At 31.3% G+C, this 284,914-nt stretch overlaps 29 protein-coding genes and 1 long non-coding RNA gene across 42 annotated transcripts; 15 read left to right on the plus strand and 15 right to left on the minus strand.

Annotated features, from left to right (window-relative positions):
• Nucleotides 1–490: 490 nt before the first annotated feature.
• On the minus strand, nucleotides 491–4,544 carry LOC114417312. The gene is made up of 5 exons (XM_028382464.1): nucleotides 4,251–4,544; nucleotides 3,791–3,882; nucleotides 1,433–1,522; nucleotides 907–1,346; nucleotides 491–738 (listed from the first exon to the last, which is right to left on the minus strand). The coding sequence occupies exons 1-4, from the start codon at nucleotides 4,411–4,413 to the stop codon at nucleotides 951–953; spliced, it is 741 nt and encodes a 246-aa protein (XP_028238265.1). The 5' UTR covers nucleotides 4,414–4,544; the 3' UTR covers nucleotides 491–738; nucleotides 907–950.
• A 981-nt stretch (nucleotides 4,545–5,525) lies between these two features.
• LOC114417311 (aconitate hydratase, cytoplasmic-like) lies at nucleotides 5,526–15,330 on the minus strand. Its single transcript, XM_028382463.1, has 20 exons — nucleotides 14,868–15,330; nucleotides 14,015–14,119; nucleotides 13,676–13,836; nucleotides 13,477–13,569; nucleotides 12,574–12,759; nucleotides 12,315–12,476; nucleotides 11,988–12,132; nucleotides 11,740–11,882; nucleotides 11,598–11,654; nucleotides 11,406–11,485; nucleotides 11,221–11,296; nucleotides 10,176–10,361; nucleotides 9,934–10,001; nucleotides 9,704–9,822; nucleotides 9,333–9,454; nucleotides 8,387–8,485; nucleotides 7,400–7,879; nucleotides 6,769–6,867; nucleotides 6,409–6,651; nucleotides 5,526–6,163 (listed from the first exon to the last, which is right to left on the minus strand). Exons 1-20 carry the CDS (start codon nucleotides 15,112–15,114, stop codon nucleotides 6,095–6,097), a joined length of 2,940 nt encoding a protein of 979 aa, XP_028238264.1. The 5' UTR covers nucleotides 15,115–15,330; the 3' UTR covers nucleotides 5,526–6,094.
• Nucleotides 15,331–21,641: 6,311 nt separating this feature from the next.
• LOC114417315 (NEDD8-activating enzyme E1 regulatory subunit AXR1-like) lies at nucleotides 21,642–28,114 on the plus strand. Its single transcript, XM_028382468.1, has 15 exons — nucleotides 21,642–21,978; nucleotides 22,763–22,935; nucleotides 23,013–23,176; nucleotides 23,561–23,671; nucleotides 24,057–24,136; nucleotides 24,421–24,571; nucleotides 24,651–24,744; nucleotides 25,170–25,258; nucleotides 25,540–25,613; nucleotides 25,716–25,878; nucleotides 26,081–26,166; nucleotides 26,275–26,358; nucleotides 26,459–26,639; nucleotides 27,597–27,694; nucleotides 27,771–28,114. The coding sequence occupies exons 1-14, from the start codon at nucleotides 21,941–21,943 to the stop codon at nucleotides 27,678–27,680; spliced, it is 1,572 nt and encodes a 523-aa protein (XP_028238269.1). The 5' UTR covers nucleotides 21,642–21,940; the 3' UTR covers nucleotides 27,681–27,694; nucleotides 27,771–28,114.
• A 595-nt stretch (nucleotides 28,115–28,709) lies between these two features.
• On the minus strand, nucleotides 28,710–40,165 carry LOC114417314 (protein RRP6-like 3). 3 transcript variants are annotated; one of them, XM_028382465.1, is made up of 12 exons: nucleotides 39,889–40,165; nucleotides 39,158–39,399; nucleotides 38,951–39,049; nucleotides 34,879–34,962; nucleotides 34,620–34,706; nucleotides 33,233–33,353; nucleotides 32,665–32,846; nucleotides 32,539–32,583; nucleotides 31,303–31,799; nucleotides 30,740–31,214; nucleotides 29,817–30,457; nucleotides 28,710–29,040 (listed from the first exon to the last, which is right to left on the minus strand). In XM_028382465.1, the coding sequence occupies exons 1-12, from the start codon at nucleotides 40,103–40,105 to the stop codon at nucleotides 28,971–28,973; spliced, it is 2,760 nt and encodes a 919-aa protein (XP_028238266.1). In that variant the 5' UTR covers nucleotides 40,106–40,165; the 3' UTR covers nucleotides 28,710–28,970. The 3 variants fall into 3 exon arrangements, with proteins under 3 accessions (XP_028238266.1, XP_028238267.1, XP_028238268.1); XM_028382466.1 differs by having other exon boundaries at nucleotides 28,710–29,069; XM_028382467.1 differs by lacking the exon at nucleotides 39,889–40,165 and having other exon boundaries at nucleotides 38,947–39,049; nucleotides 39,158–39,296.
• An 11,094-nt stretch (nucleotides 40,166–51,259) lies between these two features.
• Nucleotides 51,260–56,628, plus strand: LOC114417316 (probable beta-1,3-galactosyltransferase 2). Its single transcript, XM_028382470.1, has 11 exons — nucleotides 51,260–51,840; nucleotides 52,833–52,932; nucleotides 53,048–53,118; nucleotides 53,420–53,634; nucleotides 53,750–53,810; nucleotides 54,169–54,241; nucleotides 54,373–54,493; nucleotides 54,692–54,779; nucleotides 54,870–54,995; nucleotides 55,793–55,902; nucleotides 56,037–56,628. Exons 1-11 carry the CDS (start codon nucleotides 51,731–51,733, stop codon nucleotides 56,183–56,185), a joined length of 1,224 nt encoding a protein of 407 aa, XP_028238271.1. The 5' UTR covers nucleotides 51,260–51,730; the 3' UTR covers nucleotides 56,186–56,628.
• A 16,171-nt stretch (nucleotides 56,629–72,799) lies between these two features.
• On the plus strand, nucleotides 72,800–74,961 carry LOC114417317 (autophagy-related protein 8c-like). Its single transcript, XM_028382471.1, has 6 exons — nucleotides 72,800–72,922; nucleotides 73,050–73,096; nucleotides 73,698–73,753; nucleotides 73,845–73,897; nucleotides 74,451–74,569; nucleotides 74,663–74,961. Exons 2-6 carry the CDS (start codon nucleotides 73,060–73,062, stop codon nucleotides 74,758–74,760), a joined length of 363 nt encoding a protein of 120 aa, XP_028238272.1. The 5' UTR covers nucleotides 72,800–72,922; nucleotides 73,050–73,059; the 3' UTR covers nucleotides 74,761–74,961.
• A 2,975-nt stretch (nucleotides 74,962–77,936) lies between these two features.
• LOC114417318 lies at nucleotides 77,937–79,761 on the minus strand. Of its 3 annotated transcripts, none has more exons than XM_028382473.1 (2): nucleotides 79,579–79,761; nucleotides 77,937–78,455 (listed from the first exon to the last, which is right to left on the minus strand). In XM_028382473.1, the coding sequence occupies exon 2, from the start codon at nucleotides 78,446–78,448 to the stop codon at nucleotides 78,185–78,187; it is 264 nt and encodes an 87-aa protein (XP_028238274.1). In that variant the 5' UTR covers nucleotides 78,449–78,455; nucleotides 79,579–79,761; the 3' UTR covers nucleotides 77,937–78,184. The 3 variants fall into 3 exon arrangements, with proteins under 3 accessions (XP_028238274.1, XP_028238273.1, XP_028238275.1); XM_028382472.1 differs by having other exon boundaries at nucleotides 77,937–78,451; nucleotides 79,579–79,757; XM_028382474.1 differs by lacking the exon at nucleotides 79,579–79,761 and adding an exon at nucleotides 78,579–79,563.
• Nucleotides 79,762–82,014: 2,253 nt separating this feature from the next.
• Nucleotides 82,015–85,326, minus strand: LOC114417319 (membrane metalloprotease ARASP, chloroplastic-like). The gene is made up of 2 exons (XM_028382475.1): nucleotides 83,747–85,326; nucleotides 82,015–82,276 (listed from the first exon to the last, which is right to left on the minus strand). Exon 1 carries the CDS (start codon nucleotides 85,230–85,232, stop codon nucleotides 83,889–83,891), a length of 1,344 nt encoding a protein of 447 aa, XP_028238276.1. The 5' UTR covers nucleotides 85,233–85,326; the 3' UTR covers nucleotides 82,015–82,276; nucleotides 83,747–83,888.
• Nucleotides 85,327–102,270: 16,944 nt separating this feature from the next.
• LOC114417320 (zinc finger CCCH domain-containing protein 13-like) lies at nucleotides 102,271–111,080 on the minus strand. Of its 7 annotated transcripts, none has more exons than XM_028382480.1 (12): nucleotides 110,543–110,666; nucleotides 107,431–108,122; nucleotides 107,201–107,311; nucleotides 106,663–106,695; nucleotides 105,791–105,934; nucleotides 105,633–105,689; nucleotides 104,745–104,860; nucleotides 104,537–104,608; nucleotides 104,164–104,378; nucleotides 103,205–103,362; nucleotides 102,754–102,954; nucleotides 102,271–102,673 (listed from the first exon to the last, which is right to left on the minus strand). In XM_028382480.1, the coding sequence occupies exons 3-12, from the start codon at nucleotides 107,258–107,260 to the stop codon at nucleotides 102,635–102,637; spliced, it is 1,095 nt and encodes a 364-aa protein (XP_028238281.1). In that variant the 5' UTR covers nucleotides 107,261–107,311; nucleotides 107,431–108,122; nucleotides 110,543–110,666; the 3' UTR covers nucleotides 102,271–102,634. The 7 variants fall into 7 exon arrangements, 6 of the variants coding, with proteins under 6 accessions (XP_028238281.1, XP_028238283.1, XP_028238280.1 ...); XM_028382482.1 differs by having other exon boundaries at nucleotides 105,791–105,932; nucleotides 106,662–106,695; nucleotides 107,245–107,311; nucleotides 107,431–108,193; nucleotides 110,543–110,660; XM_028382479.1 differs by having other exon boundaries at nucleotides 107,431–108,193; nucleotides 110,543–110,660.
• A 2,050-nt stretch (nucleotides 111,081–113,130) lies between these two features.
• On the plus strand, nucleotides 113,131–116,353 carry LOC114417321. The gene is made up of 3 exons (XR_003667734.1): nucleotides 113,131–113,268; nucleotides 113,706–113,861; nucleotides 115,790–116,353. It is a non-coding gene; the product is annotated as an uncharacterized LOC114417321 (long non-coding RNA).
• A 2,418-nt stretch (nucleotides 116,354–118,771) lies between these two features.
• On the minus strand, nucleotides 118,772–119,847 carry LOC114417322 (aquaporin SIP1-1-like). Its single transcript, XM_028382483.1, has one exon. It carries the CDS (start codon nucleotides 119,652–119,654, stop codon nucleotides 118,935–118,937), a length of 720 nt encoding a protein of 239 aa, XP_028238284.1. The 5' UTR covers nucleotides 119,655–119,847; the 3' UTR covers nucleotides 118,772–118,934.
• A 5,546-nt stretch (nucleotides 119,848–125,393) lies between these two features.
• LOC114417323 (L-ascorbate oxidase homolog) lies at nucleotides 125,394–130,745 on the plus strand. Its single transcript, XM_028382484.1, has 8 exons — nucleotides 125,394–125,861; nucleotides 125,960–126,069; nucleotides 126,756–127,026; nucleotides 127,580–127,682; nucleotides 127,796–128,141; nucleotides 128,618–128,983; nucleotides 129,373–129,451; nucleotides 130,223–130,745. The coding sequence occupies exons 1-8, from the start codon at nucleotides 125,724–125,726 to the stop codon at nucleotides 130,421–130,423; spliced, it is 1,614 nt and encodes a 537-aa protein (XP_028238285.1). The 5' UTR covers nucleotides 125,394–125,723; the 3' UTR covers nucleotides 130,424–130,745.
• A 2,691-nt stretch (nucleotides 130,746–133,436) lies between these two features.
• On the plus strand, nucleotides 133,437–137,165 carry LOC114416379 (glycine-rich cell wall structural protein 1-like). The gene is made up of 2 exons (XM_028381235.1): nucleotides 133,437–134,532; nucleotides 137,095–137,165. The coding sequence occupies exons 1-2, from the start codon at nucleotides 133,437–133,439 to the stop codon at nucleotides 137,163–137,165; spliced, it is 1,167 nt and encodes a 388-aa protein (XP_028237036.1).
• A 3,496-nt stretch (nucleotides 137,166–140,661) lies between these two features.
• LOC114417324 (B-cell receptor-associated protein 31-like) lies at nucleotides 140,662–144,709 on the plus strand. Its single transcript, XM_028382485.1, has 2 exons — nucleotides 140,662–141,083; nucleotides 144,135–144,709. Exons 1-2 carry the CDS (start codon nucleotides 140,801–140,803, stop codon nucleotides 144,491–144,493), a joined length of 642 nt encoding a protein of 213 aa, XP_028238286.1. The 5' UTR covers nucleotides 140,662–140,800; the 3' UTR covers nucleotides 144,494–144,709.
• Nucleotides 144,710–147,775: 3,066 nt separating this feature from the next.
• LOC114414284 (dirigent protein 22-like) lies at nucleotides 147,776–148,462 on the plus strand. The gene has a single exon (XM_028378575.1). The coding sequence runs from the start codon at nucleotides 147,817–147,819 to the stop codon at nucleotides 148,369–148,371; it is 555 nt and encodes a 184-aa protein (XP_028234376.1). The 5' UTR covers nucleotides 147,776–147,816; the 3' UTR covers nucleotides 148,372–148,462.
• Nucleotides 148,463–150,156: 1,694 nt separating this feature from the next.
• On the plus strand, nucleotides 150,157–150,880 carry LOC114414262 (dirigent protein 23-like). Its single transcript, XM_028378557.1, has one exon. The coding sequence runs from the start codon at nucleotides 150,238–150,240 to the stop codon at nucleotides 150,793–150,795; it is 558 nt and encodes a 185-aa protein (XP_028234358.1). The 5' UTR covers nucleotides 150,157–150,237; the 3' UTR covers nucleotides 150,796–150,880.
• A 1,414-nt stretch (nucleotides 150,881–152,294) lies between these two features.
• LOC114417326 (S-type anion channel SLAH1-like) lies at nucleotides 152,295–154,760 on the plus strand. The gene is made up of 2 exons (XM_028382486.1): nucleotides 152,295–153,314; nucleotides 154,329–154,760. Exons 1-2 carry the CDS (start codon nucleotides 152,448–152,450, stop codon nucleotides 154,572–154,574), a joined length of 1,113 nt encoding a protein of 370 aa, XP_028238287.1. The 5' UTR covers nucleotides 152,295–152,447; the 3' UTR covers nucleotides 154,575–154,760.
• A 7,135-nt stretch (nucleotides 154,761–161,895) lies between these two features.
• LOC114417327 (mitogen-activated protein kinase kinase kinase 18-like) lies at nucleotides 161,896–163,236 on the minus strand. Its single transcript, XM_028382487.1, has one exon. The coding sequence runs from the start codon at nucleotides 163,171–163,173 to the stop codon at nucleotides 162,100–162,102; it is 1,074 nt and encodes a 357-aa protein (XP_028238288.1). The 5' UTR covers nucleotides 163,174–163,236; the 3' UTR covers nucleotides 161,896–162,099.
• Nucleotides 163,237–173,757: 10,521 nt separating this feature from the next.
• On the minus strand, nucleotides 173,758–177,262 carry LOC114417328 (probable WRKY transcription factor 31). The gene is made up of 5 exons (XM_028382488.1): nucleotides 176,765–177,262; nucleotides 176,318–176,419; nucleotides 175,653–176,201; nucleotides 175,293–175,406; nucleotides 173,758–174,685 (listed from the first exon to the last, which is right to left on the minus strand). The coding sequence occupies exons 1-5, from the start codon at nucleotides 177,155–177,157 to the stop codon at nucleotides 173,951–173,953; spliced, it is 1,893 nt and encodes a 630-aa protein (XP_028238289.1). The 5' UTR covers nucleotides 177,158–177,262; the 3' UTR covers nucleotides 173,758–173,950.
• A 5,014-nt stretch (nucleotides 177,263–182,276) lies between these two features.
• LOC114417329 (protein usf-like) lies at nucleotides 182,277–191,188 on the minus strand. The gene is made up of 5 exons (XM_028382490.1): nucleotides 190,978–191,188; nucleotides 190,192–190,334; nucleotides 189,949–190,078; nucleotides 188,622–188,813; nucleotides 182,277–182,796 (listed from the first exon to the last, which is right to left on the minus strand). Exons 1-5 carry the CDS (start codon nucleotides 191,110–191,112, stop codon nucleotides 182,587–182,589), a joined length of 810 nt encoding a protein of 269 aa, XP_028238291.1. The 5' UTR covers nucleotides 191,113–191,188; the 3' UTR covers nucleotides 182,277–182,586.
• A 5,156-nt stretch (nucleotides 191,189–196,344) lies between these two features.
• On the plus strand, nucleotides 196,345–206,230 carry LOC114417330 (cellulose synthase-like protein H1). The gene is made up of 9 exons (XM_028382491.1): nucleotides 196,345–196,640; nucleotides 197,862–198,192; nucleotides 199,669–199,791; nucleotides 201,204–201,320; nucleotides 201,594–201,806; nucleotides 201,979–202,087; nucleotides 202,853–203,040; nucleotides 204,475–204,828; nucleotides 205,496–206,230. The coding sequence occupies exons 1-9, from the start codon at nucleotides 196,381–196,383 to the stop codon at nucleotides 206,051–206,053; spliced, it is 2,253 nt and encodes a 750-aa protein (XP_028238292.1). The 5' UTR covers nucleotides 196,345–196,380; the 3' UTR covers nucleotides 206,054–206,230.
• A 3,973-nt stretch (nucleotides 206,231–210,203) lies between these two features.
• On the plus strand, nucleotides 210,204–212,944 carry LOC114417331. The gene is made up of 3 exons (XM_028382492.1): nucleotides 210,204–210,608; nucleotides 211,555–211,578; nucleotides 212,270–212,944. Exons 1-3 carry the CDS (start codon nucleotides 210,416–210,418, stop codon nucleotides 212,614–212,616), a joined length of 564 nt encoding a protein of 187 aa, XP_028238293.1. The 5' UTR covers nucleotides 210,204–210,415; the 3' UTR covers nucleotides 212,617–212,944.
• Nucleotides 212,945–213,901: 957 nt separating this feature from the next.
• Nucleotides 213,902–219,354, minus strand: LOC114417332 (condensin complex subunit 2-like). Its single transcript, XM_028382493.1, has 14 exons — nucleotides 218,880–219,354; nucleotides 218,682–218,783; nucleotides 218,019–218,136; nucleotides 217,624–217,691; nucleotides 217,488–217,548; nucleotides 217,186–217,386; nucleotides 216,805–217,091; nucleotides 216,531–216,678; nucleotides 216,187–216,443; nucleotides 216,030–216,060; nucleotides 215,522–215,667; nucleotides 215,255–215,365; nucleotides 214,711–214,974; nucleotides 213,902–214,208 (listed from the first exon to the last, which is right to left on the minus strand). The coding sequence occupies exons 1-13, from the start codon at nucleotides 219,135–219,137 to the stop codon at nucleotides 214,756–214,758; spliced, it is 2,007 nt and encodes a 668-aa protein (XP_028238294.1). The 5' UTR covers nucleotides 219,138–219,354; the 3' UTR covers nucleotides 213,902–214,208; nucleotides 214,711–214,755.
• A 4,928-nt stretch (nucleotides 219,355–224,282) lies between these two features.
• LOC114417333 (outer envelope protein 61-like) lies at nucleotides 224,283–229,531 on the plus strand. The gene is made up of 11 exons (XM_028382494.1): nucleotides 224,283–224,670; nucleotides 225,186–225,416; nucleotides 226,131–226,187; nucleotides 226,328–226,456; nucleotides 226,737–226,814; nucleotides 226,904–226,974; nucleotides 227,261–227,310; nucleotides 227,429–227,609; nucleotides 227,714–228,275; nucleotides 228,588–228,731; nucleotides 229,004–229,531. Exons 1-11 carry the CDS (start codon nucleotides 224,575–224,577, stop codon nucleotides 229,148–229,150), a joined length of 1,746 nt encoding a protein of 581 aa, XP_028238295.1. The 5' UTR covers nucleotides 224,283–224,574; the 3' UTR covers nucleotides 229,151–229,531.
• An 11,108-nt stretch (nucleotides 229,532–240,639) lies between these two features.
• On the plus strand, nucleotides 240,640–241,935 carry LOC114417334. The gene has a single exon (XM_028382495.1). The coding sequence runs from the start codon at nucleotides 240,948–240,950 to the stop codon at nucleotides 241,401–241,403; it is 456 nt and encodes a 151-aa protein (XP_028238296.1). The 5' UTR covers nucleotides 240,640–240,947; the 3' UTR covers nucleotides 241,404–241,935.
• Nucleotides 241,936–247,559: 5,624 nt separating this feature from the next.
• On the minus strand, nucleotides 247,560–249,568 carry LOC114417337 (probable carboxylesterase 15). Its single transcript, XM_028382498.1, has 2 exons — nucleotides 248,892–249,568; nucleotides 247,560–248,445 (listed from the first exon to the last, which is right to left on the minus strand). Exons 1-2 carry the CDS (start codon nucleotides 249,119–249,121, stop codon nucleotides 248,262–248,264), a joined length of 414 nt encoding a protein of 137 aa, XP_028238299.1. The 5' UTR covers nucleotides 249,122–249,568; the 3' UTR covers nucleotides 247,560–248,261.
• Nucleotides 249,569–249,699: 131 nt separating this feature from the next.
• On the minus strand, nucleotides 249,700–251,334 carry LOC114417335 (probable carboxylesterase 15). 2 transcript variants are annotated; one of them, XM_028382496.1, is made up of 2 exons: nucleotides 250,457–251,329; nucleotides 249,700–250,217 (listed from the first exon to the last, which is right to left on the minus strand). In XM_028382496.1, the coding sequence occupies exons 1-2, from the start codon at nucleotides 251,128–251,130 to the stop codon at nucleotides 249,902–249,904; spliced, it is 990 nt and encodes a 329-aa protein (XP_028238297.1). In that variant the 5' UTR covers nucleotides 251,131–251,329; the 3' UTR covers nucleotides 249,700–249,901. The 2 variants fall into 2 exon arrangements, with proteins under 2 accessions (XP_028238297.1, XP_028238298.1); XM_028382497.1 differs by having other exon boundaries at nucleotides 249,702–250,145; nucleotides 250,457–251,334.
• Nucleotides 251,335–254,296: 2,962 nt separating this feature from the next.
• Nucleotides 254,297–258,862, plus strand: LOC114417338 (fasciclin-like arabinogalactan protein 16). 2 transcript variants are annotated; one of them, XM_028382499.1, is made up of 3 exons: nucleotides 254,297–256,100; nucleotides 257,600–257,719; nucleotides 258,499–258,862. In XM_028382499.1, the coding sequence occupies exons 1-2, from the start codon at nucleotides 254,831–254,833 to the stop codon at nucleotides 257,671–257,673; spliced, it is 1,344 nt and encodes a 447-aa protein (XP_028238300.1). In that variant the 5' UTR covers nucleotides 254,297–254,830; the 3' UTR covers nucleotides 257,674–257,719; nucleotides 258,499–258,862. The 2 variants fall into 2 exon arrangements, with proteins under 2 accessions (XP_028238300.1, XP_028238302.1); XM_028382501.1 differs by having other exon boundaries at nucleotides 257,600–257,703.
• A 2,377-nt stretch (nucleotides 258,863–261,239) lies between these two features.
• Nucleotides 261,240–271,703, minus strand: LOC114417339 (replication factor C subunit 1-like). Its single transcript, XM_028382502.1, has 22 exons — nucleotides 271,588–271,703; nucleotides 271,343–271,438; nucleotides 270,171–270,614; nucleotides 270,028–270,095; nucleotides 269,731–269,806; nucleotides 269,570–269,631; nucleotides 269,335–269,483; nucleotides 269,021–269,151; nucleotides 268,724–268,912; nucleotides 268,514–268,635; nucleotides 268,228–268,435; nucleotides 266,983–267,036; nucleotides 266,628–266,797; nucleotides 264,775–264,865; nucleotides 264,148–264,329; nucleotides 264,011–264,050; nucleotides 263,003–263,127; nucleotides 262,523–262,595; nucleotides 262,328–262,420; nucleotides 261,996–262,242; nucleotides 261,865–261,918; nucleotides 261,240–261,754 (listed from the first exon to the last, which is right to left on the minus strand). Exons 1-22 carry the CDS (start codon nucleotides 271,588–271,590, stop codon nucleotides 261,615–261,617), a joined length of 2,817 nt encoding a protein of 938 aa, XP_028238303.1. The 5' UTR covers nucleotides 271,591–271,703; the 3' UTR covers nucleotides 261,240–261,614.
• A 1,947-nt stretch (nucleotides 271,704–273,650) lies between these two features.
• Nucleotides 273,651–276,882, minus strand: LOC114417340 (protein STRICTOSIDINE SYNTHASE-LIKE 3-like). The gene is made up of 4 exons (XM_028382503.1): nucleotides 276,356–276,882; nucleotides 275,235–275,516; nucleotides 274,898–275,065; nucleotides 273,651–274,347 (listed from the first exon to the last, which is right to left on the minus strand). Exons 1-4 carry the CDS (start codon nucleotides 276,826–276,828, stop codon nucleotides 273,945–273,947), a joined length of 1,326 nt encoding a protein of 441 aa, XP_028238304.1. The 5' UTR covers nucleotides 276,829–276,882; the 3' UTR covers nucleotides 273,651–273,944.
• Between the last annotated feature and the right edge of the window lie 8,032 nt (nucleotides 276,883–284,914).

The raw sequence follows: 284,914 nt of genomic DNA on the forward strand, positions 1-284,914 counted from the left end.
AAAAAAAAAAGCATATTTCACCACTAAGCAATTTAAATTCTCTAAAAAAAAAGACTTACCCCCATAAAGTTCCTCATCCAAAGACAACGTAAGGGCTTTTGATTGCCTTTGACCATGAGAGGCATAGAGGAGTTTCTTTATCTCCACATTTAAACTGATCGCCGTGTAAGTTTGCTGTCCCCTTATTCCACTTTTAGAATTTATTTTTTTGTTAAAATTCCACTTTTAGAATCTTGAGATTGTTAAAGCCCAATGTGGGGGATTTAGGCTAGGCTTAAAATCATCATTTGCTGTTGAGGCTTTTTTGTCTTCATCTTACTGTTCTTTCTCCTCAGTGGTTCATGCCTTAAAAAATGTTCCCCTCACCTAACTACCATATTGATTTTATTCAAATCTCTAATGTGTTTTCCACTATTCCTAGTTAACTTTATATTTCATTCATATTTCTTCCGAAAAAAAAAACAATGAATAATGTCTTGAATTGTACAAGTTAAGAGTCACCAAAACTCAAATGCATTTATTAAATGCAACAGTTACTTGCATGCAATTTGAGAGGGCAGCAAAAAAGCATGACCGAATGTCAGGTGCAAAATACTCCTTAAGTTGTGCCACAATTGTAATTATTAAGCCGATAATACATAACTACAATTAAGCAAAATCACATTTCTAAATGAAGTTCCTTATGACTGACAGACATATGGAAGTATGCCTCCAAGGTCGAATTATGCAAAGTTCCACCTGAAAATACATGTTATACATGTGTAAGAAAAATGGTCCTCAAGCATATTTTTTGAAAAGCTAAATATGACTCAACCCCAGGCAAACCCTGATTTACAGAGCACACCTGGCGCTAATAATTTGCAACAACAAAAAACTAAACATGAATCAAAGAGCAACGTAGATTACCTCAGGTTCAAACGTAAAGTTCAGGCGTCAGTTGCTGATTCAAATCATAAGAATAAATGACGAATTGCACTATACAGATGATAGGACACGGCTAAGGCAGAAATCTCCATGACAAGTAGGTTGAGTTTCGATGAATAAAATATGAACTGGTAGAAAGAGTCATAGGTGAGGCTAACCAAACCCAACTTCATATAGATCATATAAAAAACCAAAATGACACCAGCTAGGAAAGCTCCAGCAATTCTATTGAAAATTGAGAGGGTCGAAGAAAGTTGGGGCTGATAAAGAGGAAGATGAGGAGATAACGGACGAAAACCAGATGGGTTTGTCTCACTGGTTTTACTTGGGATGTCACTCATAAAACGTTTATGACCAATCATTCCCAATGTGCCAGCTTCCATACTTCTCTCAAAACTTCTAGCCATCACAGTATTGACTCCCTAATGAATGAAAATATGATCAGCCAAGTAACAGAAGCCAAATGGGCTCAACTCAATCACAGATAACTTATAATATAGGAACTCACCAATGGCATTTGACCCTGTGCAGCCCAAACTCTAGAGACATATCTAGCTCCAGCCAGCACATTGGTGTTCAGTCCAGAAGCTTTGTACCTCTGACAAAGGAGAACAATTCCACAGGAATTAGAAACTAAAAAGAGGTAAATTAATGATTGTGTACCACACTTTCAGGTATAATGATATGCACCAGTTCAATTTTTTTGTATTATAGAAAAAAGATAAGAAACAAAAAAATTATATTTGGGGCAAGATTAGACTGTGGATTTACATTCATAATTATACCTTCAATGTGTCCTCAAAAGAGAAGTACCAGTACCACTGAACCTAAAGATAACAAACAGTTCACAGCTCCATATGTCCTTGGCAAAACATAATGTTTTGCAATGCTTGCAATAAGAAATCACTTTTTTTTTATCAGCAATAAGAAACACTTGATAGTTGATACACACACAGAAGAAAAGGTGTGGAAATCTGGTTCCAGCTGACTGTTAGGATTATTATCTGATTCCTATTTTTATTAGATAATAATTCAGTAAATCATATCACATCAGTTTAGGTAATTTACATTTAAAAGTAGATCACTTAAGTTTAGGCAGTCTAGATTCTAGACTGCCTAGTGTCTAGCCCTGTTGAGGGGAGAAAATTTCTCCTTCCTTTTCTAGCTCTTAATTCCCTTGACACAGCTTGCTATTTATTGGCAACTATTTAGTCCAAATACAATCATCAATAGAACAAAAAAAAACTTTGTCCACAAAGTCTACAAAAAGAAATCACAACCTAGTTAGAGCATCATGCAGAAGGTTTAGCAAAATATTATTTTATCAATGATGGCAACAATCTTAGTTATCAATCCACATGGCAGTGTGTAATGGCTACTCCCAAAAACATTATAGTGGGATAGCAGATATCGGGAAACTGCTACAGAAAAATTATAAAGAATTATATTATATGTATAAAAATGCTCAAAAAATTAAACATACTCAATTAAAGACATAATAAAAAATTTAGAGGGCAGAAGAGAACACAAACAACTAAAATCAAAGATGAAAAATGTGTGAAATCCCAACAGTCACAATCTTGGATATAGAACAGAGAGGCACAGAGCACTGTAAGAGAACAGAGCGTTGCCACAGAAGCCATGATTGGCAGGAAACCAGACAATGTCACCAGAGAATTTCGGAGACAGCACCAGAAAGCAGTGGATGTGGGTGGTTCACTCAGCCAAAGAGCTGACAAAGTGACAAGATTCAATGAAAACTAGGGTTTCATTTTGAACCATTTGATTCAATTACTGGGGAGGGGGATGTTGATAATATTGACCACCAATCAAACACCCCTGAATGACAAAGTTAACAGTTTTGAAGGACAAATGGAGTTTTTCATCCCATTTACAAGTTGCATCCACTATTGAAGTATTAATGCCATGAAAAGTTGAAAACTCATTATGTCAGGCTGATAGCAACTATAGTATTGCAATTGCACAGGATTAACTACTATGACAACAAGTAGCAATCAGCATTTATTGCTCAGAACCACATATAAGATAATAAGCATAACATACAAGATAAAAATGTTAGGGGACCAAAACCCCAATGAATAGGTATGATGTAAATTAGTTTTGAAATTTAAGGTTTGGTTATCACTCAAAAATTGAAGGACCGGTTCTAATATCATAGTAGAAACTAGCTAAAAATAAACCTGTCATGAAGTTGCTTTCTACCAGCAATTTAAATCAAAGTAACATGTCTCCTTTTCTCTCTCTCTCTAACAATTTCAATTTTCAAATTCATATTTGTCGTTAATCCAGTCAAATTTCAGATTTCAAATTTTACCAAACCTCCCCAAAAGTTATGATAGTAACCAGAACTAGTGGACAACTAAACAACTACAGCAACTAACTTCAACTTCTGAGTCTAAAATACTTCATATGCATGACTAGAATCCATTAGTCTTATATCAACTTGAGAACATTTCAGCAGCTACAAAGTAAAGAGGGAGCAAAATGGTTACATCTAATCAGACTAATCTAAATAAATCAAAGTTGCAGCAGCAAAGACAACTTCTCTTAGGACCTATTTCGATAAAAATGAAATGAGTTTCTCCATAAAAGCTAAAACTAGCTTATGCATAAGTTAATTTGTTGAAGCTCTCTCGTAGTGCTAAGTGTTGTAGTCCTTCAGATAAGTGGGTCTCGAAACATTCCTTTTGGGCCTGGTAGGTGCTGTTGGTATTGCTATCATTACTTTACACAAGCGCAATTACTACAAGTTAAAGGTACATAAAACATAGTATTTGAAATCTCTTTATCAGTGACTTCACAGGGAACAACAAGCACAAGCAAGCGACACGAGAAAGACGCATACCGGAGAATTGGTCGCATCAGAATCACTGCCAAGCTTATTCGCGGGAACTTTGGGAAGACCAGTCAAGTTTCCACCGGAAGCGTTTTCCTTAGCTGAAACGGCATTAGCATCAAAAGAAACGACCAAATCAGAACAAAAAAAAAAATCTCAGCTCCAGCTATTAGAAACAAAATTAAGCTCGTAAAGCAACACAAATCACAAGATTCCACCAAATCTACGAAACGCGAATAAAGAAAATCCTCAATTAGAAAAAATCAAGACTGACAACCTATTTACTCTCTTCGCGTGATTATTACCGATAACCTATTTATTTCTGTTTCCTCAATTTACGTCGTTATCAGAACGGAAATTAAATAAATAAATAAAAAGGAAAATATCTTAATGGATTTGATGAGATAAAAAGCAACGAATAAACGAATTGAAAAAAGAAAAAAAAAAGTGAGGGGGAAAGGTGAAGCACCGAAAGGCATGGTGGCGGTGTTGCGGTGGAAGAGATCGGGGAGGGGAGAGATGGCTCCGATCTGAGGGCGAGGGAGAGAGGGGAAGGTTCTAGAAAGAGAAGAAGAGGAAGAGGAAGAGGAAGAGAGGAGCTTAGACTTGGTGGATCGGAGGAGCCACGACATGGTGGTGGTGATCGACGGAGATTGGAGGAATACTTGCGGGACGAGAGAAGAGAAAGCGACCAGTGAGATCGAGTGGGGGTGAAGTTGGTGATTTTTCTCGGGCGTGTGGAGAACCAACGTGAACTAGGGCTACGTGCCACGTCATCATGCTCTCATTTTTTATTTTTTTTTACAAGCAACACTTTTTTCATCTTTCTTTCTTGTCAGTGTGTTGAGAGCTAGAGCTGAAAAATGAGATAAATGAATTTTAAAATAATATGAGATTTATATTTTTACACTTGACTTGGATTTAAAATTTCCATCTTGGTTCATTTTCTTTTCATTCCTTTGGATAAACCATACTTCAACAAATTATACATAAGAGAGAGAAAAAAGAGATAAATTTAAAATTGAAATATAGTACCTACTTGGAGAAAAAAAATAAACACAAGATAATGTTGTATTAAATTGCTTATGCTTATGGCATCTCTAATATATGAATTAAAAATATAATAAATGAATGCCTAATAATTAATTGATGAATATATGAATTTAAATATTCATTAATGACATTATTCTTGTTATTAATACTCTTATGTCTGTTCTTTCTTCTAATTAATTGTTTATCAATACAAATAGGAATATTTTAGTCCAATTAATTAAATTATTATATATGAATCACATCTCTAAATTTTAAGTATTAATTATCTTAACCCTTCTTGCTCGAAACTCTTTTGCATTTCTATTTTATAAAAAAATTAACAATATAAAATAAAATTAGTTGTTAAATTAAATAATATTTTAATTTATAGTAGAATTGCATTTGTTAATAATAAAACTAACATGACATAAATTGAATTTTTTAAATTATTTTACTGTAAAGAAAATACCAAAAATACATGAATCATCGAGTCACAGTTACCCATCGATTTCATAAGATGACTCATCCGTTTCATAAGGTGCTTAGTCAAATCAGATCATACATATCTATTCCATCATCGATTTATTTAACAACTCGAACTAATTAGTGTTTGATTCCTGAATCAATAAGTCGAACCAACCAAGTCGAGTTTGATTACTATGGTATAAGGTGTGCAAGCATCCATACAAGTTAATCTTTATAAGAACAATTATAATATAACATAAGCTTCCTCAAATTCCTTAGCATATTAATCACTATAAACTATAAAGTATAGAGGTAATATGCTTCTTAAGACAATTTCAAATTTTGCCATAGTTTTACCCTAAAACTCAATTTGACAGAAAAAATGAGAGTTGCTTTTACAAACGTTCACAGAATGAAATTATTCAAACTTAAATTTCTAACCTAACCTTTCATTCAAACTCAATCTTATTCTATTCTCTACGTATTGTTCTACTATACTCAGCTTTTCATTGAATATCCAAGCGGAAGCCTTGAAAAGAAAGAAATTTTTACTACCTTAAACACTATACTTAGCAGACCAAGTGCCGCGCGCAATTGGCAGGGTTCACACTTCACGTCGGCTTTACACAATTGTCCCCATTTTCAAGGGGCTGTGTTATAGCACAATCAAATGAATCACTGTTTACTGGTCTGGTGTCAAAATCTCCCTCTAAAAAAGGGGATCTTTTCCTATCTCTGGGAAAATTATTCTCACATTTTACAACTTTAAAAGCATACTGGGACAATGACCTTGGAATTTTCCATCGACAATGGCCTTCACTGCTTAATGAGGTTCCTTATGACATATGGAAGTATGCCTCCATGGTTGAAGTAATCAAGTTCGACCTGAAAATACGACAGTGTTATGTTACACACCAATGAAGATATAAGGTTGATTGGATGGCTAAGAAAGAAGGAGAGGGAGGAAACGTCATGGGTTTGATCCTCCCTATAACAAAAATTAATAATTAATATTTGCCAATAAATAAAATGTTACACACTAATCCAAAGGTTATCATGGGAGCAAGTAGCTTTAGTAAGCAACCACGATAAAAGGTTCTAAAAATAGATCAATGAGAAGCTTAAACTACCTCAGTGTCAAAGCGTACTGTGCAGGTGAAAGATTTTCCATTATCGGTTGTGACTGTCACATCTTGGCCTGGCCTAATCTCACTGATTTTACTTGGTAGGTCAATTGAATAACGTTCATGACCAGTTAATCCCAATGTGTCCGCATCCTCACCAGGTTTGAAGCAAAGAGGAATGATACCCATTCCTACCAAGTTACTACGATGAATTCTCTCGAAACTCTTGGCTATCACAGCTTTGACTCCCTATTGTTGAAATGCAATTGTCATCAGCCACCAGGAATATTAACCTTTATGCTTTAAGAAAGAAAAATAGGAAATTCAATTTAATCGCAAGTTATTATAATATATAAAGGAACTCACCAGTAGCATTGGACCCTTGGCAGCCCAATCTCTAGAGCTTCCACTGCCATATTCAGCTCCAGCCAGCACAATGGTGTCTTGCCCAGAAGCCATGTATCTCTGCCATGAGAGAACAACTCCAGGGAATTAGAAACTCAAACAGAGCTAAAATTAATGATGGTCAATGGGATTCACTAATTCTCTTTTTTCTTTAGAAAGAGAGAGAAAGAAGAAAAAATGGAATTGTATTTAATGCATAATATGCAGGGGATTTAGATTTTAGAGCCACAATAACGCCCTCCACCACGTCATTAAAGGATTGCTACCAAATCATGAGATAATGTTCAGATGCCCTAGTCAGAATATCAAGCTTTGCAGAGCTTATAACTAAAAGTCTCTGTTATCTATTGGAACAAGCAAGACTCGATAGTTGATACATGTATGAAAGTAAACGAATTTCTTAGAAGTGTAGTAATTAAAAAAAATGTCAAAAAAACATTTTCTGCTAGTATTTTGAAAATAAAGAAAATCATCATCACCAGAAAATATTTATAGAATACACTAATACAGTATGTTTTGCCATTGGAAAAGCTCAAAAGCAGTAAATAAAAATATGCCATATTTGAGTAGGACATAGGAGGACATAACTCACCGTTGCTGCATCAAACACGTAAAGCTTTTCCCCTGTTGGAATGTGAACTGTCTTTGGACCAACTTCCCCTTTCAAGAGCTTGTTAACAAGGCGAATGTTGGCAAAAGTTCCCCTTGCCATCACCTCATCATTGCCACGACGACTTCCATAAGAATTGAAGTCCTTGCGTTCCACCCCACGCTCAACAAGGTATTTGGCAGCAGGACTATCCTTGTGAATGCTTCCGGCTGGAGAAATATGATCAGTGGTTATACTGTCACCAAAATTCAGCAGGCAATAAGCATCTTTTACACCATGAGGTCCAGGAGGATCCATCGTCATGTTCTTGAAGTATGGGGGTTCATGGATATATGTTGAGTTGAGATCCCATGAGTACAGAGCATCAGCAGGAACTTGTAGTTGATTCCACATTGGGTTCCCTTTGGTAATAGCCTCGTATGTACTTCGGAACATGTCAGGCAACACACTGGATTGGACAACCTACAAATAAAAGTCACCCAAAGTTAATTTTGCAATATATGACATAGTATATTTAGACTAAATTTTATATATTACGCAAATTTGATAGTCCACACACTCCAAACCAGGTAGAGGATATGACGGCATGGACGAATTGGTAGAGCAAATTAGTCAAGGGCCTTGGACTTGAAAGGTTTCCACTAGAAAGAATAAAGGGACACATGAAGGATCTCGATGAGGAAGTTAGTAACAGAAATGGAAAGAGAGAGAAGGATAGGAGCTAGCAAAGCTAGTTATAGGGGGGGATGAGAATTTTGATGCAAATTTCAGCAAATGTGTGGGGTTGGACTTGATTCTGGCAATTGGTGGATATTTTCTTGCATTTTTATTCACTACAATTACTAGTATATCCTTCTAGTGTCCAAGAGGTATTCACTGTTTCAGTGTAAATTCCTTAGTTTTATAAATTAAAAAAAAAAATCCAGAAGTTGAGTGTGCTTAGAATTATCAAAATTAGGCATCAATTACCTCAGCAATTTCTTCAGTAGATGGCCAGATATCCCCCAAGTAGACATTCTTTCCATCTTTCCCTGTCCCAATTGGCTCCTTCTCAAAGTCAATGTCAACCTGGAAATTTGACCCAAAGGTATATATGAAGGTTTTATTTTTTTAACTTAAATTTCATCATCATTTCAATAAAAATAAATAAAATAAGTATCCTTCCAACTAAAGAAGGTTCTAATAATTCTTACAGTCAATAAATAAAAGAACATTTGAAAATTGGAAAAATATTAGTTCATGATATTACATTATCTGTCACTGTCAGGAAAAAATATATGAATACCAAATTTCATGGTCAGACACTTTTTCTCTACACAAAAACAAAGACCAAAATAGTAGTGCCTATTTGATTTGAGAAAACAGGATTTTATTGTTTTCCATGCTTGTACAAATTTTTGAAAACATAAAACAAAGTGGCATTTTTTGCAATTATTTTTGAAGAAAAATGAAAACAAAATTTTTTTTATCAAACCAAACAGGTCCTTAATGTTTCATATGCACACACGTGCAATTATTATTGTATGTTTGAGTCCATAATTAGACTTCTGGATTACGTATCCAAAAAAGTTAGAAAAAAGCCACCATATTGGTTATGAGAAAAACTAGAAAGGATTGTACAAAGCATTTGTAATCTACTTGAGTCCAAATACATTACACATAGTCAAGTCTGCTTATTCAGACATACAAATGAGAATGATGCAGATTGTGTAACTAACTAGCAGTCAATAGACTCAACAGCTTGTGAGTAGCCTGCAATAATTTTATGATTTGTCTGTTTATTTACTTACAAAGAATGAATCAAATAACTATTACCCTTTACAAAGAGAGAAGAAAATCAGATAATATTATAGAAAAAGAAAGAACCAAAAAACAAATTATATACACATTATGATTATGAATTAGACATACATACCGTGCCAGCAAGAGCATAAGCAACAACTAGAGGAGGAGAAGCAAGGTAGTTAGCTCTTGTCAATGCATGTACTCGACCCTCAAAATTACGGTTCCCAGACAACACAGCAGCTGCTACAACGTCTGCATCATAACACAAAAAACGAAATCAACAAGGCAATATAAAGCAGAATATGTCTAGGAGACTAGAAGGGTATCTAAAGGTATAAAAAAGAAGAAAAAAAATATTCGAGGAAGCTAATATATAGCAGTGTGTCTAGGAGACTGGTAGGATATCTAAAAGTTACAATCAAGAAAATAATTATCTAAGAAAAGTAAGTGTTGCAGAGAAATCAGCTTCAGTTCAAGTTGTATTTTGTTACAAAATATGACCATTTTCTGAGATGGCAGAAGCAACGGACTCATCCAGCTCTCCTGAATTGCCAATACATGTAGTACAGCCAAATCCAACAATATGAAAACCTTGTTCATTTAGATATTTTTGCAGTCCACTGCCAATAAAACAGAAACAAATACAAAATTAGAATATATTTTCCCTAATTTGTGCAGAGGGGAAGTGACTACATTATAATACAAATCACTGCATAAGAAGCACAAAATACCTCTGGAGTAGATATTTTGTAACAACTCCAGAGCCTGGAGCAAGACTTGTTTTAACCCAAGGCTTGACCTGGCAAAACAGTGAAAACAGTAAACAATTAGAATCAAGAAAAGAAAAGAACCACACAATCTTTTCCTTTTATTATGCTAAGCGAAAAAAGACACCAGAAGATAAGGACTCCATCCTGAAAAGGAGAGAAGTAGCACTGTTACAGTTTTTGATATTATTCTATAAGTGCCTAACCTTCAAACCAAGCTCATGAGCCTTTTTTGCAACAAGACCAGCACCAAGCATTACACTTGGGTTTGATGTATTTGTACAGCTTGTGATTGCAGCAATCACAACACTGCCGTGCTTGAGCTCTGCTGGCTGCCCATGGAAATCAAATTTTGCAACTTTTCCTTGTGCCTCTTTTGGTATAGCAAATCCCTGTATATGAAATGCAGTATCTTATATTTATATAAGGTTCTCATCAGACAACAGTCAATGAAACATGGATGATTACACTTCTGCATATTCAATTACAATGAAGAAAAAATGTCTTATACTGTGGGAGATCCCCTCCAGCCATTTACATGGATCTCCCAAACACTCATTTTGACATCATTGCTGCTGTTAAGGTCCCCAGAACAAAGTCTTGCAAAAATAGGAACATGAGTCATAGATAAGAATGAACGAGTCTTGACTTTTTCAAAGGCCAGAAAACATATCATGCATAAGTGGTCACTAATAGCTTGGTGCTCAAGCTAGTGAGAGCCACCAAAAGTTGATAAATATAATGAACAGGTGAATGGAACAGAACTGATGTTGATGAAGACCCCGATATTAGTAAGATATCAACTGCTTCGGGCATTGAGTAAGTTGATGAAGCATTAAAAAAACGGGCCATGTATATTCTAAAGATGTTTGCAAATGACGTTAAACAATTTTAAAAAAATTGAGAAAAAGTGTTGATGTTTTATGTTTAGTTATTTTAACAAAATGATTTTAAGTTCGTGTGAGAAAACCAATTTGTATTAGAAGTAACAATTTCAACTATGAAAATCCATGTAAGCAACCATGGACAATGAAGCAATACTATTAGTTTGTCCATTACAGCAGACAAATACTGAAAGTGAGACTGAGAACCCAATTAGCATTTTATCACAAAAACAAATGGGTAGGAAATAGCAATTTTTCTTACAACTATCAACAGTTAATTTAACATATAGACTACAGAATTAATTTTTCTTCTTATAAGACCAAAACATAAAAAAATAAGGTTTTTTAATATCACAGTATTACTAACCTTAAACCCAACTTTGTTATCAAGACAAGCATGCCAGTCGGCCTTCATTTCTTTCAAAGGTACCCGATCATGTGGTCTACAAAGAATATCGTTTAGTATGAATTATTACATTGTTAATAGGATAAAAGTTGAAATAAAACCTACATAGCAATACAGGGAAACACATGAAAGATACAGGATCTTACCTCTTTGGTCCTGAAATGCATGGTTCAACATCAGAAAGGTTTAATTCAAGATATGATGAATACACTCTGTCTTGTTGTGGCTGAATTTATTGAAAATAAATTAGCATTGTATACCTCCAACATATATGTATGCATATGTCATTTTGTTAAAAAGGATAAGTGTATAGGGCAATGGCATTCTACTAATATTACCTCATTATAGTCAACAAACAGTTTGTTTGCCCTGAGATAAGACTCTATCATGGCCACCTGTATCAAGACAAAATGAAGATCAATAGATCTATAAGCACTTCACATCAGAATATGATAAATGAGTTTGATATATGGTACTTACAGTCTCATCACTTCTTCCTGTTAACTTGAGATACTGTAATGTAACATGATCCACAGGGAAGAAGCCCATGGTGGCACCATATTCAGGAGACATATTGGCAATAGTGGCCCTGTCAGCCAAAGATAATTCACCCATACCATCACCTAGAGAACAAAGCAAATAACTATTAATCAGCAAGGACAATCAGTATAAGTTGGAAAAAGGAAGGAAAAAATACGCAACAGTAGGCCTCAAGAGAATTTAATTACCATAAAATTCAACAAATTTCCCCACAACACCATGCTTTCTGAGAATTTGAGTCACAGTTAGAACTAAGTCTGTTGCTGTAACACCATTGTGTAGTTTTCCAGATAACTTGAACCCAACAACACCAGGCAAAACCATGCTCAGAGGCTGTTAAGTATCATAGCACACAGCAAATCAATCATCACACTTTAAGATAAAGAAAATAAATAAACACTTCTAGAGAGTCATATGCGCCATCAAAATTCATTAATCAGTCGTGTTTTGAATAGAATTAAGATTGGCATTCATGGCATTACATGTTTATATATCAAGATCACAGGGTAATTTACCTGACCAAGCATTGCTGCCTCAGCTTCAATACCTCCAACTCCCCATCCAGCAACACCAAGCCCGTCTATCATAGTTGTATGTGAATCAGTCCCAACTACACTGTCAGGATAGAGTAGGCCCTCATTGTTGAATACAACCCTTCCAAGATATTCAAGATTGACCTGGAATTCCAGACATCAACCACAAGTCCCCAACATTAATGATAAAAAGAACAATTAAATTCCATAAATCATTTTGCATCTTTGTTTCCAAACTTACCTGATGTACTATACCAGAACCAGGAGGAACAACAAGCATGTTAAGGAATGCAGTTGACCCCCATTTAAGAAAAGCAAACCTCTCCTTGTTTCTCTGAAATTCAAGCTCCATATTGGCCTGCACTGCATTATCTGACCTTGTAACATCAACTTGAACTGAATGATCAATGACAAGATCCACAGGAACCTGTCCACAATTATAGCTTAGAAGTTAGAGTACTTCTAACAAGCATAAAATATAAGAAAAATATGTCTAATACGGTGTTTTCTCAAACCCAATAACTACATAGAAAATGGAGTTAGTTGACAAATTTTGTGTGGGTAGTCACTCAAACTTTGAAGTACTTTTAAGTCAAACTAGTTTAGAAGAATTTCCATCATGTTTTATTTATATGAAGTTTTCCCCACTAGTCTCCTCTTCTTCCTCTACTGTCTACAATTTCAAAAATGATTCACCACACAATATTTGTCATTAAATTAATCAAACTTTAGACATGTAAGTATAATTTGACATTTAAGATACTAGTTCTATCTTGATTAGTTCTGACCCTTATAAAAAGATTGTCAAACTCCACCAAAAGCTATAAAAATAAACTAGGGCAACTATATATATTGGAAAATATTTTTCAGATACTATCAATTACAGAACTTTTAGCAGCTATAATATAAAGATGGCATAAATGGCTACATCTAGATAAAAGCTAATTTTTCTTAAATGAAGGAGATTCAAAACTTTTTTTAGTGTGAATAACAAATAAGATGTAATATTACAGAAGGAATTATGAGTTCAAAGTACATGTATTACTCCCTGATGTAGAGTTAAAAATTTGAAATCTCTTTGGTGATTGTGATCAATGAATTTATACAGAGCAAAAGCACATGCTAGAGTAAGAAAGAAGCATACCAGAGGGTTGATCTTATTTGAATCACTGCCAAGCTTATTCATAGCATCACGCATGCAGGCCAGGTCAACAACAGCCGGGACTCCAGTAAAATCCTGGGGAAAGGAAATAAGTTCAAAAGAACAAAACATATTACTCATTATCACCCATGCCTAGCATAGCTATTTCAATATATCCAGGTTCCAGAAGTTAACAAGATACCTGCAAGAGAACACGAGCGGGCTTGAAAGGAATTTCAACTTGCTTCGTAGAATTATTTTCCCAGTCGAGAATCTTCTCAACATCTTCTTTTTTGACTTGAAAATTGTCACAATTACGAATGGCAGATTCAAGGAGAATTCTGATGGAGTATGGTAACCTGTCTGTTTTATACAGGCAAAAAAGTTGATACCATCAGTAACAAAACTGTCACACACGACACAATATAAAAGAAACATGAAATTACCAACATCATGTATTTTAATCAAGACTCCATCACATTTAACAAATAACATGTTCAAACCATAAACAAAATCAGGTTAAGCAAAGTTAGCAAATTACCAATTCTCGGATCATTGAGAGAAGGAAGACTGTAGAACTTTCCAAACTCGCCACCACCAGGCTTTGGGAGACTGGTCAAGTTTCCCTTGAAAGGATTTTCATTGGCTGAAATGAACAATAATAGAATACAAAATTCAGCACCAGACATTAGAAACATACTCGTGCATTATAAATATAAATTCACACAATGACAGCAAGATAATGCAAATTACACTACTCACTCAACCAAACGGGATACATTAAATCCTTGATTTTAAAGAGTTTAATAGACATACACTGTCACATGTAAAAGTTTTTACACTTGCTAATGGCTATCAATAAGAAATTTTCTTTTTTTTCTGTAAAAGTCAACGATCTTATCATTTTTTTTTTGTTGACCATGACATTTGTACCAAGTTATCACTACCGAAAACAGGGACAAATTGGACAAATCTTCGTCAAAATCATGAGTGTATACAAGGTGGGGCAATATTATCATATATGATAGTATATGATTAGACGACGGTTTAGTGTAAAAAAAAAACATTTACACTGAAGGTGGATATATTATTTATTCTTTTAAAAAACTGGGGAAAAAAATCACTACAACGGTCAACGCATACTCGAATAGGAAAGCTAAACAGAATACAAAAGAATAGATACGAAAATGCAAAATTCAAAACGTAAATGGAAAAATTAACAAATAAGAGGTCAAAAAAATAAAATAAAAGCCAAAGGGTCTAGCTGAGTGACTTGGTTGAGTAGGTGCGTGAGTTGTTATGAATTCTCTCACATTTTCTTCAATTCCTAAGAATAAAAAATTAAAAGAAAGGAAACGCTTCAAAAATTGTGAGAGAAAGGAGTTGTGAAGCACCCATGGTAGCGATTTGGCGATGGAAGCGTTCGACGACGGGAGCGACGGCGGTGATCGGAGGACGGGGAGAGAGCGGAGAGGTGGAATGGAGGCGGTGGCTCCAGCGCGGAACGGAGCAGCGGAGGAGGGAAGGAGCGGCGGAGAAGGAAGAAGTGCGGGAAGCGAAGGCTCTAGAAGGAGAAGGAGAGGGAAAGAAGAGTTTAGGCCTGGTTGCTCTGAGGAGCGAAGAGGCCGTTGTTATATACATGTTGGTGACGATCAGTGATCACGCATTCGGAGGCAGGAAGGATAAGGATGGGTGGTGGCGGTTTTGTTTTGTGGCGTCTTTTGCTGCAACGACAACGATAGAGAGATGGAAGGGTGTGTGAATTTGAACTAGGGCTGCGTGCCTTCGTGATGACAATTGATTGGGATGTTATAGCAATGGCAACATTGAGGCTGAGCTCTATTAACTACTACTGTGAGGTGACATAAACTATGCTACTTGTCTACCAAGTACCCTTTTTAAATATATATGAAATTAAGATAGAGACTCTTTAGTTAAAAAAAGTAAGATTTATCAAAAATGTATTTTTTTAATAAATTTTAATCAATAAAAAAAGTGCATAGAAAAATAGAAATTAATAGATACTTTGAATCAACGTTGTTTATGATTTTATTTAATCTCTATGTGACACATAATATAGTTTCCATAATTTATGAAAAAAATAATTATATTTAATGTAACGATGAGTTGAGAGCTTGTTAATATTTATTATTATGAAGAATTGAGTTTAAGTGTTTAGCTAATATTTTAGTTTGTGTAATAAATAATATAAGTATTTATTTATATAACTAAAATTTATAATCATGAATATTTTTTAATATATAAATTATATTAAAACTGTGAAAAAAAATAGATAATTTTAATTTTATAATAGTTTTTAAGGATATGGATTTAACAGTTTTTAAACGATCATAACTAAAAGGCTAGAAATTATAAATTTAAGAACTAAAATTAGATTTCTAAACTATAAAAGACTAAAAAAAAAAGTTGTAGTAATGATAAAGAATAAAAGGATTTTCTTTTATTCTAGAAAATGTAAGATAGAATTTTACAATAATTTATATATTTTATTCAATCAAGAAGTTAAACCTCCTTAACTAAAAGGATAATTTAAAAGTTAAGAAAATGATTATAACGTTTACGGTTAGAAGAAAATATATAAAAAATAATATTATTAATGCATTGCTATTTATTATTTGTGTCCATAATTTGTAATTTTATTCCCATAATTAACGTGTATAAATGTTTTTAGATGCTCCATAAGTGATATAAGTTAAAATGAAAAAAAAAAGTACTACTAAATTTTTGGGGTACATCAAATAAATACTTTGAAAGAATTATTGAATGATAATATTGAAATCGAAATTTTGATTAATTTTTTATCTATAAAAATCAAAAATAACATTAAAAGATTTATAATACTCATTTACACGTTTTATTTAATCAAACTGAATTAGTTTTTGACTAATTAAATATTATTATTATATTTTATTGTCTGTTATTTCTTTTATTTAAATTTCAAAAGCTAAATGTCAGTGATAATATTATTGTGATTCTTAATTAAGATTATTTAAAAACATATTTTACATTTGACTTTACAAATTATTTTAAATGTAAAAAATAAAAAGAATCGTGCATCATTTAATATTTATGCATTCTTGAGTAATTGATAATTCATTCTATTTCTAGGATCAATTATAAAGTTGTCGTAGACGTAACTAACCTCTATATTAGATGCCCCTATATATCAAACCAAATCAGATTAATAGAAAGACGACAAAGTACATTTAATTTTAGTTTGTCTAATGCAAAGTGCCCTATATACAACGTTGATTATTTCTAAGTCAGCTCTCTCAAATAGGTTGCGTAATCTTAATTTTTTGTTTCTTTTTTTAAAAAAAAAAGATTTTTTTTTATTTTGCTATGATAAAACGAGGTGGAATTTTGTTAGGTTTTTAAAATTTGTAATGATAAATTAATGAGCTATATACCAGCTAATCGTTATTGAAACAATGTTATATTAATAACAATCAATTAATGAGAATTAAAATTATTTTACTGTTGAAAATGCTATCCGGTGAACTTTACCTATTTTCAATTTTAATAACTACTAGTTATTTAGAAAAAAGACCAAGGGATATATATACTATATAAAATTTAATATTTTTATTTCTTGACTGTGTCATTTTTCTGTCTTTAAGTTTTCTTCATCTTCAAAATAAATAAAAAAATCTTTTAAAGACATAAAGTTATTATCAATTTTACATTCGGTCTTTTTAAAAAGTTAGATTTTTTTTAAATAAAAGGTTTGCTTTCGGCCCTAAAATTCTTACACACGTCCCTGGGGGCAGGGTGCCCAGCACAAACGTTGACATTTCTCTACATTTTTTTTATCTGTGGTCCTATGTACAATAAATAATTATCTAATTTATCAGTATATTATATAATCTTTGATGATATATATAAAAAGTAATTATCTAATTCATCATAGTATCATTTTACTACCTCTCGGATTAAGGTTGTCCTTCTCGATGCACCTAGTATATTAGTATCATTTTTAATGTTCCCATTAAATTTGGGTTGAATTATTTCAGGTTTTTATTTAGTAATGCTGCTAGTGTAACTATTGTTAGTAGTTTATTATCATGTTCATTAAAATTATTTCACTAGCTATATTGGTACAAATATGTTGGTTGAGGTGTCTCAACATATTTGTGAAGAACTTTCCAGGGTAGCGAAGAGGCAATCCAATTTCCATTTCCATTTTCATTTTGCCTTGATTTCAATAAGTTGATTAGGAGTAACATGTTGGTATTTAAAAAACAAAGAGACTTAATTTCTTAAAGGTAACTCACCAAACGAAAATTCTTAAATATTCCAAAATCATCGCCTTATTAGAAAATTAATATTCTAAGAATTAAAAAAAAACATATATGAATCCATAACAACAATATAAATAGTCATAGTTGTAATTAAATAAAAATAAATAAACTTTTAACGGTTGACATAGAGAACAATTAATATAATGATTTTTCTCAATTAAATTATTAGATTACTTAAATTAGATTTTATGTTTCTCTTTCAAATGAAATAATGAGATGTAATTTTGATTTTGGTGTGTTGAGTGCTATATAATCATGTTTATTGCTTAGAACTTTAGACTATTAAAATTTTTATTATCTCTTAAGGGATAAATTTAGATTTCACTCATTGATATGTCAATTTCCTATTGGTAGTCTAATAAGCTCCCTAAATTACATCACAAATATATTAACCCATATAAGTGTGATGAAGGCTATGGTGGGTCAATTGAATAGTCATAATCACTAAATATACCTTAATGTCACATATGATTTGATGTGATTATTTAGCATTTATGATATATTAAGCCTTGTTTTACCTTAAGATTATGGTGAATTGTGAATAATCACATAGGAACTTTATAATTTAAGTCTTTAGGACTTTTTGAAGTTTTTTGTGGAGATTTTGCAAGAATTTAAGTCAGGTGAAGAAACCAAGTCTTCTCACTTAAGTGAGGCATGTTGTGCACTTAATTGAGCCAAGTCAAAATCAAAATGAGGAGACATTGACATGCCTTGCTCAAGCGAGTCATCTTGAGCACATGAGCGAGATGAATCATGAAGATAATGAATGTAGTTGAGCTTGCTTAAGCTTAAGCAAGGTGGGGCTTAAGCAAACCAAGTTAGAGAGTCAACTTCAATTCACTAGAGGTCCTCACTTAAGCTCAAGCCATAAGAGGCTTGAGCAAGATAAATAAAGTAAAGGAAGAACATGAAGACCTCACTTAAGCAGGGATAGTCAGTAGTTGAACTAAGATTTTATCAAAAGGCCTTGCTTGAGCAAGATGATTCATAAACTTAAGCAAGCCTCTCGCATAAGGCCTAAGCCCATATCATAATATAAAGGAATTGAGTTGCGATTAAAGGGTTTGCTAGTGCGATTTGAGCTAAGATATATGAGAAATAAGGCAACTACTTTTCAGGACTTTAGACTAGATTCATTACCTCGTTGTTATTTCTGCTTCTTGAAATTGTAATCAAGTTATAAGTAGCTAATCACCTCACCTATCAAGGTTGGATGGGCTAATCTTGAATTCATGTAATTTTCTCCAATTCATCTTCTTCTTATTCTCTCAATGCTCATAATTGAGGAAGAATACCTACTTGGGATTGATTTCAGACATAGGTAAATACCAATCAAACTCATTGTGATTCTTAAACATTAAGGTTGGTTATTTGGATTAGTTGATCAAGATATTGATCATTAATCCAAATAACTTAGAGTCTTTCACTCAAGACATCAAGGTTAGAAATACAACTATCAATTAGAAATAAAATACGTCATTAACTAACTAATTTAAGAATTATTGTATAAAAGGAAAAATCGAGTCCAATCCCGATTGTCCGAACTATCAATTTCACAATACTATTACAATTGGTTTGCTCAATCTTCCCTTTACTTGTTTTTATTTTATGCATTCAACACAACCATTTGATAACTATATTTTATAAACTTGAATTTTTAATTCCTAATTGTCTGATTATACATTAGTCCTTTAAAAAATAACTTAAACACAATTCCAATTACTACTTCAAAACTTAGTTACACCTAACTACATGAAAAATTCATAACAATAAATTGTGGTCCAATTTTGTATATTGTAAAATTAATATCATTCAGTTATAATCTCATTCACACAGTTATATGGTGTACCTTATACACAAGTTTTTTTTTTTTCTTTTCTCTTTCTCCCCTCTCTTCCATAAGTTTTCCTTCCACTTGGTGAACAACCTCTTCTATGTCAACTCCTTGCTAGTAAGGGGAACCCCATTTCAGGCACGGTTGAAAATCGTTGGCAAGAAGCTCCAACAACTACCACATATGTTCAGTTGACTCCTAAAGCTCCTATTCTGCTTTGACACCGACGTGGTAGTGGAGGAGACTAAATGGATTTATCCATTAGTTAGCTTGAACTCTACATATGGAGGTTACATTTGTTGTAATCAACGTGACTAAAGCTTGTGAGTGCGATGTTCGTCAATGGTAGTTCATCGTCACTAATGTTTAAAGGGCATAAAAAAGGAGAACATTAGAGATAAGAATGGTGATATAAGATATGGGTGGTAAACTTGTGCCTGTACAATGATGAATGATTCCTTAGTTAATTCCATGTTGCCGACAAATCATGGCCTTAGTATGTTGATTAGATTTTAGGTTGTCATTGGAACTAATTTCTCTTTGAATTTTATTGTTGCTATTATTGAATTGAGAACAAAAAGTGTAAATAAAAAGGATGGCCACATATATATGCTCACAGAGTGCTTTGCTTGTAATTAATGGCATAAAGACCAACTTTTCCCACTCTCTTAGGCCAATCTGTTAGATAATGGTAGTTGGACAAGTAGTGAAATAAAAAAAAATAGATAGTAAACTGAAAAACAAATATATTAAAAACATGAAAAAATATTAAGTTTTTTTTTATCAAAAGTATAAAATATAGGCAAAGTTGCATTTTTGGTCTTCCTAGTTGTCTCCAATTTTGATTTTGGTCCCCTTTAAAATTAGTCACATTTAATCCTCCAATTATGTCCAATTCCGTAAATATGGTCCCAAAGTCTAGATTTAAACATTAACCGTTACAAATAAATATTGACTGTCATGTGTCACGTTCTAATTGGACGATAACTATCACATGTCACGTTCTGATTGAACGTTAACAACAACAATACATTTTCATCGTCCATAGAGTCAACATCTAATCAGAACGTAACACGTGACAGTCATCGTTCAATTAGAATGTGACATGTGGCAGTCAACGTTCCTTTGTAATAGTCAACGTTTAAATATGGACTTGAGGACTATATTTACGGGATTGAACATAATTGGAGGACTAAATGCGTCAAAATTTTTAAATGGGGATCAAAATTGAAATTGGAGACAATTAGGAAAACCAAAAATGAAATTTTGCCTAAAATATAAAAAATAAGGGTGTGAGAATAGCAAAAATCGGGTGAGAATAACATGGGCCCTAGAAAGATACTCTTCTTGGGTTCTTCTATCTTAATCTAGGGATTTTCTTCCTTGCACAATTTTTTCTACACCTAGCATATGGAGTGAAAAACTAATTTTGTTCCTCATTCATTCAGGCTTAAAATGTGAAATACGGATTGAGAATCCGTCTGCACCATTCATTCACGCTTACGAATTTCTCATCTCAAATTCTCTCATCTTATTCTCTTCAATCTATGTTTGATCCTCACCAATCTGTGGTTCATCTTCATCAATCCGTGTGTGCTCCTCGTTGGTGTCCGTCATTGTCCCGCTATCGTCGCCATGAGCCCTTTGAGTTTCGTTGTCACCCTATGTATTTTTTTTCTTTCTATGTATTGGACCTATACAGATTGTCAATCGGTATGATACAAATTGCAAATCTTCATGTTTCTTATGGATTACTAATTTGTATGGCACAAATCGAAGTTGCAGATGAAAAAAATCAACCTCCTCCGCTGTTGCACTACAACACTCACTACAAGGACAACCACAAACTCAATGCAAATGAACTGTCGCGACAATAAATCTTGATCAAACCAATCACAACACAAAAAGAGAAGCTTAAAAAAAAAACCGCAACTGAATGGTATAAAAGAAAGAAAGAACAAGGAAGAATAAATAAACATGGGTAAAGTTGAAATTTTTAAAATTATATTAGGTGTTGAAAAAATGTGCTGGGTGGAGGAAGTAAATTCCCTTAATCCATAGTCCTTGCCTGCCGGAAAAGAAAAAAAAAAAAAGTGATCCAGGAATCTGAATATCTGATGAATGCGACACCGCACGACGTCGTCTCTTGAACTGGTGGCGTCAAGTTTTCCCCTTTTCTTTTCCCTCGACAGACCAAACTGAAACTGATGCACACAACACAGCGTTCGCAGTAAGCAAAGCAATAAATAGCGAATAAGTGAAAAAAAAAGAGAGAGAGAAGAAAAGAACGCAGAAACTGAACTCAACAATGGCAGAACCCAAGGTTAAATACGATCGCCAACTCAGGTACACTCTTGCCACTTCCACATTTACCTAATTTTTCAACTTCGCGCTAACCTAACTGTTTTTTTTCTTCTAAAAAAAACCCTAGCGAACTAACTCTATGGCGGGGAAAACTGGTTGTTTCATTATTGGTTGTGGTATATGAATTGAATTGATTCGAGTGTTGTGTGTTGCTGTTCGTTCGCACGGAATCTTTGACTGTTAATTAGTTGAATTGCTATGGCTGAAAGTCCGTTTGTTTTTGTTTTTGTTTTTTTTTTAACGATGTTAGGGATTTGGTGATTTGATTAAGTGTACTGAACCGTGAATGAACTGGAGTGGAGTTTTTTCTGTGTATGATGAGATGCAAATTGGAGTTGAGTTGCTTTTTATTTGCAAAGTAGAAACTAGTTGATATTCACAATTGTTGCTTGTTGAGTGAAATGTGCTGATTCTTAACTTGTGCTGCTTTTGTTGTGATTTTTCTGTCTTCACGTACATGTGTGTGTTTTGAATTTGATGTATTCAAGTATGAACTCGAATTCTTAAGGCCGTTTGGTTTAAGTTTTGCATAGGAAATAATAGAAACAGAAAATAATTAAAAAGTTGTCTTCATTGTTTCTTGTATAAACTTTTAAAATCATGAAATAAAGTTAAAACATGGTGGCATTTTTGTAATTGAAAATGAAAGTAGAAAATGTTTTCTCAAGCCAAACAGTCTCTTTTGCTCATCCTGCTGTTTTTTTGGGGTAGTCTTGGAGGCATCTCTGATCTCATCCATATTGCAAATGTTTATTTGAAAATGCAGAATATGGGGCGAACAAGGACAGGCAGCCCTTGAGAAATCTAGTATTTGCTTACTTAACTGTGGTCCTACTGGTTCTGAAACACTTAAGAATCTTGTTCTTGGTGGGGTTGGAAGTATTACTGTAGTCGACGGATCTAAAGTTGAAGTGGGTGACCTCGGAAACAATTTTTTGGGTACAGTGACTTCTTGTTGTACACTGGTTATGTGTTTGTGAATCTCTTTTGGTTCTCATTTTGTCCTTTGTTTGTAGTGGATGAAGCAAGTCTTGGGAAGTCAAAGGCAAAATGTGTATGCTCATTTCTTCAAGAGCTGAATGATGCAGTTAAAGCAAAATTTGTAGAAGAGTCTCCAGAAACATTGATTGAGACAAATCCATCATTCTTTTCTCAATTTACTTTGGTTGTTGCCACTCAGGTATGCTACTATACTGCAGACAACTCCTATGATCCAAATGCTTGGAGTTTTTGTATAAGCCTAGATTTTGTGCCTCTGTTCATAATTCTGATTTTTTGTCTATCTTTTTGATAGAAAACCTATCAATTCATCAATTGACAATATATCTAGATATACTGCAGACAACTCCTATGATCCAAATACTTGGAGTTTTTGTATAAGCCTAGATTTTGTGCCTCTGTTCATAATTCTGATTTTTTGTCTATCTTTTTGATAGAAAACCTATCAATTCATCAATTGACAATATATCTAGATTTATTATTCAGTTTTTTTATTTTTATAAAAACATGTTTTACATATTCTTTTCAAGTGCACTCATTGATGGTAATCTTGATAAACTTTCAGCTTGTGGAAAATTCAATGATAAAGCTTGACCGAATCTGCAGGGAGGCGAATGTTATGTTGATCTTTGCTCGCTCTTATGGCCTTACAGGGTTTGTTCGAATTAGTGTGAAGGTAATTCGGTAAATGGATAATATTGTATTCATTTTATATTTGATGATGTTACAAGTTCAAGGAATAATCTGATGCCTGAGGAAACCCAGAATTAACTTTATTAATTTTTGTCACTGACATAATTTTGTGATGATATTTGATGTGTCAGAGAGAGAGTAAAAGTAATTGAATGTTACCATTTGAAAAATGGTATTAACGAGAGAAGGGAAATAATGTCTGGTATTGCAATAGGTTTATTATCAAGTTGGGTAATTTTCTTTTACAGTCATAATATGTATGTACTACAAAGGTGAAAATACCTTTATTAGAAAACATTGGGGTGTTATTGAATATCACCACAATTTGTATGCTTTGGTTGATTAGTACTTTTTGTTGGCTTTATTAGGAGCATGCTGTGATTGAGTCAAAGCCTGACCATTTTTTGGATGATCTCCGGTTAAATAATCCTTGGCCTGAACTCAAGAGGTAGAGAGTAGTTTTATCTTCATTTTTGGGAGCTTATTTCCTTTTATATACTAAAGATTAGGGTGAGCCTTGTCCCTTGGTGTAATGGTAAAGCTGCTGCCGTGTGACCAGGAGGTCATGGGTACAAATCTTGGAAACAGCCTCTTTTGCCCCTTATATACTAAGTTCTGGTTTTTCCTTCATCAATTTCACCTGTTGACCTATGTAATTGCTGTAAAGCTGAGACCATGGACGTGATCCTTTCCCAGTTTCACTTGAATTTTTCATTGCATGTGTATCCACAGATTTGCAGATGACATTGACTTGAATGTGCAAGATCCTGTAGCTCATAAACACATACCATATGTTGTCATTCTTGTCAAGATGGCTGATGAGTGGGCCAAAAGCCATGGAGGAAGGCTCCCATCAACCAGAGAAGAAAAAAAGGAGTTCAAGGTTTGTTGTTTAATCATTTAGCCTTTTTATCCTACTGCTGTTCTAGTTATATGATTAGCTTTGGATTTGAACAATGTAGGAGCTTCTTAAGGCTGGGATGGTTGCACAAGATGAAGATAATTATAAAGAAGCTATTGATTCAGCATTCAAAGTATTTGCTCCCCGAGGAATAAGTAAGTACACAATTTAAGATTATTGATTGTAACTTTTTGCCTTTGTCAATCTTCATTTTGAGAATCACTCTATGGTTTTGTTTTATTGGATAAGGAGCATAATAATGGATTGTTTTTTGAGAGCTTGTATGGTTAAATTCTATATGATCCTATGAGAAGGTAAGAGCAGAATAAAATTAAAGAACACTGTTGAATTTTATTATATTAAGGTTCCAAAAATCTATTTGTTGAGTTTTGCAATGAAGTTACTATAAACATGTTTGTTGAGAGTTCTTCGTCTCTGAAAAATGACAAATCCATACTTTGCTTGCTATGGGAAAAAAATATTTTCATCTAGAACTAGAATATTAGATATTGTGGGAACAGTTACATCTGCAGTCCAATAAAAAATATGTTTTATCCTCTAATGTTATGTACTTTCATAGGTTTGGAGTCGCAACAGATACTAAATGATAGTTCTGCTGAAGTGGACTCTAATTCTTCAGATTTTTGGGTGTTGGTGACAGCTCTTAAGGTTGGTGCTTCTGGCATTGCATAACCGACTTTGCTTCACTTTGATGTGGAAAATTTTTCTTACATATTTAATATTATATTGTTTTCTTATTGGATGGTAATTAGTTAGAACTGGTGTAATTGAAACACTGGACTACTAGAGGAGTAACAGAAAGTTGCTACTTGTTATGTGTTTGTCATATTTTGCTGCTTTGAACCTACTGTTATTCATTTTGTGTCATTGTTCTTGATTTCTTGCCTGTACTTTAGTTGTTTGATGGCACATTTCTCACCCTTTTGCAGGATTTCATTGCAAATGAAGGTGGTGGGGATGCACCCCTTGAAGGATCTATACCAGACATGACTTCTTCTACTGAGTTAGTAGCCAATTCTTTCCATATTTTCAGAGTAATTTTTATTTTCTCTAGAAAATAAAGATTGTTAGTTTATTTACAGGAGATATATTGATGTTCCTGCAGGCAATATGTGAATTTGCAGAATATCTATCACGCTAAAGCTGAGGCTGACTTTCTTGTAATAGAATGTCTAGTGAGAAGTACTTTGAAGAAGATTGGTAGAGATTCAAATAGCATTTCAAAGTCAACAATTAAAAGCTTCTGTAAAAATGCAAGAAAACTCAAAGTAAGTTTGTGAACTTACTGATCAATTCAATTTAAGTAGAAAGTTCTTTAGTGGTAGAGTATTGTTATTGTTGTGAATGAGTCATGTAAATTGGGAATGCTTATTTTCCACCTGTGGCTTCTCTCCTTCCCTTTGTCTAATATTTAGAGCAATTGCATTATTACAGATGCCTTCTGTATAGATCCTAATCTTTATTTTGTAGGTTTGCAGGTACCGTCTAATTGAAGATGAGTTTAATTCTCCAAACCTACCCGAGTTACAGAAGTACCTAACTGATGAAGATTACAGGTAATGCCATTTTAACGTTTCTGGATGCTTTCATATTAAGAATTAGTCTGTGGGAAATGATTTGTTTTGCACTTCTGCTGAAAAGCTGGTTTCCTGTTTGTGTGGCAGCATTGCTGTGGGGATTTATATTTTGCTTCGTGCTGTTGACCGGTTTGCTGCTAATTACAACAGCTTTCCAGGACAGTTTGACAGGTAATGCTTCACACCATTGAAGGTCTAAATATTTTCCTGTTTTATGACGGGACTCATTATTGAGATTTTTTTTTTTGCGTATATGGTAATTGTCTTGCAGTGCAATGGATGAGGATATACCTCGATTAAAAAGCACAGCAATTGGCCTACTTAATGACTTGGGATGCAATGGAGCCACTTTGGCTGAGGACCTTATAAATGAGATGTGTCGATTTGGTGCAGCAGAGCTTCATGCTGTTGCTGCTTTGGTTGGAGGAATTGCATCGCAAGAAGTGATCAAGGTTTGAAATTCTAGCTCATCTTGAGTAGTTTTGTTTGCAAGCTTTTTACTGTCTAGGGTTGTTTGCTTCTTAGCCTATGTTTTTAATAGGAGAATTTTACAGCCTCTTGTTTGTTGTTGTCTAGGGTTGTTTCTTTTTCATAAGCTCGAGCCATGGAAGTTAACATAAGTACATAACAGACTCTAAATACAAATTACCCTGCTTAAAAAGAAGTCAACTAAACTTGGCCTTTTTTTTGTATTTTCTCATCTTCTGCAATGATCCCTACTTTCCCCTAAGGCATAGAGAGGGTGGGGGAGGTATTGCTCACTAACCAGTAACCTGCTTGGAATGTTGTACTTGTATCAGTTGTATGTGAAGGTGAATATGCATGCTATTGAAAAAAATAGGGAAAATGAGGGTCTAGAAGCAGGGAGCCAATGAAAAGGGCTTCAAGTTGAAGCATAAATTACATTCATCCCATGCCCGTGTTTATACTGTAGGGTAGATCACACAATAGTATGATCAAGGAAAGTTTTCCTCGATAGTTGACATATGCACTGAACAATAGATATAATCACCCTATTGTGGTCTGGAATCATCATGGAACATTGGCGGAAGCATTGAATAGTAATCCATATCTAGGAACTTAAGGTTTTTGCGACTTATAATCACCTTAATGCATGGCCCATGCATTCGAATGGAGGCTCTTGTTCTCTGTATGATAATGGAATTCTCTGTAGTTTCTGGTAGCGATACTACTTGCTAAATTGTCTGAAATGAATGTTGCTAACAAAGGAAGAAAGGTTGGATGATTAAGAGAGAAGGAAAAAGAGGAAAGATCGTGGATTTCGATCTCCTCTGCTAACAAAAATAACATTCCAACAAACTAACATATGCCAATAAAAAAAAAAGAATATGAAATTCATTTTGTTTCTGTATTTGAGTTGGGAATCACATTACTTATATTCCTCGCAGCTCATAACAAGGCAATTTGTACCTATGTCCGGAACCTACATATTCAACGGCATTGACCACAAGTCACAGCTTTTGTCACTGTAACTGCTCGTACCATGGTAATACTTATTAAACTCGCTGATTTTTACTGTGGTAAAAAAAAATTTCTCATAATTTTTAATGGTTCTGATATAGATTTCTATTGGAAGAATCAAGGGCTTGATGGAGCAAGAGCAATCTTCTATTATGGCTTCCTTTAATCCTATGCAAACGACCGAGGCATTTTTGCTCGTTTGGTGGACAAAAGTGGATTCTTGTTTTATACACAAATTTTGTAACTACGGACACTGGTTTCAGACAGAAACAGCATCAAGAGGAAAAGAGACATTTGCAAAATTTGTAGAGTCCATCTTATTTAATGAATTCTACGTTTATATGTAATCTAACCTCTAAAGTATCTTTTTTATCCGCATCGGTAAATATAATTGCAGGGAAATCGCATTATCATGCACAATACGAGCCAAATTTTTATATTGATCCACTGAACATTGAAACCGTTTATTCATTTGTGCTATATATATATATATACACACACACACACGTGTGTGTGATGTATCAGAAGAAATTTAAAATGTTAGCTGAAATTAAAATTTCAATTTTTCAGAAAAGATTTTTTTATAACGGTTAAAAAAGATCTTTTACATCAAGATCGATGTCTATGTAAGTAATATAGAAAAGACAGATTTTTTAAATTTGTTGTTAATCGATGTGAAAAGTTAACTTTTTAGATTGATTATTTAAATAACTAATCAAGTTAACTTCTAAAATCGATTCTTTAAGCGACTCATCATAAAAATTATTTTTTTAAGATCAATTCTTTAAGTAACTATTTAAATAAGTTAATATATATATATATATATATATATATATGCGCGCGCGATGTATCATAAAAATTGAGATTCTTATCTCACCCATCAATTTTTTTTAATTGAGATTCAGTCATATGGTAGAGGCTTGGAATGAGTAGGTAAGGTTTCTTTTTAGAATTTGCCTCTGGTTTTTATTTAATCACTCAACAAGGCGATTAAATGCTGTGGGTTACACTTTGAAACAAGAGTCACAATGTAACGTTGCTTTCGTAAATCCATAAGCTTGTGTTTTTATATTAGAATAATTATAGCATGGGCAAAAGTGTTCTTGAAAGCTATTTGTACTTTTGTTACAAAAAGACAAATACTAAAATTCTAAATAGTTTTAACAAAAAATTAACAAAAAAAATGAAGATAACGTTTATGTAGTTTCTTTGCCGTGAGAGGAGGAAGTTGAGTATTTTGATGGCGTTGAAGTACCAAAATATGCAGGTTACTTGTAATTCCTGTACGGTCACTCTAGTCTCTACGTACTAGCAGCAGCTCCTCTTTTGTCAGGATTGTATACACTGAACTTCCCGAAGTCCCTTCTTCCACTGGCAAAATTAGTGTCCAAAATCAAAGCCTTGGGGAAAGGAATGAAAACTCAGTTGCTATACCCAAATACTATTACAAGCGTACCACAAATAACTATCTAATGGCAATAAAACAACAAGCATTCAGAAATTTTCTTTTGGGACATTAACTAAGAAATATATGCATATATATAAATTTTGAGGACAAATTTAAGCAATAATCAATTACCTCAGAAACTGGACAAAGTTAAAAGTAAAATAAATAAATTAAATGACTTAAATGAATCTCAGTGAGAGAAAATCAATAACAGAATTGAGGTGAAAGGTTATAAGATTCAACCCAAATGAGAAACAGTTCCACCTCAGTTTATATAGACAGTTAACTAACTATGAGAGCACAGAAAACTATAGTTAAGCCTATAAATAATGACTTGAGAAAAGAGAAGACTCTATCGAGTAAATATACTCCCATAGAATGTGAATGCTGGATTTTGAATATCAACAATATTCGTGATCTATGATGTATGAACCTAATAATTGTCTCTTTTGCATGAACTTAAAAATGACCATATTTCCAGACTCATCATTGTTCACAAAGGAGTACTGTTTATATTCTCAGTTGTTTTTTTGAGGGCGAGAATTATTTGTTTATGTTCTTGTAACCCACGGATTTGATAAAAATATGCCTCAAAACGTATATTGAATATATGAAATAGATGCTTATTGAGCATGAATTAATGACAAAATGATGAAAACTTGTGATTAGAAAGATAGAAGATGAAATAATCATAGCATACCTGTGTTTTACATCCCAACCACCGGGAAGAAAACGTGGATTTACAGCATCCACAAATACTTGTCTCCATCTTTGACAAAACGCCCGGATGCCATCTTCACCATACTCCTTCAGTAAATATTCTACAACTCGTTTCCCATGTGGTCCATGTCCCAAGAGTGATAGTTTTGAATTATGTTCACTAAGTCCATTTTCTTGCCTACTGCTCAGACAGCTATCATCAACATTTATGGCAGAGTCACTGCTTTCATTGTAGTCTGTAGTTTCAACTGTGATCATATTTCTGTTCAAAGTTGCAGAGGCAGTTCCATTAACTGTAATATCAGAAGCTAAAGTGGAATTTCCAAAATCATCTTCTCTAGTCAAATGTTCTCTATCTACTTCACTTGTTTCTTCATTTCCATATGAGCCATCATGAGCATCAACTTTCAATGTGTCTACATCCACATTACTCATTCCGGCTGTGCAACTAGAATGATTATCCTGTTTTTGCACTGTAGCAGTATTCCCTATAGAATGTTTAAAAGAGAACCCTCTCTTCTTCTCGAATCGTCTTCTCTCATGAGGAGTCATGCCAACTTGCAAAGCTCTTTCTAGATCTTCATTGGATATCTCCCTTCCTCCATAATATCTCTTTATAATCTGCAAGTAAATTAACAAGTAACTTGATAAACAGAAACTCCTGTAGTTGACGAAGCTCTTCAATAACAACAATGAACAATGACAATCACTACTGATGTACAATATAGAACCCATATTTTATATTTAAAAATGCATCTAATCTATCTTCAAAGGCTTCCTTAAACAAATCAATTCTCACTTGGCTATCTAACTACATTTAGATCAAAATAACTGAATATGATCAGGTGGGACACTACAATACTATGTGTCAGAGCAACCAATAACAAAGAAATACAATCAAACCTCAGTCAGTTCTTCATGGCGATTGAGAGGCATTCTTGGTCCATGGCGTAGAAGAGCCATAGCAGCTGTTCGTAATTGTAAAGGAGATACACCTCTCTCTTCAATCTGTTTTTCAGTCTTTTGACCTGGATGAACTACCCTCTGAAGGTAGAGAGGAATCCCAAATTCAACAGCTACTTTTCTCTTATACTTTTCTGCAGCAGCATGTGCAACTTCATGGCAATCCACACAAAGTAGAACAATGTCATGCGAACGATGGCTTTTCAAATGCTCAGGGAAATGTATTCTGTAACAGGATGGGATTATTCGATACCGTAAGTAGTGATTTCCTTCACCACACCCAACACATATATTTTTCTTACTCTGGATATAAAAATCATTGCCTTCGTCCTCTGGGCGACCTTTGGGTTCAAAAAGAAGCATTATAGCTGGGGGTTCCTCATCAATAAGTTTTGCAAGATCCCGACTAAGGTACCTGGAAATTTGAACATTAATCAAGGAAAAACCAACAGCACATTTTAGTCTATTACAAATGGAATAAAATTAAGTGAAAGTGCACAAACCATTCAAGCTTCCTCCGATCACAATAACAAAGCAGCCTCCCATCATTAGCATAGATCCGGCAATTGTGATAAACAGCAGATTTACAAGAGAATTTTTGAACAAACAAATCTCGAGAAGCCTTCCGAGAATATTGTTTAGGATTTTTTGGGCCCGGTTGTTTATAGGCTAAAGTAGGTCTTAGGTTACTGTTTACCAACAAAGCATAATTAAATATAGAAAGTGGACAACTCCCATTTTGACCCAGACACTTCTGTAGAATCACTGAATAAATATCATTATCCAACTTGTTTGCAAGCAGATGATAGATATCACTCAGGTGACTGCAAACAACAGGAGATGGGGAAGGGATGAGAGGGTTGACACCCATTTCCATATTGATATCAGCCTGAGCTATGGTGTTGTATATTTCAGAGTGACTCGCTGAAGGCTGACTTGCCAAAGCAACAATTGCCTGGTCTGACAGTACATATTTTAAGCTCTCATCATGAATACGAGCCTGAAAGTATGGACACAAAAAAATAATCAGATCGTGTTGCTAAATATTTTTCTGGCATCAAATAGAATATGTTCAGCACTACACCAAAGTTTGTACAGCAAGCAATCTTGATTTATACATTTAGTTCATTATAATAATAAAGACAGTGTAGCCAAGCACATGTTCTGGACTCTGGAAACACTTTTTTCTGGGGAAATAATCATTATTTTCAAAAACTCTCGAAACATATGTAAAAAAAAAAAGTGATTATTTCTTTAAAATAAGTTAAATCAAATACACTTGATTTTGTAGATCTGTTTCAGAGATAAATTATGGCAGAAAGGAATATAAACATAAATATTTCTATTGCTATTAATAATAAACTCGAAAAATTATCACACCAATTAATAACTAAAAAAATGTCAAGTAGTCTCAACTATAACAAATTTGAACATATAAAAAAAAAAAAAAGCAATCCTCAACGTATGTAGTAAAATTCCCCTTCTTTTTCTTAGTTCATTATTACTCGTAAGGTTTTGTTTTGTCAGATGGCATGATAAGATGTTACCATAATTTCAAGAAGCATGAAGAGATCTCTCAAATGACTATGAACATGGAACGAATTTCTGTTCCATCTCATAATTTGCAAACTAAAGCAGTCCTTACACTCACGAGGAAGTGAAGAAAGACAGACAGTTACAGTAATAAAATTATTCTTAAATGGTAGCTAAATAAGGAGCCTTTAGATATTATAACTGACCATCAGATCTCTCCATGTGCACAGTTGCCTCACAATATTCTGAATCTGCATTCAGAAGATCACATTAGAACAATATATCCAATTAGAGACACAGAATACTTCAAATCTGTACAGGAAGCAGCAAACCTGGGCTTCATTCGAAATTGATGGAAAGCCATGACTGCTCACTCGACGTGAAAATAATGATAATGCAGAAGATTCTCCAGGAGAAGCTTCAATCTCTTTCTTGAAAAGTTGTAAACAAATCATGTTTGAACGCCGACTAGCCTCAAGAACAAAATGGAATTTGTCATCGGAAGAAGAGTTTTCTGACACAATAATAAACTCGGAATTTAGACCCAATAATATTAACAAAAAAAGGTCCTAAAGAGTTGTTGAGTTGAGGAGTAACAAAGAAAATAAACTTATTTCTTGAAGTCATTAAAGTTATCCTGTTAAAATGGCAAAGTCCTTAGGACCATACCATATTTATGGGTTCCAGATCTTGCACGCACATCTCTGGTATAAAATAATCTGTTTATTTCCTTAGTCACATTTTTCAGAAGCAAGGGGAAAATATAAAAGGAGGAGAAAAAGAGGTTGACAGCATAGATTTTCAAAGTTTCAGTTTACTTGATAAATGCTTAAAATTAATTGGATATTTTTGGTTTATATTTTTCGTTCTTTCCTCGCAATATCAGACTAGAGTGAATACCATTGTCCAGTTGTTTGAGTTCATTGATCAGACAGTTTGCAATATACAACAGATAGTGTGCATCCGTTCGTGCATAATGTACCATTTCTGCTGAGAGAGGGCGCTGCCTCCAGTCTTCACGCTACAATTAAGCATATAAAAGAAATATCAGTTCCAGTCACTAACTAAAAGAATCCCAAACACATCATAATAGCATTGTCTCTTATTACTACATGAAAGAGAAGATGTTTGTGTTAGATAACCTCCATTAGCAGTTAGTTACAATAGGTTAGGTAGTTAGTCATCCATTAGTTAATTAGTTAGGTAAGATGGCTGAATAAGGCATGCTGCCTATAAATAAGAGAGTGGAGAGAGAGATCATCTTGTAATTTTTGAGAGAATTGGGGGTCTTTTGGCATTGAGAGGAGTTCAGAGTAAAACAAATTTGAATAAAATACTTAATTGTTGCTTTCACACTTAGCTACTCTTATATTTATACATCAGAAAAGTTACACTGAGTACACTTAGAGAAAAAGGAGAAAAGCACAAACTGTGCCCCTATGGCAGTAGGCTACACTCTAGAAGACAGAAAACAGCTTTTATGCATATAATAAGACAAACAAAGAAAGCTAATCAACATGAATTTAACAAGAGGCACAGACACTTGAAGTTCTGCAGTGTTGTATCTTGTAATTGGGGTTTATCCCTATTTTTTCTTAATATGAAACCAGGTTTCTATCAGTTTGCAAGTTCAATTTTATATTTAGGTGCACAAGTTCTATTCATTGATGCACTTCATTAATAACCAATGTAACAAGATTTTAAATGATTCATTGCCAATGTAATTGTTGGCACAATGTGCTTCATTGTTCATATGGTTGCTTCCGAATCAGTGGAAAAGTTCAAAAGAAATCTCTTCTACCCTGAGGAGAACCTCAATTTCAATTTAAATGATGACCACTAAAAAGTCAGAATAAATGTATCATCTGAATTACAGTTACTACACTGACCACTTCGTAACTTTTGTTTTTGATATAAACATCTGCCCTTGTGATTGTGAAAATGATTTCATTATTCAAGTTTTAAGCTACATTCAACTATTTGCTGTTAGCATACTTTTAAAAAATTCCCTGTATTAGTTCAATAATAAGATCTAGTACAAATTTATCATTCAATTAATGTCTTTTTCCAACATATTCGTAATAGTCTGCCATGTAATTTCAATAAGTTCAAGTCTTAATCTCAACTGCTAGGGGTCAAATTCCTTTACAGGTTTAAATTGTAATTCTACATACAGAAGAAGATTATGATTGAAGTTTACCCAACAAAACAAGTGAAAGGGTAATTAGAAAGAATGTTACAAAAACTTTATAACAGAGAAATAGTGCCCTGAATGATCAAGCCCAACCTGTAATAATTTATTTGTTGTCACACCGCAGTAAGTTTCAAGCAAATAAGCAAGGGATTTCTGTGGTTTTGACAGCACCTCGCATGCCTGCAGTACATGAACAACACACTGATTTAGAAAAATAAAAATAAAATAAAGTAAATGCCAAAAGGCAAACTTCTCCAGTTCTGTTATGCATGGGGAGAAAATTCTGTATGGTACATGGCATCCAGTACAAGGTCCGGTGACATGATAGTGGCAACATGTATAGGCAGCTCACCTTTGAAGTATCAAATAGATTAACAACGTATATATGGAAGTCCCTCTGTAGCCAGACTATATCATTGTCAGCCCCATGGAACACCTATCCACAAATTTTCCATTGAGTGGGAGAAAAACTGTAATAAATAAAATTGGATGACAAAAACACTGACAATAATAAACTAAAATATTTTTTCAACAGATAATGTTTTTATCCCAAATATCTACCTATCTATCTATTTTTAAAAATGGTTTAATTGCACTTTTTGTCCCCCAAGTATCACAAATTGTGCAATTTTGGTCCCTTGGATTTCAATTGCACAACTTAGCTCCTCAAGGTATCACAATTGCTTTACCGGTATTCCATTAAATATTTAACAGATTTTGCTGACATAGCAACTCAAGGGACCAAAATTACACAATTATAAGGGACCAAATTGCACAATTATGATACCTGAAGACCAAAAGTAAAATTAAGCCTAAAAAAATCTGAATTATTCTATATTTTAAAAGTCAACAAACTTACCATACATACATGATGGATTGTGAATGAATGACTATGTAAAACTTTTTACATTGTCAATGTATAACTCTTTTTCTCTTTGAGTTTAATGCTTATGCACTGGTAATGTAAAACAATTTTATACTATCATCTAATCACAAATCATCAATCCTGCCTAGGGTAGCTTTGCTATTCCTAGCCGGTCCCAAGCCCGGATAAAAGGAGAGGGTTGTGTTAGGCTTTCGACAGCCAACGTTAAACTTTGTCGAATCTCTATGACATGGATCAATTACGTAATAATGTGAATGCTAGGTCGTTGCCCGGAAGCAACGCGCTGTATGGCTCGAGTACAGTGTCAAAAGAGCAAGGGCCGCTGCATCGCCGCCCGGATGTAGTGAAAAGTAAGCAAGGGTTCCCACATTTTCGTGAACGGGTGTGGGTAAAGAAGCTAGTTCATGACAGGAGGATTCGCTTTGGTACATGGAATATAGGCACCCTTACTGGAAAATCTATGGAAATAGTGGATGTTATGGTGAGGAGGAAGATCAATTTTATGTGCCTACAAGAAACTAAGTGGACAGGTGAAAAAGCAAAAGAATTAGACAACTCGGGATTTAAGCTGTGGTATACGGGAAAAATCAGATCAAGAAATGGGGTAGGGATTATTGTGGACAAGGAGTGGAAGAAGGATGTCGTGGATGTAAGAAGAGTAGGAGATCGTATCATAGTCTTAAAATTGGTAGTGGGACAGGACACCTTTAATGTTATTAGTGGGTACGCACCTCAGGTTGGGTTAGCAGAACACTTTAAGGTAAAATTTTGGGAGGATCTAGAAGGGGTACTTCAGGATATACCCCAAGGAGAGAAAGTTTTCCTAGGAGGGGATCTCAATGGACATGTAGGTAGCGTGGCTAGAGGTTTTGAGGGGGTGCATGGGGGTTTTGGCCTAGGGGAGATGAATGGGGAGGGTCAATCCATCTTGGAGTTTTCGGAGGCTTTGGATCTTTCTATAGCCAATACATGGTTTAAGAAAAGAGAGGAACATCTTATCACTTACAAAAGTGGAGGGACATGTTCTCAGATAGATTTCTTCCTTATCAGGAAGTCTGATAGGAAGTATTGCTTGAACTGTAAAGTTATCCCGGGAGAGAGCTTGACTACCCAACATAGAGTTTTGGTTATGGATGTAAGAATTAGAGATAGGGCAAAGAGAAGAGGTCCTCTGGTAGCACCAAGGATCAAATGGTGGCACTTGAAGGGTGAGAAACAAGGAATCTTCCAACAAAAGATATGGGAGGGTTGGTGTGGACAATCACAAGGAAGTGCAAATGATATGTGGAACAAGATGTCCCAAGAGATTATTAAAGTGGCTAAAGAGACGTTGGGTGAATCTAGAGGTTTTGGACCTAGGGGTAAAGAATCGTGGTGGTGGAATGAAAATGTTCAGAGCAAAGTTAGAGTAAAAAAGGAGTGTTTCAAGGAGTGGTCTAGGTGTAGAAATTCTGAAACTTGGGATAAGTATAAGATAGCTAGAAATGAAACCAAAAAGGCGGTGAGTGAGGCAAGAGCCCAAGCTTTTGACGGACTATACCAAGCTCTAGGAACCAGAGACGGAGAAAGATCTATATATAGGCTTGCTAAGGGTAGAGAGAGGAAGACTAGAGATTTGGATCAAGTAAAGTGTGTTAAGGATGAAGAAGGCAAAGTCTTAGTGCATGAAAAAGATATCAAGGAAAGGTGGAAGGCGTATTTCCACAACTTATTTAATGAGGGATATGGATATGACTCTAGCAGTCTAGACACAAGAGAAGAGGACCGGAACTATAAGTACTATCGTCGGATTCAGAAACAGGAAGTAAAGGAAGCGTTGAAAAGAATGAGTAATGGTAAGGCAGTGGGGCCAGACAACATACCTATTGAAGTGTGGAAAACTCTTGGAGATAGAGGTCTTGAGTGGCTTACCGAACTCTTTAACGAAATTATGAGGTCAAAACGTATGCCGGAGGAATGGAGGAGAAGCACGTTAGTGCCAATCTATAAGAACAAGGGGGATATACAAAATTGTGCAAATTATAGGGGAATCAAGCTTATGAGTCATACCATGAAATTATGGGAAAGAGTGATTGAACGGAGATTAAGAAAGGAGACTCAAGTTACTGAGAATCAATTTGGTTTCATGCCAGGAAGGTCGACCATGGAAGCGATTTATTTATTACGACGGGTGATGGAGCAATATCGCATGGCCCAACAAGACTTGCACTTGATTTTTATTGACTTGGAGAAAGCGTATGATAGAGTGCCTAGAGAGATTTTGTGGAAAGCTCTAGAGAAGAAAGGGGTTAGGGTTGCATATATTCGAGCTATCCAAGATATGTATGATAGGGTATCGACTAGTGTTAGGACACAGGGTGGAGAGTCAGACGATTTTCCCATCACAATTGGTTTACATCAAGGGTCAACCCTTAGCCCCTACCTTTTTACCTTAATTCTGGATGTCCTCACGGAACAAATCCAAGAGATAGCGCCGAGATGCATGCTCTTTGCAGATGACATAGTCCTCCTTGGAGAGTCGAGGGAGGAGTTGAATGAGAGGTTGGAAACTTGGAGACGAGCTCTAGAAACACATGGTTTTCGCCTAAGTAGAAGCAAATCGGAGTATATGGAATGTAAGTTCAACAAAAGAAGGAGGGTTTCTAACTCAGAGGTGAAAATAGGAGACCATATTATCCCTCAAGTCACACGGTTTAAATATCTTGGGTCTGTAATACAGGATGATGGGGAAATTGAAGGGGATGTGAATCATCGCATTCAAGCAGGATGGATGAAATGGAGAAAAGCATCGGGGGTGTTATGTGATGCAAAGGTACCGATCAAGCTAAAGGGAAAGTTTTATCGGACTGCGGTAAGACCGGCGATTTTGTACGGAACAGAATGTTGGGCGGTCAAGAGCCAACATGAGAATAAAGTAGGTGTAGCGGAGATGAGGATGTTGCGGTGGATGTGTGGTAAGACCCGACAGGATAAAATTAGAAACGAAGCTATTAGAGAGAGGGTTGGAGTAGCGCCTATTGTAGAGAAGATGGTGGAAAATAGACTTAGGTGGTTTGGGCATGTAGAGAGAAGACCGGTAGACTCTGTAGTGAGGAGAGTAGACCAGATGGAGAGAAGACAAACAATTCGAGGCAGAGGAAGACCCAAAAAGACTATAAGAGAGGTTATAAAAAAGGATCTCGAAATTAATGGTTTGGATAGAAGTATGGTACTTGATAGAACATTATGGCGAAAGTTGATCCATGTAGCCGACCCCACCTAGTGGGATAAGGCGTTGTTGTTGTTGTTGTATCTAATCACAAATCATCCTTTGAATTACTTCAAGATAGTTATTTTAAAACTCAACAAACTTACCATACATGATGAGTTGCGATCCGATAATTGTGTAAAACATTTTACAGTGTCACTGTATAACCCTTTTTTCTATTTTTTTTAAAAAAAATTGAAATTGTAATTGAAGTAGTTAATGTTAGTGCAAGCATCCCCCCTCCCCCACCAAATTTCTAAATCCTATTTATGATACCGATAACTTACATACTTTACAAATTGAAGGATTGGCAAAAATGGGGCGAAGAATGCCCATAAAATCATGCAGGGCAATTGTGTCAACCAAATAATCTTTCTCCCGGGTAGAAATCTGCTTGATATCATCATACAAAGACAAATGCATTAACAAATTTATCAAACATCAAATTCCTGGCATAATGCAGTCAGAGACAAGGAGTTAAAAACTGCACAAAATTACCTGAACCAATGCTGTAAAGCCTAAAAAAGATCGTAAGCTATGTTGTTCCGTGTCCACAGCAAAGAACCTCTCTTCACTCAACACATCAACCAGCTCCTTTAACTGCATTTCAGTATGAACCCAAACATATGAATCCTTCATTTCCAAGTCTGCGATCTCAGTTCCAAGCTCAATTTCAGGCAGAGGATTTTTTAACAATGCCGTAATCTCTGCCTCATATGGATGTGAATTCGAAGCATTCTCTGTAAGAAAACAACTAAACTCAGCTTCATCTTCATAACCTTCACACACAATCAATGCAGATAAAAAAAAAATCCAACAGAAACTTATAACAATGAATTTCTAGCCTTTTCTGTATTCTTCGCCAATTTTGTTAAAGAAATCTACATAATGAAATTATGAAAACTCATCAATTCAAATTTAACTTTCCTCCAACCTCAATCCATTTCCCTATCTCAAAATTTCCGAGAAGCATAACCAAATTCAACTAAGCTACTTCAGTTTACTAACCTCGTGATAGAAAAATCGCTCACACAGAAACAAAAATAAAACATAAAAGTCTTCGAATAATCGGAGGCATGCGAAACGCGAAAACAAAAAGCTATTACGTATTTCCTATAGTTACTGCGACTAAGCATCACGATCGAGAACGTGAACTTTCTTTCACATTTTCCTTTAAATTTCTCGGAAATCAAATACAGATAAACGAATGTGCGGAGTGTGGAATGTACCGTCGTCGTTGATGAGGTGCTTGAACGGAGTGTAGGAATTATCCGCTACGACGCGCTTAAACGCGGCGCACTGTGGTTTCTGTTCGGAGTGTAAATAGCACGGCGAGGACTTGTGCTGCTTGCGCCTTCGCGCGGCGAAGAGGACGTAGATGACGGCGGCAGCGGTGGATAATGTGGCGACGGTGAATGCTACGCACATCCTGTGAGCGTTGGTCATTATTTTCTTCTTCGATGAGTTTCAGTTTGGGTTTTGTTCTGAGGGCGCGGTGGAGGCGGTAACCGCTCATGCTAGCGGCGGCGGAGTTTCATTTCATTTAAGCAAAGTGTTTTTTGCTTAGCTTACGTGGCACATCCAGATGTTTGACACTTGGCACTTGGTTAAATCAATTGGGCCTTCAAGGATAAAGGCCCAATTCGGACTATGTTATTGTAGTTTAAGAGATTGGATTGGTTTTGAAAAATAAATTCATTCAAGATATAATTATTTTGTTTGTGTTAATTTATCATTTAATTATTTTAATTTAAATTTTTATTATGATTTAATCTGATCCAATTTAAAATGATTTATATTGGATTGAATTTTTATTTTAATCCTATTTTAATTTTTTTAAAAATATTAAATAAAAGGTAAGACATATAATAAATTAAATTAAAATATCAAATATTTTATTTATGTTATTTTATAACTAATAATAGAATATTTTTCCATCTTAGCTCAAATAATCGGTAAAAATATCTTTAATTAAATATATTTTTCATAAATAAAAATAAGTTATATGATAATTTATAAATATATAAGAAATAAAAATTAGTGATATTATAAATTTATGAATAAAAATATATACATATGTATAATTTTAATTTGGATCAATTTCTAAAATCAAACTCAAAACCCGGTATAATTCAATAAAAAATTTTGATTTTTAATTTTTTTATTTGTTCGGTTTTTCTTTATTTTTTGAATGAGTTTTTATGATCCATATTATTAGATTGGATCTGTTTGTGAACGTCTTTAGTTTCAGCCCTCACGTGTTCCAAAATGTTTTTTATTCCCAAATACCCTTTAAACGAAAAATATGTTTTGACTGTGTAAAAGGGATGCAATAAAATACACCACAAAAATATAATTTTGTTGTATTTTTTCACCCCTTTAAACATCTCAAAATATTTTTTATCCATAAAATAAAATTAAAATTTGTATAAATATATCAAATAAATATGTTTAATTTTGTCATTTGATATTATTCAATTACTTTACCATATAATTTTATCAAATACTTATAAATCATTCAACCTTTCAAGACAACATTTTAGCTTTTAACTAGTTATTCAACTTTTATTGAACATAACATTAGTTTCTTGATAATGTAGAATTGTGATCTTTCCATCAAATTAAAAATGTTATTTATTAAAAGATTATGTTATATAACACGAGTTAAATAAATGGTGTCATGACAGATCACTAATTAAATTTGAACCACATCAAATTATTCTTAAATGTCAATGTTCAAATTTGATAAAATGACGCATTTTAAAAAGTTTGAGGAACTATTGTCTCTATTTTAGAACAAAGAGAGTAAAATTCTAGATTTTACAAAATATAAAGATTAAATGTTTTTATTTTAAAATAAATGAACTAAAAGTATAATTTTTTTAAGTCTATATTTAAATATATATTATATGTGAAATTAACTAATTTTACTTATAAACCAAATGGACACTTCGGTGACTTAGCTCAACTAGCTTACAAAATACTAGATACATTAATAATCTATTTTTGACCCACCCGTTACAATTTCATTCAAAATTTACTCAATCCACTCCTCTTAATTCCCTATTTGTGGCATACAATTACTCCTAGAGTTAATGTTAGAGCTGAAATAACAGTGACAGCGTGGCCATATGTGTTAGCCACTGGGTACTACTAGGTAAGATGGAATGGTGATAAAAATGTCATTGATGGTAATTTGGATTTGTTGGAGACAATTATAAAAATGTCATTTTGATTATGTCTATGTAATGTGTCTGTCCCCCTCCATGGAAAAAAAAAGTGTTTTTTTTTTCTGGGTTGAAAATAAAATACAAAAGTTAGATAGTGATTTATGCATAGACGAATTGGCTCTTCTTGGCTGAAAAACTTTGCAAGAATGGTCAATGAAGGAGAGCCCTTTACTGTGGCTGTAGTTTGTCGGCACATGTCTACACTACAAAATGAGACGTAAAGAAAAGTTAAAGCATTGATTGAGCTGTGAAAAATACTAAGAAGTAAGAACCCGTCACATCTTATGGTGAAGTCACCATTTAGAAATTAATGTGGAAAAAACATAATGCAAAGAAAGAATATAAAAACTTATAGAGTTTAGAAGGATTTCATCTACCTTTAAATTTCTTTTTTTTATTATTTTACTTGTGCAATTGCTTTTACTATATTTAGATAAAAAGTTAAAAAGTGCTTTTGCAAAATGCAAATTTTCATGCACAATTCTGAATTTTAATGAATAAAATGATAAAAAAGAAAATGTTTTTTGAACTCTCTCAACTGAAATCTATATATTTACTTGGTAATTATCCTAAATTAATCCAAGATCACTTTTCACAAATGCAATTACTTTTTGAAATCATTTATCCAAAATCGAAATTGAAGGGACGGTTAAATAATTGAATTACTAGATTTGTGTACCCATTACCTTGTGACTTTGGTATACTATTTGTTTCAGCTAAACATTTATTTACTGGACCAATTAAAAGAGTGAGTCAGAAAATCATACTACTCTTTTGCATAGCCTTTTTCATTAGAAAAACGGCTTGTTGCAACAGGTGTAGTTCCTCACTACTGAAAATTACTCAGTACTTTCATGGTAGCGATTGATAATGACATTGCCTTTTACTTACTCCATTTTTCTCACTCTCACTCAGTTAAACTGCACAAATGAAATGCCCTTATTGCCCCAGTCTTTAGGAACATCCAGAATCTGAACAAGGATTATGTGCCATTGAATCAAATGTGGTGTGCCCCCCACCCCACCCCAAATGAGCTTCATGGTGCACTAGTCTGTAGACACAGACACAGTGCAGTGGATTAAAGAGTAGGCCACATGAAAAGGGTAGTCAATACTCAATGGTGGCATTTTATAAAAGGCCCTAGGGTACAATTAAGGATTGTGGGTCACACATTCACACTGACTTCACATGTCCATAATTGATAATAAATTAGTACCAAATGGCCTCATTTAATACCGAACGATTGGTGTCTGCCCTTGTTTGTTTATATGGAAGTATATATCAAGAAAATCACATTGTTAAAAGTACTTAATTTCTATTTTTTTCTTTCAACTTGTAATTAAGTCAATTATTCTGTTTTGGGAGATCAATCATTTGGGGGGGGGGGGGGGGGGGTTAAGAAATAGTGGTAGTGTAAGGATTCGATATTTTGGGTAGGTTGGTTTATTTAGTTGAACTAATCAATCCTATAGTTATGCCTACGCATAAAAGTAAAAGAACTATATAGATGAGTATAGCCTTTTTCTTTGGTGCTTGGTCCATGAATTTGAACGTGTTAAAGCAGTGCGATTTAGGTTTCTTTGTCTTTGGAATGATTAGCAAAATCTTAAAAAAGGTGGGTGGCAAGTAATTTTTGTGGGTCCTAGAGCCTGTTCAGCACACTTTCAAATTTGTTTATGGTAGTTCTCTTTATGAAAATTGAATCATGGCACACATTGAGTCTCGCGGTACCAAGATGAAAATCCAAAAAGTATAGCTTGATTAGAGCAATGCGGGACAATCATGCTCTTATAATTATATATCATAAGCCCCTATTAGCCAAGAATATTGTCATTATTACATTATATAGTGGAATGGTCACCCCCAAAGTTTCAAAATGAAAAATTCTTTAAAATTCCTTTGGTTGATCACTAGCTTGCAACTTGTGAGCACCTTCAATTTAGGATGAGATAACGATTTGTCCCCCTTCTTTATTGTGTGTACATAATCACATAGCCTTACTCCTGTTTATAAAGAAGAAAGAATCCTTGGCTTATTGAGAGTGTGAATGTGAGCCAAGGCATTTTTTTTTTTTTAACTTGTGTGACAAAGCATCTAGAGCAAGCCACCAAACTACACAGTTGGTCTAAATGGCAGCTTTGTGTTGCTTCAAGAAAGAATGAAAGAAGAGTACCAGCAGTGCTTTAAAAGTGACATTAGAAGAATCCTATTACAAGCAAACTGAGGCATCTCTGTCTCCCTCGCCATTTCCACACCACATGGCTGCCTTTTATTTCATCTTTTTTAATCTTCATGTTTACTAGTCCATTTACTAATGTCTTTCTTCATTATTTATTCTTTTTAAATCTTCATGTTTACAAATCCATTTACTAACCTCTAGTAGATAGAGAAGCCTCTATATATATATTTGACACAATTGTCACAATCATGGAATTTCAAGAAACCATTTCCCCTCCAAATATATATAGGGTATAGGAAAAAACAAGTTATTTCAATTTAGGTTTGCTTAGAAACAAATGTAATCTAACTCAAATTGAGATCCGTCGTGGTGTGCTGAAAATAATAACGTGAGTGTAATGCTACTTTAAGTAAAGTTATTAATTAGGTTTTAATAGAAAAATAGTTATCAGAAAAAATAATGTCTCCTTAAATGAGATTACTCATTTCAACTCAAATCAAACAGAAGTCCAACTAATTTAAAGATATTAATCATCTCATAAAAAAATTAAATAATTTTTTAAATCGGACCCAACTTTTTCATTGCTTTTGTTCATGTAAGAAGATATGAATTCATACATGATTATTTTATTTATCATGCATTATGCATGATATTTTAATTAGTCTCCTTCTTGAAATATGAATTATGCATGATTATTTTATTTATCTTGCATACAAAATTTCAAATATTTAACAGTAAAAAGTTTTAATTATTTTTTTATATAGATAAACCCCCAACTCCAGAAAATGTTGTGGTGACCGTGATTTGTCAAGTAAGTAAGTTTATGATAATAATAAAGAAAATTTAAGGCAGTAGGAATGTGACAACAAACATGTGGATTCACATGACATGTCGACGGCAACAAGATATTTTCCATGCAATTGATCACCAATTAATTTATTTATTAGGATCATATTAATGTACTTTTATGTTATTTAATTTAAATTATGTAAAATTTCATTTTTTTTATTCTTTTAAAATTAAACCAATTAAGTATTGTTATTACATAGTGTTTTTTTATTTAAATGAATTATTATTTTGCATTCAAATATTTAGGAATTTATCTATAATAAACTTGAACATAAGATAATTTTAAAGGTACTAAATAGTAAATTTTATGAATATTTAATAATTTTTGGTTAGTTTAGTAGGATGTGAAATTAACATGTATTTTTTTTAATATATATATCATGGATAGATGGTGATTTTTTAAGTGTAAACATTTATCATTCTTCTTGTAAAAGGGGGAACCGCCATAATTCTAAGACCATGTTAGATTTTTTTTTCCTGAGCATGCTGACGTGAGGTTAATTATCCTTAGAGCATGATCTATATGGAATGTTTGTGTGCCATGTGCATGTGTAGCTGATAAATGAAACTATAATACAATAGCTAGTATGTTACAAATTGATGTTAATCTAGTTATTCTAGTGTCTTCAAGGAATTTAAAGTATTTTAAAAAATATTATTGATGATATATTTCAATATTTTTTTTTATTTTCTTAGTTTAAATATTAAGATTCTTGGTATTTTCTATCTTAATTATGCTCCTGCGATAGACATAACATGTGAAAGATGAACAAAAGCTAGCTGGAATCGAGGAACACACGTGGCGTTCATCACGAGGCTGTAATGTATGTATAGTTAAAGTGCTGTCATGTACTCATGTTTCGCAAGATCACAGATAAATCCCAAATGTCGGCGCACAATAACAATAACAATAGGATAAATAAACAGTTTAATCAAATATTTATTTAATAAATTCTAATTCTAATTATATAGTAAAAGTTTTATGACATAAATTAGATAATAAATTGAATAAAATAAAAATTATATTTCCAAACAAATAAAACGTTTTCTTTTGAACATCTTCTAAGATAAACTAACAATTTAACTTATTTTTACTAGTTAAAAAATAATTACTCTGTGTTTTAACTTTGATTTAAAATTAAATTCTGATTGTTTATATAAGTAACAGTTATTTAGTTATTTATGAGTAAAAAAATATTTCTGTCATTTAAAAATCATTGAAGAGAATAATTTAAAAGTTACTTAAAATTTTATAACATTATAACAAAATATATGAATTATTTAATTATAATGTGATATTATGAGAACTAACTAACATGAAATAAATGATTCAAAATGAGTTATTTAAACTGTAGCGATGCTTTTAGATGTAATAGTAAAAAAAAATACTATGTTGAAAAGCTATTTAAACAATAACTACTTGTAATTATGAGGTGATTTTTAAAAATATTTAAAGAATAAAATAGGAGTAATAAATATATATACAAAATAAGATAATTTTCTTTATTATTAATAATGATTATAGATAATTGTAATGTTTATATGCACGGGTGTCTTTTCTCATTGACTAGTAAAATGTTGGGTACACAAAATGTCCTGTTCTTTTTTTTTTTCAGAGTTGAGTATATAGAATGTCAAACTATTGGTGAATCGATCTAATTTAATACTATTATAAACTAAAATTGGAACATTTATTTCACATTAGAGTAAACTAAATTTTAGATTTAATTTTGACTTCCATTAATTTTAATTTAAACTAAGCTCATATAATAGTTAGTAAGACCCTAAAAAGAAAGCATATAATTTCTTTAAAATCAAAAAATAACCAACTTAATTCAAACTATAAAAGATGAATCTAAGTAGTATTCTTAAGTTAATCCAAATAAATTACAAGTTTAATTTATGATCAAATTAAATTTTTTTATCATAAAATTAACTAAATTCAAACTTTGATTAGTCTTATTTAAATTTGGATTTCCTAATGTGTCAATGATATGTAAACACATGTTATCATTCCTGAAAGTGTCGGTCGCACTTTTCGGGTCCTTTTTTGGTATTTTCCACAACGCTGTGGTGAGACAAATTTACGACAGAGGATTACTTTTAAAAACTATTTACCAATCGGGGTCTGTTTTGAAAGTATTTGCAAAGGGGGTTTGTTCTTCCATGGATGCCGCTAGGTGGGTTGGCGAGATAACTGTGCCGCCATCTGCAATGGTGAGAACGTTGCTTATGTGGACTGGTGCTGCCAAGAAGAATGGCGAGAGCATTGGTGCCGTCATTCACAATAGCGAGAAGCTTGCTGACTAGGCAATCCCGCTAGTGCTTCCTGCGAGATACACCACGTAGGCAAGCAATCCCTCCAGTGCTTCCTGCGAGATAGGTTAGGGCACTGCTTCCTTCGAGATAGGTTAGGGCACTATTCATGATGCATGGTAAGGCTGAACCATTGTTCGTGATGCATGCTAGGGCTAAAAGGCTAGAGTTGTAGATGTGTTCACATGCATTGCAGCTGTGCAAGGATCACATGCAGCTTGCAGAGGGTCACATGTATGGTTAAATGGCAGATGACTTCGGGGAAATTTTGCATGCTTTAATATTGGCCAGATTGTGTGTAGTTTTTGTTTAAATGGAGCATGATATAACTTCAAATTTCACAACATTCTGAAGCAAGAGAGAAAGAAAGAAACTGGTCTGAAGAGAGAAAGAAAAGGCTGAAACACGCTTTGTTTGAAGTTAGTTTATTCCATCTTCAACTTCAAAGTTCTATTGAAGGTAAGGATTTTTTTAATTTATTTTAAGAAACAAAATTTTATTGAGTCAAATTTTTAGAAGCATTATTTCATGCTGTTTCAACTTAAATTTTTTAATAATTGTTTATTTTGAAGTAATAAATTTTGTGGTTAAAATCAAATTTGAAGCTGAAATTTAAGTGTAGTAATTTTTTGAATTAGATTTTGTATTTGAAAATTATTACCACTAATTATTTGAAATAGGTTTTTGTGTCTAAAATTTTTTTTAGTGTAACTCTTCCATGTATAAGCCTTTGTTGAAGGTATTTCAGCCTTAAGAATATTTATATGTGATAGTTGCAGATTTTGAAGTTGAGGAATTTTTCAAACATTATTTAATTAGTGTAATAATTTTTTTTTAGAATAAAGTATGAATGTCTAGTTTAAGATTAATAGAGCAAGCAAATAAATATTTTTATTTTTATGATTGACAAAATATTAGTTGAAGTAATAAATTTTTTTGTTAGACTAAAAATTGAAGGTAAAGTTTAAGTGTAATAATTTTTGGAATTAGAATTGTTATTTTAAAATTATTATGAGTAATTATTTGTAAGCGTCTTTGTTTATGGTTTTTGTGGCTTAGAAATTTGACGTGTGACCCTTCGGGTTATAAGCTTTTGTTGATGCTATTTCTGACTTAAAAATATTTAGAGGTGAGTCTTCCAGTTTTGGAAGTTAAGGAATTTTTTTAGAATTATTTAATTCGAGTAATAATTTTTTTGTTAGAATGAAGTATCAATGTCTAGTTTAAGTTTAATAGTGCAAGCAAATAGATTAATTTATTTATATCATTCACAAAATATTTAATTGAAGTAATAATTGTTTTTTTTAGACAAAAAATTAATACGTGAAGTTTAAGCGCATTAATTTTTGTAATTAGGTTTTTTACTTTGAAGTTATTTTTTTTAATAATGTTTAATTATTTACAAGCTTTTGTTCATGGGTGAACAGACCTTACAAATAATTACCTGATTCCCTTTTAGTTTTTTGAAGTTAGAATGAAATTTTAATCTGTAGTTTAAGTCTAAGTTTAAGTTAGTAGATGAAGCAAACAAATACACTTATTTATTTTAAAACTACTGTTGTTATGATTAATTATTTTTAATTTTGTTGATGTAGGTATATCATGAATTCAATTATTACAGTGTTGTATTTCAACGAAAGAGTATATGAAGACAATGATAGTGTAATATTTGAAGGCAGTAAAAAGGCGATTCAGATTAAACACGAAATTAGTTTCAATGCTTTGAAAAAAAATTGGAGATAAGGTAAAGTTGGAAAATAATGAAATTATTTCTACTATAAGTTGTAGATTTTTAGTTTCAGGAAAATATGTTGCGTTGCAAATTTGTGATGACGAAGATGTTGAGACTATGATTGAAAGTTTTCAACAACAACAACAAACGTCAGTTTTAGAATTGTACGTAGAAAAGGATGTTGCTGGTGGTTCTATGTTTCATGTTGCAAATTTTGTTATGTCATGTGGACGTAATGTATCTCATCATGAGTCGGAACTGCCAAGAAATATAAGCAATTTACATGACGATGAAGATGATGATGATGATTATCTTGCGTCTAACCCAAACGTTGAAGAGTCTTTCGATGAAGATGATAGTGTTGATGGAATATCTGATACAGACGATGAAGTCACCAACATCGTTGAACCAGTTTCAATTGTTCACCCAACTGAAGGTAAATTTTATGAAATACAAAATTAGTTGAATACATCTATCTTTTTATGAGAATTGTATTTAATGGTAACTAAATACGAGTAGTTTGTTGACGTGATTTTTTTTGAAATTATTAGGTGTACGAGGTCAGCACGCTTCTTGCCATTGACAATGGCGGCACCCTCCACGTCACCAACCTTCTCGCCATTGACAATGGCGGCACACGTTTCTCGTCATTTCTGCTGGCGGTATCCATGACAGAAGAGACCCCCTCCGTAAATATTTAAAAAAGGAATCCCTTTACGTAAATAGTTTGTAAAGGGGATCTTCTACAATAAATTTGCCCTATAGGAAAGGGGAAACAAAGTGTCACATGACCAATGCAATAAACAAAAATGGCTCTCAAGTCTCATCCAACTAAACTGTCCAAAGTTGCACTATGCGGGAATCTAGTCACGTGCCCTCCCCCAATTGTTTCTCTTGCTCTCTTTTTTTAGTTGTTATCTTTTAATTGATTGGATTAAAACTTAATCTCACTCATGTGTAATTATCACTAATTTAAGAAAATTTTATGCATAATAAAAATTAAACACAAATGTCTCGTGTAAATAAATTATCTTATAACACACTTTTGAATCCTTTTTCTTATTCTCTATTTAGCAAAACATTATCTTGATAAAAAAAAATAAGTTTAATAATTAGTGTACAAAAATTTATATGACTAATTAACTATATAATATTTTATTATTTTAAATATTTTTTAAGAAGATAAATTATTTTAATGTGATATTTAAAATTATTATGATAAAAATTAATAAACTTATTCATACATAATTGTTTGTAATTATGATTGAATGCAAGTAAAATAAATAACATGCCTTTTTTAGAATTATTCAGGTTGGGGCCGTTAGGCAAGCTTGTCCTACATCATTTTTTTATGCATAAGAATGAAAACAAACAGAAGACAAAAGCAGAGTGGACTATATAGTCTAATGTGCATGACTATTGATTTTTGATTTATATTTAATGCCAATTATTTGAATTTTGATCTTATAAAATGAGCAGTATAAATATATACTGCATCATAAAAAATAAAAATATCATCATATAAAAAATATACAACCTTTCTAACCGTGTCACTGTCCATCTTTTCTTCATTCTTTGAGCAGATCACCATAGAAGCTTTATTCCAAAAATTGTTAAAACTGCATTATTGAATATATCATTGTCAAGGATAATAGTAAAGCCGAGCTATGCAATTTGTGTGAGTTTTATTAAATATGTTCTAATAATTTTGATGCATAGCTAAAGTTAAGAAATTGTTAGATAGTTTTTTTTTAAAATGAAACATAATATGTTATCATTTCGGATAGTTCAATTGTCAATGAAGTTTTGGATGAATATTAGTAATGTGTTTTTTAATATATTTATTAATTATTAAATAAAAATTGTGTGAGTTTTATTAAATAGATAGTGAACCTAAATTATTTAATTTTTTTAATAAATGGGGGAGAATTGTTCTAAAAGAAAATAATGAAATTACAAGCAAGTCTTATGGGAAGAGATATCCCCCCATCTTATCCTGAAGGAAGGAAAGAATGCAAGCCAATGGCTTGATGGAAAATAATGAATTATTTTTCTGTTAAATACATTATTTTTTTTTCAGATGTGAACCCAGGTAGACTTTATATCTCTACACCAACATGTATATATGAATAAACATATATGCCAAAAAAGAAAAAACCTCTCAGATTAATCTCTAAATTTCAATGAGTTTCTGGTTCTAGCTGTGCACCCAAAACAGAAGAAGGAAAATGAAGTGAATGGATCGATAATTTTTTGAAGAATAGTTTATTACTTGTGCATTGCACATGTTATATTAAAGAAAGAAAGTGGTTGGTTTGGCGAGGACCTGTGTGGTTATCAAGTGTTTGAGAGAGAGGGTGGTGACATGAACCTGTACTGTTGCTAGAGAGTTTCCATTAAAGAAAGGAAGCCTCCGACAAGGATAGTTTAGGCATTACGGTAAATATAAAGCCTGTCGGTTAGAAGGTCCCTTCACCACACCTCCAAAGTCACACATAACGAAAACTAAATCACACCAAAACATACCTCAAAACCTCAACACATTCATACAATAACCATAAAGCACACCAACAACAAATTACAACTTCAAATAAAACAGAGCATCTCTCTGTTCTTCTCTGTTCTGTTCTGTTTCTCTCTCCTCCCCATATATTCCTCTTCTTCTTCAGAACTCAGAAGGGCCGCTTCACTTTTAGAAACCCAGTTTTGTATCTGGGTTTTTGCCTGTTGAAGTGCCAATTTTGAAGATAATAATAAGAACAATTATGACTTGGAAAAGCAGAGGAGAATTGCCTTCTAGAAGCGTTATCTCGCAGAGATGGGTACTGTTTCTCTGCTTAGGAAGTTTCTGTGCTGGAATGCTCTTCACTACCAGGTTCATCACTTTTCCTATTTCCTATTGATTCATTTCGCGTTTTTTTTTATTGATTAATGATAACTTCTTCTCGGTTTTCAAGCTTTCATTCATCGTAGTTTCTTTATTCTTCAAACCAATCTTTTCATATCTTCATCTTCATCACACCTCATTTTTTTTATAATTAATTATTGGTTTCCGTGTGTTTAATTCATTGACTTGCTTATGCGGTAGTTTCCCCCCACCTATCTTGTGTTCACCAAAGCTCATAGAACAAGTGGATTTAGATCTGGATTCAATTGCCATGAATGATTTCTAAATTATGCCAAATTTCGGTTTAAGATTTCATTATGATTGACTCCTATTGACAAGTCAACTATGGTGTCTGGTCTCAGTTACTGGTTCAGTTCTCATTGCTGATCTTATATGAATCCATCTGAAAATTTAACCACTATTTTTAGTAGCAGAAAGGGTTAGTTTCTCACAACCTGACGAATCATAGTTTTTTTCATCGACAAATGTTGATTTTTAGTTTTTGTTAGCAGGGATTCCAACCCACAACCTATTCTTCCATTGATCCTCTACCACTAAGCCAACCTTATATCTAACGGTGAATCATAGTTTGAATCTCTGTCGGGAGAAACATCCATATTTTTGTGTCTATTTCTCAAACAAGATTGCCACCAAAAAGGATACCTATAAAAAAAATAAAGGAAAAGAAAATACTTTTCGTGTTACTTGGCACTCTGATTTCCCCCCACCACCACCCAAAGTAGTTGTAATATTATAACTGTTAGAATCTTAGAAGATGATTATTTAATTTTTGGATCTGCCTTGTTATTAATTAGGGCAACTTGTTTGTCGGTGTGTTAGATTTTAATAAATGCATGCTTCATTGTGTATCAATATCAACCGTTGAACGTATTGCCTTGGCAACCAGTAAGGTGGTTACTGTGGTACTTTTTTTCTTTTTTCTTTTTCTGATGATAAAAGTTAATGTTTGTGAAAAGCAGGATATGGACCATACCTGAAAACAACAAAGGACTAGCACGACCAACAGCCTCAGAAGCTGAAAAATTGAGTTTAGTTTCTGAAGGTTGCAATTCGAGAATTGTAAGCACCGACAATCTTGTAGTGGCTGAACCTTTTTTATGTTTATAATATGAAATTCCTTATTTTTTTTAAATTTTTTTTAACTATGTCTCCTGGTGTACGGTGCACCCTTTAGTTGCAAGAGATGGAAATGAAGCGCGATAAAGACATTTATGGTGAAGTTTTCAAGAGTCATAATTCCATACAGTAAGTTATATGTAGTGGCATGATGATACTATGATAAGAGCCTATTTGGATAAGTATATTCACAAGTACTTCCAGGAGAAGAAAAAAAAAGGAAATTAAGTTTTTTATAAGTTCAAATTAACTCATACACAATCTATTTTATAAAAGGTCATTTTTTAGATAAATTATATGAGTGAGTTTCTACATTTCAATTTTTTTTCTCCTAGAAGTGCTTCCGGATAAACTTATCCGAACAAGCCCTAAGTCTTGTTATTTTTATTATTATTTTGCATGTCAAACTTATGGGAGGTATTGACTGTAGAACATTGGACAAGACTATTTCGAACTTAGAGATGGAATTGGCTGCTGCTAGGGTAACTCAGGAATCTCTACGAAGTGGTGCTCCTATTTCAGATGATATAAGGTTGAGTGAATCTTCTTCGGGTAAGAGAAAGTACCTTATGGTCGTTGGTATTAACACTGCATTCAGCAGCAGGAAAAGAAGGGACTCGGTTCGAGCCACTTGGATGCCACAAGGTTCATAATTCAACCCCATTTCTTGATATTTTTGGTTATTGTTTTTTATGTTATTTTGTCTATTTTACTGGTTACAGTTTCTGATGGTTGGCTCTTTTGACAACATGGAAAATAGGTGAGAAAAGAAAGAAGCTAGAGGAGAAGGGCATTATCATGCGCTTTGTAATTGGACACAGGTAGCTATGCCATCTCTTTTTAAATAATTTTGTTGCAGGATCTAACTCAGTTGATTGAGCATGGTGCATAAATTATTGTAAACCCACTGATATTATCTTTTAATTCCTACGGATAAAAAAAAATTGCTGCATAATTGATGACATTATGATGCTTTAGTCTCAATCATCAAAGTTCAACATGCTTTAGTAAAAGATTGCACTTATTAGATCTCCATGTCTTCAAGCAGTATTTTGGTCTTCCAAATACATCATTGAGAGTTACTGCACACATATTACTCGTCCAATAATTTATCAGTCATAACTAATGAATATATTAGTCAAACTATAAATTTAATATGGTTTTTTCTCCTTTTTCTAGTGCTACATCAGGTGGTATTCTAGACAGAGCTATTGAAGCAGAGGACAGAAAGCATGGAGATTTCTTGAGGCTGGTAATGTGACATATATGATCCCTTTTCACATTTTTTCCTACCGTTTCTATAATCGCTTCACAGTGTCATAGCTTTTGAAGGGAAAGGGAAAAATGTCACAGGTTTTCACTTCTTTATTTGTTTATATGCAGAATCATGTGGAAGGATACCTTGAATTGTCAGCAAAGACAAAAACCTACTTTGCCACTGCTGTGAACTTATGGGATGCTGATTTCTATGTCAAAGTTGATGATGATGTTCATGTAAATATAGGTATTAATAGTTCTAAAGTTTCTGATAATCTCTTACTTTATTATGTATCAAGGCATGAGTTTTATTGTAAACCTCCTGACACTGTCTTCGATTCCTAAGTGTAAAAAAAAGCATGAGTTTTATGTTTCTATAGTAAGTAATCATGATGTTGTTTTAGTATGTACTTTTTGTCTTAGTATCATATTCTTTCGGTTTCAGCAACACTGGGACAAACTCTAGTTAGGCATCGATCAAAACCACGGATATACATTGGATGCATGAAATCTGGGCCTGTCCTATCCCAAAAGTGAGAAAATGATTTTCTTTGTTTTTATTGAATTGAATTATTAAAGCTCTTTGACTTGTTGCTTCTAACTTGCCCTACTTTGTTGCACAGAGGGGTAAGGTACCATGAACCTGAGTACTGGAAGTTTGGAGAGGCTGGAAACAGATACTTCCGTCATGCCACAGGACAGTTGTATGCCATTTCAAACGATTTGGCTACATACATATCAATTAACCAGTAAGTTCTACTTCATCTCACATTCTCACTTATCAGAGAAAAAAAAGGATAAGGGTCTGGTTGAGTAAGTTTTATCTAAAAGAACTTTTAGGAGAGAAAAAATATGAAGAAAAAAAAAAAGGAGACGAGTTTCGTGTAAGTTAAAATTAGTTTATGTATAAATTAATTTATAGAAATTTTCTCATATAACTTGTATAAAAGATGAGAGAATTTTTACAAATTAATTTGTACATAAGTTAATTTCAGCTTATGGAAAAAAATCATTTAATTTTTTTCTTCTTATTTTCTTATCCTAAAATTAATTTTTTTGTATTTTGGTGATCGCCAGTTACTGGCACACCTTGTGCTTAACTGGATTTTAATGAACATTTTTGTTTGCTGTTTAAAAAAAAGAAATTGTTATCCTAAAAAGTCCTTCCAGATAAACTTACCCAAACAAACCAAATTATAAATTGCGCACATTACTTCCACGCCACACCCTTTAAGGTTTAATGATATTAATATTATACCTAATGTCCACTTTTATGACATTACATCAACCTCCCTCTATTTATGTAACATCATAAGAAGTCAAGGGACTTTTGGATTAATAGGATTAGGAAGGGTATATGGTGTTATATTATTATATAAATTGAGAAAGGTCTCTATAGGGTAAAAGAAAGAAAGTGATATTGGGTGTTGTATCATATAATTCCTGGAGTGTGTGTGTAATTCACCTTTGTAAGTTAAATCAAATCAATGAACTAAAAGGTTCTTATATTGTGCTCTCACCCTGTGTGTATATGTTTTTCTTTCAGGAATGTTCTTCACAAGTATGCCAACGAGGATGTGTCACTAGGATCCTGGTTTATTGGACTTGATGTGGAGCATATAGATGATCGAAGACTTTGTTGTGGCACTCCTCCTGGTAAATACTTTTCCTGAATATATAAATCACAGTGACTCATTTAAATGATTGATGTGATCATACCATTATCTGTTTGGTTTGTTTACGACTTATTATTAATTGTAAACATTGCAAATTGGTTATTATTCTTGCAGATTGTGAGTGGAAGGCCCAAGCAGGGAACATTTGTGTTGCATCATTTGATTGGAGCTGCAGTGGAATTTGCAGGTCTGCTGAGAGGATTAAAGAGGTACATAGGAGGTGTGGAGAGGGTGAGAATGCTTTGTGGAGTGCCTCTTTCTAGGGGGCAAAAAAGTGACAGTGGAGTTCTTCCTAACTCAGGAAGATTAATACTAAGGCAATATGAGTCAACCCTGCAAGATTTTCTATTTTTCTTTTTCTTTTTCTATAGTTTTGTGCAGTGTAGAGAAAAATGTCATTTTACACGAGAAAAGCAGGAGTGAAAGAGAGTGTGTGAGAGAGAAATATGATAATGCTTGCCCCATGGACCTTCAACATTTTAAGAGGAGATTGACCATGGGAGCAAGAGATCGATATATATATATATAGTCCACATCATATCCATTCTTTGATATGCTTGAAGGGCCATTCAGTTTGTTCATAGTTCCATGGCTATCAAGCTCCTAATAAATAGAGATCTCTGGGTGGCTGTTGCTGCCTTTGCTTCTGCATGAAGCTGATTTTTCTGTTTTGGTTGAAATGAAATATGATTCAAATATTCAACGATATCTACTTGTTCTACATATAAATTTTGGCACGTTCAACAAGCAAGTCCACGTACTAGAGAGAAAAAAATATCACTTGAGCTTCAACCTTCAAACAACGATATATTTAAATTTTTTGTTAAGGTGCTATATCAGTCCCTAGCTATAATTGTATTTAAAAAAGATACTCTTATTCAGACTTATATTCACATGAATAGTAGCTTTAATATTCATACCTCTATCTAATGAATATCTATACACTTGTTAAACCTATTGTATTTTAGTTAACTTCAACATGGAAATTCATAAGGTATTTATTTAACAGATTAATTGAACATAACTATTATACCATGAAAATCAATAAAAAAAAATATTGACTAAAAATATAATATATAACTTGATCGAAAAATATTTAAAGATACAATTGTTTAATTTAACACGAATATTTAAAAATCTTTTAAATTTTAATAATAAAAGATAGTTAAAATATTATCCACGCATGGATAAAGTGAGAAATTATAAGATCTATATTATAAATTTTTGTAAATAATTTATCATATTTGAATCTAGACTTATTTGATGAATAAAAGTTGACTTAAATTTATGTTTTTATCCCTCAAATTTAAACTTAATTTTTTAGTCTCCTAATTTTAAAATAACCTTATTTTAGTCTCTAATAAGAATCAAAAGTGGACTGTTTCTAAATTAGTGGACAAAAAATTTGAGAAATCAAAAGTAAACTTGATCCAAATTTAAAGAATAAAAAAAATATTAAAGCCGTAAAAATTATACTCTCGCTCTGTGAGTAGTTAATTTTTATAAATATTCATAGAATCTAAATTTAGTTATCATTCCTACCTTTTATGCTAGATTGAACCTTTGTGTCAAAAAAATAAAAAAGAAGCCAGATTGAACCTTCCTTTTCATGAACTTCCCGGAACATCGAATAATTCCTGCAAATGCCTGACTTTTTTTTGGGGTTATATAAAGTAAGAGAAATGCCCCGTTTGCCAAGCTGTTTTGTCTAGATAACTTTTTATTGAAAAGGCAAAAGTCATGCTAAGTCAATGCAATTAAATCGGCTCCATGGATATTTGTATGTAGCTGAAAATTGCAAACCTAATTATTTGACCATAAAAACGTGATTTAGGTTGGCGTTTCCTTAAATTGAGGTGTAAGGTAGATTAGAGAAGTTTGCTTGTTTAGGGATAAAACTCTATTAACCAAAAATTAAGCTGATCTCTAGAAGATAGGCTCACAATGGACCAAGTTTGTTGTATTGTAATTTGAAGGATGTTATTTGACATCTAAAAAGAATATATATATATATATATATATATATATATATATATATATATATATATATATATATGATAGAAAAAAAATGTTAGAAAAAATATTTAAAATAATGAGATATTTATGTATCATTATTCTTGTAATTTTCACTCATATGCAGTAATGGAGGTGTAAGAAAATGTTGCAAACTGAAACTATCATTTTCCAAAACATTAAGGAACGAAGCAAACTGAATAGGTAGCAAGAAGGCACAGAAACGGAAATGGGTAGAACTGTGTTCCATTGATTGTTCTTGGTACAAATTCTTTGCAGCAAGGAGTAGAAAACACGTGCAAAGATCAACATTAATATTGATGCTGCTAGAACCAAGAGGATTGTACACAAATTGTACTCAAACTAGGACATATAATATATCTTCTAAGCAGTTTTAGTTCTTCTATGTCCAAATCATGAGGAAACTCGTGTTAAGTCAGCAACTACTAAATATATGTTTTGGATATCTCTTTTAAAATAAATATTATAACTTTTTTTGGCACCGAATCCATGATTTTTTTTATAATCTTTTGATATATGTAAAATGGTGTCTCACCAAGAAGTTACATTTTATTTATAACCTCTATTAACCTTTCAGAATAATCTTTGACTAATCTGTTGTCCTTTATCTTCATCATTTGCTCAAATTCTCTCTTCAGTGCAAGGAGCCTAACAAATTTGACTTTATTACCCTCAAAATCATATTGGATATTGTCTCATACATGTTAAGTTAGGTGTTTTCAAGTCTATAATTTTGGTAAAAATGCGATTTGTAAGTCCTAAAAGCAAACACGTGATGATCTTATATTTCATTAGCTTCTCCTCGTAAATTTTGATATGAGAAATAGTAGGATTTTCTTTTAATGACGGTGAATCAACTTCAAATATACAACATTCTATAAATCTTGAGACCTTAAAAAAAAAAAAAACTTCTTCTTCATAGTCTAGGTGTGATAGTTTTCACCATTTAACATCATAATTACAAATGAAGAATTATTGAAAGTAGACATAACTGTATCACGGTTGCTTCAAAAATAAATTGCTTCATCTAGTATTTATACTCAATTTTATTGTGTTTAGCAGCTAACAAAAAATTTTCTTGGACTCGGTGTTAGGATAAAGTGCGCCCCGACTCTCACACCTTATTAGAGACATCCCCGTCTGAAAATCCTTCAGAGAAAACCCAAAGAGATCATGATTTAAATATCTTTTTCTAAACAATTTCAAAAGCTAGCTCAAGAGGTGAGGGTTGCTCCTCATTTATATTAAGCATCATTAGCTTATATACAAGATTACAAGCTTAACAATTGTATAAAATCAGAATATATGATCATATATTTTAACACTCAATCCTGCTTCTGATAACTCAGTGACACTAGGAAGATGTTTGAATACTTTACCATCAATCATAGACGCCAGATATGTGAAGTGCCTTATTCTATTAATATTGTTAAAGTTTAATCGTGACCTATTTAACTCTTAAAAAAAAAAAGTCAAATGTAAGCTCAAGGAATGAAGGGAAGTCACCACCCCGTGAAGAGAAGGACAAATTAAAGAGTCTCTCAAAACAAAAAAAAGGAACTAACAACAAATCAAACGCTATATTATTCGTTAACCAAGGTTTTGCAAGACACATGTCGTCCTCTTTCCATTTTCGATAGTGGTATCTGCAAGAGAGCTCAAGTATAAAAGCACAATCCACAAAGATTATCTTGACCAGTTGTTCCATGCTAAACTCAAGAGAGTGTGAATAACAGCAACGAAAATCGGGCTCCATCTCTTGAATCTTGTCGATCAAACCATCCAAAGTTGTTTGAGTTCGTTTGAGAAAAGCCTTGGAGTAAAAGAGTTTGTGTTTCTCCATGTCTTGGAGGCGAGGGTGGTCGTGGGAACAAAATTATTAAATCATACATTCAACTCATATTTTAACAAGATAAAATACTTTATTCACAAAATACATTCAACATAGAATAAAATAAATAAAATGCAGGTAAAATTGAAAATTTTGATCAAAATTACATGTTTAAATTAAAATATCGATATCAATTATATATTTTTTACACATCAGTGCTTAAGTCTTAATTGTATATGTAGCAAAGTTCTTTCTCTTTCTGGTGTTCGTAAGTTGCATGCCTTTGTTTTATACTACCTGTCCGGAGTGGCCAGCTAGCATCTCTGTCAGCTTTAATATCTAGTATTCCCAATTTCAGCGGCTCTCTCCCTCTTGTCTCAGTTAAATACATGCGAATAACAGCTATAAATCCTAGTCATAATTTGGCATAAATATTTATCTTAGTAACTTCCAATTAATTTTAATAAGTTATTTATCGGTTGGATGAAGTTAAGGGTGGGGATACGACAGACCAGACTTTAAAAGTTCGGAATCTATCTTAGAATGAATTTTTTAGACTTGAGTCTTGGCTTTTCAAAGGCTTTTATCTTGTCTCGGTCTGACCTTTTTAAAAGTCTAGTCTGACCTGATAACCTTTTTAAAAGCATTCTTCACATCAAATCTGTAATATTTCTTTGATAGTTGTTTTTACAACAAAAAAAATAACACACCTTCTATAACAGGCTAAACAAGGCCTTAATATATAATTTGCCTTAATTTTTTATATAACGTTAATTTAGTTGGTAGTTCTACGAATATATTAATAATATAAACAGAAATCACCCAATGATATAAAATAATCTAAAACAAAAGAAAACTTCATACTTAAGGTAGCATCATCCAAGTCTATCAAAGCAAAATATTAACTTAAATATTTTATTATATAATTTTTGATTGGTTTTTAAAATTACATATTTATTAAATTAATTTTTTTAATTTTTTTATTAAATATAATTATTTTTGTTTTATTATTTAATTTACTTAAAATATTTTTTAGGTGAATATTTATATTTTTTTTATATCTTTTGGATATGTTTTACTTTTCTTTTCATATCTGCAAGTCATAGATAAGAAAAATATCAATTCATATCATTTAAGCAAAAAATAACTACTAATTAAATATCTTTAAAGATATTTTCAATATATTTTTTATTACTAAAAATAGCTCATATTTAGCCGTTATTAGTATCTTTTGGATATTTTAATCTTTTCTTTTCATATCTGCATAAATAATAAAAATATCAATTCTTATCACTTAAGTCAAAAATAACTTCTAAATAAATGTTTTTAAAGATATTTTCAATATATTTTTATTTAAAGATATTTTCAATATAACATTTACTACTCTTTGAAATTTTATGTCTATTGTATAAAATAGATGTATCAAATATTTTTTTTACTGTTTTTTTAGTTTATTTTAATACTACTAACAATTTTTTTTATTTTTTTAATTAACGAACATAAAAAAATATCAACAACACATAAATTTAACTACAAAAGTACATACAAAGTAACTAAAAAATTATACTATAAGTATATATTGATACCCAAAAAATAATATATATATATATATATATATATATATATATATATATATATATATATATATATATATATATATATAGGTTGGCTTATAAGGCTTTTTAATAAGTCTAAGCCTGATCTATTTAATTTAATAGGCTTTTAAAAAAGTTGGAACCTAACATTTTAATAAAATATGTCAGTTCAGGCCAGACTTTATGTAGGCCAGGTCGTAGGTCCCTGTAAGCCGGCCTGGCCTATTCCCACCCCTAGATGAAGCACTGAGCCCTCAAACTCCACCTGAGTCAAGTGAGAATTCTGTCTTTTTTTAAGTAAAAAAGAATCCTAATATCCAACATTACAAATTTTAACTTGTTTATAATAATTTCTATTCTCTTTTCAATAGTAATATCTTTTTCTTTAATATATTGTTGCCATTTTTCTAGAAAAGAGAAGGAGACATGTAAAGAGATAGAAAATGAGTTATTTGAGCAAGTATGTGAGTTGTTGTAAACTCTCTTCATACTTTTATTTGATTATTCTTCTCTAAAATATTAATTATATGTTTTTTCAATTCAATTGCTTCAATATTGTGCAATTTTTCCTGAATCTAGTGTCTTGCCTGAATTTTTTCAGATGTTTTTCTCAACATTTTGAAAATTTGTTTCTGTCGAGAATAAAGTTTTAATTTTTTTTAAAATTATGTCCCAGAAACAATTTTTGAAAATGTCCAGAAAAAATAAACTTGTTCTAAGAAATACTTTCCAGAACAGTTTTTTTTTTAATTTCAAAAATTGTTTTTTGAAACACAAAATAGTATTTCAAAAAGTACTCTAAAAAATGTTAAAAAAATAAATGTGTTTGGAAAATTATTTTCTTGAATGTTAAAAACAAAACATCATTGTAAAGATTACATCATGCATTAATAATTTTGTATTAATGTTATGAGTATAAAGGGTACATATGATAATAAATTTTTAAAAACAAATTGGAGTGTACTTAACAAAATGGAAGTGAGATGTTCCTCCATACACTTTCACTATTGTTTCATGCACTTTTCATTGCATTATGGAAAATCATTTCATATTGTAATTCATTGCATTATGGAAAATCATTCCATATTGTAATTCAATATGGGCAGCTTATTTCAAAATACTAATTGTATTTTGTAATGGACTTTCCATAATGCAATCAAAACTTGGGAAGTGCATAAAATAATAGTGGGAGTGCATGAAGTTTTACCTCAAAATTGTATATAGCAAAAGCTCCCATGAAGGCATTTACTTCTTGCACCACCCATTTTTCTTCTACACATAGCAGTGAGAGGGAAATTCCAAAAACACTTCCATAAGGCTCATATAGATTCGCAATCTGTATATGGATTCAGAGTCCAAATTGGCAATCTGTATATAGATTCGCAATCTGTATGGGTCTGGATTCACAATCCGTATGCCAATACAGATTATGGATTTTTTTTAAAAATATATTTTATGAACTAATTTAAAATTAATGACTTATAGAGTGAGCCAATGCTATTTCTTTGTTATATTGAGAATTACCTTCAAGATAGTATAATCATTCACTTCTTTTACCATTGTTAATCTTCTCCTTCGTCTGTGTATTCTGTAGAGTACAATATGTGGGAAAGAACAAGAAAATATAGTTATGGGACTAGGTTAATTGACTAACAGAGAGAAGATTGCAATTGAGAGAAGGGTATTGCTAGGTGCACCCAACACTTAATGATAAAAGTCAAAAATACCCCTGCGTAAAAAGCTTACGGATTAAGTTGACCCGTAAAGGCTTTTACAAACCAACCTCTCATGCACACCCAACACAAATGAGGGACAACTTTGACATTTTGAAAAAAATGTTAGGTGCACCTAACAACACCTTAACACAAATTCAACCCAGCTCTTTCCATTTCATTCCAAAATATAAATTTAAACTTTTCTTTTTAATTGGGCTTAAGATCCAATCCGCCAAACGAATCACCTGGCTCAAAATAATGGCTAGCCCAAACTTTGTTGAAAGTTGAAACATTGATCAAAGTCAGCCACGACCCCACTTAGGTGCAAGACCATCTGAATACACTCATTAAAAGGGAATTCACCTTATAGAGTGTTTGGATCTGATTTTACTATCCATGTTTTCCTACATTTTTACGTTCAAAATCCTCAAGATATGAAGAGGAAAATGAAATAGAATGAAAAAAAAAATTAAAGTGGAGTGAAAGAGATGTAAAACTCACATTACAGGGTAAACTTTCCTTCAATCCGTAGCAGTTAAATTCATCATAACTGATGAAAAAATAAATATTTTTTGCTGCAACTTGATCCATGTTGACACCATGCCAAACACCAACCCAAACAGGTTGCTCTGGAGTAAACCAAAAGCATTTTATTCTTGAATAGGAAAGGACTATAATAGGATAATACTATTATGCCCTACTATGGAAAGTCCAAACCATCTCAAACATCTTATAAATACCATCAGCGTCAAGAATGTCAAGTATAATATCCTCAAAATTATACTGTATTACTTATTTTATTCAAAATAGTAACCATTAGTTTGAAATATTTGAGATAACTCACTTTAAAACTAAATATAAAAATTATTTTAAAAGTATGTCGTATTAAAGCTTATATTATTATATCATAAATAGTATATTATTATTCACAACAAAATATGCATCACCATTTATAGAATTTAAAGGAATCAAGTACCACTCGAATAGGATTAAAGACTTATAAATAAAAAAATTAATTTTAAAAATAAAAATAATTAACAGAAAAAATAGATATGGTTAATTTTTTAATCTAGAACTGAAAAAGGGACATATATAAGAGTAAAGAGCAACGGTTAGGAGCTAACATTTCAAAGTTCTCAAACAAAACGTTGAAATGGTAAAAATAATATGGCAACTTACATATCCTTTATCAACTCTACACGGATGCTTCAAATATAATATATGAAAAATATATCTATACTTAAGCTTTTCCTTAATTCATTATCAACTCTATATGGAATATCAATTTTTTTATTATAGAAAAGTTTAGATAAGTTGAATTCTAGACACTTAAAAAAACAAGTCTAAGACCTTATACTTATATATGCACTTATAAATTATTTACCAACAAGTTACATGAAATATCAGTTATATCATGAAAAAATAAAAGTGAATATGAAATTCATTTGCTTGTAACTTTCACCTGTGCGGGTACGTTGCATTCTAGTTTACTTGTAGCTTTACCATCTTGTTCCTTACCTTAGTTAGGGCTTTTTGGCACAAATTGTGTTAGGTTGGTTAGCGGTTACAATTCTTTAATAAATTCATTTGGCTTGAAAGAAACGTGAAATTGGAAAAAACTTAACCTGCGTTGTGTCAATATAAAATAGTAGAAATGAATTGCTTTTAAGTAAACAATTGACATGACTTTGAAGACGCGTTGTGTTTTAGCTTTGTTTTTTCCCTCCACTTGTTAGATTTAAGCAACTTTTTTAAATCTTTGTAGTAAACGTACTCTTACTCTTTTTTATATGCAATTACATTATGCATACGTGTGTTGGATATGTGATATATAGTGATAAGTAAATTAATGAAATGTGCCTAGAAAAGCAAGCAATAATTCATACAGGAAATTAAGGAGAGAGAAGCATATAGAGAGAGAGTCACAGGCAATGCTTCAACCGCACAAGGCTTTCCTCGCTCTACTCTTTATCAAACTTTGATAGCCATAAGTAAGTAGTAACGTGAGCAATGAGAAGTATTCATGATATATATATATATATATATATATATATATATATATATGAATGACACCGAAATCTTGTGCCTTAAGACACATACAAATGTTACAGTCAGACACAATATTCCACATGCTTTAGTGCCTAAATTATTTATTGATTTATAAAATAACTGTTGAAAGAATACTAGGTTAATTACTCTAGTGTCCAAAGGTTTCTCGTTGAAAGAATATAAGAAGAGATGTTTCTGAAATTAAATCCATGACCAATCGGTCACGAAGACACAACTTTACAAGATTCATCTTCAATTGTTGAAATAATAATCAAATAAAATATGTCGTAATTATAAATAAAATACATGTCACAAAACATTAAGACTAAACAAAAGGCCAGGAAACAGATATTTGGATAAATAACTTAATTAAGATTTTATCCAACAAGTATAATTCTTTTATAACTGCAGATAAATAATGTTGGATATAAACTACTATAATTTCCATAAACTTTTTTAAAGAGTTTATTGAAATAAGTTAAAAACAACTTATAGACATCACATAAACTATTTTTATATGCTCTTACATATACTTACGCAAGTGTTTATTTTAAAAGTAAATACACTTTTTCAAACAGTAAAAACATAAACAAGAGAAAGGGCTAAAGAGGACACCACCTGCATATCAAAAGCAAGCCAAGAATGCAAACAGAAGAACCATCTTTGGTGGGAAGATTTCAGGGGCAAGAAGAGAAGTGTTTCGTGATATTGGCACGGCTCAATGAAAAAACAGGACCCAATAACATTTTGAGCATTGCTTTCTTATTGAACCGGACCAATATCCCGTTGAACCGGTCCCCTCTACCTCTCATTTCCACCAAGCTTGCCTTTAAACTTCTTTATATACATCTACTGCAAAAACAACCACAAATAAAGCATCAACATAAATAAATAAAAACAAAAAAAAATCAAACCACAATTGATAACAAAATTCAAAAGGGGCCCTATATGTTTTTCACTTGTGGGTAGGGGAGAGTACTACTAATAACAACAACAATAATGTAACATACCATAACCTAACATAACATTCATATAAATAAGCCTTGGTTTAATTAAATGAGTTGAAGAGAAAACCAGGAAGGGACTGACAGTGATCTATGAATGGAGAAGAAATTAACAACACCATATAGGGTTGGACATGTTCAATGTTCATGTACAAAACACACAGAGAGAGAGAGAGAGAGAGAGAGAAATAAAAGATAGACGTACTCTGAATATTACTAAGTCTCCAAAGAGTTTTAAAGAAGGTAGTGCCCAACATGAGACCACGAAATATGGGTATTGGTGGTGTGGCATTGAAGGAGTTGCATTAAATTCTCAACCACCTTGGCACTGAGGAAGGTTGGAATATCAATTTAAGGAGGTACGTACAGGAATCGTGAAAAGGCTCAGAGAGGAGACAAATCTACTGTGACTTTTAAATGTGGTGCATTTATGGGGGTTATGGTGTGAGTGGAAGGGAGAGGGGGATGTTGGTTCAGTTCAATCAGCATTTATGAATCAAACAGTGAAAAAGAACAACCTTTGCTTTTGTGTGTTTAGGCCCTTTGTTGTTGGTGTTGTGTACTCATAGCCATCATCATACCAATGCAAGCCTCTCATGAGGCACTTCGTAGGTTCAGTGATTCCCTCTATATAAAATTTAATTGATGATGATGATGCAGCAACAGCATCATCTGTGTATTAATATATGCATGGTTTTCTTCTCACATGGTTAAGATGCATGCCTCTCCGATTCTTTGCTAGAAATATGGGGAAAATGATGATTAAGAAGTGGACATGTGAACTAGGCGTGCCAAAACTGGCTAAGCAGTAATATGGTCTTTTTGGTTCCAAGTTTCCCTTTGGTAACGTAATGTTAGTTTTAAATTGGGAAATATTTATGACCTAACCAAATGATGTAACATGCTCTTTCTGGAAGATCATTTTCTACGTAAGATATCCAAGAATCAGTATTTATATGAAGAAATGATATATGGACTCATTTATATTAAATCTAATAGTGTAAACCTAGAGAGCAAGAGATTGATGAAAAGGCAATATAAAAGTAAGTTTTAATTACCCTTTTGCCCTATATTTGCAACAATTTTCCATTGCAGGCTTTATAGTTATAATTTTTTAACTTTTGATCATCGATGCCTAAAATTGTCTAACATTGTTACAAAAACTAAAAATAGAAAATTTTAACTTTTTAACAGTTTTAAATGTTTTGGATGTGGTGACTAAAATAATTACAGTTAAAAATTATAATTATAAGGACTAAAATAAAAAAAATTAAAAGAAAAAATTGTTGTAATTATAATTAAGGACCAAAAGGATAATTAAGTCTAAAAGTAATAAGTAGGGGGCCTAAGGATGAAGTGCTTTTATGTTTAAGCTTTTTTATATATAAAAAAAATCATATTTTTTAAAATCAAATTCTATCTATTTTTTAAAAATGTTTTTTTTAATATTGTATGTAAGAAAAAGACACGGAGAATATATATATATATATATATATATATATATATATATATATTTTGTTTGTGTTAAATTTTGTTAAAATTGAACAAAATTAAACAAGATAATCAAATGATTCATATTTTAGAATATTTTGAAATGTTTATATTATGTCGATTTTAATCTATACGAATAAGATAAAAAATGATTTTGGATTAATATAAAATTTTATATGAAAGAAATTTTCAATCCAATGATAATTTTTAAGAAAATATTATTCAATTTAAAGTTATATAACAATGTAATAGTTGTTAAAATTACACTAATATAATTTGATCTTTTCTCTTTATATATATTAAATTCAAAGCAAAAAAAATTCTCAAAATTTTCTTGTAGGCCTAAGTGAGTGTTGAGTCAGTTTTGATAATAAGTTATATATATGATGTAATTAGAAAAAAAGAAATAAAAAGTATATGTATAATTGCCCATATATTATTATACTAAAATTATATAGATGTGGAAGAATTCGTAATTTCTATATTTGATGAGTAATTAATTATAGAAAAACATTTTAATATTTTTTTTAACAATAGAAAACATTATTTTAAAATAACCTAATGTAAACATGTCCTAGTATCAAAACAAAAGAAGAATGTTTCAAATAAACATGAGATTATGTAAAAGTGTAAACATGATAATTGTATATAAATAAATGGCCGCACTTGTGTAGTTAGAGGACAGAGAGTTACACATATTTTTCATAATCACCTTGGTCCTTTTGAAAATTCTAAAAAGAGCACAGATGCTTATAGAAAGCTAGTTTTTTCAATGAGGAATCTTGGAGTAAATTTTAGCCAATGTTTGTTTAATTTTAGTAATAGCACTATCCCAAACAAAAATAAGTAACGGTGTCCAATCGTTTTAGTTTTTTTTAGAGGGAACGGTGTCCAATTGTTGATTTTGCTTACAAATGATTATACGTAAAATGTGTCAGCTTACGGGAAAGAAATATTTTTTATTCACTACTTGAGATAATTAAACTAAAATAGCTTGCACCAATTGATTTGTGGAAAAGAATCGACCTTGTTAATATACATTTTTAAAAGCACAAATATTTTTCATCAAAGACAATTTATTTAAATCGGATAAAACTATTATAGATAATAAATTTTTTTCTGAATTTTTAACATATTCAAATACAAAATTATTAATTCAACTGAAACAATCTTACATCAATTAATTTAGGTGTTTAATGATAACTTGTAAATATATTTACGTTTACTTAAGAATATAAATAGAACGAGAATAGGAAAATCTTAGTATTACTTAGTCTAAGACCTTTTAAAAGCCAATGTAATTGAGGGAAACTTATGTTTTAAGTTACTGAAAATGTTTTAAAAATCTTACAGGAGAGTATATTAAATATTATTACTATTTAATTTTTATATTATTTTAAAATTATATATTTATTATTAATCTATTTCAAAAAGTCATTTTTTGTTAGCCTAAATGTTTAGGCCCCGAACATACAAAATAATAATTATTTTAGCCTTGTTGCTTAATGATAGTAATAACACTACTTTTCCCTCCTCCTCCACCCCCATTGTAACTGGGTCCAATTTTTTATTATTCATAAAAATTTAACTCAATTATAAAAGAATTTATCACAACTAACGCACTACTTAACTCGTTGAGCTTTTCGATTTTGTCTATGAATGATTGTTAAGAATGAGGGTAAGAGTAAAATGGATATGAATTGCTAGGTTCGGTTATTACAAGTCATTAATATCCTTTTATTTTGTAAAAAAAAATAAAAAATCACAAACCATTTACTCCCTTTGTCCTAAATTATCTGATGGCTAAGCTTTAATTTTTCACACTAGAAAAGCAACTATTTGAAGAAAATAACATTTATCAGTAGATAATTTTACTAAAATATTGTCATTCGTTTTATTACTTTCAATAATTATATTATTAAATCTTTTAAGATAACTCTAGTCATTAGATGATAAGATTGAAAAAATATTTTAATATCTCATTGAAAACTGAGAACATCAATAAATATGTTTTTTTTTTCAATGTAAAATCAATTTAGAACGAACGGAGTATTCATTTGTTAAAAAAGTGTAGTAACAATAACTTTTAGTAAATGTAAAAAAAGATTATCAATTTAACAAGAGAGAGAATTTAGAGGAAAGGGAAAATACAAGATATTAAAATAGATGTTAAGAAAATTTTATTCATGGAAGAAAAGGGGGTCTTAGTAACATATACGTAACCTAGTTTTACCTTTGGTGGGTCTTCCTTTCATTTATTTCACACGCGTCTTCATATAATCACGAGGAGAGGATTTAGTATTTGAGTGACTTTGTGGAGGGAAAGTTATTTCGACTTTTCCTCTTTTAGGTTATTAGATCAATTTTATGGTTCAATTTTTGTCTCTTGGCCTGTGAATTGCTTGTTACTTATACAATAAAAATGAAGGATGAAGTAAAGGTATAAAAATCCTATTTTAATTTTTAAAACTTTATATAAAAACAATGAAATAAGATTTTATATCTTTTTACAATTACTTATATAAATTATTATAAATAAGAAAATAAAATATAACATTTTCATAATAATGATTGGAATGAAAACAAAGATATTTTTTAAATCAAATAGTTTTTATATAATGATTACTAATTACTTCAAAATACTTTTCTTATAAAATGTTTTTTAAGGTTGATCTAAATTATATATATATATATATATATATGATCAAATTACATTAGTTACTTAAATAACTATTATATAATTCTATATTTCCTTTCACATGTAAAATTTTATATGAATCTAAAATTATTTACTATACATATAAGAAATATTGCATTACTAATTCAAAGATAAAAAAGTATTATACAACTAATTAATGTAAGATATGTGGGAAAATTAGAATTGTAAAATTGATCTAATGAGGGGAAGACTTTCCCTCTGCAAAGTCACTTATCCTCTCGCATAATTATGGTAACTGAACAGCAGCTACAAGGACAATACACAGTATACGCTTCAAACTTTGGATCCATATATACTACACATACATAATGTTAGCAGGTAGACACAAGCATGTGAGAATGACTACACTACACCATTAAATAGTGCTGCGACCTCTTGATGAGAATGCAAGCACGTGAATCAGAGGGGAATAAAATTCACCAAATTTAAATCTGCCATGACAAAGTAGCTCTAGTGACAAGGCAATGAGCATCTTTTTTGTAATTAAACCCTTCCCCTTTTGACATTGCCAAGCATCTTAAAGATTTGTTAAGACTCCAACACAAATTATCTTACTGTTTAAAAGTTATACGCATTTAAGGAATTTTGCTGAAGTAGTTACTTAATTCTTTAGTTGTAAGTTTCCAAGCACAACTCCAAAAAGTGTTTTTTTTTAATTAGATGATTTAATTGCATTTTTTTACCATAATTTTTTTAAAATTTTTAACAAATTTTATCCCTAATAAATTAACTTGACACATTTTACTTCATACTTGCAAAGAAATTTGTGAAATTTATCTTTTCTCGTTTTACTTATAATATAATTGTATTTTATTCTATTGTTTTAAGCAAATTTTGTACCCAAAGTTTTCAAAAAATTTATTCTTATATTTTTGATAATTTTTTAGCATAAAATTCATCAAAAATTAAAAATTAAGGATAAAAAATGAAATTAAACTTAAAATTTATCACCTCTTTCTAATGATGTATTATATGAGGGATTGAACAAATTCAATTTTTTTCACAAATTTAACATATATTATTAATCGAGTTATACTTTATTGAATAAAAAATAAATTATAGTGTGAGCTGAGATATATTGGTGGGGACAAGCGTACTGCCATAGGGTTTGAGGTGTAAGATTTTACTTTCATGGTCAATTTAATTATGAAGGACTGACCATACGAAAAATGAAATGAAGGAAAAAAAATCCACCAATTGGCTACACTTGCAATGGCATGGTAAATTTAATGCTTCCGAGATTCGATTAGGGTCCAGCATTAGCAGTACAAGAATAAAAATATTAACAACATAGAATTTTGAATACATTTTATTATATTATTAATTAACAAAAAAAATTATGAGTATCATAGAGAGTCTCTATCGTAATGTTATAATTTTAAAAATAAATAATTGTAATAAAAAGTTTGTTAAAGCTAAAAATAATGTGTTTGGTCATATATTGTTAGTATATTTTTTTTTTTAATAATTCTGAGTCTGATCCAACCTTCGTACGCGTGGCACGTTGAGACAAACATGGACTTCGATACACTGTGGTTCTTTACCAGACTCTTGCCAAACCTTGGGCTCAGAACTCAAAGTTAATAACTGTACTGGTTGACCTAAAATAAATCAATGTATGGTCTTTTTGAATTTTCTAATTCGATTCCAAAGTTACAATAAATCAATAGAAACGTTTCATTTCATTTTTTAGTAATAAAAAAATAAAAAATAGTGTTCCAACCCGTCCCTAAAAAAATACATCATTGATGATTAAATAAACAAAACATTGTTAAAAACTAAAAAAAGAATTTCTCAAAAAAAAAAACTAAAAAAGGAATTACCAATTGTTTGCCAATTTTTGACTTCGAATTACTCTCTTATTAGTCTATGTTTACCAATCAAAACATAGTCTAAGTGGGCATTTGTTTGCAATAAAAACTTTAAAAACTCAAATTAAATTTAATAGTATTTAAAGATACTAAAAATATTTGGAAAATCAAATTTGTAACTACTTTAGATAAGGAAGCAACAAAAATTTGAAAACCAATCCTTATCAGAAAAAAAAAAACCCAAATTTATGTTCTATCTAGTTTATGAAATTAGATTTCTTGCGATAACTGGGTTACAAATTTGGCCTGTTAAGTGAATTAAACCATTATTTTAGTTATTCATTTTAAGTATAACGTATTGATTAAAATATGATTAGTTTAATATTAATAAGAGGATGATTATCATTAATGATTGTGTGTCAAAATTTGTGACTGCCGCATATTCAGGTCCCTATCTTATTTGTATTTTGAAAGAAAAAACTGAAAATCTACCAAAATCGTTGTGTGGAAAATATTTTTAATTTATTCACGTATTTTATTTTGTTAAATCTTAATCATATCTTAATTGTGCAACAAGAGAGTTAAGAAACGGTGTCGTTGAGAGGAGTTTTTAATTTTTTGTGAATATTGAGCAGAGACATTGGCACACGAATGAGTATAATAGATTTTCCTAATTCCTTTGCTTACAGGGAACTTCCTCGATTCTCTTCTCTTATCTCAATCACAATTTCTCTCTCTTTTCTCTCTTCTGGTACGCAATATCGTTTTCCATTGCAATTCTTTTTCTGTTCATCAATTTATCGCTACCTTCGTAGCAAACCCTAATTTCGTATTTTGCCTTCCTTTTTTTTTCTTTTAACCTTTGTTCTCTGCTGCAGAATTATTGTCATGGCTAAGAGCTCATTCAAGATGGAACACCCACTTGGTTCGTTTTTTTCTCTTTATTTTTGTTTTAACCATTTCTGCATGCTATAGTGCATTTTTAATTAGGAATTAAAGTTGATGCTTGTAATTCTCGGATAATACTCGAGGGCATTTGAATTTTCATGCATCGGCTATGTAATTTCGCATTTGTGGTTTAATTGGGGCTGTGAAATTTTTATTTTTGAGTCTCATTATGTGTCATCCCTGGAAAATTGAACTTTTTTTTTTTACTGAATTAGTAAATTTGTATTTTCGGCTTTTTTTTTCTTTTTTCTTTTATTTAGCTTAGCGTGAAAAATGACCTATGCTATATTACTTAAATATGCACTTTCCTTGCATTTGTTAATTCAGGCTTCGGATGTGTGTTTTACTTTTGGTTTCCACATGATATGATGTGATGATATGTTACTTTACTTCATATGAATTGGGCTGGTTGTTATTAGTGAGCCATGCCTTTTTAATTTCATCTTTAAACTCATGGCGATCTGTTATTTTTGTCTTGGTGAAGAAAAAACTCTATGAACTAAACATCATTAGTGATGTAAAAACTTGCATTTGTTTTGCTCCTTTGTTTTCTAATCTGTGCAAACATTTCATGCCAGAGAGGAGGCAGGCTGAAGCATCTCGGATAAGGGAGAAGTATCCCGAAAGAATTCCAGTAAGATCTTATTTTCTGCTGTTTGCATATATCATTAATTCATTATATTCTCATTTTTTTGCTGATTAATTTGGTTGATGTTTCCATGTAGGTAATTGTTGAAAGGGCAGAGAAGAGTGATGTTCCTGAAATTGATAAGAAAAAGTTAGTTTCTTCTGTTCTTTGGAAAGTGCAATTGTTAATATTGGCACAGTTTATTTACTCCGAGTATTAGTGTTAGTACTTTTTGAATGTCGGATTGCTTTTACTTTAAATTTTGTAAAGTATATTTTATACACTATATATACACTCTTATTTTGTTTGGGTATGGATTGAAGCTATATATACTTTCTATATTGAAGTCTTATACGTATTGTAAACTGTAAGAGGTTTGGATGATTCCTGACTCTCACTTAATATCATCTCACCCCTCCAAAATTGAAGGAAAAAAAAAATGGCTGTGAAAAAATGTTGTTCCAAACTTAGAAGAATGAATAACCTGGCTGGAGCATCGATCTTGCATGAGTATGAGTGTGTTTGATGTGGTCTATGTTTTCATATGCCTTTGTTAACTGTAATAAATGCTTCAAATTCTTACTCCATGGAGAACATTGACAATCATTTGAATGTTCGAGTGAATACATGCCATCTTGTTTCATCTCTTTTCTTTCCTCTTTATTTATGGTTTGTATTATTGTTCTTTTTTGGATGAATGTAGGTATCTGGTCCCTGCTGATTTGACTGTTGGCCAGTTTGTGTATGTGGTGCGGAAGAGAATCAAGCTGAGTCCCGAGAAGGCCATCTTCATTTTTGTTAAGAATATTTTGCCACCAACTGGTAATATATATGGATTTTGTGGGTGTGTATGTGGAATATTATGGTTCTTATGGTTAATTTTGTGAAGTGAGCTGTGATTTTCTGTTTATGCAGCGGCAATGATGTCTGCAATTTATGAGGAAAACAAGGATGAAGATGGATTTCTATACATGACTTACAGTGGAGAGAACACATTTGGGCTTGTGTTCTGAAATAATCCGTGACTGGTAAACCATCTGAATAGTACTTCCTAAAATTGACCAATGTGAAGAAGTCAGCTTAATTGTAAATTCTCTGGTTTGATGCTTTTATGTAAAGTTTATTATGTCTACTGAAACTTATTTGAAAATTGTCGTGTTTCTATCAGTTCTAAATTGCATAAGTTTAAGGGTATGTTCTTTGTTCACACCGTTGATCCCTGACCTGCATGTCCGATTGGTGTCATACAATTTGTAGTTTACATAATAAAGGAATAAAATCTCGTCTGTGTTCAAACAAAATGGAAGAGAAACAGAAACAGAAACAGAGTGCTACCCACACTTTTTTTAACAATGGTGATAGTGGGCCTAGAACAAATAATCTTGTATATAACTAATATTGAGTTACATGATTTAACCTAATTTCATATTTTTCCTTATTTAATGTGTTACATGATTTTATGATTTTTAATATAATTAATAATGAAGGGTTTGAGAGGATGTTTATTTGACTAATGTAACTCATAAAATTATAACAGAGGAAATATTGTATGTGCTGAGAGTGTAATTGAATTTTACACTGATTTTAGTAGAGTAAGACAATCTTATACCATTTTTTTTTTTTTGAGAGGACTTTATGCCATTATTTGATCACAATGGAATGTTTGTTAAACATAATAATTCTTTTATACTTTTTAGGTCACATTGACAGAACTAATTTACCAAATTTTGTGATCCTCTGCTTAAATTCTTTCTTTTCTTATGAAATAATTAAGATGGGAGTCTGCCTTCTACTGTTGGAGCCAACACAACTGGATGAATGCACTTCTATGGTGAATAGTCTTTACAGCACTGAAGAAGTATTTATTCTTGAATTTTAGTATCATAATTTACATAATTTCTAAATTCAGCAAATATTTTTGAAACGTGTTACTGTGTTAATCATTGACCCAACGATTAGTGTCTTTTTATTACCATGACTTTTGTTCAAAATATTTATCGGCTTTGTTGATTAATAATTGTCAAAAATTGATTGAGGAGTCAATCGTTTCAATCATATTTTTTTTCATTTATAAAATTCAAATCTAAGATCTTGGTTAAAGAAATTAAGTCTAATATCATTTCAATCATATTTTTTTCATTTATAAAATTCGAATCTAAGATCTTGATTAAAGAAATTAAGTTTAATATCATTTGGATTATAACCTGATGAAATCCAACAATAAGTATTATAAAAAAAATATTATTTAATGTTATCTTTATTTCTATACCAAGAGAAGAGAGACACCCTTTGTCTCTTTAAGTCTAAAATAAAAGAATTAAAAAAGATTTAAAATCTACAAATAAATAAATAATAAGAGTAAGAATAGAAAGTAACTAACTAAAAAGTAATGTCACAGTTGTTAAAAAGAAAACATCAGAACTTGAAGTTTAAAAACTCATGGAGCATAAAATCATTTGAAAAATGTGAGCACCAAGATAAGATATTCTCTTTATTATTAGTGTAGATAATATCAAATACTTGATTTACTTTATTTGATATCATTAAGGCTGATTCCTGTCCAGAGTTCCATCCTTATGCATATTTGCTTCTCCAAGCTACCATAGAAATCAAAATATTTCTACTAGTTATGTTGATGGGGATTGTAATAGAGCTGCCTACTTTCTTGCAAGATGAGGGTCACGGCATGATTCTTTTCTGGTTATTTGGGATTCTCCTTCTCCCTCCCCGTCAAACTATTCTTGAGCATGATAGATTAGGGTGAGTTGTGTTTTTATTTTTCCAATGAATGAAAAAACATCAAGATCAATCAAAATAGTTAAATTAGTTTATTTCAATTAGTCATGAATTTAAACTTTATTTAAAAAATGCCGAGATTTTATTAGTTTTAGTAGTGGTCAAATATCATGACATTAACCATAATTTAAGGAATAATTTTTCAACCAACGAGTCTCAGTTATATTGTTAATAACTCAATAAATACTTCTTGAAAGTTTATTTTCCTATATACCAAGTTTGATAATTTTTAGTGTTTTTTAAAATTATTAATCAGTATTTTTCTTAATGACAAATTTTCTTTATCTTTTTTTAAATTTTAGTTAATTATACTCTTAATATCTTTTATTTTTTCCATTTTTCTATTTTTTTCAGTTATGCTCTCAATTTTTATTTTTATTTATATTAATTTTTTTTTTCTCTAATGATATCTCAGCTGATCTATAGTTGCATCTAACTATTTATATTTGGATTAAAGTTTATTATTTTGGGATTGGATATTTATTTAGTCTTGTTTTCTTTTAAAAGTAATGTCATTATTAAATGCTCTTTTAAATTAGTTATGAGTACTTTTTTTTATAATATTGTGTATTTTAAGGTTTATTTTGTTTTAAAAAGAATGAAATAAAAGCCAAAAACTAACCCAACTCAAATTTATTCTGATTGGATTGAAATGGATTTGAATTTTAACATTGATTGGATGAAGAAAAAAAAATTGTTGGATAAGTTTTCTGTTTAAAACTGTTTGAATTCAGTATACGAATAGCTAACAAACTTAATCCTATCATCGATGTGTTACTTCATAGTTGGCGAATTAAGCTTATGTTTGATTTTGCGTTTGAGATTCTTTAACGTGCCTACGCTTGATTTTGCGTTTGGGTCTCTTTAACTAACAAGTGTAAAATACATGAAACTATAACAAATTGCTTTGACTCGCATTTGGAAATTTGACACGAAAACGTAGAAAGCAACACCAAACTAAATACGCTTTAAGTTATTTTTAAAATTTTGAGCAACTTCTATTAAAACAGTTTTTTTAAAAAAATTAAAATAATATATCTTTATATTGAAATATAAAAAAAAAATTGTTAGTTTATTTGTGTTCAATTAAATTAAAAAAATCTAATATTTAAGCTGATTTGACATTGATTTCGTTTAAGTGACACAAAAAACCAACCTATCCAACCCTATTTGTACCTTTTAGTTTCCAATTGTTTCAAATGCAAATATAGGTTGTGTAAAAAGCAAAATAATGTTATATTCATTTATCATAATTTAAATTTAAATATTTGTCTAAATTAATTTAATTACAAAATATAGATTTTACAATATAACATTTGTAAAACGTCACCCTGCAGTCGGCACAAATGGTGTAAACTGTAAAATTTGTTCACCGAGAGCAGTAACAGAAAGATAGATATGGAGGGTAAAAATTTATAACATGATTAACATCCAACATTTTTCTATAAAAAATGTAAAAATATAAAAATAACAAGTTAATCTGGACTGTTGTACTAGAAAGAAAAACCAAAGCATAATACTGTAATAATAATTTAAGAAACAAGCAAAACACTTTTACTAGAGCATCATCATGTATGTATTATTTACCAAAGCTATTGAAATGAAACTGTCTGTCCAAGAAGCAAGCAAGTGAGTGAGTTTTCACTTGGAAGTCCTTTTCTGGTACTGATTCTTGACCCATTTGAGGCCAGCAGAGGTTCCACTCTTCACCTTCTGGGCACCCACAACTGCTGCAGTTTTGGCCTTGTCCATCCCAGCTGATGCCACAGCCTTTGCATCTGCCATCTTCTTGCTGCTCCCACTCTTCTTCATCTTCGTCTTCTCCTCTTCCTCCTCCTCATAGTGGTCACTGGCAAACCCTCCACTTCCCCATTGGTCAGACCAACTTGGTGCCTTGCTCCCCATAGTCTAGCTTTCAAAAAAAATTCAATACACATTATTGATTGTAAATCAAGTGAATGTTTGGTTTCACGTTGTTGAACCATTCAAGATCACAATGAAATATCAGTTACCATCATGTTAGGTAAATGTTTACATGTTTGGTGTCACATTGAAGAATTGACTCTTCTTTTTTTGCCTTTTGGTGCTGCTGGGTTAGAGACTAATCTTGATTGGAGTATGTGGCTATCACTCCTCGGGTTGGCCCAAAGGAATTTTGCACATACCTAAAAATTGAACATGGGTTCTCTCACTAAATAGATCATTTCGAGTGAGATCTTACATCACTGTGTCAATCCATTCCATTGGGTTTGAAAAATTGAATCTAGATCTAAAATTGATTTTTGAGTTAAAATAACTTTGGATAACTTTTGTGTTAAATAACAAAATTTATATCGAATTTTCCTCTTAACTTCTTTCAAGAATAAAAAACGCCTAAACCTAACTCACTTCCTTTCAAAAAATCAAAATCAATTCAAACCAGAATCAATTTCACAAACACTCGCCCAATCAGATACTGAATCTAATCAGCAATCAGAGTTCAGAGACTATAGACACAACATAATATGGTGGCAAATTGAAAAAGAAATTAAGAGACAAATATTAAAGGACAAAAAAAATTGCATTTAATCTAATCTAAGTCGCACGCGGTCAAATTAATGGCAAGTACACTCGCGTTAAAGTCGATTGTGACAGATAATCGATACAATTATTCAAATGAAAAGAAAAAAAAAAAAAGGAGGTTATGAATTGGTCAGAAGATTTAAACCAATTTATATCAATTTTCCTTTCAATAAGATCTCTGAACGAATTCAAACCAAAGTTTGAAGAGCTTATAAACCAAAATTCACTCGTTCGCCCAATAAAGACTAGATTACAGATAGATCAAGTTATGAATCAAAATAATAAAAGACACCCAGAAATTTTATTGGTTAGAGAGAATTGTTGAGGAATTTATGTGTGAACGAATTATAGGTTAAACGAGTTTTCTGTTTTTCAATTTATCTCATGCATGTACATATCAAGATACAGAAAGACCGTATTAATTAAAGGACTAGAATCAGAGAGAGAGAGAGAGAGAGAGAGAAAGAATGTACCTTTGTAATTGGTTGGTGAGAAAGGAAGAGATGGCGATTTGAAGAAGGCAGAGTATGGAACAGCGGTGGTGGGGTCGAATCGAATGGGAAACCCTTTTGTTTTGTTTTGATGCAGTGGCCAACTCAGGTGAATTACACGCTTTTATACCAAAGCCTTTCACTTTTACTCTCATCGGTTTATTCACTCTTCACTTCTGTTTCTACTTTCTTCTTCTCTCTAAGTACAGCTTTGGTCTGCGGCCAAGTCAGTTGACTGTTTTTTTTTTTTTATATACATTTTGCTTGTTTTGGTTTGTTTTTTTTCTAAATTAGGTGATATTATCCACTACATGTAAAGGTTAAATAAAGTAATAAATAAACGATTTTTAGATGGATCAAATCATATATTGTTATATACTAGTGCTCTCCTTTCTTGTTATAATACTTAATTTCCTAGTTCATCAATATAAAGAAAAATAATAAATTTAATTGATGATGATAAATTTATATATATTTTAAATTATTCCATTAATTAATATTTTTATTTTTTTATTATTTATTAATGCATTCTCTCTTTTCTTTAAATTATATGTATTTATAATATAAAAATAATTAAGAAACATTATATATTTAGTTTTATAAAAAAATCATCATTTTAAATTTATGTCTTATAAGTAGGAAAAAAATAAATGAGAGAGTATAAGTTATTGACTTGTATAATACTCTCGTGTCTTTAATTAAAGATACTTTTAACAAGATTACACATATCAGTAAAATTAAATAAATTAGTTAGTTTAATTGGATTTTTTTTAAATATTACTGATATCTATCAATTTTATTCTTGTTTATAACTATTAACTTGTTATGTGATGTGAAAACACATTATGTATTACTGTAAAAAAAAACACATACACCTAGAATATTTAATAATAACAAATAATGAAAAAAATTAAATGCTTCACAAAAATTATAAAATACCTTATAAAAAAGACAAATTATTTTGTTAGAAAAATAAATAAATATTAATATAGGTACAAGGGATACTCAAATCAATTTATGTGTGTGTTTTATTTTTTTTTTAAAAATGATACACATAATTATTATGATGAGCAATAAAATTACAACAATATCGTATTAATTAATCCACATATTCAATGTAAAAAACACATGTGATTAAACTCTAAAGAAAAAACTTAAATAAAATTTGTGTTCCAATAAAATGTATGAGTTTTGATTTTGGCTTCTGCAAAAGATATTCTTTATTTTTTATCCTTTGAAATTTAAAATCACTATTTTTTATCACGTGAAATGAGTGAATTTTTATTTTGGTCTTAAAAAAAATCTTTTGATTTTTATCTTTCAAATCTAAAATTACTATATTTAGTCCTTAACATTCATTTTAAAGTAAATAAATATCATTCATTCTTTTGTAAAAAAAAAAAAACATTCATTCTAGGAATTTGAATTTATTTCTTTTTGAAAATGCTACATGTTAACATAGTAGAATAATACTATAAACGCTAGTAGATGTTAGTTGAGATGATTACATGATGTCTTTTTTTTTTTTTTTACAACTAAAGATTTAGGTGAGTTGAATATTGGAGACTCATCATCATGAATTAACAAATATCAAATAATAGCTAGATAAAAACAATAATTTCATGTTTTTGTAAATTTTATCCCATAATTTATCTAAATTCATGAATTTTGGCTTAATTACATGATTAGCACGACATTTTCCTTTTATTACATTAATAACATTTTACACTTTTCTCTAAAAAAAGAACGTTTTACACTTCTAATTCATATTAAATATTTGTTCCTCACATTTTTTTTTGTACTTTTTAAGAGCTAGAGGTTTTTAGACCCATATAAATCCAATTATATGTGAAAAAATGACTGAATTGTAATTAGTTTTGCTTATTATATAGTGGATGCATATGATATGACTGAATGTGTATCTTAACCAACACTCAACTCAACACATACAGCATTCCACACAACCCCAATATCTATGATCCTTGTCTTTTTCTTCTTTCAATTCTTCCAAATATCATCAAGAACTCAATCAACAAACCCATTATTCAATCACAAACCTTCGACAAAACGAATTCGTTTCTTCTTATTTCACAAATTCACACACCGCAATTCATTTTTGTTTCCCAATGAGAAAGACTACATGTTTTGACAATTCGGGTTTTGTATTATTATCCCATTTTTCTCCTTATGGCTATTCTGCGTTCAACTAGTGTTTTTTTTTTTCTAGTCATATGATTATCATTCTGGCAGCTATGGCCAGTATTTAATGGTGACAGATCTCTAGATGCCGGTGGTGTGGAATTTTCTTAAGGAAATTCAACATTCGACAACACATGCACACACACAAGATCAAATATATGAAAGTTTCACAAAAAAATTAAATATATGAAAGAATAAAATAAGTTATATACTTTGAAGTAAGAAAGAAAGGGAGGAATAGGTTGTAGATTCGAGTTATCCATTAAGAAAAACTAACATATTAACAATTAACATTTGTCGATAAAAAAGCATTGATCCCTACAAATTTCACAATCAATCCTTAGCATTGAGGCCTACAAACTGTTAACACCGTTGAGTAATTCCTTTGTCCTAAGCACTAAGCACTATATGCATTTAGCATCTTCTTGTTTCAGCAGGTAAAGTATCACAAGATATTGTCTCCACTTTATCATCTGAAATCCTGTCAAATAGGGAAAATCAGGTTTGGAGCCATTCCAAATCTCCTAGATGCCTGAATTGAGTTAATTAGTAACTTTCACGAACTCAGTAATCCTAGTGACATATCGGGAACGTCCCATGAGTTAAGAATTCAGCAGTTCAAAATGATTTAAGGATTTAGAAAATGGAGTTTGCTGGAATGTAAAAACCTTTCAAGCCCTTGTATTCATTACTGACTATTTTTTCTGGGCTAATTACTCTAACCTCCCTATAAATTAGTGCTTACTATTCTTGACCATTTTTTTCTGGGCTAATTACTCTAATTTACCCCAAGTATGAACAACCCCATCACACTTCATTGGTGCAATTAATACTAGCACCCAATCATTTTAAAGTAAAGTACGTAAGAGAATTGCACCAATCAGGTGTGATGGGTTGTTTAACTCTTTTTTACTTGGAGTAAGTTAGACAGTCCACCTGATACCAATAGACACTTAAAAGAGAGAGAAAAAAGAACCAATAATGAGACATGTAAGATAATGAGACAAGAAAAAAGAAATAAAGAGAAATATTGAGTATTTATACTGTTGGGGTGTCCAAAAATATCAGAAACATAAAGCCAGTTCTCTTGTTTGAGAAAAATTCTCTTGCAACCCTTATAGGCTAGTGCTAATCGTGGTAATACTATAATATTGGTTTTGACAAGATGGTGTAAAAATTCGGTCACATGCAAATCTTAGTTTGAATTCTTATATATTTCACTTCCACGTTCCACTTCCTGCTTTTAAGGAGAAAGTTGTTAACCTTTTAGGAACACTTTCTAATTTTCCAGTTTGACACTCTCTTTCCTCCTAGGCTCCTACCATAATCTAAATAAAGATTAATTTCCTCTCTCCACTTTTTACGTTTTCTTCTCCGTTTTCTCCGCTTTATGTCTATGTGAAGGGCCCTCTGATTGGCTAGCTAACCAGAAAAAATTGTAGATGATAGATATTTGCCTTGATGTTTGTTCCTCAGGAAATTGCATACTGATTGTTCATAAAATTAGCAAACAGCAAGACATGTAATGTAGCAAGAGAGTTAACACAATTATGTCAGACAGTTCAATCCTGGACATATATTGGACTCTAATTTTCATGAGCACAGCATTAAATACATTAGAAACGAAAAGAAAACGCATATCATTCCAGAAGATTAAAAAACTAAGCAAGGATTTTGCTCTGTATTCATCATGCTTTATTAAAGCATTGTTGAGTCAATGACATCTCTAGAGGCCGAGAATTCATATCAAATAGTAACCTATATTTGTGCACAAACATAAATTCCAAAGAAAATGCAAAGAGAGAAAATATTAAAATTCATAATCGAAGCTAGTAAGTATCTGTAACTCGTAAATTTATATTCTAGGATCACAAATCCAATCCGGATCAGATCAATGAATTGGTAACAAAGGGGTGCTTCTCACATGACATCCTTGGAGAAAGAAACTTACCTCAATCGTTTAAAATGATCTTGCCTCCTCTAGTACAGATATACCACCGGCTAAGACACTGGTGTGCAACAGCATTGAAGATAAGAATCATGAAGTACTTTTTTTGAAGCCCACTGCTAACTATAGAATTCACAATAATTAATTACAACAAGTCTTTGATAAAATCAAGGTTTAGGGTATCTCGAACAATAAGGAATAACCCCAGAATTATAACAAGCATAATTCCAGAAGACATGATCGTTTGCTCCACTTCCAAAGGAAGCTTTCTCCCACCCCTAGCAGCCTCAATGAGGATCAATGCCAATGTACCTCCATCCAAAGCAGGCAAAGGAAGAAGGTTTATAACCGCAAGGTTAATATTAAGTATCGCAGCAAACTGGAAGAGACCATCAATATTCGACCGCGCCACTTCTGCACCAACAGCAATGATGGCTACAGGACCCGAAACCTTACTAGCTGACTGGGAGAAGTTCAAAAAAGTCTGCTTTAGCCCATCTAAAACATTAGATGCCAGACCCCAAAACTCTTGCCCAGTAAACTCCACAGCCTGCACCAGATTTTTTGGCCTAACCTTAGCTATCTTAACATTAGGGGCTAGCTGAACTCCAATTTTCCCGGTTCCATCAAAATTCTCATCTGGGGTGACCCTTATATCAAAATTCTGCTCCCCCCTTTTAATCTTGAGCAAAACATATCTCTTGGGGTTCCTCTTGATGGCATCAACAACTTCAGAAACAGCACTAGGACCTGGTTTTGGAAACTCACTTCCATTGACCTCAAGGATCACATCCCCAGGAACCAACCCATCTCTTGAAGCAGCTGAAAAAGGTCTGACATCAGGCACAACCACCCCAGGAAACACCTCTTGCTCAGGCAAACCAACAAACAGGACTTGTGCAAAGATAATAACAAATGCAAAAATGATGTTAGCAACAACACCAGCTGAAACCACAATCACCCTATCCAATATTGGTCTGTTCTTAAGCAAATTTTCATCATCAACAGGGATATCACTCTCTGGATCATTATCAGGGAACCCCACAAAGCCACCAAGGGGGAAAGCCCTGATGGAATATTCAACATTTTTGGCGTTAAACTTTGCTAAAACTGGACCAAAACCAACAGCAAACTTACTCACATGGATTCCTTGGAGAGAAGCAGCAAGGAAGTGGCCACTCTCATGCACAACAATGATTGCTGTCAACACTGCAGCAGCCTCAAGCACAGACTGAGGCCCTTCAAAGTTTCCATAATCAAAACCAGCAATAGACCAAGTCCTGAAATCCAACCTGTTCCTGTTTTTACCGTGCAAAAATTGATTCTTGTTGCAAGTGAAGTTCACACTTGTTGGGGAAAGGAGTGGTTTTGGGAAGTGGGTTTTGAGTCTCAACCATGGTTCTGAAATGGGTGACTTTGAATTTGCCAATCTGATTATGGAACTGGAATGTAAAGGTGGAGAGGGAGAGGGAGAGAGATTTACGACCATGGCTTCTGAGGAGAAGGGTGGACAACATAGAAAGTGGAATTGGATAATTCGTTTTGTTATTTAATTTAATATATAATTTTTTTTCTTGTTTTGGACCTGTGGAGGAGAAGTGAGGGACATGTCTTCCTCTTATATCCAACAAGTTGTTGTGTCTGTCATTTTTTCTTAGTTTCTTGACAATGTTTTGCTATTTATATTTTTCTGTCAAGCCCAAAGTGGAAAATAGTCATGCACTTCTTTTGGGTATGGTTAAATGCACAGCCATTTTGTTTTGTTAAGTACACCACCCTGATGTTTTTCTGAGTAAATTACCCAGGCCTCCATGAGGTTTGTATTATTACACCCCATATTCCTCTATTTTTGAATCCTATAAAAAAACTCCCTAATTTTTTACTTCCATTACACTAACCCTCTCTTAGCCATAAATGGTTACATCGATCCTCTCTCTTATGTTCTGTTTGGTAGAGGACAAAGAGGATAGAAAATGAGTGAAATAAATAATAAAATTATGTGAGACCTACACTTTTACTCTATACTTTGGTTCAAAATTTCCAATATTTTATTTCTATTTTATTAAACATACACTTAGGCATGATAAATGTTACATCAACCCCCATTAGGGGGCTCAGAATGATGTAAAAAAATTGGAGAGGTACGGGTGTAGTAAGAGCAAACCTTAGAGAGGGAATTTTGTGTAATTTATTTTGTTTTTTTAATGAAAAATCCTTCATAGAAACTCATTTTTCATTGATTTTGAAACAAAACAAAAACATACTCCTTGTAGGTTTTTTTTTTTAAACTGTGATATTGGTACAAAGTTGTCCTACCAAAAATAATGATAAATTTTTGTCAAGAACTTAAACACACATAAGTTGAATATTTTCCTTTTAATACAATTTATTTCATATTCAAAGACCTTAAAACAAAACAAAAACATACTCCTTCTATTTCTTTTTAATTTTTGGATTTTTTATTTTTTATTATTTAACTATCATTTTTTGAAAATTCAAGATAGCATTAATTTACACTTATGTTTTACTATGGAATGAAAAGAAGAAGAATAAAATAGGAAAGTTTTCATCTATTTTATTTGAATTAAAAAATTTATTATATATATATATATATATTTTTTTTACTTTTAGGTAAAAACCTTAAAAGACCGATAAAAGGAAAGTGAGTATTCATGTTTGTGCCCGGGGTGTGTGTTCCCAGTACAAAGCAGAAATATATTTGACTGTATTGTTTTGTGAACTAAAGTTGTTTTGTACCGAGAACGAACATCCTAATACAAAATAAAAATACATTTTCGTTTTTGTTTTGAAATCAACATAAACATGTTTTTGTGAAGGATATTCTCGTAAACAAGATAAACTACAGAAGGGTGGCATACTTAGCATAAATGGTGTGTTTTTAGCAATTCCCCTTTGCTTTGTTCACACCAATAGACTATAAGTAATCCGGATTAAACCCATAGAAACCCAAATATGTTCGAAATGGACCTATCTTTTAGAATTCAATCCCCTTCTAAGTTTTCAGGCTCAAGGAAAATTCTGAGTTTAAATGTATTCGTGACAAAAAAGAAATAGAAGTCAAAATTTGTTTTATGAAATTTCATTCTTGGTTAATTTATGGATTTGGTGGGAATTAGCTTTCCAACGAGCTTTTGTTCGGCCCAATTATTATTTACAATTCATTTCTTCATGGTGGTTAAATAAATATATATAGTTTTTCAATTTGTAATATGTTGACTTCATTTTAAAACTTATAATGTGTTGCTAGGTATTTGATTTTAAAAATTTATTTAAGTCAAATCCATAATAAGAAATATTTTTTTTTCTGTGAGAATCGATCAGAATCTCCAAACTCACTAACGGATTTATTTTGGTTTGATTTGGTTCAATCAACCTTTTTAACAAATATCTGTAGTCAAACTTACTTTAATTTCTTTTTCTCTCCATCACAGAATTAAAAGTTAATTGATATGACTGATAGGAATGTAACGTGATAATATTGTATTGTTTTGTTATTTTTTTAAACTATTTTTTTATTCTCTCTATTATTTTTAAAGTTGCTTCAACATGATTTTAGATTATGTTGAAACAAAGGTAATGATGGAGAGCTTGGAGAGCTTGAGCTTCATTCATGGAGAGATTCACTCAACACTTAATTACAACCGATTTAGTTACAACAGAGTAAATAAATCCCTTGACTATAACTTTTTCGATAAATTAATCAAACTTATTGATGCCAATAACCAAATTCCTTGATTATAACTATTTAAACAAATCAACAAAATCGGGTAGGTGGTTGATCTAACACGCGTAACTTAAAACCAAATATGCACTATTCAACCATTTTCATGAGCAAATCATTCACAATAATTTACAATACACAAGGAGATTAGTGTATAGCTTTGGGGACAATATATAACCCATAAAAAGCAAAACAAAATCTCAAATGAGATGAGATGTAAACTTTTTTCGAAGAATTGAAGATCTTATTATTGATTTCAATTTCTCTTGTTACAAGCAAATTCCACTCTGGAGGAATGGATTTTTTGCATCTTATTTTTTAACAATGAAAGCCTCAACTTTATTTTATTATGATTCTTTATCAAACAATTTCACTAGGTGGACTACAATTGCAACCACAACAACCATGGATGCAATCCTTTACGCAACGAGGGCCAGCGCAATGTAAACGATCACAATCTGTCTCGAATTCGCATTTGGTACATGCATCAGATGCATCCACAAAACCTGCAAAATTTGTTCACTCAATCACCCTTTTGTCAAAACCTTAATTAGCACTTAACTAAAACAAAATTGTTTCATGAGAGCAAATACTCGACCATTTCACAAGATTTTGCATTACATGCAAACTGCTCTAGATAATAAATTAATTCTTAGTAAATATAATTCTATACAAGAGACAAACAACTAAGAGGCCTAGTTCAGTTGGCTCAACATGATTTATAAGTGTTGTAAACCCCTGTAAAAAAAATACAAGAGACAAATAACAGAGAAGAATCGAGAGGAATACCAGTTCCAGATGCTATGAGAAATAAAATTATCAAGCAAGGAAACAACAATGAAGCTTTCACCATTTGGCGCCTTGATGTTGAAAGTGACATTCAATTCTTTTTTCTTTGATTATACAGAGTTTTATTTCTGAAGATTATTTATAATGATAAACAATTTTTTTTCTCATAATTAACGGTTCATTATTAAATATTTGAGGCCGATTTGGTTTTTATCTTTTTGATAATTTTAATCAAGGAATATAATTATTTTTTTTACATAAAAGTGCATTTAAAATGGAGAAACATTAAAAATATTTTTTTATGGAGTCTTCCTAATAAGTTCCTTATTAAGAAACAACAAATACATTATAATAAATTATTTGAATCATTTAAAAAAGTAAATATCAAATAATTTTACAATAGTAATTCTTACTTTTGTCTCCTTAATCAACACAGCCATTTATTAATATCCTTTTTAGTTTTTTAAAACCAATCTATAAAATAGTTTTTAAAAAATAAAATATAAAACACAAACACGGCTTTGTTATACCTAGTTTTTTTGAGTAATGTTTTAAGATTTAATCTCGTGGAAGAAAAAATATGATTTGGATGAGAAATTCATTAAAGATAATGAGTAGTGTTTTCTGGCTGATATCAATTGATGGATACTTCACATAAATGTCATAATGACCAAAAAATTACACCTTAATTATGCTTTTTTAGTAGGTATTATTTATTCTTTAAGTCAAAAGTCTTAATGTTTGCTAAAATTCATTTATAAACTGGTTGAAAGTTTAAAAATGAGCTGAAAACTTATAAATTATAAGTTAAGTGTTGAAAAAATGAAAAAATTGGAAGTTGATGAAAAGCTTATAAGTTAATTGATTTAATTTAAAGTGTTTTGTAAGACTAGTTAATAAATTAGTTGAAAAATATCAAGATGATGTAAAATGACATATTTAATATTTATAATATTTGGATTTTATTTTTAATAATTTATCATCTTAAAAATTAAAACATTTTTTCTTTTATGAATAAAATCGATAAAATAAAAATTATGTAAGGAATTGAATTAGGTCATATAATTAAAAAAACATAAAACTAATTCAATAAATAATTGGAAAGTTGATATAATTAGGAAAAAAAATCAAATCTTAAGATATGATGTAACAATAACAATTGACGAGTTGATTGTGATGTGTAGGTAAAAACATAAAAGTAACTTATAAGGCAGTGAAATAAATTTATAAATTGTTTAAAAGTCTTAACAAAATTATTTTTTTATAATAATGTACTATATAATATTTGTTTAGAAAAATAAAATCTTTAAGCTTTGCGAATTGAGGTACACGGTTACACCACATTTTTTATATATGCAATGAGAAATTCATATTTTTAATCAATCTTGCGTTACGAATTGACTAGCTTACACTACATTGTAATAAAATATTAGTAAGTATCTTGTGCGGATACTTTTAAATATAAGAAAATATTTAACTATCTTTTTACTTATTAAAATAAGAATTTAATAATCATCATTATAATTTTTTTATATTATCATCCAATCATAAATCATACCATTAATATAATTTTTAAATCATATTGTTAATATAATTTTTAAGATAATAATTTAGATAAAAGTGAATATCATATTTCTGCATCATTTTATTTCCATTGACCCACATTCTCGTTCTACTAATAAATTTCTGCATCTCCACTCGCTATTGGTGCATGAAGTCCAATTTGTGTGTCCTCATCCTTTGTCAACACCTCCTTCCTGTATCGGTGCATCAAGTGCAATATGTGTGTTAGGTTAGTAATTTCTCACGTTGGAAATCAACAAACCAGTGTTGTTGTTTTGTTTGCAAGTCTCTTGCCCAGTAATCTTTGATTTGGGAAAATTGTTTGAGTGTGAGATGAATCAATTGACACAACATTAGAGAGGAAAGTCGGAAGGAAGTAAGTTTGAAAAATGAGAGGGTAGTTGGTGAAGTGGCTGTTGGAACTTCAAGGAAAGGGAAGATGAGAGTCAAAAGCGTAAGAGGAGGACATTTTTTTTTACTCAAATGCCCTTAAATTTTAACATAGATGACATGTAAAATTTTAATAACTTGGCACAATATTGTTGGATGCCACAGAAAAGGAGTCTGTGTTTGGGACAGGTGATTTGAGTCCTAATTAATAAGTATTTAAACTCATCCATTTATTTATTGATTAAGATTAATAATTTATAATAATTCACACACATCATATTCATCATCATCATGTTATCTCAATCAATTGACTTAAATTTATGATTATTCATTTATAAATTTTAATTTTTATTAACCCTATCATATTTTGTTTTCTAAAAAGCACACACTTATCATATTTTTTTTTAAAAAGTAACTAAAAGTATTAATATGTAATTATTGTTTCATTTATCGTTAGTGCGTACGTAGTGTATAAGTTTGATTGCATTTAAAAATTATAAATATGTAATTATCGTTAATAATTAGTAAGAATTGAAAATAAATATTATGGATAGTTTACCATAACTCATATATTCTACTAAGTAAATTGAGTTAAATTTATTTAGTTGTTATCACTAATATGATGTATATAGACAAATTATTTATTTTTTAAATTGTAAAGTGAATTTCTCGCAAATTCTACCAAATTTTACAAAATTCAAAATACATGAGATTTAATTTTTTTATCCCCTGTTTCCTTGAAATTCAATCTTGAACCCATCTTATTTTGTAAGAGATTAGGAAATTCAAATTTACCTTCATCCTCTCTGCTGCAAATTTACCATGCCTACACACAAGATGATTTGGCCGCACACCTTCAATGGGTTAGTCATAATTCCTCCATTTTATTTTTAGTTGTTTTAGCCTTCTATGTTTTCTTTTACCAAAACAGAAATCTTAGAATATAAAGGATCAAAGACAAAGACAAAGACAAAGACAATTAAAGCCTAATGTGAACCACACCCATTCTATGTGTCAACACAAGGGGTCCTAACTGAGTAGGGCAAACATGCCAACTGAGAAAAGTTTCTCCATGCATGGCACCATATTTGGCAAATCAGTTGGCACACGCATTGCCTTCCCAAATGGTACGCTTGAAATTGACTGTTCATTCCAAATCTATAAGCTTGTGAAGAATCTGATGAATCAAATGAGAGTAGGGATGAAACTCATTGACAGCGTTCTGGATGAGATGTAATGCGAGCTTTGGGTTCAATTCACATATAATGTGTTTGGAACTATCCTCCCACGCCTTACAAAAAAAAAAAAAATCTCATTTTCCTAGACGAAACTGAAAACCCTAAGCAAGATGGTCGTGGAATTAAGTTCGAAGGATAAAAACCCTAATGTAAGTACTTGGATTATAGCACTTGAACTCAAAGCTTAGCTTCTGCTTTTAATGTAAAAAAATCTCAAGTATGCTTCCCTAGGAGCGCTATATATATTAACCTTACGGGCAGGGTGAATTAATATTTAGGCCCCAAGAGATTTAGGGAGGGAGATGGTCTCTCGATTCACCCAATGAGAGTGATTGTTTTCCCAGATGAAATGACAAATATAGTAATATTTTAAATTAAATTCTTTTAGAATTACTATAAGTTTTAAATGTAGATCAAGAAAACTCTGTTACTTGTATTATTCAAGAACTTATCTTCGTTGGATAAAAGAAAAAGAAAACATATATTTATAACCTATTGTATAATGATAACACTAAAATATGAATAAGGATCCATTTGAAAAAGTTTATTTAAACTTATCTTATGACAGAAGTATCTGTATCTGTATAAGTATGTGAGATAACTTACAAAAATAATTTATGATATATTCATAAATTGTTTTTAACTTATATATTTCAATAATCTCTTTATGATAGTTTATGAAAATAACTTATAAGTTATATAAAAACATTTTAATTACTCTTATTTTCTCTTTAATTATAAAACAACTTATATATAAATTAATGCACATGATAAATGTTTATTCAATAAATACTTAATTAAATTTTTTACTTAATTATGCTATTTTTTTACGAGTGTTACCTAAATATGTTCTAAATTCTTAGTATGAACCAGTAAAAAAAAATCTTATTATGAAAAGCACATTTTTAAGGGTGGCAAGTGGCAATAATACTCTTTAATCAACATCACGCACATATAGAGACACATTCGATAAGATGTTCGTAGTTGTCTATAAAGAGAACACAAGAGGATAAAAATGAAGGAAAGACCATTTCTCATCAAAGATTTCTTTTTCCCTTATTTGTTTGGGTGTAAATAGAGTGAAAGAAAATAAGGAAGAAGATAAGATAGAAATATTAAATTCCTACCATTTGTTTGATTTGAAAGTAGAAATAGGAAAGAGAGAAATTATTTCTCCGAGACTTAGCAGAAAAACACTTACCTTCTAACAAATTGTAGAATGGGAGGGAAAAATCTACTATCGCATTGTAATTTTCTTGTTTTTTTAAATATAATATAAAATATAACAAATAATAAATCTTTTTTACTGAAAATAATAATAGATTAAAAAATTAAATTGTTTTAACGAGTATAATATTTTTATATGATTTATTTTATTTCTTTCTACTCTCTTTTTCACTCTTCTAAAAAACCGGAAATAAATTTCTTTATTTCTTTTATTCTTATTTCTACTTATCTAAGCAACGTATTTTCCACTCTATTTTTATCCTTCATATTTCTTCCATTCTCTTAATTTCCTTTCTATTTCACTCTTAATCCAAAAGAAAATTAAAAAAATTCTTTATTTAATTAGTATAGAAAAATAATCTATTTGACTTAATTTCCTTCATTTAATTAGTATAGAAAAAATTCTTTCTATTTGTGGAGAGAGAATCAAATAAAAATTTAAAATTTGAATTGAATAAAAAATATTTTTAATAGTAATTTTTTCCCTTTATTTTATCAACTAAGTAAAAATATATTATCATACGTATACATTTTTCTAAAAAAAAAATCTCTCATAAATACGATAATTGGGAAGTCACCAAATAAAGATGACCCTAAATTTGTCTAATTAAATCCAAACGTATCTGCTTTGGTGGGCCTCATGATTATGATTTGTTAGGAGTCATGACAAAAGGTAGAAAGAGAGCAGGATTATAATCATAATCATCAACTTGTCGCAGCATGTAAAACCCATGAGTGGTGCTCTAATCCTTGACCCACGAAAATAAAAAGGAAGTTACATAGTGGACGTGAACAAGTAACAAGAATGATGAATCTATGATGCTCCTCTCACGTCATTAATTAATTGCTTAGATTGACATAAAGAAAGGTGTCAAGTATTTTATTAACTTTTAACATCAATATTCAATAAATATAGTTCCCTTACAAAGAAGGAACGAAAACTGGAAAAATCAATGGCCAACAGCTCCACCACAGATCAGCTAGCATCGAGCTAATAAAATTTCAAACCAAGTTAGGTTAGATTAAAATAATTTCCAACCTAATTTTTTTATCAACCCAACGATCTTATATTTTATATTGACCTAATTAGGTCAATGCCTCAAGTTTGTCTCTTAAAATAGAGAAAATAAATCAGAAACCTTCCTTCTTTTGCTGTAAACTATTAGTACAACAGTTAAACATATATAAACACAATACAAAAAATAAATAAAAATTAGAAGCGTGTGATCGAAAAATTCAAAACTGCACGTAGTGCAATTGACTGGTGGACCACTCGATTGGATGGCTTTCCCCTCTCCTCAAAATTGAACTTCCCTTCCCTCCATGTTGACCATAAAGTTAAGCCCTAATTAAGTAAGTCTCTTTTTCAATACTTTTTTTCTTCTTTTTATTCTTTTCAGTTTTTGCATGAGTTATTATTCGAATCTCAAAAGGACAGGATAGTTGGAGAAGCATCACAATTCACAATGCCTGCCCCGCCGCTAGCCAAGTATATGGGGACACAACTTAATTATGGTATAGAAATTAATGCAAAACACAATAGAAAGAAAGATTAAAGAACAAAAAAAATAGAAGTAAAGGGTACGTATCAGGCCCCACTTGAGTTTGCACTTCCAAGAGCATAGCTAGAGCTAGCTTCTTTTTTTTTGTTTTTTTTTTCTTTTCTGAATAGTTCTCAACCATGAAGGATTGATTTGATTCCCATCATTAATTCTCCTTGTGTCCCCTCCCTGTTACCAGTCCTGAACATCATTCTCATTATTCTTCTCTCGCTTAAATATGCATGAGAGTATCCCTCACTTGTGGGACAACAACCCCCACCCCCTCAATATAGCAGAGAATTTATAGTTCTACGTGCATATATTTATTATTTGACATAACTGGCATCGACACCGGGGACATTAAGTGTTTCAGATGAGTAGCTAGAGAAGATGACATTAATTCTTTATACAAATGTACCGCTCAAGGGAGTGATTCATGTTCGGTATATCAACAAGTTTTACTTTAACTATTATCGAAAGTCTAACATAACCCTTCTTCTTAACCTAAGCTCGGGACAGGCTATGAAAATATAGGTAGAGTTTTTAATAGGTTGTAAAGCTCATCACTTAAAAACTCAACCTTTGGTTTAAACTGGATTGAATGGTGTCAATGGAGTGGTCTATATAATTAATCTTATCTAAACATATTGTTTCTTATTATCATATTGAACAATTTTACTTATTATCAATTGATCTTAAGTTAAAATTTAACATGAAAACTTATATATAATTCATCTTGGTTCTCGTATATTATAATAGGTTTATTGTTCTAGCAAATATCTGGGAAGAAGAGTGTTAGAAAATTCTGCATCGCTCATTAGTTTGATTATATGATGAGGTGTTCAATTTTAAATTTAGATAGTAATTAAAATTATGATTTATTTTAGATTATATATACAAAAACTCTTTTACAAGGGTAGACTTAGACATACTTTATCATCTCTTTTGCTTATTGTTAATTTTTGAATTGCTATGTTTTTTTTTCTAGGATTCTCTCTATTTTTTGTATAAAAGATAATGCAATAGAATAATGGATAGTGCAAGCTCTAATGGCCGACCTGATACGCCAATTTTACCTACTGCTGACGTTAATGAGCATTATGTTATGCATTAGTTTCTCATCATATCAATATTGTTAAACTAGCAGCGTGCTTGGAGGAAGCAGAAGATTTGAGTAACACTTGAGAAGAAAAGTTGGTGGCAAGTAACACTTGAGATTTTGTGACCAAGATCAATATCTATGCATCCTACCTAACACATATAGGCATACCGTGTTACATAACTCTTCTGCTTAATTAATGAGTATATATATTTGTTAATTACACCTATTAACTACATGCTTGGATTTCTCTCTGAAAAAAAAAACCACATGCTTGGATATATTAGAGTTTTCAAACTATAGTTTGAATGAATTTTTTCTTACAAACTAAGTTTGTAAAACAATCTTCATATTGCTTTTAATTGAAACTTAGTGTCTAGCCAAATGTAGGTGCGCAAGATAACTTTGAGGAAACCAAAACATATCAACCCAACTGAATTTAATGGACAAACGCAAAACAAATAAACCAAACATAGCCTTAAGTCTTCTGTTTAATTCATTCCTCTCGCGCCCTAATTCCAGTTTATCTGAGAAAGGGTCTTCTTTGGTTAGCTTTATTATGATTGACACAATATGTTAGAATAGCTATAGTACTAATTCCACCGGCCAACTAAACTTAGATATACACATTATACATGTTTATATATGTGTGTATATATGATATATCTACTTTCACTTCATCACCTACATGTGGAGAAGCAAAGTTCTTGGCATAAGAAACAAAACAACCACATAAAGAGAAAACAAACATACAATTAACTAGAGTCAGCTTAGTGGTAGAAGTTAGAGTTTTTTACACAAAGTTCTAGGTTAATTTAAACCTTATTTTCACTATTATACACACACACACAGAAAAAACAGACATATATGTTTGAAAAGAAATATATAACTCAGAAAATTAATAAAGGACAATTAAGGGTAAAATTAAGAGAGAAAAGAATTAATATGAAGATTGAACAAATAACATGAGCATACCAGGGAGGATTTGAGATTGAGTGATGGAGATGGAAAGAAGTGCAAGATGAGATATTGACGCGGCTCAATTAAAACTACATGGCTTGTTTCATGTTAACCATGACTTCAAATTGAGGCGCGCCAATACCTTGATTTGTGCTCATACAGCACTTCCCCCATCACCACCTATGATCCTTATGGACCTTGATTCTTTCTCCTTTCTCTATGTGTACCCCAGATGCTGATTATGCCACTTTTCACCACTCTTTGCTCCTCTTAATGATCTTGAAAGAAAGGAAAGACTTTAAAGAGGGAGCTATATATGTAAGAAGGGGTAGAATCAGTTTGGTTAATTTCCATGCACTGGTTGACTATAACCATTTTCCATCTTCCACGAAGCCACCAGCCACCACGTAGGGGCCCGTATTTCTTGCATTTAATTTTTTTGGTGCTTTTTTTATTCCAGTGGCTCAGTTTGGCGAATCTTTACAAAATATAGTATTAGATTTTCCACACAACAGATAGATTTTTTTTTTCAAACCCGTTAGAATTGAAAACGATAGGACAAAGGATTTATAACCGTCAGACATACACATATTTCATTCGGCCAACAGAATCAACTCTCTTAATACACAACATATACTCATTTATTATTTTTTTAGTTTAATTTTACTATATTAAATATTTTTATATTAAGTTTAATTAAAAAAATTAATTAATTTTCATTTATTTGCTGGCTATAATAAATGCTTTTTGTGCATATGGGTGGAGTTTGAAGTAAATGCAAAACAAAAAAAAAAAAAATATAACTTTTTTGAATAAGTAATGAAATCTCTTCAAATGATCCACCTCAACATTTACCTTAGTATCTTTAGATTGCAGAATTTTAGTAATGGAATTAACAGAAAATATAAAATATATTATAAAAATATTTATTAATTGGCAATTGAAATTAATATATATATATATATACACTCTTTGGTCCTTAATATAAAGTAATTAAAAAATAGAATTACAGAGAACAATAAAAATAAGTAAGTTTGTTGGTTTTATTGTTTTTTCTAATATTACTAATGTAAAAATATTTTATCTTTATTAGTAATTATTAACTTATTATTGGTGATGTAAAAATATTAATTAAAGTCTAAGAGTATTATGTATTACTACCAATAAAAAATATATATACTCGAAGTATTTTTTTCTGAAAATATACTTAAAGTATTTAATAAGGACTCATAATAAAAAAATTAATATTTCATAAAATTTATAAAAAAAATTATAAAAAAATATCATCAATTTTGTATATAGTGTATCTTGTATTAACGACAACAGGAAATAATTGTTTTATTCACAAAAAAGGAAATAATTGTTTTAAAAATTTAAATTTTTTTGAGGCATTAGTAATTGGAGTCTTAAGCTATCGCTTCACTAGACTTATTAAACGATTTATGACCATGTTTTTTGTTAGTGGAGAAAAAAAAAATCAGTGATAAAAAATGATGGGCTTCTAAACCCAAAAAGTATTCATAAAAACTACTAACGTTTATCTGCATCAAAGAGACGAGCGCAAACTAGAATCTGCAACATATCAAATCCTAATTTAGTCTATATGACAAATTAATCCATTGATATATTTTTTTATGAAAGTGATAATAATCGTTGAGATTTTGCCAACTTCCATTAGATTGTAGACACTTATAAATAGTTTTTGTTAAAAAAAAAGACACTCAGCAATAGCTTAGATAATGTATAGAAATATTTATTTGATGAAAATCATAATTGAACATCTTATAGTTTATCAAATGATAATGACTAAAATTAAAAAATAAAAAATGATAATGGCTTTCAACGAATGGGACCTATTTTAAACTTTTTAAAATGCAGAAAGACTTCATTAAAAAGATTAAATTATAAGAAATCATTTAAATATTTAACAAACTACAAGGTTAATTAAATAATTTAAATTTCTAGTATTTTTTTATTTCAATTTTTGTATTCCAAGTTTAGGAACACTTGTTAGCATTTGTCTTATAATAATTACTTTTTTTTTACAAGGATCTCATAATAATTACTTGAAAAAATCATATTAACAATAATTTTTTATTAGTTAATACTGTAAAACAATTTACATTGACAATGCATATAAATTAAACTTACACACATGAATGATGATGCAATAATATTTTTTTCCATGTGATTACCATAATTAGGGTTTCTCTTTGGTTCTACCTCAAGATAGTCAATAAGATTTGATCTTTTGGATTAAGTATGTGATTAATCTTAGGTTTAAAAGCTTTTTTTTTTTTTTTGGTTCTTACATTGTTACACCAACTTTTTGAGTTTTTTGGTTTGAAGTTTAATTATACTTCAAGTTTATTATGCCTTTTTAAAAGATGTATTATACATAAATGGAAATCAAATCTAGCTCTCCCCACACGATAATATCAGAACTTCATTTAATTTGTATTAGGGTTAAGTACTCGCTGATAAGCTCATCCAAATAATAGCAAAATGATTTATAACTATCTATTGCATTAAGTAAGCTCAAATAAACTGAAATTCAACTTTTTCAACCTTGTACCTACACTCCGGCGAAAAATTAGGTGGTAGTTGAAACAGACATTAGATGAGCATAGCCCTAGGGCCTGCCACATAGTATAATTTTTATTCACGTTTTATTTTTAAATGTTGCCCATGTAGATATTAATTAAAATTGTTATGAACTGCACCAACCACTCTGGACCACTGACAACACGACGATGCCTTTTAACAGTTGGAGAATATAAATTGAGGTCTCTGAATTTATGATTTTCACTCAGTAGATACCCTACCCATCCGATTCTAAGCCCTAAACTTGGCTCTAGGTTGCTTACTCGAGTCCTAACAAGGGACCACTTTATAAGAATTATGTCTCAGTTCTTATCATAAACTTTGAAATATGTTCGTGAAGACACGGATATGGCATGCATCACGAGGTTTAAATACAAGTTTTGTTTATCTTCATTTGAGAAAATATAAAACATGAACATCAAATACAAATTTTGTTTATCTTCATTAGAGAAAATATAAAACATCAACATCAAATACAAAACTAATCATCATTAAAAATATAATTTTTTTTCTCACGTGCCACATCAATTTTTAAAAATTCTATTAACTTTTTACTCTAATAGTTAACTTCATTTGGGTTCCACACATTACTCCACATGTTTCTAATTTTATATTTTAATATTTTTATTTTAAAATGATAATTCATTTGTATATTTTCTTTTAAATCATAAATATACCAAAAAAAAATATATGTCGTTCTTGAAGCTTAATTATTTTTTGGAAAAATAAAAATTAATAAAAAAAAAGAAATACATTACATTAATTCTGGGTTCACAATAAATTAAAAATGAACAAAAATACGTCATAATAAATGTGTAATTAAATTTTAATTAGCTTTTTTCTTTATGCATGGAATATGTTCAAATGTGTTCCACCAAATTTGTTTGAAATTGTCAAATGCATTTTCTTTTGAAGCATGTGTACTCTTATTTCAAGATATTTTTCAACATCAAAATGATGACCATAAGTTAATGAAAGGTTGACATGTCATATTGTCTAAACATCATATATAAAAATGCTAATTATTACTATATATGTGTTGTTGATTCTCAACAATCATATTATTGGTGCAAGACGCATATATTATATCTTTCTTTTATTGTATTCACTTGTCAACCACATATCGTTAGAGACCACTTATCATTACAACTTTAGATTAGAGCACTTCAGAAAAAGAAAAAGATCACTCGACATCCTTTCTACTTGATTGTTGGGGCAAATAATTATCTCTTTTCTCGTAGCCCATTGGATCATCTTCACAAACTTAGCTCATTTAGGATATATACCATCTACTAGATATTATTATCCCATATTATACTGGTTTCATTAACTGGATATTACCCCATTGGAGTTTTTTCCATGCAAAACGTCGTGAAACAAATTAGATTGATTTAAGATGCATTATCAGGTTGCATGCATATCTCGTGCGACTCATTTTGTCTTCCCCAACGATTGCATCACTTTGATTCCATTGTCCGTTCTTGTTATGATCAGTCTTAACATCCACCCTGGAGATGCTCTAAGAGTCACCAATGGATTAATATTAGTTTTTGCGTGCTTTGCCAGAATATCAGGAACCGTGTTGCCTTCTCTAAGAGTATGAGTAAACGACATGCTTCATGCATGAGATTTTAAGTTTTGAATCTTAGCAATCAAAAGGACATATGCGTCAGGGATGTCATTGTTGAATCCCTTATAGATTTATTGATTTATTTATTTATTTTTGTGTGTGAGAATTTAATTTTCATCCACGTTCACGCTCGCTTAGTGAAAAATATGAAAGTTGTGATTTTAAATATAGTTATAATAAAAGAACAAAAACTTTTATTTTCTTCTGAAAATAAGATATTCTTAAATAAAAAAAACATGAAATTAACTCTTTTTTTTTTCTAAAAATAAGGCATCGTCATAGTTAAAAATCATGGAACTAACTCATGATATATAAAAATCACCAAATTCTGACAAGTTTTAAAGTAATAAACTTTATACATTTAACTATAAATTATCAAAATTAAAATTATTATTTAAGATAACTTTGATTGATTGACATTATAAAGTTTATTTTTTTACAGTAACAATAAAAATGCACAGAAGTTAAATTTTATTCTAAAGTTAATAAATTTATTATATATATAGTCAATAAATTTATCAAATTGTGATAAGATGGAAACGTAAAAAAAATACATTATCATTTTATACACTATTTATTCTTAATCTATTTTTAAAAAAAATATATTATGATTTAATTATAAATAATAATATATGATATAATTGTTTATTTTTATAATAATTATTTTAAAAATTATATTTAAAATAATTTTTGCATTATTGAAAAAAAATCTACCATTGTGTGCGCAGAGGAGAGCCTTGAAAAAAAAAACTAAACATAAATTTTCATAATTTTTTTCCTCTATTTTGTACAAACAGCTTTAAAATTCAGATTTTTATTATAATTTTTGTCTGACGAACTGCCCTATAAAACAGAAGCCATAATTAGGCAAGCCACTTCTTCTGCAAACTAATCCCAAATTAATATAAAGTTTTGGAGACTAAAATTTGTAAGATTCTTAAATTTTAAAATGTATCAAATTAAAAACTTTAAGTAAAATTCGTCAAAAAATAAAAAATCAAAGAGTAAAATGTGCAATTAAATTCAGATTTATTGATTCCAAAAAGTGTTATGGGCATAACGTGTGCCATCATTAAAGAACTAGAAATCTTCATTTTTCCATCTGAAATGCTGTTTTTCATTCCTAAACAAAATCTTTCTGTCACTTTTTGTCCTTTTCTTTTTTAAAGGATAATATATAAAAAATAAACTCCTATTTTAAAACCTAAACAAAATCTTCCAGTCACTTTTTTCTCTTTCTCTAATACAAACAGCTTTATATTTTAGTTTTTTATGTTTATTTTTTCTATCAATTGCATATAAAATCAAAAGCGATAATTAAGTAAAGCTACTTCTGTTTGCAAACTAACCACAGATGAATATAAGTAAAGTTATCAATTTATTTTTTAGAAATCTTCATTTTGTCATTTGAAATGGGTTTTTTTTATTAAACTTTTCTCTTTTTCTTTTTTAAAATACAAACTACTTTATAATTCTGATTTTTATTTTTTCCTTATCAATTTGCACATAAAACAAATAATTTAATTAAAATGTACTAAGAGACAGAATAAAATATTTTTATACTCTCCTAATAAGTTTGTTCACGGTTATAATAAAATTTGAAGTTATATACTTATATGTAAGATAATTTCTAATTGATTGAAAAAATCAAAATTGAGTTTATTTTTACACTATCCAACCGAAGAAATAGAGTTTACAGTCAAAAAAAAAATTGTAGGATGCAGAACATTGCATGTTATAGATATGGTACTCTAAAAAGAAATTCAATAACTAGATCTGGAAAACCAAATATAACCGTAGAGAACAGAGGATTACATTTACAATCACATCAAGTCCAACAGAAAATAGACAATCAGCTTAAGCACCACCACAAATATGGCATGTATGCATATCAAGGCCATAAAATTTATCATCAAAATAAAATGTATCATTAGATCCATGCAAGTCTTCTGTTTCTTGTTCTACTATCTTGAATCCTACCCTCTACTTTCAAATACTCCTGTTCAAGATATTGACGTTTTCAACAACTACCTTCAAGCCACCAAAAGAAAGTTAGAAATTGCCAATATTAATTAGATGAAACCATACGTGCACCTGCTGCCTCTTCATCAACCATCCACATCAACATTCTCGTCGTTACCCTCATACTGCACAAGAAGTTAAAGTGCTCTTACAAATGTTTGTTACAAGGGCTTAAAGGATGTAAAATATGCACACAAGAACTAACCTGCGAATAATTGCTACGAGGTAGCAAAGCTGGGGGAAGCATAAGTGGCGCACCCTTCACCTTATATGCCGCTCCATTATAATTTTCCGTATTTGCAGTTTCATAGATATCATTTCCATCATAACGTTCAATATCAACGTCCTCATCAACCACATGAGCTGCCATGCTGGTTGATGGCGCTTCAATCCTGGGTTGCTTCAACTGCATATTGATGGTGAAGAATGGAAAAGGTCATTTTCAATGACAATAGTCAACTTCAGGAATCTTATTCAAGGCAAATTAAGATGCGCTGCTTGATGTATGAATGAAACAAAAAAAAGGATAAAACCATAAACACAATAAAACAACCTTTATTTTTCATTATGCCAGACTGCTAGTAGAGGCTGAACTACAATGGAATTAATTAAATTTGTATGTTTTCTGAAAAAAGGTTGTTAGAAGAACTCCTTACTCCTTTCTTGTGCTTGCCTTCAAGATCTAGAGATCTAGTAACTTCAGTTCCATTGTCTGGAGTACCAAGAGAGTCCTCATTCAATTGATCAGATAAATTCCAGCGAGAACGCTTCCTAGTTCTAGCTGTCTCAACCAAATGCCCATCTTTTGATCTATCTGCATGCGTTTTACAAAGATATTAGCATGAATAACAAAAATGCAATTACAACAACCAACTTGTGAACAGATTAAAACAAAAAATAATGAATCATATTAACAGAGCAAACATAACAATAAAGTCACAAGAATTGACAGCAAATGTCCCTTGTCCCCAAATGAAATTATAGGGATGTGATATGCCAGTAAGCTAATGATCAAAATAGTATCCAAATTTAATTATCAAGCAGTATGTCACATCTGTAGCATAAAGCCAGCAAAAATTTAATATTTACAACTAGGTAATACAAACTAAGCTATGCACATTAACAGAGCAAACATAACAATAAAGTCACAAGAATTGACAGCAAATGTCCCTTGTCTCCAAATGAAATTATAGGGATGTGATATGCCAGTAAGCTAATGATCAAAATCGTATCCAAATTTAATTATCAAGCAGTATGTCACATCTGTAGCATAAAGCCAGCAAAAATTTAATATTTACAACTAGGTAATACAAACTAAGCTATGCACATTAAAAGGAAATAAGCATCACACTAGGACCAGATGAGACTTTTCCATTTATAATTGACCATTGAATAGCGAACTCAAAAGCTTGAGGTCAACTCTACATTATTCTTCACAAAATAAAAAAGGTCACAGATGCTTGGTTATTGAGTGTAAGAACATATCCATCCCCCCACTAAGTTGAAAGAAGTCGTCAGTTTTGATTTTGAACCTCCTGATGTTTCACTAAATAGTATTTCTGGAATTCAAACAGTTAAACAAAACCAACATCACTACATTTTCCATAACTACTACCTTGTTTCAACTCTTCCAAAGCATCACATTCAATATGCAGCCTTCTTCTGTGGAAAGATGCATCATTCTGCTCCACATTATGTTTAGCGATTGGATGAAGACCAGTATTTTCACCATTGCTTAAAATATCAATGCTTAAATCTTCTTCATTGGCACCAATTCTAGAAATGTCTGAGAAAAGCTGATCTCCAAACCTTTGAAGTCGGACTTGTGATCTTTACATAAAATTATGAAACAAAAATTGAATACAACGGCATGCCACAATATATATATATATATATATATATAAAGGAAATGAAGCACATCAAAAGACAATTAAAGCATACTACAAGTCTGCAAAGCAAAGTAAATTGGGGAAAAAAATGTAACTTGCCTCTTCAGTTCATCTTGTAACTCTGACATATGATTGTGCACTCTTACAAATTTCCTTACTCTTGAAGTAATTCTGAATTTTTCAGAGAGAACAAAGAGAAAGGAAATGATAGGAAAGGGAACATCATTATCAAGAAATGCCAACATAATGGAGACGTCTAACAGTTAACACAAATTATCAACATTTGCATAATGAAACATTCCAGTACCTTTTGCACTCCTCATCCTCTTTGGATAATTGACCTTCAAGTTCCCGAATTCTAGAATTAAGACTATCCACTTCTTGAACATTCTCATCAAGGAAGACCTTCAAAAATATGCATTTCTACATCAGAAATCAAAGCATGATTTGAATTTAATTACAACACCAAAGGTTAATTAGCATTAGCTCAAGAAACAGGATTTTTTTCGCATTTAATTTAGGGAAGTGGATTCAATGGTGAATCTCATTAATATTCTCAAGACATCATATGAAACAACACTTCAATATCAGTACCAGAATCAAACTTCAAAACAAAGATTTGTCAGACAAATCATATTTCGTATATTTTGTATAGTTTTGAAAAATAGCAGAGCATGACAAGTTGATAACTGCTACAATACTTACTGACTTAATGCCTATCATTATTTAAAGAACTATTCACATAATTACAGTCAGTACATACATTTACATTTTACACTCCAAGGGTCAAGAGAGAAATATATATTAATTCTTAAAACACGATAAACAGAGTGAGTGATAGAGGATATATCAGAAGCTACTCTAAGATCATTAGTTAGCAAGTGATAGTTATTGGCACCAAGGAATAACAAGCTGAGATGGCTAGTGAAGATAAAGTACAAATCTCAACAAATTAAAAACTAAAACCTAGTCAATTCCTTAAAAAGACAGGAAGCATCATAATTCATTATGCAACAAAATCAAGGAATAAGTTTCAGAAGAAACCCTTCAGTAAATGATTTGGAAGTCCACAGTACACTTATGAAAAAACTAGGTGTTAAACATTAGATAACCAATATTTTTAACAGACAAACTAACAAAGACAAAACACAAGGATAACCTGAGAAATGCAAATATAAGAGATAAAAAAACTAACCTCTAGCTGGAATTTTCGGTTCTGAAGAGTGCTGATATCTGAATCTACTTTCTTCAGCTGCACACAGTTCCATGTATAAAAACAAACATGCAATTTTACATAACAAACAAGGGAATTTTACACATTTGTGAAAGAAAGATTTTACAGAATTTCCAAACCTTCTCCTCAAGATTATTCCTAGAACCAGAGGAAAGCAATTTTCCTTCTTTAACTCGATCTTGAACTCTATCTGAGACTTTCAAATTTCCAGAAACATCACTTTGGCCAGTAATATCCTGTTTTCTCCTATATCTCCTGTCACTGCAACAGCAATTAATGATATTTATTTATTTTAGACTAAAACATGGATAAGGATCTGAAACAAAATGAAATAACATTTTGTTTTGAAAAGCAAAAGAAATAATATTATATAAAGCCAAACTGGCAAAAGCAGTGACTGTTAAAATGAAATAACATATTAATAAATTAAAGTTTGCTCCAAGAAGGGCATATTCCAGTTTTTAAGTGCCTGGAAAGTGAGAATGGAATTTAAATTTCAATTCAAGATATGGTTAACCCTATATAAAAAAACACCTTTAAACAACAAGGCTGTCATGCCCACAGCATGTGACTACTATGAAAAATAATTGTGAAGATTAATATCAAAAGCCAACAAAAATGGAAACCTCATATTCATCATCGCACAATTACACAGTAGAAAATTTCATGGCACACAAAATACAGTCACTTTTGGTTTGCTCAGCATGTGTTCTTTTGAACTTGATCATCTCTTATCTATTATTCACAAGGCATCAAGTCTCCCCCTATCCTTCTCCATTTTCCCTCCCCTTTTCAAAGGCTGCCTCTCCCAAATCAATGCAAATTCCTTCTCTCTAAATGGAATTATGAAATTAACAGTTTTATCTCTTAAATATAGCATATTTTAATTTTAATATACATTTACATGCAAGAAGAACAATAATAGACAGTCAATGCCAACAAAAACTAAAGGATGCATACAAAATTATCAATGATTCATGATTAATTTACCTTTTTTTCTCCAAAGATCTTGTAGGACTGTATTCTGCAATTTTTAATTCATGGAACATTAGGAAAACAGCAGGTGCAAAATCATTAGGTAAAGCAGCATGTGCATATCTCTCTCTTTGGTATGTGCATCAACATAAAACATAAAGAGGCATGATCTTGTGCGTAAAGAAATAAAACTACATACACAAATGCATACTCCCATTTATGCCCGGTTAAACAGGTGCAAAACTTCATAGTGAAGCAATGAACATTGTACATAGCTTAAAGAAAATTGGAGGCATAATAGATAAAAATAAGTCATGCCTCTACAACTCTCTTGTTTGATGTTCTATGAAAATCTAGAAAATGGTTACATCAGACACATTCAAGGTTTGAAGAATGAAGGCATCAGCCTCAGAACATGAAACATAAAATAGCAAATGGAGAAATAAAAATCAAATACTTAAGTGACAGAAAAGCTGGACCTCCCTGGTACAACTAATTAAGAAATGATACTAAAAATAAGGAGCAAAAAGAAGTATAAAGATGTTGTGTCTGACCACGGATGATCTGGCGGCCTCTAGTATCTGGAGTTGGTGAGTACCTTCGAGGAGATACATGCCTTCTGTCAAGTTTATCCCTCAAGTCATTATCTAAATAGTCTCTCCTCCCTGGAATATAAAAAAAAAAAAAAACAAAGCTCCATTATTGCAAACTAATATAAAAAAACCAATAAACATTCCAGAAGATACAAACAGAACGCATAAAATGATAACGAAACCAAGCTTACCATTAACAGGAATAACAAGAGAAACATAATAATGAATAGTAATAGTGCCTCCCACTTAAGAGCAAAAACGCGGATAGAAACTAGCACCCTCATATTATGACAGATATAGTAAAACCCACACATGTAGCTTATACTTTGTTTGGAGTGTAATCAGGGTACCAATGGATTAAGAACATTTCACATCCCCAACTTGTTGAGAGAGGTAAGATATAAAATAGAATCTCAAATGTAGAGATATATCCAAGATGCTAAAGAAATAAAAATCCATCAACAAGCTATCAGATTTGATTTCTCCTGACATAATCTCCACTAATCCATTTTTCCTGTGCCCATGTAGCCATACCATATCCAGAAGTATCAGCCAAAAGGAATAGTATAAGCTCCATACACTCAAGCAGTAGAAATTTTAAATGAAATGATTGGGAAATTTGCTGAACTTGCTTCTGATCAAAACATGATGCTAGCAGACAATCCACGTAAGGCTAATCATGATCTCAGATAACACTGTACTTCCACAGATTCAAGGAATGAAGCATAAAAAACATGGCCAAGAAAATACAATTTCATGAACAACACCAGCATTGCCTTTAAAACAAACCAATCAGCAGAATGCCTTCTGAAGAATCTCTCATCTATAATGAAATATCCATACTCCTGGAAATGCAACATCTCAACAAGATAATGTGATCATCCTATCATTGAATAAATTAATCTGGCATTAATCCCATATGCCATTTGTTATTGCATATCTAAGCTTCCGTATCTGCTTACATAGAATCAATGGACATATGGACCAGTCTATCAGATAAGTATCTCAGTGTTTTTAAGAATATGGCATTCAGCTAAACAAATGGAATAACAGTGTAAATAAAACATACTGGGGGCATAAAAAAATAGTTTACAGGAAATGCTTTGAAAGTGGCAACACATCCCTCAATAATTTATAAATTTATTTTCTTACATATTTCTCTTAGTATATTATCTTCATATGCAATGCTTTGTTTTCTTATAATTAATCAAATTTCACATGCAAGTTCAGCATGTTATCACAAAAATGGGATTAAATTCAGACTCCCTTCCATTTAAAACAGCATCACATGAATAACAGTCATATACAAACAAAGAAAGACATAGCATTAGTGGACTCCAAGCACATATATACAAGTCACCTATATCTGCAAGAAGAAAGATGGTGAACTCTTCAAATGTGTGTCAATTTTTCATTCTGCAACATTGTTTTGAACACAACAATTCAAAAAAGAAATATAGCTTGATACTGGCATAAGAAGGAAGTATTAAAACCAGGTTCAAGGGTAAAGCTATAAAATTGCATGAAATTATAAGTTCATAACAAAAAAGAAAGAAGACTGCTTTGATGGACATGAAATTAGCTAGCAAGTAAATATAAATGCTCTGCTCGGATTCAATGCCCTGCACTCAAGGGTGGGGTTATTGGAGGAAAATTCCTAGGAGGAAAACCAAGACTAGAAAGTGGCTGAAGCAGATGCAATAAATACAATAGTCATACTTCAAAATCCACTGAATAGTTGAAGTGAAAACTGATCATTGAATTACCGTTATGATGCATATCAAACTAATGAATTTATTCATTCAATGATTTAATTTAAAGAGAAAAAAGTAGCATCATGAAGGTAAAAATAAAAGTATTGCCTCGTAATGCTACAAAAAAACTGGAAAAAGAAATGGATTATGTTTATGATAATGAATACCCAAAAAGCTAAAATTTATTCTATTGTAATCTCTACTCCCAAAAATAAACAAGAACAGAATATTATAAGAAAACAACAATGGACTGATGGCAAAAAGCATCTCCAATATGTTACCCCACTTTTGCCCAAGAATAAGAATTGCTGATCCCCCTAATGTAATGGGTGTGAGTTTGAAGTTATAGATGTTGTAAACATGATTATATTAGTGTGCAGTAATGATGGCAAAAAGAGTCACACGAGTGGAAGAAAGTCATGGACATGGATGGAATAAAATTGATAGATGACATATGAACAATTAGTGCACATGGGCAGGATAGAGTCAATTAAAAAGTGGCAAAGAGATTACTTATAAATAGAAGAACTACTATAAAGTATAAACTGAGCTAACATATCAACAAGAAAATGAAGTGACCACGGAGGAGGATAATGATTATTAAATCATGGATATGATAATTTGAAACACAGTATTTAATATTCTCAAAAAACTTGTATTGCATAACCGTCCCGTCCTTATTGTCAAGACTCACATTATTTTTTCAAGCAAACTCCAAGCAACATAAATTGCGACACAAAACCTTTAGTTTTAAAAAAGCTCTATGATACTTAACAATTAACAAATGGCAAATCGGGGACCATATTGTCAATCACTTCTTTCTTTTCTACACAGTTTCCTTGCTGATAAAGTTCTACTCAAATAAAACACCTCAACACCTTCAAACACAAAGAAGCTTCTTCCTTCACTCACAAAAACTGTTTACCTCACATAACCTGCCATTCTCTTGTCCAAGGGAAAGTTTTGGAGTAAAACTTTGGAGGTAAAGGAAACAGAGGACAAATTATTTCTAATGTATAATAAATATTTTTAGTTTGATATATTTTTTTAAATGAAAGAGAAAAAAATGATAGATTAACATAAATGGAATGTTCTAACACCCCAGTGCCCGGAGGCTTCCCGCTATACGAAGGTATGTGGGAGGGTTATTGTACACAGTCTTACCCTTGCATATGCAAGGAGGCTGTTTCCGGATTCCAAACCATGACCAAACCGTCACCAAGGCACAACTTTACAAAAATTAAAATAAAATAAACTCCTAATTTATTTTTATAAATACTAAAAATATATTTCTCTTAATTTAAAATTGAAAAAATTGTCCCCCGTTACTTTTCCTCCAAACCCATGTTCTCAGACATATTGTAATCTAGGGCACTTACCCATCAAAACACCAACCAAGTAAAAAGTTATCACAGTACCCACCAAACATCCCTCAACTAATATCAACTTACCTCAATTCACATGATATAGACTCAACTAAACAATTAAATAATAAAATAATAAAACTATAGTAGCACTATATGAGCAATGCAAAAATATAAAACTATACCACTATACGAGGCAGAGAATCGTCGAAGCTCGGCACTCCCATGCGCGAAGGAGCAATTATGGCGATTGCAGCGACCTCTCTGATACAGAACGCATAGCTTCGTCTTGAACTGCTTCCGTTCAACCATCTTCAACTATTTTTGTGTCCAAATAAATGATTCGATTTACGAATATTCAATTCAATATGAGAGGCTTCAGTTCCTGCGCGAAGAAGACGGAACCATAAATCCCGCGTTTCGCAACATTGCGTCGTCCTTGCTGAGAAAATGTGAATCTCAATTTGTAACTGTGACGTTCTCGATCATTCTATATCCTTTGGTTGTCTCTTTAAACCCTCAAACCCTAACCAAAACCGTGCAAAAATCAGAATGGAAGATTGAAAGAGAAAGACATAGGAGACAGATTTGGTGGAGAAGGCGACGCGGCACGGCGGTGGCGGTGGCGGCGCAACGGCGGAGTAGGATCCACGGAGAGATGGAGAAGGAAGGAAGCTTGGATGTATCTCGTTTTCTTGAGAGTGAGAGGCTGAGGCTGGTTTTTTTCAGAAAAATAAAAGTTGGATGAATTATAGAATGACACTGCTACCCATACTTTTGGACAGCTGTCAAAATTTCAATTGAGGTTAGATGAGTAATTTAATTGTACATTAATTTATATAATAGTGAGAATTACATTCACATATCTTATCCATTGAATTAGACAAAATTTGTTAATCACTCTTAGTAAGGGGAGACTATTGATAATAAAGCTATAACTCTTATCAACTCCTCACAATTTTATAATTGGTATATCATTGACTAAATAAATAATTGATAGAAAATTATTTTAGCTTGATAAATAATTTTGAGAATATATATATACTTGCATAAAGAAAATTTTATTAAATCAAGTGATTGGACATACATAATTATTGTGTTAAGTTAAGGTTGAATTATTTAAGTACTACTCGAGTTTAAGTTGAACTTCGACTTAGATAGTTTTTTTTTATGAATAGGAGAATTAAGATAAATTTTCATATGTATAATAATTTTATTTGATTTGAACAAAATTGTTTCCTATAAAAAAAAGACATGTAATTTCTTACCAAAACATTCTTAAAATTACTCTATACTTACTTGAATATAATGATTAACTCTAAAAAATCTAATCGTCACATTCTAATATGTAACAACAGATAAATGTGGTATGCATATGGTTGTAATCACTCCTTGGTCTCTACTTTTATTTGTCTATTTTATCCTTAAATTTTTTTGCATGTTTAAAACAAAAATAACAATAACCATGCACAAAATGAGGAATAAAAAAATCATTTTTTTATGATGTGGTATCTACTTTCATCTAGTTAATTTTATCCCTTTCTCTCACTTTTATCCACCCTTTCACAATGCGAACACACAAATGCGATAATGTATGTGTTTCCCTAGTAGTAATAATGCCTATTCATTAATCAATGAGATTGCTTGAATTGGTATCTTAATTTGTTCACATCAAGCGTAATATTTAGGAGCATGATTTAAAATTGGACCGCAATTGTAACTGTGATTGCAATATTGTTGCGGATTTGCAACCGCATTGGCCCATAATTGTGGTGTGAATTTCAATCACACAACATAGCCTCAATGGAACCTTGACAGTGTTCTATTTCACTTTTTTGTCCAAAAAAGAAGGATAAAGATTCATATTTCATTCTAACTTCTAAGTGAGTACGTGTGGCCGCATGAGATATTATAAGAGGCTAAATCTTAAAATAAATAAAATTGTATACTATTTTATAATAAAAGATCTATCAGACATTAGAACAATTATAAAATTCTTATTAGTAATTACAGACAAACGTATCCGTTACATTTGTTTTAACATGACTTCTTATATTAGGAAGACTTTTGATTTACTGAGGTTGTGAAATATGTCCCATGTATTGTTGTATCATTTTGGATAATTCTTATTTTACATTCAACATAAAAAATTTATATTAATTTCATGTCGCTATAGTCGCAATCTGCATCACATCAACTGCAATGGCTACAACTGTGACAACAATCACAATTTAATCAGAACCATGTTTAGGAGTCATCTAAAAATCCTAATGTGTCCTTTTCATGTGACGACCTAGAGTGATCAAGGGAAGTCATTCCTATTTATTGAATGTGATTGAATTCAAATTAAGTTAAATGCTCAATTGTCATATGTTTTGTCGAACAATTCACAATCCCTTAAACATTGAGTCTGAAAAATTAAGGTGTGAGTCCTTCTAATGATTGGTTTCTCTTAAGATCGATGAGTCACTGATGATTAATTAAGAAATATCCAACAAAAGTATACTGTAACTATATGCATTCGCCGCGTAGTGAACGGTGAAGATGCTCTAAAACATTATTAAATTTCGGTTTGATTCTGTTCCCCAAAAGAGAAAACGTTAAACAGATGCTGCGCGCACCTTCCAAACCTTTTACAGCTCTCGTCCCATATAGCCATGTTCCTGTGTACTATGCACCACTCTTGTGTGTGTCTAGGTTCAATGAACCAAGTCACTTCCCTTTTTCATTTCGTTACATTTTTCTATTTTCCACCACATATGAGTATTTAAGGTTTAAGCCCTAAGCTCTCTTTCGAAGAGGAGCGGCCAAGAACTAATGGGCCAAAACCCTTTGTATCCGTACTAATAAACTTGGCTGCTCCTCCTTCACCCACTTCTTCATCATCTTTAAAACCTGAGATCAATTAATGGTATGTTTGTAATTTATGTTTTTTTTTATCATGGTACTGGTAAAAATACTGATGATTAATCAGAAACTTAATTGATTATTTTTAGTGAAATTCTTTAATTTTAATTATTTTTTTTATTCACAAAGTTTAAATTTGATACCTAACCTATGCTCTTATTACCGAAACCTTTGTTTTCTCAGTTCTTGATATCTGATGGTTCAAGGCTGTTAATATTGAGGCTTGGAAACCAAATTACTTGGAGTACTTGGTTAACTAATTTCTACTTAGTACAACAAAAAAAGAAAAAGAAAAAAAAGAAGCATATCCCTACTCTTCAGATGCTCCAAAATCCTGAGTTACAAATTGATGGGATATAAGACATTGTGCATAGAATGATATAGAAATATTTTATATGAAGAGGGTCTTAGTATATATTGATCTGTTGTTTGTTGTTACAGTTTGCTGGGGAGGTTGTTCTTGTGGTCCATTGTATCAGTCAGTAGCCCCAGCATCAGTGAAAAAGGTGGTTTTTGATAACAACATTAGCTTCTTGTCCTTGATCTATCGGATCAAAGTTCAGTGTCCCTCAAGAACCAAATAGCAGTTGCTTTCAGGTACTTACTTTTATGCTATTTTTATATGAACCTATTAATATTCTTCTTCATATGCCTAATCAGGTTCAAATTAATCGGGTTACTAAACTGTAAAACTGACTTCAGGAATGGTTCTTTTTCTCCCACCTCTATGCATTCGTTATTTTGTAAAATAATAAACTTTTTCCTTTTTATTTTTTTAATAAAATGGTGGCTCTCTTAAAAAATTTTGTGGTTGTGACGAATTACTTTGTAATCTATGTCGGGAAATAAGTAACAATGAAGTAAACAAATTGTGAGATCGATCATTTCCATGCTTGATGAGTTATAAAATATTCTTCAACAACCAAAATTACATCACAAAGATGTGTGCAGGTCTTGGATTTTGTTCTCTAGGAAAGGTCATTAATTGGCTAGTGTTGTTTTCACTTTCTAAAGTCTTAAAATCATAGCATTAGCCAATAGAAAAACTTACTTTGATTTGGGCAGCAATTAGCTAGAGTAAAATATAACAGAAAGCTCTTAATTAATTGGTGTTTTATTAAGAGAATTAATTAGTGTTATATATAGCTGCACATATAAACTAATCAAAATCACAAAACTATACATATATATTTTTTTATTGTGGATTTTTTTATCTTCCTTTTTGTCTCATGCTTCGTCTACTAACCAACTTTTTCTTCCTAAAAATGTCTGTGTTTTACATTTTTTAACTAAATTATTTCCCGAAACCTGATGCATGGAAAATGGAAAGCCTCTCTCTAGTTTCCCAATAATTTGATGCCAACTGTGTAATAGAATATATTATTTATGAATCCTCTAATATGCTTGCAAGCTTATTGACTATTACACACGTCAGTTCTACTGTTTATAGATCATCAGTCTCCATATAATATACTACTATACTATAAATAAAAGGGTACTTAACCGGTTAGAATAATCAAAAGGACAAGATGATATAAATAATTTTAAATAAAAATTATTAAAAATCAGAAAATTATATGAATTTCACATCTTATTTAATGAGTTATATTCATAAATTTTATAATTTGTTAATTAATTTAATCAATAGTAAACAAATGTTTTAACAGTCAAAATAGATCTTATTCGATCAACTTTGTGTACAGTCAATATCTAACCAAATTAAAACCACTAATTAGTTATTGTACAATACTTAAATAAGAGAGAGTATCATAGATGGTATAGATGTTTGTTGCAGAGACATCCTGCTACAATAGAAAAAAGACATATATCCTGTTGCAGAGACAAGATCTATCTATCGGTTAAGAAAAGTGTGTTGTTAATTAACCTTCATCATCATGGACATGGATTCTTTCCGGCCAGTTGGGAAAACTGGGGAATGTCCAGTTTAATCAATATCTTTTATTTGTGATTTAAATTTGTAAAAAGTTAAGGATGGCTGAGATTTTGTCCAGTTTATTCAAATTGGAGAGGATCTTTTTCCTTTAATCATTTATCTATTTACTGGCACGCAACCACAAAAAGGAAAGGAAAGTTTGCTCTTAAACCACTTTGTAATTAGATTACAGTTTAAAAAAAGAAGTTTAATTGAACTTAACTTTGTAAACTTAAGTATCATTAGAAGTAGGTTTAATATAACTTAATTTATGTATCTTATTTTCCTCGTTCAATAGAAAAATAAGAGATATGTAATTTTGAGATAAACTTTAGTTTGGGTAAAATTCACGGTCAACTTATATTAACCAGAAAAACAATCTGTGAAACAAGCATATATAACTTTCCAAATATAATATTAAGACCACAAGTTATTTTTTAATGCAAATATTGACCGGACTCTGACTCTGACCACAAGTAGTAATATTTTAATTTTATGAAGGCCTTGGTATATAATTTCATTAATTATTGATTAGAAAAGGTTTTGAAGAAACCGGTGCTAATTAATGCCGTTTATCAATAATTTGGAATAGGAAATACAAATCCGGGTTTATTTAAGATGAAGATGAAACTCTAGTCAGAAGCCATGAGTTGGATCCATGGTGGTGGTGATAGCCTGATAAAATGGGACAAAGGTTCATGCGATGCCTTGTGCAATTTTCTTACTCATAAATATTTTCCCAATTGCATGCTATCAATGCACTATACAGATCCTTCTACTTCAACTTGAAGAACTACTAAGCAGCAACATGGCACCCCAAAAGGGCCTAATGGTTATGCTCAAATTACCAATGCACCCTCTTGTAAAGGACTATGCATGATCTCAGGTCTTCAATGTAATATATTTTGTACTCCATGGCAGATTTCTACAAGTGTGCTTCATTTAGATCCTGTGCTCTTGTACCTGCTGAAGAGAGTTCCCCTTGGAAACTTCAAAACATGTCACTCTTTTAATCCTTTACTGAATACTAGCTTTGTTTATTATAGCAGTAAGTCTATGATTTTGCATTCTATATATGGTCGTAATAGTACTGTTGAATTTTAATTCCTCGTTGTTTGCAGCAGATTATATTAAATTATTGTGGTCACGTGAGTTATGTGTATGAATAGTGAGAGTTTAATTTACTGAGTAAAAATGGGTTGGTTTGTTTAATCTTATTTATATAAAAAAAACTTATTTTAATAAAATAAATAAATATTTTTTATATTATTTAGTGTATTTATTTAAATTATTTTTAATTAAAATAAATAAAATTTAGTTTATTTTAAGAAGGAAACCATATCTGCTTTTTAGAAATACATTTTTTTAAGTGCTTAGTTTAAAGTTTTTATTTTTAAGTTTAAATAAACTCACCAAATATCATATTGTGAGTTATATGTGTTTTTTTAGGTTAAATTATAATTTTGGTCTCCTAATTTTTTAAATTCATGATTTTAATCTTTTTAATTTTTAATTGTAATATTTGTCTCTAGTTTTATAAATTGATAACTAATAATTGTGATTATTAGAGATATTAAATTAAATAAAAATGATTAATTATTAAAAAAGTTTAATAAAAAATTATTAATCCAAACGTGGGGTTGTTATGTGTGTAAAAGGTGAAAGAAAAGTTTGTGGAGATGAGAAAGAGAAATATAATATTATGAAAAATTAAGATTATTAATATTTTTTATTAATTTTTTAATAATTAATAATTTTAATTAATTTAATAACTTAATTAATTAAAATTATTTATTAATAATTTGATAAGAGAATCAAAATCACTAATTTATAAAACTAGGAAAATCATATATTACAATTAAAATTTAAGAAACCAAAATTATGGATTTAAAATTTTAGAGGGATTAAAATTATAATTTAACCTTTTTTTACCATTTCACTCTCTTTCCCATCTCTCCCAATGTGTGACTTAACGTGAGTATGTTTAAACTTAAAAAAATAAATTTAAATAAAAAGAAAATATAATCTATTTCTTAAAATAGTCATAAAAAATAGTTTAAACAAAAATAGTAAAAAAACCAAAAAAAACTACTTATTTGAATTATTTCCGATATAATTATAAAAAAGCTAAATTTTTGGAAATTTTATATAAGCTCATGATAAACTTTAATTCTCAGCTAATTCAGCACCAACTCTTGAATATATTTATTGCTAGAAGCATTGCTGATTATCTAAATCTGCAGAAGAGGAAGAAACATCCAACATATAAAAATCAAACTAAGAAAAGATGAATCCGTTTACTAAACACTTATTTTAACAAATAATTTTAAACAAAAACTCGTACTTAATCTTTCCCAATTTCTCTTTCTCACATCATAAGCTTAGATGCACACAAGAAAACAAATATTATCACATTTTCTATTCCCTTCAAAGTCACAATAAATAAACTTCAAGTTTCAAGGGCAGAGGATTCAGCGCAGTCATATTTTTGCATGCATTTATGCATTCAACACATTTATATCCGTTAGATGAAAGATCATCGGATGGATGAGATTTCTTATGTTTATTGAGCGAAATAAAATATGAGCCGTCCAATTGTTTAACGCGTGAATATCTTGAAAGTGAATGCATTAATTAATTGAAAAGCAAATGCAGTGGGTCACTTAAATTTTCAATGCTACACTTGCACAGAAATACAACAATAATTGTATTCACATACTCTATAAATTATCACTCTTCAATTTAAGCAATTCATTCACATATAATAAAGGGTCTAGTATAATTAGTTCAGCATATACAAATTATTGTAAATCTTGAATATTTGTACGAATAAAAAAAAATCACATATAAGTCTAGCTAAATTATTAGTTCCCCATTTTCATATAACAATTATTTTTTGTGCAGTTCAAAAATAACTGCAGAGTCCTGCTGTTATATATGGTTCAATACTCCAGATGTTGGAGTCATATTTTCTTTTATTATTTTATATATATTAATTATTTTTTGTGGCCAGGATTTCATGTAATCACAATAATGACTTGTGACTGCAGAGAATCCACATCCCCCTATCCATTATCTTCATTTGCCTCTCTTATTACAAACACCTTTATCATGAATAGCTGAATACTCCTGAAAAAGTTAGCATTCAAATTGAATCCTGAAATTTCCCTATAGTCTTCCAGAATAGCAGATAGAAATCATGTACACTTTCCAACTTAACCACATGTGACAATGGAATAAAAGGAAGAAGGAGTAAAGACAATATTTTATTTCACAATTATATGAAAGAGCATTCACAGTTGCACAAAAATACAGCATTAATAATGGTTCATCCAGGAAATTATGCAAAAAATTATTAGTCTTAAATTTAAGCAATTCATTCTCATTCATTCTCTTCATTTGTCTCACTCTTATTATTAAGCGCACCTTTTATCATGACTACTCTCCTAAAAAGTTTAACATTCAAATTGAATACTAAAAATTTCCTTTTTTATACATAATAGAATAGTAAGAATACTGAAATTTCCCTAGCCACAATAGTCTTTCAGAATATTTACAATAACAAGATATAAGATTGATCAATAAAAACTAATAATTAATAATTAACTTTGTTGATAAAAAAGAAAAGATTTAGAAAATTCCAACTTAAAACTAGTGACATTGGAAGAAGAAGAAACTAAGGGCAATGGTTTATTTATTACTCAACTAGTAAATCAAAATGTAAAAGCTTAACTAATTCAAGCTTTCTTCTGCTTGATTGGTGGCATAAACATAGACCTGAAAATCAAAGCAGCTGAGGAAGCCCCAATGAAGGGACAAATCCAATAGACATAAAACTGCTCCCAAGTGTTGTGCTTGTTGTTGACAAAGGCCCATCCAAAGGCATTGGCAGGGTTCATGGAAGGCCCAGTGAATCCACCACCAAGAATAGCCAAAACAGCAGTTGTCACAGAGAGCAAATACACCTTCACAAAAGGGTTCCTAGGACCCTTAAACATGACAAAGAAGATAGCCATGTTGTGAGTGAAAGTCAAAACACCTTCAGCAACAGCCCCAGAATGCAAGTCAACCTTCAAGAAAGGTCCTTTCAGCATGTCATTATACTTGGATGGCATCACTAGAAGAAGGGTTTTGACGCCAACAGCACCACCATATGCCTGTGCAGGGAACCTTACTGCCATTGATGAAAGGGATGAGTCAGGCCTCAACCCTGCAGTGTAGAATGAAAGACTTGTTGAAGGGTTGAAGTTTGCACCACCTAAGATTCTTCCAATGAAGCTTATGGTGAGGACATAGAAACTGTTTAGGATGGTGCTGATTATGAGGCCTGCAAGTGAAAGAGGTTGGAGGCCAAGGAAAAGTGCCACCTCAGTTGTGACAATCCTCAATGTTGAGATTATGAAAACCCACATTGATGTTAAAACTCCATCTCCAATTGCTGCTTTGATCAACCCCATTTCCTCCTTTTTTGTTTAGAGTTTGTATTCTTTTTTTCTTTCTCTATTTGTCAATGTAGATATTGGAGTTGGAGGTGGAATCTAACACATTACTCTGACTAGTGATATGGGCCAAGAAAAGGAAGAAAGAGAAAGAGATGAAGATTCTGTGGATGCAAGTGAAAAGCTCCATATCCTTTGTTTAGAGTGATGGGTTAAAAAGACATATGAAACACTCCAATTTAGCTGGTGTGTGTCATTTGTGGGGACTGGGAACCCCCGAATTGCCATGGTTGAATGAAATATGTTTGAAATAGACATGTATAGGTTATTTTTCTTTAATTTATTTCCATTTTAAAGTTTGATATTTTTGTATCGATTTTTTTTTTACAATCATGTTATAAAATAAAATAATATTTTCCTTTTTAATCGATGTTATTTTTTTGCACTGCCTTTTTAATCGATATGATGTACTACAGTTGTGAGACCAATTTTATCTCAATATATACTATTTTACACATCTTAAACAAACCATACTACACATAGTTCATTTTTTTATAATTTAAGTAACTTTTCTTTATAATCCAAAGATTTAAATTTTTTACCAAATAATTCCTACAAATAATCACGCATTCTTATATTTTATTATTGATAGAAAAGTACATCTCATATCCTCTCCCAAAAAAATATTAACTCCGTGAGAGAATTTCAACTATAAGCACTTGGAATGGAGATGGCTTAAAAGGGTGTAAAAAATATTTTTTGAATTTTTTTATTTCACTTTTTAATATCAAATCATTTGATATGGAGAGAAAATAAAAGTATAAGGAGATTTTTTAATAGATGTAAAAGTAAATGTTAAAAAATGTGAAATTGTCAGAAATTAGTTATAAATATTTTATTTTACATCACTTTTTCCTTTTTTTCTTTCTTTATAAATTGTGAAACCATCCGGAAAAAATAAAATATTATTTCTAGTGAATATAAAAATTAACGTGAAATAAAACGAGTTAGATTAAAAAATATTAAGGCAGATACGTATCAAAGATGTGATCCACGTTAAAAGTTCCAGAGCTCAACCTAACAACCGATAAAAGAAAGAAAAATTCATAAATCAATTCAGAGTTGGAAAGTAAGCCACGTGGTGGACCTTGAACCAATGCAACATAAAATATTTTTGTGGTTAATGACGTGAAAGATATGTTTAAATCTATGCCTTAAATATGTTAAAATTCTTTTTGATAAATAATTATATTTTGTTATCATCTTTAATAAAAAAATTTGTTGGTTTTATTTTTTAGTTACTGATCTATTAAAATTTTGATTTCATTTTAATTACTGATGATGATTTTGTTTTTTATTTTACTTGAATTTTATTTTATTTATTTTAATGGGAAAAAAAATAATTATGCCAGATCTAATTTTATTATTATTTGTCACATGTGCAAACAACACAAACAAAAATTCTATTTTATACAATATGTTGATTGATTACAAAAAATATAATTTCATTAAAAGTAATATATTTTATTACATTAAGTGAATAATATTTTTTTTCTTCTAAAAAGGCAAAATATATTGATGACATCCAAATCAAGTACAAGACGTATTAAGTGAATAACATGGGTTAAATAAACCTTAAAAAATATATCATATTTTTCATTCTATTTATTTACTTATAGTATCGCCTATCATATTGAATTTTGATTTGTATTTTTTTTTATCTTGTTAAAAAAATAAACACTTTAAGTATATTACGGTATCATTACATTACAAGAATTAATAATCCCACTAATAAAAATAATTACATTAACTATTTTTTTCACTTATAAAATTAAGGATGCACAATAAAATCTATAAATAAATTAATGATAATATAAAGTTAATTTTATAAAATTTATTCTCTTTTATTTTATTTATTTATTTATATAAAATAATATATCATGACTATTAGTTTAGGACTAAAGGAGTACAAACAAATCACTACTTTTTCCTACAGGAAAGCAAATACTACTTAATTACAAAGAGCTACTTACAAATTATTATAGTTATTTGAATAAATGAGTAAGATGCGAATAAATAAATTTCTTAATTATAGTTGTTTCAATAAATTAAAAAATGATTAGTGACTGGTCTAACAGATTTAACATGAATATAAACAAATTCAACAAAAAAACATGAATATAAACACTCAGTGAATCAACCATTTTCATGAGAAGAATCAACAATAATTTGGAATAAAAGCGGAGATCGATGAGTGTAAAATGAAATTTGGGGAGAATATAAAACACATAAAAAGCAAAACAAAATCTCAAGTGAGATGAGATGTGAATGTTGTGGATGAAGACTTGAAGATAGTATTATTATATAAGTTCAATTTGTCTTTGTAAAAACAAATTCAACCCTAGAGGCATGAAGTTTTTGCATCTTATTTTTGAACTATGAAAGCTTCAGCTTTATTTTATTATCCTTCTTTGTCAAACAGTTTTAATTACTAGGTGTTCTACAGTTGCAACCACAACATCCATCGATGCATTGTTTTACGCAACGAGGGCCATAGCAACGTAAATGATCACAATCTTCCTCATTTTCGCACTTGCATTGCATTGGTGCATGCATTCACAAAACCTGCAAAATTTGTTCACCCAATCTATCATAATCTTAATGCTTAAATAAAAACAATGGTTTCATGAGATCAGCAACTCGATTATTTCATAATATTTTGCATTAAATGCCACCTGATGATTTGGATGATAAATTTATTCTAAGTGTATATAAGAGACAAAAAAACGAATAAAAGTTGAAAGATATACCGGTTGTAGATGCTACTAGAAATAAAACTATCAAGCAAGGAAACAACAATGAAGCTTTCACCATTTTGTGTCTCTGTTGTATTTCTTTGATAATACAAAGTTGTATTTTTGAGGATTATTTATAATGATAAACAAAATTTTGCTCAGTATTAAGGATTAATTATTATTTTAAAAGGATTATTAAATATGTGAGGCAGATTGTTTGATTTCATTTTTCATTTTTCTTTTTTTATTGTTTCACTTCATCCTCTGTTATAATTTTACCTAAAATTGCATTTAGTATGGAGAAAGATTTTTTTGACCGAAAATTAGTATGGAGAAACATTGAAAGTCTCAAACAAATCTGTATCATATTTTATTTATATGGACAATGTGATTGATTGAAATTTATTTGTTTTAATTATTCCTGCGTCTAAATTATTAAAAAGAAATGGGATCCACATATGCCCTATGTGTAATTAATCACACAAATTAATTATGAAGTAGTTAATGGATTTAATTTCAGAATAACAAATTACTCTGTTTGGGTAATTAATGTGGTTCGTTCGATTAATTATGATACTTTTAAAAGGTAATAAAAATAAAAATAAAAATAATTACAGAGTAGCATATTATTCTATTTGTTACCTTAATTAATTGATTTCTAATTGAAAAATTTTAAAAATTCAAAATTACTTTGATTCATTCAATTAATTATGATACTATTAAAAGGATATTTTTTCTATTCTAATTTTGGTCAATTTATTTTAAAATAAAGATATTTAATCATTCTATTTTTAAAATTTTATAATTTTAATTTCTTATTTTAAAATAGAAACATTTAGTATTTTAATTTTTTGAAATTTTCTATCACATTCAAAATGCATTGATCAGTAAAAATTAACGAGATAATTTATTTTGATAAAGGTCATAGTCATTGTTAATCTATTAACAATCAACGTTTTAGTTTGAAGGAAGGACCAAAATGACATATTTTACAAAAGTGAGAAACTAAATGTTTTTATTTTAAAATATGAAAATAAAATTATGGATTTTAAAAAAATAAAGAAATTAAATGGTTGATATTCTCAAAGTTGTGGTCTTTAGAGATACGGATAGAATTGATAATGTTCTTGCATGGAATAATGACAAATAATTATATTTTTTGCATGGATGAAAGCTAATGCTAAATATCAGGAAGCACTTAAGTTTACTTTTTGTTAATTTCCTGGAACATTTGTGTATGATTCAAACTCCTTAATTATTTGCATTTACATCTTATTGAGGTTTTGTTTCATTTCTCTCCTTTTTTACATGGTAAAATGGACTTTTGTTTTGCGCTGAAGAGGAGTCCAGAAATCCAACGTGGTGATTGGGTTGGCCGAAGTCCATGTGGCTCATTCAAGTATTATTGAAGGCGCCTTCTATTTACACTTTCCCATTTTCCTAAGTACAATCCCATCTCTCCTTTTATTTTTTCTACCAAATTTACCCTTTTAAATCCTTGTCTTTGCACCCTCATGTTTGTTAGTCTTTAAAATCTTATTTTTATCTTATCTTTATTGTTCTTTAAATTTTAATTTTGAACCTCATCTTCATCTATATTCATTACATAAATACTGCATTTTCTATCAATATTATATGTAATATTGTACATTTTTCTTCATATGATATCGCGTTTCAAGGTACCTTCATTATACACCTTAATTGCAAAGCAAAACTTTTGATAACAACTTGTAACATTGTTTTGTGTATCACCAATGTTGAATATGCATTTTCATTCTCTTAAATCCAGGTCTCCAATATGCCTCCTAACTCCAGATCTATAACATTCAAATAAGTGTGCGCAGATCAAAGATTGCAGCGGCTCCTTAAATACATTTCCATAAATGATTTATTTTTGGTACTGCTTTATTTTGTTTTATCTGATTATAACTCTATTTATTTTCTAATATAAAATTCTTTTAAATTAATTTAAAATTGATTAAAATGAAAATTTATTTGTTGTAGACCAAAAAACCTTAAACCAGCCTAAAACATATATAACACTGATTAAAATTATTATGATTTTATTTAACAAGTTTTTGAAAATTTGAATATATAAAATTACTTATTAAATTTTCACAATAGATTTAGTTTACGATTTCTTAATTTCACTTTTTAAAAAATTCTCCAAATTTAATGATTTTTTTTTATGATATCATGATGATTTTTTCTTAGTAGACGTGATATGTTGTTGTTCACATGATGTTATATTCAGGTTTGTAATTTTTTTTTTAATGATATCGTGATGATTTATTTTATTCTTAAATGAGTAAGATGTATAAATTATAAATCTCTATATCCATATGGATAAAAAAACCAATCACTAAACCGATAAACAATTTTTTTATTTAAAAAATGAGAGTATAATGGATTAATGAGCCACGGAATCAACGTGTAGAATTAAAATCTAGTAGTGTTACAGTGAAAGAAAAAGTGGTTAGCGGCTATCAATGCACAAGACCAGGATTTTCAAACACCTGCAGACAAAGTAGACCCTAATGCACTGTTTCTGGATCATATCAGTTACATAGTCATCTCCTCAAGACAAAAAACAACAAAGAACAAAAAGACACATTCATCCCTGACAAGTTTTTCTTCACATTTCTTAATTAATTAAGAAAGTAACTTGAGATTATAAAAGTAATTAAAGTTAAACCGTGAATTTGGTTTGAGTTTAAAATTGTCTTCTATGGTAATGCATTATTGTTCTTTTTGGATACCAAAGTAAGTAAATGTCATTCCATAGTAGGAGTTCTATAATTTTGTCTGGTAACTTTGAATTTTTTAATTCTGGGAAAGTTTTTTTAACATGAAACAAACATTTTAACATAAATGACTTAGCTATGGTCAATTTGAAGGGACGTGGTCTGAAGGGGTTGCTGGCACTCTTTATAAAGGTACTGCATTGTTGGGTACAGCTCAATTATGTCACTGGCTACTATCTCTCACATCCACATGCAAATGCAAGAGGTGGTTCCCTTAATGATCCATTGCTTCTGTTAAAGAATCCTTTGGTTTCTCTCTCTACCGACATTATCTCCCTTTATATCAGTTGTCCTAGGCAGAGTTTCTAAAGCAAAAGAAAAAAAAAAGAAAGCAAAGGGTAGGCATTGACCCCTTTGCACAAAGGAAAAGAGGGGTGGTGTTGTGTTAAAAAAATATTGAACTTGGTTGGTTCTAAGTAGAAACAAAAATTGTCATTTTCCCATTTCTGCATTTTTGGTTTGGGAGAGGAGAAACCAAGAATTAAGAAATGGGTTGCTCCGTAAGAGTTTGTTGTGTCTTATTTTTGGTGTTGTTGGTGGCATGTGTTAGAGGGGAGGACCCTTATAGATTCTACACTTGGAATGTCACATATGGAGACATTTATCCACTTGGTGTTAAACAACAGGTACTCTTTTTTTTAGTCTTGTTTTGATTTTCTTATCTTCATAATCTTAGTTTTTCTTAATGAAATTAATATATATGGTGTGTGAATTTTAATGGCAGGGTATTTTGATAAACTGGCAATTTCCAGGGCCACAAATTGAGGCTGTGACCAATGACAACTTGATTATCAATGTATACAACAGCTTGGACGAACCTTTCCTCTTATCTTGGTTAGTCTCTTTCTCTGATTTCCTTCTTGTTTAGTCCACTCTTAAAGTATCAGCTGCAGAAAAAAATGTTGAAAAAAAAACTATCCTTTTTCTTATGTTTTTTGCTCCATTTATGAAAGCCTATTTTTGGAAGCTACGATGTCGTTTAAAAGAGGTAATGCAGAAGAAGGATTGTGGTTGGTTTGGTTTATAGGAATATATTATATACTAAATGCCTAGATCTGGGTGGTTTTAAAATCTTTTTGACCGGAACTGTCATTGATTTTATGTTTTGTGGTTCAATAGATCTTTAAGATTCTTCTATTGTCACTCTTATGTTTATTGTAACTCCTGTTTATATAATTTTCTTTAAAATACCCTTATTTGTTAATCAAAATAATAATTTAGAGAATTTTATAAAATTAAAAAATTGTGACAAGTGACAACAGACACTCCCCTGATTGAAATATTAAATAGTTGTCTGATTTAGAAATATCAAATTTTCAATGTAATTTGTAGGTGTTACAATATAATACATGAATGGAATCTTGCCTTTGCCCCCAAAATGGCAGGCAATGTTTGATGAGAAAATCAGTGAAAAGCCAAATAAATAAGTAAATAAAATGTCAGAGCTAAGACTTCAATTGCAGCACTTATTATTATTCATGTGAGGAGAATTCAGTGTTATACTACTTGATTCTTTATAGGAATGGAGTGCTGCAGAGGAGAAACTCGTGGCAGGATGGAGTGTATGGTACCAATTGTCCAATTCTACCAGGGCATAACTTCACTTATGTTCTTCAAGTGAAGGATCAGATAGGTAGCTACTTCTACTACCCTTCCCTTGCTTTTCACAAGGCAGCAGGAGGTTATGGTGGATTCAAAATTGCTAGTCGCCCCGGGATTCCAGTGCCTTTTCCTACTCCAGCAGGAGATTTCACCATATTGGCAGGAGACTGGTACAAGAGAAATCACACAGTAAGTTTTGCTTTCTTTGGATAAATGTTATTGGATATGTGGCTAAGTTTACAAGTAGTTTAATTCAAATCAATGTTTTAGATGTTTTCTTACTTTTCCACTTTATGCATCTCCTCACTTTAAAGGAGCTAGATCTCAACGTTATTAGTCCTTGCATTCCGTACAATGTAACTAAGAAAAAATCTACACTCTTCAAGAAATCCTACCCATGTGTGTGTTTTGGTCATGTGTCACAACAAATTATTACATGGTTCATGGTACAGAACCACCATGGTCCCAACTAATTATCATACGACATGTAATTGAGTGTTATTAACTCTTACTCATAAATTGAAAATCTTAGTTATACGTCGCGTGAAGATTGGTTGGGACAATATATACGTGATGGTCTGGGACTATGTAATAATTTCTCTGGATGTGGATTTTCTCATCTGTATAGAAGCTACTAGTTGTAGCTTTTGTGTCATTAACCATTTAACATGATTTGTTCTCTGGCAAACGTGTTTCCAAACACAGCCCTAAATCATCAGAAAACTTGTGTTGATTCATGCAGGATTTGAGGGCAATTTTGGATGGTGGAAGTGACCTTCCCTTCCCTGATGGGATTATCATCAATGGTCGTGGTTCCAATGCTTACACATTCACAGTTGATCAAGGTATTAAAAAAATTTTAAGCAATTTGTTCACTTGAAAGCTGATGCCAATGCCATAGCAGAGATCTAGCTATAATAATTGGATTTTAAATTGAGGTACTTTGATTTTTGGGCAGGCAAGACATACAGATTCAGGATATCAAATGTAGGGCTCACCACTTCCATCAACTTTAGAATCCAAGGGCATAAAATGACAATTGTTGAGGTGGAAGGGACCCACACTCTCCAAAACGTTTATGACTCACTTGATGTTCATCTGGGGCAGACTTACTCTGTGTTGGTTACTGCTGATCAACCACCCCAAGACTACCTCATTGTCGTCACGACACGATTCACCTCCCAAGTGTTGAATGCTACCTCCATTTTTCGTTACAGTAACTCTGGTGGAGGTGTTACTGGCCTTTTCCCTTGGGGGCCAACTATTCAAGTTGATTGGTCTTTAAACCAAGCTCGCTCTCTTAGGTATTTACTTAGATTCACATTTTTCATGTTGTTCTTCATTAGCTAGCTATATGCTATTTGCTGATAATTTTGTATGCAATTTTCCTCAGGACCAAATTGATGCAGTTCCTTAGGTGTTTTTACTTTTAGCTTTGTTATCCAATCAGAATTAGAGTTTCACTTCGGTGATCTGCATAATAAAGGTTTGTTTAAAAAATCAGCATAGGTTACCAAGGTGAAACTATAATTTAGACGGGAGAACAACACCAAAAGTATCTCTATAATCCTTATTGATCCTTTAGAATTATAAAAACTGAGATATGACATAAATTAGTTCGACCACAGTTATACTAATATTGTATTTGAGATCTAATGAACATATTCCATAGTGAAGAACTAAAGTGATATAACAAGGTTATGTGAATTTATACTGCAAATTTTTTGTTATCTTGTCTCTGATACCATGCTTACATACAACATGTAATTAATTAAATCAGGAGGAATCTGACAGCAAGTGGGCCAAGACCTAATCCACAAGGATCATACCATTATGGTTTGATAAACACAACTCGTACAATTAGACTTCAAAATTCTGGTCCAGTTATCAATGGCAAACAGAGATATGCTGTCAATAGTGTGTCCTTCATACCTGCTGATACACCACTTAAACTGGCTGATTACTACAAGATCCAAGGGGTGTTCTCCCTTGGAAGTATCCCTGACTACCCCACTGGTAGTGGTGGCTACCTTCAAACTTCTGTCATGGAAGCCGATTTCCGAGGCTTTATAGAGGTTGTGTTTGAGAACACTGAAGACACTGTGGAGTCATGGCACGTTGATGGCCACAGCTTCTTTGTAGTAGGGTAAGATCACCTAACTCATTCCTTTCTGCTGCAAATTTGATACCAAACTGCATTGTATTACAGCCTTTTGATTCTACTAGCTTTCTGATTAGCTAGTTAATTACATGTTTAGTTAGTTACTAGTTCAATAAGCTTTATAAATGATGCATGTAGCACACTCATTTATATCTTTTTTAATTCAATTAATACGATGATTTACTTCTATGGAACTCTTTGTATTCTTTGAGATCTATGATCTTTGGCCTCATCAACTTGGAATTACATGTATCTGTCGAAATTCTGACCATGAGTTCTATCTTTGTTTTCTTCCTTTGAACTTACAAATATACACATTTTTGTCATACTAATTCAACATTATAATAATATGCCCTATTCATTGTAATGAGCAGAATGGATGGAGGGCAATGGTCATCAGCAAGCAGGCTAAATTACAATTTAAGAGATACAGTTTCTCGTTCCACAGTTCAGGTAATCAACTTTGTTATCCCTTGTGATATAATATAACTCTTAACGTGGTTCTCTTTAGAGTTTAAAATCAATGCACAGATAATATAAAAGGCTTTTGCTTTTTATACCGATGACCAATCAAAAATTATGTTAAAAATAACTTTTAGAGTGTGTTTGGATAGAGGATTTTAACTGAGGAAAGTAATTTATCAGAGAATTTGAATTTCTGTTATTTAGAATTCATTGTTTGGATGCTTTTTATGAAGAATTTAAAATTTTGGAATTTTAAAACAGAATTTTAAACAACTAAAAATCTGGAATTTCAATTTTCTTCTAAAAGGTGAGAAATTGAAATTCTCTTCTTACAGTTTTCTTCAAGAAACACCGTCTGAGCTCCTAAAATATCGATCAAGTGTGAGAATAGAGGAACACACGTATAACTAGTACATCAATCTTATTTTCACTCTTTTTTTTCATTCATTTTTTTCATCCTCATAATTTTAATTTTTTTTATCCAAACACAAAATTTTGTAAATAAAAGAATTTCAATTGAAGTATTTGAAATTCTTAGAATTTAAAATTTCTCAAAATTTTAAATTTCTCCGTCCAAACACACTCTTAAGGTAATTATCATAAAAGTTGATAAAATTATCATATAAGATAATTTCTGATTGATTGATAAATTCTTTGCAGTGTCGGTGCATGTGCATGAATTATTTAGTTAGATGCCATGTCGGTTTCATTTACATTATTATTGTTCAGATATTGAAAAGTATTATTTGGTTTTGACAGGTGTATCCCAAGTCATGGACTGCAATTTACATGCCTTTGGATAATGTGGGAATGTGGAATGTGAGGTCTGAGAATTGGGTTCATCAGTATTTGGGCCAGCAATTTTATCTTAGAGTGTATTCCCCTGCAAATTCATGGAGAGATGAGTACCCAATTCCAAGCAATGCTATTCGGTGTGGCAAGGCTGTGGGACACTACTAATGCCACCACCAAACCAACATTGGGATTTTTATTTGAACAGTGTCATTCATTTCCATTCATGGCTTAACTCAAGCCTCTTCTCTTGTTCTCTTGTACCATTATTCATGTTATGATGCCATAGATTATTATAGAGTTATTGATTTCTCCTGTCCTCTTCCTCCTCTCATCTTCGTGTTATGTCCAAATTCAGCTATATATAAGATCATCTGTGTTTGGATTATGATATTCTTCTTATTTAAACTATTTATTTATTTAAATAGGTTCAAGGGACCTGATGTTAATGTGCCATGGAAATAATGAGATTGTTATTATTATTGTTGTTTGTTGTCGGTGTAGTAGTTTAGTTGTTTCATTAATTTAGTATTTGTTTGTTAGTGTGTTTTTTTGAAAAGAAAAAAAAGAAAAAGTTCCTTTAATTTCTGATATTAAAAAAAATTGTAGAATTGCACTCAATTCATACTCCTACGTACAAACATGTTAATGCATACTTACCAAATATTCAACAATATAATACTCAACTCTGGGTTTGTTCATACATGTAAACATTCTAACGAATTTAAAAAAGCAAGACAATTATAAGCATATATAATCTTGAAATCATGAAATCATCAAAGTAACTTCAGAATTGATGGAGCGAGGTTAATTATCTAAATTATGCGGATCCACCATAACCTCCTAAGTATATATGCCAATAAATGTTTTTTTGCCAATAAATGTGGAGGTGTAGATATTAACATATATTTAAATACTTTTATATGTGTGTTATACCGCTTTAAGTCTTAAAACCACGTTTTTTAGTATAAATTATGAATTTTATAAATATGTATAAATATAGGATAAATTCATAATAATTATTTTACTTTGACTTAGAATATGTTTGGATTGAAGTTGAAAAAGATTTAACAACTATTTGGTTGTAGAGAGAAGAACAAAGAAGGGTGAATTTATTTTTTGTTTAATAGGAGAAAGAAAGAATAAATAATTTTAAAAACAATAGGGTTTATTGTACTATATAGTTCTCACCTATTTTTAACCATCTTTCTATTTTTCATTTATCATCTTAAATCAAACATCTTTAGTTTATATTTTATTTCTCACTTATTTTCATTCATCCTGTATATTTTCTTCTTTTTTTTACCAAAAAACACACATAAAGATACTTTTTACTTTCAAAATAATAATTTTTTCTTCTCATCTTATGCAAAATATGTACGTAACTTTAAACCTAAACATAACTTTGTCCAGTTTCGTTACGTCCTTTGTTGATGTCTGATGCTCTTGAGATCTCTTCCTTAAGAGTGTAGCTTGTTTTTGTTTTGTTCTTTTTATTGCTCACTCATAAAAGAAAACCTAAACATAACTTCAGATGTATGTTATAGAAGTTTCTGAGTTTCTGTGGGTACACTCCCAACACTTGAATGACCTCAACACCATGTAGTAACAACTGGAGCTGCTGTGAATGCAATCTAGCTAGCTTTTCCCACTGATCAGCAGTGACAGTGCAAAAGCTAGCACGAGTCAACGCAGACTCTACCATTATTAATTTCGATTTGAAAACATTTTCTTTCCATGACTGCCCATTCAAATTTGCCAGAATTGGTCTGAGCAATTTTCTTCCTTTTTTCATACAAATAATTAACAGAGAGAATTTAATTCTACGCAGAATGGTAGATTGGAAGCCAACAGTATACGCGTCGGTAGAGTTGACCGACTCATTGCCGTGTATGCCAGCATATACATGTGCTTCGTTACCCGTTACTACCAAATATTGTTATGGATATAGCTACTACAATAAAAGAAATGTAAATGAAAAAGGTTTCGCTCATTATGGGAAAAAGAACAAGGTTTCTTAGTATAAATATTAGTAAATATGTTGTTAGTTAAGGGAACCCATTTCTATTCTTTTCCTGGTCTACGTACGAGCATGTTTATTCGAGCACAATTTACTCTATTATATTTTGATGATGTTGGGTTAGAATTGTTTCTAATATATATTTTTTTATTTTTTAAAATTTATAAAAAAAATAGTATATTGCTTTTTCAAAATAAGTTAAATCAAATACGCATATAATTTAAGTATATTACCTCACGAATTTATACATACAATTACCAATCAATGCTATATATACTTAAATTTGTAAGGTTAAGGAAAAAAATTACTTAAATTCTTAAGGTACTTTATAATTTATGGTTAATCAAGTTCTGATCTAGTACTAGAAGCATTTTTTGGTAGATCCAGTTTATATAATTCGAGTTTGTTATGCAGAGATTTCACCCAATTTCATCATAGTTATTTTTACCGTTAATTCAAAATTTTAAGACTTCTTTTATTATTTTGATTTTTTTATTTCATTATAACATTTGTGTAAAGCATTTGAGTGAATTTCGTCTGACTAATTACTTTTGAATCAATTTTATCTACTAATATATATGTTTTTTTAACTATAGTAGAAACAAACTATACGGATAATTCCGAACCAAAGAGGGTGTTACATTCACTCATGAACACTGAGGAATTGTGCACAGAGAGACAATATATATTTATAAAAGCTACCAGAAAAAGAAATTAATAATTAGATAAAATAAAGTCTTAGACTTAAAAATAAATGTCCAATTGAAAGCCACAGTACGTAAAGTGCATGATGCATATATATACATTGAAAAAGTTATAAATTATACGTTAACAGTATTTTATTTTATCCTATATTGTGTTTCCTTGTCTTTTTATATATAAAATTGTGAAAATATAATTTGTAATATTGAAACACTACCTTATTCATAAATGAATCAACCGGTACACTGAGAGAACCGAATTAAAGTCCACGTTGGGTTTTGACTTTGGTACACTACGTTCCACTTGTCATCGTTTAATGTTGGCTCCAAATCCCCAACTGTTCATAGCATGCACCATTAATAAGATTTTGGCTAGTGGACAAACCCTATATAAAGCACACTCCTCGATCATTTTTGCAAAAGCAGTAATTAAAGTGAACGTGTTTGCATTGTTTTGGCAATGGCTATTAATTATAATTTCCATAGGAAATGGGTTTGTGTGAGTGTTCTTGTTATGTGCATTATTCTTCAATTGAGTGTGATTGCTGTTGTTGGTGATGAGAAGCTTGACAAAGAAAGGTATGGATATGGAGATGATTGTCGGTTTAGACGTGGACCGGGCTGTAGGGGTTGGATGGGCCGTCGTGGCCGTGGCGGCGGAATAGGGGGAGGAGGAGGTGGAGGTCTTGGAGGTGGTGGCGGCTTTGGTGGTGGTGTTGGAGGTGGGGCAGGGAATGGTGGTGGTCTAGGAGGTGGAGGAGGCTTTGGCGGTGGTGGTGGAGGTGGTGTTGGAGGTGGCGGAGGACATGGTGGAGGTTTTGGTGCCGGAGGAGGTGTAGGTGGTGGAGCTGGAGGAGGCATTGGTGGTGGAGGTGGTGCAGGAGGAGGTGGAGGTGGTGGATTAGGTGGTGGCTCAGGACATGGTGGAGGGTTTGGAGCAGGTGGTGGTGTTGGTGGAGGCATAGGTGGTGGAGCAGGTGGAGGTGGAGGTGGTGGAGGAGGAGGAGGTGGTGGTGGTTTGGGTGGAGGTTCAGGACATGGAGGAGGATTTGGTGCTGGTGGTGGTGTAGGAGGTGGTGTTGGTGGTGGAGCAGGAGGAGGAGGAGGTGGTGGTGGTGGTGGAGGAGGAGGAGGTGGAGGACTAGGTGGAGGTTCAGGCCATGGGGGAGGGTTTGGTGCAGGTGGTGGTGTAGGAGGCGGTGTTGGTGGGGGAATTGGTGGTGGAGGAGGAGGTGGTAGTGGTGGAGGTGGAGGAATAGGTGGAGGTTCAGGTCATGGTGGTGGCTTTGGTGCCGGAGGTGGTGTTGGTGGTGGTGGAGGACTAGGTGGAGGAGGGGGAGGAGGCAGTGGCGGCGGCGGTGGAATAGGTGCTGGTTCAGGTCATGGTGGAGGCTTTGGTGCAGGTGGCGGTGTAGGAGGTGGAGGTGGGGCCGGTTTAGGTGGAGGTGGCGGCGGTGGCGGCGGCCGTGGTGGAGGGATTGGTATTGGGATTGGGATTGGAGTAGGAGTAGGGGTTGGAGCTGGTGCTGGTCATGGTGTTGGTGTTGGTGGTGGTGGTGGTGGTGGTGTTGGTGGAGGAGGTGGAGGTAAACATTAAGCATGCATGCATGAGGTTATGGAGCTTTAGCTAAACCATATTTGGATGTTCCTCAAAAAGAGTCCTTTATGTGTGATGACTATCATATAGTGCATATGTTGTCTTGTGAGAGTTATATGGTTTGGAACAATCCTATTACAATTACGAGAGATCCATGCTACTTAATTAGTCACACTACTATCCACTCGGGAGTTCGCAATTTTCTTTTGTAATAATGGGTAATTTCTTGTCAACAGTTATTGATATTGAGAAAAAATGTAATAAATTAATTACTACTTATTTGCATACAAACCATGTCTTCCCAAATTCATGGCTTAGCATAGAGTTGTTTCATTTATATATAACAGGTTTCAACTTTCATCTTTATTTCGATTAATAGATAGTTCTATCTAATCTGTTAATGTCGAGTAGCTAGCTAGCGTTTAAATTGTTAGGTCAAGTCACCAAAATGAACTAATGCTTTAAAGTTGTATTATTAGTAATGGGTACGTAGTAAGTTTCAAGCTTTATGTTGTTGCTATAAGTGGCAGAGGAGATTATAAAGGCCTACGAGGCACAACCTCCCCCACAACGATTATTCTTGTTGAAGACATTTATTGTGCATCGTACATTTGTACCTTAAAACTAAATTAAAAGTAACGAGAAGTGCAAATTGTATTAACCTTTACATATCTTTTTAAAATTTTAATTCAAAAAGAAATGTAAGATAAAAATATATTTGTAATGAGAAAGTAATTTATCTATAAAATAGATATAAAATATGTTCTTGAATTCAATTTCAAATTATTAGTTTTATTGAAAAAAAATTCTTCCATGGAAATGATCAATTAAATTGATTCGACAACGTAACACCTATTGATTCAGGTGTTAATGAGTCTATATTTGCTTCTTCTTTTTTAAGAAAAAAAACACATTTGCTTAAATATATAATTTTTTTTAAGTATATGTAAATGGAATAGAAAAAAGTTTCTCAGAGAGTTTTACATTAAAAATTGAAATAATTAACTTACACATAATTAATGGTTCTAGCTAGTTAGGATCTAACATGACCAATATTGAGTGTCAAACATATAAAAGTTTGTTCATTTGTTTTAAAATTGGATAAATTTTTTTTTAACTGTTAAATATGTATGCCTAAATTAATCGATCTCAATTACAAATTTTATATTAAAACATATATGGGCATGCACATAAGTACATTACAGAAAATTTATTCTTGGCTTATATCAAAGAGGCCCGTAAACTAACAGATTCCATCACTAATTCATATCAAAGTGAGATATTAGGTTAACTTTTGTGCATTTGGGGAGTCATGTGCATAAAAAATGCTGTAATGAATTGTATTATTTGAAGTATGATAAACCTTATGCTGGCGTTGATACTTTCATTGTTCAAGACAGACAACATTTGTGATCCTTTTTATGTTGTGACGTACCAGGTTAAGAATACTACTATATATATACATAGACGGATTTAAATTAGCTAAAGATTATGTTTCACTAATTCAATGTCAAGAACTAGAATTTTCAATAATCTCATGTTTCAGCCTCTAAGCATTTCCATGATAGTCTTGTTTTTCACCTATCTTGTTTCAATTCCATCCCTAGCTTGTGTCCTGAACCAGTAAAACAAGCAAAGGCTGAAAAGAAAAGAAAAGAAATCAGATTCCTAATATGAAATGGTGAGTGTAGTACAAAGATGGCAAAGAAGTCCTTTTAAGATCTTCAACATGTCCAATGCAGTTGAAAAGGGATTACACATATTAAGCCTAATAGAGAATTGGCACTCACATATTTCTATTCCATATTCACAAGGAAGTATTGGAGCAAATGAAATTAACACTAATTGAAGAAATGAAATAACTAAAGTTTATATTTTAAACTAGGTTTAAAACATTTTGAGGGTGAGTCTTGGTGCAAGGATAAGGTCACTCTTGTAACCTGGAGTTCATTTACTTAGAAAAAAGCGTCTCTGCTTTGCTTCCGGAGACAAGGTTATGCAGTACACTGACTCATACTATTGACACAAAATAAACTACTTTGCTATGTTTTCGTAGCAAAAGTGGTAACCACTTGATACACCTACCATTCAATGTTCATACTAGAGGTCTAGGAGTCAGGAGTTTGAGCTTCAACCTAAACCTAGGAAACTTTTGGAGGCTGTGTTTCAGGTTGAAAAAATAATTAGAGATATGTAAAAATTAGTTCGATAAAAAAACAAAATCAAATTGTTTTAACCATTTCGATTTTATATACAAATTGGTTTAAAAATTAGTTTAGAACCGAATTGGTTCTTAATCTGTTTTAAACTGATTCTAAAAACCAAATCAGTTTTAAACTGGTTTTCAAACTATTCTATTTAAATAAAAAAATTCAGATAAAAGGTTCAGTTAGTTAATTGAATTAGTTTTGTATAAACAATTCAATTAATCGAATTAATCTTATAAAGCAATGCATTTCTTTTTTCTAGTTCGGTTATAATTTGATTCAGTTTGAATTGGTTTATTTGCACATCCCAACAGATGACATTAGTTATGCCTCACTAGGCATGGACACTTCAGTAATTCCCGGTGGCTTAAACTTGTTGATGTAGTAACTAAGTGATGGTCAGGAGTATTGAGCCATTTGGATCTGAGGAGGAGCATTCTTACCAACTTATAGCACTTTCTACCACATAAACTGTTGGCCGGAAAGGTCATAAGGAGTGTCTTAGACAAATTGATCATATTTGTTGTTGATTTGTTTGGATAAATTTCTTTGACAAATAAGAAGGTAAAATGAATTGAGTATATGGCATCGATGATCTTTTATCTTTTAAAAGGTTTTAAAGACCAAAGAAAAGAACATTAATTTGCAAGAGAAACATTTTCCTTTTAGGAAATTCATTTATGACAAATATAAAATTAAAATAACATTTGAGCCTATAGAATCCAACTATAGAGTCACGAAAAACATTGACATTAATATGTATGTCTTGTCCATGAATGAAATGGCAAGGTTCTAAAACCACCTACTTGATGTAACCCAAATCCAGATAATCACTGTGTAGCAGCTCAATTTTTAACAAGGCAAAACCAAGCTTTGAGCATAATCAAAGAAGTTCAACAAACGAACATCGGTTCGTCTTAGAATTTGCTCTACTCTGTTATGTCTCCGATTGTACACAATAACTTGAAAATGTTCTCTGTTTGGCAGCAACAAAAAATCACCTTTTTCAGTCATACAAAATGGGAAGCATAGTCCAAGACTCCTTCTTTTGCCAAACAGAAAAATGGCTTGGCACCTCACCATGAAAAAAACACAGACAACCCTTTAATACCCCAAGATATTGTCTGAGATTGTGGAAAATTATTTTAAGACCACGAGGCAGCAACAAATATCAGTAATTAAGACTCAAGCAAAGACCAATGGAAGACACTATATATACAGATTTATCACAACTTAATCTTCTAAAGACCTTACAAAAAAAAAACTTCGATCTAAAGATACAATTTTGAAACTATTATTCCTTTTTCAAAAACTAGAGGATTAAATTATTTTTTTAATCTTATCTTATATGATTTTTTTTTACTGGAATCTTATCTAATATGAATAAAAATATAATTTTAATCTTTTAGAAAAAGGATCAAAATATTTTGGTGTTTTTTGTCAGAAGCATGATCTTAACAAAATGGAAATATATATATATATATATATATATATATATACAATCCTATAAATCTAAATTCTTACCAGTAACAAGACATATTTTTTGGTATTAAAAAACCTGACTAATTTCAATGGATAGTTTTTAAAGTAAAATTTTGTAACCCTGTTTTAATAAGAGGTATAAATATAAAACTCATTTAAAAATCTCACGGAAAATCATATATAATAAGACTTTTGATGGACCTTTCTTTATTTCTTCTTCGAGATATATATCTTTGTTGCTTCCCAAATCCATCCCCCTTCTCTCTTACTCTCCTCTCTCACTTTTGTGGATAAAATCACCACTGTCTATGACTCTTCAATGTTTAACTTAGTTTCGTGCATTCTTTAATTATTTGCTTGTCTAATTATGCCGAAAAAGTTAATACATTTTTAATTTCCAAGTAAAATGCTGTGAATTGATATTCAATAATTTGATTTTTTATTATTTGACTAGGTTTTAAAATCTTGAAAAAAAAGGTTTTTGCATGTGATTGTGTTTCAATGGTTGATGGCGTCAAGGTTTTAGATGATTCTATAATGGATGTTTATTATTTTATATTTTTGTTGTTATATTGCTGTGATTCTGTGAAATTACACACAAATATTTCATTTTTTTTAACATTTACCGTACGTGTCCATCCTTATAGGGAACTACCATGTGATATTTTTTAAATAATTAAGGATAGTTAGGTATAAATACCAAAAGCAATAAGACTTTGTTTATTTTACTCAATCAATTTATGTCATACTTTTTTGGGTCTCATATATATATAAATTGATTCATGTAAATTCGAGAAAGTTAATTATCAAGATTTAATTGTGTTAATCTCAATTAAAAGTTAAGTTTTTCTCCAATTTATCCTTCGTTAGATTTTGGTATAAAAAAATAAAAAGGAGTAAATGGAACTAAAAGCTCAAATTAAATGATTTTTTTAGAGATAGTAACATTAAATAAAATAAAGTTAATTAATTTTTTTTTATTTAAAAAAATAATATTTTTTTATTTTTATATTTGAGACCATATCAAGAGTATCTTGCAATAGAATTTTTTATGGGAAATTCACTATAATAAAATTATAAAGGGGAAAAAAAGAAAGATATTTATGAATCTTAGATTGTAAAAGGTACCAATAAGGTGTAACACCTCTTGGTTGATAATTCTATAAGTAAGTGGTTACATGAGGCTAATGACTCACTTAGCAAGAAAAATATAAAAATATTGATATTTTTCGTCTCAATAAGAAAATTAGGTTTCTTAAAAGTCAAGTAAAGTTGTTTAAGAATTAATAAAGAGAAAAAAAAATTATACAACAGGGTTCGATGATGAGGAAGAGGCTAGGGATAAATTATATATGGAGTCTCTTTTGAAGGCAAGTGAGTTTGGGAGCATTGCTTTTCTAAATTTGAATCTTGAGGACGATGTTCATGGTATAATTTTTCTATGTGCATTATAATTAATTGTAATGTTTTATTTTACGAAAAATAAACTAATGTTATGATCAATTTAATGATACTTAAACTCATTAATAATATAATTAATTGTTTATGAACTTTAAATACCTAATTCTAATATGGGTTAAAAAATAATGGCTTAAATCATTAGGTTGCTAATAAATAAGGATATTAGATTCTCATTCTTATCATCACAATCAATTTCTAAAATTTATTCATTCAAAATCCTAAAATTTGAAACATGTTATTAGACAAAAGAAGATTTGATTTCTTGGGTTTCGAAGATTCATGTGATATGATGTGTTCAACAAATAAGTAAATTTTATCAATTATGTGGGTGTTCTAAATTCATATAATCTAAATTATATGTCCTTCTTGCTATGATTTTTCTTACTGTTCATAGTTCAAAGGTGAATGTGGAGAGGAACAATGAAAACCTCACAGGGTTTGTGCCATGTCATCAGGTGTGTAATGGTGTGTACCTTGGGAGGGTTCTTTGGTTTAAGTGTTAGGGGAACAATTTATTTAGTAGAATTTATATTTGATATTTTTAGTGTATAACTTTTTTTAGGTTAATGATAACATGGATAGATCACTTAAAGATGATGTTTTGTGGATCCAATGTGATAAAAACAATCCCTATACAGTAAATAATTTACATAATATTCTACTTTTGTAAATAACTTTTTTATTACTATTATTATAAAAAAAGTAAAAAATTAGTAAGAAATAAAAGATCAATTTGCTTAAACTAAAAAAATGATTTTTTTCAAAAGATATGATTTATTTGTTAAAAAAGGTTTATTGTTTTTTTTTTCTTTCTAAAAACTAGTTTAAATTAACACATTAAAAATAAAAAATTATTTTATATTTTTTAAAAAAATAAACGTAATTTATTTTTGAGCTTGAACGAAATAAAAAATCAAGTTTGGAAAAAACAAAAAATTCCAAACACAAGTAACGGTGTGCCGCTTGACCGAACCGACGCGCTTCTCTCTTTTCCTATCTTGAGACTCTTCTTCTTCTATTTCTCATTACCGTTCCGTTTCGCGAGTGATTGAAGCTAGTTACTAGTTACAGAAGAAGATGTTGCAGCTACTCTACACTGCGATTTTCTTCGAAATGATTCTCATTCTCACCCTTGTCTTCAAGACCCCACTGAGAAAACTCGTCATCGTTTCCCTCGATCGTGTGAAGCGCGGTCGCGGCCCCGTGGTGGTTTCCACCGTGGGCGCCACATTGGTGGTGGTTCTCGCGTCGAGCCTCTACAGCATGGCCAAGATCCAGCAACGCACCCTCGAGGCCGGCATAGTCAACCCCACCGACCAAGTCCTCATGTCCAAGCACATGCTCGAGGCTTCTCTCATGGGTATCTCTCAAAAACCCTTCTTTTAGCTCTTAACCTAAACCCCTCTTTTCTAGTGTTTTTTTTGTTTAGGGTTATAGTTTTTGTGTTTTTGTTTTTGTTAATTGTGGGAAAAAGGGAAATTACTTGGATGAGTAAGTGCTTGGCTACGAATTGAATTGCGGATCGTGGGATTGATTGTGATTATTGTGGTAACTTGCGCGCTGATGTTTTTATCCATGTATGTGGTTCCAGTGGTAGATGGGATTAGAAAGTTTATTTTTTACACTGATTTTATCTAAAAAGTAAAAATGGAAATATTGATTTCCGTTTTGGCTTAATTATAGAGTTGATTCCTTAATTATAATTAAAAGTTCAATTGGGCCCCTTAATTAAAAGTATGAGGACCTGATTGAACTAACAAATTGTTGCGTTTTTAAAAACGATTTGGAGGGTGTGATTGAACTTTTTAATAATTGAGGGACGCAATGAACCCTTAATTATAATTAAGGGACCAATTGTATTATTAAGCCTATCATATAGGAGCATTTTCTATTTTTTTTCAGCGCTATTTGTTGTTTTACACTGGTCTGAGTTGTAATTGACGTTCTGTATTGGGTGGCTTGTTTCAAGCTTTCACGTGAATGGGTTTTTATTTTGGGTGGGAATGGTTTAGAGTGTCTTAGGAGGGGGGACGTTAATGTGGAACTTGAGCTGCTGCAACTGGATTGGTGATCAACATGCTCCATATAATTGAATGCTTGAAATTTTAAGGGTATTTGAAGTGAGCAGTATCTTTGTCTACTTTTTTAGTTGGTCTGTGACTCTGTTCCATTATAATTCATAGTGATCTAATGTAGAAGCGGATGTTTTATGGTTATGTGTAGAAACCTTCTTGTTTGTATTGGAAATTTGGAATTTTAATATTGATTATTTGAATAGTTAGATGTTAAGAAGTAAAAAATTGGCATGGATTAGCGAGGAATAACGACATATGATTCTTATAAAGAGATTAGAATTAAAAAAAAAGGGAAGAAGAAACACTGATGGGTTCTTAATTGTCTCATTACATTGCTAAAATAAACATGATTTGATTGATTGCTTACAAGCTTATAGATTATAATTTTTTGAACTTCATGGGTGTTTTGCAATATGGTTTAGTTACCCAACTTGGTTATTTATTTATTTCATGATAATGCTTTTTTAACTGGAAATCTGAATAATGAAATGATGGTATGGTGACTGTGGTAATCTGGAGCTTTGTGATATAACTCATATTAGCTCTTTTGTTTGCTATATAATTCTATGATAATATCAAGAGTGAGTAGCCTTTTTATCTCCGTGGAAGACGTAATATAAGATTATTTCATTGTATCAATGACTAGCTTGATTGACATTGTTTGGCTTCCTTTTCATTAATATTTCAAACATCAACAAAAGCCACTTCCCGCTGTGGGTAAGCCAGCTAAAGGACACTATTTTGTTTTGTAAAATAAACTAGCTTTTAAATAAAGGCCATTTAGATCTAGCTTTTAGGGTGTGTTTGGGAGTCAAGAGGTAGAGGGAAATGAAAGGGATCAAGGGGGAAGGAAATGAAGGATAAACACTTACACTTGTTTGGAGTTTGGACGTTTCCAATTTCCAGGGAGAAAAAAACAGAGATTTGGGTAAATTAAAATGATCAAAAGTAGTATGAATCTTAAATATTACTTTCCTTTTTAATAAAAACAAGCATAGTTAAGCTAAAATAAAGGGATTTGAAAAATCTCTATTCCCTCTTAGATAAGGGAAAGGATTTTATAAGACTCCCAAATAAGGGAATGACTAACCATATCTCTTTATGGCTTTCCCTCCTAAGTTTGTCATCCAGACATACCCTTAGCAAGTTTGTCTTTTTGACATTTTTGTTGATCTTTGTGTAATTCTATCTAGCGAGCATTCTTCCATATGACCAACTCTTCTTATTGAGGCTTCTGTTGGTCTTGTCATCACATGGCCAAACCATCTTATGTGATATTTTACCATCTTGTCCTCAATAGGTGTTAGTGTTACTTCTATATTCTCTCTAGCACATTCATTTATAATTTCTTCTTCTCTTGTATGTCCTTCAATACATGTTGACATATGCTACACATAGGTTATGCTCTTGTAACCTTCTTGGTACCTTATTAGTTATTACCCAACACCTAGTACCATAAAGCACTGCTAGTCTTATGACTTTTGCTTAAAATTTTCCTTTTGAGATCAAGAAGCACCTGCCACACCTGTCAAGCACAAATAATACATTAGGCATTTCTCCTATGCATCCACTTGGCTTGAATTCTATGATCTACTTCTATCTATTTTTCTTATCAGTGTATGATAGATAAAACCTTGGCATAAGTACTTGATTAGCAGTGATGGACCAAAAAGTTGTCATAATAATAATTAATAAATTATTTTCAAGAGAAAGAATAATATTATAACAATGGGGGTAAAAGCAAAAAGACTTTTAAGCATATATAACAACATCACACATTCACACTAATAGTGTTAGAAAAAAGTGGTGGCAGGTGTACCCATTTTGTTATATGTGGGTCTATCTCTCTTTAGTATTTTTTTTTTCTTTTAAACTATTTCTAACATAGTGAATTGTTTTATGAATCTACTCTTTAAGTAAGTTCAATTTATTAGATTTAATTTAATATACCAGTTGTCTTGTGTGGACCATGTTAATAGTTTTTGTTGCATTCGTATTTCTTGCCTTAAGAGAGGGTAGAATTGTGTTTCCTGATTTGTGTTTTCTTATTATATATATATATATATATATATATATATATATATATATATATATATATATATATATATATATATATGAGGAGAGATTAACTTACACCAAGAGTAAGTCTTAGAGTTACACTTCATCCTCATCATTCATTTTCTTGGAATCTAGTGGGTGGTTGTAATAAGTCATTTTCTGTGTCATGAGTGTTGTGGGTTGGATGATTCTTTATTTAGTGCAGTTTTTATTTATTTTTTATTAATAAATATATTATTTAGTTCTTGAATTTGATCTTTCACATATAATGTGTGCAGGGTTTGTACTGTTCCTCTCTCTGATGATTGATAGACTGCACCATTACATAAGAGAGCTTCGGTCACTCAGGAAGACCATGGAAGCCATTAAGAAACAAAGCCGAAGTTTTGAAGATGGTAAAAATGGCAATTTAGAGGAACATAAAGCATTGAATGAAGAAATTACCACATTGAAGTCTAAAATTAAGAAACTAGAATCTGAATGTGAGGCAAAAGGAAATCAAGCTAAGACTTTGGAAACTGAAGTAGAGGCTCTTAAAAAGCAATCCGAAGGGTTCCTTATGGAATATGATCGCCTCTTGGAAGACAATCAGAGTCTTAGGAGTCAGTTGCAGGCCATTGAGCAGAACCCTTTGTAAAAAGAGTATGTGATTGTTGAAATATCTAGAAAAACAGTTTTTATCCTTTTGTTTTAACTCTTTTTTGAGTGTCACATACTTTCTTAATGAGGTTATAGTAGAATATTATACATAAATGACAAAACTCTATTAAACCAGTAGACACTTTTGTGGTCTCTTAATACTCTAAATTTATGTCAACAGTAAAAGAAAAATGTGGATGTTCAACGTGCAGTATATCTAGGTGATGTTTGTGGATGTTCAACGTACATTTTAGGAAGCATTTTTTGTTGTTGTAATTTTTGCATTGAACGTATTTTTAGAGGTAGAGGAATGAGTTTACAAACATAGCTTCATATGTGCAGACTTGTGTACACTGCACACATGAACCCATACCCATGTAACAATCATTAGTTATGCTTTACATACCTACACGAAAGCTCAAGTGCATTTCATGTGGTAGATGTTAAGTTAATCGTTTGCGTTGCAATCAATTACTATTACATATTTTAATAAACTTGTGAGACAAAGTTAAGTACCATTAAACAATTTAATAACGTCCTAATAATTTTTTTTTTATATATACAAGAACCTCATGAAACTATTAATAACACAAACAATTATATAAATAATGTTTGTTTACTGTCAATCACAAATGAAATAAAATTAATTTCATTTATGGATGTAGCTGACCATGTGTCATAACCACATGATACTTTTTTTTTTTAAAGAAAATAACCACATGATGTTATTAATCATTTGTGACGTCAAATTAATTACCATTAGACATTTTAATAGTCGTATGACACCATTAAATTACATGTCAATACTTATATACAATCACATTTTTTTGATAGAAAATATGCAATCACATTTTTTTTATTCTTAACCATTTATGAAATACAAATAGTTATGTTTATACATGTAATTCATGTGCACAATTACAATATATACTTTTATGAAAAAAGAGAGTCAACAAGTACTTTCATTTTAAGTTTAATTTGCCCTCACCTGTTAGTAATATAGGGTCCGTTTGGTAGAAAAATAAAATAGAGTGAGTTAAAATAAGAAAAGTTATATAAAAATAGATGAGAATCAAGGTGCATTTTAAGTATATTGAACGAGTTTGTTAATAAAGAATGATTTTATTTATAATTTTTTATATGTTTATTTAAAAAGAGTCACATTCAATGGATAAATTTTATAAAAGTCACATCATTATAGTTGACGTATTTTAATTCAAGTTTTATTAACTCACAATTTAAAATTTGAAATTACTTATTTAACGTCAAATCCTCCCATATTTTGGATGGCGGGTGAATCTCCTCGTTTGTTTTTTTTTTCTCTTAATATTGAAATTAATAAAAATTGAAATTAAATAAGTAATTTTGATTTTACTGAATTTAATTATCTATTTTTTTCCTATAATAATTGTTACTCTTTGAAGCCATATTTTCTTACCCTGATTTATAAAAAAAAATAGTTTTATTCTAAAATTTAGGAGGTAAATATTTAAATTTGACATTGATGATCAACCAAAATATGTTTTATTTTCTATAGAGCTAAATTAATAAATTTTTTTATAAAGACAAAATTAATACTTTTTAAAATTTACATAAAAATTCTAACATATTGTATCCTTTATTTTTCCACAAATGTATACAAAATATAGAGACGAACTTAATCATTTGCTTCTAATTTTTCAAAGAAATATAAAAGATATTTTTTTTAATCAAGCATAAATCACCATTTTTGTATACAACGTATCAATATGAAAAGAATACCATATCAAAAGTAGACAAAGAGAGGTGTAAAAGCAAAAAGCATAATGCAATAAAAAAAAGTATATATATATATATATATATATATATATATATAAAATAGAGAATTAAAAAAATTCCATACCATTTGTCTTATGATCCAGCCATTTAGTCGGAATAATCAATAGGAAGATTTTGAAGAAGATCCCAAATCCTTTACCCATTAAAAGAAATAAAAATCAAAGTTGTAGTGTGAGAAATTAAAGGTATTACAAGAGAAATTATATAAAATAAAAACAATATCATATCAGAAGTAAAAAAACAAATACATGTAAAAGCAATGTGCAAAATGTGTTCAAAAGATGAACATGTATTATAGCAAATTTTCCAAGTAAAAAATTACAGGGATGCACTTAATATTAATATAAGTAACAATTTTTGCACCGAAGTATAATCTTTTCAAAGAAATATAAAAGACCATACGACCATACTGTTTTGGTGAATCAATCACAAATCACCATTTTTTTTATACAACATATCAAAATAAAAACAATATCGAATTAAAAAGTAGAAGAAAAAACAGATGACGGGATTCGCTCAATAATATAAGTAACAATTTTTTTCACAAAATTATAAAAAAAGACAGGGACTTAATCATTTGCTGCTAACTTTTTCAAAGAAATATAAAATCCTATACTGTTTTGGTGAATCAAGCACAAATCACCATTTTTTGTATACAACTATCATAATGAAAAGAATATCGTATCAGAAATAGAAAAATAAAATGTAGAATCAAAATTCATAATGCGCTACAAATTTCCGTATTATAATTTTTGGTTTTCCCTGATAAATGGTCATTAAAGGCTAATTTTTTTAATTACTTTAATTATTGAACTTTCTAAATCTATTGGTTTATCCCAACTTATTACCGGAATAAATTGAATAAATACTATAAAATTAAAATTAACCTAAAATATTAATATTATTTAAAATATTCTGTAATTAATTTAATTACAAAATAATGTATTCTAAATAAAGGCTATAATTTATATAATAAGTTAATAAATTTATGATTTTCCTTTTATATAATAAGATTTAAATTAATTTTTTATTATTTTCCTGTTATACTTATTAATTATAAATAAATAATAATTAAAAATGTATTTATTACTTTGTTCTTAATTTTATTTTGCTTTTAAGGAGTGATAAGACTGATTTGATAGTAAAAGAAAAAAAAAACTGTATAATTTGTCAACTAACAAAAAGATTTATTTATTAAGTTATCAAACAAGTAACATTAAGTGATTTGATTAAATATGGAGATAAAATTCGTGAATAATTTTACCGGAAAATAAAATTTGAATTTGAAGATAAAATAAAAGACTAAATTTACAATTTTACTTAACAAAAATTAAAAACTAACTAAAATATCTTCACAAACACCTTATCACACCCTTAGCTTCTATCTTTCACTGCAATTCCTGCTTCTTACCACTATAAATTCCACCCATTTATGCAAAGACAAATTCATCAACACATTAAGTTTTCATCTCTACACCTTGCAACATTTTGTATCATCCCCCCATGAAAAAAATGGCACCATCACTTTCAACACCAATGAAATTCTTGGCCCTCTCAATGTTTTTTATATCCATCATTTATCAAGATAATGCTCAATTTCCTACACCTAACCCTAATCAAACAACCATGGTGTTCTACCTACAAGACCTAGCAGCAGGGCCTAATGCCACAGTTGTTGCCCCAGTGGCTGGCATCAATGGAAGAGTTTGGAGCTTCACCACATTTGGATCCATATTTGTGGTGGATTTCCCAGTCACACTGAGCATAAGCCCAACCTCTGAGCTGGTGGGCCAGGCCCAAGGCCTGCTCGTAGCCTCAGCCCTTGATGGGGCTAGTGTGAATGTTGCCCTTTCAATTGTGTTCAACAATTTGCAGTACAATGGAAGCACCTTGGAGCTCCAAGGTATTAGCCGTCGGCATGAGAATTATAGAGAGGTCTCTGTTGTGTCTGGCACTGGCAAGTTCCGCTTTGCAAGAGGCTATGCTGTGTTGGAAACTGCATTTTTTGATATCTCACGCTCCACCCTTCGCTTGACTATTACTATACAAACTAATTGAGAAAATTAAGTCATGTAGTATGTGGATAATAAATGGTTGGTTGTATGAGAATAATCTACGTGTTAAACCGGCTATTTTGATTATGTTAAAAGGGGCATAAACGTTGTTCTTTGAGTTTGATCTCTTTCAATTCTTAGTATTACTTTGATTATGAACATAATAATATGATTATAAGCAACTTATGCTATTGACCTTAGAGGCAACTCATGTGAGTGGTATTGACAAGCTCCCCACGAGGCTAGTTGCTCCAAATTTAATATAATTAAGAGAATTTGAATGGCAGGAAAACAAAAAGATGAAATTTTAGTCGTCAATAATATCATTTTTTATTATTATAGTGGAAGCGTCCATCTCTTTTTCTATGATCTGGCTAGGTTTTTAATGAAGCTTAACTAGAAATTCAATAATGTAAAATATTTAATATACACATAGATTGATAGATAGATCTATATATAAGTAAATAGATTTATATATTAAGTTACTTCATGAACCAATCAAATCTAGTTATATGTAATTATTATTTTTTGTGGGGGGATTTTTAGCCTATTGTGTATATTACTTTATATAATAAGATTAATTAATTATCAATTTTATTTTATATAATAAGATTTAAATTAATTTTTTTTTATCATTTTCTGTTTATATTTATTAATTATAAATAAATAATAATTAAAAGTATACTCATTACTTTGCTTTTAATTTTATTTTAAAAAACTGTTACAGTTTTAATGCATTTAATTAAATATATAATTACTGTTTTATAATATTAATAAAGGCTATCAATTTAAATGACTAAAATATTCTCCTTTATTCCTTTGTTTGATGCAATTGAAATTACTAAAAAATTCTTGATATTTTTTTTGGAGGTGGGGGAATTTTCAACTTGTTGTGTATATTACTTTGCATAATAAGATAATTTAAATGACTGGAATATTTTATTTTATTCCTTTGTTTAATGCAATTGAAATTACCAAAAAGTTCTTGTTATTTTTTTTGGGTGAGGGATTTTTAGCTTGTTGTGTATATTATTTTATATAATAATAAGATTAATGAAACCTAAAAGCAATGGGTGTAGACGTGTACTTTAATTTACATTTGACACAAGTATGCTGAGTTTGTAGGAATGACCTTAGTTTAATTTTCATATATTACATTTTTGGAAATAATTGATGAATTTTAAGTGTAATTAAATTTCACATCAAGTATTAGTTAAATGATTATCTCAAAGAATTAATGTTTGTGAGATATTTTGGGATTTCATGATTGAAAAACCAAAAATCATAATCACCAAGATTATCAAAAGAAACTAATGAAACCTAATTATTCCACATTTTGAAAATATTACGCAAATAACCTATGGTCATAACCGTAACAATCATTTCATTACGTGTGACAGTTACATGAAAGCTCAAGCACATTTCATGTGATAGATGTTAATTACTTCGTTTCATCACGTTTATAACCTTAAACCAAACACGGTTTTCCTCGAGTTAGTGAATGAAACAAAAGTATTAACTGTCACGAAATCATAACAAGCCAGCTCAAGTTGTTGATGAAGATGGCATGGGATGTCCCTGCAGCAAGAGAGAGAAAACCATCTTAATATGTAACCTATGCTTTTTACGCTTAGGAACTGTAAACCTTGTTCATGAATTTCCGTTACTCACACTCACATGATAGATGACACACAAGCTTTTGAAAAAAAAAACAATAAAAATACAATCTTTAACGCTTAAGAAACCACTTAGCTTCTTGCTTCTTACTGCTATAAATTCCACTCAGCAATGCAAACCAAATTCATCAACACATAAATTTTTCACCTCTTCACATCTCAAAGATTCTGTAGCACCCTCAAAAAGATCGAAAATGACACCATCATTTTCAACACCAATGAAATCCGTGTTCCTCTCAATGGTTATGATATTGATATCCATCATCATTTATCAAGGTAATGCTCAATTACCTCAACCTATGCCTAATCAAACAACCATGGTGTTCTACCTACAAGACATAGCAAAAGGGTCTAGTGCCACAGTTACCCCAGTGGCTGGCATCAAGGGAAGCGATTGGACCTACACCACATTTGGATCCATATTTGTGGTGGATGACCCTGTCACGCTGAGCATAAGCCCAACCTCCGAGATGGTGGGCCGGGCCCAAGGCCTGCTAATAGCCTCGGCCCATGATGGGGCTAATGTGAATGTTGCCCTTTCAATTGTGTTCAACAATTTGCAGTACAGTGGAAGCACCTTGGAGCTCCAAGGCATTAGCCGTCAGCGTGAGAGTTATAGAGAGGTTTCTGTTGTGTCTGGCACTGGCAAGTTCCGCTTTGCAAGGGGCTATGCTTTGTTGCAAACTGTGCTTTATGATGCCCCAACTTCACGCTCCATAATTCGCATCACTATTACTATTCAAACTAATTGAGAAAATTAAGTCATGTAGTATGCGGATAATGGTTGGTTGTATCAGAATAATGTGTTAAACCAGCTATTTTGATCTTTGAGTTTCATCTCTTTTAATTCTTAGTATTACTTTCATTATGAACTTATGGGGAGAAACACGGTATTATATTTGACCATATATAATCTAATAATAAGCAACTTATGGGCTTGACCTTAGATGCACCTCATGCATCATCATGCGATAAATATCACCTTAAGTAAGCATAACACGTTTATAGTAAATAATTCTTTTTAAGTTTAGAGACTTCATCTTCTGACAAGCATGTAAACTTGGACGTTAGAGTCTTCATATATAACTACTAAAACTTGGCTAACAAAGATTGTAAGAGATTTTGGGTCAATTTGTTTAAATTTATAAGAAAATATTTTTTAATAAATAAGTAAATATTTATATTTTTACGTATTTTTTAAATTATTTTTACTTAAAATATTTTTTTTTTGTTTTTTTAATAAGTAAATTGTATCTAGTTATTAAAAAGGTACTTTCTTTTTAATAAAATACTTATTTTAAAGTTAAGTTTAAACTAACTCACTCTTTAGTTTCACCTCGAATATTCCTTGTGTAGGACTAGGGCCAGTACTAAGCATATCATGTGAGTGGTAGTGACAAGCTCCTAAGGAGACTAGTTGCTCTAAATTTCCTATAGGACAATTTGAATGGCAAAATAAAAGATGAAATTTTAGTCGTCAATAATATCAATTTTTATTATTATAGTGGAAGGTCCATCTCTTTCTCTATGATCTGGCTAGGTTTTCATTAAATGAAACTTAATTATATCACAGTCAAGAAGATTGGCATTCGCCTTAAAATAGGGTAGTTTTGTAAAGATCGTGACCAGGGTGCATTGGATAGGGACCAACAATTTTCCTCTATCATAGATATAGTTTCCTCTCAATCACGCTGCTCATAAAGTAAGTTATTAGATCTTCTATTAATTCATGAATCGTGGCGAATCAAACTCTCTAAAACTACACGACAATCAAAAGACACCGCAAGTTCTAATGCAGAAAGTGACACTTCTATCAAACTTTTATCATCCAAAAGAACAACACTTGTTCCGTAGCTATCAATCAGATTTTTCAAACAAAAGAGAAGCTTAGATGCGGAAAATTCACATGAAGATATGCGTAAAATCTGGATAATTTTAAAAAACAATATTGTCAAGAGAGAAAAAGAATGTTATGAAATAATACTGTGTTCAATAACATATTAATACGTACGATAAGTTTACAGATTTTTATAATAATTATTTAAAAATTTATGTAAATCATGATTCATAATTAAATAATAATATAAAATTATTTTATACTATTAACCATTAAATTCTATTAACAAATAACTTAAAAAAATGTATACTAACAATAAAAGAACATAAGAAAATATAAATAATCTTGCTCTTATTAAAATGATGTCCCCTTAAGAGTGTGTATAGCTGTAAATGACACAAATTAAACTTTAGGAACAACTTTTGGGTTATGCCTAGAAGAAAACGAGTCCAAGCAAATAACTCCACCTATTTCCACTCTTCCACTAGAGTGGTGGTGACAGACATTGGTACCATACTTTATCAACACATCACTCTGTTCGCATAAACCACACCAAAAGATACCAAGATGGATGACAATGAGAAACAACATCTACAACCCCATGTAGAGTTGCCAATAGATGTTTCAGTCAGCAAAACACAATCAAATTGCAAGCCTCAAATCCAAATCCAGTCTTTGTCCTCTATCCTGACACAATTCCATGCAGGGTACTTCAGGATTAGTTTGTCCCTCGCAAGCCAAGCCGTTCTATTGAAGATCCTCATTGAACCAATCCAAGATGCACATGCTCTTAGACGTTTGTTTTCATCCTTACCCTCTTCTGTCCACACCCTCCTATGGTTCCTAGCCTTGTTCACAGTAGCCACACTCTCTTTTCTTTACATTCTAAAATGTCTCTTACACTTTGACATGATTAAGGATGAGTTCTTAAGCCATGTTGGAGTAAACTACCTTTTTAACCCCTGGATCTCTTGGCTCCTTTTGCTAGAATCATCACCATTCCTCTCCCCAACAACACTTTATTACAAAGTACTTTGGTGGGTGTTTGTTTCTCCTTTGGTGATGCTTGATGTGAAGATTTATGGCCAGTGGTTTACAAAAGGGAAGAGGTTTTTGTCAATTGGAGCAAATCCAACAAGTCAATTGTCTGTGATTGGGAACTTGGTGGGTGCACAAGCTGCTGCACAAATGGGTTGGAAAGAGAGTGCACTTTGCATGTTTTCTTTGGGTATTACACATTATTTGGTGCTTTTCGTGACACTCTATCAGAGATTGGCAGGGAACAATAGTGTCCCTTCAATGCTGCGTCCAGTGTTCTTCTTGTTCTTTGCAGCACCTAGTATGGCAAGCTTGGCTTGGAACTCCATTTGTGGCAAGTTTGACACCACATGCAAGATGCTGTTCTTCCTCTCTTTCTTCCTTTTCATGTCCCTCGTAATTTGATTTCTTTCTTTTAGTTATATCAAAGGGAAAATAAAAGATTTCACAAAAAAAACAAATTTAAGGTTCTATCATTTTGCTTGGAAGTCTTATACAGGTTAATTAAGATATTAATCCTCAAACTGAAATTTTGGTCTCTAAACTATTTGTTTAAAAAATTTGGTCTTTGTTGTTATTAAAAATAGTCTCTAACGTTAATGTCCTCTATTAAGTGTTGAATTGTTTAGTTAAGTGACCACGTGATTGGTGTATGTTCATGAGTGATTGTTATTCCGTGTCACAAATCTTCTCATAGGTTGTTATTATGTCTTCATGGGTGTTTGAAACTTTAGGATTCAATAATGATTTTTTTCTTTTTCTTTCCATTTTAATAACATAATATTCTAATTATTTATCTAAATATAATAAAACTTATGTGATATGTATGCGATATACACTCACATTTAATCTGTCTTATTTCATAACATTTTATCACTTGACTGAAGACATTAATAACATTAATTATTTTTAATAATGACAAATTTTTAAGGGATCAAATTTTTTTAAAAAAATAGTTTAAGGATCAAAAATTGAAAATCCTATAATTTGAGTACTAAAAACTTAATTATCCAAATATATGTCATATATATACCTTAAATTAATGCTGGCTTAAGTACATAACAAAATTTCTTAGTAGTCGATGGATCTAAGTTTTTCAAGAAAAAATACCGGTGCCAACTTTGAACTGGTATGCTGTCAAAATGTTTACGTTTCTTGGTATTCTCATGCTTGATTTGTTTCATTTGTCATGTTGAAGTATCCAAGTTGCATTCCACTTCAAATTAAGCTGGTCTATAACCTTAGTTGTTACAACTTGCAATATAATGGATAAACTTGGACAATTCACTTCGTAGTGTTTCTCTCAAAATGAGATTTTTGAATCTTTATATTATAGTTTTCCTAATGAAAAAAATTATCACATGATACAAAATGACTAATTGCCTTTGTTATGTGTATTTGAACAAACAGGTTTCAAGGCCTCTCCTATTTAAGAAGTCGATGAAGAAGTTCAATGTGGCATGGTGGGCTTATTCTTTTCCTCTGACGGCTTTGGCACTGGCTTCAGCAGAGTATGAACATGAAGTTAAGGGAGTCATGGCTCATGTGATTATGTTTGTCTTGTCATCGGTCTCAGTTTTGGTGTCTCTCATTTTAATGGTTATCACTGCTCTCAACATTAGCAAGCACGTCCTTAGTCGCTCGCAACCATCTTAGTTTAGAACAGAGAAACATTGATGGCAACGTGATTATGAATTCATTATTACTCATGGCAATTTAATTTATATATATCCACAGATAATGTAAAATTGTTGTTTAATATAAATGTCTAATAGGACTTCGCTCTATTGTCACAATATTGTATTTATTAATATGATGTGGCCATGGAGTAAATCTTCACTAGATGCTTGTGTATATATAATGGTAGAGCTTGAGAATATTTTTTGTTTTGAAATACCAAAATAATTAAGATTATCTTGTACACCTTAAATGTAATAGTTTTTATGATATCGTTACTTCCTTAAAATATAGTTACTTGTAAGTGATTTTAAGTACTTATTGATAAGCTTTTATATATATATATGTACATATATAACAATGATCTTACTGTTAGAAATTATTACTGGTTGTTGATGTCAATAAATGATAGCATCATAAAATATCGTCATCAAAAGTGTCATATAAACAATATTTGATTATTGTAAAATTAAATTTTCATTTTTCTACGTACAAAAAAAATTCACTTCGCTTTCTCCCATTAAGTTTCCATACTTTCATCCATTCCATAGAAATTTTCTCTATGTTCTCTTAAGCTTTCACAAGTAAAATTAGATTTCTTCCCTCTCTCATTCATTAACTCTAAGCTCTCTCATTCTTTTTCTTGAGACATGATAACAATTATAATAAATTACACTATTTTATGAAATTATATAAATACCTTTTACTTTTTTTCTACCCCTACACTAACATCTCTTAATTATTGAAAAATATATACCGACATGACATCTTTTTATTCATTACATTAACTCTCCTTAATTATTTGAAAAATACTACACCAAACTCCCCAAAGGAGAGGTTATTATAAATATTAAAACAACATGAAGTATTTGTGTAACTTCACAAAAATTTATAGAATATTTGTGTAATTTACTCTGATAATTATAATTAGGAATGATTTTGGATGGTGTTGAAATGTGTTAAGAGAATGTTTGTGTAAGTTATTCTAATAATTATAATTAGGAGATGGTGTTGGAATGTGTTGTAGATTGTGTAAGACATCCTTAGGGAGATTGAGTGGGTCAACTCAATTCACCTTTAATTTACCAAAAAAAAGATTAGATTGAGTGAGACTCATTTTAAGAAGGTTAAAAAGGATTTTTCATAAAAAGATTTTGAAAATTAAAAAATTAAAAAAATATCATACAATAAATAACATCAATAGGAAACCCTTAATATCATATTTAAATATTTTTCATAAAAGATCATTTTCAACATTATTCTTCTATAACCATTCAAGTATTTTAACATATTTAAATGAGTTGTCTCAAATTGTCTTTTGCTAAGTAAAAAATAAATTATCCATTCAAGTATTTCCTCTTAATAAATAAAAAAAATATTTAAATTAATGAACTTTATGTTAAATTTTAGTTTATAATTAAAAAATTTATTGAAATAACCTCCAAAATAATTTTTTTCCACAATATATATATATATATATAAATTTTAGTGATCATACTCTCAATGTAAAATAATAATTTTATATTATTATTAAATTACAAATTATTGATTGTATAATTTTTAAAATAATTATTATAAAAATCAATAAATTTATCTCTAATTTGTTGTGATGAATCACAATAAAATTATTTTACTTTTTCTGTGCATAACCTATTTCTCATATGCAAATATTTCAAAGTATTCTAGAACCTGGCCGTTAAGAAAAGAACCAACAAATTGCTACACTTGTACTAATAACCCCACACATCTAACATGCAGATGTACATTCTGTCACTCTCACACCATTAACATGACATCCATATGACTTCATGTGGCGTGTTTTGTTGTGGGCTCCTTTTTAGGTAAGTTCATGCACTTTGGAAAGCCCAAATCAGTGTGGGCTGTCACCATTTTTCTTCATCTTGTCTATGTCCAAAATTAGATTACCACCTGATTAAACAACTGCTTCCATGTCTCACGGAGCTTTGTACTATTGGCAATGGCAGCAACCCTATAATCATAAACTAGTGACTACGGGTAAGTTGAGTCCAGTGAGAAAAAAGGTTAAAGTCTAAACTAATTGAATGAAATTAGATTGATTTTTAGAAAAGTTCTTATTTTAACCTAATCAATTTTGAATTTGTTGAGGTGAAGTTATTGTGTTAAAATTCAAAATTCAAATCGGACTAAATTAAAAGTTGAGTTAGGTTGAACATGCTTACCATATACTTTCACCAAGATTATATATAAGCATGTTTGGATAAAAAAGTAGAAGTATTTTTGGGAATTTTTTAAAGCTTTTCAAAAACACTCATGACTTCTATCCAAACCGATCTTATATCATGTAGAATGAGAGTCAACACATTGTTGCACTAACTGGAGGAGGTATCTTAGGCTTTCAAATCATCAAGAATAAACCAATCAAATTCAAAAGTACCATTTTAAATGATTCAAAAGCTCATAGTTCATATACAGACCAAAATGATTCAAATCAAAGGCACAAAACCATCATTACTCATTGGATCGCAAAGCCCAAAAATGACAAAGATAAACATTAATAATTACATGTCAAGCTCGTGTCACGCGTATAACAAGGGTTTAGAAGTATACATGTAAAATTATTTTTAAAAAAATCCTCTTTTCATAGCCTTCTTTGACAGAAAAATCTCACCTCAGAACAAGCGACATCTACAATATATCATGAACCAAAAATTGTATTTGAAGATCAGAACAAAAAACAGACAACTTGATTTCAGTTTCTCGGTTCAAATAATTAAATTTGCAATTTGTGAGCTGGGCATGCATGTCAGGCCGAACAAAGTCTGCTAACCAACGTGCCCCTCAACCTATGAAAATCCTATTTCCTGTTTGTGTCTTTGTTCCCAAAAAAACCACATGATTTAACATATGTAATCAATTTCCAGATTTTGTTATCTTCTGAATTAACGCAAGCATGTAGATTGAATAGCATGCTATCATTTCAACGGCTAAAATTATGTTTCACAAAATTAATTTGAAAATTGAAAAGTTAGTTAATAATTAGAAATTGAAATTTGATAGTTGAAAGTTGAAAAATTAACTTATTAAACTAGAAGTATTTGATAAAACCAGTTGTTAAACTAATTAAAAAGTGTAAAATAATAAAAATAAAATAAAATCATGATTTATTTAAAAAAGATATCAAAAATATATTAAGAATAAAAGTGAGAGAGAATATAATAAATTAATTAGTGTTTTAAAAAACTATATTGAGTAACATTTTAAAAAACATGAGAAACTATCAAAAAACTATTAAAAAAAGATTTGTTTACCAAACAATCAAATAAGAAATAACTAAAAAAAGATTTGTTTACCAAACAATTAAGTAAAGTTTTCAGCTATTAAAAAAATTAAAATTTAAAAAAAATATCTTACCATACATAAACTTATTGTGTCCTACTTGATACCACTTGAAAAAAAAAATCATATAAACTAACGCTTTAACTAGATTAGTGTTCCATAGTCTGAATGATATATAAGGAGAAAAAAATACTAAGAAAAAGATATATAATTTTTTTTTGAGTTGATATATACTTAGTTTTTTCAATAATAAATCATATATCTAGTTTTGCACATAAAATTAATAATAAATATTTTTATTAAATTAATTATTTATTAAGAATTAAATATTTAAATAATTATGTAAAAAAAAGGTTTTAACCCCCTTTAATACATTTATGAAACCTCACTAAAAATTAATTTTGTTGATATGAAGTAACTCACAAGCACTATATTAAGTAACTCGCGTGAGTTTCTTTTGCCATTTGAGCGTAGCTTTTTTGGAATGCAAAGAAAGCACCATTGCTCCAGAAAGCAACCAGTGTTTTTTACTATTTAATAGGCCACTTACTTTTATATATTAAATATTAGGATATATTTATTTATAAAAAATTAATTAATTAAAATGTAATTTATATTTATTTATTATTTAAAAATTAGACTATATGTTAATATTGTATTTTTCTCATAAAGATATTATTAATTTAAGATTGATTTCGTTTATTTAAATTATCAGTACATAGTATTTTTCACGTATAATAAAATTATTTGATTAAAAAATAGTGTATATTTTTATACAAATTTCAATCTTATTTTTACATTTTAAATTTTGAAGAGAAAATTTCATGGGTTTGGCCACGTTGCTTCTAATTCTGTGGGGAAATTTGGAGAAAGCAATGTCCATGGCATAAGACTTGGCCTAGACAAAGGCATTGCTCTGTTTCTAGCAATTGTTTTGCTAAAAAAGACAAAGAGGGATGAGGATAAGCCAATTGAACACTTTGTTGAGGAGCTAATTAGCTAGCCAGGCAAGATACCTGAGGCACTTGTTTCTTGAAAATTGGTGCATTTTTTTATTCAGATTGTAAGGATCTCATTGCAAATATAACAGGTTGTGCCGTAGTGAGATCAATACGAGAACATTGTTTATGTTAAAAAGGTTATTGCCAGCATGTTATTGACAGATTGGTAATTTATGTCAACTCAAAAAATGTTCATCAACAATCATTAAATGCGTAAATCAATTAACATGAGATAGTTTCAGCTTAATCAGATGTCTCTGAATTTGAATCTAAGATATGCATGCATTAAATAGTTAAGAAGAAAAATTTACTTAGAAGAAAAATTTCATCTGGGATAATGATCCTAACCAGTTGAAATTTGAAGTTTTTCTAGAAGGTTAATTTATGCCTAGATAACCCAGTTTTCTCGGTGAGATTGTAGAGGACCAATGCAACTACTCTCCAACCATGGAAGAATATTATAGTTTGTTTGATTTGTATTTGGGGTTGACTTGGTTCTGAATTTTCATCAGAGATATCTCAACGTTTAGTGGGGGTTGACCAAATTGTGATTCTAGAATGCTGCTACTTGTCTTGTTTGTAATGTGTGTGCTGCATCATTCATCCTAATGTACTTCACAAGACGAGAAGTCATGATTATCAATTGAATTTAGCCACCGACCAATAACACTCACTGTTTAGTGACCATAGCTATATCCGATTGATTTTTCATTTTCATCATCAATTTTCTTTTTTTGGTCATTTAGCAATCAAATTTGCTATGACAACTTGGTTTTCCAACGAAAAATGACCAAGTTACTCACCAATTCCGTGGTTAAATCCTTAAAATTCAGGTTTTTTGACTATATATGTTATGTAGCAATTGACAATCCAAACTGATTTAATAACTGAATTAGCTTATTTATCATGATCCGAGTATAATTAAACTCAGATTTATTAATTAAGATTTTAAATTCAAATATTATGAATGAAAGAATTATGATTAGGAAGAAAGACATCACAAAAAATAAATAGTCAAATTTTTTAACAAAAGTTAATCATAAACAAAATTGAATGAACACATTACACACATAAACTAATTTTTATTTAATTTTTGGGGGGGATAGTGGTTGATGTGTTGATGGATAGAAACTCCACATGACGCAATATTTGTTGCATATTCGCTTTACTTTAAAACATGTGACCTGTAACGCTGTACTGGTTTGGTGCAAGAGATTGGAATTTTTAATGAGTTGATAAATTACTTTTAACCAACTTCGGGTTTTGGGAATTTTATCTCTAAACCTAACAATATCACGAACAAATAAATAGAGTCATTAAAAAGTAAAAAAAAAAAAGAAGTTATTAACACAAGTAATTTGACTCTTCAATCCTTTAATCAAAGTCTAAACTTCAATATTTGACTTAAACATAAAATGACAACGCAAGATATTACTTTATCCAAAAAAAAATGAATAGACCTGGTGAGACACAAATTATATTTCCTGGTTATAAAAAAGTAAAAAAGACAAATAAAGCCAACAACTAATTAAGGACAATGAGAGACATTTCTCCAAAGGGTGGCCACCTTGGCTCCCTATGCTCATGTCCATTGGAATCAACCATCTCAAATAATTGAAGAGAGGTTGAAGCCAATTCCAAGTAGGATATGATGGGTTCAGTTGGGTGTCTTTAGAAAATTGCTATTCTTGCTTTGTTTTTGTTTCTTCTTTCAGATGTATCAGAAAAAAACCGATTGGGAGTTGGGACATGCCTTGCCCTCCTTGTTCTTTTTCCCTAGCCTTGTTTTTATCTGAGTTAATTTACTTTTTCACCCAAATTAAAAAAAAAGAGATTTTGATTTTCAAAGGATCTCATCATACCTACCAAAGTTGGGTTTTCATGCCTTAATTTGCTACTTTTGAACAAAAGTTACTATACCATATTCTCTTGTAATGGCCAAGGATGGCTCTAGGAAAATACACAGATAAACCCAAAAATATCTCCAAGGATGTTTGAGCCCAGAAATATTTTTACGGATGAAGCTGGAATAACTAATATAGATTTAAACTTTTGTTCTCCACACGTATATTTAATTTTAATCTATTTCCCACGTGAAAAAACGTTTTTAAATTAATATATAGGAAAATTTTCTTATTATAGTTACTGTTGTCACGTAGAAAAAAAAAATTGATAACGTGTAAAGACGGAAATTTAGAACATCTACCTAATGACAGACTAAATTGAGAAGAATTTTATGTATAAAAAACAGTTTAGTTCTTTTCATATGAATGAAAAGGAAAATAAACGTCGCATATAAAAATAAAAGTTTAATTAAACCTAATACATTCTATACACCAAATATAGATAGGATTTTTTTAGAGGAAAAACATATACAGGATTATGTTTATGTTCATTTAAATGACTTTATTTCTATAAAATAATCACTTTTTTTTATATCAACTTCTAGAGCTTAAAAATGATTTTTTTTTAAACTAAATCAGTTTCCGGATCTTAGCTGCAATCATAACAATCCAACATTTTACCAAAACATATTAATTCTTTTAAAATTTATTTATGGAAATATATACATTTTAAGTATAGGTGAAAAATGGCCCAATTTAGCAGAATTCGTCTGATAAATTGTAGTATTTGAGTTTGAAATTTTAAGTCTAAAATTTTATACATTTTTATTTTGATTCAATCATGATCTAATCCGAGCAAAAACCCATGAAAGACTTAAAAAAAATCAGACTTTTACATTTATTAAGCCTTGTTCTATAACACCTTCAAAAAATTAAGAAGAAAAAGAAGAAAAAGAAGCCTTGCTCTCTAGTAAGTCCTAATTAAATTTAGACTTTTAAATCAACTACCTATGATCCCCAACTTGCATCAGACTGAGAATCATGTTTTGTTACCTCTAATTTTAAGGGTATATCCAACCAAAAAAAATATGCAACAGGTTACATAATATAACAGAATGTACAGGGGAGGATGAAATATTGAATAATTGTTTTATGCTATTTAAAGTTAACGAGAGATTGATAGAACAAGGGAGAATGAAGTATTGAATAATTGAATCATAAAGAATCTAATGTTAAGGGAATTAGCATCTTGCCTCGGTCAAAAATGAGATCACTAGCTACAAACACTAGCACTCTACAACAATTGTGATCCTCAAAAGCATGTCCACTAAAATTCTGCCACTAACATTGCTTTTCACCAACACCTAGTGAGACAACCCATGACCCACAATGAACAAAACCTTCAACCCCATTCCCTCTGGCTGTGATCCAATTCTCATCATCATCATCATGTCTTGCCCAACATGGCACCCCAGAAGACAGGGCCAACATTCTGACCCTCCCAGCAGCCAAAGCTTCAAACTTTCTAGTTTTGTGAATCAAATTGCCTAAACTTTTTGACTCTTCCATAGAACTCCAATAGCCTTGTTCAAGAACACTTGTTGGGGAACTTGAATTAGACTCCAAAACTTCCTTATTGAAACATAATGTTTTCTCAATAAATGGATGCTTCAATAGTTCACTAGCCTTCCACCTCTCTTGTGGATTCCTCCTTAAGCACTTCCCCAAGAAATCCTTTGCTTCGTTGGACAGAAAACAAGGAATCTCAGGCACTTCACTAGAATATGCAATATGGTAAAGCGCTGAAAAAGGGTCTTCCACATTAGGCCATGGTGCACCACCGGTTACCATTTCAATCACAGTGCACCCAAGTGACCAAATGTCACTAGCACACCCTTGCTCCTCCCCACGCGCCACCTCCGGCGCCAAGAACATCGGCGTGCCTCCGATCGCCGCCGTGGAATCCGCCACACTCTTGGCACACCCCAAGTCGCCAATTTTGGCTCCATCTTCACCAATTAAGATGTTGGCACCCTTGATGTCACAATGCACCAACCCTTTTGAATGCAAATAGTCCAGCCCTTGCACGATTTGCCTCGTGTAGCGTGCGATGACGGACTCCTCAAAGAGTCGGCCATCGCACCGGCGAGTTGCCGCCTGGGCAAGTGTGCCGAAGGGCATGTACTCCATGAAGAGGTTGAACAAGAGCTTGTTGTTCTCCATGGTAATGTCACACCCTTTGTATGCAACCACATAAGGACTACTTAGAGAGGACAATATTTTTTGCTCCCTTTTTAGAGGCTCTGATTGTGGAAGCTCCGTTGACTTGACGGCGAAGACACCGCCACGGCATGTGGCGGTGGAGACGGTGGCTGATGAGCCTTGGCCTATGGTGTGGCCTCTATGCCACTCCATGTTTGAAAATAAGAAGAAAAAAGTAGAGGGTTTTGTTAAGTGTTTTGAGTTGGTTATTGTGGCCTTTTATATATGTGCAATTGAATAGAGACACTTTTGAGCATAAGGCTTTTGTTTGAAAGATTCTTTTTTAATTGTTGGCTATTTAATTTGGTTGGCGCACACTCTCTATCTATCCTTTCTTCTCTCTCTCTAGAGTTGTCAACGTGGAAAAGTTTTGGTGGCTCAGGTTTTTCGTCGGCAATGGCTGGGTGGTTCACACGTGGAAAAAGGGTTTTAATTTATGATTGGAGGTTAAGTGTTTGCAATTTGGGAAAGGCTTTAGATTGGTGCAAATTAAGGGGATTAAGAGTTTGGATGAGGTAGATAGGGTGCCAATAATCAAGGGTAGATTCCTTGTTTTGTATCACAGTTAGCTAAACTTTGAAAAAATTAATGTGGGGATATGCATGTGGTATAAGTTGGGTGGGAACGTTGAAGTCTTGAACCACCCAAAACGGTTGAGAGTTTGGTATCTTTTTTTAAGTTAGTTTTATTTTTATGGTAGAGGGTTGAATTTTGTAGTTGTAGTGTGAAATGTATGGCCTTGACAAATTACAAGTCGTATAGGTATATAAGGTGAGGACTAGTATAAGTCAACTGGTGCAGGTGTTTTTGGTAGCAATCAAAATACACAGAAAAATTCATTATTTTGCCCTGTTCTTCGATATTTATTTATGCATTTGGGATGACCCTAGTCGTGTCATGAGTCGTTCCACTAATTTCCCATAAAATATGTTCTAGAATTTTTCCGTATGGACTTAATTATGAAGATTCATAACGTTTCTCGTGAAATAATATAGAATAGTCAAATACTTTTAATATATTTGTTAAGTACATTTTATATAAATTTTATTAAATAAAAATAACTAAAGTCAGTTAACAATACTCACACTAAATGTATTTAATAATTAAAAGGCGTAAAAGCTATCTTATTAACATTTTTCTTGTAACTTGTCTCGACGTTGGAACAGAGATGACATTTTCGGTGAGCCAATGCATATTTTTGAAGCTTTCAAAAATTGAAGGATCATATGAAACTCGTTGAAAGGTGAGAAATACAAGTAGAATTTGTATTGTTCTATTTAATGCCAAGCAATAAGAGAATTGTTTTATATTTTGGTTTTCGATCATAAACCTTAACTGTGTGCGTATTAAGATAAATATTGATAGCCTATACGATTTTTTACATATTATTTTTAAATGTAAAAAATAATACATGGTTGTAGCTAGCTTTAGGCCAAATAGACAGTTCCTTATGCTTAAAACTATCTTGATACATGTGTTCAACTTATTTTCACTAATGTTATGAGCATGGACGTATACAAGAAATCATCAAAGAGGGAGGCTGAATTTATTTATTTTACTTTAACTATTTAAATATCTAACTTCTAAAAAATAAATATTTAATAAATAATAATTTTTATAAAATTATTTATTAATTTTACACGTAAAATTCAAATTAATTTTTATTTCAAATTATACAATAAGGAAATACATGTATTTACAATTCATATAACTTTTTTTCAAGTTTTTTTTAAAAAATTGATCTCACAAGCACAATAACAATCAAACAACACTCACAATAAAAAAGAAAAAACAAACACATCAAATATAATAATAATAATAATAATAAATAGTCATCAAATTTCATAGTAATTATATATAAATGTTATATAATGTTAAAAACTAGATATATAAATAAATAAATGAGACTTATAATAATACATAAAACATAATCAATCTAGATCATAATAATTGATGGAAAATCATATAGAAATAAGATTTATTAATAAGTATATATATTTCTCTTTGACTTAGATTATAATTAATGACAATGTATATTATTAAAAAATTAATATATAATCAATGGTATTAATTATCAGATTTATTAATCAATATATATTATTTTATTTTATTTTTACTAGAAATAGTATATTATTATTAATTAGTATATATTATTAATTGTTATTATATATATTATTAATAATATTTTTATTCAAAAAAATATTATATAAGAGAATTTTTATGAAAAAAGTAAATATTTCTCAAAATTCCTCATGTCATTTTTATAAGACCCAAATTAAAGTTAATGATAGTCTAAATTTTTTTATAAGAACCAATATAAAATATATTTTGCACTAATTAGTTGTTTAAAAAATACCCTTAGTTAAAGTCATTTCTCTTAGTTAAATAAGTAGTTGGTGAAATATATGAATTTTAAGTATTTGTAAGTGTTTTAGTGATGTTAGGGGTAGTTTTAAAATAAATAAATAATTCCAAGACATATTCAATCCGAGAAGTCTATTTTAGAAATCTTTGAAACTTAGTAGTTAATGGGACAACTCAGTTTCGCCTAAAAACACCAAATGCCGTATCAGTCCATTCTTCCTTCTAGAAGCCGAGGGAGACAAGTAATAAACACATCTCAAAAAATTGACCATTATGATCGATCGGGTACTATTACCCCCTAAGTAAAGTAATCATGATAATCTTAACCCAAATAAAGATAATAATGATAATCATAGTAATATTAGACTGGGGTGCAACCACAAAAATGAAGTATCCTCAGTTTTCTTTTTTCAAGAATTTCTTCGCATTAAACGCCTTCAATTTTTTAATTGGTTTGAAGTATCATATGCTACACGATATGATTGGATACATGGTTGTGAATCCTATTATTATAATATAATAATCAAATCATGGTCAAAAAGTTTAATGTTAAATTAGAAACCAATCAAACAATTCAAAATCATTCGAACGTGAGTGTCTTTTGACGTTGATTAACACCCTTTAACCTAACGAAACCTATCATTACGTGTGATATAGCTTTCCTCCTCCTGATATACATATAACATAGATATGCACAATATCTTAGGCGTGAAATAAACGTTAATTTTTCGTATCACTCATTTCATATTCATTCATACAAAAATAAATATTAGCATGCCAAACATACCCAATTTAATGTTCTATAAAACACATTCAATGAAACATCTTATATTTATTAAAATAAAAGGGGTTTGGTGACTTGATGGTGTGAAATAGAAGTTAAAGAAAGATGCCATTTAAAGTGTGTACATAAATTTTAATTTGTGACTTACTACAAGACTCAAGTGGAAGGAACATTTATGTGTGATTTTAATATACGAATAAATTCAGAGGTAGATATGTTGGTTGGAGCAATGTGGCGATTCTAAATTAGAGAAGGCTAAACTGAATGGCGTGGCTTGTAAGGTTTGAGTGTTAAAAATTCAAGAGAGGCTTTAATCACACGCAAGTCACGTAGTCCTCTTTTTGTCCTTTTATTTCAGTGAGATCAGAAAGAAAGAAAAAACAGGTTTTGCGTAGTTATGGAAAGAAGAATGGCACTGGGTCCAATTCTGACAGGCATAAAGAGAGCACGTGTGAATTAAGAGCACAATCAACACATTTTGTATACAAGAGGAGTGATGGAACTATGGAAGTATTTTAAGAAGGAACAAAAAAAAGAGATTAAGTTCAGCTATAGTTGTCATGATTCCAATTTTAGTGTATTTGTCTTAGAGAATGAAAATAGAAAAGATAAAATAGAATAGTGTAAAAATTAAAAAGTGTGAGACTCACATAAGCACGTTATATGTTTTTTTTTTTTTGTCAAATACAAGCTTTGAAATTAGTTTTTGAATAAAATTAATTATTTGAACTTGTTGTATAAGTTATAAGAGTCATAATTTTTTTGAGTTGATTTTTTTTTATGTTAGGTATCAATTAATTGAGAATCATATAAATTTTTTTAATCATATTATTAGTGTGAAATATCTATTAAAGATTTGATTTTTATTAGAAAATCTAATTGATTATTTTTAGTGAGATTTTTTTTTAATTATATTCTTTTTATTCATAAAACTCGAATTTCAAATATTATTTAAAAGAAAATTAAATCCAATACCAAGTTATTCAATATACATAAACATAAGGATCAAACTTTTGACAACATGTTTAAATTTTAAAAAATGGGACTTTCTATCGATTATACTGCACTATATACATCAATTATAATTGTTATTCAAATATTTTTTTAAAGGAAACCAATAATTATTATTTATTTCTAATATTTTAATTAATAATTTTGAAATTATAATTATATTTTTATTCCCTCATTTTTTTATTTTTACTTTTAGTTCCTAATAAAATATTTTACCAATTTAAGTTTCTCATGAATTTTTCCCATTTCGTTTTTGGTTCCCGTTGTTAAGTATTATCATTAAATGATAATGTGACGAAAGTATAAATGTGGTTACAAAAGTTTGTGGCAATTAAAAAAAAAGCTACAATTTTTTTGAAGATTTGAAAGAAAAATAAAGAAGTTGTTGTGCGATAAATTATTAATTCAAATTTGTAAAATTTTCGAAAAATCTTATTGTTTATATATATATATATATATATATATATATATATATATATATATATATATATATATATATATATATATACCAATGTTGCAACCCAAGACTATACATATGGTTAAGGGTTGAGATTGAGTTTTAATAACTTAAGTCAGACCCTGGGTTTTCCCTGCTATTTTTAATGCTTGTAGTATTTCAATATAAGAAGAGAAAACAATGTAATAATCTAAACATGTTAAACTAAATAATCTAAACTATACTAGTATATTTTAACGTAAAATGAAGATAATGTAATATTCACACGAAAGTTAGTACAATTTACTCATAATTTTATATACTATAATACTAACATTGAATTTTAGATTTTGAGCTTATAAAAGGGCTTATTATAGAGTTGGGCTATTGCACATATGATAGTTGGGCTGATGCAACAAATTGATGGATTTAGTTTCTTTTTTGTTTTTTTTTTACAGAATGGATGCACTTTTTTTTTTTATAGTGAAAATTGATTTACTTCCTTATTCTTCACATGTCACAATTAAATAAGCTTATTTTAAAAAATTTATTAACATTAATTTTTTATATATATACATTAAGCTTGATGTTGGAAAATCCAAAAATCAAGATACTTTTAATTCTTTAAAAAATTATATGATTGGACATCTGTCAGTGAAGACGTGATTTTGTTTATGTTTTAAAGGAAAAACACAAAAGTTGCAAATTTTAATTAGGGACCAGCTCATGTTTAGCTGTAGCCTGTAGGCATACATTTGATGTAAACGGGGAGAGGATAATGGTGAACTAGAAAATCATTAGTGAAAATAAAATGTTTTTAGATTTAGAAACGTTGTAATTTTCTTTAAAAAGGAAAAAGATGAATTTAGTTAATAATGTAAGGTTTGAGGTACCAACATAGTTAATTAGATTTAGGATCTCTTATCTTATATATGGTAATGTACTGATGCTTTTGCATGTCTTTTATAAAAAAAAATTAAACTATAAATTATTAATTGAAAACATGCGATTAAAAATTTACCATAAATATCAGAATATGAAGAAATAAAAGTCACGTTTAATTAATTCAAATAGACACTAACAAAACTTTAATTTGTTGAAAAACATAAGGGGTCTATTAGATTAGGATTTTAAAAGAATAGTTTAACATAAAAAAGTATTGTGAATTTTAAATATTACATAGGAATATTATGACTTATTAGATTTTTTATAAGATTTTCATGATAATTTAGATTTTAATAAATTTATATCATAAGAATTTAAAAGATTTGAAAAAAATTTATAGATTTACAAGATTTGAAAGGATTCTTGTGAATTTTTTTTAAAAAAACACATTCAAAATTACAAGAGTTACTGAAAAAATAATAATAATGATGAGGTTTGGATTAAAAAAAAAGTAAAAACAATATTTTTTTAATATTTTAATAGCTAAATTGATTACAACTTTATGTCCTCCTATATCAACCCTTCTTACAATAACATTTTTTCATTCTTACTTTTTGGATATGAACAATAGATTTAAAATTATATGTTGGTTTTCTTGTTTTTTTTTAATTATTACAATTATTTCATCATAAATCCAATGACATGTTTAAATGGGATAGAAGGGAGTGATAATGGTGAAAATTTTGCAGGAGAATTACTCAATTATGTGAATGACAAATTTAAGGATGACAATCACAAAAACATATACGAGAAAGTATATGGAAAGTATGATTAGCCTTAGCAGATAAGACAAACATTAATTTAGAAAACAAAATAAAAAGTGTAGAGATGAGAAGTATATTTGACATTATTTTTATTTTAAAAGAATAAAAGAAACATATATGAGACACACATCTTATAGAATATTAAAGATAGAGGAGGGTATATGTGATGAGAGAAAATAAAGTCTCATAACCAATAGAAAAAAAATAGTCTAGCAAAATCTCAAAGGATTAAGTGAGATTGTTTAATAGATTTTTAATACTAAAAAATATGATGAAATACATTAAAATCCTTAGGTGTTCAGAAATTATAAAAAGATTCTTAGAAAGTTAATGAAAATCTCAAGTGGGTTGCTTGAGGACTGGACGTAGACACGGAAAGTGGCCGAATCAATATAAATTGAGTTTGCATTTCTCTTTTCCCTTATCTCATCTATTTTATTGCAATCAATTTTATCTTAGACATTTAAAAGAATATTGTTAAATTTATTGCTTCTTCTGCATTCTAAGCCTATTGTTTAAAAGAGAGGTTAAATTTTGTTAGTGGAAAAATTGTGAAACTTAATTCACCCTCCTCTTAAGTTATTGAGACCACTTGTCCAACACTTTTAAATACCAATTTTTTTATAAGTTACAAAAAATCTTAATTAAATATCATCTAGTTTTATTTTCCTCATTCAAAAATGTTAAAAGTCTTAATTAAATAACACAAAATTTATTTATACCATTTAAAAATCTTGATTAACAATTATAATACTTTTTTAAAAAAAAAAATCTTTTAAAATTCTAATCCAATTAGGCCCGTTAAGAGAGAACTTATTTCATGGAATCTTTTATTATTCTCATGAATGTTATTTCCAAGGATATAATATGGGAATTCGGGCATTTAAAAAGAAATATATATTTATATTTTAATATTTTTGGAAATAATTTTTATAATTTAAAGGAAAAAGTAACATATATATTAAACGATAAATTTCACATTCCATAGGAATATTACTTTCCCATGCCCTCTTAATGGGAATATAAATATAAGAAAACATAATGAAAAAAATTAATATTTCTAAAAATCAATAATATTCAAAATTAATTTTTAAAAATTTGTAATAAACATGAAAAAATATATTTTCTGTTAACTAAGAAAAAAATGTATATTTTGATCAAGATTCCGTGAAACAACGGTAAGTTTTTTTAAAAAAATAAAGATTATCATTTAATATTAATCACACATGGAATAGACATAAAGTTCCTCGATATAAAAATTGAAGACAAAATTGTAAATCCATTCTTGCCGTACTCCCACCATTGTGTTATGTTACAAAGTCATCCATAATAAAAACTTTTACTTAGTCAAAATTTGTTTAATTGTGGCTGGTCTTGGGCTGGATATTGCTTTTTGTGAATTTTTAAGCACAGAATTTTTTTTCCTGAGTACACCCCCTGAATTTATTATTTTTTGGACCAAATACTCCTCATGAATATGTGTTTTCGTTGATTTCAAAACTAATGGAATGTGTTTCCATTGTCTTAGGATGAGCGTTCCTGATACAAAATAGAAATTAATTTCTGTTGTGTTATGAACTAATTTGTATCACACTTAATTCAATTTGTATTAAAAAGAGTAAGTTGTATTGTCATTAATTTATTTCAATTTAAAAAGATATTTATATTACAATAATTTAAATTTTAATTGTAATATAAAATTACCTTTTTAATTAATATAAATTAATTGAAAGTGTGGTAAGCAAATTTATTAGTAAACCTAGGGAGGCTTTGGGAGGCAATAAAGTACTGAATTGTGATCTTTGAAAGGTAAAAATAACAATTGTCTACTTTATAGTTCAAATGGAAGGTAGTGATTTTGCTGGTTATGTAATTTAATTTTGACTATGGTGGAGAGATTTTGCAAGACAAAGTTACTGCTACATTTAGTGCCAAGGAAAGTGGAAATGTCCGTTTGAGATGCTTTAAACACAATCCATACATGCACCCTAAGTCTTTGCCTATTGAGAAGTTTAGCATAATTTGGACTTGGTAAAGGTACACATATCTTTAGACGGTTTAGGGTGTGTTAGTATAGGAGAGTTGTTCTTAGTTCTTGGTGATCTGAAAAAATTCTAGTCCATGGAGACCTATTAAGATGCATTCATGAACGTTAATGGGCTAAACCAAATCATGATTATATAAGTATAGACCCAACATTTTAGGGACGACTAATTATTTGAGTTACAACTTGGAAGTTACTAGTAATTATGAAAACATAAAAAAAGTTGATTCATTATACAATATAAATCATAGTAATTAAAACTTTGTGTTGTATGAGAAAAATAATAGTCTCATTGTCCATAAGCTAACGTTAAATCATCCATATAATCCACATGAGAGTTTACCAAATCCAATTCAATAATTTATTTAATCAAATCAAAGTGGATGCATGTAGTGGCATATCAATTGTACGTACGATCTCGAAGGGTTCGTGCAGTGGAGAATTATAATCTCTGTTCATGATTGCACAAAATTTTGAAGAAAAAGAGGTCATGCTTTACTTTTGGTGCTGAATAACACATTAGTCAGAAGCATGGGAATGATCAATTAGCCTGACCATTCAAGAATCATAGCCTATTGCTTACTTGAGCTTTCAAATTGGCAGTGAAGGCATGCAACCAAATAAATGATGAAGCCCACACAAGTCATACTAACCCATCAAGACTTTACTGCTGATCGAGTGCTATAACTTCGATACAAACCAAACCAGTTACAAAAAGTAATGCACAATATCTAGTTACCATTTCCCAATACTATAGTGGATTTGGTAGTGTTAGGCATTGGCGTGTAGAACATAACGACAAAAAGCTTCAGTGAATAGTAATCTAATTAAGAGCTTGACCAAAAGCCCTCTATATATGCTGATCATCTCTTTAGGTTTGGTAACCATGTTAGGTTTGTATAGTATACATGCGTTCGTTTGAATAACGTATACTCTTCATTGAGACTTAGATAAAGTTAGAGCATATTTATAATACCAAAAGTTATTCACAAAATGATATTTGAGTCTCTTAATTAAGATTTGGGGTTCGATTTTTTACTTTAGCATGAAATTGTAACTAAAGATTTCACTTTCTTTCAAAATAAACTGATCCAGTGAAAAAAAAAATTAATAAGATGTTAAATAGGAAGCTCAAAAGTATATCTCATTAAAAAAAAGAGCATACTTATAATTCACATGCAAATTGATATATGGATAGGGCTTTTTTTTATGACACATATATTAAATTGTCTTTGTCACTTGTAGGTCTAGTTTAGATAAAATTTTTAATATTATACACTTATGTGAAAGAAAAAAAATCAAATAAATAAGTAAAATGAATCAAATTTGTAACAAAAATTAAAATAAATTTATGTTGCTTGACATTTTTAGAGTCTCATTTAATTTCTCTATAAATGCTTATAAACTTAATATATCAGCATCTGGACCATATTAAGTTAATGAGATACAGTGCATTAAATGTGCTCCACATGCATTCATCTCCTTCATAAGGTTTCAGAATAAGATTTTTAGTCAACGTTCCTCAAATTCCTAGTTAGGACTTGACAAGAGATTACCATGAGCTTTACTTTATCTCCTTTTGCGGATAAATGATTTTGTCAAAGCAAAAGTATCTTTTGTCAAAAAGAAAAGATAGTAATAAAGGGAAATTTAAAACCAATATAGTTATTGTATAGTCCATATATATATATATTAGCCATATATTCACTTGGAAAATTACATTTGAAGTTTTAACGTCAAAGTAGAACAACAAAAAGTTAATCCATGTGATTTTGAGCTGTATTTTTATATATGCATAAAAATAAACAATAAGATAAAATTATGGCCGAAATAATTTCTGATGTCAAATTTTTAACATGCTAGAAATTGCATTCACATAGCTGTTTGACCAAGGATTGCACAACGCAAAAGACAACTTGAAGATGACTCTCTCTGAGTCGGTGCTTATTTTCTCACACTATAAAAAAATAAAAATATCCTTACGCGTCCAAGCTAGGAGTGACATCCTCTTCAACCACTCTTAGACGATTTTCTTGAATTCTTTTTCCCTTTCCATATAATGCCATTTGGTACACGCAATAGGTCTCTTCTTTTATCATCCCGATTTTTCTTTTTCAACAAGATTTAGCTTCTACCACGGGAGATATTACAAAGGAATAAGGACATACATGATACATGTCCATAGTTTTTTCAAAATATGAGGAAACAAAAGTTATTTCTTTTCTTTTATATACAAAATTTCTGTGTTAAGGACTCTAACTCAATTGTTTGAGCTGACAGGATCTTTAATTTTTATGGATAAATATTATATATATATATATATATATTATAAAATCTGTTTGTTTTTGTATACAATTTTCAGTAAACTACTGCGGGAGATAATAACAACTGATGATTTAAAGTCTATAACCAAATAAAAAATTATCTATGTCAAATAGTAACGCTTTCCTGAATCCCAAATAAAAAAAACAAATAAACAAATTAAAAGGTCATAAAACCAACTTAATTTAATCAAATTGAATTAATCCTGTAAAAAAAAAATGAAAGAGGGTCAACTAAATTCCCTATTGGAATTGCTGATTTTATTGCTTTCCGTTGTTGCAGTTGTTGTTGCTACTACTGGCGACATTGCCATTGCCATTGTTGCTGTTGTTGGCTGTCATGTTGCCTTTATTGTTACTGTTACTATTATTATTATTACTACTGTTGCTGTGTTGTAGCGGAGCACCACCAATAATGGAAGTGATAGCTGCTGCCAATGCTGCAGTGAAATTCGGGTCAGTAGCAATGGCAGCACCAACTGTGTCAGCAAGGTGTGGTGGAACAACCTGATGAGGTGGTAATTGGTTATTACCAAATTGTGAAGAAGGGTCTGCATCATAATGTGATGATGACATTTGTAGGCCAGAAAACTTTGATTGGTTGTTATACAGTGCTTGTCCAAATATCTGAGGCAGTAAAGATGCTGCCGGGGAGTTTGCAAAATTATTCTGAGGGACACCAATCTGCAACTGGTTTGGATGCTGCTGCCTTGGGAACTGTAGAGGGTTTGGAGAATGAGTTAGGTCTAATGTAACAGTTGGGAATGGAGCAGATGCTGAGATAGTGGCCATGCTTGAAGAGCAAGGAAGGAGTGTCCCTGTGAGGAAGTTTGCATTCATTATGCTGTCAGCACTTGACATTGATCCAGAAAGCAACATTCTTGCTGCTGAGGATGTGGTTTGTGCCATTGCCATGGCTGTTGGAGGCAAAGGGTGGTTGTGATTTCCTTCATAGGTTGTGATAAGGACTGTTCTATCTTCAGCACACCTTTGTACCTGTTGTTAATTTTAAGTACCAAATGTTGGATTAGAAAAATGTTGAAGAACTAAAAAATGAGCCTTGAAACTAACATTCTTCAATTTAATAGTATTTTGTATACTCTTATAGTCTTATTCAAACTTCAATAAATGAATCTCAAAATCATTATAGTTAGCATTATATGTGTATGCAAAATTGTTTTGCAAATTAGCTGAGTCAAAAGGTTTCAAATCGTGGTTACCATTTTGTCAAGATTCTTGATATTGCATAATGTTTTAGACAAATGCGATTGATGTAGTCACAATTGCATTCACCAAACCCCAAAATCTTAACTGTATTTTAAAACCTTTAAGCCAATAAATAAAGTTAATGAGACTAATAATGCCACATATTTTAGTACCAATTTTGATTTTTTTTACTCCCTAATTTTGGCAACCGTGTTATATCTCTCCCTAATAACCTCTTCCTTTTCTATCTTATATTTGTATTTTTTATCACATATCACATCCATTACCTTTCTCTTTCTCCTAAGGGTGTATTCAGCTTAATTAAGAAGTGTGAAATCATTAATTTTGTTTTAAAACAGGAAATCAAGCTTTATAATGGACATCAAATATAATATACCTGTTTTCTAACTGGGCAAGCCGATGCCATGCTACACCTATAATAAGCTCTAGGACATGGGTTTCCTTTGGCCATTTTCTGCCCATACTTTCTCCATTGACACCCATCAGCAATCTGCATGAGACAAGTAAAAACTTCTCCATCAGCAAAAATGAACAACAATTTGTCATGAAATTTTTTTCCAAAATTAAAGAATATGCATATGCACTACTCTTAGGTTGTGTTTGGTAAGAAAAAGAAAAATAATATATTAAAAAAATTATATTTTATTTTATGGGACTCATATTTCTTATACTTTATTTGAATTTATAAAAATTATTTTTTATTTCTTTCATCTAAACCAAACACATTCTTACGTACCATGGGTGTCTCTGATCGAGCTCTAACAGAAACTCTTGCCTTCCTCATAGTAGCCTCAGCCTCAACACTATTATTATTATTATCCTTTGGAGGACTGAACCTTGGAACTTTATGAGCATGCCCTGAGGGACTATCATCCTCTCTCTCTATCCCTCTACCATACTCTTTCTTCTCTTCTTCATCATTTGTCCCTAATTCCTTGGAAGCCACTTCTACGTTGGGTGATCTTGATCGATCTTGGCTTCTTCCTCCTGATGAAGAAGAGGGTTCAATACCAGTGCTAGTACCATTATTAGCAGCCAACCCAAGATCCATAAACTGCCTTGGAACTAATATTCCATCACCACCACTCTCACCTAATTGCTGCTTCTTCTCTCCACCATACACTTCTTCTTGTTCTTCTTCACCTTCCTCTCCCTTTCGCTCTTGCATCAGATTCATAAAATGCATCTGAAGCGCGCTGTAATTGGTGGTAACCTCATCAAGCGAGTCCCTCAACTTTTGATTCTCCCTCTTCATTCTTTCAAGATCAGCTTGAAGAACAGCCATCTGAACAAAAAAAAAAAAAACAAACGGTTCGTAGCAAACCCTTAATTTTGAAACAAATGAAAAAGAAAAACACCCCATCACCCTAACATGCAATATCATTAAATATCTGTCTTTACCTCATTCTTAGCTCTTTTGTCTTCTGAATTGGGTGATATCTCATCATCCACCATAGATTGATCACTGTTAGTGTTGGTAGTAAGAAGATTTAGACCACCAGTCTATTAGAAAAAAATTATAAAATTCATGAGCACACCAACAAGATATGATTATACAGAAAATGATTGAGCTCAATCTCAAAAGCTTGTGCAATTTTAAAACCATAAACCATACAATATATATAAGAACAAAACTTACATAGTATATGCACTTCTTTAAATACTTTTGGTGTTATAGATCTCCAATCAGAATTGAAGTTTCATTTCCATCTCAATAATCGATGTAATAAAAGTTTATATTAAATGTTACCATAAATATAAACCTTAATTCAGTAATCGTAATGAAACTCTGATTTTTTTTTCTTCATAAAATCACATGTAAAATATGATGATGGGTCGGTGACTCACGTTTAGTTTGAATTCCAACGTGGGTGGAGTGGTGGAATGATGATCATTGTCGGGGAGAGAGGCAGAAGCATCAACCTTGTTGTTGTTGTTGTCATCATCTTTGGTACTATTCTTGTCGGAGAATAAGTCCATCTCGGTTCTGTTGTTGTGGAGAGATGGTGGTGAAGAGGCATCATCATGATTGTTTGGAGAACATCTAAGGCTGACTTGAAAGGGGATGGTGTTATCTTTGGTATTGCTAGCTGTGGCATCCATGTTGTGGTGGAGACTATGTTTTTTCCACTTGTTGTTTGTGTCTTCAGCTGGGAAAGAGTTGAGAACAATTGGCTTGTGGAGGAAGAAGCTCCCAATTGGATCTGAATCCATGGATTGGAGTCCACCACCTCTAACCATGAATTCCAAGAGAGAGAAAGAGAAAGAGAAAGAGACACAGAGAGAGAAGTCTATGAAAGTCTTTATAAACTATGCAATGGACTCGGCAATAAAATGGGTTAACTGAGACCGAGACTTGAGAAGATGACAAACTATGTAGTTGTTCTCTCTTAGCTTTTGAACGTTCAAGTATTATTACATTTGAGAGTTTTACATGTGGAGAAATATATACTTATTAATTGTTAGATTTGAGTAATATTAAACTTAATTTTTTTGAGTAAAATTATTTTTGGATGGAGATTATTTATCTAAAAGATTGGTTGATAGTTCTTACTAATAATATAATTATAAAAAAATATATTAAAAGAGAATATATGAAATGATACATGACTACAATATTCATATGAAAAAAATGTATTCTTAGTTGTTTTAACTTAGTTGTCATTTAATTATATATGGATATGTGTAATATTTTCATTTTATTTTCTAAACTGAAATACTTTCTTTAAAGATGAATCCCATCTATTTTGTGTTTTAAATTAGATGAATAATGGATGGATATGATGCAGATAACTACGAAAATTATTATTTTTTCTTTTCTAGTGACAAAATTAGTATGAAAATTGATAGTATAAAAATAGACATATTTAAGTTTAACGAGAGAGATTATAGTTAACCGTTTGCGCAAAGGGGGATAAAAGTCAGTATAATTGTAACACGTTAGAATTTACAATTAAAATTTTCTGTAATAGATATATTGATTATTTGTTTGTTTTGAAAGCGAGTATATATATATATATATATATATATATATTATTTTTATTTTTAGAAGTGTAAAAAAACTTCACGAGAAAAAAAGACTATGTATAAAAACTTCATAAATATAAGTTTGAAAATAGAGATGATATTAATTTTCCAAACCTAACAATATAGGGGAGATTGCTCATTCTTAATTATCGTGTAAATTAATTATAAAAAGTCATTTAGAAATTTAACAACTCGGAAAGAAATTTTGGATACAAAAGCCTCCTCTAGCTCCCGAAATGTAAGTTAGTTGACCAAACCACATTCAACAATGTCCACCAATCATATGGGGAAAAATTGTCGAAATTAATATTGTTAGGTATCAAAAATAAATTTGAATTAATTTGGAAGATTCCGTAAGAGATGCAATCTTGTTGTTTTCTTAGGAATTTTAATAATTATTTGTAATTAGTATTTTTTAATTTTTATTTCTTATTGACGAGGGATTGATTTGGAGTGAATGAAAAGCATGAAGGAAGGAGAAGGACCCTATTGACGCGTTCCCAAAATTCACCGTCCCTATTGGCCCGGCGCATGAAGCTCGTGAAAAGTGTAGTCTCAGTCAACGGTTCTAATGGCCCAATGGGGCCCACATTATGACGACTCCGTATACGTCCCAGCTTATTTCCCTTGGTCACATATACAACACAACATGGCCAGATAAACCACAAAAATTAAGACTGCGTTTGTTTCTATTTTTATTTTTTAAAATTGTTTTCATTTTTAAAAGATTAGAATTTTGAAAATATGTTTGGTTTGACTTCTTATTTTCTACTTTTAAGGTGTTTTTAAAAGGAAATATATTTTTATATTTGCTTAAAATTACATTTCTTGTCACCTCGTTTTCATTTTACCAAAAATGAGATTACTGATTTTAATTAAAAACACTTAAAATGAAATTTTATTGTTTCTAATTTTTGATTCGTTTGAAAAAATATTTTCAATGAAAATGTTTTCAAAAATCTAACTAAAGATATTTTTATCACCATTTTCTATTTCTAGTTAAAATGAAATAAGTCAAACCAAACACCCATAATTAATCCCAATTGGGCAATTAGTCTTATTTGATTCTCAACAATGATGCATGGATATTATGTGACATTTTGGGAGGAAAAAAAGACACAGGTAGGTGATGGAGGTGTCAAATATAATATGGAAATAAACTACCAATAGTTCTTCATTTTTTTAAAAAAATAATAAGAATATATTAGTAATATCTAAATATTAAATATATATATATATATATATATATATTTAGTTCTTGTAATTTATTGAGGTCCAAAGGCTGATTTAAAACATTTTTTAATATTTAAGAAATTATTTAGTATGATGGAATTTTAATACACCAGCTGGCAGTTTATGTGGAATTTTCAATATTCTCCTACTAAATTTTGTTAAGAATCATCGCAACTTTTTATGACTGCTTTTGGCTTATTTTAATTTAAAAATTAATGAGTATGTTGCCAAATCTATCTAGATTTTTTATTTGATTATAATGTATAGGTCGGTTTTAATTACTTCTTCGAGTCTTACATCACGGAAAGAAAGTGATCAATCTCATAATAATTTGCCAACCTAACTGGAACCAGCTTTTCCCTTGTTTTTACTCGTTATAGTCCCTCCAATTTCTTCAGAGGTTCTAAGACACGTAACCAAAACCATGTGTTTTGGGTATGTATTTTTTACACATGAATGAAGCTCTGGATATTGTGGAAGACTTATATAATTATTGGAAAAATATATAATTGTACTATTACGTAGCTTGATGGAAAGTGGGGATAAACTTTCTTTGGTTCGTCAACCAAGTTCTAACTCTAATTCGTAGTTTAATGTAATTTGGGTAATGTCCAACTCATTTTTTGGGTGGATGGGGTGAAAGGAAGAAAAATAAAGAAATTGATAGATATAATAATAATCAATACGATAAGAAAAAGGAGAAAAAATATAAAATAAATAAATAAAATAGAAAAGAGATGGAAGAGAAAATGAATGTATAATAATAACCTAATTTAAATCATATTACCATTGTCAAAAAGAAAATCATATTACCTGATTAATGGAAACATTAAGAAATGCAACAAATATTTTGTTTTAGAAGATTTATTAATAAAAGACAGTCTTTGTCGTCAGAAATAAGTATTAACTAATAATAAACCCAAAGAAGATACCGGTGTGAATGCAATTACGGGTGAGAATTAGTTAGATTTGACTAATTTTTTTTAAAAAAATTATATTTATTTTTCAAAATTAAGACTTAAACCAAATTTGTTTTCTCGGTCCTAAATAGTACTATATATAGTATATAAGGGAAATACAAGGAATATAGAGAGAACATGCATACAGAGGAAAGCAATCTGTTATATGCAATTGCAGCATTGCAAACCAAGCTTTAGAGCTACTTTATTGGTACATACTCATATAACTTTATGATGACAAGAATATCATTTTTTTTTTAATTTTCTACTTGAAATTTATATTTTATTAAATTAATTAAATTATTTCAAATCTTCTTTTGCCCAACATTAACTAACCAAAACATTAAATTTCAATCAAAATTAAAAAAAAAAGTCTCAAATTTTCTCTCCTCAAGCCCCCATATCACATCCTATAGCTTTTTTTTTAAAAATTGTGGCAAATTTTTTTTTACTATATTTCTGATTTCTATGTTTTTAAATTTTTATATCTCACATTTATCTTTTTCCGCACTAATAAAATGATAAAAAAAAACTAACATATTTAATTATTTATGTTATGAACAAGTCCACAATCAGCCTGGTTGAGGGTTGACACCAAGACTCAATCATAGCATGCTAAAAAAGTTATTCGAATCATCTTCAATCACCCATTAAATATGTGAGATCCTTGTTACTTGTTAGGACATATATGACTTTGTACTACAATAGGATCATCTTCATATACTTAATATCAGGAACTCGCAAAGGGATTGTCGATAGGTTAGAGTTCTCCGAAGGTTTGTAAAAATAATTTAGATATGTGAGAATAGACAGCACAACCATATTTGCTTAGTTTTAAAAATAAAAAAACTTAACTAGTTCAAAAAAATAATAATTGAAAGACAAAAATGACACATAATCCAAACTAATATGGAAATGTAATTAAGTCATTATAATAAGATACCATAAACCTTAACGTGTTTTCGAATCCATGTTTCCTGTGCCTGTGTCTATTTGTTTGATTGAATTTCTATTGGTATTTACAAGACGCGGAGAAAAGTGTATGAGAATTGAATTTATAAACTATATTTAATTATATATCATTAAAATAAAGAAACTAGGACTTTATTTATCCTCAACGTGTACTACGTTATTATAACAATATATATTTTATTTTATTTTTTTAAAAAAAAACATCTGTTTGTCATTATTATACATAAAGAGATTGGTCGGATTATAGCTATTTAAGCTTTATATTTTATATTTGTCTTTCCTCACGTGATCCTTTTCTTCAAAGCCTTCAAATAGTTCATACCGACACAGGCACAATGAAAAAAAGCTAAAGTATCCATCAAGAGTGTCTTTCTTCTTCCAAGTGCAATTAACATATGGAGATAATCAAATTTGACTACATTTTTCTTAAGCCAAAATAATTGGTTCCTTTCGTAGTTGTCATATCAAGCTGAACCAGCTTATACATCTTCTAAGACGAGTATAATAAATAATTAACCAAAGGTGGACCTAAGAATAATTAAGATAAGCTCTTTGCAATAGGCCGTGAACCCCGTGGCTACATGTGAGCAATTCGATTCATACACGATTATCTCTTAAGATAATATTAATGTAATATAAAGTCAAATTAAACCAAGGTTTATAAGAAGAGTGCACCATTAGTCAGCTTAAACAAACAACTTCCATACTTATGGGAGGGATAAGAGTGAAGACCAACCTTATTTCATATGCAAATATAAGATTGATTCAATAATTAGAAAATGGATTAAGAGGAAGATAAAAAAAAAAGTTACGGATTTGAATCTTTCCAACTAATATTTGTAACAAAAAAAACTAATAAATTAATATTTATCGATAAAAAAAAAAAAATCATTATGTACAATGTCAAAGTGTCAACGTAGAGCATATTATACGAAACAAACGTTTTCACAAGCTATCCATCCATATTGTGACTTTGATGTTATTGTTTATTCTATCTCTACCACAAGTTGATTTGGCAGAAGGATTGATAAAAAAAATAGTTAAACTCTAATTTCTAACAAACAAAAAACTGTATAGAAAAAGACAAACAAATATGAATGGAATCATAAATCCGATGATTTGTTGAAATATAAAAAACTTAAACCATGTCCAAACCTACTCCAGCACTATTGACACCAGTCCAACACTCCTCCTATCATCAGCTTTGATTCAATTGTCGTTTCAACAAAAAAATGTCAGTTTTTGCACACATAAAATGGAGAAGTGACACCAATAAACAAAGACCATATTTACTTATTATAGACAAACTAATTATTTCCAAGCCAAATTTCTCAAGGGTGTATGTATCCACCCATAAGGAAACAAAGCACCATATTTAGAGTTGATGGGGCCATTAAGAGTTATACCAAACTACTAATCAAATGCAGAATTAGAAGTATATCATGTTATCATACCATTGTGGCATTACTAAGAAACTATTTAGCTGGATAAGTAATGTGTCATCCATGACTGGAAGCGAGACCATGCAAGCTGAACTGCAGCTTCGTCTTCGTCGGGCATTCCCATATTCTTCCTCCTCTTGATTCCTTCTGGAGACCTGTTCATGAATGCATGTCCATTGCCAGGATATATGTGTACCTCATGTGGAACACCAGATGCCTTCAACTTCTCCTCTAAGGCCTTGGCAGCCTGAGACATCAAACAATGTTCAAACATGATATTGCTTGAAGTAAAGAATTTGGAGACTCAGAATATACACAAGTGTTCTCTTCCTCTTCCCTTCCCCATTTACAAACAAATATTTTCTAGTTAAAATGTTAGATGATGGAACTGAGGTAGCAGTTAAATGATGAAAATGGCCTGAAAATGTACATTGAGTGATGACATATAAAACTTATAGGAGAAAAGAAGGTACTGTTTCAAGAATCCAGAGAATATAAAACTTAAAAGGTATTAGTTGTATTACCAAAGCAACCGAATTAACATTTATAGCATTTTACTTATGTGCATTGGCGGCATAAGAATGGCAAAAATGTTAAAGCCTATCTGGTTTGTTTCTTTAAGAGGTAAAATTCTAGGCTCACGAGGTGGGGAAATTCATGGCAGTAGACATCAAAGTTTTGTCCTTTATATGACACCTCATGTTGAGAAATTGGACTGTGTATCATAAAAGCTTCAAGACTTCCTCAACATTACTTAGGGTATGCTTTACTTGGATAAGGAAGATATATGCTTTGCTTGGAAAGGAAGGTGAATAATAACAAGATGAAAAAATAGACACAGGGGGACACAACTTTCCGAACATATCCCTTCAATTAAGCTTTAGAATTGATTTTACTTTACATTACCCAAACAAACAAACAACTGTAAAATCTTTTTTCTACAGTCTTAAGCAATCAATCACTAGGCTATAGATGTCCTCCCTTCCTATTTATTCTCTTAACCAGAAAGCATATCATGATTTTCACATCTCATTTACAACCCTCCATCATTAAATGTTCTACTAAGCACATCATCTTTGTAAGATCAAGAGTCCATCTGCATATTAATCCTTTTTAGTGTTAGTTAGTTAGTTGGAAGTTAAGTTAGTTTAGTTGTTAGTTAGTTAGAATTTAGTTTAGTTGGTTGAAACTAATAGTTAGTTGGAAGTTAGTTGTTGTATATGTGTATATATAACCATTTGTACAGATCAAGATGTAACTTTGAGAATTAATCTTTCAATACATAGAACTCCATTCATTGCTTCCCTTTTTCTTTCTAAGCTTTTCCTGCAAACTTCCTTGGTTAGCTCTGCATTCAACAATGGCAGACAAAAGGTTTATGATGGTATCAGAGCACTAGTGCTCTGCGGTGCCACTCCCTGATCTTGAACCTGAATCTTTTCTTCTCTTTCGTTTTTTTTTTTTCATTATGACCAACGAGATTTCTCCACAAGACCTATCCCTGAATATCCACAGTCCATACTACCTTCATCCAGGTGAAAATCCTACAAATGCATTGGTTTCTGCAGTTCTTGATCCAACAAACTACAACTCATGGAGTCGTTCGATGCTTACTGCATTAAGTGCGAAGAACAAAATCGAATTCATAGATGGATCAATCCAGAAGTGTGCATCAAATCATCCTCTTCATGCAACTTGGAGGAGATGCAACAATATGGTGGTTTCCTGGCTTGTCTACTCAGTTTCACCCTCGATAAGGCAAAGTATCTTGTGGATGGATAATGCTAGAGACATTTGAAAGGACTTAAAGTCAAGATACTCACAAGGAGATCTGCTGAGAATTTCAGAATTGTAGCAAGAAATGGCTTCTATCAAACAAGGTGATCAAAGCATTACCGATTACTTCACAAAATTGAGAATTATTTTGGATGAATTGGAAAGTTACAGGATAATGCAGTTTCTTAGAGGCTTAAATGATCAATTCAATACTATGAGATCCAATGTATTAATGATGGACCCATTACCAAACATAGCCAAGGTTTTCTCATATGTTGTTCAGCAGGAAAGACAAATCAATAGCAATGAATTAACAGGAAGCATGAGTCTTATCAATGCAGCAGGCAGCAATTCATCGAATACTAGGCCTTCATGTACCTATTGTGGGAAAGATAATCACACTATTGATAGATGCTATAGGAAGAATGGTCCACCTCAGAATTATCCTTCAAAAGGGGGAAAGAGAACTCAAAGCAATTCCGGCAAAGGAAACTTTGGAGCAAAAGGAAACAAGGTCTGCACACACTATGGTCTTTCTAACCATACTATAGATGATTGCTACAAGAAGCATGGGTACCCACCCGGACACAAATTTTACAAGGTACAAAATCCAAACATCAACAATGTCAATACTATAAGGGAAGAAGGTGATGGTTCACCCTTAGATCAAAATCAAGAGACACAAAATGAAGATGTAAGATTAACTACTCAACAATATAAAGCCTTGATGTCATTGATGCAACAGCAAGCTCCAGCTCAAAGCAATTCACAAATAAATCAGATTGGTACAGTCACTAACAAAGGTAGTATATTATCTGTTACTTGTAGTGTTAGCAAGACTAGCCAAGATGAGTGGATCCTTGATTCTGGAGCCACAGATCATATCACAGCCTTCCCACATTTGTTTTCTTTATGCAAGAAAATAAAACCTGTAATGGTTAGGCTTCCTAATGACCATACAGTTACTGCAACCCTTGCAGGCAGAATCCAGATTACTCAATTTTTATACTTGGAGGAAGTTTTATACATTCCTAGCTTTCAATATAATTTGATTTCAGTATCTAAACTGGTTTCCTCTTGTAGAGAGAGGGTTGGAGTAGCGCCTATTGTAGAGAAGATGGTGGAAAATAGACTTAGGTGGTTTGGGCATGTAGAGAGAAGACCGGTAGACTCTGTAGTGAGGAGAGTAGACCAGATGGAGAGAAGACAAACAATTCGAGGCAGAGGAAGACCCAAAAAGACTATAAGAGAGGTTATAAAAAAGGATCTCGAACTCAATGGTTTGGATAGAAGTATGGTACTTGATAGAACATTATGGCGGAAGTTGATCCATGTAGCCGACCCCACCTAGTGGGATAAGGCGTTGTTGTTGTTGTTGTATCTAAACTGGTTTCCTCTGTACCCTGCAAACTAACATTTATGAATGATAAATGTTTTATCCAGGATATGAACCAGCAGAAGATTGGTACAGTTGAGATGGTGGAAGGACTCTACAGACTCAAGATGATTCCTATCAAGTCTAAGTACAAGTCTGATTTTGCTGGTTCTAGCATTTCCAATTTTTTTGCCTTTTCATGTAATAGAATACCTATAGATCTATGGCACTATAGACTTGGTCATCCATCTTTAGAAAGATTGTTGTTATTAAAACAATTTTATCCTATTCTTAAATCAGATAAGCAATTTGTGTGTGAAACCTGTCATCATTCAAAGCAGAAAAGATTATCATTTCCTAGTAGTGAATCACATTCTTCTTGTGCTTTTGCTCTTATACATGTTGATATCTGGGGTCCTTGCAATGTAACTTCATTAAATGGTTACAAGTATTTCCTTACTATAATAGAAAGAAACTAGATCCTAGGGCTGCCACTTCTGTATTTTTAGGTTTTAAACCAAACACCAAAGGATTCATTATGTTTGATCTTAAAACCAAGGCCATATCTGTCTCTAGGAATGTGATCTTCTATGAGGATTGTTTTCCTTTCATTGGTCAAGACAAACCTGATGCTATCACTGTCCTTCCTATTCCTTCTTCTCATGCCATTGATCAACCTAATGATGTCTCATTAGAATTACCATTTGATAATATCATGCCTGTACCAAATAATGCTGATTCTGATCCCTTAACTTTAGAGCAGTCCTCTAATACAACCAGAAGATCTCTGAGACAAACACACAAACCAAGTAAGCATAAGGACTTCCATGTTTCATACTCATCTTCAACTATAGCTAGTTATTTTGCAAGTACTTGTCTCTATCCTCTTAATTCTGTTCTTTCATATAGAAAATTGTCTCCTTCTTATCACAATATTGTTTTATCCATTACACAAAGTCTTGAACCTCGGTCATATAATGAAGCTTCTAAGGATCCTATCTGGGTAGAGGCAATGAATACAGAGATTAAGGCTTTAGAACTTAATGATACTTGAATTTTAATTGATATGCCTCAACATAAGAATATTATTGGTTGTAAGTGGGTGTATAAGATCAAGCACAAATCAGGTGGGTCAGTGGAGAGACATAAGGCCAGGTTAGTGGCCAAGGGCTACACTCAAGTGGAAGGGCAAGATTACCTAGACACCTTTTCTCCAGTTGCCAAGCTAACCACAGTGAGATTTTTATTGGCCTTAGTTGCTATCAATAAATGGTATCTCAAGTAATTAGATGTGCATAATGCTTTCTTGCATGGTGATTTAAAGGAAGAGGTGTACATGATGCTTCCTCAAGGTATGCAAGTAGCCAAGCCTGGGCAAGTTTGTAAGTTGCAAAGGTCCCTATATGGACTGAAACAAGCCAGCAGGCAGTGGTATGCCAGGCTCTCTTCCTTTTTTGATCTCTCATGGGTACAAGTAGTGTGCTTCAGATCATTCTTTGTTTCTCAAGCATGGATTCAATATTGTCACTGCTCTGTTAGTTTATGTGGATGATATTGTTTTGTCAGGAAATGATTTGATTGAAATACAAGCTATTACATAGTTGCTAGACAATGCTTTTAAGATAAAAGATTTAGGTGACTTGAGATACTTCTTAGGTTTTGAAGTAGCTAGAAAACCTACTGGTATCAATCTTTGTCAGAGGAAGTATGCCTTAGACATTCTCAATGATGCTGGTATGCTTGGATCTAAATCAGTATCTACTCCATCAGGTTATGCTACTAAGCTGCATCAACAATCAGGGACTCCTCTTTCATTGGAAGATGCTTCCTCTTTTAGAAGGTTAATTGGAAGGTTGATCTACTTGACCAATACAAGGCCAGATATCACTTATGTTGTGCAATATCTGAGCCAAATTGTTGCTGCTCCCACCTCAGCTCATCAACAAGTTGCTGTTCGAATTCTTAGGTATATCAAGGGATCCCCAGGAGCAGGGATTTTCCTTTCTGCTACAAGTAAAATACATTTAAAGGGGTTTAGTGATTCTGAGTGGACTGGTTGCATTGACACAAGGTCTATGACTGGTTATGCTATGTACATTGGTGACTCACTGAGTTCATGGAAATCCAAGAGACAAGCCACTGTATGTAGAAGCTCATCAGAAGTTGAATACAGGGCACTAGCCAGCGCCATTTGTGAAATATAATGGCTTACCTATCAGCTGGAAGAATTCAAAGTAGACTTTCAGCAACCTGCCACTGTGTATTGTGACAACAAATCTACTCTTCACATAGCTTCGAATCTAGTATTTCATGAAAGAACAAAGCATATTGAGATTGACTGTTACATAGTTCGAGAGAAGGTGTTAAGGGGTCTTGTGAAGTTGCTTCTCATTCCTTCTACGAATCAATTAGCTGATGTTTACACTAAAGCTCTAAGGTCTGGTGCTTTTAAATTTCTGCATTCCAAACTAGGAATGTCTGATATCCACTCCTAGTTTGAGGGGGGCTCTTAGTGTTAGTTAGTTAGTTGGAAGTTAAGTTAGTTAGTTAGAAGTTAGTTTAGTTGGTTGGAACTAATAGTTAGTTGGAAGTTAGTTGTTGTATATGTGTATATATAACCATTTGTACAAATCAAGATGTAACTTTGAGAGTTAATCTTTCAATACATAGAACTCCATTCATTGCTTCCCTTTTTCTTTCTAAGCTTTTCCTACAAGTTTACTTGGTTAGCTCTGCATTCAACAATGACAGACACAAGGTTTATGAATCCTCACCAAAAGAAACTATGTGTATGCTTTAGAAGGTAGGCAGCCCCCTTCCAGAAAAAAAAAAAAAACAACAACAACAACAATGATATTCATTTGGAAAACAAGCCAGCTTAAAAAAGATCAGCAATGTGTGTTGCAAACATATTGTCGTACCGTAACATCAGAAAAGCCAACAAAATTATCCAGCTCTCCAAAGTGGGCCTGAACAGGAGCCTTGGCTTGGGCAGGGTCTGCAAGCTCAGAAGAAGGAACTCCATAAAAAGCTACAGTAGCATCAACATTTGGAACCAAGACTGAGCTTGCAATTGCGAGAGCACCCCCCATACAAAATCCAGTAACACCAGCCTGATGCAATTAAAGATAAATTCACAATTTATTTAACCAGTGACTTACCTCTAATTAAGCAAAATGGTATTTTTCAATTTAGAAAGTATTTAAAATAAAAATAGAACAACCAGATTCAGTATTGTGTATCACTATCGGCATGTTAACCTATGAGAAATAGAGGGCCTAAATTATCTGATTTGGAACAGATCAACAGAATTAGTTCCCATGCTCTTTTACTTCCAAACTACATTAATAAACACTCTGTTGACAAACTTATCATGTCATGACAATATAACACACGAAAGCACATCAAAATTATGTAATACGAGTGAAATGTTATAAAAATGCCTGTAAAATAATTCCCATATAATTAGATGAATCCATTGTCATGATCATAATGCAAATTTCCCAAATAAAAAATGAATGGAAGATGGATCCAAATTACCATATGTCATTGGTTGAGCCTATGTTGACTCACTAGATTAAAATTATAAAATATTTGCACCCAAATTTTGGAACAAAAAAAAACAAAAGAAGCAGCATACACATGATAAATAAGTTCAGATATTATACGACTTCATAGCACAAGGCTCGATTCAATTTTAAAACTACCAGGAATTGGGTTTTCAATTTTTCATGGTGAACACCAATGTATTGGAAAATTAATATGATGTGTTTGCAACCTATGATTTGTAATGGAAAGTTTATGATTTTCATAGGGAAGCCTTTTCATGGATTCATGCACCAAAATGAAATTAAGCAAAACCCCACCCTCAACTCTCAATTCAGTTGTCTAATTATTTTAATGTATAAGATAGGTTTGATGAATAAACTTATAGAATACAGCTCTCGCACCCCCAAGCAACAGTATAATGTATTGTATTAGCTTATTCTATCATGCCTAATGCAGAGTGTCAAACACTCAAGCTAACTCACCGAATCTTAAGCAAAGGCTAGTTTATGCTTTCATGTTCATGGGTTGATAAAACAAAAAAACCTTCTGCAATCACACTATCACTGAATGGCAATAAAAAGAAATAACAGAATGAATTTTCAGACACAGGTCAACATATAAGAATGTGGCGGTGTAGTTAAGAGGGCGGTTTAAAAGAAATCAATTTTTTATCTTGACAATACATGAACAGGAACAAACCTTTTTTGAACCATTTGCCTTAAGCCAGTTAACTGAAGCATTGATATCTTTTACAGCACCTTGCCAATCAAGACCATCAAACAAATGTTGGGCTTCTGCAACATCTAGACCAACCTTTCCTCTGTACAGACTGGGGAAGAAAAAGGCAAAAACCCATAAAAAAAATCTGAATACAGCATATGCAAATATTGCACAATACACAAAGACCAAAGATTAGGTGGCAACTGATAACAGATATCTTACTCTGGAATAAGAGCTTTAAATCCACGACCAAGTTGAGAAATCATCACAGCATGATTTTTAATTTCAAAGTCCACACCCCACCACTCCTGAAGCACAACGATTCCAGGAGCGTCGTTTTTTCCAACGACATATGCATCAAATGCCTAATCAATTGAAAACAGAAATTACATAACAGAAAATTAGCAATGAGGTTCTCCGGTTCCACTACAGGTAGAAACATAGAAATCTATATAGAAAATGGCACAATAAAACTTCAGATCAAACAGCATCACTAAAAATGATATCTCATCAATCTGGTCTTAAATCACAACCAAGATATCAAAAAATGGCCATGATTTCAGCCGTGTCACATTGGCCATATTTTCCACAATTTCCTGCAATGTCAGGGATTGTGACGAAATTGCGACTACAACCGCAATTTAAAACCTTGATCACAACTTTATGCTGCAACGTAAAACCACATTACAGCTGAAATGCACACAAATTTTTCCAGCTATGGTCCATGATCAATATTAGCACATCATGAAACAATCAGTTCTAAGTTGTAACTCCAATTCACTGTTTCCAGACAATAATTACCCCCAACAAATTGATGCTGAAAAGTTCTAAACTTTATCTTTGTCACTGCAGAGTCTCATCAATACCTTCCAAGTTCAACTCAGAAACCCATTACTAAAAAAAAAAAGTTAGAAAAATTCTATTTTGCAGACAAAAGAAAACGGAAAATTAACGACAAAATGCGGCAAAACAAAGCAACCCTTTGAATGGGTTGTGATTATGACTTACAGTATCATCCCTTTGAATGCGGATTTTGTTGAAAGGAGAAGAGTCAGCGATGGAACGGACTGAGAAGCGACATGCGAAGGGTGAAATGGTCCGAAGAGGAACCGTGGTGAAGAATTTGGGAGCAATCCGCAACATTATTCCCTCACTCACTGCTTCACTTCACTTTTGGATAGTGAGGCTGTTAGAAATTGTGAAAATTCTCTCTTTCTTTTACTTTTCTCAATAGCATTAAGCAAAATGATTTAAGGTATTTTCACATAAAATAAAATAAGAAAGTAAGTATTCTTAGAGAATTTGTATTTAGTAGGAGATAATTTTATTAAAATATTCTTGATTTCTTTTTTAATTTTAATAAATTTATAATTAAGTCTTTGACTATAATAATATTAATTAGAGGTAAATTAAAATATATGTTTGAATATCTCAAGTAACAACAATAGTTAATTGATAATTTTTTTAAAAGATTAAAACTTCAGTTATTTTGAGACCGAGTTTAAGACTGAGGAAGTAAAACAATGTAACGCTTTTTATGATACATTATTGTTGTTGCAAGTTAGTGTCATAGAATTAAACAAAGAACATGAAAAAAAAATTGAAATTGCAATATATGCTTTTAATTTTATGGGTTTTTTTTAACTGGAATTTTATGGGTCTTTTGTGTTTTGTATCATTAGAATGTATTGTTGCATAAGATGATAACTTCAATGAAAATTTTGAAAGGTTTAATAATGTTTTTAAAGATTTTGAGAGTGTGTTTGGATAGGTTAATTTAACTAGGTAATGTATTTTTTATAAAGAATTAAATTTTTTTTTATTAAAAGTAACTGTTTGGATATTTTAATGAAAGGAATTCAAAATTTTAGAATTTTAAAAAGGATTTTAGTTAGCTGAAAGAATAGAATTTCAAATTCTATCTTCAAGAGAGTGAATTTTAAATTCTCTCTTCTCTCTTTTCTCTTGCGGAAGCCACAACTTCACGAGCTCTCCAGTAGAATCGCAAGCCCGAGCTCTTTGGCTCTCTCCGGCTCCACCCCCCGCGTCGCTGTCATCACCTCCGGCAAGGGTGGCGTGGGCAAGACCACCACCACCGCCAACATTGGCCTCTCCCTCGCTCGACCAAGCCCTCGTTCGTGACAAGTGCTGGTCCAACTTCAAACTCCTTTGCATCTCCAAACCCCGCTCCAAACTCCCCCTCTGATTCGGCGGCAAGGCCTTTACCTGGCTCGTGAACGTGTTGAAAGCATGTTCACAGGGCTACCCCGACTTCATCCTCATCGATTGCCCCGCCGACATTGACACCGACTTCATCACCGCCATCATGCCAGCCAACGAGGCCGTCCTCATATCCAAATGACAACAACAACAAGTGTAGGATGAAGATGAGGGATCTGTGAAGCATGACGGGTGCAATTGTTGCATTGTGGATCAGAATCCACGATGACGAAACCTTCAAGATCGAATCGTAACAATGTTCTGTGTGCATGGCGGAGGGTTTTACTTTAGGTAGGTCACAAGGTTCTATTATTCTTCGGGTGGAGATATTACTCAAATCAAGTCAATGGTTGTATCCAAACACATAATTTTAAAAATAAAGGAATTTAAATTGAAGCATTTAAAATTCTCATAATTTAAAATTCTTTAAAATTTTAAATTGTCTCATCCAAACACACTCTAAGTGAAAAGTTAACCTACAAGAAACAAGTGTGAGTGTTTTTTTTTTTACACAAATGTATATAATTTGGAAAAGTTTAATTATGATGAAGTTCTAATTGAAAAAGTGAATTTGATTGGTAATGAGATGTTTCAAATCAAGTGAGTTTGATGAAGTAATACCATGTACCCATAAAATAACTGATAAATGTTTTTTTCACTATGAATTCAAAGAAGCTTAAACAATCATTTTATTTATTTTTTACTTCCTAAATAATACTACTATAAAATAATATTTTTACAATTCAGCAAAACAAAATTAATATTTTTACATATATATATATATATATATATATATATCATTAAAATAATTCAATTAAGGAATTCTAATATTTTAACTAAAAAATAAAAGGCTCAATTATTGTTTTACTCTCTAAATTTTAGGGTATTTTTTTTAATCCATAAAATTTAAAAATACGTTTTTTAGTCTCTAAATTGATACTTACTTTATGATGGTTTTTAGTGCTTTGTGATTGTTTTTTAGCATTATCAAATTTTAAAATGCAAATTTAAGCAACTAAAAAATAAAAATTAATTCATGGCAGTAAAAAAATCACCACAAAATATCAATTTATTATGCTAAAGACTAAAAAGAGTAATTTGTCGAAATTAAAAAAAAATAGTTTTAAATTTTAGAGACTAAAAAAAGCGCACGCCTCAAATTCAAAAACTAAAAAAGTAATTAAGTCTTGTTTAAAACTAGTTTTGATACCAAAAATCAATTTTTATATTTATTTTAAAATTTGTTAAAATTAGTTTGGTAAGAAAATGGATTGATTTTCCAAATTAAATCATAATGCTGATTCATTTTGAATTTTTTTTAAAATTGTCACAAAGTGTTAGAAAAACCTTCACAAAGTGCTAAAAACTAAGATAAAGTGTCAATTAATTATGTCTTTTGTTAGTCATCATATGGTGTTTTGAGGTCTTTTGTTAGTCACTAAGATCCCTCCATCACACTCCAAATTAATTACTACCTACTATCATCATATGGTGTTTTGAGGTCTTTTGTTAGTCACCTCATCATCAATTCACAACAATTAGGTAAAACTAGGAACTAAAGCCAAAAGGAAAGGAGAATCTAAAGATTATAAAACCATTTGATCACCACTTTGATTATCCTCTTAAGGGTCTCACTATATATATCAACCGAACTATGTATTCAGACCAAGTTCGAATACATCATTCTTGATGTTGGAAAAAAGAATGTACTGTAAAAAAAAATTAAAACACATGAAAAGTTGAGAAGATCAAGGTATATATTAACATTAATTACTCGATTATCTCCTAGTTACTTAATAGTACTACTAAGATAGCCTTAATTCCCTAAGTATAAAACACTACATGGGAAGTCTAAAGGAACAAATATTGACCAAAGGACAACATCGGGAGTAAAATTATTCTACATCCATGCCAAAGTACGTAGCATAAAACTACCCATCAGAGGCCTTGGGTCATGTGATAGTAAGAGATGAAATAAAGTGAAAACAAGCACAACTATGCATAGAATACACTCTTGCGACTCAGCTTATCGTGTACCATTAAATCACAAACTTATCTCATGTACACCAAGAATTCCTCTTCTGTATTTTCCAGAACAATGACACTTGTCAAAAGAAAACTACAAGCAGTCTGCATAGCATAGTAATGATTTATATTTTGAGATATCATTTGCAAGATTAAAGAGAGTAAAGCAAATAAAAAAGCAAAAATCGTAGTAAGATAAAGTGATGCAAATTAAGAAATAAAAAAGGGATAAATTACATAGCCCTTTTTTTATCAGCAAATAAAACATAATTTATTTATATTATAGAAGAGTACAAGGGATATCCAAACCCGTATACATATATGGTAATCCAAAAAACAAACATCACCCTCCATTGAGTCACCATGTTTTCAGTTATGCTATATGAACTAATTAATGACTACATGGTTGTATACACTTGTGGTTCTCCATAACACACCTTAGTTTATTAGAATACCTAGTTTTCTTTTACTGTTTTCCGCCACCAATTAACTTACTATTTTAACAATATTTTGAATGTGTATAAGTAATTGAGAAACAACAGGCCAGCAAAATAATCTATGTTTGGTTTAAAGCTATAGAAATATTTTTGTGAATTTCAGTATATATAAAATAGATGATTTTGCTAATTTTTAGGTGGTCATCGGTGTACTAATTTGAGTGGGATAAATATGTTTTTTCCAAAGAAAAATAATTTACTTTCTTTCCTTTAATTTTTCTCATACCAAACACGCTTAAAAATCATTTCACTTTCCATTTTATTTTCTTCCTTCTCTTTTCTTTCATTTTCACTTCATTTCCTGAACCAAATATACCATTAATTAAATCAAATGGAAGTAGTACTGGATACAACTTTGAATGACAAGTGTATGTGTTATTTCGAATTTATCCGGAAATATATCAATTGACTTATTTTTTAATTAACGCTAGTCAAGACATCACAAGAGATCAGGGTGAAATTAAGGTGAAAAATAATTTGAATCCAGGATAAAACAGAAGCTTTTGTTTTTTAAAGCTGTAAAACTTCCGAAGAAATATATATATATATATATATATATATACTTTTCATTAAATGTAAATAATCAAATAGTTGCTAAAGGGGTTAAATGCATGCAGTAGTGACATACGCATGCATGATTCATTGCACTTCAACTTTCCTGAACGAATCTTAAGTGACTAACACTGAAACAAGTCTAATTCGTGTTCTCTTCGATCATTATTAATAATGTCTATAAAAGGGAAGCCCCTTTAGCAACTAGTTTTTCTTTCTTACATTTTGTTTGTTTGCAAAATAATTTAGAAGTACATTTTTGTTCTTGTTTAGTACACTCTTTCCTTAATTGAGAATACAACATTCCCCGCCTGAAACCCTACTCCAAAATACAGGTGTCGAGGAATACAATATTTATTATTGATAAAATACAAACAAGATTGTCTGGTAAAATAAAAGTTGTAGTCTAAAAAAACATATTAATTAGCATCAATAATGTGACCCGTGAGATGATCTGAATGCTTTTGGAAAACTGATATGGGAGGGACCACACAGTATAGAGAGAAGCACTGATTATAAGTGATTACCTTGACATGAAATTAGATCTTTAGCCTCTAGCGGTTCTGCCACTACACCGATTGGTGTGTGTTTTTCTATATAACACTGTCATGGACCATATATATATATATCTTGTTTCTTCTCTTTAAGACGTACGGGATGCTAAAACCTCTTGAAGGTCAATGACAAGTTACTAGAAAATGGATACAAATTTTAAAAAAATAATACATTAACAATATAACCTCCAATAATTGAGCTGGCTTCTAGAACAACAAAGAAGCATCTAGGGCCGGCCAGTAAATGTTAATTAATAACTGTCAATTCATGTCTCTTACTTAATATCCAACCGATTAAAAACATTAATTTTCACCTCAATTATGTAAATTAATTGACATAAAACTGTTCCAATTTAAAGTAATAGTCTCAAATTCAAATTTTAAATAATTATAGGGATAACTTTGACGTCCAATAGAACAGATTTGTCTTCAGATGTATTTACCGAAAAAAATTAGAAAAATATTATGGTCACCCATTTATTTGTTATAAATACACGTACCTTGCTTGATTGTCATCATATATAGTCACAGAGAGAGTTTTCTTATCACCTTAGCTCGAATCAATGGCCTACCAAAACTCCATCCCCTTCTATGAAAAATACTGGTACAAGCACAATTATAAAAGGGTAACAGATAGCTTGCTTTTAATCCTCCTCTTATCGCTGCTTGGTTACCGCGTTATCTCTATCAACAACTACTCTTTATTCCCTTGGTTTGTTGCCTTTTTATGTGAGTCGTGGTTCACCTTCTCTTGGTTTTTAACCCTAACCACTCAATGGAGTCCAGCAGTAACTAAAACCTACCCACATCGTCTCTTGCAAAGGTATCTAATTATTGTTTGAATTAAATGCCTAGTAGTGATCAATTTAGTTATCATCAACTGTTGCTATTACTTCCGTAAACAAAAAAAAAATGTTGCTATTACTATCACTGAAAATTTTTCATATACTAATCATCTATTATCGAATATGTTTTTGGTCCCAAGTTAACTTTTTCTCATTTTTTGTGTTGTAAGTTCTTTTTTTTAATTTAATTACACTTAAGTTGGTAGTTTTACATTTTTTTGTACCCGTAAGTATTTTTAATCTTTATAAATTTTTGTTTTTCAATTTTAATTTCTTTAATATTATATTTTTTCATTTATAATTTTCATAAATTCGCATTTACAATGACTAAAACTGAAAAAACGTAAACTTATATGAATTAAAAATGAAAAAAATATTTAATAGAGACCAAAATTAAAAAAAATATAAACTTAAAATGATTAAAATTAAAAAAATAAACTTACAAAAGATCAAAAAAAATATTAACTTATAAAAACCAAAAACATATTTAAGCGTTTCCTTGCTAATATAGATTTTTGGACTTTATCTAAAAGAAATAATATTTTTATTTGAAGAAATATTATTTTAGTGTACACATTTTTGTATAATATTTTTATCCTTTAATTTAATTTGACTTACATATATTTTTTATTCTTGTAATTTAGTATTTTTTATTTTCATTCATGCAAAAGAATAATATTTTAATTTTTGTAAAATGTACTTGTTTTATTTTCTTAAAACACTTTAGGTGACACTTTGAATAATTAAAAAAATATTTTGAATCATGAAAAAGTGTTATTTAAAATGTTTTAAGAATGAAAAAATAAAATATATTTTACAAAAACTAAAACTAAAAAAATTGCAGGAATGAAAATAAAAAAACGTTAAATTTTAAGGATAAAAAATATATTTAAATTTTTAATTTTTAACTATGCAAACTTAACTGTCCACTCCTATTTAACCTTATTTTCTCTCTTTTATATTTTAAAAAATATAGATATTTCACCTAGTAGATATCACACGTTTCTATGATGTGTATATCCATTGGTACATTATTCTGTTCATATGAAATATTTATTTTAATAGGACGCAGTCTAACACAAGAATAACAATCAAACTATGGTGTGTTTAGTGTATGCTGCCTTTATTTGTTGTTGATTATACATGCATGCACGGCTTTTGTTGCTGATAATAATTAATAGTGAAATTTTTATGAGCAGTGTGGAAGAGCTTCCACCAGTGGATTTGTTTGTGACAACAGCAGATCCTGAACTTGAACCACCGATTATCACAGTGAACACTGTGTTGTCTCTGTTGGCACTTGATTACCCACCTCACAAGCTAGCTTGTTATGTTTCTGATGATGGTTGTTCCCCTCGTACCTTCTATGCTCTTCAGGAAGCTTCTCAATTTGCAAAGTTTTGGGTACCTTTCTGTAAGAAGTACCATGTCCAAGTTAGAGCTCCATTCAGATACTTCTCTGACAAACCTGAGGAGGTCTTCGGGGCCAACAACACACCAGAATTCAAACAAGAATGGTTACAAATGAAGGTAAGTTCCAAAATTATATATATATATATATATATATATATATATATATATATATATTGATTTGTGGGCATTTGTTTATGTTTCATGGCATTTCGGTCATTGCTTGTCCTATTCATTATCTGGTACTCCCTATTAATAAAATGATTTTGTGTTTCTCACCACCCAAAAAAAAAATCTTTGTTATTAATTTTCTGATAAATGGTAACTAAATCATTAAGGGTTGAATATGTTTTTGGTCATTCAAAAATATATTGGATTTGAAGTTGGTTCTTTGAAATTTTTTTGTTTGCATTTCATCCTCATAATTTTAACATTAGATTTTAGTCATTTTATTAATAATATTTGCTATTACAGTTAAATGTGACCACATGGTCATCTCGATCAGCAATTTTGAAGTGATTTGACATGTTACGTAACTATTTAAAAAAATTAAAACAAAATTATAACGAATTATTCTTTTTGAAAAAAGAATTAGAAAAACAAGTAAAAAATAATAAAAACATAAGGTTGGAAAATGTAGTGTTCCTTTGATGGATCTATTTTGTTAAGAGCTAATGCAATTGGTTCAGCTCAGGATTTTCATCGAATTCGCTCACCGCATTGTATCTACCTCTTGAGAGAGTTAATTAAGAGGACTAAAAAATTCAAAGGCCTAAAATCAAATATAATATACTATTTTTGGAGAAAAAATATATATTTAACCCAATTAACTTCTGATACACTACATACATATATAGGTCATTCGAGGTACCAACTGTGAGTAAAGTAAATTATACTATATTTTTGGTTGTATCTTTAAAGAACCAAGTCAAATGATACTGTATTATATTTATTAAGCCAACCAATAATCTTTCCCAGTGGAATAAGGTTTTTTTTTGTTATTTGATCTGGTCATTCACTTGATATTATTTTTATTTTGTTTCTAAAGATATTATTTTTTATTTGTTTTTATATATAAAAAAATATTTACAAGCTGATTTTTTTTTATTTGTAGAAATTGTAATATTAAATTTGGTTGAATTGGTTAGGTTAAATTATAAATTTGATTCTTATACTTGACATTATTTTCAATTTTATTTTTTACACAAATAAATAAACTGAAAATTGGAGTAAAAGTTCAATCTTTATATGAAAGATAATTGAATAAATTTAACATAATTATTGAATTTACAAATATTTTTATATAAAATCTAATATAATAATTTTAAGATATAGATTAAAACAAAAATCAATAATAATAACTAAATTTTTTAGAAAAAAAACTTTATTGAGAAAGATAAAACTTTTTTTTAATGATCTCTAGTATATACATCTCAATGATTAATCTCATAATTTTTAACCATCAGATACTTTAATTTAAAAAAGGAAAAGAAAACTAAATTATTTATTACTCCAATAATTTAACTTAAGATTAAACTCTGAAGGTGTATCTGACCACAAACTTGAAAATGGCCTTGTCTGGTTGTGTGTTGGCAGGATATGTATGATAATCTTAGCAGCAAAATAGAATTGGATTCATCCATAATATCTAATCCATGTAATGGAGACTTTGCGGTTTTCTCGAACACTGAGAGAACAAATCACCCATCGATAATCCAGGTATATATAACTCCAAATCCAATATTCCAATTATTTACGTCACGCGTGTATGTTTGTTGATGTATGATCATTGATATCAAACAAATGTTAGCACGTGTTTGACCAAGTGTTAATTAATTGTTAGTAAAATCCATTGACTTCGAAGTGATATGTAGATATTTTTATTATCAAAAGTTAGGAATAAATTTTGGTATAAAATATTTTTTTAAATAAGCCAAGAAATACCAATCGTCCTAAAGTTACTGTGATTCCAACTAGATTAGTACCCAGTAAACCAAGAAATTCATTAACAACAGAAAAGGAATAAGAATAACATAACCAAAAACATGGGGGGCATAAAAACAGAGGAGCCCATAAAAGCCTTAGTTAGGCACGTGCATCAACTCACTTAAGAGTTGTTTTAATTTCAATTCTTTATTATTTTTAAATGTGATTCGAAGAGTTACTATTAATGGTTTTTATTTTCCATTATAAAAGTTCTTTCATTTCAAATATTTTGACATACAGAGTTTGTTGATATATGTTAGGTTTTCTTAGTAGCGTATTAGTATTATTAGGGTAAATATATTTTATAGTCCAATAAACATGATTCCATTTTATAAAAAAAAATATTTATTTAATTTTTATATTTTTAAAAACAAACTTTTTATTTTTACTTTTTTTTTAGTAACGATGACATGCATCATCAAACCATGTCATGTTATATTTTAATTCATGATAATAACACAAAATTTTAAAAACTAAAAACCTAATAAAATTTATTTGTATAAATAAAAACATATGTAAGTTGTATTATTTTTTTCCAACCATGCTCTACCTTATAAAACTTACATATTTTATTCGTACAAATAAATTTTATTAGATTTTTAGTTTTTAAAATTTTGTGTTATTATCAGTGACATGAATTAAAATATAACGTGACAAGGTTTGATGATACATGTCATCATTACTAAAAAATAAAAATAAAAAGATTGTTTTTAAAAATATAAAATTAGAATAAATATTTTTTTATAAAATGGAATCATGTTTATGGGACTATAAAATATATAAAAGAGTTATTCTGCTGCTAGCCAACCTTGAGCATTATTATTAATTCCTTGTGCATAAGATCTAGGCTATCGCATCTTCATTTTCATTAATAAATTAAACATTGACTTATAATAAAAATGAAAACAAAACACTGATTATATTTATGGTTTTTTGTTCTGTTTGTGGTTTCATTTATTGCTAGTTACTGAATATTTATGAATTATATATGGGTATCTCATTAAACCTGCTAATGTCTGGTAAACAGTGCTAATGACTCTTGTGTATATGGATTTGGGCACCCTTTGTGCCCTATATATTAATACATATTTTTGCTGATTAAAAAAAAGAAAAAACACTTCTTATATACATTATGTATTTGTAAGGTTATATGGGAGAACAAGGAACACATAGCAGATGGGTTGCCGCATTTGATTTACATATCTAGAGAGAAGAGGCCAAAACAGCCTCATCATTACAAAGCCGGTGCCATGAATGTGTTGGTGAGAATCTGACTATTTTACTTTAACTTCTTACATTTCTCAAATGTGAATCTGATCACTTCATCAACCTAGTCTTTGGTTAGTTTAGTTTAAAGCTATGCAAGCTAAGTTACATGTTAGCTACTTAGCTTATTCTTGTATGCACTTGCATATTCAGTTTGTGAATTCTTTAATATTTCTCTCCTTGTTGCCATGTTAGTTTAGTTTCCAACACAAACTCTAATCATTAATTTTTCTTCTTCTTAATAAATTCAACTTCCAACTATATTTCAGACAAGAGTCTCCGGATTGATAACCAATGCTCCCTTTATGCTGAACGTGGATTGTGACATGATTGTAAATAATCCAAAGATTGTTCACCATGCGTTGAGCATTTTGCTTGATCACAAAGGAGAAAAAGAAGTTGCATTTGTTCAATTTCCCCAAAAATTTTATGCTACTTTGAAGGACGACCCTTTTGGAAATCAGATGACAATTTTGGCTAAGGTGATTGGAATAAAATATTAATCTTTATAAAAGAAAACTCTTCTTACTCTTGGAGTTAAACAATCCCATTGATAAATTTATACTGCCACAACGTACTAAACTTTTTTACTAGAATATGAGTTTTATAAGTCAATTAATTACTTTAAAAAAAATCCCTTTCTATATAATGTAGTACTTGGCGGCTGGAATAGGTGGACTCCAAGGACCTTTCTACGGGGGAACAAACTGCTTCCATAGAAGAAAAGTTATTTATGGTCTTTCTCCAGAAAACATTGAAAAGGGTATGTAATTGGACATAGATATATATTTATGTTTTTTATTTATTTCAATTTTCGAAAATACAATTTTAATTTAGTGGTACGTCAATTATATTGTTGATTGCTTTAATAACGTAAAAGTAAAATTTCAAATAATAACTCTTTACTTTTAAATACTAATTGCAACATTACTTTAATCTCTCAATTATAAAAAAAAAAGATAAATTTTATGGATAAGAAAAAAAAAGACTCATAGATATCTCAATAAAAAAAATCCAATAAAGAACATTGGTCTCATAAAAAAATAGCTAGCTGAATGGGAAAAAAATATGACATCAATTTAGTATCTCAGTAACAAAAAAATTATGTTAAATCATTCTATTATATAAAATCAAATTTCATTTAAGCTTCAACCTCCTGGTACTAATATATATATATATATATATATATATAAGAACTTTTTCATGTCATTTTTCTTGATCGCGCGATAAACTTAATTAAAGGCATGTTTGATTAGATTAATACTTAGGAAAAATATTGTTGTTTTACAAAGCAAAAAAAAAAATAAAACTCTCCTAATAAGCTTTTGACGATATAAGTTGATTTAAATATAAAATAACCTAATCTAAGCAATTAAATTAATATCAAAATTATTTGTAAAGATCAATATGCAAACAATTGTGTTTTTTTATTACTCTCCTGTGTGAACCATATATTAGTTTCAGCATATCCTTACTTTGTTAATTTAATTTTTATTGTCTATTTTACATATTCTAGACAAATTTTCAGGAAACAGCATATCAGAGGAGGAATTAAAACAAAAATTTGGAACTTCAAAGGAGATTATGAAATCAGTTGCTTGTACTTTGGAAGGGAGAACTTATTCGTATAATGATATTAATATTTCGAACGTTGTTGACGTAGCAAGCCAAGTTGCTGGTTGTGCATATGAATATGGCACTGGATGGGGCAAACAGGTCTTTAAAACAAACATTTTAGAGAGTTTTTAGAAAGATTATTAATCCTTTAAAATTAATCCAACCAAACTTGCACAAGTCTTTGACTACTGAAAGTTAAAATTTATCAAGAGTAACTTTAATTTGAAATTAGTTTTGACTAAATCTATATAACCATGTAATTAAAAAAAATATTTTTCCATAATATGGGTATAAAGGACATATCCAGTCATAAGAAAGTAAAAGATGAAAAAAAATCTAACTGATGAACTATATAAACTTGCATGGCTAAGATTGTTTTAGATATAATATTAGTCAATAATTTTAATTATAAGATTGATATTTACTTTTTTCACGCACTCATATCTTACCTAATTGCTTTCTATTTCAATATGTGTGCGGATTTTAATTATATGATGGTTATCTGCTCTTTTCATGCTCTCACCTCTTATCTGATATGTTTTCTATATCATTGTGTGTATGTGAATTTCAATTATATGATTGGCATTTGCTCTTATTCACTCTGTAATCTTTCACACCCATTATGTTTTTTATATCTCTTTGTGAAATATCAGGTAAGATCGTCATTTTTATATATGAATGAAAGGAGTAAACTAAAATCATGTATCTAGCGAGAAAATCAATTTTATTTAGGCTAAAATGTATTTTTTATTTTTTTTATTTTTTAAAATTTATGATTTTAATCTTTCTAATTTTTAATTAAGATATTTTGTCTTCTACTTTTTAAAAAATTATAATTTTAATCCCCCTATTTATTAATTGAGACATTTTATCTCTCAAATTTTAAAAAATCTAGAATTTTAGTCTCATTTTTAATTTTAGACTTGACTATATATTTTTTATTTTTTTAAAATAAATTAAACTTGTTAGTAATTAAATGATTAAAAAAGTATTCATATGGATAATAAATAAACACGTATCGGTCAAGATTTATAAAGTAGATAGATCAACACTTAAAATTTGTTACAATGACTAAAATTATTTTTTTAAAAAAAATAAGATACAAAATGTCTCAATTAAAAAACAAAGAACTAAAATTACAAATTTTTTAAAAATAAAAGATAAAATGTCTCAATTAAAAAAAATACAAAAGAATTAAAATCACAAATTTAAAAAAATAAGAGAGCAAAAAATATGTTTTTAACCTTTATTTAAGAGTCTAATTAGTAAATTTATGTCATAGAACTGATTAAAATTTAATTATATATATAACTTTTAAAAATCTAAAAAACTCCCACGACTTTATATCCATTCATGACAGGATTTATTAGTCAATATTCATTGATATATATACATCACTACACACAAGGGGTGAGAGAGAGAAAGAGAAATAAGATATTTTATTTATATTATTTTTAAATTGTACTGAATATGCAATAAAAAATAATTGTATTGAAAATTGAAGTTAACATGGGTTTCATGTGGAAATTTTAGATGGCTTGGATATATGGATCAGTCACAGAGGATGTGCTCACCGGGCTGACAATACATAAAAAAGGTTGGAGATCAGAATTCTGTATGCCAAGCCCAATTGGCTTCACAGGTTTTGCTCCAGGAGGTGGCCCAAATTCAATGGCCCAACAAAAGAGATGGGCCACAGGATTGCTTGAGATGTTCTTTTGCAAGCATTGCCCTATTATTAGCACACTTTTTCATAAGCTTACTTTAAGACAATGCTTAGCATATATGTGGATTATCAACCACTGGGGCCTAATGTCAGTCTTTGAAGTATGCTATGCATGTCTCCTTGCATATTGCATCATCACCAACTCCAATTTCTTGCCCCAGGTGAGCATATATATATATATATATATATATATATATATATATATATATATATATATATAACAAAACAAATTAACTAATCTTTTTTTTTAAATTGCAAAAAAAAATATAAGAGATTGCCTTCCTATCTCTTTAGAGTAATAATATATAAATTATTTTTTATTTTAAACACCTCATTAATATCTCTCATTTATTTTTATTTCTTTCTTTCTATTAAATCATAAATTTTATCATATTTAACTATAATTTTATTTTATTTTTACTCTTTCTCTAAGTGTTTGATAACACGGATGTCTATCAAATATTTTCCATCTCTTATAAATTTTGTGCAAGGATATCTGACACAAAGATTTCTTTAAAAATAACAAAGATAGTGAAACATTGTTAATGTAATGACTACTAACTTGGAGAGATAAATATATTTTTTCCTTATTTTTTAATGAATATGCAAGTAGCTAGAGCTATAAATTTATAAACACATAATGATAATTCAACCTTATATTTTGTTTAGATTCAATTCCGTAGATCAACAATATATTATGTTTATATTTATTGTTTCTAACATATATATATATATATATATATATATATATATATATATATATATATATATATATAATATATATATATATAACTGAAGATTAACTTGGTATATATTTTTTCAATCCAGGACCTAGGCATATGTATTCCCGCTGCTTTTCTAGTAATTTACAAGATATATACTGCATCAGAATATTTGGCAGAAGGGCTATCAATTCGAGCATGGTGGAACAATCAAAGAATGTCAAGAATAACACCTATGAATGCTGGTTTTTGTGCATTTCTTAGTGTCCTACTTAAGCTGTTTAGAATATCTGAAACAGTGTTTGACATAACAAAGAAAGATTTGCCCTCAGCTAAGGATGTTGGAGATGATAAGGATGCTGGAAGGTACACCTTCGATGAGTCCGTAGTTTTCTTACCAGGAACTACCATTTTGTTGGTGCAATTGACAGCAATGGTTATCAAGTTATTAGGGTTCCAACCACCAGTGGCAACTCAGAGTGGGAAACATGGGTGTGGACTAGGTGAGATTTTCTGTAGTGTTTATTTGATAATTTGCTATTGGCCATTTCTAAGAGGATTATTTGAGACAGGAAAGTATAGAATTCCTCTGTCTACAATATTGAAATCAGCTATCTTAACATGTCTCTTTGTACACCTATGTCAAAGGACTGTTCCTGGTTGATGAGGTTTAGAAACTTGGAAAAGTCATGATTAATGTAAGGAAATATGGTTTGTTAATATCAAAATGGCACAACAAAAAAGTTCACCCCCTTGGATTTTAATATGTATTTTTAAGACATGTTTTATGCCGAAAAATTGAAAAATAAAAGTTATGCCAAGTAGCAAGATTACAAAGGTATGTATATGCAGTACAAAAGTCTTGCTAATTTTGATCCAAATCCCCTTTTATAATTGTCTTATATAAAAGGATATAACCACATTGCCATTCTCAGAAGAAAACAAGCTAGCCTCCTTCAAGCACTTGAAGAACTTCTGTGTTTCTCATTTTGCTGAAGCTGTTCCTAAGTGTTCATTACTTGCATTATGATGAACATAAAAGAAAGATCAACATGTACCCAGTGTCCAGTGATATGCAAAACCAAATTAAACTTAACCAACCTATTACGTACCAAATTAAACAAGCACCCCATATTTAATAAATAAACGTGCTTATCTATAAACGGCGTGGGCCAAAATCAGACACTATACAAATCAATAATACCACTTTTGTGGCCTATTTAGTCACAAGTCTGCCCCACCCTGGTTTGGAGTTTATTTAAAGCTCTTCATTTTTCTTCAAGAATGTAGAACTTAAGTTCTTTTTACAAATTCAACATATATTATCAATTGACTTATACTCATTTGATTAAGGAAAGATTAATATACTTTTTTTTAATGAATATGTAAATTTTCTTGAATGATATTAAAGAAAAGAATATTTTAAAAAAAATCATAAAATTTGAAGAATTATTTTTCTTGGATGACATGTTAAAAGAATGTTCAGATAAAAATTATTTTTTTTGCTATCTTTTTTAGAAAATCCCCTAAAGTTCCACAAAAAAAGGTTAAATAATTTTTTATCATCTTAATTGAAGTAATGAGCCCCCAATATGAAGGGTATGTAGAGCTATAAATTTATATGCACATAATGATACAACCTTAAATGAATTAACTTGTATTTTGCTCAATCCAGGACCTAGGAATATGTATCCCTATTGCATTTTTTGCAATTTACAAGTTATATACTGTATGGGAATATTTGGCAGCAGGATTATCAGTTCGAGCATGGTGGAACAATCAAAGGATGTCAAGAATAACACCCATGAATGCTGGTTTTTGTGCATTTCTTAGTTTCCTACTCAAGTTTTTAAGAATATCTGAAACTGTGTTTGACATAACAAAGAAAGAATTACCCTCAGCTGGGGATGTTGTAGATGATAAGGATGTTGGCAGGTACACGTTTGATGAGTCCCTAGTTTTCTTGCCAGGCACTACCATTTTATTGTTGCAATTGACAATAATGGTTATCAAGTTATTAGGATTGCAACCACCATTGGCAACTCAAAGTGGGAATGGGAGAGAACTAGGTGAAATTTTCTAGTGTTTATTTGATGATTTGCTATTGGCCATTTCTGAGAGGATTATTTGAGACAGGAAAGTATAGGATTCCCATGTCCATAATATGCAAAGCAGCTATCTTAACATATCTCTTTGTACACCTATGTAGAAGGATATCATTTGCTAGTTGATGGGGTTTAGAGACAAGGATAAGTCATGATTAATATAAGGAAATATTTTTTTAATATCAAAATAGCACCACAAAAAGTTGCCCCTTTTGATTTTAAGATGTGTTTATGTCAAAAAATTGAAAAATAAATATAATTATATATTGTATTGCATACGATTATTTATTAATGTTAAGATAGTGTTACTATAATAATATAAAGATACTTTTAGGGGAAAAAACTAATAATGATATAATTTTATTTTTTTATAAATTATCAATTGAATAATAAAACAACAAAGATTTAATTATTCATTTGATTTCTATATCTTTATTAGCATAAATGTAAAACTAAATGAACAATATACATCACAAATTTTAATCACCTTAGTCTTTTTGTACATGGATTGCTTGATGTTAGTTGATGTTGGATAATAATTTTTTAATGTTAAACATCCCATCCTTTCTTATATAAGATGTGTATTTTAATATGAAATAACACATTTTGTTACTAGGTCATCTCTCTGATAAAAGATTTATTGAAAATATCATTTCTTTAAGTTAAGAAACTCATTAGAAAATTATCTTTGAAAATGGCTTAAATGCATTATCATGTGAAATGTTAGTGATGTTTAAGAACAAAAATGAGATGGGTTAGGGACAGGTTTGGTCCTTCTCGTCCTCATCCTTACAAAAGGCAAGACAAATATGAATACATGTATAAAAGAATCAGGTTTAGAATTTTAATACCCATCTCCATACCCATTAGGTTTTATTGGATTCGAGTATACTTGCAGATAACCTACTATATTTTTTTTATAATTTTAATCTACTTATACATTTTTAAATAAATTATATATTAAGTTTTTTATTATATTTTAATTCAAACAATATATAAATATAATGAATAAAAAATAAATTAAAGTTAAAAAATTTAAGAATTCAATTATATTTTTAGTTAAATGTATATTATTAAGTTTTTTTATTTAATTATTTACCTATTTGATTCATATTTTCAAAATTTCTAACAATAAAATCTTTAATATTATATATATATATATATATATATATATATATATATATATATATGTTGTGAGAAAAAATTATTAAAAAAATACATGACACATCGATGTAGGTATAATTTGATATTCATTTTTTCATATCCGATTAAATAATTTAAATAATATTTATATTCATACTCATAACAAATTATAGTTATATTTTTCATCAAAATTGAAGTGAATTCAAGCGATGTCCGTGGGTACAGATTCATTTGCCGTGCCTATGCCAAGTGGTGTCTCTACTTTTCCACTCAAATCATAAACCTCAGTTTTTTATCCATTGTGTCTGTGGTTGCATTAAGTTAGGAGAAAATTTTCTAAATCCAAACTTGCCCTAATAGTCGTTACATTTTTCTGCATTCATTTAATACGATTAAACCGCGATCAAACCCTTCCAATTACTCTCTTTTTCTCTTTGTTTATCGAGGTGCAGGTTGCATGATAAATTTTTTGCCAACCTTGACAATTAGATATAAAGCAATATAAGCCATACTTCATACATGATATCATACAATAAAAAACAAGAACTGATTGCTTCAAAATATTCCAAAAATCAATGTCACGATTATGGTGTAAGATATATTTCTTTGAAATTAAGTATTAATACCCTTTAATTTAAAGGAATAAATTTGATATAGGAAAAAATAACAAAAAAATAATGGTTATCATAGAAAAATATTCTAATTAGACAATTTAAATTAATATACAGATATATATAATGATTAGCTGTGCAATTTTTTTTGCATTGAACGCTTCTTAAACTCATTTTAAAAAAAATTAGTAATACAAAATTTAATTTAAAATATTAAATATTAATATCTCTTGTTAAAATTATGTATAAATCGAATCAAAATTATATACAAATGAGAATATATTGATAAAGGCAATATTTTTTAAAAACACGCATTTTATAAATTAAAATGATGAGAAATACATGTGAATATAAAATTAATTAAATTTGTATTAATATTCAGAATTATATATAGATATACATATTTACTAGCAAATATTTTTATAAAATTAAAATTATAGTAAAAAACTATAACAACAGAAAAATTATAAATTATAAATTCAACACATTTGTAGGAGTAGGACAGATGTTATATCACTAGTTACACCAATTATATTGAAATCAATTAAAACAATTCAATTTATTTCTGCAATAACCAAATCAATTTAGACTTCATCACCAACCAAACATGTGCATCAACACATAAATTTTGATACTAATCCTACCTTACTTCCTTACCTTAGCAAAATTATTTTTAGTAATAAAAAATATGTTTGGTCTCTTAAAAGAATCAATTTAAACTTAAAGATAGTAACTTTTATTAAAATAAAGGATAAATATTTATTTTAATCTTTAATTTCCAAAAATACAGAAAGTGCAACCAACTCGTCTTACAGTTAAATTTATACATTGAGGATTAAATTTAATTTTTTTCTTTCAATGATCAATCAATGCCACACTGCCTCCCACTCTTATGAGGCCAAAATGAAATCTGTCAATAAACAAAAGGGGAAAAAATATATTAAAAATAAAAATGGAGAAAAGGGGAAGACAGAATTGGAAGCAGTGAGAACTGAGAACTCTTATCATTCTTTTTTCCACTCGACATTGCCGACGCCACCAAATACACAACCTTAACTTTCCCACAACACTACCCATCCATCATTCGTTTTCTCTCTAGATTTTTTCAGTTAGTTATTGCTGTCTTCTTTTTGTGTGTGCCAACAACACAGAAAGAGAGAGAAAGACATGGCTCTGAACCAATCAAAGGCCGTGTTGTTGAGGGTGAGTTTGGTGGTGGTGGCGCTGTGTATAGCTGGATACATAGTGGGTCCCCCTCTCTACTGGCATTTCGTTGCAGTGAACAACCACTCTTCATCTTCTACTTGTGCACCCTGCATCTGCGATTGCTCTTCACAACCCATTCTTTCTATTCCACAAGGTCTTTCTTTCTCTCTTCTCTCTCAGATCTCATGATTTTGCTAATTACTCAATTACCCATCTCATGATCTTGCTAAAAAACTAATATTTTCTTAATTGGGTTGTCCAATCCGGGTTTTGGATGAGTTTTTGAGATCTGGGTTGTGTTGTTTTTTTTTTTTTTTAGTTATGTAAAGTGGGTGTTAGTTCAATTGTGGAAGTTGAATTATGACTCCTTCAACTTATATAACATTTAATCCCTCTAACCTTCTGATTCATGTGCTCTGGCATTAGTGATTTGATGAGAAGACACTGTTAATAGAACAAGTCAAAGGATGGTGCTGATTGGTTTGCTTCGTTGACATTATTATTATGCTAGGTTTTTGGTTTTTCCTACAAGATCTTATGAATAAAGTAACTGCCCATTGTCCATCTAACTAAAAGCAGTTAAAAATTCCAGCCATATTGATTTACACATTCACTGCCAAACTTATGAGCCCTAGTCATCCCCACATTGCCACATGACCTATTTATGCAATGAGTTTAAACAAATATGAAACTATGTACTATTGTACCAACAAGTGATGGGTCTGAGTGGTGCCGAGGTCTCAGGTTTTAGCCTTGTAGATAGAAAAAATGTGGTTGGAAAGGAAGAATCCGACTAAAGGTGGTCAGTTAGGTTTTCCAACTGAGATTAGTCATCGACAAAACTGGTGAATATTACATACCAATAACATGATAACCAAAAAAAATATACTGTTATTTCCTTTGGTTATCACTAATGAATTTGAAAAATCAATAATCACATAAATTATAGTTTCAAAACTTTGTACTATAACACCAATTCTATTTCCAATTGAGTGGCTTTGTGATTTTATCCTAAATCGTAATGTATTGCTCCCTTTCTCCTCATCTAACTTCAAATTGAGTATGTACTTATCTCAGTTTCTTTCTGTGTGTTTCTGCAGGACTTAGCAACACTTCCTTCGGAGGTTGGTTTGTCTCCTTGATGAACTACTGTGAATTATATAAATAGCCCATTTTATTCTTGTTATAATTTTTTTCTACGTACACATACTTGTATGATGGTAGGACTGTAGGTATTAAAGTAACATTGTTCTCACTTATAAGTAGTAAGATAGATACATATTTCTTCTCCTTATATGAGATCATCATTTAGGATCCTAATCCCATGCATCTTTTTTATGTTTTCCTTTTTATTTTAAAAACAATTGACTCCTGGGATATTTTCATGTTTAAAAAATCTATTTTTAGCTTTTTGTTTTATGTCAACGCAGTATTCATGTCAATTTGCTAAATAAATTTTTGGTACTGTGTAGCTAAATATTGCTTTGAGGCAACTTAAAATCTATTGTGTTTAAATTAAGGCATCAAACTAATGAGAATGCCTATATCCTTCTTGTCCTATACTAAACTCGCTTTGATTACATGTTGCTTCATGGTTCAGGTGTGCTGTTGCCCGCTTTAAATATGAACAACAAATTTTAATCTTGTACTGGATAAGCCTCTGCTAGAAGAAAAAAATGAAATCTCAATAACACAAATTTTATTTTGCCTGCATTGCATTGTCATAAAACATATTGTTTTTGACAATGCTTGTTTTGGATTCAACTAACATTAACAAGTGCCGTTTCTTTTTTCTTGATTGGAACTGCTATTCAGATTGTGCAAAGCCTGACCCAGAAGTGAGTGGAGACACTGAAAAGAATTTTGCTGAGCTATTGACAGAAGAACTCAAGCTTCAGGAGAGCCAAGCTGTGGAAAATCAGCAACGTGCTGACATGGCATTGCTTGAGGCAAAAAAGATTGCATCTCAGTATCAGAAGGAAGCAGACAAGTGTAATTCAGGAATGGAAACGTGCGAGGAGGCTAGGGAGAAGGCTGAGTTGACATTAGTCACGCAGAAGAAGCTAACTGCATTGTGGGAACTTAGAGCACGTCAGAAAGGGTGGAAGGAAGGGCTTGCCAAATCTCATGCACACTCTCAAGGGAAAGTACAGAGTTCTTAGATACGTTACACAGCCACCTCCATGGAGGTGAGTGGTTGCATAATACTACAATAGTTTTCAAATGTTGGTAATAGCAAAAGTGAGTCATCGAGGCTCATGTGTTCATGAAAGGTCAAGTGTAAAATGCAAATGTTGTATTTCTGTCATTCATTTTTGGGTCTTTATTCCATGTGTAACACGGTTTAAAGCTAGAAATCACCAAATGTTGGGTAAAACTTGCATAAAAAATAGACTGTCTTTTTTGTATTATTTTGGCTTCAGATTTGAACCAAGGCTCGGACTGTTGCTTCTTCGTTGTGTTTAATTAATTTTAGATTTGATTGACAAGGATAATAGGGGAATCTCCTGGGTCCATCAACTAAATTAATTTTGCTCAATCATTTTAAAGTATTTATTCAGTTATTGGAGCTTAGTTAATATACAAAAAAAAAATCATGATTTTTTTTTTTTTGGTTTTATCAATCAATCGTTTCTATTTGTGATAAATATCAGAATAGGCCGTATTGTATAAGTACTTGCCCATTTGACCCTGGCAAGTTGCAACAATGTCCTAACTCGTATTCAAGTGAGTGAAGAATGATATCCAAATTGACTGTCCATGAATAGATTTCGTAGTTAAACCAAGTGTACTATGTAATACAGGTTAAAGTTGGTTTAAAATGAAATGATATAAATAGTAAGTGTATGGTTTTTTTTTGTTACAATAGTGAGTGTATTATGGTTTGCTCTAAGACGTTGCTTGTTTTAGATTAATTCAAAACATGTATTATGGTTGCTCCAAGAATGTGATCAAGCAACCATGCATCCGAGACTAGCATTTGTCTAGACACCTGGTATGGACTCTTCTACTATTTTAGTTGAGTTATTATAAATCTTCTAATCATAATTCTGTCTTAGATTCCTATGAATAAAAAAAACAAACCCACTCCTTGTTACAAGGTCACACTTTCCACTAAAGTTCACTCATCACTGTCTAATAGGAGAGATCTTATAGCTTTGGACAGAAAGAGGAGCTTTTAAAAGAATCCAATCATCTTTCCAAAAGCAAGCTAATGGAAGTACCAATCCCCCAACCTGTGGATCCTGAAATGATTCCCACATTTTACACACACCTTTCCAAACATTACAAGAATTTCTCCATGTACTTCAATTGATAATTGTTACAGGAGAAAAACAATCGCAGTATTCAGCAATAAATTTGATTATTTCAGCTTGATAATTAATGGAAAATGGGGGGGGGGGGGGGGGGGGGGTGAGGAATAGGGAAGTGCGATTCAATAATCAGTGACTCATCCATCAATCTATGCTTTTATTTATACCAACACTAGCCATTCTCGTAAAAGCCTAAGCCTAAGCATTAGACACACATGAAACGGGCTGGAGTGGAAAACGAAATTAGAGCACTAATGCATGCTTTGAATACTTTCATGTACAGAATAACAAGACATCATGATTAGTCTGACATTTCCTTAACCGAGTGTTCAAACCACCATAAGCAAACTGATATTTGTAAACTCCAACCACAAAGACGGACTTGTTACTCACTTCAATGCTTTCTTGGACTTGTTACTCAACAGTGAAACAGTCCCCATCTGAAAATTACAAAATAAATATACATGTTACGTGTTTGAACTCTGAATGAATGAATCAAGCCAAAATTGATTATTGAATTATATTTGTTTCACCACTAGTAATAGGCATATTGAAGTCCAACCTTAGGAATAATTTTGATACCAAGTTTTTTATCAAGGTTTTACAGCCAAATCTGTTATCTACAATCCTTTAATAATATATTAACCATCCTAAAAAAGATTGAGAAAGCTCAATTAGCAGATGTTTATGAACAAGAAATAAGAAGGCGAAAAACCTCGAAGTGTGTTTAGATTTACTGAGTCAGGAAAGTTTCTAGTCAAAAGGTTTTTGGGGAAATTTCCATAGGTGGAAAAATAAAAAACATTTCTCCAAAAGCGTGCTAATCTTATCTTGAAAGGGGGAAAAAAACATCGGAACAAGCAAGGGGAACCAATGAAATGAACATCCATCAATCCAATTTTGACAAGAACAGTACCTAAAGCAATCGTAAAGTGCACATACCATTTTTTGATTCCTGAGCTGAAGAATAATTGAGTGAAGAGGAATCTAAACTGTTCCCCTTATAGAATCAGCAACTTGTGGAAGCCGTATGGCAAGATCATCCAAGTTGGAGGAGTTTTGAATGCTCAATCCTTTCTCATTTGCCAAATGCAATAGACATATGAAGCACAAATGAGGAGAGATGTCGCTAATTGTTGCAGCAGCATTGCATTCGCTAGGAAAGTTGGCTAATATATTCTTGAAAGATAAAGTATCTTTTTGACCCTTTAGAATAAAGAGAGGGTCAAAAAACAAATCAATGCAAGCATTAGTACTTACAATTCAACCACAAAAAGAAAAATAACTTAGATTGTTTATTTACTTAGACATAATATAACGGTAAGGTAAAAAACTAAAAATGTACAGTGTTAGCAATGGAACAGAATCCTGAAGAAAATTGAAATAACACAATGTCGTGAAGGGAAAGATTAATTTTAAAAGTTTAAAACTAGACAACACATATTTTGCACTCGCACTCCTAGGAAATGGAGAAATCTTGACATACCTCTAAAGGAAGTTTAACAGATTCTTGAACATGGTCCCAAAGAGTAATTTTCAGTGCATGAACATCAACTTGTTTGGAAGTCTTGTCATACTGGACTTCAATTTTATTGACCTGAGTTATTTGAAAATATGCATATGCGTGAGTTCTAACTGCAATATTTTCAACTGAAAAGTATTGATAACAATTATGTTTAACCGTTATTCTTTCATCACTTTATCTAAAACAACATATCAAGAGCAAGTGTGTAAATTATTCACTAAAACCCACCTGACGAGGCTGAGTAATTAGAGTGTTGGAGTCCTCCATGTCACTATGAAGATCACCTCCGTAGTCACCAGCGTCATCCCCACAAACACTTCCATTATCCCACGAAGGGAATGATTCATATTCGTTGGATTGTTCTCTAGATCCATCTGCAAAAAACACCAGAACTTGATACAGACAGAATCTAGTGACAGCTGAAAACATGCTAAAATGTTCTCTGAATTTTTTAATATTTATGTCTATAGAGCGAGAGATAAGTTCACATTACACCGAGTGTGATGTTGGTGTAATTTAATAGGATCAAAATACACCACATAAAACTAGGGAAAATGACACTTTTTAAGTTTTAAAGTTATAATTTTAGCAATTCAACTATTGTGTTGATAGTCTTATGAAATAGAATAATTTTACAAATTTTCATAGAATTTAAAAATCAATCCATACTTCACACACGCATGCACACATGCGCACACACATATTGAAATCACAAATTTAAAACTGCAAATTTTACCTGAGAACCTGTTTGCCTTCCTCCCGAGACACTAAAGAAAATAGAAATCATCAGAGATGTAAAATAAACACAGCTGCATGCCTTCACATATATAAAAGAAACTTGACAAGAAATCATCAGTGAGAACACTTTGAAACTCATATCTAAAAGAAACTACCTTCACATTAGACAGAAGAAATAACTTGACAAGATCCTCTGGCTGATAGTGGCAGTCCTCAGGAAGCTTTGTATTGCAAGGCAATCTGCTTTCGGGAAGCAGTAACAATTTGGGATTCTTGGGAGGAGAAAACGTATCTAGCACTTTTTTCTCAAGAGAATCTGTGAAATTTAAATCAACTTCTGTTTGTCTCTTACTCTTTGGCTGCCTACTTTTTAGGGTCGACCCATCTTCAGAAGTAGGATGAACCTCTGAGACTACAATAAAGATTCTAAAATAATTACCATACTGAATGCTAAAAAATATATAAGTATTAAAATCTTTATCTGGCATCCAAACCCCACCTTTGGATTTTCGATACTTCCAATGATCAGGCCCTGCCCATGCGTTTTGTTTTGAACTAAAACCCAGACTCAAAAATAAATACCCCTCAACATTTTCAAATCTGTCATCCATATCAGTTTCTGGGGAAGGAAATTGCTCAGCATTGTCCTACAAGTACAAGATTTGGAATATTTTAAAACAAGTGCATCATTCACATTAAAATATGTAAAGAAAAATTTTAAAAGCTCATTCAAGAAAGTCATATATGTTTCTATGGTTGAAAAATAGAAAAACCTGAGGGTAACTGGAAAAACTTGGATCTGCATCATTATAGTCAAGATCGGCAACAACTGTTTGGTCATCATGATCATCACTCCAGGCCGTGCAGTTCTCGTATTCTTCTCTATCAAAACCATTTTCATTATTATCAGCATTGTCAAGATCTTCAGCTGAACTCGGGCCTTGAAGTTGAATATCAGTGGGCCTTCTGTTACTTTCATCAAATTGGTTTACTATAGTCCTGAGACTTGGAGAAATTTCATCCTTTACACGCATGTCCAACACCATCTGATCAATACAATCTACAGATGAAAGTAAGTCATCATTGTCCACATTGAATGTGTTATTTTGCAGATGTAACAACAGTTTCACCATAGTATTCAGGACATCACAAACCTTTGAGAAAAGAAAGATCAATAGTATCTGAAATATCAGATTGATTTTGGCTTGCCATACACTTAGCAGGCACTTCTTGTGAATCAAAGAGCACCCTACAGCCACCATATACACCAAGATTATTCATTAAAAGACCCTTGGCTCCACCTTCATCGAATTTTGCTGTTGTTTGGCGATAGAGAGGATCCACGACAAATGCAGCTGAAACAAAAAAAAAACAATAATATAACCTATTTTTAGCACAACCTCAACACCACGCCTCATCAAACAAGTAACAGAAACAGAATAGGATTTGAGATCACCATCAAACTTCTTTACATTAAGTGCCTCAAAAGATGATTCCAATGTTGACAAAGGTGACAACTGCATGAAAAAACAACTCTTAAAACTAAGCAAAATGTTTAACCAGTCAAGTCCAGAGATCCAAAGACAACAGACCTTTTTGCTCGTTTCTTTCCTGCTTTCTTCTTGTCTACTTTCAATATTAACACCATCCAGGGTAGTGTCTGGCATCATAGCTTAGAATTAGGGCTAATTGAGAACAAAATATTATAAAACCAAAAGTAAATGTACTGCACTCTGAATTTTAAGTCATTCATTAATCATTAGTTACCAAGAATTATTTAGAATTAGAGCAATAGTCATATGATAAAGAAGCAAAACAATCCCACATAACCTCCACTCACAAAGCAATCACCGAGGGAGTTCACTACAAATGCAATTTTCATTTTTCAGAAAAAGAAAATGATAAGAGGGTATATAAATCACACTATGCTTGATCAAAGGCTATATAAATTGCATTGTGCTTGATAAAAGGGTATATAAATTGCAACCTTCCTCAGCTTCTTGGCCTGCTCTATTCATCCCACCAAGAACTTTATATGCCTCAGAATGCACTGAATCCACCCTTAATGAATAAATTTTGACTCCAGCCTCAAGAGTGCAGCTTGCCTGCCCAAAAAAATTTTCAATTTCAGTTAACATCTACATCTACATCTACATTCTACACAAACATAACTTCGCTTCTAGTGCCATTGCTGTGAGAATGGTAACAATTTCACTCTTGTTGATAAAAAAATCACTCGTGTAAGTTGATTTATGCAATCCATAAACAACGAAACAACCCTTCAGCATACCAATTTAAATATGCGTGCATTGCATATGCATTTGTTAGTATCGCAGGTGACACAAAACTATGCAATAAAAAAACCCTAAACAACAAAAATTATCAAACTGCAAATTAATCATAGGCTAAACTATTTATTTAATCTCTATACCTGTCCTCATTTTAAGTTTTAGTTCCTTGACAATTTTTTGTAGTGCTTTATCACCACCAGAAAGTTTACAATTTTCTCTCTTATTCAATGTTTGGGACTAAAGCTTAACTTCCACACATATGTAAGAACTAAAATTTACAATTTTCTCCAAACTGAAACTTAAAATGGATACAACAACCAAGGGGGCAGATGAACAATTTAATCTTAATTGTAACATACCTTTTGAAAATTAGTCTCCGCATCATGCTCTTCTTCGGCCTTGATGATATCAGTAAGATGGTCAATCAGGTTCAACTCCCACGTGTTTTTCTGATTAATTTTCTGCACAAACACACAAATCAAAAACAAAAAACAAAGAGAGAGTCTTTTTTATTTTTTATTTTGGGGGGGGGGGGGGGGGGGGGGGGGCTGTTTTACGTTTTCGCTGGCGAGTTTGATGCAGTTTTGGAACAAGTCGAGGATCTGCTGTTTGTTGAGGCCAGGATGGGAATTGGCCTGGAGGGGCTGGTTGAGGGCGAGGCTCTTGCGGCGGTTGGCGGCGGCGCGTGCGTCTCGTGCCCGGGCGCGTTCGAGCTGGTCGTTGTTGGAGCCCAAGACAAAGGGGCTGGTCGGAGACTGGATGCGGAGTCTCTGCTTCCGACCCATCGCGGGATTGGGGCTTAGGGTTTCCGCCATGGGAGGAATTTGCTTTGCAGAACGGTGATAGGGTTTGTGTTGGCTCGGAAGTGAGAACGTCAGAATCACAGAGACAGAGATTTGGGAGAAACGGAATTGAAGTGGTTTCCCTCCATTTCTGAGATTTGAATTGGTAGTTCGCTGAGAATTGAGAAAAACACGCACTTTACTTTTCAAAAAGAAGGGCACGTGTCTCAAATGGGAATCGTGATAAAAATCAATAAACCTAAAAAAAAATTTCCTTAGTGCAAGTGATTCGGATACTTCTTGGTTGAATTTTTATATTAGATAAAGTGGTTGTTCTCCACAAATAAAGTCACGATTCAATCTGGACAAAATATAATTAGAAAGAGATTGTATTAAAATGGATTATTTATCTTTTGAAATGGATGAATATTTCATATTAATATTATCAGTATTAAAAAAATTGATTGATATTTTAATTTTAATTTATGTAATGTAAATAGTAATGTATATAATAAAATAAATTTTAATGAAATTAAAATTCATAATGAAAAAATATTTGAATATCTATAAAATAAAAAATTGGAAGGTTTGAGTAGGTATAAATTAATAAGAATGTGTCTAACATGAATAAGTAAGGAACATGATCTATCATGTACCACAACTAAAAGTCTTTAGATTTATCAAGTTGTACAATGTTATCATTAATTCATCCTCATTAGTAAATTTTCTCCGAAACATCTCTCTCTCATGCATAGGGGTGTTAATTTGATCCGCAAACGGGAATTCCCACGAGATTGTCTTGTATGGGGCCCTACAGATTGGGATTTTTTTTCCTGCGAAGACAGAGACAAGGATTACACACCCCCCCCCCCCCTCAGCTCAAGGAAATTACATAATTATCCTTATATTAATCATCATCTTATATTTTTAATATTAAAATATTAAAGGTTGGTCTTATATTTTTACTACATTTAATCACTTAACACATACACAATTACACACACACACACACACTGATACAACACATCAAGTAACAAACACAACACCATTCTTTTTTAAATTTACTTGTATTAGAATTTAAATTTTTTAAAAAAATTAGGGACCTATAGGGGCTGTTGGGACTCACAGGAATGAGAACAAGGGGGGAAAAATTCCCCAAGGTGGGGATTGGGGACGAGGTGGGGGTTAGTTGGGGGGCGGGGGCAGGGAGCGAAGGAGTACTCCCTGCCCCACCTCGCCTTGTTGACATCCCTACTCGTGCATTCTAACATGGGCCTCTGGCGACAATACCTCTGACAATGTCTCTAATGACCAACGGTGCCTCCAATGACCAACAATGCCTTCACCTCTACTACAGTTTCGTCTCCATTGCACCTCCATTGTGTCATAGCTCTGCCTCTATTGCGACTTCACCTCCCTCAAAACTTCATCTTTGCCCTAGATCCATTGTCATTGCGACTTCATTTTTGTCCAAGATCCACCTTCATCAAAGATTAGTTGTTGTTTTCGCACCATCTTTGTCGCGACCTGTCTTTGTTGTGACTTGTTATGTTCTTCCCCAATCTCTTACTCAAGCTATTCTCTTATACTCCCATGTCTAACTTTATTTTTTTCCTATTTTTTCAATTTGCACTTGGATTTTTTTTGGCATAGATTAAAAGATGATTGATGTTCCATATTCATTTTCATTTTTGTTTTATTTTATATGATCTAAAACTATAATTTCTAAATTCATGTTTTGTAAAGGATTCATGAGGTAGTGATGGAGTAAGGTTAGGAGTTGTAGGACTAGTGCAAAAGATGATTTCGTGTTTTCATATATTGATGGCTATGGGATCCAATGTGCCGTAGGCGGGGCGGGTTTGCCTATCCTCATCTCGTCCCCATAAAAAGACGGGTGGGTTTAGGTTTATAAAAGGTGGGGGTGAAAAAATGAAACACAACTCATTTTCGACAGGTTTTATCGAGTTCAAGGAAACTCATAGGGAACTCATCTCACATTTTAAAGAAATAATATTTGTTTATATACTTTAAATAAATCATAGATTAAGGTATTAATTATATTTTAATTCAATCATTATATATAATCTAATAAAGAATAAATAATGTAAACATATTTAAGAATTAATTTATATTTTTAGCTAAATGTATAATTTTTAATCTTGTTATAATTAGGAATATGATTATAATATTATTTATTTAACTGTTAAAATGATTATTCCATATTTTAATAATTATAAATAATAAAACATGAAAATAATCATGTAATTAATAATTACATATAATAATAGTATTATATATAAATATATAACTATATTATTAATAATGATAAAAATATATGTAACATGATAGGTATGAGAGCGAAGGCTGGACGAGGGAGTGACATATCCAAATTCAACCTCAACTCAATTTCAATCAAAATTGGTTTTTCGTCAAAATCAGGGTGAAGTCGGATGGGGCACTCACAAGTTCGTTTTTATTGTCATGCCTAGGTGTTGCGAATATCAAAAAAGAAGTAGAAAAGAGGGGAATATTGCATCACCGTTGGAAATCGTCCTAACGACACACATGGTGGAGAGAGAGGTTTTTGAAGGTTGGGGAAAAAATTTGGTGTGCAAGATGTATGATAAAATATTACATTTTAGATCAATCTAAAGGCTATAAATAATGGTTCATGATAGACCACTTAAATCATTAGTCCACACTATACTTTGTCATAAAAGTACATTGTAGTAGTATTGTCTCAAATGAGAATCATTATTGTTGCTCTTTTTTTCCTTTTTTGTTTCAAAATAAATATCTTGTAAGGCTTAATTAAAGTCTTTATCCCTAAATTTGAGGGATGTGTTTTTTTTTAGTCCTAAGAATTTAAAACATGTTTTTCTAGTCCCTAAATTTTGACAAATTGAAATTTTAGTTCCTAGCATTATAAATTGACAACTTTATGATAATTTTTAACACTTTGTGACTGATTTTTAGCACTTTATGATAATTTTAAAAAACAAATTCAAATTGCTAAAAAATAAAAAAATATGACAATTAAAAATCATCACAAAGTATCTATTTATTATGACAGAGACTAAAATGAATAGTTTATAAAAAATCAGGGACAAAAAATAAGTTTAAATTTTAGGGACTAAAACAAACATATACATTAAATTTAAGGACTAAAACAACAATTATTTTTTTTAATGAACCTTACTCCTTAAGTCAACCTTCTTGCTTTTTCCAATAAGATGTACACCATGCTAGAATAATACAATTATGAATAGTTCAGTCCACAACTCCTATACACCAACTTTATTGCAAAATAAAAATGTGAAAAGCATTGTTTTTTTTTTTGTTATTTGTCATCAAACCAATGGATTCATTTAACTCCAGTAATTATCTCAATAAAATTTCAGATAAGACTAACATTCAAGTACGAAGGTAGAGGTGTTGTAAGAAATAATTCATTGTTGAAGTCAAATGACACCATTAAATCATGTGCTAGCCAATTACATATTCTATTTAGGTATACATGATTATTTACACCATCAATATCAGGCCAACCGACATCAAACTTATTCCAATATTACCTTTTAAATTATATATTTATCATAAAAAGAAACATGGGGTAGAAGCAATTTTTCCATGTCATGTTCATTATTAGTTACAGGATAAAAGTCCATATGTCAAATCTCCTTGTAATCATCTCTACCATGGCCATAACCAAACCCACAAAGATAAGGCATAAGGTTCCCATCAGATGATGGAAAGTTAGTGGGTTCTACAATACAAATACAATTGTTGTGTACCTTGGTGGAGACAAAATTTGTCATTAACAGCATAGTCCAAAATATAAAAACATTGGGTATTCTCTTGAACTGGAGGTGGTCAATCTAATTTGACTGTATGTTCAAACTTTTTTCCTGAAAGCAAATAAGAGATGGATGACCAAGGTCGTGATACAACGAAACATGTATCGTGGTCACAAGAATAATTATTATTAGATATGGAATTGTTGTTAAATAATAATACAAATTATGTAAAAATGATAATTAATTAACTATTAAGTTTAACTAGCAAAGTTAATGGGAGAGACAAAAATACAAACAAATATTTGAAGACTAAAACCGGCCAAACTTTTTTTAGGTATTAAAAACGTAAATCATGATAAAAAGAGTGATCATTTTCATGATTTATTTTTTTTTTCTAATGATTTTGAAACCACGAAAAAAAAAACATTAAAAATAATAGTTTGTCACGTGATTATCGCATTAGACTAATAGTCAACATGATTTGTGGCATGGATGCCAATCTGGATGTTACATGGTCACTTGATTGTTCAAGTTAACTACAAGGACTAAAGCTTAGGCAGAAAAATTATGTGAAGCTAATAGTGATAAATGTTTTTTAAGAGATGGAAGTAGAAGGAAAAAACATATAAGAAAGAAGATACATATATGATGTAATTTTCTTTGTTTGTGTCGGGGAGAAAGTGAAATAAAAATAAGAAAAATAGTTAATTTCTAATTTTTCTCTAATTTAAATTTCATATTTTTTTTCTCATTTTATTTTTTTCCTCCATGCTAAACAAAAGGTTAAAAGCATAAAAGATAAGGAGAAAAACATTTTTTTTAAAATTTTTCTTATATATAAAATAAGATGTTGAATATAAATCTTTTTACAAGTATATACAATATACTTACTTTTTAACTCAATTACTTTAAGAAATAAAAATTGCATTGACTCAACAAAATAAGATGAAAAATATAATAAGAGAAATGTTATGGTAACACTATATAATACACTATTCTAAATATATTCTTTCTCATTAGTTGAAATATATTAAAAATCATAAAATTCACTAAATCACATATCTTATTTAAATATTATTCTCTATTAATTTTATAATTTTTAATAACATTTTAATAAGTAACAGAAAATAGTACATGCAAGAGCGTTTTGCTACCCTCATCATAAATTAATTATACCGTATAGATATATCAAATACAAGTAGTAATTAATATTTAAAATAAAGTATAATAATTTATCTTATCTTATCTTTAAATAGGTTTCATGTTATATCATGCTCCAATTACAAGAAAACTAAGGACACAAAAAACATGTCAAGGGCAAGAGAGTAATTTTGCTGGTTTGGGTTTCTCTCACACTTTCCTGGTCTATTCCTATTTTATTTTTATTTTTCCTCTGGCGGCACCTCCATTCCAAATCGGACCCTTCTTTCTTCCTCTTTTATTTCTTTCCAACAATAATTCCCTGTTCCTCAGTTTACCCAACAAACACAACACCTTCGCTTCAAGTCTCCCAAAACACACATAACTAGGAACCCGCTCCTTCCTTAACCTCTGCAACTTTCTCCAATTCAAAAGAACAAAAACAACAAAAGCACCCCCATCATTGAGAATCGTCTCAAGCTTCGTTTTTTACGTGCTGGGGTTGCTTAGATTTCAATTGGGTATCGAGAATGTTCAACGGTATGATGGATCCCGATTTGATGAGAATCGCTCAGGAGCAGATGAGTCGCATGTCACCCGCTGAGTTGGCTCGGATCCAACAACAGGTGTGTCTTTTCTCGTCCTCTTATTGTCTCTGCGATTGTGTTTATCGAGACTTTGAGGTGCAATGTCAGGATCAAGGTTTTAAATCGCGGTCGCGCAGTTTTGTCGCGATCCTTGACATTGCGGGAAATTGCAATCACTATGAGTAAAAATACCATGATGTTGCGGCTGAAATTGCTGTTGTGGAACGTTTTTAAAACATTGGTATTCGGAAGGAACGGAATTTTTTTGTGAATTCAACCCTCTCTGATGCCGGAGGATAAAAAATGGAAAACAAAAAATCATGGCCCTTGTTTAATGGAATTATAAATCTCTGGGGAGATTTTTGTAGTTCAAACCCTTCTTTTAATGCCCATATTTTGTGGAATTATAATTTGAACGTTAGGGTATGGAGTGTTGGTACTTAGTATCTAGGATAGAAGTGTGGTGATTTTGGTTTTTGATGTGAGGGAACATGTTTTGGGTTTTAGGATCAAGGTTTAATTGTGGTGTTGTGCAATGTTTCTTTGGATTGCAGATGATGTCTAATCCAGAGCTGATGAGGATGGCCTCCGAGAGCATGAAGAACATGAGTTCTGAAGACTTTAAACTTGCTGCTGAGCAGTTAAAGCATACTCGTCCGGAAGAAATGGCTGAGATTGGTGAGAAGATGGCTAATGCGAGTCCTGAGGAAGTGGCAGCGATGCGATCCCGGGTTGATGCCCAGATCAAATATCAGTTGAGTGCGGCTGAGATGTTGAAGAAGCAGGTTAGTCGTATAGTGAGAACTTCAACTGATTGTGTCTTCGTGAAAACACGAATCATAAACAACCACAGGATTTTTTTTTTTATCTGATATTTGATGAATTATCTGTGACTTGGGATGAATCCAAGGTTTTACGCAAAAGAAAGCCGGAGTAAGTTCCACTATTCTTGCAGTACACCCTGGTTGTGGTTTGAAAGAGTAGTTAACAGGCACATTCTAATTGCTACTGATGAAAGCATACTATAATTATGTGTTATTCCTTAAACCTTAATAATCCACTGAAAAACCAAATCATGACACCCTGAGGAGAATGCTTTTCCAGAATTATTTAGGCTTTGAGAACGATACATAAAAAAAAACTTCGTACCCCATTGCCCAGAGGCTCTTCGCTATGCGAAGGTATGGGGGAGGGATGTTGTACGCAGCCTTACCCTTTCATATGCAAAGAGGCTGTTTCCGGATTCGAACCCATGACCAACAAGTCACCAAGGCACAACTTTACCGCTGCACCAGGGCTCATACATACATAAAATTACATTTTGGATAATACTTTAGTTCCATAGAATTGTCTGATTTGAAAATACACTTTTTGTCATTGTGTAACAAGACACAGATGTTATACTCTATCTACTACCCTGATAATTTTTTTTTTTATAATTTTTCAGTTTCTGTTCAAATCTATCATGTGCCTTGATGAACTAAAATTAAATCTTGCAGGGAAATGATCTTCATAATCAAGGAAGGTACAATGATGCTTTGAAGAAGTATATACTTGTAAGTAAATTTTTTGTGGCCGCTTAACATCCACTTCCACACCTCTTTCTCTTATTTATCCCTGTTTTGAAAATTGAGACTTAGGAGGAAATTATCTGTTTCTTTGTTCTATTACATTAATTTCTTTTTTTATATTCTAGGCTAAGGAAAACATTAAAGAGGTACCATCTTTCCAAAGTAGAAAGCTTCTTTTGGCATGCTCTCTGAACTTGATGTCCTGTTACTTGAAGACAAGGCAGTATAATGAATGTGTAAAAGAAGGTTCTGAGGTATCTGTAATTCCTTTTCTTTTATGATGTTAATTGTAATAGCCAACTGCAATATTTAAGTAGTTGTATTATGAGGAAATTTATCAGCCTAGAAGATTGGAAAGAAAAATTACATTGTAATTGTATTATGCAAGAAAATAATGCTCCCTTCTGCCTTGCTTTTGTAATAATGCAGATATGGTCTTAGATTGTAATTTGTTATTATTTTAATTTTCAGGTTCATTGTTTGAAAATTGGCTGTTTATCATAGCAGTGTATTAATGTGCTTTAACTATGGTAGGTTTTGGCATATGATGCAAAGAATCTTAAGGCTCTTTATCGAAGAGGTCAAGCATATAAGGAACTAGGTCTTCTAAAAGTGAGCTTTCTTGTTACTTAACTAACATTTTGACATTAAGGTTGACATTGTGTTTTGTTTATATTCAACGGAATTTGTAATTTTTTTAGGATGCCGTTTCTGATCTGAGCATGGCACTTGAAGTGTCCCCTGATGATGATACAATTGCAGAGCTTTTACGGTATGATCTTGCTCCCTTCTACATACCTGCATCTATTTTAGAAACAGAACTATTTATTGATCTACTTATTATATATGTATGACATATCTGCTGTTGTAATTGATGGGTCTCTAATTATTATTTAGGATTGATTTTTCATCAAATTAATGTAATAAATTGATTGTATGCTAAATTAAGTATATCTGTGAGGTGTTTACCATTCTGCTTTTTCTGATAGAATCTTGTGTAACCTATAATAAAGGAATTGATATATTGGAAGTAAGCTGATATGAAGTGCTTATTTCAGGGATGCCAAGGAAAAATTGGCAATGGATGGTGGTGAGCATGCACCTGGAAGTATGTGTTCCCCTCATTTATTTTCTACTTTACCTTTCACTTTGCCTAATCCTCATGAGCTTTATGCTTATAAATAGATGTCAGATTTAAGTTAACCTTGTTGGCGTCATGCATGTAGGACTAGTAATTGAAGAAATAACTGAAAATGTGCCTTCTGGAAGCTCTTCTTTGGAACAAACAGTGGTTCAACCAAAAAAATCTGGTGACTCCTCTAAGAGTTACAGAACAGCTAACAATGGAAATCCAAAAACAAATGCAGACAGTTTAGATGCATTGAAAAAAGATCCTGAAGCTGTCAGGTAGTTAGCATTTTTATAAAGTTTCTAAGCATTTTATGTTTATTTATAATTTAATGATTGGCCTACAAAAGATTTATGGTTCTTTTTTTTTCTTCTTTTTTTAGATCATTCCAAAACTTTATTTCAAATGCCGATCCTGACATGCTGGCTTCTTTGAATGCTGGACAATTCAAAGACGTGTCTCCAGATATGATTAAAACTACCTCTGATATGGTTAGTAAAATGTCACCTGAGGAACTTCAAAGAATGCTTGACATGGCTTCTTCATTTCAAGGGGACAACCCATTTTTTAGAGGAGGTTCCCCTGATTCTTCTTTCAACCCTGGATCAATGCCTCCAAACGTGACACCTGATATGTTTAAAGCAGCAAGTGATATGATGAGTAAAATGCCAGCAGACGAACTTAAGAGGATGTTTGAAATGGCATCCTCACTGAAAGGGAAAGAATCTACTCCATTAGCAGCAGCAGTAGATGAGAATGAAAGAAATGTTTCGCGGTCAAACTTACCATCATCAAGTACTAATGGAACTACCGCTTTTGGAGAATCAAGTTCTCATAACGTGTTTTCAAATATGAGAAATGCTTCTCAGTCAAACTTCCCTTCCTCGAGTACCGATCTACAAGAACAGATGAGAAACCAGATGAAAGATCCAGCCATGCGGAAGGTATGCTTGTATTTCTTGTTAAGGAGATAAAATAGCCTCTAGCTTTCTTCCACATACCTGGCTGGAATAAATGCAATCAAGTTTACTCTTTTACTTGTCATGTTATACTAAGTAGTAATTTCTGATTTAAGTATTTCCTTTAATTATGTAAATGTGTTGCTCTTTAGATGTCACTTCCGTTGTCTAAGATTGACTTTTCATATGCTCAATGTATTTTCTTTTGGCAAGTAGTACAGGTACTCTATCTTGAAACATTCTTGTCTTTGGTATTTATATGTATATTCCCTTAATTTTTTAATGTTGTTTTGGCAGATGTTCTCATCCATGGTTAAAAATATGAGCCCGGAAATGATGGCTAACATGGGTGAACAATTTGGTGTTAAGCTTTCACCAGGAGAAGCTGCAAAAGCTCATCAAGCCATGTCATCCTTATCACCGGAGAGCTTGGATAAAATGGTACCTTCTCCAAACTTTACAATATATTCTTAGTTTGTATTCATGAACAAAATTTTGTACCTTACATGAGGATGGTAAAATGGAGGTGTGGCAATTCCAGGAAATGTAAGATAAAATGCAAGAGAAAGTGAGACTTAGCTTGTAAAACATTTGACTGCAAGATAATTCCATTGGTTAATTGAAATAGCATATAGGGTAAGATAAATTTAGGTTGGATGGTTATAGACTTGTACAGTAGTACTAAGATGAATCTTTTCACTTTGTCTTTATAGATGCTTTGGGCGGACAGGATTCAAAGAGGAGTTGAATCCGCGAGAAAGACGAAGAACTGGCTGCTAGGGAAACCTGGCATGATCTTTGCAATATTCATGCTCATTTTGGCTGTCATTCTTCACCGGTTAGGCTTCATTGGTGGCTAGAGTAAGAGGCAAACATTGTATTATGAGATTCCTTAGGCATTCAAACTCAGGCATAACCTTCTTGTGTGATGAGAATATGAGAAAATGATTGATTGTATTGTCTCAGCCTAGAGACAATGGAGAGAGGAGGAAGGGGACATATTGGTTATCTGGAAAGCAATGCCAAAATGGCATCTCATCAGATATGTCCAAATTGTGGATGTGATTGGCACTTATTTTTTTTGTAATATATTAGCTTTTGAGTTGTTTGCCATTTAGCACTTGTAGGGACCCTACCATTCAATAAATTTGTAACTTATTTTGTCATTCTTATACCCCTAGTCCCAATGTAGCATTGGTATGGTGCGTTATTATTTATAAAATTTACATGATTCCCTTTTATATGCTTTCCTCACTCACATATGGAACCACTAATTTGAGGATATAGTTTTATCCGAGTCTGAATATGATATTATGCTTTATCTAGTGAGTTGTGACTAAGGTGGACTTGTTAGTGAGTTGTGACTATGTCATTTTCCTACCAAGTCTTCAGTTCAAGTGTGGTGGCTGTGGTCTCAACTCTCACGTTTGCTTATCAATTATCAAGCTGAAGACCAAACAACCAAAAATAAAAAATTGCAATCAACCAAACAACCCACTGTATAGCCATAGTCAGATAATAACAATTTGGTTAAATACATAATTTAATCTTTACGTGTCGCGGATTTTCAATTTGGTTTCTATAAGTAAAATTTAAATTAGTTTTGATATGTGTAAGTGTTACTAGTTTGGTCTCAGTTGTCGTGATGTCGTCTCTAACTGATCTACTTTGACCGTTAAGTCCCTTACAACATTTGTAATTTTGTCTAATGCATTATTAATTTAATCTTTATATGTATAGCACATTTTTAATTTGATCTCTATAATATAACATAGTTTAGCCTATTTAAATGTAGCACATCCTTAATTCTTATAGAAATCAAATTAAGAATGTATTACATGTGCAGATACCAACTTAAGAATGTGCAATAATATAGGGATTAATTTAATAATTTTTATGTATAATGCCTAATTTGAGAATTTATGACATGTGTTGGGATTAAAAATCACTAATTTTTGGTGGTGTTACTTTTTATTTAATAACTTTTTTTCCCCTGATTTAGAAGATCCATCAAAATGGACAATTTCTAATTAATTTTAATAAATCATAAAGAAAGTTTTAAAGAAGAGTATTATAGAAAATATCTTTAACATTTCTCTTCAATTTTACTTTCTTTCTGCCTTGACACGTGGTCATTTTGTTAATTCAACTGCGAGAGTAAAATTATGCGAAATTCACTTTAGCAATAAAATTACGGTGTTTATATAAATTTTATAGTAAAACCACATTTTAGTACTCCATAAAACCTTTTTTTTGGTAATTTAATCCCTTAAAAATAAATGTTATCAATTGGAACCTTTAGACATGAAATCCTCCCTTTTTCAGTCCCTATGTCGATTCACACATACGTTAGACAAACCATCATCACATTTTAGCATGTCTTTGTCTTGTTGCTTCATCAAACCATCATCAGATTCTTTTTTCCAAACCAAAGCCACGCCACGTGCTCCTTTACTGCAAGTGCCACGGAGACATTCGTGGGTGGGGATAAGGATGACACAGGATACCTCCTGGACGGTGTCGTTTAGGAGCTCTATAATTTTAGAGTATAATCTTATTTTAATGTCAATTTACTTTATAAAAATAATTGTTATCGATAAAACCTTTTAAATTTAAAATTATTTTTTTTTCTTAATTTCTTAGGTTTAAATGAACTTTTGGTGTTGAAAGTATATTTTTTTATGAGGTTTAATTACTCATTTAATTGTTATAGTTTTACGATTCGTATTTTTTTAGTTTTTATAGTTTAAAAATGATTTTTTTAGTCTCTATATTTTACATTTTAATTTTTTTTAGTTCCTATAATTTATATTTTAATTCTCTTATAGTCTATGTAGTTTTAAAATGATTTTTTAGTCCTTATAATTTGTATTTTAATTTCCTTTTATCCCTATAGTTTGAAAGTGTATTTTTAATTCTCTTTTAATCTTTACCATCAAAATATGAGTAATATTATCAATTACAATTATTTACAAAAATATTAACAAGTAATTTGTAACTAATTTATCGCAAGATAATTTTTAATACAAAATAGTTGATAATTTATAATTAATTATTTTTATATATTTTTTTGTAATAAGGATTAAAAAGTAATTAAAATATAAATTATAAGGACTAAAAATATTACTTTTAAACTATAAAAACTAAAAAAAATTAAAATATAAACTATAAGGACTAAAAATATCATTTTCAAACTATAAGGATTAAAAATATATAAATAATGAAATTATAGAGATCAAATAAGTAATTTAACATTTGAATGACTTTTGTTCCTTAAATTTTAATGAAATTAAATGAATCCTAATTATTATAATTGTGGGATTTTTGTTCCTTAAAATTTAATAAATTTTGTTGATATATGTAAGACTAACAAATAATATTGACATAATGACATGATGTTGATGTAACAATCAACACAATGTTAATGTGCTATTAAAATGTAGAAGAGAAATGATGAATTATCATAATCTTTAAAATATAGTATTGTTAGAAATGGACTAGAGATTGACAAAACATGATGTCTAATCAAAATTTCTCTCCTCTTTTTCTCTCGTTTAAAGCAAACAATCCCTAAACCATATGGTGTAGTTAAATTATCAACGACAAGGAATCTACCTGCAAGCTGAATAACAAATGTTTGTATATGCATATCCTTTTTTGACTAACAAACGACATGTGCTGTCTATGCATTAGAAAATTACCTTCTGGACATAAGTTGGCAATTTAGGCATAATAATATTATAATAACGTAATTGCGAAAGTGAATTATAAATTAAAAATACTCAATTATCAGATGACCAGCCAGAAAAATTAAACGGAAAACCACTAACCCATTAAAGCACTTTATTGTGAAACCAAAACAATAGACATAAGATGATAATCATAAACAAAAACAACCACAAGGGAGCAAGGCAAAAGGGACACGCGACCATGTGTGTTATTATCATATTTTGAAAATGTTACTCTTTTTTGTTAGAAATGCTGCTTCATTTTAATTGTACTAGTAAATATCAAATAAGTAATGTAAATGAATATATGTTACATGTGAATACGAGTATTTTAACAACATGTTGGTGAATGGGTGGAGACGGATACACCCGCATATATAACATAAGTTAAAATTTGAACTTAAGATCTAAATCATTCTAATGAAAATAATGTAATTTGAATTTATACTTCAGAGTTATGGACATGTTTTAAAGAGTTTAGTACGTTCTCATGGAATTGTTCAGTATTATATATATATATATATATATATATATATATATATATATATATATATTTGTTGCTAAGCAAAAAAAATATTTTTCATTGTTTTTTTTAGTTTTTTAATATTCATGAATAGCCATGGATATATGTGATTTTACAAAAATCTACGGATAGTTGCATACGCGGGCACCAACACATACTTCCTGGTAGGATTCTAAGATAATTTTTATAGACTTCGATTTCCCTTTAAGCAAATTATGAAACTAATCTCTAGTTTTAAATTCAATCACATTTAAATTTTTTCATCTCTCTCCAAAAATGCATCATATGAGAATCAAGTTCTTCCCGCAAACTAGCCTAATTACAACTAAAACAATTTAACTTATATATAAATGATTTAATTGTTCACAACTTTTAATTTATGATTTTAATAAACATAAATCGTTAGTGTAACATTCTTTTTTGGACTGAGAAGAGTGTAACAATTTTTATACTGTTAAACTATAAAAAATCATTTTTAATATACTTTTAAATAAATTTTATAAAAAATAACAAAATTATCATACACATTACACATACAATAATTAACATGTGCTTGAATAATGATAATATAAAAAAGTAATTCAGTATCACAAAAATCCATATAAAATCTACCTAATTGAGTGCGATATTTTCTCTAATCATAATTAATTGACCATCCACATGTTAATAAAGGAAACTAATTTATCAATTATATTTTTTTCCCACCTTAGGTGATAGTGTTGAAAGATGCATATACAGAAGCTAATCATTATGCGAAACAATTAACATATCTGGCTCGAAATAGCTCTTCTGCAGTTATGTGAGCCAACTGACGAGTATTTTGGTGTCTCATTTTTCAGATTATTTTTGTTGATGAGATTATTTAGTGTGTTTTTTCTGATAGCACAAATTTACAGACATATAAACGAAAAGGTAATAACTAAATTTAGAGTACGTTTGGATAGAGAATTTTAACTGAGGAAAATAATTTATCAGAGAATTTGAATTTCTGTAATATAGAATTCATTGTTTGAATGCTTTTTTATGAAGAATTTAAAATTATGAAATTTTAAAACAAAATTTTAAATAACTAAAAATTTGGAATTTCAATTTCCTGAGAAATTGAAATTCTCTTCTTACAGTCTTCTTCTTTAAGAAACACCGTCTTAGCTCCTAAAATATCGATCGGGTGTGAGCATAGAGGAACACGTATAACTAGCATACCAATCATATTTTCTCTTTTTTTCATTCATTTTTCTTATCCTCATAATTTTAATTTTTTTTATTCAAACACAAAATTTTGAAAATAAAAGAATTTCAATTGAAATATTTGAAATTCTTAGAATTTTAAATTTTTGAAAATTTTAAATTTCTCCATCCAAACACACTCTAAATGTATTTTGTTTAAAGGCATATGTATGCTTGTTATTCACAAAAAAGAGTTAACATATGCTTGGTTACGAACTATTTTTTTTTTTTCAGTTCTTATTGGACTTGAATTTCTTTGATAAATTAATTAAATTAATGATAGGATATCCAGGTGTTAAATGTACATTTATTTTTAGAGGAAATGTACATGTTATGTAATGATGAAAAAATGTACATGTTATGTGGAACCAACAATTCTGATGAAAATAGTAAATAGATCATCATGTATATGTGTATATATAACTCATACCAGCCAGGTTAGGTAGACTAAAAATATTAATCACGTAACTATGTCTTAGCCTTGCTTGGTTAAAACCTAAAGCTTCTAATATAATTCTAACAATTCCAAACATAGATTTTAACTACTTATTAAAAAAAGAATTTAAACCGTCACAATTAAAAACTAATTTGAAATCACATGCTAATGCTAATTTCCTTAAAGCACCACCTAACCTTATATCATGTTTGACACACGATTTTACAATCAGTCTATAATTGACATAGACGAACAGATCGTAACCAAAATCTGCTCTACTTCCGCGTATGATTAATTAAATAATTAAGCTAGTGGCCACGTGACGTATGAATTTCCAAAAAGAAAAAGAAAAAACGCAGTTTCAGATTTCAGTTATTCTAGAATGGTCATGAGCAGCTTAGATATGATTAGGAGCTATTGTGTTTTAGGAACTATATAGTATACGTACAATACAATAGTGCAACACAATTGCTGAGGACAAAAAAAATAAAGAAAACTAGCAAATACACGTTTATTTTACGAAATCTGGATCGATTTTTGGAAACATGAAACATGAAGATCGAAATATATGTTTTCATATTTATTATAAATTTTTATAAAAGTATTTTTGGGTAAAAGGTAATAATTTCCTTTTTATCGTGTTTTTCTAAGTAATATTTTTATGGGAATGTGACAATTTATTGTGCAATATACATATGTAATTTTTTGTTTATTTAAATTACTTAATTGAATATGAGAATTGAGTGTAAGAAAATGTGGTGAAATTAATATTTTGTTAATTTTTTATTCAACTTTACATTAATGTTTCTTAATTACATAGTAACTTTCCATAGGAAAATAGGGTAAAAAAGTAAGTAATGGAAAAAAATCTCAATAATTATACATCCTAATATTTATCTATAATAAATCCTAAAAACATAATAGGATCCCAACACTTATGTCTACCTCTTATTCTTGCTTTGTTAGAACATCTTCCATCATGATTTTTTATATAGGTTTTTTAATCATTTTTTTTTTGGTTTCTACAACACTTTTTGTCATTCTCCCACAATGTCATGTCACGCTTAGCACAAAAAAAACATGATTTAGCGACCGACTGATTCGGTCTCTAAATCCTAAAATTTGGTCACTAAAATTCTTAGCCATCGAAATAGCGACCGAATGGTGTATGTCGCAAAAATCCTAATCGTTAAACCCTTCGCGACCAAATTTCTATTCGGTTGCTATTTCGCCACCGAACTACTCAGTTGCAAGCACACAAAATTCGGTCCCTTGATATTTGGTTGTTATTTTGCTTGGGATCAAATCAACAACCGAAGTGTAGGGTCGCTAATTCGGTCGCTAACAAGTAATTTAATTTTAAATATAAAATAAATTAAAATATGATATGGTTACTAATTTGGTTGCTAATAAAAATTTAAATTTTAATCGTAAAGTAAATTAAAATAAAGCACGATCGCTAATTCGGTGGCTAAAAAATAATTAAGTTTTAAAAAATAATAATAATTTTGGTTGCTAATTTGGTCGCTAATTTTAAATTCTAAAATGCATTTTAAAAGTCTTTGGTCTAGTTTAATAATTAATTTTTAAATTTAAAATAAATTAAAAAAACAACTCGATTGTTTAAAGAAAATGAGCCATAATTTTTATTTTTTCATTTATTAGATTTTAACTTGTTTAATAATTATTAGCTGTAAATATAATTTTTAGTTAAACTATATAATCAAACTTGTATATAAAAGTGAGCATTCATAATCTTAAATACATCTAATAATAAAGTTTTAATTAAATATTGATAAAGTGTAAATTCAAAGTTTAATAAAATGCATTATGAAAGTTTAAATTCATAACTAACATGACATAATCAAACTAAAATAATAGCCAAAATGATCAACTTGAGCATCGTCAACATGGTGTTCGGTTCCATCCACATCTCCTGACTTTGTCGATCATGATTCTCTATCAGCCACAACATATTTTCCTTAAGTGTCCTCTTCTTATCTATCTTTGCCAAAAGCTTAACATTCAATTTAGTAATTGTCTCACACATTTCTTCTATTTGGTCTTCCATGGGAGCAATAGAAGTAGATAAAGTTGATAATGAGCAACAAAACCTTTGGTTCAAAAACCTAGCGTGTACATGTTTCCCTTGTAATGTGGACGTCTAACAACATTTAAATATTTTTTTAATAAATTATAAAATTTGATTGCTTATTATTTATCTAATTCAATAAATTTAATAAAAATAATTAATATATAAAACAATTTGAACTTTGAAGGGAGTCTTTAAAAAATTTAAAATAAAAAGAAACTTCTTTACTAGTATTTATCGTCCCATTCAATTTAACTCGAGAAAATGATATTCAAAACTTAGAGATAAAATCAAACAAAACTTCTCTCAAAATTCAGACCAATTAAAAAACCAACACATAGCAAATAATGATTGATACATAATGCATGAATCTAAAATTTACACAAGTCAAACAAATAATGTCCTTACTTACCTCCAAATCCTGCCCTGTATGAATTCCTTTTCCCCAAAAATTGATCAATTTTATAATCTGCCCTGTATATGTGATAAAGTACATACATATAATGAAATTATGAATTTGCTAGAACAAGATAAGAACATATTGAACAATGGATGCAATTAGAGTTACGTGTTAATTTACCAGCAATAACATTAGACAACAAGTTCAATTGGAATTTAAACTATTAAGTGAAAGGATAAATAACTGTTAAAATAAAAATAATTGAAAAAATAAGCAACATAGCATATAAAATAAAGGGAAGAAAAATAGTAGAGAGCATATAAACAAGATACCCACTAGCCATAATTATGGGAATCACTTGATTCACGTTAACCCCTCATAACTTCATGGCTGTAAATTTTAATTCTTGTTCCACATTTTGCCCAACATAATCATTCATAAAGTGTTATTAAATAATAATTAATTTAATTACTATTGATACTATAATTTATTTACCTATTGTTAAAGTAGAGTTGATTACCTACGTGTGTAGTTTGGAGGTTGATACCTTGATGTTAGAGTAACAATTATCTTTCCTAAGCTAGTTGCTACTTAGTGATGCTATTCTTCTTAGGCCTTTGGCCCCCTCTATTATATATATAAAAAAATCATCACTACAAAAAAATAGCGTTTTACGTCCGTGGAAAAAGCCTTTCAAAGATGGTGGAAGTCTATCTTTGAAAGCAATGTCGTTGTAGATGCCAGATCTTTCTACATCGGTCGTAAAAGGACAATCTTAGAAACACGTCGTAAGTAATTAAAATGAAAGTTAATTACATTAATATTTAACAATAAAGATAATTATATAATATTAAATTAATAAAACCATAATATATAACCTGAAAATTTAAACATTATTTGACTATATAATTTTTTACTAATTATCATAAGTACAAATAATTTTTTACTATATATCATGGTTTTAGTTAATTTAATATTATATAATTAACCAACATAATGATAAAAAATATTATCAATAAAGATAATTATTAATAATTATTTTATATGTAAGTTAATTAGAAAATTAATTCAATATAAACATAATTATATAATATGAAATTAACTAAAACCTTAATGATAGCTGAAAAATTTAAAAATATTATTGTCAACTAATTATGATAAATACATATAATTTTTTTACTATATATTATGGTTTTAGTTAATTTAATAATATATAATTAAGCATGATATAAATAAATTAATATTTTAAACCCATGAACCCCGTCATTCAAACCCACACAGCTTGCAGATTATGCAAGACGCACCCAAAATCTTGCATAGCCATAAATTTAAAAAAAAATGGTATGTGGCCTACGCGAACCACAGACCCTGCTATCCGATCAATGGACTCGAGCCTGTTTACCCACCCTTAGTTAAAATCAATGACTCAAATAGTGAATTAAAAAAATAGGAGGACTAATTTGGTGAAATACGTAAAATAGGGGGACATATTTTGCAATTAAGCCTTAAATTAAAGTAAATTTGGGATTTTAGTGAATGCTTATGTTATGCATTGCATCTTATTGGGCTTTGCTCAATGCACATGTTGTACTAAAGTCAAATTGGATCTTCATCAATATATAAATTTTACTTATGTCATATTTAAACTTAATGAATAATTGATGTTACACTTATACCTTATATTTTGAATTACTTAATTTTATAAATTTTGATTATCATATATTTTTAGAATATAAAGGGTATTTATTATCATTTTTAAATATTTATTTTGTAAAAAATACAAATTAAAAGACTAATGATAAGCATGGCTTATTTATCTTAATCAAATAATGTAAATACTATTTTCTTAATTGAAAAATATTACTAATATACTAATTTTAATATTTTTCTAGTATATTATATATTTATTACAATTCATAATAAATAAAAATTTTGTTACTTTACTTATATAGAAAAAGGAGATTTCAGTCGCTAATTCGATCACTAATCTCAAAATAGAAATATGCATAGCGACTGTATTATGCTCAATCACTATAATCTTGATATAGCGACTGAAACCTCTTCGGTTGCTATCTTCAACTACATATCGATCACTACTTCGATGGCTAAAGTACTTTTTTATTTTACATATACAGCAACCGAAATAGCCACTGAAGTTTTCAGCGACCTTTAGTTTCGGTCGCTAATTCTGTCGCTGACACAAGTTAGCCATCATGATCAAATTCGGTCGCAAATTCAGTCGTGAGTTTTCACCATTAACTATGTGGTCGCTACTGCGGTTGCTAACAGAGACCGAAGTTTTTCGATCGCTAATTTTGGTTGCTAAATTGCATTTTTCTAGTAATGCAAATTTTTACTTTAATGTTAAGAAATCATAAGATTAAAAAAATTCACACATTTATATTTTTTTATTATAACTTAATTATTATTCAAATAAAATAATTAATTCATTTTTTCAAGTTCCCTAAAGTTATTGTGTGCAAAACATTTGAGATCCTTCCTTCCCCACTACCTTGTCTCACTGCGTCGTTCTCTTTTTTCTCTTCAAAATAGGATAAAAAAGTAAGTAATGAAAAAAAATCTTAATAATTATAAATCCTAATATAATAAATCCTAAAAACATAATAGGATCCCAGGACTTATGTCTACCTCTTATTCTTGCTTTGTTAGAACATCTTCAATCATGATTTCTTATATAGGTTTTTTAATCATTTTTTTTTGTTTTCACAACACTTTTTGTCATTCTCCCACAATGTTATGTCACTCTTAAAAAATTCATACAAAATTTTATTTTAATGTTAAGAAATCATAAACTTAAAAAAATTCACACATTTATATTTTTTTTATTATAACTTAATTATTATTCAAATAAAATAATTAATTCATTTTTTCCAGTTTCCTAAAATTATTGTGTGCAAAACATTTGAGATCCTTCCTTCCCCACTACCTTGTCTCACTACCTCGTTCTCTTTTCTCTCTTCAAAATCCTTTTTCTCTGAAACCTTCCCCACTAACATTTCTTTCTTTTCTCTCTTCACATGTCCAAACCTTTCTCTCTCTCCAAAACCTTTTCTCTTTTCAGGCATCACCAACCCTTTTCTCTTTTTTCTCTTCACACGTCCAAACCTTTCTCTCTCTCTCCAAAACCTTTTATCTCTTCAAGCATCACCAGCACCACTCCTTGCCACTGGTGCTGCTCTGAGTGACTGCAACCACGGTCTCCATCTCCCAGCGTCCACCATTAACTAGCAACGATCCTCTCCACCAGCCACCAGCGTCGATTCTCTCCACTACAGCTCATAGAGTCACCGACACTGGTCATCGTGCGTCTTGCATCGACGACTCCAGCCATCATTGCGTCTCCATCGCACCTCCTTCACTGGACTTGGAAGTCTATGAGGTCATCAATGTTGTTAGAGATTTGATTTTCCCCTTTCCCCCCTTTTTCCCTTTCATCTCTTCAATTTGGTTCATGGAGATCCTTTCTTCCTTAACCTCCTTTATTGTGTTGTTTTGAATTTGGATGTGAATTAGATTTTTTTGTTCAACTTTTATGAATTTTGAAATTTATTGTGGTTGTTCATTTGAGTTTCTGTTCATTATTATTTCTCTTGTGACAGTTATTGTTCCTCTAATTCGTATATGTAATATACTTGTTAGCTGTGAATAAATTATTTTTTTAATATTAAAAAATTGTTTCTTATAAAGGAATGACTCTGAAGAGTGAAAAAATGCATCCTGCCACATGGGTTTGCTCTAGTAACAATAAAATTTAAAGAACGAATTCTTCAATCTAAACACCTAAGAAAAAATTATATAGTTGGAGATGCTCTTAGAGTTGTTTCTTAATGGCTTTGTCCTTCTCACATTAATAAAAATGTGAATCTTTCTTTATTTTAGGTCTTCAACAGTTAAGAATCACAATAAATCAACTATATAGCAAAAATGTAAAATTAACTGTAATAATAACCGTTAAATTCCGTGCGTATATTGGTATATACTACTATAACGTATAAGGAACGGCTGCATCACTCGTGTGTCAGTCTTCTGTCTATTTTTCAGTGTAAAGTGCCAACACGGCTTCCGTCACAACCGCTCCCATTTCCAATCCAATTTCTTCAAATTCGCTCAATTCAATTCTCTCTCTCATCCCTTTTTTCAAGCTCCACCATCCCTTCTCTCTCTTTCTCTCTCAAACAGAAAAAAAAAAAACCGTTTAAAACAATCTCTCTCTCTCTCTCTCTTCAATCAATGCCTCACCAAGTCATGGTCCGTTCGCAGCCAGCGAACGGCCACCGGAGGCGCGGCGTCGGCGAAGTGGCCGGCAGCGCCGCGGCAGACTGCACTGCCGTGTGCTGCTGCTGCCCCTGCACGGTCGTCAACCTCGTCGTCCTCGCCGTGTACAAGCTCCCGAAGGGGCTCGTGGAAAAAGCTGCGCACAAGAGACGACGCCGTATGCCGAAGAAGAACAACACCGGCGACGTAAAAAACGGCGTCGTTTTGTTGCAGGCGCAGCGTTCGAGCAGCGTGGAAACGCTCGATATTGCGGTGGGGCCCACGCGCTTGGAGGAGTTTATGAAGAAGGAGTGGGAGGACGAGGAGAAGGGGAAGTGCGAGAAGGAAGAGGAAGAGGGGTTGGAGAAGGAGATGTGGGCCCGGTTTGCAGGAACTGGATTCTGGCGGAGCGAGTCTCAGCGTCAACCATAACCGGAGTGGACTGAAATGGATTATCCGCATTCACGCATTCCTGAATTTTGAACCTTCAAACAATTGAATATTGATATTCAACGGTTATTGCGATCAACTGAATGCTTGAATCAGAGGGCGTTGAAACGCCGTCGTATTCTGAAGCGCTTCGGCGAGGTTGTTTTGTGGGGCACGTGTGTGTGTGGTTCCTGGAGATCATGAATTCGGCAGAAGCTATGTTCCTGTGAGTGGAAAAAGCCACATGCGATGGTTATGGTTATGGGTTTTATTTTGCTTTCTTTCCAGATATTTCTTATTTAGAATCATCTGGTACAATTTTTTTTGAAAATGTTTATATTTTTTTTCTGAAATTGTTAGGATCCAAACATGATGATTAGAATTGCTGTTTTGGATTCGGGTGATGTTGATATGGAGGAACATCCTCTCTTGTATATAACTTTTATGTCCCCTCCGTTTCTGCCATTTATAAATATAATAAATTAAGAACCTTTTGGTTGTGGGTGGTTTTTGATACCTCCCTCCTATTCTGCAATTTGATGGTAGCTAGATACGCTTCTCTTAATTTTAAGATGGATTAATTGTTTTCTGTTTGTCTTACATACATGGAGCTAAACGATGCTGTCTTAGATTATTGTTTTTAATCAAGTAGGGATTACAGACAAATAAATGGTGAGGGATTGAAAAATTAATTAATTTTGATTAATTGATTTTTAATTGAAATTGTTTATGTTTAAATGTTTTTTTATAAGTTAGAAGTAAAATTATTTTGAATCCAACCTAAAAGTTATTTGAAGTTATTTTTACTATAATCAATTATAAATTTAGAATCAATTTTGAACTCTTATCCAACATGATACTAAACATATAAAAATATATCAAAAATCAATTCAACAACTTCAAACCAAACATGTTGTACATCCGTTGAGAAGTAAAAAATTATGTTTGTGGTATACAAATTGCAACAATAAATATGGAAACAACATATATATCAGTTTCTGCTCATTTCTTTCTTTTAGGGCACAGTTTTGAGGTCAAAACGTGAGTGCTAGCTACATGCTGATATCAAACACCTAACTACTAGGTTCTTAATAAACGGAAAAAATCATATCCAACGACTAACGTATGAGATAGGGAACCTGCAGACACTGTAATGTTAAACGCCAATATATGCCACTTGGTGAAAGTAATAGGTATGTATGACATTTGAGTGTATGTAGTTGTGGTTGACCATGTCTTGGCATTAGAGCAGTAGAATTAAAATCCATGCTGGAAATTTGGAGGCTGAATGAGTGTGATGGTTTACTAAACCATCCAGAACTTAGTCCCCACTCTAGACAAATTTCCTGTTCAAATTTATGGTGAGACAATAGCCTATGTGTTGAGTTTGAAATTATAGTTGCAAAACTTGACTGTTATTTTATTTGTATAAGAAAATCTCCTTCAATTAATTAAATTATGCTTTTTTTTAATCAGCAAATGAATATATTAATCAAGGTACCATAATCCATAAACAAAAATTCTGATCGCACCCCCAAGGTCAGCATGCACGGTTAGGTTGTATATATACCCAAATGATGAATATAGATACTAAATAACCATGAAGCAAGCACCAAAGAGACCAATGATAAATTACATCAAAGAAACCTAGCTTCTACCCACAACAAAAATACATTAATCCTTCCCGATCGATCACCAAGCATAGCCATCACACAATAATATGGCTTATATTCCCCTTTCCATCCACCTTATCCCAGCTATGCATTGAGAGAATGAGTATAGTTGAAGCTTTTTGATTTTCCTTTTAGCCAAGACCACGAGGTGAAACTGATTTCCTGCATTGGAATTTGTGGATCACAGTGGCTTCCATTGAATATGCAATCATTTCTCAAGTTCCAAATGTTCCAAATCGTTGAGGCCCAAATAACCATCCAAGCTTCTTTGGCTTGTGAAGAACGTACTTGATGAAACTTGCTGCCAAAAATGAGTCTCAGGGGACGCTGGTAGAACCGTATCCACTTATAACATTGTTTCCAAATTCCCATCACCTTGTCACGTGTAAAGAAGCAGTGACTTAAAGTTTCTGGATTATTTGCATAAAAGGGACAAACAATATCTTGAGGATCTTCTAAAATATTTCTAATTTAAGATTATCCTTGGTTGATAATCTATTCAACATCAATCTCCAAATTAGGAAAATTGCCTTTGGTTGAACTAATTGAGCTTCCAAATGCTTTGCATCAACTCCACATTTTGGCTTCCCACCATCTCTTCATGCAATGCTTTGTAAGCACTTTTCACCGAGTAGGCTCCCGAGGCATCCTCCTCCCACCACCACATATCATTTATATCTCTCCTTCAGTTTTACATTTTCCAAAATACTTTCTAGTTCCTCAAATTGATATTTTTCCCACTCGGAACATGGGCCTTCTCCACTCCCAAACCATATATATATAGCCTTGGAAACTTCCACAAAGCTCTCCTCCCCCGCCCAATTATCCAACCAAAACCTTGCTTTGTCACCCTCACCTACTTTCCACCTAAACCTTGTATCAAACCATTTAGACATGCTACTCCCTCCACACACCCCACACAAATCCCTCTACTAAATAGATGTTTTGTTATCACACTCACCTCTCAAAAGACCTTTCCATCCCAACATATTTAGAATTTAAAACTTCCGCCCACAACTCGTCATTTTTATTAAAAAGAGCCCATCTCCACTTGGCAAGTAGAGCTTCATTAAACAAAGATATTTTTTATGCCTAGCCCACCATGCTCCTTTGGACAACAAATTCTATCTCAACTAATCCAACACACCTTTCTTTTTTCTCCCTCACCCCTCTAAAGAAATTTTCTTTGAATGACTTTAATTTCCCTAGCTACTTGAGAAGGCATTTTGAAAAAAGAGATATAAAAAATGGGTAAAGAAGATAGTATCGAGTTTATCAAGCAAATTCTTCCCGCATATGAAAGAGACTTGTATTTCCATGGGGCAAGCTTCTTCTTGAATTTTCCAATGATTGACTTCCATGCTGCCGCTCTTCTTGGATTAGCTCCAATAGGCATTCCCAAGTATGTGAAAGGCAATGTAAGTAGGCTACAATTTAACAATCTTGCAAACTTCACCACTTCACTACTCTCCACTCCCACCGCCCCAAAAGAGATTTTGGAGAAATTAACTTTCAAGCTGGATACTAGTTCAAAACATCTCATGATACACTTAATGGTAATCACATTCTCCAATGTTACTTCTCCCAAATTAATAGTATCATCTGCGAATTGAAGCAAATTAACTTCCACTTCATCTCTTCCCACACGGTAACTAGAGAATAAATTCTTTGATATAACTTCTTTCATTAAACTCCTAAGGCCCTCCGCAACTATAACAAAGCGAAAGGGTGCCAAAAGATTTTCTTGTCTTAGTCCCCTTTGCAATTTGAACTCATTAGATGGACTCCCATCGACAAGAATCGAGACCATACTAGTATATCTAAACAATTCTCTATCCATCTAATTCACTTCTCATTAAATCCAAGCCTTCTCATCATGTAAAACAAGAAATCCCTACAAATAGAGTCATATGCTTTCTCATAATCCGTCTTAAAGATGAGACACTTTTTTTTTCTTCTTCTAGCTTCATCAATAACTTCCATTGCCAACCACTACACTATACACAAGATTTCTTCCTCCAATAAATTCACTTTGTCTCTTGTCAATGACACCATCAAGTACTCTTTTCAACCTATTAGCCAAAATCTTTGCAAGAATTTTATACATGCATCCCACAAGAGAGACTGGTCTAAAGTCACCCAAACTTTGTGGCTCATTAACTTTTGGGATTAAAGTGATAAAAGAAGAATCACTACCTCTTGGAAGCACTCCATGCTGATGAAATTCCACCAAGAACTGCATAGCATCATCCTTCAACAAATGCCAAAATAGCTTGATGAATTTGAAGTTGATCCCATATGGCCCTGGGCATTTCATGTTACCACAATCTCAAACCACTTCTTTAACTCTCCCCTCATCAAAATTAGCCACTAACATTATTATGTTGCTGCAAAATATTCTTGAATTGGATATGGTCAAGTTTAGGCCTTTCCCACCTTTCTCCATGAAATCTCTTTTAAAAAAAATCTTCTTGTTGTTTCTTCCTTCACTCTCAAAGGTTCTTTAACCCAACACCCGTCCACATTGATCCCTCTAAGCACAGTCTTCCATTTCCTCTAATTCACCACACTATGAAAGTACCTTGTGTTACAATCCCCTTCCATATTCCACTCCAATCTTGCCTTTTGTCTTAAAAGAGATTCTTTGTAATTGTTCACCCTCTAAAACTTTTGCAACTCCTTTTTCCTCATTATTTTCAAATCACTAAGGCTTGTGATTTCCCCTTTCAATTCAATTTCATTAATCTCTTTTTGACCTTCTTCAAATCTGCTTTCCAAGTTGCCAAAATGCTCCTTATTCCACTTCTTCAATTCCCTTTTCAACCATTTAAGTTTCTCCTTCAATACAAACACTCCCCAACCTTGCACTTCTAATTTCCTTCATGCATCCTCAACAAATTTTTGGAATCTCCCATCATCAAATCAACAATTCAACACTCTAAAAGGTTTGGGACCTCAATCCACTATGACATTCTTCGGAACAAGCGGGCAACGATCGAATATGTTTCTCTCCAAGATGTATTGTGAAGCTTCCAGCTACCTACCAAGCCATTCTCTATTCACCATAATTCTATCAAGCCTACTCATAGCCTTTTCATTTGGTCTAAACCAAGTAAATCTTCTTCCATATGTCTTCTACTCCCATATCGGCAATGAATTGGTTGAATTCCCTTCTCTCACCCCCTCCACCACTAGTTTCAGCTGCCCCTTTCCTTTTGTTTTCCCTCCTGATGCAATTAAAATCATCAACAACGCACCAAAATTAGAGTTGCTGTTGGACTTCATTTGCACTAACTGCTCCCAAACCCTTCTCTTTTGTAGCAAGTCACATGGAGAATATATGTTAGCAATGGAAATACAACAGCCCTCTTCCCTCCAATTTCCTTCCACCAAAATAAATCCATTCCCTTCATGCAGATTTGACACTTCCAAACAATCTTTATTCCACACATATAACAGCCCCCAGCCGAATTAACTTCAGGACTAAAAAAGAAATCCACCTCCTTGTCTCCCTTACAAAGTCATAAACTTGTCTGTATGTTATTTTATTTGTGATTGAATAATAATTAAACTAATTTTTTACATTGTTAATGCATAGTTATTAAACTCTTTATTTTTATAGACTTTTAGTGATTTTTTATAAGTTTAATATACATGCACTTTTTATATAAGAAAATAGGATATGATATGACATGCTGGAACTTCACAAGACTTCCTCGGTGCACCAATTGATTTCGGCCATACCAGATATTGAACACATCAGACACTGCTCCATCATCAGCATTTGTAATGAAACCTCTTAACCATTCCAGAAATGAAAAAAAATCTGGTTTGGTACAATACGAATAGAGAGATCTTCAAAGATTCTGGACATGTTAAGATAGCATGCTCATCAGTCTCTAATTATAAATGAAACTTTTAGTGATTTTGTTTTTGAGAAGAAAAAAAAAGGGTCATTGACTGTTATATCTAAAAAATTTCTCCAACTCAGGAGGATATCATACCATAAATAAGGCTATAATCAAATTTGGCTAAAACCAGACAATCCTCAAAACATATTTAAATTCATCATACAGGAACATAGCATGTGAGGATGGGAGAGAAGAACATAATAATTCCTAAAATAATCAAAGATAATTGCAATATGGAATATATATAATTTATAACTAACAGCCGAAAGGATAGAATAGAATAATAGAACAATAAGTTTATCACATATTTAGTTTATGGTGTTATTTTAACAGTTCAAGCTCAACTAAAATCACTAGAGTACATATTGCTTATTGGAGTTCAAAACAAAATTAATGGTTATCCTCGATGCGTTTCGCAGCAAAAATAACAAAGAATGCATCAATATCATGTAACATTTTCAAAAGAAAAAAAAAAACAGATGCATAAATCGAACCAAACTGAGACATTCTTTCCCAACCAAAACAGATAGTTTTTCCAAATAAAGTTTTGAAATACTCAAAATATCCAACGTGTACTACAATTGAAAATTTCTCCCTTTGTAAATTAAACTTAAAGACCACATTTGTTACTTTTTATTTACTTGTCTTACATATAGGAAGAGTCCAAGAGCACAAGAGGGTGGAAGTAGAGATGGTTTTTTCACAACACCGATGCTTAGAAGTTATAATGTTGCCTTCGAAGTAGGCTCAGATAAATTACAGCATATATTAGTTTCAAAGGGGAAAAATTTATTACAATTGCAGTTTAGCACAAAGGTTTTAAATATCGGTTGCGATTGCGCTGCAATTTTGTCATGTTTGTTGATATCGTGAAAAAATGCAGCTGATGCGATCCCAATTGCGAGCGTAACATGATCGCAGACAACTAAATTTTTTTGATGTTACAGCCCAAATAATGGTAGTGGACCGTTTTTTGAAACCTTTGCACAACTTTTGGGTAATGCATAGATGCTTAGAATGTTGTTTTTTGGTCATTATCATCACTCGTACCTAAAACCAAGTAGAAGTTAAAATGCAATAGTAAAAGCTACTACAATAAACAAAACATGCATGTTGTAGCAGACTAGTAGTGTTTGAAGCGCTTCAAACTCTAATTCCCCAGATGTTTCTCTATGAAATGTTTGACAACCAGCATCAACTTGTTTGATGGTTCAGAGTTGGAATCATTAGTGAAGAACCCATGTTGTTGTCCTTCAAATTCTACACACTCAACATCTTTACCCCACTCCTTGAGCCTCCTTGCATAATCCTCTGTCCTGTCTCTTAAGCAAATCACTTCCTGGAGCCACCACTAAAATTGGGTCTAGTTTAGTTGCTTCAAGGCTCTTGCTATTTGGCCCAAACGGATTCACAAGAGGGTGATAACTAGTTTCCCCAACGGGTAAACAAAGCCTCCAATACCTGTTCATTAAGAAACAAACACATAAACCTTTCTTGTTCTATGCACACCAAAATGGCAAAATTGACATTTTCTTTTTTAGAGATTACAGTTATTTTTTTCTTAAATTTTTTTTATTTAAGTTGGATAGAATTACAGTAAAATACAAAATCTTTTTTAATTATTTAATGTCTAAAACTCATATTCAAGACAACTTACTAGAACGCTAGTTGATGCACATGTTCATTCGGTGGTAATTCTGACACTATTTACATTCATTGACTTGCATACCTTATCAATTAAGGTTTGAAATTTTGAATCATTTTTTTGAAAATAAACACAATATATTTAAATTACCAACCTATCAATAAGTTCTAAATTGAGAAAAGTATCATTTAGTCCTTTAGTTTCTCACTTGGTTCGGATAGTCCCACTAAAGAAAGGGGTCCAATAAAAGATAAACCCTTACCCGAACCGGTGCCAGCTCGGGAGACCCAAATCCAAGCCGAGCCGAGCCGCCAAATGGTGAACTATGTTCCCTCCAGCCGAGTCACCCAAAACAAACACGCCGCTAAAATCAGCCACGTGGCTCAACCACGGATCCAGCTCATTACTCACGGCTTGATCTTGAAGCCACTTAATAGGTTTAAACATATTTTTTTTATTCCTATAAAATAAGCGAGTTTTGATTTTAATCATAGCTATTTTTTTTCATCTTAAAAAATATGAAATTATTATTTTGGATCCTTGATGTCAACTACTCATGTGTTTAATGAAAAATCAAATGAACATCCACGTCCACTAGTATTTGCGGTATCATATCAACATGCAAAACCTCCAAAAAGTTATGTAGAATTCTAAAATGAATGTTATTTATCAACCTTAACAAGAAAATTAGGGACAAAAAATAATGATTTCGGCTTTTTGAGTGATGAAAATCAAAGAAAAATATTTTATAACGATCAAAACCTATTCAATAATTTTACATACATTAAAAATAGTAATTTCAAATTTTAGAAGATGAAAAAGAAGAAAACATCTTAGAGGAACTAAAAGCACAACTCAATCATTTTATAAGACTAAATATATTTTAGAAAAATTCAGTAAATTTTAACCAAGAATAGATAATGTGATGTGATAGATGGGATACGATAAGAAGGGTGTTTGCTGTATCACTCCTCTTTGATGATTTGTGTTTGCTAATCTGATTTTGGGTACTGCTTACTTGAAAGTTTGGAATTTTAGCTCTGTAGCAGGTTCAGAGAAATTGCAAGAAATATTATCAGCATCGAAGGGGAAAGATTTATTACAATTGCAATTTAACACAGCTTTTGGGCAATGCATACTTGATGCTTGCTTAGAAATGTTACTTTGTTCCCTTGTCATCACTCGTACCTAAAACATAGTTAAAAATGCAAGAGCAAAAGTTACTACATTAAACATGCATGTTGTAGCTAGACAAGTAGTGTTTGAAGCCCTTCAAACTTTCCCCAAATGCTTCTCTATGAATTGTTTGATGATCAGCATCAACTTGTTTGATGGTTCTGAGTTGGGATCAATAGTGAAGAAACCATGTTGTTGTCCTTCAAATTCTACATAATCTATATCTTTATTACCCCACTCCTTAAGCCATTTTGCATAATCCTCTGCCCTGTCTTTAAGCAAGTCACTCCCTCCAGCCACCACTAGAATTGGGTCGAAATTAATTGCTTCAAGGCTCTGGCTATAAGGCCCAAAAGGATTCACAAGAGGGTGATCAGTAGTCTCCCCAATGGGTATAGAAAGCCTCCAAAACCTATTCAACCATTAACAACACATACATACACCTTTCACTAGTTTGGCAACAAGACAATAACAAAAGAAAATTGTTCTATGCATGCAAAAATTTTGGCACTATATATTTGTACTTTCATTGACTAATTTACTTACCCTATTAATTAATACTTGAATCATTGGAAAGCTGGTGTAAACATGATACAAAAAAAATGATTCACATACACACAAAAATATGGTGCAAAATTCCATTTTACTAACCTATCAATAAGTTCTAAATTGAGAAAAGCATCTTTTGGTCCTTCAGCTTCTGACTTGGTTCGGATAGTTCCACCAAAGAAAGGGGCCAATAGAACATAACCCCTAACCCGAACCGGATCCAACTCGGGAGACCCAAACCCAAGCCGAGCCGCTAAGTGATGAGCTATGTTCCCTCCAGCTGAGTCACCCGAAATGTACACATGGCTAAAATCAGCCACGTGGCTGAGCCACGGGTCTGGCTCATCACTCACGGCTTGAGTTTGAAGCCACTTAAGAGCCTCAAAGCCATCCTCGATCGCATCGGGGAGTCGATTCTCGGGAGCAAGCCGATAATCTGGGGCAACAACCACGGCTCGAAGCCGAGAAGTAAGCTGGAAACAATAGTTTTGACAGTTAGGCCAAGTGCGCGAGCCGATGCAAAAGCCGCCACCGTGGATATAAATGAAAATGGGAAGCTTGGATCCGGCTGAGTCGTCGGCTGGCTTATAGAGCCGAAGCTGAAGATCAAGTGCAGTGTCAAAAACGACATCTTTCCACAAAACGGTGCCATCGTCGTTTATAGGTACGTTGAAGCTTGGACGTGAAGAACGTACAATGGAACCGTCGTTATAGACATGAAGAACGCCACGACAATCTTCCACCACGGTGGCTTTGGAGTTCGATATCTCAGACATGTTTTTCTTATCCCTTGTCCACTATTTAATTTTTTTTGTGTGAGGAAAAGTTGTGAATATAAAGAGGTTATTGAATGAGTCAATGACAATGGATATGCATTGTTATGTGAATGGCGTTTTCTCGTTGTGCTTGTTTAATTTGTTTGCCATACAAAACAAACACAAAAGGCTCAAATGCTTGTGTGGAGTGTGTCATCGTCGATAACTTCTTCTGTGTACGTTGTTTTGTGCGGCTCTTTAGTCTTTAGTTTTGACATTGTCTTAATCCGCAATTTTAATCTATTAATTTTAGAAAATCCATAATTTTTATCTTAGAGATATTTAATAATATTTTTATAAAAAAAAGTTACAATTATAATAAAATGTAAAACTTTGGACATAAATTATGAGACTCCAAGATGAAGTTAGGGTTACATATTACACCGGAGGCGTACTAACTAGAATTATATATACTTTAATTTCATTATTACAGTAATTCTGGTCGTGACATAACAATAATTTAGTCTTCTCTTTTCTTATACCGTGCTTAATTACACAAGTAATAATATGTCTAAAATTAATCATACATCTCAAAGTGCCTATGTTATGAAACACGATGTCTATGAGTGCTTCTGCTAGCCACGCAGCATTGGCAATGTCATTGTTCAGAGTCTTTTCTAGTGCAATGGATTTGATCCATCAACATCCATGGCACAAAAAAAAGAATTTTAGAGATTTTTTTTTTCCAGCAGACAAAAATACACCTAAACAAAACCAGTGTAAAATACAAGTGAGACGTCCATTATTCTAACAAAACTATAAAATACATATTAAAGAAAACAACATGTTGAATTTGTGTAATCATTAAAGGACAAAAATAAAAGCAAGCACACTTGCTTTGACGAGAGATTTTGTTTGATAGCAAAGTCAAGTTGATATAGTCCACAATACCCTTTTATCATCTATAAGGACTTTTAAGTTTTGAACATACTTTTAGAAGGGTATTTTGGTGAACTCAAACTTCTCGTATCTATATTCCTTGCCAACTACTGAAAGATATGCCAAAGTCACAAATTATAAATACCATAGCTTAACATAATTGTAATGAAATGATTATATATAGTGCCACCGACAGATTTCTATGAGGAACGTACAAGGAGATATATGCACCGGGGGCACACAGAACTAGCAAGGAAAAGGAAGCAAAATAGGGCTTATAAGGTCATAGTTTTAATACTTTTTTCCCTAAAAGTGCCTTAAGCTTCTCTCCTACCATACTGTTGAGGGATACACGAAACCAAACTCATTTAATGATGTGACCAAAATCATTGATAATTATACAATAATGGATTCTTCTACGCCCCCACCAAATACTGATTATAGAATTACTTAATAATAATCACTTCCACTTGTCCTTTTATGAGCGAAATCTATGGTCAATTCACTTTTTATATGACTTTATGAGAGCAAAGTAACCGTGGCATAGCCACTTCTCATACTCTTTTTTTTTTTCATGGCACAGGCATACTATTATCTTCATTATGTCTTGTTCTTCAAAATTAATTGTCGTTGATGTTCTTCAGCAAAAAAAAAAATGTGATTATATATTATGAGTTTAACTTGAAATGAAATGTAAATATTAGAATGAGATTTTTTAAATAGATACTGCAAATATCTTTTATGATGTATTTGGTAGAGTGGAATGGAAAAAAAAGAAACAAAATTTAAAAAAATTGAGTTAAAGTAAATTGATAAATGTGTGACATTCACACTAATTTTTTAAAATTTTCCTTTTTCTCCACTCCATTTCACTTGTCTCAAAACACACCAACAGGATAAAATCCTTATCAACATTAAATATTTCTCTACAGATATTTAATGTAGTTATATAATTAGTATTTGAAGTTGATATACTAATTAATCTGAAATAATTTTATGTCATTTGATCGATGAACTTGATGCTGTTAGTTGAAAATTTTAAATGAAAATAAATTTAATCGATCCGTTGGGTGACATTATCATCCATATCATTGTTCTAATTAAGTCAGATAATAGCTAGAGAGAAACTTGACAAGTGAATCCATTATTCAAATTATGTATGCAATGAGGTTAACATTCACAATATTTATTTAATAAATAAACCGATGAATTCTTTCCCCATCAATCAAAGATTATTACCACTTTTGAATCTTCACATTGATGAGAAGATAAAAGTGAAGACGAAGTAAAGAAAGCTCAAGAGATAGACTGATAGCCCGTCGGTGGGGGATAGGTCATAGGTCACCCTCCATACATAAAAGACTTGTCCTTAATTGCTATGTCATTATAGGGAAAAAGTAAGAAAAAGGGTATGAACCCCCTATTTTATTTTCAAACGTCTTCACCCAATTGTTTAATTAACTTTCCTTCTAAACCTATTAATCTACATACCCCAACAAATAGTCTTCACCAATTGTCTAATTGGAGTATATATTATCCAATCCCTTATTAATGTTAATTTGTTTTTTTCTTCTTTTTTGTCCCTTTCAATTTATCTCTACCAAAAACAGGATGAACTCCCACATGTACAAAGAGTTCTGTGGTTCCTTCTTGCAATCCCATAAGCTTTGGCAAAAAAATATTTTGCATTCTTAATGCCAAATGTCTTTTTTTTCTTTCTAGAGTTTTGCAAGCATTTTTATTCCATGGTTTGTATGGTACGTACACATGAGTTTCTAGAGGACAGGAACAGCTCAGCTAATACATGAACACAAATAGCATATGAGGGAACCCAAGGCCAAGTGGGGGGGCCAATCACCACTCTTAATTAATTCACAAGTCGTAATATCTTTTTTATAATTGCTTCGATGCATCTATTCCACGGTGTAGACAATCCATACATTAAACGCACACAATATACTCATAACCTAATAAACAACATATTCTTAATGAATAAACAACTTATTCTCTGCGTGCTAATTGCAAAGTATAACTTTTTTTAATCCGTCAGGTCGAAGATCCACTAATCAGACCATAATATTTACATTACACACTAATCTTAAAAAAATGTCAATATTATATTATGTAATGTATACTTTTAAACTCATTTTCTCTTAATATTAATGAAAATTTATTAAAGTTACAAGTTTTGTGAGTTTTTATGAGTTTTTTTTTAAAAAAATTATGTATCATAAAAAAATGTATTAAAAAGTACTACAATACTGTATTATTATTAACCCTCCTCTTCCATCAAATGCACACCAACACTAGCTACTTATAAATACAGAGAAAAAAAAGTGTGTTCACCTTCACCACGGTCTTCATTCTACAACTCATACAGAAGGTGAAAAAGTCAAAACACACCATTAAGATGGTAAGAAAAGAAAATTATTGACAATAATGAAAGTGGGTTTATCTATCTATCCATCCTTCATTTATTCACGAGCCAGGTAGCAGTTAGGGTTTCTGGACCCCACACCAATAGAACCCTGTTTCTCACTTCCCCCTCCCAATCAAATCCCGCCACATAAGCCATTGATTTTCACAAAGCAACCGACACCCCTTTATTCATTTACCCACATCCATTAATTGGCACCAATTAACAACCTCAACAACACTATTAATCCCAACATTTTTACCCCACCCTTAACCAAAACAAAAACCTACCTTGTCTCCAACATACATAGGCACTGTCTCTGTTTCTATTTCTCACTCTCTGAACTCTGAACACCGAAAATCCGCCATGGATTTTCGCATCTATGGCGTCACGATCCTTCTCTTCCTCTTCCCAACCCTCACATTCTCAATCTCACAGGGTCAGATAAACTCAAACTCAATCCTTGTCGCTCTGTTGGACTCCCATTACACCGAACTCGCTGAGCTTGTGGAAAAAGCCATGCTTTTGCAGACTCTGGAGAACACTGTCATGAACAACAGCAACAACATCACAATCTTCGCTCCCAGAAACGAAGCCCTCGAACGCGATCTCGACCCCGATTTCAAGCGTTTCCTCCTCGAACCCCGCAATCTCCATTCCCTCCAAACCCTCCTCTTGTCCCACATCGTCCCCAAAAGAATCACCAAACCCGAATTCAAAACCGGGTCGACCCGACACAGAACTTTAGCGTCTCACCACCACCTCACTCTCCAAGCCCTGAATTTGACTCACTGGAATGTTGAGTCTTCCCGGGTTATTAACCCGAATTCGGTAACCCGACCCGACGGAGTGATCCACGGCATCGACACTCTCCTCATCCCTCGCTCAGTCCAAGACGAATTCAACCGTCGCCGGAATCTGATCTCCATCGCCGCGGTAAAACCCGAACCATCCCCGGAGGTCGACCCGCGAACCCACCGGTTAAAGAAACCGGCGCCGGCAGCGCCGGCGGGGGCCCCGCCGGCGCTCCCGATCTACGACGCGATGGCGCCGGGGCCATCGCTTGCACCGGCGCCAGCGCCGGGTCCGGGTGGGTCCCACAAGCACTTCAATGGGGAAAAGCAAGTAAAAGATTTCATCGAGACGTTACTCCACTACGGCGGCTACAACGAGATGGCGGATATTCTGGTAAACCTAACGTCCCTGGCGATGGAGATGGGAAGGTTGGTTTCGGAGGGTTACGTTTTGACGGTGTTAGCACCTAACGACGAGGCCATGGCGAAGTTAGCGACGGAGCAATTAAGTGAACCGGGTTCGCCCGAACAGATTATGTACTATCACTTGATACCCGAGTATCAGACCGAGGAGAGCATGTACAATGCCGTCAGAAGGTTCGGGAAGGTCCGTTACGACACGTTACGGTTGCCGCACAAGGTCACGGCGCAGGAGGCTGACGGCTCCGTTAAGTTCGGCCACGGGGACACGTCTGCTTACTTGTTCGACCCCGATATTTACACGGATGGACGGATCTCCGTTCAGGGAATTGACGGCGTTCTGTTTCCGCCTCAGGAGGAAGAAGCCGCCGGGCCCGTTACCCGAGCCCAGCCCGCTAAGGTCGTCGTCAAGCAAAGAAGAGGTGAGCTTTTTTTTTTTCTTTCACTTTTGCCTTTTTTTTTTGTTGGTGGTGTTTGTTTTGGGGGTTTTTTAAGTCAAGATGAGGATGACGTGTGTTTAATTTGGTTGGCTAAATTTATTTTTGTTTTTTTTTTCTTTTCGTTTACTTCTTTTCTTTTTTTTAATTATGTGGCTAGACTGGTTCTGGTTTTGGGTTAAGGTTGTCAATTATTGAGGTTTCATTTTTGTTTCTGGGCTAGTATTGGTTTGGACAAGGGAGTGCATATTTTTATGTAAGGTAGTTTCTTGAATAGGGTAATAATGTTTGAATTTTAGGTGGGAGAGTCTAAGATTATGTTTAGGGTCATGTTTGGTTACCCTTCAAAATTACGTTTGACAATACAATTTGGCTTGCAAATTAATCTTGGAGAAACAAGACTTGGAATACTTTTGAAAACTTAAGTTTGGCCCCTGGAATCTGTGGGAATTTCATGCAAGGTGGAAGAAGGAATATATTGTTTGTCTTGCTTGCTCTGGTTTGTGTAAGTTACTAGTTAGGATTGATTATTTGGAAATACTACTGAGAATATTATTGATGTGGAAAATGGGATTCTTAAGATTTAAGAAACTAGTAAGAAAAAAGTTTATAAAGTGGCAGTGGTACCACTCAACGTATCGAATTGTTTGTTAGGTCAAGCTTCTGCAAGGTGGAAAAGAAACTTTTGAGGAAAATGTTATGCCCAGAGGGTTCTTATAGCTAAACAAGAAAATTGGAGTTGAATCCCTTTGAATTGAATGGTGGTGAGGGGAGATGAATGCTAATGGAACTTCATGAATCTTTTAGCTTGTGATACCAATAATTTTGTTGTCGTATGTCTACACCTGTAAATAATTAAAGTTGTTGAGAAAAAAAAAAATCAATGATTGGTGTTTAAATATATGCATGATTTGTTTTATCATAAAAAGTAAATTGCTTACTTTAGAAAAGCCAGGTCCACGTTTTTCCCCACTAATGATAACTAGCAATCATATTTGATGATAATCTTCAAGTTACAACCTTTTGCTTCTTAGATGGTCCATCATCATTTCTCACAAAATTGGTGAGTATTTTAGTAAGTTCCTACTTTGTGCAATGCTTGAATATGAGAACTAGATGGAAAGTAATCATATGTGGGGAAAAGAAAAGAAAAATTGGAAATGGAGGAGAGAGACCAGAAGAGGAAAGTGATGAATGACGTAAAAGACAATTATCCAGCTAGAATGAATTTTATGTTCGTTTCGATGTTTGTGAGCTCAATCTTGTAATATCAAAGTCTATGATTGACTTGATAAATGAATTTTTCTTGTTTTCTTTGATATCTCTTTTCACATGCTAATCTATATAAAGAATTTGTTTTATCTATGGTCTGCTTGGTTTTTGTTTTTTTACCTCATTTCAGTGATACTCCACAACTGATTATATAAATATCATTTCACATAGTTTCTGTTTAAGCTAAAGTTTGAATGGGGAATGAATGGCAGGAAAATTGTTGGAAACAGCATGTTGGATGCTTGGAAGCTTTGGACAGAACTCTAGATTCATCTCTTGTCAATGAAGAGCTCTTATCTGGATGCTAGCAAGACTAGTTAAGAACGAAAACCGTGAGATTCTAATTTGATATCTGAATGATGTTACGTGATAACTAGCTTAAGCCCATTAATCAGATCTTGTTAACTTGAATAAAGGATTAATTATAATAAAGAGTGTTTATGTTTTCCTTGCTCCTGCCAAATCACTAGTTTTTCTTGTTGTTCTCACATAGTTCATAGTTCCATTGATGTTTACTGTTACTGATAATGTAACAGTACAAAATCCAATTGGTGAAATTGGACGTTCAAAGCAGAATTTCATCTCAGTACAAAATCTGTTTAAAGTTCAAACACAATGAATGCATGCATGCATGCCATCAGGCCTTTGACCCGGTTATGGTCAGTCACTTGGTCTTAAATGGGTGTTCTCTCTCTACCATGTGAGATTAAATATCAAATGCCAAAAAATAAAATATAAAAAGAAAAAAAGTAAACCTCAATTTTTTAGGAATATGAAGCTTCATGTTACCCTCCCAATATTCATTAGAAAAAAACTTATATACAGTAGTAGTTCTTTTAGTGCTGTTCGTTCTGTTTTTCAATCAAAATTTATAGTTTAGCCTCAATAATATGCATACTCCTCTAATACAAACCTTTGTTACTTAGATTACTTATATGAAACTCCAATTCTGATGGAAGAACAACACAAATTGTATTTTAACCTTTGTCCACCTCATTTTGATTACTTAACCATGTGATTTTCCTAATTGTCATTAAGTTGACCTTCAACTTTATTATTTTCCTTTAACATTTTCTGTTTACTTACACTGATTGCACATGCCTTGATGCAGCTGCACAGGAAATTCCAAAGATGTAAAAAGTCAACGGAATATGAAGGCCAGGTTACTTGAAATGGGTTAATAGCAGCAGCTGCTATGGATTTGGTTTTCCCACGTTTTTGTGATGGTCTTTTTTTCTTTCTCCTTCTCGATTTTTCTTCTTGTGGATTTGGGTCTTGGACTTGAGAACAAAAGTTTCTCAAGTCTAGTGAAAACAATATATAGTGCAATTTAGATTCAGTTAGGAGGTTGTGTTGGTGGGATGAGAAGGTTTTATGTAATAAGATGGCAGTGAAATCTGTGCCCGATTCAGTAAGTAATTTTACAAAAATGGAAATACAGTAATAATCAATAAAATGATTCTTTTCTGTAATTACATTTTGTACATTTCCTCTTCATCCCCCTTTGTATTACCTATAATATAATTATCACCCATCCATTTGGAAAAATTATATTTTAGTTTTTTTTAGTCAGAAATTAAAAGAGGGATTATTGTGTTGGTAAAACTATTTCATTTTCTATGTCTTGGTCTTTGATTGGGAGTAATGGACATGTTCAAAGCAAAGTATTTATGGTTTAAGTATCCAATAACTACCACTTGTTATTACTCAATTGCTGATATCAAATTCTGGCTCAATTTTAATTTATTTCTTGCTCTCGTCATTATGGTCAATAAGTTATTATTGTTATAATTAATAAGGTCCCGTCAATGACGTGGAGAACTTTGAAAATGCCGTGCTTATTGTCTCTAATTCTCTATGACTATATCAACTCTTTGGCATGATGCTAGGAAATGGCAAGTCAGGACTTGTTCTTACATCATGGCAAAGTACTTAAGTAATTGATTCTTAATCACATTTGAGAATTTTCTTGATTTTGAAGAACTGCTAGAAAATGTTGCATTACTCCTAGAAGTAGCCAACTGATCTTAACTTTCATTATTCTTTTTCCATTGTATTAACTTAGCCTGGAAAAGAAAAAAACAATGTAATTAAACTGAAAAGGTTTATATATATTTTTAGTTTTTATAAAATGAGTGTTTTAATTTTGGTACCTATAATTATTTTCTTCATTCCACTAAAATTTAAAATTATTGTGAATTTTAGTTTTGGTCCCATAGGGGCTAAATTGATATACTCGTCAGTTTTTATCACAATTTCTCCCCATTTTTTTATTTATAATTTTCACATACAAAAATAATGTCCAATCATTAAAACTCAACATCATAGCTATAAAGTCTGTTAGTCAATGATTGCGATCCTAACAATACAAATAAAAACAAAAAATGGCCAAGTTTTAAAGTATTTTAAAAATATATATTTCATTTAATATCATCCATGTGCTTTTATATGTTTCTAATTTATTAGATGAACATTAAAAATAATAAATATGTTTACCTAAAAAAAATTATTTATCATTTATTATTACTATTATAATTATTATCATCTCTAGATTGGTCACTCGTGTGGAGGAGTTTCTAAGATGAGTCGACAAGTCACTTTCCTAATTTTTGACCTCACAACAACCACATATAGCCCACGCAGATTTGGATCTTCTAACACAATGCAATTCATAAAGTGATGAAGAAGATGCAGAATTATAATGGTTGGTGAGTGATATCACAAGGCATTTAATGAATAAATGATAATTCACTCAGTTTTCTCATCAACTATTTGCAGTTATATATTTTAGTCGATAGTGTACCCTCAATTTAGAACATCCGAATCTTGGGGGAAGGTGTTTGGAAGGCTTCCCCTTAGTTAGGGAGAGTAATTATATATAAAAATAAAAACAAAAAAAAAATCATGTACTAATAATATAAAATAGTATGATAAATTTACATTTTTTTATAATAATTAGCTTAAAAGTTAGAAATAATAATTTGCAAGTTTATGATTAGATGACACTCAATGAGGATCTGGCTCATTGGGTGTGGAGGTAATTATTTTCCACAAGATTTCTTTTTTTTACATGATATATATAACATTTATTTTTTGCCCCCATAAAACATTTTTCTTTAAATGAATATAGAGTTATAAGAGATAAAAAAAAAAGAATAGATTGATATTAATTTTATTACTTTATCTTTCCGATTTTTTATAGTATTCACAATGAAAAAAAATCATATAATATTTTTAAAATATAAAAATGTGTAAAGAAAAATTATAATTTATACAAATATAGGTATTTTAGTTTTTTTCCTACATATTGTGCATTTTGTAGAAGCTTGTAATTATTTTTTCTTTGAAAATATTATAATTTTATTTTCTCCCCACTAGAAAAAATTTTAGGATCAGACAGTCTGTAAAATTGTATAAAAAATGTATGCTGATATAAAATATAAATAAATTTTAATTAATTTTATCTCTTTTATTTAATTGAAACTGTATTTTCAATAAATTTCTATTGATATCAAGTTTAAATGAGAGTCAAATTAAAAAAAAATATTTTCTAAATAAGATTAATAAAATTAAATAATACTCCACTAATAGATACTTTTAATTGGCATGAATTTGTTTTCTTGTATTCGAATCAGACGGAATACTTTTTTTCTAAAAAATAACCGGATTTTGCTGATAAATTTCATGAGTTTCAAGTCTAAAAATAAACTTGTATACATTTGATATCACTTTTAAGATAATTATGATAAAAATCAACAAAATTACGAATGATTTGTGATTAGATAATATTATAAAATTACATTTGTTATCAATAGACTATTTTTTAAATTTCATTTTTGCTACAATTAAACATTTCCTCAAAAAAGAAAAAATTGTAAAATCTTTCACTTATTTACAATCAATTCATTCAATTTCCCCCCTTTTGAGTATGCAACATTACTCATCCAGGCAGCATCATATCCTTGCAGAATATCAGGGAATAAAGGAGTAACAACTCAATCCAGGAATTCTTCAAAACATAGCATGCAAAGTTCTAATTCCTAACGTAGACACATCATCTAAATTCAAAAAACAGAGGGCCACCATAAGTAATCATCCATGTCCTCCTTGGAAAATTTACTAAAGTCAACCCTAAAATTTGTGAAGGCACAATTACGTAAAGAGCGGGGTTCTATACAATTCCTCCAAATAGTGGTTCCGGAGAAAGGCACATTGTTTAATATTTCTTCACCATTTTCTTTTTGCAGTAGTCTTTGGAGCTTGAGCAACCTTCTTCCCAGATGCAGAAGCACCTTTACCTCTACCACCCGATGTCTTCTTGGAACTTGAATTTCCCGTTCCCTTCAGTTCCAACTGAATTTGCGTGGCTACATGCACGAATATAGATCAAAAATCAATGATGCTCATCTATTTAAAAGGATAAATCACCAGAAAGCCCAATCAATCAACATGCTAATGGCATATGATGACCACCTACCCTTTGAATTATAGCTTTGAAGTTCTGATTGCAGCTTCTCACCCTTGGTGCCCTCTAAAGCATCATAAAAAGAAAATTGTAAAAGCAATCAATTAATATAAAAGAATAATAATTAAAACCACATAACTTACCCAACTCTTCATTATCAGAGCTGTTCTCTTCTTCGCTCTCGTCTAAGGTGTCACCTTCACCTTTTTCCACTTCTTCACCAGCTGGTTCCAGAATAGCAGCAATACGCTTCTTAGGGACCTTTTTTACCCCTGGAAGAGTGATTAGATCTGCAACTCGAACAACCCGAGATGAGCTTTGCTCTTTGTATGCTTTTGTCAAGGCTGACTTAACGGCAGGCTGTATGCCATCTAGTGGATTAGGATGACCCTGATTCATATAATATCAAAAAATTAACCACACTTTGAGAACAGTTTGTAGTAAACACAACATAAAAATAATATAGTCAAGGAACCTTGAATTTTGATAACTCTACTATAGTATCAAAATCTTCTTGACTGATAGAGTATGTATTCATCAATTCCACAACTTGCTGAACTGCTTCAGCCTGATCATTTCAAAAAGGGCAATGAGATTCAATCAAGTTCAGCATTTCAGCTTTAAACATTTGGTATGTTTAAAACTAAAGAACACGTGTACTTCAACCAACCTTAGGCAGGGTTCGCAGGGGCTCTGTCATTTCTTTAAGAAGAAGAGTAAGGTATTCCATGCGAATGGTATCCCTGCAACCATTTAATGAAACATGATTATAATGAGTCTACTAGACATCGTTGTAATGGAGATCTAGGCTACCAAAAGTCTACTGGACATGTAATTTCCAAAACATAATACATAAGCACATCATACCATTCTCAAATTATCCCATATTTGTAGTACATAAAACAGAAGAGCCTAAGCTAAGATTGACAATTTAACACATGAAAATCAATAACATATTGACAGACAAATTCAAAGGGTTGGAGCTGCACTTGATTTCTATCCAAAATCTAACCAAAATCATCAAGGTTTACAAATAATTTGCAAGTATTGACAGAAGCATTCAGCAAGTAGCCAGATGAAATTAAACTCCCTGAATTAGATGCATGAGAGAAGATGCAAACTGAAGGTAAAATATTGAATTCATATTTACCTTCCCGAACTAGATTCACGAGAAGCAAGAATGTGAACATGAAGATCATCCAAAAGCCTTAGGTTTTTTCCCATTGTTGAGTTCTTTCCCAGCCACCCACCAAACCGGTTGAAATTTCGTTCTCCCTGCAGATATAATGCAAGTTGTGATACAAAACTAAAAACAGAATCAGATGAGTTCAATGAAAAAGACAGTAGAAAAAAAATAGGAAAACCCACAAAAGCCCACCATGCTGCACACATATGACAACTACAATTTGTGATGTAAAATCATCCATGACTCTACCTAAATGTTTTAGGTGAAGATATTCCAAACAGTTTTAACGGTTTTATATCTCTAACTAGTATCTAAATCGGGGGGGGGGGGGGGGGGGGATGCAATGAAACCAAGTCAGAAGTCCAGCCCATAATGAGATTAATACAAGGGCATATAGTACATGTAAATTTAAGAATCACTGATGCAAGATTTTCCTGTACCCTTAGTTGTCAATCTTGTATAGTGGTGAGCATTGTGTAGTGACCAACTCTGAACACTATAATAGATAGCAGGATAGCCACTACTGTGATATTTCTTTTATACAATTCATATGATTTATTAATTAATAGCATATACATATAAATGCTCAATGAGAGTCTTAGAATGTGGGTTTGGGCCTAACTCAACCCAAAAAGTTAGCTCATAGGATGAGGGTTGCCTCTCACTTAAAACCTCTCAAAACAACGTGGTGTTAAGGGCAAACATGAGATTTGATATTTCCTCTTTGTAGCAGTGCTATAGCACTGCAAACCCAGTTTTATGGGCTATAAATATTAAAAACAGATGACACCCGTGAATGAAAATGCACCCCTATCCATGTCACAGCTGATGGCTGCTCTGCCACACACCGCTGCAAAAATGTGCCATTGATAACTATGCTCGCTCCTAAAGCCCAAAATAAAGTGGCAGAGAGAAGGGGGCAGGGTGGGAAGGACATATTGCAATAGCCTGAACAAGACAAACTATTTTTACCTGTTCAAGTATTTCCCTTTGCCCATGTAACAATGATGCACTGAAACAAAGATGAGAAAGAGAGGATGAACAACTAGGTGGAACAAAATCTAAAAATGAAATATTTTATTTTCCAGAGCACTAACAAGGCTACATACGGAATTATGCTTGTAGCAAGGGAACTAGTTTGAGAGAGCTGCCACTGTCTATATCTGCGAATCTGTACATTCACTATATCCCCATCAGCAATAGACTCAGCAGCACGGGCAATCAGGTTCATGCGTTTTATGCCACTATCATCCTTACCAGCCAAGCTTGGTCTATAATTAATATAATTTTCCTGCCATGCATAATGCCATAAAGAATAGTTATATGAAGAATATTTGAAATAAATCGTATAATTCAAGTTTGCAGCATTCTAGAATAAGATTGTGCAAGGATCAATTTTACCTTGGGCAGTTTTCAGATATATTTTCAATATAGTCAATTCTAACATCTAATTGGTATATCAAATGATATTGATATCTAATACCCATTTCATTTTTAACCAAAATCAACTTTAATCAATCATTCTTTATTTTTTGCTAACAAAATGTGGTTAGTACAAATATATATGGCTAACTTAATAAAAACATGTGAAGTCAAATTTGATTAATCAAAGTTGAATTAGGTTAATGCAAGTGGTATCCACACCATTAAGTACCAATTTCATCATGGAATGGCCTTCAAAGATAATAATTCCAAACAACCTAAATTGAAAAAAAAAATGGAATGAATCTAAGAACCTGGATAATAAGAGGAACAAGATCAGGATCACTCATGCTGAGATTTATCCTCTCATCCATTTTCAACTTCCCAGCATTAAAACCAAAAAGCCTACAAGATAAGAGAAGTTATCATGAAATTAAATTCAGCCACAACCTTCTGGACTGATAATGCTTCAGATTGCAAAGGATAAAATCATAGCCATGCACAGCCCCACTGAATCACTGATGAAATGCCAACAAATCCACAGATCTACAACTTATAAAGTATAAGCCTTATAAATGTCATCACATTCACACTTGGATCAGAGCAAACTAGAGAAAAAGAACATAATAAATAGCAGTTACAAATCAACAGTTGAAATGAGAAGTTGGGATCCTTAAACTGGCTACTTGAAAATATAATCATTCCAAGGTGGACATAGTTGATAATAACAAGTGTTAACTGGAACAAAAAAGATAGTTAAGAAAACCACATTTTATAAAGAACGATGTTTATAGAATAAAATCCAACTGTTTGCCAGAGACCATATCAATTCGGTTCTCATTCCAAACAAATTTTTTCTTAACCCCTCAGTACCAATTGAAAGTCCATACTGTCTCCAATTGAGTCCCGAATTTCCTTTGAAAGTCACAGTGGCAGATCCAGAAAATTTTCTAAGTGGGGGCAAGAAATAGTTTATACAAACGAAAAAAATGCTTAAATGATTTGGTCTCTATTTTAAAATAGAGACATTTAGCCTCCAATTTTGCAAAATCTTCGATTTTGGTCATTTAGTCAAACTAAAAGTGTCGACTATTAAGAGATTAACATTGATTATGATATGGATCACACAAATAATCTTGTGTCACATCACTAAATTTCGGTCTCATCTGATTAATCTCTTACCAATCAATATTTTGGAAGGACCAAAATCGCAAATTTTACAAAAGTGAAAACTAAATGTCTCTATTTAAAATAGAGGGATTAAAACTGTAATTTTTCAAAAATATGAGGACTAAATGTCTCTATTTTAAAATAAAGAGACCAAATTTATGGATTTTAAAAAATAGGGGGACCAAAAATTGCATTTAAGCCAAAGAAAAATATCACAAGCTTTTATAAAATACATAATGTCATGACAAATAAAATCCAAAATACTTAAGTTTCTACAAATTATAATTGTCATGTATGTATTTTTATACTTTGAAAATGTTCTACGATTTTTTTTCATTTTCAATACTATATAAAATGAAAAGAATAAAGTAATAAAAGTAGTATCAATTTATTCACTTTATTTTATTTCTTATATTTTTTTATTATGCATATACATTTGGAAAAAAATCTTATGGGCGCAATTGCCCCCACAACCCAATACGTGCATCCGCCATTGCATGGTCACGTACAGAATTTTTCAGTACCACTTGTACTACTTTGATCAGATTATTAATAATATATATATTTTGTGCCTTCCAAAAAAAGAACGTACAGAATTTTTCAGAAAAATCTAGCTAAGAATTTGTTGATATTTGATACCGAGCATGTTTCTGGGGGAATAAAATACTATTATTTTAGTCCTTTACAAAAGCTCATTAGAATTGCAATGCCATGAATGAAGGCATGCAATATTCAATTATAGCCACATCATTGATTTTTACTTCTAAATATCAGAATAATCTGATAACACTAAACAGATCACCGAGGGTCCAATGCCAATAAATAAATTCAACAGTTTGAAAGGGGGAGAAAAATTGAATGGAAAGTAAGCAACCACAATATTAAGAATAAAGATACAACTCACAACAATGTAAGCCAAACAAGCAATTAGAAATTTAGAATTAACATATATGACAAGTTTAAAGATTAGTTCAGAGATATAATATAAATATTATACTTATCAACAGCTGTGAATGGTGAAATGTCTTCATCTTTTGCATTGGTAAGAAAGCGCTGCCTAATATCATCATAGTTGATAACTGACATAGAGAGGCTCATATACTGTAACTGGTTTAGTGCCATTCGCATATCTCCATTAACTCTTTCTGCTAGTTCCTCAAGTGCAATCTGAAACAACCATAGTGAACAATTCAAGAAAATAGGTTAGTCAATATGAAGAAAATATTTTATAATTTGTAAGAAATGGATATAAAGGATTCAAGTAATTTTGTACCCTCAAAGTCCACACAATTAATTAAAGTTAAAAATCTGCACAAAATAAGATGGAACTTCATAAGTTATAAAGAAATCACCTCGTTAACTTGAAGTCTTTCAGCCTTTGAAACATCCATCAACCTCTTTGCCATCTTGCATAAATAAAATATTAAGTTCAAAACTCTCGATCCTTAGCATATTTGTTTTAACATGCAAAGGAAATTATGAGAAACTAAAGCTAAATGTTGTCAGATAGACTTGGCTGACTTGAAGGGTATGCAGACTACATAAAAAACTAAGTCAATCAGATCCTCATATATGATGGATCACATGTCAGTGATGTCACTGAACAGTAATAAAAATCACTTTCGGGATCTAAAGAATTTGTTATTCAGATTATACACCCCATCTGTCAGAGGGGAAGGGGAATAAAATGGGATAACCTGCAACATATCATTACATTAAAAAATTAACAACCAGCAATCCTTGCTTCCCTCCCCAAATCAATTAAATGATTTCTACAGTAGAAGCAACATACGACACTTAATAGAGTTTTATTTGGCCGGAGGTACTTCATTTACTATCCAAATTACCATAAGAATTCCCTAATTTTACTTCCCTTTTATAAAGGTTAGATTCCCTTTCCCTTCTCTCTTTTTTTCTCCTTTACCATGAAAATAAATCTTCACTTTTTGTATTGTCTTCTACCTATTCTTTATCCATCTGGCTACACATAATCTTTGTTGGAATATGAAGTCAAATATTTATATTCAACCAAGGAGCTAGATTAAAACATGGGAGTTTAGAAAATATATATACTTTCTCCGATAATAAGTTATAAGACAAAAAAAAACAATGGAGGTTCATATTTGGAATTATAAATTAAAAGTTATAGCATTCAAGAACATGGTAAATCCAATAAAAGAAAGCACATATTTAAAAAATGTGTGAGCTTATGTATAAAGCTTGTTCCCGTTCCATAGTAATGTAAAATAATGTGGTCTTGAAAGAGACAAGGATTATTGCATGGTTAGAAGTCCAGTATTAATTAGCCTTGATGAAAAGGGTATTTCCAATTTTCCATCTCCCAGAAGTCCAAGCAATATAAGATGCATTTGTTCAAGTAAATGGCAAAGTCAACTCTAATATTACGAACATAAATAACCAAAAATCAGTGAAAAGACGGTATGCCTAATGTTTTCACAAGCTAAATAAACAACACTGGAACAAATGCATATGGTTCAGTTCAAAAGAGAGCAACAAAAGGACCTAATCAAAATAAAGATTTTAAATTAAAGTAAAAGAGAAACAATAACTTTTTTTAATAATAAACAAAGAAAGACCTGTTGCTTTGTAGGCTTCCGAAAACTTAGAAGCAAACAGTAGTTCACAAGGCTTTTCAGTTTCTGGCTGTAACGGTCATTGCAAATGCAGATAATAGGAATTTTTGATATCTTGATGCTAGCAATAAGATCAGCAACACCACCCCTGTCACCAGCTGACATCCCATCAACCTCATCCATAATAAGCACAGATTTGTAATGCTTTGACCTGAAATTTTTACAATTATAGAGATTTAACAAGGTGCATTATGGACACACAAATTACATATTATGATGAAAGACCAACCGTTCCATATTAACACCAATGGCCTCGTTGGTTACAAGTTCCTTAACGGAATTTGTTTTGCTTCCACTAATTCCTTTTTCAATTTTGCTATCAGCTTTTCCACGGCTGTCACTAGCATTTACCTTCAATGCATGTATGGATGCAGGTGAGAGAAATTAGATGGCAAAATACCTTTTCCAAACATATAAATTTAACAAGAAATATTTCCACCTCTATGGCTTGGAAACCAAGCTCCTGGCAGACCAACTTTGCTGAAGTTGTTTTTCCTATACCAGGAGTTCCACTTAACAAGACAGCTTTTTTCAAACCAGAGTCATTTTGCTTTTTTCCCTGCTTTTTGTTACCAGTGTCCAAAAAATGCTCATTCCAAGCTTTCAACCAATTACGAAGCTGTAAAACCTGTACACCATTACATTTAAGAAAGTGAAAACTGATTATTCTAATTCAGGTATATATAAAAACAAAATATAACCATCAAAATATGATAATGAAGACTAGTGATTATACAAGTGACTGATTCCCTATGATATCCTTTGGATCTTTAGGTCGATATTTTTCTGTCCACATCGAAGAAGACTGAACAGTAGTAGCAGTTTTCGGCTTGGCTTGTTTAGAAGGTGAGCGTGAAGACAGAGGGACTGCATTTGTCGATAAAGGAATGCAACTCAGAACATAAACAAACAAATAACCTTTGATTGTAATAAATAATTTTAAGAGCTGTTGCTAATTCATGAATATCGAAAAACAAGGATAATTAAAAGCACAACCAAGCAATGCAGAAGAAAATAGAAGGCACCAAGCATACACTTATTAGGGCTTACCCTTAACTTGTGATTTCGGAGAAACTTTTGACTGGGATGCTACTGCAACAGCCTTGTTCACAAGTTTCTTGTCTTCTTGTGAAGAAGCTTTTGCAGGTTTTGAGGCACGAATCATATCAAACAATCCATCCTCTGTGAGGAAGGAAGTTCTATATAAAGAAAGAGAAATATGCAACATAAGTGGTAGTACAATGTAGAAACTCTTAAAATACTTTGTAAATATAACAACGCTGACCCTAGCTCTTTGGCTTTTTCAGACTTCCGTCCCCCAATATCTTCGTCACATAACAGATAATTCTGCAAACAAAGGATGTTAATCACAAACTGATCCAGTGACACGGCCACCATGGCTTTTATGTAAATTCAATTACAATTGAATAAAAAGCCTTATCTAACCGTTTTCTTGCTGACTGATCCAGTGACACGGCCACCATGGCGTTTAATCAAATCTTCTGCTTCTTCTCGTTCCAAACTGTAAAATATGCAAAATAAAAATATATAAAGACTCAAATTAGTGAAATGTGATATATAGGGCTAAACATTCAAAAATAAAAAGAGAACCAAAACAATAACAAAAAAAATGGGGTAGGGGCCAGGAGGGATAAAAGATGAGGAATGAATAAACTGCAAGCCAAGTTCTGAATCATGTCAAGAAAAATATGTGAAATCTATATCAAATATAGAATTAAATACCTGTCCAGTGTTCCACTGATCACAAAAGTCAAGCCAGCTAAACAGTCAGGAGCACCTTCAGGGACTTCCTGACACACAAAAGAAGTTTCAATGCATTGGCCAAAAAAAAAATCTATAGATCCATAGGCTTCATAAATTTGAACCTTTTCTCCTTTGTGTGGAGGATCTTTTCTTTCTCCAAAATTCATGAATCCACCCCTACCACCCCCTCTACCTCTCCCACCAGTTGATCGCCCCGGTGCTCCTCTTCCACCACCACCACCACCCCTTCCAGCAGATTTAGCAGCAGACACAGCATCTTTGTCATCATCTTCATCACTTTCTTCCAAAACTGCAGATTTCTTTGGAATCCCCCTACCTGATCCACTCTTCAATTTTTTTGTTGGAGTGGTGTCAGCTAACTTCTTTTTATTAGTGGGCAAGACAGAGTCATCTCCATCGTCTTCATGAATTTCCTCACTGTCCTTCGCATTCTTTCTTTTAGCAGGGAGCTCCTGCTTTTCTTTCTCATCTTTCCCCTTTTGCTTGTTCGAATTAAAATATTTGCTAGTTATCCTCCTCCCTGAACTTTCCTGACCTCCAGCCACCTGAAAGAGGAGAAAAAAAATCAATTTTTCTCCTTTCCACTTAAAAAATTTTCATACATTCAATTACCCTACTATCCCTAAGCCCTAACAATTAGTTCCTTGAATTGCAAATCACTTGATGAAAAAACCATTTAACTAGAACCTATCTAGTTATGACTCAGCCAAATTACTAAAAATTCACAATATTTAGTTGAAAAACAAAAACCACACCAAAATGGCAAGCAACAACTGAAGGAGTTTCCTTTAATCCATTAGTTGTACAAGCAAACAAACCCTCAACAGAAATTATCCCAAAACGACATATTTTTTTTAGAGTGATAAAAGTTCAGGTGAGCTGGATCCTGGGGACTCACCAAGGTCAGGGCAAGCCTCAAGGCCCAAGGAGCACTTACAGAGGTACTTATACATTACCCACCAACAAGATCCACAGTGGGAATCAAACGATATGAACTCGTTCCTTACCAACTGGACCAACCTTTGTTGGTCCCAAAACGACATATTGTTTCAGAGGGCAATGTAAAAAACAAATTCTCACATTCTTCAAATTTCAATCTTTTTACCACCCATGCCCAAACCGTTAAACCATTGAATACAGAAACTAAACCTACACTCTAACTACACAGGAACAATGCATTTAAAAAAATTGGATAAATAAATAAACAAATCATCATCGTGAACTACTTAAAAATAAAATAAAATAGAATAAAATAAATAACAGCAAAAGCCACCGTTTTCTCGGACTGGGGTTTATCGGAAGAAGGCTTGGAAGAAGCGGCATTGTTGCCCTTGTCATGTGTTTTCATGAACCACTTCCTTATATCACTCTATAATTCGAAAAAAGAAAAAAGAAAATTAGGTAACGAATTTGAAAGCATGAAGGAAGATAGATAATCGAAATGAGCGAAATAACGGTATTTAAGAAAAAGCGAAGAGAAGAGAGAAGAAGAAAGAAGAAAGAAGAACCCTAACTTACCATTTTTGCGTTGAGGCGGGAGAACAGAGAAACTCTGCTCCAACAAGCTGAACGAGTGTGTGTTGTGTTGTGACCGAAAACCTCTATTATTAATTAATTAATTACTAAATTCAGTTTGCTTTGAAAGGAACACTGGAAAATCGTATATGATCGACTTGCTTAGTGAGTAACTTTTTTATTTTCAATTTTTAAATATTTAGTCAAATATTATAGTAAGTTGATACCTCCTTAAATGAAAAAATTATTCGTTTTGATATAAAGTCAAATATTAAAAAAATATAGTATTGAAATAATTGCTTTTCAATATTAAAAAATATTAAAGTTTCTTTCATAGAATAAAGACTAAAAACACATTATTATCGTTTGTTCAAATTTTTTTTATATAGTGAACATCAAATACAAATTTTCTCATTTAAAAATTATTTTCAAATGTTTATTTTTAAAACATATATAAAATAAAGATTTATTTTAGAAAAATAATAATTATTCAAATATGTGTTATGGTTGATGTTTATTTATTTCTATACTAGCATATTTTTAGAAACTAAAAGTAAATAACATTTATTTTTCTTGAAAAATAATAATTGAAAGATAGATTAATTTAAAAATCATATTTTAAAAGATTAAAATATATTTGAATTAATTTTTAAAAAAAATGAAATTTAACTTAAAAATAAAATTTCATTATACTATTTTTTTAACATAATAACTTTTTATGTTGTAAGAATATTTAAATTTTAAAAGGAAACTCCTCCCTATTGAGATTAGTGGGGATGTTTTTTCATTTATATTTTTCGTTTCATATTTATTAAAGTTTACACAAAGAAGAGTGAAAACAAAATAAAATAAAATAAAAGTAATAGTAAATTATCTTTAATGATGTCTGCATAATTTTCTTAAAACAATAAATAAATAAATAAAATATTTCACAAACTAATCTATCTTTCTTAATTTCTTTTCAAATAAATTGTAAAAAAATTGTAAATTTTATTCTATCTCCTCCACCTATTTTCACAAATACAATCACCATTACCCAAAATGTATTGATAAACTATTCATTTTCAGTTTTTCACGGTGGAGCAGTAAAAAAATTGCTACTTTTATTATTTCAATTAGATAATCATTCAACACAAATTTTGACCCATTTGATATCCATTGTGTACAAAATTTTCTTAAGTCAGTGATAACCAAATACCATGAACAAAATTAATTTCTAATTCAATTTTTAATCCACGAATTAGAAAACACTCATGCTATTTAACCTAAGGAAAAAAATATATCAATCATCCTCTCCTATTTCCACCTATATAATACAAGTTTGATTTCCCGTTTAATTTGTTGCCACGTGAATTTCAAGACAAATCTAACCGTCCAACACAAATTGAACAAAATAAAAAGGGATGTAAATGCTTTTGTAAATGTCATTTTGCTACCAACTTGCGTTTGAAACAAATTACACAAGCATGCATACTCACAATCATTACACAGAATGTATTCCATAAAACTTTTCATTTTCACGGTGGGATTAGCTTTACTCTCGGGTAAAATAAATTTGTTGATCTCAAATCAAACTATAATGTTTTTAGTAGAGCAATTTACTAAACTAACTAATAAGATAAAAGCAATTAAATATATAATTATTATGAGGTCAAGTTAAAACTTTGATCCGTATACATTATGTTTATTTTCCCCATACGAAAAATGTTATTGACTTGGTACTTACACCGGAAAATATTTTCAAATGAATCCGTATTGCTTTCATCTTCTTAACACTTCACCATTTTTCATTCCACGTGACTAACAAATTATGATGTAATTCTAGTTTGTAATTATATTTAAATAGTTGTGTCGGATCAGTTTTTGGTCACTACATATAATATTAATTTTCAATTTCATCCCTAACAAAACAAATAAATCAAATCAACCCCTAATCACTCTCACAATACCAAATAAAATGGATTAATTTCGGTTATCTTATTCCTTAGCAGTTCTTCTATTTTATAGTACTTTCAAGTTTCTAACAAGTTCACTCTTTTTGAAGACCAACATGTATAAACAAACACTTTCGAAGATCAAACCAAGCCAAAGTAATAGTATTCTTTCATGTAACATATTGCATATTTACTCTTCATTTGTTTAATTTCAACCAGAAACAAAAAATGCTGATCTATGATGAAGAATTTAGTAACCACTAATGGCAATGTGGAAGCGAAAACCCATCTCAGGATTTTCAACCAGGAAGTTAAGGTCCATTATTGATAATGTTGAATCAAAATTCAACTTCTTCAACTGGCCAATTCAAGATAGAAAAGAAAAAAATAGATCCTTGGTGGGGGAGAATCATCTAATCATCGGCATCATTTCAAGTTGTATACTGCAACAAAAGGCATGAGAACACTTCCCATCCAAAGTTTACCATCCTTCTCCTCCACTTCACTCACTGCTTTAACAACTTTCCCCTCACTGTCCTCCAAAATCTGCAAAAGTTTACCTTCAGGGCTATACCTGATAACCGCTGCGTGTTGGCGACCCCCGATTTGAAGCAGGTAATGAATCTTTATTGGTATAGGAAGCTTGAGTATTATTTTCCTCATCTTTGGGTAGATACCATTGTAGTATGCATACATATACCTTCTAGAATGAAGAGCTACCCAAAAATCACCATCTTCATTGACTCTCACATTGTCAGGATATCCAGGTAGGATGGCTAAAATCTCTGAAGTTCCAGCTTTTTCTCCTTTCAGCCAGTATTTACGTAACCTACATAATAATAAATGATATGAGAAAGTGACTCTTGCATTAACTTGAATTTGCATCATTTGCAAAAACCTAGAAAGATCTTTTAGTATCAGTCTTAGTAAATAAGAACTGGGGACATGGTAAGTTTATGCAGAATTAAGCATAGAGCATGCACATATAAAGGTAAATAGAGACGACGGGGAGAAACTCTAAGGTTCCCCTAAGAAAGAGAAGTCTTTTGCAATGTATCATTAAATGTGTAGCATGTGAATTTTGCATTAAGCTATAGTAAAGTGGGAAACACATTCAGTAGTACAACAACAACAACAACAAAAGCCAATATCCCACTATATGAGGTTAGCTACATGGATCTCATGAGTCATGATATCATTTGCTTCATTTTAAAGACCATATCTTCAAATATGCTATTTACTATGAAATCCCTCTTATGTGAAGCAAAAAAAAAAGACGAGAAGAAATTTTTCTTACTCTAAAGAGAACCTAAGAATTTCTCCATGAAAGGTTAGCATATAGAAAACGCTGAAAGCTGTTATGTGATTATTAGATTCACCTGCCAACAACCCCTTCACAAAAGACAAAGAAGGAACCATCCTTGCTCAAGGAAATGCCATTTGGGAATTGAATGTTCCTCACAAGAACAGTGGTTTCCTTAGTGGCAAGGTTGTATTTCAAAACCCTGCCACTATCATCCCCAGAAAATACCAGCTGAAGGAAATTCCTGTACAAAAATTATGTCAGAATCAACAGAACAAAACAGATGAAACAATACAATATCGGCATTTTAGAATTTAAGCTTCGAATCGTCAAGGCAATGACTTTTCATAAATTTAACAGCTGAGTATCTCTACATCACATTGGGATGCTCAAAACTCAAAACAATATCCTACCTCCTTGGATAAAGAGCACTGCTTTCCGTAAAATAAACATTCCCTTCCGTATCAACATCAACATCATTCGTAAATCTCAATGGAATCCCTTCAGCCTCAGTTACAAGAGATGTTGCTAAACCACCCTCGGGTCCTACCTTCAGGAGCCCAAAATATGCATCTGCAATATACAAATCACCTGTTTTCTTGTCAAATCTGAGTCCCAAAGGCCTTCCACAGATATGCTCATTCTTCACATAACTAAATGGTGTTGCAGATGCAATAGGATTACATATCTCTGATCTGTGTTTAAAATGGAGATATAAAAGATAAAAAAAAAAATAAAAAATCATTACCATTTAGTCATACTATATTGTAAACATAAATAGCCATAATATAGATGAGGGGAACAGTTACCATTTTGTCATCAGTCCAATGATCTAAAAAAATAAATTCAGTACCCACTTGTCTTCAAAGATTTGTGCTTAAACTTTAAAAAAAAAAATGAGACTATGACTTGTAAGATTCATCGATTATGTCACAAGCAGGTAGCATCTCCCAACAGTATGATGGAATATGAAATTTGGGGAGGAAAATGAAGCAAGGAAAAAGAAAGGCTTGAAGAATATTGTTGGTATACATTGGTCTGTTAGCATCTTCAAGTAAAGAACGCACACATAGGCATTACATACACTAATCTATTAATTTAGCTATGATGGATTTGAAATAGGCTGTTTAATTATGTACTTTTCATCCTTAATAATCTGATTTTCCAAGTAGCTCTACAGGTGCCGTGGTCACCCTGAAATATTCTAACCCTTTTAATTTACTATATAAAAAAAATTGTGGCACCCCATATTACTAGCTGAGTAGCTTCTCATTAAATTTATAAATTTACTATTAGTAATTTCATTCAGATAACTAGCTCAGAAGAGACAAAATTATTTATGAACCATAATTTTATAGCGTTATTAAATTTATATATTAAGAACTTTAATTATAATACAATTTATATATTTGATTATAAAATTTAATGATATAAAGACAAGCCTTTATACTATAAAACATTGGTAGTACATACTACACAGTACTCAGTATCCTAAAAGCACAAAAAAATTGAGAGAAAGAGAGAAATGAAGTACCTGTTGGGGGAGGTATAAGCGAAGTGAAGCCAGGAGTGACCATTCCAGAAGACGATTGTTCCATCGGCGAGACCAGTATAAGGGCCACGACCAAGAGGGTCGAAGGCAATGCTTTCTGGTCCCTGCACCTGATTCGCGAACTTAATCTCTGACTTCTGCAACAAATTGTGCTTGTCTTGGTCGGTGGGAACCTCGGACCATGCGGGCATGTCGACCCTCTTGACCTCGAAGTCCGGGAAGTGGGCTATTGGGCTGTGCTGGAACGGGTCCAGCCCACAGTACACGGCCAACAACACCAGCACAACACCCAGCCCTCGCCCCATAGCAGCACACAACAACACAGGAAAGAGGAAGGAGGAAGGTTGTTGTGTTCTGTGACTAGAAAATAGAAAATGGTTGTCGTTGAAATTAACGATTATATTAATAATAATGAAGAAGGTGGGGTAGCTGTTTGGTTTGGTTTGGTTAAACATAAAAATGGAGAAGGGTGGGTAGGTGACGACGCATTTGCCTCGTGACGGGTATGGATGGATACCACCTAAAGTCTTCACAGTCTTTCCATCTATGTTACATTTCTTTTTCTTTTTTAGGTCAATTAAGGCATGAGTGAACTCTAGATTACTTACTTAATTAAGAGATACATAATATAAAATTATTTTAAACTATAAATGTATAATTATTAATTTGAAAAGCATTATACTTACACCTCTTATGTATTACACCAATTCTTAATTATTGAAAAAATATTACACAGAATTTCTCTTCCATGAGAGGTTGTTGAAAATGTTAAACAAAATGTTTAATTTCACAAAACCTTCAAAATAATTAGTGTAATTTACCCTTTGATTATCTTTGATGGACCTTGTACTATTGAATTATTATTAGGATAGGACTCTTGTATAAAGTGATTAGGAAAATATTAATATTTTAATATATGTATAATTTATTGTACATATATAATGTTCATTGTTTATTTTTAATAAAATAATTAATCTTATTTATTTTATTTTTTTAAAGTGAATTATTTAATTCAAAGAAACTTTGTCACAAGAACACATATTTTGACTAAGGGGGATTTGGGTTTGTAGCACATGACTTGTATAGTGTTGACTGACTGTCAACTAACTGACTAAGAATAGAGGGTCAATAAGATTGTATCTATTGGGCCAACAATCTGAGGTGGATTGGGCGATCGATAGAATTAGAGCAACTAAAAAGGAAATTGCTACTTCCACCCCTTTTATTATAATGCATTACCCTTTCTCACTTTTTATCCCCAATCTACCCCGCACTAAGCACACTCCCCTCCTCTCTCTCTCTCCTATTGTAATTTTCTTCCGGAAAAGGTAAGAAAAGCACCCCAATCCGTTGATGCCGTTTATTTATTTTAAAGAATTCAATTTTGGGCGGTGATTATTATTTGGGTAACCTAATTTGAAAGAGATGTTATTTAGTTCAATCTGATTTTAGAGTTTGAATTTTATTTCACCAAAAAGAAAAGAGTTTGAATTTTATCACAAGTACAAGAGTTAGAATGGAGTGTTTAGAAAAACATCTCAAATGATGGAAAATGTGTTTTTTTTTTAAAAGAGTTATGTGGGAGGTGGAGGGTTTTTTTCCCCAGAAAAGTAGTTAAATAGGGGGACAAAGAGACGACAAAGAAAAGTGTGTTTTGCAGGATAATTTAGGTAAAAAAGATAAAAGAGAAGTGTATTAGTATAAAGAAAGAGTGTATATAACAACTCCCACTAAAAATATATACATTAGTAAAAGGAAAAAAGAAGAGGGAAAAAAAAACTTAATTTCATTTGACTATATTCGACTTAGCTGCCTCTAATAGTAGGTAAGTCCTAAAAGTGAGATTATCACGACGATTGCTATAACTACAGTTTCTTTCAATTTATTTAAAATAAATATTTATCTAATTAAAAAAACTAATATTTTAACTTGTGCAGTTAAATATTCTGATAAAATATGAAATAAAATGTTTATTTTCATATAATTAAAATTCAGAATAAATAAAAAATATTTTAATATTTAAATTATATTATATTTAAAATATATAACAAATATATTTAAGTTTCTAAATATTTTAAATTTATAATAAACAGTTTAAATATAAAGTTATTTTTAATTATTGAAAATTAATTTTTTTCTATTGAAATTAGGAATAGAATAAAAAATGCAGATTAAAAGAGATATATAGCTAAAAATAAAAGACTTGGTTCAAAATAAATCATCATTAACAATGTAAGATGATATAAATTGAAAAATTAGATCCTTTGGTCTTATGATATGTGCAATATTTTTTATGTTCCTTTATTTATCCTATTGTTGATCGCTTCCAAAATTTCATGAAATATTTTACTTATGATTTCGTCAGAACACTGAAAACACGTACTCTCCAACATTCCTATTATAGACACCTATGATAATTATATATACATATTCTAATTAGGTACTTGGGATGCCACTCTGATATTGGTTATGTACTTGGGTGCCACCATGACCTTAACAAAAGTATTTGGTATTACTAAACTCACGGGTGAAAATATTAATAGTTAATAAAAAAAGTATGCTTTCAATTTAACAAATCATTTAATTTATGACCATATTGATTATATTCTTTATAAACAACATCTCAATCACTCTCCCGAATCACAATAACGAGTATCTTTCTGATCACTTTTCTTATCTCCCTCACCACCCACATTCACAAATTTCACAGGTTGATCAACATTAAATCCATAGAGGACCCAACGACATTTACACCAATTACATAGTTTTCTTTAAACAATTGATTTCATAATTTAAATGTATCAAAATTTATGTTGTTTTATAATTTTGATAGATTGTATTATTTAAATATCCTTTCTTTAATATACAATGTTAATAAAAAAAATTAAGCATTTTTTATACTGTACGGTATTACAAAATTAAAAATAAATATCAAATGTAATTTTTATATTAATCATATGCAATGCACTTTATTCAAATATAAAGTGTGTGCGTGTGTGAACACATCATGCAAGGTGAAGAAATGGTAAATTACATGTTGTTAAGGTTTAGAAATGAAAGGAAGTTGTAAGTCGTAACCACATATTCATTATACTTCGTCTTAAAAAAATTATTTGTTTGAAATTTTAGCATATCCTCAGTTATATATATATATAAAATGCAAATTGTATAAACTAACCATTACATATTTAACTATAATATAATTTATATATTTTAAAATATTTATTTGTTTATTATAAATTATAAACTTTGATTATATAAAACAAACGTGTATTCTATGCAATGCACAAAATAAAAATACTAGTTTCATCTTTAAAAGTATTATCTAAAAAAATTCCAGCACTTTACAATTATATAGGTAATGCTATTCTATCTCAATTATTTAGGGGGAAATTATTATTATTATTATTATTTGGAGTGGGGGCTAGTTGTAGGTAGTACGATTCGTATGCCTACTTTGTGCTACTTCACATTTTGTAGTTTCGACAAGTGCATGTTGTCTTTGCTTTGTTCCTTTTCCTAAATCATATTTTATAATAAGATTTATTTAATAAATCGAAACATATAGGTGATGGATACCTCTCAGTTTTACCAAACAAAGAGTCAATGACATGCTACAGAGATCAGTAAATGTCAAAAAGAGTTTTCTTACAAAAATCTTAGTTGTACACTTTGCTTTAGATTTAATTTGTTACTTGAAATCAACACACATATATAGGATAATACTCATAAAATATGGTTGAGATATATGTTCAAATTATTTTGCGGAACATAGATTTCATAATTAAAAATAAGTAAAAGTATAAGTCATAAGTTTCATAATAACCTTCTAACATATGTAAAAATAAATATTTTCATCTTATTTTCAGGAATAAAAGAAGATTACGTAACAAATATCATTATTATTATATATACTTTCATCTTTTCCCACTATTCTTGCTTGGTTCCTTCAGACAACCCTCAAGAAACAACTAAATTAATAAACACTTGTATGCTACAATTAAAATTATGCAGATATATATATATATATATACATTAGTCTTCTTCAAGTTTAACCTTTTTTTCCTACTATGTCTGCTTGAGCCCTTGAGTACAACCCTCAACAACTAAATGAGCACTTGTATGCTACCATTAATCAATCATGCAAAAAACTATTTCTAGACGTCTTTTATTGAGAAGCATGCAGCTGGCACGCATTATAATTCGTTAATTATTTATCTCTCTTTCACAATGAATGATGTTCAAAGACAATGTGAAAGAATATGATGTTGTACAAACGTGACCAGGGTGCTGATGGACATGCATCGTGTCTTGGCACACACACATCGCAGGCATCAACTTTTAAGTCGCTACAAGTTATAACTAAATATAGAAAAACCCCAAAAATTCTTCCAACCTATGTTTTTGTCCACTGTTAACTGTTGTCACACAGCCACCACACTAGTCATATTAAATTTCAAACATGTTTTTATTTTTCTTCTTCTTCTTCAACTCTTTTTTGGTCTGATTATTTCACATTTATTAAAAAAATAGTTAAATTGTATCATTCTTAATTAAAAAACAAATACTTTTTTTAAAATTATTTTTCATTGAAGCTTGATATCAAATATAAAAGAAATCTTTAGTCATGTTAAATGAAAAATATTTTTTAAAAAATCTCGTTTACTTATGTTTGAGACAACAAAATAAAAGACTTTTATTATTTATATTTGAGACCAAAAATAATTATTAATTGTGCATTAAAACTTTACACGCATTCTCTTTTCAAAAGAAAGAATATGTTTCTCCAATTTTGTTCTTCACTTTTATTTTCTCAAAAAGGAAAGTAATATAGTCTAAAAATTAAACAGAAAATATAATTAGTTAAGTTTATAGAGTACTACTATTTTTAATAAATTATTATTTATAACAATTTTATATAAAGAATAAATGAAGATATAAAATTATAAAATAAGGTTGATAAGATGAAAAAATAGTAAAATCATGTAATCTTTTAGTAAAAAAATAATATAATATCATGCCAGACAAGTGCACATGCTTTTTTATAAAAAAATTATTTATAAAATTGATTTTTAAGTAAAGTAATTTATGTTTGAATTCTTATATCCTGAAAGCAAGTTTGCTATAAAAGTTAGTATAAATTTTTAATTCAACACAAAACTTTTTTTTATCACTTGGTAAAAGTGAAGCTTTGAGGAAAATCAGTTTTATCGCTAGTAATAACCAAGTATCTATATTTTTATAAAATTAAATTTGACTGCAGTCAAAACCAATTTTTATTACTAACACTATAAAATCAAACACACTCTTAATGCGTATTTGATTTTAAGTTGAATTATAAAAATCATGTTAAAATATTAGTTAACACAATTTTAACTAGATTTTCATTTGTTTCATTTCATGTTGAGGAACTGAGAACATGTTTGGGTTGTAGTCTAAATTATTGTGCATGAATTCCAATATCACATTCAATGACTCAACACAAACGGAATGCAAAAGGGAGAATTATGATGCTTTGCAAAGTTTTGGTTCCAATGTTAGCGGTGGTTATTCAATCATGTACTAATTTTCAGTTTGGAATTGATTTTGAGTTAAAATAATTTTAAATAATTTTTGTGTTTGATAAAAAAAATTGGTATTATTTTAATATAAAATTCAAACATAAATCATATTATTTCAAAATCAATTTTATTTTAAAATATTTTTTTAAACACTATTCAATCCAATCACACGCTAATTAAAGGAACTTATACGGCCAACGATGCAAAGTTATTTTACATTACTAATAACCACCTTGAAAAAAAAAATACTTCACTCTCAATTAATAAACACTTTACTTAACAGATATTCATCCATGCAAATACATCCAGAAATCAAAATCTTCATCGATATTTAAGGGGCATGATTAATATGAATCCTGCCACACTAAATTTGTGACACATGCACGTGCTGCTGTTGGATTATATGCCCGTCTAGGGGTTCTTCACTTTGTTTACTTTTGGATCTGAGTATAATTAGGGTTTTAATTAATTTTATTAACTCAATAAAAAAAACGCATACTAATTATAGTGACAAATTCCACGTGGAAAGTTTCACGGGGAAATACATGACATGAATGTGTACAAGAACATGTCTAATCACTTTACACGCAGTACACCGCCATAGATAAGCAGAAACAAAAATGGACAAAAGTTAATTTCCAGCTCTTGCTATTTCCATAGTCTTTTCAACGTCATGATTAATCCGTGTGAAAGCTTTGTTGACTTATTATGCAATTAACTATATTATAATGCATTAACATTCAGATTGAACTTCTTAATCCTGATATAAGGGAATGTTTGTTCTAGATTTTGGAAGCGTCCAAAAGTGCAGTTAATTCGTTGTCTTAATTAATTCATTTTGTACATAATTCGTTGTCTTAATTCATTTTTGTACAATAAGTGTACCTGTTCAGCTTTAATTTGTTTGAGAATAGATTTGCAGTGCTTGTTTGAAATAGTTTAAATTAAAGAAATAGTGATTTTTTTAAATCTTCCTAAAAAGTTTATAAACAGAAATTATTATTTTTTAAATATTAAGTTGAATTAATCATGCACTTATTCTACTAAGATTTACCGTAGTAACAGTTCCCTTTTACTATATAAAGCTGGCTAATATTTTATGCTTTCTTTTACTAGTTTTACATTCAAAAATATTTTATAATATTACTTCAATAAAAACTTCAGTAACTTTTAAAACATGATTTGTAAATAGAATCCAAGTTTTAATAGTGGCCATAAATTAAGTTATTTCTATAAAAAAATGTTAATTATAGCTTAAAATTTAATACTTCTCTTTCATCCAAAATATCAATCTTTCAGATATTTTTTTTCAACCATCATAATTAGAATCTTTGATTTCTCAAAGAATCCCCACAAGTTTGATTATTTGAACCAACTATGAAATTAATCATCTGAATTTTAGTCACATTTAAAAATCATCATCTCTCCCCATGAGTATATTATATATGCATAAGTTGAACCTAAATCCTTTTCTACAAACTTAAGATGACATTGAATCTTCAACATTTTTGTTTAGAAGAAATTAGTCTCTTTATCACTCAGATCAACCAACAACTATATGCATATAGTAAAATTAATTTAATTAACAACTTACGTATGTTAATTGTTTTAGCATGTTATAAGTTCAAAATATCCACCAAAATTATAATATCTATCACTAATTTCAAAAATTATTCACAATACTTAAACACAAAATCTTATTTAAAGAATTTAATTAAGTCCAGTCATGCGCTCAAACTAACATAATGTAAGTCTTCCATATCTTAATTTAGTACTTAAAAAAACATATCTTAATATAGTAATGCATGTTATTTTATTTGTTGTAACTAATAAATACATCTTAAGAAAATGATTAATTATATGATATTTTATAAAATTATTATTTAATTAAAATATCCTTATTCCATAAGCATTTAATTAATTACATTATACAATTAAAACTATACATATTTATTTCTTGAGAGTATTATTGAAAAAATAATAATACTTTCTTTATATTCTAAAATAATAAATAGTAGAGGTATAATTCAAAAGTGACAATTAAAATTAGGCAAAAAAGAGAGTTAAATATTAACTTTTGAAAAAAAAATCTTTAAAGTACAAAAAATTATTATCTGAAAAATGAACTAATTAAAGACATTTATTAGGTATCTACTTATGGTCAAAAAACGTAGAAAAAAGGTGTTCCATTCTTTGAAAAGAAAGAAAATGAAACGAAATCTTTAGTCAATTGTTTGTCATCCTAAACTACTTACTTTCACTAGCATGCACACATATTTGATGGACATAAATTCTAACCATATCTCTAATCCTTATACTATGCACTTTTTCTCTCACTCTTGCACATAATCTCAATTCTTATACACGTAGTATTTTTTTTTTCTCTCACAATTTTTTTAATGACAATTATGTTCAAGTTATAACTAAACACTAAATTAAATATGAATTTTTAAAAAAAAAAATTTAAATCTTAATCAATTATATTATAAAAGACTTTTGTCTCCAACCTTACACATAATCTCAATTCCTATATATCTTTTCTCAACTCCTAGTTGATCATGTTATTTATTTTAGATATAATTCTGTGCGAAATACTATTTAACACTAAATATAAACATCTTAAAAAAAAAACTACTTAAGCCTTAATTTGTCACCTTATAAAAAGATTAAATTAATTCTGAATCCCTATACAAAATATTATTTAACACTAAATATAAACATCTTTAAAAAAAAAAACTTAAGCCTTAATTTGTCACCTTATAAAAAGATTAAATTAATTCTGAATCCCTAGTATAGTATAGTATAGTCTCACATATCCCTAAACATTCATTCCAAATTTCTAAGCATTAATATCTCGCCCCCCTCGTCCGCTACAGAAAGCCAGTATGGTTAGAGATCGATGGGTCACTCCCACCCACTCATTCTCTCAATCATAACACATCTTCACACCCCTTTCCTTTCCCCCACTCTCCTCTCTTAC

Source organism: Glycine soja, chromosome 6 (genome assembly GCF_004193775.1).
Source record: "Glycine soja cultivar W05 chromosome 6, ASM419377v2, whole genome shotgun sequence".
Taxonomy (NCBI): domain Eukaryota; kingdom Viridiplantae; phylum Streptophyta; class Magnoliopsida; order Fabales; family Fabaceae; genus Glycine; species Glycine soja.

Bases quoted from the DNA above. Each gene is read 5' to 3' on its own strand.
- LOC114417315 (XM_028382468.1), top strand. From the start codon at position 21,941: ATGGCAGAACCCAAGGTTAAATACGATCGCCAACTCAG. The intron at 22,936-23,012 runs GTACAGTGACTT...CTTTGTTTGTAG, and splicing joins CCTCGGAAACAATTTTTTGG to TGGATGAAGCAAGTCTTGGG. The intron at 25,879-26,080 runs GTAAGTTTGTGA...TTTATTTTGTAG, and splicing joins AAAATGCAAGAAAACTCAAA to GTTTGCAGGTACCGTCTAAT.
- LOC114417320 (XM_028382476.1), bottom strand. From the start codon at position 110,669: ATGGTTGAACGGAAGCAGTTCAAGACGAAGCTATGCGTTCTGTATCAG. The intron at 104,379-104,536 runs GCAAGTTACATT...TTTTATGTAAAG, and splicing joins TTACAAGATGAACTGAAGAG to ATCACAAGTCCGACTTCAAA. The intron at 102,674-102,753 runs GTTAGTTCTTGT...CTTCTTGTGCAG, and splicing joins CTCGTAGCAATTATTCGCAG to TATGAGGGTAACGACGAGAA.
- LOC114417340 (XM_028382503.1), bottom strand. From the start codon at position 276,828: ATGTTTAACCAAACCAAACCAAACAGCTACCCCACCTTCTTCATTATT. The intron at 275,066-275,234 runs GTAGGATATTGT...ATTTTTGTACAG, and splicing joins AGTGCTCTTTATCCAAGGAG to GAATTTCCTTCAGCTGGTAT. The intron at 274,348-274,897 runs GTGAATCTAATA...ATTATTATGTAG, and splicing joins TGTGAAGGGGTTGTTGGCAG to GTTACGTAAATACTGGCTGA.
- LOC114417317 (XM_028382471.1), top strand. From the start codon at position 73,060: ATGGCTAAGAGCTCATTCAAGATGGAACACCCACTTG. The intron at 73,754-73,844 runs GTAAGATCTTAT...GTTTCCATGTAG, and splicing joins AGTATCCCGAAAGAATTCCA to GTAATTGTTGAAAGGGCAGA. The intron at 73,898-74,450 runs GTTAGTTTCTTC...GGATGAATGTAG, and splicing joins CCTGAAATTGATAAGAAAAA to GTATCTGGTCCCTGCTGATT.
- LOC114417322 (XM_028382483.1), bottom strand. From the start codon at position 119,654: ATGGGGTTGATCAAAGCAGCAATTGGAGATGGAGTTTTAACATCAATG.
- LOC114417319 (XM_028382475.1), bottom strand. From the start codon at position 85,232: ATGGTCGTAAATCTCTCTCCCTCTCCCTCTCCACCTTTACATTCCAGT.
- LOC114417316 (XM_028382470.1), top strand. From the start codon at position 51,731: ATGACTTGGAAAAGCAGAGGAGAATTGCCTTCTAGAAGCGTTATCTCG. The intron at 53,811-54,168 runs GTAGCTATGCCA...TCCTTTTTCTAG, and splicing joins CGCTTTGTAATTGGACACAG to TGCTACATCAGGTGGTATTC. The intron at 54,996-55,792 runs GTAAGTTCTACT...TTTTTCTTTCAG, and splicing joins ACATACATATCAATTAACCA to GAATGTTCTTCACAAGTATG.
- LOC114417327 (XM_028382487.1), bottom strand. From the start codon at position 163,173: ATGGAGTGGCATAGAGGCCACACCATAGGCCAAGGCTCATCAGCCACC.
- LOC114414284 (XM_028378575.1), top strand. From the start codon at position 147,817: ATGAAAAAAATGGCACCATCACTTTCAACACCAATGAAATTCTTGGCC.
- LOC114417318 (XM_028382473.1), bottom strand. From the start codon at position 78,448: ATGGGGAGCAAGGCACCAAGTTGGTCTGACCAATGGGGAAGTGGAGGG.
- LOC114417335 (XM_028382496.1), bottom strand. From the start codon at position 251,130: ATGTCTGAGATATCGAACTCCAAAGCCACCGTGGTGGAAGATTGTCGT. The intron at 250,218-250,456 runs GTTAGTAAAATG...ATGGTTGAATAG, and splicing joins AATTTAGAACTTATTGATAG to GTTTTGGAGGCTTTCTATAC.
- LOC114417339 (XM_028382502.1), bottom strand. The intron at 269,484-269,569 runs GTCAGCGTTGTT...TTCTTTATATAG, and splicing joins GAAAAAGCCAAAGAGCTAGG to AACTTCCTTCCTCACAGAGG. The intron at 262,243-262,327 runs GTTCCTTGACTA...TATATGAATCAG, and splicing joins TAGAGTTATCAAAATTCAAG to GGTCATCCTAATCCACTAGA.
- LOC114417337 (XM_028382498.1), bottom strand. From the start codon at position 249,121: ATGATTAAAATCAAAACTCGCTTATTTTATAGGAATAAAAAAAATATG. The intron at 248,446-248,891 runs GTAAGGGTTTAT...CTTAATGAACAG, and splicing joins CCGAGCTGGCACCGGTTCGG to GTATTGGAGGCTTTGTTTAC.
- LOC114417311 (XM_028382463.1), bottom strand. From the start codon at position 15,114: ATGTATATAACAACGGCCTCTTCGCTCCTCAGAGCAACCAGGCCTAAA. The intron at 11,486-11,597 runs GTAATATTAGTA...CAATAAATTCAG, and splicing joins TGTTTGTTGACTATAATGAG to CCACAACAAGACAGAGTGTA. The intron at 7,880-8,386 runs GTAATTGATGCC...TTTTATTTGTAG, and splicing joins CTACTGAAGAAATTGCTGAG to GTTGTCCAATCCAGTGTGTT.
- LOC114417312 (XM_028382464.1), bottom strand. From the start codon at position 4,413: ATGTCGTGGCTCCTCCGATCCACCAAGTCTAAGCTCCTCTCTTCCTCT. The intron at 3,883-4,250 runs GTGCTTCACCTT...ATGCCGTTTCAG, and splicing joins CACCGCCACCATGCCTTTCG to CTAAGGAAAACGCTTCCGGT. The intron at 1,347-1,432 runs GTGAGTTCCTAT...TTCATTCATTAG, and splicing joins CACAGGGTCAAATGCCATTG to GGAGTCAATACTGTGATGGC.
- LOC114417323 (XM_028382484.1), top strand. From the start codon at position 125,724: ATGGGTTGCTCCGTAAGAGTTTGTTGTGTCTTATTTTTGGTGTTGTTG. The intron at 125,862-125,959 runs GTACTCTTTTTT...TTTTAATGGCAG, and splicing joins CACTTGGTGTTAAACAACAG to GGTATTTTGATAAACTGGCA. The intron at 127,683-127,795 runs GTATTAAAAAAA...ATTTTTGGGCAG, and splicing joins CACATTCACAGTTGATCAAG to GCAAGACATACAGATTCAGG.
- LOC114416379 (XM_028381235.1), top strand. From the start codon at position 133,437: ATGGCTATTAATTATAATTTCCATAGGAAATGGGTTTGTGTGAGTGTT. The intron at 134,533-137,094 runs GTGGTGGTGGTG...ACATCCCAACAG, and splicing joins TGTTGGTGTTGGTGGTGGTG to ATGACATTAGTTATGCCTCA.
- LOC114417326 (XM_028382486.1), top strand. From the start codon at position 152,448: ATGGATGACAATGAGAAACAACATCTACAACCCCATGTAGAGTTGCCA. The intron at 153,315-154,328 runs GTAATTTGATTT...TTGAACAAACAG, and splicing joins TCTTCCTTTTCATGTCCCTC to GTTTCAAGGCCTCTCCTATT.
- LOC114417334 (XM_028382495.1), top strand. From the start codon at position 240,948: ATGCCTCACCAAGTCATGGTCCGTTCGCAGCCAGCGAACGGCCACCGG.
- LOC114417314 (XM_028382465.1), bottom strand. From the start codon at position 40,105: ATGACCAACGCTCACAGGATGTGCGTAGCATTCACCGTCGCCACATTA. The intron at 32,584-32,664 runs GTTTGCTGCTTC...TTCTGAATGCAG, and splicing joins CAATTTCGAATGAAGCCCAG to ATTCAGAATATTGTGAGGCA. The intron at 31,215-31,302 runs GTTTGTGCACTT...TCAAATTTCCAG, and splicing joins GATCGGAGGAAGCTTGAATG to GTACCTTAGTCGGGATCTTG.
- LOC114417324 (XM_028382485.1), top strand. From the start codon at position 140,801: ATGTTGCAGCTACTCTACACTGCGATTTTCTTCGAAATGATTCTCATT. The intron at 141,084-144,134 runs GTATCTCTCAAA...TAATGTGTGCAG, and splicing joins GCTCGAGGCTTCTCTCATGG to GGTTTGTACTGTTCCTCTCT.
- LOC114417331 (XM_028382492.1), top strand. From the start codon at position 210,416: ATGGCTCTGAACCAATCAAAGGCCGTGTTGTTGAGGGTGAGTTTGGTG. The intron at 210,609-211,554 runs GTCTTTCTTTCT...GTGTTTCTGCAG, and splicing joins CATTCTTTCTATTCCACAAG to GACTTAGCAACACTTCCTTC. The intron at 211,579-212,269 runs GTTGGTTTGTCT...ACTGCTATTCAG, and splicing joins TAGCAACACTTCCTTCGGAG to ATTGTGCAAAGCCTGACCCA.
- LOC114417330 (XM_028382491.1), top strand. From the start codon at position 196,381: ATGGCCTACCAAAACTCCATCCCCTTCTATGAAAAATACTGGTACAAG. The intron at 196,641-197,861 runs GTATCTAATTAT...TTTTATGAGCAG, and splicing joins CCACATCGTCTCTTGCAAAG to TGTGGAAGAGCTTCCACCAG. The intron at 202,088-202,852 runs GTATGTAATTGG...ACAAATTTTCAG, and splicing joins TCCAGAAAACATTGAAAAGG to GAAACAGCATATCAGAGGAG.
- LOC114417328 (XM_028382488.1), bottom strand. From the start codon at position 177,157: ATGGTTAGAGGTGGTGGACTCCAATCCATGGATTCAGATCCAATTGGG. The intron at 176,202-176,317 runs GTAAAGACAGAT...TTTTTTGTTCAG, and splicing joins ACAAAAGAGCTAAGAATGAG to ATGGCTGTTCTTCAAGCTGA. The intron at 174,686-175,292 runs GTATATTATATT...AATTAACAACAG, and splicing joins CTTGCCCAGTTAGAAAACAG to GTACAAAGGTGTGCTGAAGA.
- LOC114417338 (XM_028382499.1), top strand. From the start codon at position 254,831: ATGGATTTTCGCATCTATGGCGTCACGATCCTTCTCTTCCTCTTCCCA. The intron at 256,101-257,599 runs GTGAGCTTTTTT...AATGAATGGCAG, and splicing joins CGTCGTCAAGCAAAGAAGAG to GAAAATTGTTGGAAACAGCA.
- LOC114417333 (XM_028382494.1), top strand. From the start codon at position 224,575: ATGTTCAACGGTATGATGGATCCCGATTTGATGAGAATCGCTCAGGAG. The intron at 226,188-226,327 runs GTAAGTAAATTT...TTTATATTCTAG, and splicing joins CTTTGAAGAAGTATATACTT to GCTAAGGAAAACATTAAAGA. The intron at 227,311-227,428 runs GTATGTGTTCCC...TCATGCATGTAG, and splicing joins TGGTGAGCATGCACCTGGAA to GACTAGTAATTGAAGAAATA.
- LOC114414262 (XM_028378557.1), top strand. From the start codon at position 150,238: ATGACACCATCATTTTCAACACCAATGAAATCCGTGTTCCTCTCAATG.
- LOC114417329 (XM_028382490.1), bottom strand. From the start codon at position 191,112: ATGTTGCGGATTGCTCCCAAATTCTTCACCACGGTTCCTCTTCGGACC. The intron at 188,814-189,948 runs GTTTGTTCCTGT...TAATTGCATCAG, and splicing joins AGGCAAATGGTTCAAAAAAG to GCTGGTGTTACTGGATTTTG. The intron at 182,797-188,621 runs GTACGACAATAT...TTGATGTCTCAG, and splicing joins TTGGCTTTTCTGATGTTACG to GCTGCCAAGGCCTTAGAGGA.
- LOC114417332 (XM_028382493.1), bottom strand. From the start codon at position 219,137: ATGGCGGAAACCCTAAGCCCCAATCCCGCGATGGGTCGGAAGCAGAGA. The intron at 216,061-216,186 runs GTAGTTTCTTTT...TATTTTCTTTAG, and splicing joins TTCTTCTGTCTAATGTGAAG to TGTCTCGGGAGGAAGGCAAA. The intron at 214,975-215,254 runs GTATGTCAAGAT...TTTATTCTAAAG, and splicing joins CTGTTAAACTTCCTTTAGAG to GGTCAAAAAGATACTTTATC.